General features: G+C 35.6%; 32 protein-coding genes, 1 non-coding gene and 1 pseudogene across 56 annotated transcripts in view; 16 read left to right on the forward strand and 18 right to left on the reverse strand.

Moving 5' to 3' along the window:
- Nucleotides 1-1521, reverse strand: part of LOC129877435 (30S ribosomal protein S10, chloroplastic) — a 3872-nt gene extending 2351 nt beyond the window's left edge. Inside the window, exons 1-2 of the mRNA XM_055952931.1 lie at nucleotides 1178-1521; nucleotides 909-956 (exon numbers count right to left, since the gene is read on the reverse strand). Of these exons, the coding sequence (XP_055808906.1) occupies nucleotides 909-956; nucleotides 1178-1384 (255 nt within the window). The 5' untranslated portion in view covers nucleotides 1385-1521. The remainder of the gene's footprint in view (nucleotides 1-908; nucleotides 957-1177) is intronic.
- A 1297-nt stretch (nucleotides 1522-2818) lies between these two features.
- Nucleotides 2819-10933, reverse strand: LOC129877169 (mitochondrial import inner membrane translocase subunit TIM50-like). The gene is made up of 10 exons (XM_055952657.1): nucleotides 10580-10933; nucleotides 9385-9473; nucleotides 8886-8922; nucleotides 8120-8181; nucleotides 7908-8021; nucleotides 7601-7705; nucleotides 7423-7521; nucleotides 4533-4689; nucleotides 4337-4439; nucleotides 2819-3163 (listed from the first exon to the last, which is right to left on the reverse strand). The coding sequence occupies exons 1-10, from the start codon at nucleotides 10848-10850 to the stop codon at nucleotides 3118-3120; spliced, it is 1083 nt and encodes a 360-aa protein (XP_055808632.1). The 5' UTR covers nucleotides 10851-10933; the 3' UTR covers nucleotides 2819-3117.
- A 2443-nt stretch (nucleotides 10934-13376) lies between these two features.
- Nucleotides 13377-17524, forward strand: LOC129877506 (two-pore potassium channel 1-like). The gene is made up of 3 exons (XM_055953018.1): nucleotides 13377-13520; nucleotides 15905-16833; nucleotides 16980-17524. The coding sequence occupies exons 2-3, from the start codon at nucleotides 15935-15937 to the stop codon at nucleotides 17128-17130; spliced, it is 1050 nt and encodes a 349-aa protein (XP_055808993.1). The 5' UTR covers nucleotides 13377-13520; nucleotides 15905-15934; the 3' UTR covers nucleotides 17131-17524.
- Nucleotides 17525-22620: 5096 nt separating this feature from the next.
- On the forward strand, nucleotides 22621-26058 carry LOC129875929 (two-pore potassium channel 1-like). Its single transcript, XM_055951177.1, has 3 exons — nucleotides 22621-22815; nucleotides 24437-25365; nucleotides 25512-26058. Exons 2-3 carry the CDS (start codon nucleotides 24467-24469, stop codon nucleotides 25660-25662), a joined length of 1050 nt encoding a protein of 349 aa, XP_055807152.1. The 5' UTR covers nucleotides 22621-22815; nucleotides 24437-24466; the 3' UTR covers nucleotides 25663-26058.
- A 1140-nt stretch (nucleotides 26059-27198) lies between these two features.
- LOC129875927 (DEK domain-containing chromatin-associated protein 4-like) lies at nucleotides 27199-33645 on the forward strand. Of its 8 annotated transcripts, none has more exons than XM_055951170.1 (13): nucleotides 27199-27330; nucleotides 27598-27667; nucleotides 27743-28393; nucleotides 28507-28540; nucleotides 29520-29599; nucleotides 30131-30190; nucleotides 30448-30558; nucleotides 30815-30895; nucleotides 30988-31068; nucleotides 31789-32218; nucleotides 32415-32527; nucleotides 32929-32959; nucleotides 33120-33645. In XM_055951170.1, the coding sequence occupies exons 3-13, from the start codon at nucleotides 27803-27805 to the stop codon at nucleotides 33278-33280; spliced, it is 1773 nt and encodes a 590-aa protein (XP_055807145.1). In that variant the 5' UTR covers nucleotides 27199-27330; nucleotides 27598-27667; nucleotides 27743-27802; the 3' UTR covers nucleotides 33281-33645. The 8 variants fall into 8 exon arrangements, with proteins under 8 accessions (XP_055807145.1, XP_055807148.1, XP_055807144.1 ...); XM_055951173.1 differs by having other exon boundaries at nucleotides 27788-28393; XM_055951169.1 differs by having other exon boundaries at nucleotides 27598-28393.
- Nucleotides 33646-34226: 581 nt separating this feature from the next.
- On the reverse strand, nucleotides 34227-36813 carry LOC129875865 (uncharacterized). The gene has a single exon (XM_055951085.1). The coding sequence runs from the start codon at nucleotides 36573-36575 to the stop codon at nucleotides 34476-34478; it is 2100 nt and encodes a 699-aa protein (XP_055807060.1). The 5' UTR covers nucleotides 36576-36813; the 3' UTR covers nucleotides 34227-34475.
- Nucleotides 36814-37841: 1028 nt separating this feature from the next.
- Nucleotides 37842-38867, forward strand: LOC129875866 (uncharacterized). Its single transcript, XM_055951086.1, has one exon. The coding sequence runs from the start codon at nucleotides 37842-37844 to the stop codon at nucleotides 38865-38867; it is 1026 nt and encodes a 341-aa protein (XP_055807061.1).
- A 4723-nt stretch (nucleotides 38868-43590) lies between these two features.
- Nucleotides 43591-45221, forward strand: LOC129877135 (fasciclin-like arabinogalactan protein 1). The gene has a single exon (XM_055952619.1). The coding sequence runs from the start codon at nucleotides 43740-43742 to the stop codon at nucleotides 44985-44987; it is 1248 nt and encodes a 415-aa protein (XP_055808594.1). The 5' UTR covers nucleotides 43591-43739; the 3' UTR covers nucleotides 44988-45221.
- A 1387-nt stretch (nucleotides 45222-46608) lies between these two features.
- Nucleotides 46609-53820, reverse strand: LOC129876431 (nudix hydrolase 2-like). 2 transcript variants are annotated; one of them, XM_055951883.1, is made up of 10 exons: nucleotides 53637-53820; nucleotides 51303-51516; nucleotides 50589-50654; nucleotides 50061-50198; nucleotides 49467-49544; nucleotides 49332-49382; nucleotides 49182-49216; nucleotides 48163-48271; nucleotides 47454-47687; nucleotides 46609-47053 (listed from the first exon to the last, which is right to left on the reverse strand). In XM_055951883.1, the coding sequence occupies exons 2-9, from the start codon at nucleotides 51459-51461 to the stop codon at nucleotides 47478-47480; spliced, it is 846 nt and encodes a 281-aa protein (XP_055807858.1). In that variant the 5' UTR covers nucleotides 51462-51516; nucleotides 53637-53820; the 3' UTR covers nucleotides 46609-47053; nucleotides 47454-47477. The 2 variants fall into 2 exon arrangements, with proteins under 2 accessions (XP_055807858.1, XP_055807857.1); XM_055951882.1 differs by having other exon boundaries at nucleotides 46609-47687.
- On the reverse strand, nucleotides 47871-47989 carry LOC129877924 (5S ribosomal RNA; annotated as a pseudogene).
- A 3648-nt stretch (nucleotides 53821-57468) lies between the features above and the next one.
- On the forward strand, nucleotides 57469-58334 carry LOC129876432 (early nodulin-like protein 3). Its single transcript, XM_055951885.1, has 2 exons — nucleotides 57469-57679; nucleotides 57937-58334. The coding sequence occupies exons 1-2, from the start codon at nucleotides 57469-57471 to the stop codon at nucleotides 58332-58334; spliced, it is 609 nt and encodes a 202-aa protein (XP_055807860.1).
- A 578-nt stretch (nucleotides 58335-58912) lies between these two features.
- Nucleotides 58913-69700, reverse strand: LOC129876430 (enhancer of mRNA-decapping protein 4-like). Its single transcript, XM_055951881.1, has 12 exons — nucleotides 68668-69700; nucleotides 67510-67559; nucleotides 67279-67435; nucleotides 66963-67181; nucleotides 66185-66313; nucleotides 64346-65971; nucleotides 63194-63553; nucleotides 63000-63119; nucleotides 62540-62710; nucleotides 60643-60801; nucleotides 60404-60529; nucleotides 58913-59514 (listed from the first exon to the last, which is right to left on the reverse strand). The coding sequence occupies exons 1-12, from the start codon at nucleotides 69511-69513 to the stop codon at nucleotides 59206-59208; spliced, it is 4272 nt and encodes a 1423-aa protein (XP_055807856.1). The 5' UTR covers nucleotides 69514-69700; the 3' UTR covers nucleotides 58913-59205.
- Nucleotides 69701-75796: 6096 nt separating this feature from the next.
- LOC129876781 (uncharacterized) lies at nucleotides 75797-79645 on the forward strand. 2 transcript variants are annotated; one of them, XM_055952275.1, is made up of 2 exons: nucleotides 75797-78639; nucleotides 79271-79645. In XM_055952275.1, the coding sequence occupies exon 1, from the start codon at nucleotides 75922-75924 to the stop codon at nucleotides 77722-77724; it is 1803 nt and encodes a 600-aa protein (XP_055808250.1). In that variant the 5' UTR covers nucleotides 75797-75921; the 3' UTR covers nucleotides 77725-78639; nucleotides 79271-79645. The 2 variants fall into 2 exon arrangements, with proteins under 2 accessions (XP_055808250.1, XP_055808251.1); XM_055952276.1 differs by having other exon boundaries at nucleotides 79433-79645.
- A 1661-nt stretch (nucleotides 79646-81306) lies between these two features.
- Nucleotides 81307-91328, reverse strand: LOC129876304 (general transcription and DNA repair factor IIH subunit TFB1-1-like). Its single transcript, XM_055951702.1, has 20 exons — nucleotides 90914-91328; nucleotides 89445-89523; nucleotides 89285-89346; nucleotides 89038-89101; nucleotides 87719-87842; nucleotides 87420-87495; nucleotides 87166-87258; nucleotides 86713-86757; nucleotides 84814-84870; nucleotides 84246-84401; nucleotides 84007-84072; nucleotides 83731-83854; nucleotides 83328-83384; nucleotides 83103-83230; nucleotides 82823-83014; nucleotides 82617-82730; nucleotides 82418-82495; nucleotides 82021-82068; nucleotides 81805-81873; nucleotides 81307-81607 (listed from the first exon to the last, which is right to left on the reverse strand). The coding sequence occupies exons 1-20, from the start codon at nucleotides 90992-90994 to the stop codon at nucleotides 81521-81523; spliced, it is 1800 nt and encodes a 599-aa protein (XP_055807677.1). The 5' UTR covers nucleotides 90995-91328; the 3' UTR covers nucleotides 81307-81520.
- Nucleotides 91329-98443: 7115 nt separating this feature from the next.
- LOC129876147 (protein DNA-DAMAGE INDUCIBLE 1) lies at nucleotides 98444-106433 on the forward strand. The gene is made up of 16 exons (XM_055951489.1): nucleotides 98444-98819; nucleotides 98967-98999; nucleotides 99882-100015; nucleotides 100157-100265; nucleotides 100873-100989; nucleotides 101565-101630; nucleotides 102528-102590; nucleotides 102676-102720; nucleotides 102811-102872; nucleotides 103753-103846; nucleotides 104664-104756; nucleotides 104852-104921; nucleotides 105004-105074; nucleotides 105633-105684; nucleotides 105942-105967; nucleotides 106054-106433. Exons 1-16 carry the CDS (start codon nucleotides 98754-98756, stop codon nucleotides 106180-106182), a joined length of 1230 nt encoding a protein of 409 aa, XP_055807464.1. The 5' UTR covers nucleotides 98444-98753; the 3' UTR covers nucleotides 106183-106433.
- Nucleotides 106434-107122: 689 nt separating this feature from the next.
- LOC129876146 (uridine kinase-like protein 4) lies at nucleotides 107123-116495 on the reverse strand. 5 transcript variants are annotated; one of them, XM_055951487.1, is made up of 15 exons: nucleotides 116326-116495; nucleotides 114143-114303; nucleotides 113299-113390; nucleotides 112333-112402; nucleotides 111687-111805; nucleotides 111265-111361; nucleotides 110418-110497; nucleotides 109858-110052; nucleotides 109615-109698; nucleotides 109460-109520; nucleotides 108726-108786; nucleotides 107972-108065; nucleotides 107793-107865; nucleotides 107568-107650; nucleotides 107123-107435 (listed from the first exon to the last, which is right to left on the reverse strand). In XM_055951487.1, the coding sequence occupies exons 2-15, from the start codon at nucleotides 114285-114287 to the stop codon at nucleotides 107286-107288; spliced, it is 1404 nt and encodes a 467-aa protein (XP_055807462.1). In that variant the 5' UTR covers nucleotides 114288-114303; nucleotides 116326-116495; the 3' UTR covers nucleotides 107123-107285. The 5 variants fall into 5 exon arrangements, with proteins under 5 accessions (XP_055807462.1, XP_055807463.1, XP_055807461.1 ...); XM_055951488.1 differs by having other exon boundaries at nucleotides 116303-116495; XM_055951486.1 differs by lacking the exon at nucleotides 116326-116495 and adding an exon at nucleotides 116160-116260.
- A 1000-nt stretch (nucleotides 116496-117495) lies between these two features.
- On the reverse strand, nucleotides 117496-124993 carry LOC129877023 (peptidyl-prolyl cis-trans isomerase FKBP16-1, chloroplastic). 5 transcript variants are annotated; one of them, XR_008763457.1, is made up of 10 exons: nucleotides 124831-124992; nucleotides 122821-123009; nucleotides 122655-122689; nucleotides 120536-120629; nucleotides 120231-120336; nucleotides 119478-119523; nucleotides 119325-119395; nucleotides 118693-118805; nucleotides 117899-118013; nucleotides 117498-117804 (listed from the first exon to the last, which is right to left on the reverse strand). XR_008763457.1 is itself a non-coding variant. In XM_055952497.1 (9 exons), the coding sequence occupies exons 1-8, from the start codon at nucleotides 124893-124895 to the stop codon at nucleotides 118728-118730; spliced, it is 684 nt and encodes a 227-aa protein (XP_055808472.1). In that variant the 5' UTR covers nucleotides 124896-124993; the 3' UTR covers nucleotides 117496-117804; nucleotides 118693-118727. The 5 variants fall into 5 exon arrangements, 4 of the variants coding, with proteins under 4 accessions (XP_055808472.1, XP_055808473.1, XP_055808474.1 ...); XM_055952497.1 differs by lacking the exon at nucleotides 117899-118013 and having other exon boundaries at nucleotides 117496-117804; nucleotides 124831-124993; XM_055952498.1 differs by lacking the exon at nucleotides 117498-117804 and having other exon boundaries at nucleotides 117811-118013; nucleotides 122821-122967; nucleotides 124831-124993.
- Nucleotides 124994-127440: 2447 nt separating this feature from the next.
- On the forward strand, nucleotides 127441-131473 carry LOC129876293 (heat shock cognate protein 80-like). Its single transcript, XM_055951682.1, has 3 exons — nucleotides 127441-127678; nucleotides 129272-129413; nucleotides 129499-131473. Exons 1-3 carry the CDS (start codon nucleotides 127556-127558, stop codon nucleotides 131328-131330), a joined length of 2097 nt encoding a protein of 698 aa, XP_055807657.1. The 5' UTR covers nucleotides 127441-127555; the 3' UTR covers nucleotides 131331-131473.
- An 827-nt stretch (nucleotides 131474-132300) lies between these two features.
- LOC129876294 (calcineurin B-like protein 3) lies at nucleotides 132301-137904 on the reverse strand. 2 transcript variants are annotated; one of them, XM_055951683.1, is made up of 10 exons: nucleotides 137761-137904; nucleotides 135992-136075; nucleotides 135727-135869; nucleotides 134855-134937; nucleotides 134625-134684; nucleotides 133973-134081; nucleotides 133839-133891; nucleotides 133545-133625; nucleotides 132809-132921; nucleotides 132301-132689 (listed from the first exon to the last, which is right to left on the reverse strand). In XM_055951683.1, exons 3-10 carry the CDS (start codon nucleotides 135836-135838, stop codon nucleotides 132632-132634), a joined length of 669 nt encoding a protein of 222 aa, XP_055807658.1. In that variant the 5' UTR covers nucleotides 135839-135869; nucleotides 135992-136075; nucleotides 137761-137904; the 3' UTR covers nucleotides 132301-132631. The 2 variants fall into 2 exon arrangements, with proteins under 2 accessions (XP_055807658.1, XP_055807659.1); XM_055951684.1 differs by lacking the exon at nucleotides 137761-137904 and adding an exon at nucleotides 136202-136585.
- A 1252-nt stretch (nucleotides 137905-139156) lies between these two features.
- Nucleotides 139157-147885, forward strand: LOC129876198 (uncharacterized). Of its 2 annotated transcripts, XM_055951554.1 has the most exons (11): nucleotides 139157-139321; nucleotides 141878-141970; nucleotides 142470-142594; nucleotides 143147-143937; nucleotides 144103-144384; nucleotides 144491-145404; nucleotides 145595-145671; nucleotides 145779-145871; nucleotides 145971-146044; nucleotides 146401-146521; nucleotides 147517-147885. In XM_055951554.1, the coding sequence occupies exons 1-11, from the start codon at nucleotides 139237-139239 to the stop codon at nucleotides 147598-147600; spliced, it is 2739 nt and encodes a 912-aa protein (XP_055807529.1). In that variant the 5' UTR covers nucleotides 139157-139236; the 3' UTR covers nucleotides 147601-147885. The 2 variants fall into 2 exon arrangements, with proteins under 2 accessions (XP_055807529.1, XP_055807531.1); XM_055951556.1 differs by lacking the exon at nucleotides 139157-139321 and having other exon boundaries at nucleotides 141878-142253.
- A 953-nt stretch (nucleotides 147886-148838) lies between these two features.
- On the reverse strand, nucleotides 148839-150639 carry LOC129876090 (uncharacterized). Its single transcript, XM_055951402.1, has 3 exons — nucleotides 150272-150639; nucleotides 149343-149585; nucleotides 148839-149189 (listed from the first exon to the last, which is right to left on the reverse strand). Exons 1-3 carry the CDS (start codon nucleotides 150551-150553, stop codon nucleotides 148959-148961), a joined length of 756 nt encoding a protein of 251 aa, XP_055807377.1. The 5' UTR covers nucleotides 150554-150639; the 3' UTR covers nucleotides 148839-148958.
- Nucleotides 150640-153177: 2538 nt separating this feature from the next.
- On the reverse strand, nucleotides 153178-159351 carry LOC129876089 (farnesyl pyrophosphate synthase-like). 3 transcript variants are annotated; one of them, XM_055951399.1, is made up of 12 exons: nucleotides 159037-159351; nucleotides 156884-156908; nucleotides 156664-156779; nucleotides 156465-156551; nucleotides 156272-156388; nucleotides 156083-156171; nucleotides 155944-155995; nucleotides 155390-155485; nucleotides 154324-154368; nucleotides 154127-154216; nucleotides 153857-153928; nucleotides 153178-153555 (listed from the first exon to the last, which is right to left on the reverse strand). In XM_055951399.1, exons 1-12 carry the CDS (start codon nucleotides 159328-159330, stop codon nucleotides 153427-153429), a joined length of 1212 nt encoding a protein of 403 aa, XP_055807374.1. In that variant the 5' UTR covers nucleotides 159331-159351; the 3' UTR covers nucleotides 153178-153426. The 3 variants fall into 3 exon arrangements, with proteins under 3 accessions (XP_055807374.1, XP_055807375.1, XP_055807376.1); XM_055951400.1 differs by lacking the exon at nucleotides 156884-156908 and having other exon boundaries at nucleotides 159037-159173; XM_055951401.1 differs by lacking the exon at nucleotides 159037-159351 and having other exon boundaries at nucleotides 156864-156894.
- Nucleotides 159352-160779: 1428 nt separating this feature from the next.
- LOC129877535 (uncharacterized) lies at nucleotides 160780-166091 on the forward strand. Its single transcript, XM_055953050.1, has 8 exons — nucleotides 160780-160921; nucleotides 162543-162697; nucleotides 164459-164562; nucleotides 164723-164764; nucleotides 164856-164943; nucleotides 165204-165303; nucleotides 165603-165706; nucleotides 165795-166091. Exons 2-8 carry the CDS (start codon nucleotides 162567-162569, stop codon nucleotides 165916-165918), a joined length of 693 nt encoding a protein of 230 aa, XP_055809025.1. The 5' UTR covers nucleotides 160780-160921; nucleotides 162543-162566; the 3' UTR covers nucleotides 165919-166091.
- A 370-nt stretch (nucleotides 166092-166461) lies between these two features.
- Nucleotides 166462-169902, reverse strand: LOC129877183 (uncharacterized). Its single transcript, XM_055952668.1, has 3 exons — nucleotides 169494-169902; nucleotides 167404-169059; nucleotides 166462-166908 (listed from the first exon to the last, which is right to left on the reverse strand). Exons 1-3 carry the CDS (start codon nucleotides 169686-169688, stop codon nucleotides 166819-166821), a joined length of 1941 nt encoding a protein of 646 aa, XP_055808643.1. The 5' UTR covers nucleotides 169689-169902; the 3' UTR covers nucleotides 166462-166818.
- A 10861-nt stretch (nucleotides 169903-180763) lies between these two features.
- On the forward strand, nucleotides 180764-184568 carry LOC129877376 (ER membrane protein complex subunit 8/9 homolog). Its single transcript, XM_055952872.1, has 5 exons — nucleotides 180764-181040; nucleotides 181651-181797; nucleotides 181908-181970; nucleotides 183914-184077; nucleotides 184175-184568. Exons 1-5 carry the CDS (start codon nucleotides 180834-180836, stop codon nucleotides 184203-184205), a joined length of 612 nt encoding a protein of 203 aa, XP_055808847.1. The 5' UTR covers nucleotides 180764-180833; the 3' UTR covers nucleotides 184206-184568.
- Nucleotides 184569-186892: 2324 nt separating this feature from the next.
- LOC129876384 (serine/threonine-protein kinase D6PK-like) lies at nucleotides 186893-190632 on the forward strand. Of its 2 annotated transcripts, none has more exons than XM_055951813.1 (3): nucleotides 186893-187068; nucleotides 187969-189012; nucleotides 189641-190632. In XM_055951813.1, the coding sequence occupies exons 2-3, from the start codon at nucleotides 188048-188050 to the stop codon at nucleotides 190515-190517; spliced, it is 1842 nt and encodes a 613-aa protein (XP_055807788.1). In that variant the 5' UTR covers nucleotides 186893-187068; nucleotides 187969-188047; the 3' UTR covers nucleotides 190518-190632. The 2 variants fall into 2 exon arrangements, with proteins under 2 accessions (XP_055807788.1, XP_055807789.1); XM_055951814.1 differs by lacking the exon at nucleotides 186893-187068 and adding an exon at nucleotides 187207-187417.
- A 72-nt stretch (nucleotides 190633-190704) lies between these two features.
- Nucleotides 190705-190777, reverse strand: TRNAF-GAA (transfer RNA phenylalanine (anticodon GAA)). The gene has a single exon. It is a non-coding gene; the product is annotated as a tRNA-Phe (tRNA).
- Nucleotides 190778-192568: 1791 nt separating this feature from the next.
- Nucleotides 192569-195129, forward strand: LOC129877109 (transcription factor MYB80). The gene is made up of 3 exons (XM_055952590.1): nucleotides 192569-192808; nucleotides 193375-193504; nucleotides 194111-195129. The coding sequence occupies exons 1-3, from the start codon at nucleotides 192676-192678 to the stop codon at nucleotides 194829-194831; spliced, it is 984 nt and encodes a 327-aa protein (XP_055808565.1). The 5' UTR covers nucleotides 192569-192675; the 3' UTR covers nucleotides 194832-195129.
- A 226-nt stretch (nucleotides 195130-195355) lies between these two features.
- On the reverse strand, nucleotides 195356-199091 carry LOC129877695 (probable calcium-binding protein CML21). Its single transcript, XM_055953222.1, has 5 exons — nucleotides 198924-199091; nucleotides 197438-197691; nucleotides 197061-197263; nucleotides 196462-196636; nucleotides 195356-195814 (listed from the first exon to the last, which is right to left on the reverse strand). Exons 2-5 carry the CDS (start codon nucleotides 197640-197642, stop codon nucleotides 195705-195707), a joined length of 693 nt encoding a protein of 230 aa, XP_055809197.1. The 5' UTR covers nucleotides 197643-197691; nucleotides 198924-199091; the 3' UTR covers nucleotides 195356-195704.
- A 4877-nt stretch (nucleotides 199092-203968) lies between these two features.
- On the forward strand, nucleotides 203969-211350 carry LOC129877388 (phosphatidylinositol/phosphatidylcholine transfer protein SFH13-like). Its single transcript, XM_055952886.1, has 15 exons — nucleotides 203969-204219; nucleotides 205683-205802; nucleotides 205914-206217; nucleotides 206500-206599; nucleotides 206704-206970; nucleotides 207436-207513; nucleotides 207605-207709; nucleotides 207798-207847; nucleotides 207929-208031; nucleotides 208140-208238; nucleotides 208320-208433; nucleotides 208718-208874; nucleotides 209952-210340; nucleotides 210417-210491; nucleotides 210983-211350. The coding sequence occupies exons 2-15, from the start codon at nucleotides 205796-205798 to the stop codon at nucleotides 211001-211003; spliced, it is 1869 nt and encodes a 622-aa protein (XP_055808861.1). The 5' UTR covers nucleotides 203969-204219; nucleotides 205683-205795; the 3' UTR covers nucleotides 211004-211350.
- A 2539-nt stretch (nucleotides 211351-213889) lies between these two features.
- Nucleotides 213890-219332, forward strand: LOC129876469 (uncharacterized WD repeat-containing protein C2A9.03). 2 transcript variants are annotated; one of them, XM_055951920.1, is made up of 10 exons: nucleotides 213890-214137; nucleotides 216316-216484; nucleotides 216608-216775; nucleotides 216876-216962; nucleotides 217250-217384; nucleotides 217468-217578; nucleotides 217752-217843; nucleotides 217926-218031; nucleotides 218351-218437; nucleotides 218530-219332. In XM_055951920.1, exons 2-10 carry the CDS (start codon nucleotides 216344-216346, stop codon nucleotides 218941-218943), a joined length of 1341 nt encoding a protein of 446 aa, XP_055807895.1. In that variant the 5' UTR covers nucleotides 213890-214137; nucleotides 216316-216343; the 3' UTR covers nucleotides 218944-219332. The 2 variants fall into 2 exon arrangements, with proteins under 2 accessions (XP_055807895.1, XP_055807894.1); XM_055951919.1 differs by having other exon boundaries at nucleotides 216323-216484.
- Nucleotides 219333-235952: 16620 nt separating this feature from the next.
- LOC129876196 (WPP domain-interacting protein 2-like) lies at nucleotides 235953-240424 on the reverse strand. Its single transcript, XM_055951552.1, has 3 exons — nucleotides 240222-240424; nucleotides 238552-239654; nucleotides 235953-236810 (listed from the first exon to the last, which is right to left on the reverse strand). Exons 2-3 carry the CDS (start codon nucleotides 239570-239572, stop codon nucleotides 236071-236073), a joined length of 1761 nt encoding a protein of 586 aa, XP_055807527.1. The 5' UTR covers nucleotides 239573-239654; nucleotides 240222-240424; the 3' UTR covers nucleotides 235953-236070.
- Nucleotides 240425-251808: 11384 nt separating this feature from the next.
- On the reverse strand, nucleotides 251809-255964 carry LOC129876076 (uncharacterized protein At4g26450). Its single transcript, XM_055951382.1, has 4 exons — nucleotides 253402-255964; nucleotides 252971-253160; nucleotides 252741-252795; nucleotides 251809-252315 (listed from the first exon to the last, which is right to left on the reverse strand). Exons 1-4 carry the CDS (start codon nucleotides 255258-255260, stop codon nucleotides 252263-252265), a joined length of 2157 nt encoding a protein of 718 aa, XP_055807357.1. The 5' UTR covers nucleotides 255261-255964; the 3' UTR covers nucleotides 251809-252262.
- An 8118-nt stretch (nucleotides 255965-264082) lies between these two features.
- Nucleotides 264083-267734, reverse strand: LOC129875868 (probable WRKY transcription factor 2). The gene is made up of 5 exons (XM_055951087.1): nucleotides 267261-267734; nucleotides 265864-266025; nucleotides 264983-265767; nucleotides 264724-264882; nucleotides 264083-264581 (listed from the first exon to the last, which is right to left on the reverse strand). The coding sequence occupies exons 1-5, from the start codon at nucleotides 267732-267734 to the stop codon at nucleotides 264083-264085; spliced, it is 2079 nt and encodes a 692-aa protein (XP_055807062.1).
- Nucleotides 267735-273963: the final 6229 nt, after the last annotated feature.

Here is a 273963-nt window from a genome sequence, read left to right on the forward strand (position 1 = left end):
TAGCCAAAAGTAGACAACAATCAACAAATATTCCATTAAGAATATGGACAAACATACAGCTCTATCCTATTTCATAACTGTTACCAACTAAAAGAAGTATCCATCTCAATGAAGGCTGCAGCAGAAAATTCAAAAAAAGAAAAGAATGTACAGTTATGGACTCAAACAAAAATAAGCTTGAGTGATCAGTTACGGACACCAATACTATACAAACTGTAAATGGTTGATTCCTAACACTTGTCTAGTCTATAAACTTCTACATGAGAGATAAACGGTCAGAATGGGAACTTTTTAGTCATGATACATTGGTAAAATCTTGATTACAGATAACATAAAACAGCAATGCAGAAAGCTCAGAATGAACCAAGAGTCATTGAGCATCACCCCCAAAGATACTCTGCCTATGTGAACTTCACAAAGCACAGCAGTGTCCCAAGCCGATAAACGTTACGGATTGAGATAGATTCACTAAAATAGTCTAACTACAATGAATCCTCTCAACACCACCTTAATAGTGGTGAATGTAAACACAGGATTCACATAGGCAAACTCAACTAACTTGGGATAGGCAAACACACTAGGCGATTCTTTCCATCTATCCAAGCCTTGGTAAACATAGGTGGATCCACAATTTAAACTCGATGGGTCCATCCTATAAGGGTTTTACCATCGAATCTCCAATATCTTAAAAGTTATGGATTCAGACCTACTACTTGTTGCAATCTAAGCGAATTTCTACACATAAATGTATACTCAACGTCAAAGTAGTGGGTTCTATAAGAATCCATTCGTCTCTATTGGTGGACAAAGTTACCCGATACATGTGCTTCCACGAGGTACCAGGTGAGAGCAAGTTAGTTCCGACACCACAGTTATAACAAAAAAGGACAGGAAGAGAAAAAGGTTACCTTATCAGAGTCACCTCCAACACTCAGCGTCGAAGCAGCTGGAATATCCTAGAAAGAAAGGAAAATTACGAACACCCAACATCAATTCAGTAAAATGACGAACACCCAACATCACTTCAGCAAAATGACGAACACCCAACATCAATTCAGCAAAATGATGAATACCCAACACCAATTCAGTAAAAATACGACTAACCCAACAACAATTCAGCAAAAAGAAAGCACTTTTTTACGTTAACACAGTATAATAACCCAAATAATTTACAAACCTCAACATCAGCATCAACATTCTGGGCATCCAATACTTCAGGAGAAGCAAAAACCTTTGTTGTTGACACTCTAGATTGGTTAAAAACCTGTAACTTAACAGAATTTAAAGGCAAAGAAAGAACAGAAAACTTGGGTTTTGCAGAAATGGAAGATGAATTACACATTGGAAAAAGAGCTGCTGACAGTGAAGACGATGAAATCGCCATTTGGGTATTCACTAAAATTCGATTTTGGTCTCAAATGGAGATTGGAGCTCTCCTGCTTAGGAAGCTTTTTGGAATTTTTCCCTCTTAAGGCTTATCCTAAGAAGAGAAATAACTGTAAGGCTTATCCTTTTTTTTCTCTTTATCTTCTTAGGCCCAAATTTATTTACTCAAGATTTGAATTGAATTTTTTAATTAGTATAGTACTTTATTTATTTTTTTACTCTCGCTACGTTGGGTAATTATCCAAGTTATCATTATGTTTGATAATTGACGTAATTCATAAATAGATATTTAAATTTAATCTCAACTGATAATTTAGACATATCAATTTTGAAAATGTACATCTAAACGTCTCAGTTGACAACGAAACACTACAATTCGTTCTCAGTCTGTTTGGTGGATATTCAATATTAATGTGACACATAAATTTTGAAGGTATTTAGATGATTATTTTGTAAGTTGGAGTGTTCAACTGTAACAATGGAGACGAGTTGAGATATCTATATTGTGCATATTCAAGATTAGAGCGTTCACAAGCCAGCTAAGGTCAAGTTTGAGTCTATTTATATATTATGTTTTTGACAACTCAGCCTCAAACTATTACTATTTGTTTTTTGTTTTTTTAACCAATCGTCTAAATGTGTAAATTGACCTTGTATTTGCGTGTTTTGAATCTATTTATATATTATGTCTTTGACAACTCAACCTCAAACTATCACTATTTCTGAAAATTTTCCTTGTTTTTTTTAACCAATGTAAATGTGTAAATTGACCTTGTATTTGCGTATTAGCCACAAGGATTGATACATATGCATCTTCCTAAACTCTTTGTTCGAGTATAATACACAATGCTATTGGGATTGCATCATTGCCAAGCAATAACCAAAGCTCGGAGTAAACTCAACTCAATTCTAAAATTCTTCGATTTTGAAGTTGAAATTTGTAATTTGAAAATTTAAGTTTTTAAGTTATGATTTATGAAATTTGAAGTTATATTTTGAACATGTATTTTACTTGAAAAATTTCAAAGTCCAGAAAATAAAAGTCCCAATAACTAGTCTGAACCAACTTTTAAGAACTTTGAAAATATTTGAAGATCATATTTCAAAATCTAACCAAAATTCATAATCAAATAAATATTTAAGATGAACCTTTAAATCTATAGATAAACACTAGCTAATCTTGTCTTTTGTTGAAAGAAACATAGTGTTTATGAGTAGGAGAAAGGACAACCTCATACTTCTAATGACGACAATTAAAAACTCGATCAATAATGAATTTGCCCCTCTACTCTTAACTCTTCTTCACTTAAATACCAATCTGCCCCTCTACTCTTAACTCTTCTTCACTTAAATACCAAACAGGCTTTTGTTCATAGTACCTTCAAACCTGTACGGCATGTAACTCACACACCAAGCGTTGCGATCTTACCACTAGAACAAAACTATAGTGGTCAATCTTCCATAGAATTCAATTGAATCATATGATGCTATCTTACTGTCCTAAAATTCAGAGAAAAATAGATACTGAATCAACCAGCTGCTCACAAAACGAGCCTTTTGCTGGAGGGAAAAAGAATACAGGCATGTTGTTAACTGGCATAAATATTTTTCTTAGCTTCACAAAAATGGATTGTAGTTTTTGTCTATCTATCAATTGTTCTAATCTTACAAAGGAATTCGTCTAAATTTTATTTGTTTTAATTTCTTCCTCTTAAAACTAAACTCACATCTCTAGCAGCGCCATAATCGGCCATGCTGCTTTTGCTCTTGCATACGCCTGCAACCACCAGATCGATCGTTAAGACCATCAAGCAAAACAGTGTATAAATAGGAAAGGCACGGATTGGAGAATATGAAAGAAATTTTACTACAGAAGAGTGAAAATGCAATAGTTTTTGCAGCTCGAAAAAAAGAGGTTTGCTGAGACAAATCTATGTTGTTCGGACTACTCAAAAATTGTGACGGATGCATGTCAGATTTTCTCCAAAAGTAGTGCATTTTTTAAGGATCCGACACGGTTGTTGCAATATTTTGGAGAGTTTGAGCAACATGGCCACCAACTATACTAAGGGGTGAAAAACAAAATAAAGTGCACAAATAGGAAAGGCACAACTTGAAGAATATGAAATAAAAGTTACTATAGTACGAGGCACATAGTTTGCAGCTCGAAAAGAAGACAGGTATGCTGAGACAACCCATCTATGACTGTGATTTATAGTAATTTAATATTGCAGAAGTTAAGTTAGGGAACGACAAATATCAAATACCCTCAATCAAACAAAAATACATTAAACAGAATTATCCACTGTAACTCTAATACACAACTTACCCAACAAACTAAATGAAGACATTTCCAGATAAAATTAGCCAGGAGCCTAGGAGATTCAAAGCTTTTTGAAGCTCATTCAATCCACTTACCATTTTTTTCAGTTAAGTTTCCCACTAGCACTCTTGTCATTCTCTGTCTTTTCTTTTTCAATTCTTTTTGTAGTGGGGGTGGGTTAAAACTACCACCTCTCCCGCAAATACTAGATGTGGAAAAATGCATCAACCCCTCACCCTTGAGGGGAAAGAGCAACTCCAAAGGATACTAAAAGGCGAGAGTATAGAAGTCACAGCTCAAATGGCTACAATTATCCGGGATTATGGGGAAAAACAAACATTTTATGTTTCCAATATACGAGGCAAAGTTAGATTACACCTGTAAACCCCCGTCCAGTCACTCCCCCCAATCCGATATACTAATAAAGAAGAAGACCTGTATTCCTAACATTTATTTGACTCAAGAGGGAAAAAGGAGAAAAGGCAAGGGGAGTATATGAAGAGGCAAACTTCACGAGTAAAATTCAAGACAAAAATCAGAAGCATCCTAAGACACAGGTGGTTGAGGAATTGTAATGCAATTGAATAGCAAGTAAACAACTGATAAATACAACATAGGAAACATGACCTTTGGTGCTCTTTGGATCGCTCAACGAACTCTTTAGGAATATCACGTCCTTGATATGAAGCTAATACGGTTCGGATATCAGCTGGCCTGTGTTTAGCAACATCTGCACTCAAATCAAGCAGTCATTAACAGGGACCTCCTAATACTCCCAAAAACGAAAACATGATTAGGCAACGTCACTCAAGAATCTGCTTACATTCAAGAAATGGAATAAGATCCAAAAGCACAGTATCGTCCGCCTCTCCTTTCCATGGTTTTATTTCTAAGCAATTTTCTGGCTGTAGGCTACATTCTAGTGCATGTCCACTCAAATATATTATCTTTGAGGGATCCCGATTCAGCTTGGAAAGATCCTGCCAAAAGAAGCATATGAGCCAAAATTGGATTCACAATCATTATTATTTGCAAGGAATTCAAAAGGGGAAAAAGATGTGTAAATGTATTTATTTATTTTTAAAAAGAGAGAAATCTTCTTATAGATTTTCACTTAGAAGCAAAAGCATATCTCGGAGAATGTACAGAAATTAAAGCAATCACATGATAAAACATTCACGTTACATGGATGACGGGCGATGAGATTCAATACTGGTCATACTCAGCCAAGCCTCTGACCAAGTTATTTTCTATTGAAATTGCCACATTAAAACAACATTGACAGTCAAGGATTAGCTATTAACTGAACAGAGTTTGGACAAGTTCTCCTACCTCTATTTTGCCTCCTAGATAGTATAATTTTCTAGTCTCCACATTCTAGTCAATCGAATAATCTAGAAATGAGTCTAGTGACCAAGGGGATGTTGGGATTGGCTTTTCCTAAGTAACTTATAATATAAAAGATAAAAGCCATAAGTTGGTCATACCCAACTTTTGGCTTTTAGCTTATTTTTGTACTTTTTGGCCTAAAAGTGCTTAAAAGCACTTTTTGTCTTTCTCAAACACCTCCAAAATAAAAATAGCTTAAAAGCCAAAAGCTACTTAGTATAAGCCAATCCAAACACCCTCTAAATGTGCTCACAATACAACAACATACTCGGTGTAATCCCACAAGTGGAGTGCCGAATGGTGGTGTGTACGCAGTCTTACCCCAACCTTGTGAAGGTAGAGAGGTCGTTTCCGATGGAAACTCGGCTCAAATAAAGCATATCAAAATCAGTAAAAGAAAAGAGTGCACCAGCCAGAAAACAAACTCTGGTCTGTACCATGGCAGTGTACTATTCTACTACAAGACCAATGGTGTTGTGCTCACAGTAATAATTATATTAGTAAACCTAACGCTCAAGTCTCAAAAGAAGTTCCGTTCACTAAATGATTAAGTAACGGGTCCTAGAATTATTCCCATATTTCCAGTCATAGAATAATAATCATAGTAATGAATCTATAGATTATGGGGTCGTTTGGGTCGCATACTAGTTATGCAGGATTACAACACAGGGATTATTTATGTGGTAATTAATAATATATAGATTGTTATGCAAGACGGATTACTTTGAGAAGGCATTTCTGTCTTTAAATAATTTTGTGTATGCATTACTAATACAAATTTTCTTATTCCACGTTCTATCTCGAACCAAATCATACACGGATTCCCGCAACAAATTAATGCAGGAATTAGTTAATACCGCTAACCAAACGTTGCATTAGTCATGCAGCGATTATATTTCTTATGCAGTCAACGGAACATTGTATTATCTTAGTGGGATTTATGTTGGGATTAACTATTTCAATATGATCAACCAAACAACCCCAAAGTGTCCTCACAGTAAATTAATTTCTATGCGCTATTTTGTTTGCTTGCATAGTCCATCAAATATAACAACTACTACAGCGTCTCAATTCCAAGCAAGTTAAGGTATGCTATAACAGAGCAAATGACTACAAATATTTCCCCTCCGAGTGAATAAAGTCCTTCCAACGTGCAGTGTCGACATGATTATTGCCAAGGACTTGCTGTTTTATCATGATATTTCTCTAATTTGTGAATTTTTAATAATGGTGGTGCTTAGGTCAGCTTGCACACATTTCAGCTAAACCTACTACCTTCCACAAGCACATTTACATGCTAACTCTGCTCCCTGAGACCTAGGCAGACGCGCAGAAAGCACCTCGTGTTCTTTTGTTTTTGCTAGGATTTGAAACCTAGTCTCCAAGGTCTTTCTCACTTCATTGAATAAGGTCATACCTTTGGGTGCCTAGTTTTGCGTACTCATTGTGAAGGGGAGCCTTGGAGTAATTGGTAAAGTTGCTGCCATGTGACTAGGAGGTCACGGGTTCAAGCCTTGAAAACAGCCTCTGGCAGAAATGCAAGGTAAGGCTGCGTACAATAGACCCTTGTGGTCGGACCCTTCCCCGGACCCTGCGCATAGCGGAAGCTTTAGTGCACCGGGCTGCCCTTTATTGTGTCAATTAGTTAAACTGGAAGTTTTTTGTTACGTTCAATTTCTATTGGACCAAGCAAATGCGTGCAAACCTTCTCCCCATCAACACATATTACTCTATTTGAACACACTGATGTTTGATCAGTCAATAACTTCAGAGAGCTGAAATGATTTCACTTTAGTCAATTAACTCAATTTTTACTGTATTGCCAGGTAAATTATTCTCTCACTTGCCACATTCCCAAGTATTAGTCTATGAATGGGGCTCCCCATCTCCATAGTAATGCCCATATAGGGACATACAAATCACATTTTTCATAACATGCAACTTGAAACAAGCTCTCAACTCTTAGGTGGGGGGCAAGGAGGCTGTGAACAGAAAGCGTAAGCTTTTCGCCGGAGGGAACCATTACAACTAAAAAAACCTAAAACCTTCTAGTAGCTAAATGTTTGGAGCTAAGACTTCCAAAGAGAAGTATATGAAAGTGGGTGAGCGAGAATTCTGGGCAATAAAAATTCCATTCCTACAATAATGACATAAAGCCCACGATGGCACTATTTCTTGGTTCAATAAAAATACAGTGGCAGAAAAATAACAAGAAAAAGAGATTTGGAATCACTAAGAACATTGAGCAGCTACAGGACAAATATAAATAATAAGAGCAGAATTTTCACTGGAGCATTTAAGAGGATGAGGCCAAAAAGACCTACTCTGAAATGCTTGCCATCAACATATCTAGTGTCACCTCTTGATAGCCTGTACCGGATGCAGTGCTTTGGATCCAATCTTTCGATAACAGGATCAACATACTGAAAAAACCATATGCACAAGTTTAAGCACATAACTGAAACAATATTTAGAAGACATTATGAGAGAAGTAAACGGTACCATGCTTAGTTGATCAGAGTATACAACGATCTCAAAGTATTGAGCCAAATGTTCCAAAAAAGCATCAACTCCAGGTCTTTTGAATGTTCTCCAGCCTCTGTCACGCTTATAAAGGGCTACAGAAGTCAGTAGTCATGCAGGAAATATTAAAAGATGGAAAGATCTGAATGCTTTGAGGACACAGAGCTATATCAGAAGGAAAACCCATAAGGAAACGTCAATGTATTGTACTAGAACTGATCCATAAAATAAATTAAAGCAAGTTCAGGCCACTAATTAACAATATGTTTATGACTTGGATTTCTACCTTCCAATCAGAGTATATCAATGTCTCACTAAGATCAAGAACAAGGGTAAAGACATGCTGCTCGAGTGGGTGCAAATCTGGCAGGAGCTTGTCTGATGTTGGTTCACTAAAACCCTAAAACATAGCAAAAAAGATCTAAGGTGAATTTCCTGAAGGATGAAGCATAAGAAGAAAGGGGTCAAAAACTAAAACTGCTTGTAAAAAAACTCAACTCGAACTTGATCTTCTGTCAACCGCCTTAGCTCAATGTAAAACTCAACTAACTTGGCAGGCACTGAAATATCAAAAGAAAAGAACAAATATCAGTTAAAAGGAGATTTTTGGGCTTAAAATTAACAATAAGTATGGAATGCATGTAAGATAACACTAAACACCAGCATTAAGAAAACGTATTATACCATGTGAATGTTCAACTAAGCCTAGCAGATTATTAAGCATACTAGCAGTGGAATGTGCGACATAAATAAACCCATGGACTACCTCAACAGCTGTGTCTTTAAATCATATGCCCCAATAAGTCGATGCATGGACAGACCCATAAATCACTCACACTCTACAAAGTGCAGGACAGACATCCCACTGCAGCCAAAACTTTCATGAGGCAAAAATGACACAGAGCATAATCTGAATCCATTACAGACTTTTGCATACCACAATGTACTGACCAGGTAACAGAAATGCCATGCAAAGTAAATAATAACAAACTAATGCTTGAATTGTATCATTAAACTAGAAAAGCATGGTTGAAAACAAGAGTATGTCTATAATGATAGTACATAATACACACGACAGAGACAATGGTTTTCTCCCTGAGAAACGGTAAGTGTTATACAACAGAGACAATGGTTGGTGACAGCATAGCTTATTGTTGACATGCATGTGGACAAGGAACCACTCAAATAAGAAAAATCAACCCCTTCTTGACTAAACTAAGAGATGTCATATATGTACGGAAGACAAGTATGAATCATCACCAACCTGTCATTGCCGAGGAGTATAGTAAAGCTTGAAATTTCTGCACAGAAAGGAAAACAATTAACCTCTCATTCTACTCACACTCTAATACAATTGCCAATTTCTTTTATAGTAAAAGATGAATCAATGCATATAAGATCAAGCCATATACTCTATAGGCTGTTTATTAGTGTAGTATGTGATTTGGGATCTAAATTCATTAACAAATCCTATCATTTAATTTAGATTCCGGTTCAAATTTTGAGAAATCCATGGTTAGCTATTTGTCGCAAAAATAGGCACAAATAGTAAACATGAATCAACTTGATCAGTTGAAGCTAAGTGCATTGCACTGAATTAGCATCAAGTAGATCCAACCTTCCCCCGCCACTGCATCAAGCAGAATATACATGTATGTATTGATGTGTGTGTGTCAAAATCTTAATTCCAAAAAAGCACAATTTCACCAAAAGCTCACAATAAGCAACATGTAATACTAAATATAGTGTAAGGCAAGACTCACATCCAAAACAGATGCATCATCTCCAACAGCATATTTCGCAGATTCACGCAAACTCTTGGTCTTATCCTCAATTTCATCCGTTGTGTATGCTGTAGATAAAGGATATATCAAAGATTGCGGAGTTATATGCACGAGAACAAATATACGTTTGATGAATAAACCAGACCAACTAGGCTTTTCCAAGAATCATCCCCTTACTTCTGTGTTTCCACAGAGACAATCTATATAAACATATAAGTCCATGTCAAACACTTGACCAAAATCTAAACTTGAGCAACATAAACTAACAATCAAGCATACTACAACTGATTTGATAAAAGAGCTCTGCTTGCCCCAGCAAACATGTTTACTAATAACAGATGGAAATTTAACTAGAAACTGTGCAGTAATAATTGCTTCATAGCTGGAACTTCGCATGAAGAGAACTAACTGGAGAGTTATCAAGGCATGATTAAATTGCTAAGCAAATAAAATCTGTAGGGAGATCGGAGAGGAGAACAAAATGGATAATACTGGAAACAATAAGTTCATTTTTCTGGAAGTTGGCAATTTTCACTGAATTTGCTCAGATTCAGATAACCAAAATTTAAGATGTAACACTTTAGCAAGTGCTACTGCTACAGCACTGCACAATGAATACTTCCAAATCCTCCCAAGAAGAGTCACAATCCACTCTTATGATATCAGACCAGAAAATTGAAAAATTCAGAGTTTGCATTAGAGTTCAATCCAACTCCCTATCACTCTAAAAGTGTTTTAATCCATATTTCACAATTTAGAAACTCGAAAAAAAACATGTGTGGTGTGCCTGAGAAGGTAATACATACAATTTGCAAGCTCTTGCAGAACTTTTTATGGAAATGCTTCACACATCACAGTATTCACATACAGTGCATATGAAGTAGTTCACTTAGCACCCATGGGTGTGGTCAATGAAGTGGGTTAAGAAACACGAGGTTGTAGCTATAAAGAAGGAAAAACACACATTTCAAAATCTAAAATTACAATCAATCAACCACGTAGAATCCAAAGTAGTCGAGGTCCAACATAAGAACCCTATGTATCCATTTTCAATTCATTTCAAAATCCAAATCATGCTAAAATGCAAATGCGAATTCAAATAGCAGAACACAAAGTCCAAAAACACTAATTCAACCAACGAACAGAGATAATAAACCAAGAAAAAAAAACGAACCGTAGGTAGCGTAACCAGCTGTGGCAACACCACCGGTGACAGCAGCAATAACACTATACTTGAGAAAACTCCATGATTTCTTCTCAGCTCCAGAAGATTCTGGAGGAGGAAGAGGAGGATTCTGAGATGGAGGAGGTTGATCTTTGAGCAGAGAAGACGATGAAATTATCGGTTCCTTCGGAGGTTCTGTAGTTACACTTGAAGAAAATCGCCGATTACTCCTTGAAATTATCGAGAAAATGCGTGATTTCGATCGAACTATAGCAGACATTGCTAGGGTTTAACCTGAAGAAGATGAAGATTTTACAGAGAAGAAAGAAGTAGGGTTTTTCGATTTGACTTTTTTATATTTGTACTTTTGTAGCTATGACATTGTCCTCAAAAAAAAATGTGAAAAAAATAATAGGGATATTTTGAAAAATAGAAAATTAAAAAACAAATCTCAAAATGTACATTTTTTGATTATTTTTTTTTACTATTGTGTAATTTTCATAAGAATTTCTAATAATATGCAAAATACATTCTAATTGTATATATAGTAGAGTATCAAATTGATTATAACAAGTTATTTATTTGTTAGGTGCGGATATGCGTTATTTAGTTAAAAATATTTAGTAAATGTATATAGAATTGCTATAAAGAAAGAAAGTCTTGGAGTAATTGATAAAGTTGCTCCTGCGCATAACGTAAGCTTTAAGTGCATCGGACTACCCCTTTTATATAGAATTGCTATAAAATTAAATTTTTAAAAGATAAATATAATTTACATGCTTATATTTTCAACTATGTAAAACTATGTGATTTATCGAGTTGATATTTTTTCTTCTTTTCATTTTTATTTTCTACCTTTGTAACAATTGACCCAACTTATACATTCCAATTTATTGAAGTATTTTTTTTCTCGAGTTATACGTATAATAGATGGAATTTGATAATCTCCCACCCCAAAAATTAAAACTATTACAACAAGATGGTGGTATATTGAAACATATAAGTGGCTATCTTTCTTGACAATACGAGCAACTTTTTATAAATTTATTTTTTTCAAAAAAAGCGTGTCTAAGACACATCATTTATCCGTGTAGCTAGTGTGAATTTCACAAATAAATTAGCATGTGAAGGGATGACATATGTGTATCTGTAATTATATTTTAACAATTCGTATAAAATAAAAATGATTTACTAGTCTAAACATTTTTATTTTCTTGTTTGTTTTATTTAATTTTTTGCTCTGGTTATTTTTCAATCTTCACTACCATCTCTCACCATTATTTAACTATATAGAACCTACAAATCACCATCAAAATACCATTCATTCAACCACCTCTCCACTATTGCTCAGTCGGTTATCTGGATCGTCTCGCCTAATATCAATTCATTATGTTTATTTATAAAATTTTCATCATAAACCTAAGATTTCAATTTTTCGATGAAGAGAAGGAAAAATAATGATGATACCAGCTAGGACGATAGAGACAAGAATTATTATAATAAGGCCGAATAATAATAGAGCGAAGCGGGGTGAGGTAGAGACAGGTTAAGTTTTCACATGATATATTTTTGTCTTGTCGTTCATTGTCCCCTTTAATCATTTGCCCCTGTTAAGATACAATTTCGGCCAGCTTCATTTAGCCATGTCTGTTTAGCTCTTATTTACATATTTTTATTCTCAAAATTTGATATTTCTGGCCTTCTTTAAATTTAGTCACTTAAACATCACCTTCAATTTTTATTTTTTATTTTAGTTATGATCACCCCTAAAATGGTTCGAAGTCCCTGACTGAGGTCGCCCCAGTCTTTCTTTGTCAAACCCCAACATTTTCTAATTTATTATTATTTGCTCATTATCTTGTAATAGTACTTTTTATAATGTAATTATTAAGATGGACAAACGAGTCATTGGACTTGTTTTACTACAATATTCAGGGATCAATAATAATATATTTAGTGAAATTTTATAAATAAAATTTAAAAAAGACAGCGTGTATGCATATCTTATCATTACCTCATAGAGATAAAAAGATTGTTTTTGGAAGATCATTGACTCAAGTACAATGAATCAAAGTAATCATAAAAAAAAAGTCCATGAAAAAATACAACAACTAATGTGAAAATAGTAATAACAGCAAAATAATGCAATAACTGAAATATCATAAAAAAAGAAATAGACAATGGTAGCAAAGCTGCATATTGATCAGTTCTGTTTGATTTTGAAGTTCATCGATTATTGATTTGTAGACATGCTAAACTGTTATAGAACTATTAAGATATTGATTTATTGGTTATTGATCATTATCGGTTTGGTTATCGATTAAATCGATAAGATTTGACACAAAAAAAATACTTGAAATCACTTAGAAACAAAGTAATAAACCAAATGAATCATGCACACATGAATTAACAAATTGCATCTTGCTCAAAAGCAAACAATGTCACATTGTAGAATAACCGAGAGATTGAAACAAACAAAAATAAAATTCTGAATCAAGGACTTTATATACTAAATGATATGAATATAATTATTTTTTTTATTATCGATTTATCATTTAACCCATTATGAAAAAAACTTCAAGTCGTTAAAAATCGAGAACCCTATAATAAAAACAATCAAAACCTTCGTCAAAACTGCTAAATCAATAATCCATTATCAATAAATCAATAATATTTTTTTTATTCGAGATCGATTTCGATTCAATTTTGACTCTTCGTACTTGAGGGACCACTTTTGTCATTTCTCTAAAGACCTCCAACTAAAACTGACCAAGCTTTTTTCAGATAAATTTGTTTATATTCAAAATGTTTACCTATGAATCTGTGATATTCTTAGTTCTTTTTGATGAAGAAATCGAACTTACAGTTTACTGTAAAGAAGATTCAAGTTTATTCTTTCAATATCCAAAAATAAGTTGAAGTTTCAGCAGAATTAGCAACTTTTTTTCCGGTAATTCGCACTAGTTATCCATTTTTTTCTTTGTAAAATCACTTTCTTTTTTGTTTAGCTCTATAGTATATGCTTTATTTTTGAGTGTTGGCTTTATATTAGTAAGTTTTTTTAGTGTGTGTGTGTGTGAAAATTTTTTGCTGAAATTCTGCAACAAGTTATAGCTGAGTAACTTGATTTTTGATTTGTGAAAGAGGGTGGATCTACATTATGAGAAGCAGTATTGTTTGAACCCTCAAAATATTGTATTATTTTTGGAGGATCCTACACGAGTAAGTGGTGGAGCCAGAATTTTTAGGAAGGGGATTCAAAATTTGAAATAGTAGATTAATGATCTAGATGAATGGTGTTTGACATATAATATATATACATAAAAAATGTTTTAACTATGTATAAATAGTATAATTTTTCACCGTAGGGGTTCGGATGAATCCCTGCCTCTAAGGTGGCTCCACCACTGCCTGCAATATTTTTGAAGAGTCCGAACAACATAAATGAGAAATGCTTTTGGATAAGCCATTTATAGAGTATTTGATTTCTTTCACTCATGGGATTATACTGGGTATGTTGTCGTCGTCGTTGTTATTTCTTCCAATCTGCCTAAGACTTGATGGGCGTAGTAAATTAGGGGAGGATGTAGGATAGAAATTAGCTTTGACCTTTGTATATGTGTTAAAACATTTATTATCAAATACAAATAATAGATTTTGAACTCAGTAAATCAAATGAGTTTTGGTAGAATTTTTAATCCGCCTATATTGCTTGGACACTAAAAAAATTGCATACTTTTTGGAAGATCCGACGCACCCCAACAATATTTTTAAAGAATCCGAGTAATATAAATGAGAAATGCTTTTGGATAAACCATCTATGTAGTATTTGATTTCTTCAAATCTGCCAAAGACTTGATGGGCAATGTAAATCAAGGGCGGATGTAGGATAGAAATTAGCTTTGGCCTTTGTATATGTGTTAAAACATTTATTATAAAATACAAATAATAGATTTTGAACCCAGTAAATCAAATGGGTTGTGGTAGAATTTCGAACTGGAACCCATAAAGTCCAGGTTCTTAATCCGCCTTTGTAGAGTTACTCGGTGTCAATGTTGGTGGGAGTTCGTGGGTATCCGGTGGTATAATTGAGATGTCATAAGCGGGCTTGGACACCACCGTTATAAAAAGAAAGGATATTTTGAATTTTTGTAAAGGTGTGTGTATAATGTATAATTCTACTCACTCTAAACCCATTTACTCTAGATTGTGAAATTGAAGGGTGTATGCCTTCTAGTCATTGAACTCCATGGTAGTTTGCTCAGTTGTTTGTGGATCCAATTTCCACTGAAGGGTGTCCATAAAGTAATGGTTGTTCTTTGATCCTAAATAGGGGGTAGTTTGGTTCTTAGTCCTTATTTTTTTCTATTTGAATTCACTTTAGGGGCTTACTTCTATCTTTATTTGCTTGTTTGTTTGTTTCCCTTTCCTGTTTTTTGTCTCCATTTAGTTTTCGCCTCATGAAACTCGGGGGTGGATGTTCCATTTATGGTATGGGTTCGGCAGAACCTACTAGCTTTGGCTCAATCCTGAAAATCCATTTAGTTTGCACAATTTATAAATTTAGAACCTAGTAATTTCGAAGGATTAGAATCCAGAACTTGTGAGCTTCAAATCCAGAATCCTCTTCTAATGGAAGTCTTACCTAGAACTAGCTACATGAGGAAAAACTGGAGTTCTTTGAGGATTAGTTTGACTTTATGATTAATATTGATATCGAGTTGAACTCCACCTCTATATCGTAGAATTAGTTGATGAGGATGTAATATGTAGGAAGATCCAACTGGTAAATTATGCCGGAAACTATTTGCTAGCTAGAGCATCAACGATGATCTCGTACTTAATGTTATCACAGGCTTCATGATGCCAACATAAGTTACATTATAATTGTTCGGTATCAAGTACTGGAAACCACAGCTTTTGCTGAAGTAGTATGCTGACAAGTTCATTACAGTTTTATGCATGTATGTGGATCCATCCAGTATTCTAGTTTCTTCACACATCAAAAACTCAATTTTCTTTAATTGGCGCAGTTTTTGTGTATGAAGAATGTGAGAAGATTATTATGTTACAATCTTGTTAGTGCTTTTCTTGAGCCAAGAGTCTATCAAAATCATCCTCTCTACCTTCATAATGTATGGGTAAGGTTGCGTATAAACCACTCTTCCCAGACCCCACTTGTGGGATTACCCCGGATATGTTGTTGTGTTGCTGTAATCTTGTTAGTTTTCTTGTGGCTTAAGTTTGAGCTTCTCTGACAAAAAAAAATCAATTCGTTGGGATTAATTAGTGAACTTAGAGGACTTCAACCTTCTTATTGTTAATTTCTCTCAGGCTCTCTAGAGGCAGTTGATTCTGCTTGGGATGGTGGGCAGCAACATAAAGCAGCCCTTATTAGACCAGCTGCATAAAACCCTTCAAAATGTTGATCCAAGGAGGAGAAGACTTCGCCGACATAAAAGTGCTCCTATGGCGGAATTTGTTCCTGGAGAAATGAATGACATAAAGGGCAACCAATCAGTCCCAAGTTACGAGTCAATATTGGATAAACTCCATCCAAGTTTTAGGAAAGTCATTCTTTACTTGGTTATATACTTGGCTATTGGTACCACATGCTTTTACTTTTTTCAGAACCAGATCCAGGGAAAGAAAGTAAATGGAGTACTTGATTCTGTTTACTTCTGTGTTGTAACAATGACCACTGTCGGATACGGGGACCTTGTGCCTAACAGCGCAGCTGCTAAACTGCTTGCTTCTTTCTTTGTTTTCTCCGGGATGGCACTTGTTGGGATGGTTCTAAGTAAAGAAGCAGACTACCTAGTGCAGAAACAGGAAACACTGTTAATCAAAGCATGGCATATGCGTGATAAAGTTGGCCCGAGTGATACTCTAGAGGAATTTGAAACCAACAAAATAAGGTACAAGTGCTTCGTCACAACGGCCACTCTCGTGGTGCTAATAGTTGTTGGAACGGTGTTCCTTGCCAAGGTAGAAAAGTTAAGTACCATTGATGCATTTTATTGTGTCTGTTGTACCATCACAACACTAGGATATGGAGACAAAAGCTTCTCAACTAAAGCGGGGCGTATTTTTGCTATATTCTGGATTTTGACCAGCACCCTTTGTTTGGCTCAGTTCTTCCTTTATGTGGCTGAGTTTAACACAGAAAGGAGACAGAAGGAGCTGGTGAAGTGGGTTCTTTCGAGAAGGATGACAAATGTGGACTTAGAAGAAGCTGATCTCGATAATGATGGGGTTGTAGGGTAAGTAATACTATAAAACTTCAACGCCTGCTACCAATAATTAACTCGTTGAATCTGCCAAACAATTACTTATTTCTCTTTTATTCTACTCCGTTGTATCTCTAGTTCAAGTTATTCTAATTCCTCTTCATTTTTCTTATGCAAAGGGCTGCTGAATTTGTGGTTTATAAACTTAAGGAGATGGGGAAGATCAACCAAGACGACGTGTCACTCTTGTTGGACAAGTTTGAATGTCTTGATGTCGATCGATCTGGAACTTTATCAACCACAAATTTGACACTTGCTCAATCATCTTGAATTGGAATTCAATTGCAGTACTACATAAAATTCCTTGTTCAGCTACCGTGTCATCCTGTGTTCCATGAGCTTCTGAGAGTTTTCATGGGACAAGTATATTCTTTACCACACTTGCAGAGTCGTATCTGAATCTTGAACGCTATTTCCTTGTGTCTCGAGTGCTTTTGTACATGTATTTTAGTCATTTCCGTCCTAATTTAGCACCCGAGTGATTTTCACACTATCCACTTCATAGAATGCGCCATGTACATGCAGTGTTAATTAAAGTATAAAGTACAGTTATTGAGGCTTTACTGTGGAGTGGTGGGCTCCTCAACTCAGAAACTGTACTCTGAATTGTGTTTCTCCAGAAAGTTTGTTTACAGAAACTGCGAAGCGCCTTTTTCTGGTGGAACTTGTAAGCCAACTGCGCCATTTGATGTTCAATATGCAAGTGATGTAGATTTACCAATTTAATATATGTTATAGCATTCCTTCGCTATGCGTTACTTGAGCTCAGAGTCTTTCGAGAAAATAACCTCTCTACCAACACAAGGCAGGGGTAAGGTTTGAGTATGTTGTTGTCATTGTAGTAGCATTCCTTCATCTGCACAGGATTCGAACCTATGGCCCTTTGTACCCAAAACAGATGCGCTAACCAGACTGCGGGTTGGGGTGGCTTGCTGGGTGAGACTGATAGAAAGAAAGGACGGGGGACAACCATGCATGGTACTTCTCGACCCTGTCTCCGAGGGACGTGATCGGGTCTTAGAATCCTCAAGAAAGTGTAAGCACCTGTATACAATTTCGATTTTTCTTTCTATATATAGATATGGCCCTTCTTGCTTTAGTGAAATAGAGGGCGCTAACACGACCTTCCTTCAGCTGGCTTCGCCCTATCTATTCATCTATTTTCTCAAATGGATATTTAGGAATCTCTCTTGTTCATAGTCCAATTGTTATTTTTCTTTCTTTTATAAAATTTTACTGAATATATTATTGTTGGTCATTGGAGTGAAACAAGTTACTCATTTGGCCATCTTAATGTTAACATTATGAAAGTACTGTTACAAAATAATCAGCAAATAATAAACTAAAAAATTACTAAAATAAAAAAATAAAAATTTAGATTATGTTATAAAGTGACTAAATTTTAAAAAAATATTAAACTCTACATAGCGCAAGGCTAAATAAAATCGGACAAAATTATTTTTAAACATGGCATATGATTAAAGGGGATAATGCAGGATAAGATAATATAGAATAAGTATAATGAAATTGAAAGATTTATAAGATAATATTAGACGAGAAGCTCTACAACTTATTGTGTACCGTCCGATTTGCAATTCCTACTACATTTGCCTTTACGATATTTACTATATTTCGTACGTTCAAGGGCATCTCTTCCAACATTTTCTTACTTCTATCCCTTTGAATAGCAAAGTTGCCCGTATCTCGTAAGGCCACCCCTAATTGGCGCTGAAGAGTCTCCATCTTGACATTCATCGCCACTCGAGACGATCAAATATAAGTGATAGAGCAACTGTGGAGGTATGGATGGTAATTTGATGGTGATTTGTGGGTTTTACATGACTAAATAGTGGTGAGAGATGGTAGCGAAAACTGAAAAAATAAAATAATACAAATAAAAAAATAAAATTGTTTTAGACCATTGGATCAATTTTATTAAATATGAACCGTTAAAATAAAAATATAAATATCCATATGTCATTTCTTTATACGCCAATTTATTTGTAAAATTCGCACTAGCCACATGGATAAAATGATGTGTCTTAGACACACTAAATTTGAAAAAGAATATGTAAAAAATTATTTGTATTCGATAAAAACATCAGAAGAATTTGAACTCAAAGTCGGTAGACTATATATTTTGTCAAAAAAGATCGCTACTTATACGTTTGAATATACTACCATCTTATTGTAATAATTTTGATTTTGGTGATGGGAGAGGAGGAAACAAAGTATTGTGAAATTCCATCTGTTATACATATGACTAGAGAAAAAATGCTATAATAAATTGAAATGTATAAGTTAGGTTAATCGTTTCAAAGGTAGAAATTAAAAAGTATAGAATAAAATAATAAAAAAAGTATCGACCTAATAAATCATCTAGTTTTATATAATTGAAAATATAAGCATGTCTATCTCTCATTTAAATTTTTTATTTTATACTTAATAAAATATTTAAAATCACATATGTATATCTCTCATTTTAGAACACAACCTTAAAAAATCTTTTGTTCATTCATAAGCTTTGTATCCGATCAAATAAAATAACAATAACTTTATTGATACAATCTTATCCTTGTTCCTAAAAAGTAGAGGTTATTTTTAATTAACCTTCAATAATCTCTTTTTTATCCATTCGAAATTGCAACCGACAATAAACGAGGTCATATAAACACAATTATAAGATAAAATATCATCATATGAATTCATATGGAGGAAATAGTTTTGGACACGTAACCTTTCGTGCTCATTCTAAGTATGTGTTGACAACGCCAGGACCTTCTTTTTTTAGTCTATTTCACAACAAAAACTATCATCTCTTTTATATTTAAACTAATGTAATTTAAAAATTATAATTTTATCACTAGTGACGTACTTTTAATGTAAGAGAAATACTATATTAGTTCCTTTTTCCTTGTATAATATATATATCTTCCAATCCTCTTAAATAATACTAATTTTGACTAATACATTTCTCTTTTGTAGAAAAATTACTAACCAATAGCCATTTAACCTTATTTCATCCCAATATATTTCATTCTTTTTTTTTTGTTTGAAGTATTTATCCTTGTGTCAATTACCAATACTAACTGTATTAGTTGTCCATCACTTTACACGGGACGTTTTAAGAGGTGGATCTAAATTTTAAACTCGATAAAAAGGAACTTATAAGTACAAAGTTTGATTGTTCATATATATACATATACATACATATATATATATACTCCGCATAGAAATAATGGATTTGGAGAAGAGATGCATCTGCCATTTATCACGTCGCACCAGTCATATCACAAAACTTCACATATATTTCAGAAATATAACCCAGAGTAGCTCATATGTATATTCCGTTCTAGTCAAGTCTTTGTTCTTTTATTCTGAAATATGGGTGAAAGGGGAAGAAAGGAAAGATTACTACCTGAGAAATAAGCTGACGGACTACGAGTCGTTAGGTGAAAAGAACCAAGCAGACTGACCTAGTGGATAAATTTGAAATACAGAAAGAAAAACAACAATTGGACTATGAACAAGAGAGATCCCTAAATATCCATTTAAGAAAATAGATGAATATATAGTCTACCGATTTTGAGTTCAAATTCTTCTGATGTTTTTGTCGAATACGAACAATTTTTTACATTTTTTTTTTCAAATTTAGTGTGTCTAAGACACATCATTTTATCCATGTGGCTAGTGCGAATTTTACAAATAAATTGGCGTGTAAAGAAATGACATATGAATATTTTTATTTTTATTTTAACGGTTCGTATTTAATAAAATTGATCCAATGGTCTAAAATAATTTTATTTTTTTATTTGTATTATTTTATTTTTTCAGTTTTCGCTACCATCTCTCACCACTATTTAGTCATGTAAAACCCACAAATCACCATCAAATTACCATCCATACCTCCACAGTTGCTCTATCACTTATATTTGATCGTCTCGAGTGGCGATGAATGTCAAGATGAAAACTCTTCAGAAATATGGTCTACCGATTTTGAGTTCAAATTCTTCTGATGTTTTTGTCGAATACGAACAATTTTTTACATTTTTTTTTCAAATTTAGTGTGTCTAAGACACATCATTTTATCCATGTGGCTAGTGCGAATTTTACAAATAAATTGGCGTGTAAAGAAATGACATATGAATATTTTTATTTTTATTTTAACGGTTCGTATTTAATAAAATTGATCCAATGGTCTAAAATAATTTTATTTTTTATTTGTATTATTTTATTTTTTTAGTTTTCGCTACCATCTCTCACCACTATTTAGTCATGTAAAACCCACAAATCACCATCAAATTACCATCCATACCTCCACAGTTGCTCTATCACTTATATTTGATCGTCTCGAGTGGCGATGAATGTCAAGATGAAAACTCTTCAGCGCCAATTAGGGGTGGCCTTACAAGATACGGGCAACTTTGCTATTCAAAGGGATAGAAGTAAGAAAATGTTGGAAGAGATGCCCTTGAACGTACGAAATATAATAAATATCGAGGCAAATGTAGTAGGGGTTGCAAACCGGATGGTACACAATAAGGGAAAGGATGATTCATTCGGATCGACATGAGAGTCCAACTACATTGCCAGAATCCATGTTGTATATTATCTTATAAATCTTTCAATTTCATTATACTTATTCTATATTATCTTATCCTGCATTATCCCCTTTAATCATATGCCATGTTTAAATACAATTTTGTCTGATTTTATTTAGCCTTGCGCTATGTAGAATTTAATATTTTTAAAAAATTTAGTCACTTTATAGCATAATCTAAATTTTTATTTTTTTATTTTAGTAATTTTTGAGTTTATTATTTGCTGATTATTTTGTAACAGTACTTTCATAATGTTAACATTAAGATGACCAAATTAGTAACTTGTTTCACTCCAATGACCAACAATAATATATTCAGTAAAATTTTATAAATAGAGTCTAAAGAAGATAGAGTATGTGCAAATCTTACACCTATCTTATGGAGGTGAATAAACTGTTTTTGACATATCTTAAGCTCAAGTACAATAAATCAAAGCAATTATTAAAAAAAATTATGTTAAAGAAAATATAACAACTAATACGAAAATAGTATTAACAACAAACTAATGCAATAATTGAAATATAATTTTTAAAAAATATCGATAGTAGGGCTGCACATCAGTCGGTTTGTTGGATTTTGAAGTTTATCGATTATCGATTTGTAGATATGCTAAACTATTATAGAATTATTAAGATATTGATTTATCGGTTCGGTTATAGATTTAAATGATAAGATTTGACACCCAAAAAAATAATTGAAAAGCACTTAGAAATCAAATAACCCATGCATATGTGTTGACAGATTGCATCTTGTTCAAACGCAAATACTGTCACATTATATAATAACCGAGAGTTTGAGACAGACAAAAATAAAAGTATGAAACTAAAAGCTAAGTCAAGAACTTTATATACCAAATGGTATGAATAAAATTATTTTATTTATTATTGCGTTATCGCTTAATCCGTTAAGAAAAAAGTTCAAACTGTTAAAATCCGATAACACGATAATAAAAATCTAAATCAAAATCTTCATTGAAACTGCAAAATTAATAATCCATTATAGATAAATTAATTACTTTTTTTTTTCAATTCGAATTATCAATTTGGTTTCGATTTTTAATGCCTAGTCGGTTTAAATCAAATACTTAAGGGACCACTCTTGTCATTTCTCAAAAGACTTCCAATTAAAACGTGGCCAAGCTGTAAATTTGTAATATATTACGGAATAATAATCGCCATTAAAATTGTCAATGAAGCTGAAAGCAACAGCAGATTACTCTATGAATCTGTGATGTTCTTAGTTCTTTTTGTCGAAGAAATCTAATGTACAGTTTACTGTAAAGAAGATTCAAGTTTATTCTTTCAATTTCCAAAAATAAGTTGAAGTTTCAGCAGAATTAGCAACTTTTTTTCCGGTAATTCGCACTAATTATCCAATTTTTCTTTGTAGAAACACCCTTTTTTGATTAGATCTATAGTAAATGTTGTAGTTTTGAGTGTTGACTTTACATTAGTAATTTTTATTTTTTGTGTGCGAAAATTTTGCTGAAATTCTGCATCAAGTTATAGCTGAATAACTTGATTTTTGATTTGTGAAAGAGGGTGGATCTACATTATGAGAAGCTTTATTTTTTGAACCCTCAAAATATTGCATAACTTTTGGAGGATCTGACACTGGCTGACAGTATTTTTTGAATAGTCCAAATAACATAGATGAGAAATGCTTTTGGATAAGCCATTTATATAGTATTTGATTTCTTTCACTTGTGGAATTATACTGGGTTTGTTGTTGTTATTGTTATTTCTTCCAATTTGCCTAAGACTTGATGGGGCGGAGTAACTTCGGGGCGGATGTAGGATAGAAATTAGCTTTGGCCTTTGTACATGTGTTAAAACATTTATTATAAAATACAAATAATAGATTTTGGAACTTAGTAAATCAAATGGGTTGTGGTAGAATTTCGAACTTGAACCCATAAAGTTCAGGTTTTTAATCCGCCTATGTTGCTTGGACACAAAAAATTGCATACTTTTTGGAGGATCCGACACACCCAACAATATTTTTAAAGAGTCCGAGCAATATAAATGAGAAATGCTTTTGGATAAACCATCTATGTAGTCCTGTACTGTTGTTGTCTCCATTTAGTTTTCGCCATCATGAAACTCGGGTGGTGGATGTTCCATTTATGGTATGGGTTCGGCAGAACCCACTAGCTTTGGCTCAATCCTGAAAATCCATTTAGTTTGCACAATTTATAAATTTAGAACCTAGAAACTTCAAAGGATTAGAATCCAGAACTTGTGAGCTTCAAATCTTGAATCCGCTTCTAATGGAAGTCTTACCTAGAACTAGCTAGATGAGGAAAAACTGGAGTTCTTTGAACATTAGTTAGACTTTATGATTAATATTGATATCGAGTTGACCAGACTCTGCCTCTATATGCTAGAATTAGTTGACGAGGATGTAATATGTAGGAAGATCCAACTGGTAAATTATGCCAGAAACTATTTGCTAGCCAGAGCATCAACGATGATCTCATACATAATGTTATCACAGGCTTCATGATGTCAACATAAGTTACATTATAATTGTGTGGTATCATGTACTGGAAACCGTAGCTTTTGCTGAAGTAGTATGGTGACAAGTTCATTACAGTTTTATGCATGTATGTCAGATCCATCCAGTAATCTAGTTTCTTCACACATCAAAAACTTAATTGTCTTTAATTGGCGCAGTTTTAGTGTATGAAGAATGTGAGAAGATTATTATGTTACAATCTTGTTATTGCTTTTCTTGATCCAAGAGTATCAAAATCAGCCTCTCTACCTTCATAAGGTAGGGGTAAGGTTGCGTATAAACCACTCTTCCCAGACTCCACTTGTGGGATTACCCCGGGTATGTTGTTGTGTTGCTGTAATCTTGTTAGTTTTCTTGTGGCTTAAGTTTGAGCTTCTCTGCCAAAAAAAAAATCAATTCGTTGGGATTAATTTGTGAACTTAGAGGACTTCAACATTCTTATTGTTAATTTCTCTCAGGCTCTCTAGAGGCAGTTGATTCTGCTTGGGATGGCAGGCAGCAACATAAAGCAGCCCTTATTACACCAGCTGCCTAAAACCCTTCAAAATGTTGATCCAAGGAGAAGAAGACTTCGCCGACATAAAAGTGCTCCTATGGCGGAATTTGTTCCTGGAGAAATGAATGACATAAAGGAGGACCAATCACTCCCACGTTACAAGTCAATATTGGATAAACTCCATCCGAGTTTTAGGAAAGTCATTCTTTACTTGGTTATATACTTGGCTATTGGTACCACATGCTTTTACTTTTTTCAGAACCAGATCCAGGGAAAGAAAGTAAATGGAGTACTCGATTCTGTTTACTTCTGTGTTGTAACAATGACCACTGTCGGATACGGGGACCTTGTGCCTAACAGCGCAGCTGCTAAACTGCTTGCTTCTTTCTTTGTTTTCTCCGGGATGGCACTTGTTGGGATGGTTCTAAGTAAAGGAGCAGACTACCTAGTGGAGAAACAGGAAACACTATTAATCAAAGCATTGCATATGCGTGATAAAGTTGGCCCGAGTGATATTCTAGAGGAATTTGAAACCAACAAAATAAGGTACAAGTGCTTTGTCATAACGGCCACTCTTGTGGTTCTACTAGTTGTTGGAATGGCGTTCCTTACCAAGGTAGAAAAGTTAAGTACCATTGATGCCTTTTATTGTGTCTGTTCTACCATCACAACACTAGGATATGGAGACAAAAGCTTCTCAACTAAAGCGGGGCGTATTTTTGCTATATTCTGGATTTTGACCAGCACCCTTTGTTTGGCTCAGTTCTTCCTTTATGTGGCTGAATTTAACACAGAAAGGAGACAGAAGGAACTGGTGAAGTGGGTTCTTTCGAGAAGGATGACAAATGTGGACTTGGAAGAAGCTGATCTTGATAATGATGGGGTTGTAGGGTAAGTAATACTATAAAACTTCAACGCCTGCTACCAATAATTAACTCGTTGAATCTGTCAAACAATTACTTATTTCTCTTTTATTCTACTCTGCTGTATCTCTAGTTCAAGTTATTCTAATTCCTCTTCACTTTTCATATGCAAAGGGCTGCTGAATTTGTGGTTTATAAACTTAAGGAGATGGGGAAGATCAACCAAGACGACGTGTCACTCTTGTTGGATGAGTTTGAATGTCTTGATGTCGATCAATCTGGAACTTTATCAACCACAGATTTGACACTTGCCCAATCATCTTGAATTGGAATGCAATTGCGGTGCTACGTAAAACTCCATCTTCAGCTACTGTGTCACCCTGTTTCCACGAGCTTCTGAAAGTTTTCCTGGGAAGAGTACATTCTTTTCCACACTTGCAGAGTCCTATCTGAATCTTGAACACTATGTCCTTGTGTCTTGAGTGCTTTTGTACATGTATTTTAGTCATTTCCGTCCTAATTTAGCACCCGAGTGATTTTCATTCTATCCACTTCATAGAATGCACCATGTACATGCAGTGTTAATTAAAGTATAAAGTACAGTTATTGAGGCTTTGCTGTGGAGTGGTGGGCTACTCAACTCAGAAATTGTACTCTGAATTGTGTTTCTCCAGAAAGTTTGTTTACAGAAACCACGAAGCGCATTTTTCTGGTGGAACAAGTAAGCCAACTGAGCCATTTGATGTTCAATATACAAGTGATGTAGATTTACCAGTTTGAGATATGTTATAGCATCCCTTCGCTATGCGTTACTTGAGCTAAGGGTCTTTCGGGAAAACAACCTCTCTGCCTTCACGAGGTAGGGGTAAGGTCTGAGCATGTTGTTGTTGTTGTTGTAGTAGCATTCCTTCATCTGCAAAAAGGAACATATATATGAACTAATCTGGATTATATTTCTGAAATATATGTGGAGTTTTGTGATATGACTGGTGCGACATGATAAATGGCAGATGCAGCTCTTCTCCGAACCCATTATTTTTATGTGGAGTGTGTATATGTGTGTGTGAAGATCAATCAAACTTTGTAGTTATAAGTTCTTCTTTATTGAGTTTAAATTTTGGATTCGCGTCTTAAAATGTCGCGTGCAATGTGATGGGCAACTGATACAGTTTGTATTGGTGATTGACACAAGGATAAATACTTCAAATAAAGCAAATTTGGAGTATGAAATATATTTGGATGAAAAAAGGTTAAATGGTTAGTAATTTTTCTATATTATCTTTGGATTAAGCAAAAGAGAAATGTATTAGTGAAAATTAGTATTATTTAAGAGGATTGGAAGATATATTTATTGGACAAGCAAAAAGGAAGTAATATAGTGTTTCTCTTACGTTAAAAAAGTATGTCACTAATGATAAACTTACAAGTTTTAAATTACATTATTTTTAATATAAAAAGATGATAATTTTCGTTGTGAAACAGACTAAAAGAGATAGTCCTGAAGTTGTCAATATACTTATAATGAGCATGGAAGGTTAGTGTCTGAAACTACTTCCTTCAGATGACAGTATTTTATTTGACAATTTCGTTAATATGAGCTCGTTTATATTGTCGGTTACAAGTTCAGATAAAAAGGGAGGATTACTGAAGGTCAGTTAAAAATAGCCTCTATACTTTTATAGGTATAAGGATACGATTGCATTAATAAAATTATTGTTATTTTATTTGATCGGACACAAAGATTACGAATAAACGAAAGGTTTTTCAGGTTGTGTTCTAAAATGAGAAATAGGGATTTTAAATATTTTATTAAGTATAAAATAAAAAAAAATTAAAGTGTAAAATTATTTTAACAACAAAGCCAAAAAATAAATAAAAATGCTACAAAAACATAAAATGGCAAATGCTGTGGCTGTTTGAGAGAAAACAAGAAAGAGTAGATTCACTTCATTTCAGTGTAAGAACGCAGAAAACTTACCTCTCAAAGTTCTCTGTAAGTACTTAATTTTTTATTAATTACATGCAAATTTTTAGCTTAAAACTTACATTCTTGATGTTGGGGTGTTTGATTATGGTAAAAAGATTGGATTTTTTTAATTTTATTGTTATTATTATTATTATTATTATTATTTGCAGTTTAGGGTTCTTTCTTGAAATTTAATTATGAATTTCATTTGTCAGCTGTTTTTTTTTTCTTGTTGGTTGGTTGGGTGGGTGGGGGGTGTAGTTGAAGGCCAATTTAACATGGTGAATAATGTAGAGAGGATTTTCTTGAAGCTCTGTAATGGTGAGGATTGTTTTTGGGGTTCATTTCATGCTGCAAGTTGGAGGTAATGGCAACATGTTCGGTGCACTATTTGCATGTTGGATTCTTCAAGCTCATAACTTGACATTGTTAAATGCAGTTTATCTTCTGCTGTGTGCTCAAGGGTTTTGTTTTGACCTGTTAGATTTAAACTTTATTTATGGGAGAAGAGGGGGATACAGTCACTGAATTGGCTGAGGTATCTGCCAACAGCAACGCGGCAGCGGCAGATACGAGTGAAGCCTTTACAGAGAAGAATGCTGAAAAGGATGAGATAAAGGAAGTAGAAGAAGAGAGCAAAGAGGCTGATGAAAAGGATATTGAGAACATGGATATAGACAAAGAAGAGGTGAAAGAAAGCAAGGCAGATGAAGAAGGGAAAGGTGACCAGGAAAGCAAAGGAGCAGAAGAGAAGCAAGAAACTAAGTTTGACGTAATGGAAAAAAAAACTGCAGAAATACCAGATAAAGACAAAGAGGAGGTCGAAGATGTAGCCAACGTACAGAAAGAGGAAAAAGAAAGCCGTGAAGAGCATGAAGTTGAGAAAGGATCAAAGGAGAGTGAGAAATCTGAGAGTGGTGCTCAGAAGAAAGACCGGAAGAGGAAAAGGAAAGTGGAGGACAAGAAGGAACTGGAGCCTAAAACACCTCTGGCTTCAACAATTGTACGCCCTGTACGCCAACGGAAATCTGTTGAAAGGCTGGTTGCATCTATTGAAGGAGAACTCACCAAGGAAATCTATATTGAAAAGGTCCATGATACCAGTGCAACTTTGTTCTCTTTATCCCCCTGTTATGATTTGGGTCCGGACTGCAAATTTATGATTGTTTATGAAATTGATTTTATGATTCATCTTGTTTGCAGGGTCGTGGAACTGCACTGAAAGATATTCCAAATGGTATATTACTTACTAGCCCACTGATTGTAACACGTGCTCTTTGAAATGCTCACATATCCCGCTGAATATAGATCTTGAGATAGATACCAGTTCTAGATGTTATTTCTGCTTTGCTTTTTCTTATGCATGCAGTACAATCTTACTTCCTAGTTGTTTGTTCTTGATTTAGCACATGAGTATTAACTTACCTGGGTTAACCAGCATGAACCAACCTGTCCACCAAGTTGATTGTTGGGACTGACAAATATGGTGGATTGTAGAGTACAGTAAGAAACTACAAGAAAACGAAAAACATATAACCCATATGAGCTGCTTCACCCAGTTTCTATTGTTTTATTGGATGAAGCTTCACTTGGATCATAAAAAACAATTTGTAGTGAATACCATTTATATTTGGTTCAAATTGATATGACTGTGATTATGACTAATTACAATTGGTATTGGAAGTATTTTACTCGCTCTATGTGTTGTAAGTGTGGCTCTGTGAGATGTTTTCTTTTGTTGGGGTAAAGCTCTCGTTTTCCATCAAATAGAGGAGGAAAAGAGGAAAATGAGTCAAATAGTAGGTCAATCTGTTAAACTGTGACAAAAGATAAACCACTACCTACATTGCTTTTATCTTGTTCTCGTCTAAGTTGTATGGAGGTTTATCTATATCCAACTAGCGGGCCGCTTAGATCTGCATGAATCTTGATCCAACTCATGACACTTATTAATATTACCTTCTTTTCTGCATGTGTACATTCTACAACTATAGGTATTTGATTTAATTTTCGCTTTGTTACCCATCTCACTCTATTATCTTTTCCTTTGAATCACAGTTTCATTTGATTTAATCTTGGCTTTGTTACCCATCTCCGAGACTTTGTTACCTAACTTCTTTGGTGTATCTAACATTGGTTTGCTAGCGAGTTTCTATTTTCTTGTGTGTTTCTATTGTTTTTCCTATGATGTGTTGATGCAAAATATTATGTATCAGTGGCATACAAATTATCCAAAAGGAAGACTGATGACACTCTCAAATTGCTACACACAATTCTCTTTGGACGGCGAGGAAAGGTGACGTTTTGATTTATAGCTTATTGCTTTATATTGGTTTCTTTTTTTTTTTGTATCATTTCCTGCTTACCCAGTGGTGTTCTGGTTGACATACTGAATTATATGCCTTACATTCTTAATTCCCACTTCCTGACAAAGGAAAGGTATCTTCGATGTTGCTATTGATTTCTCTTCTACAAGTACCCCAACAGGTATTTGAGAGAAGAAGGAATCTATGATCTTCCTGATGCATGTTTTGTGTCCATTTTAGGGTGTAATCCTGAGCTTTATTTCAGACAATCATGTTTCCAATTCACCAATTTTGGTTGGAATTAACTCTTATGGCTCGTTTGGTTTTGACATACAACTTTGGGTTACTAATGTAAAGTTTATTTTCAAATACATATTGGATCACTTCCTCCCCACGTCCCGACTCATGGAGTTAAGAAACATCTTCAAGAATGCTTAAAGACAATATGCTATTTGCTCTCTATTTCTTCTTCACTCTCTTTCTGTTGATACTTTTGTGTTTATAGTTCTTGTCTTTTGCAGGCAGCTCAATTCAAGAGTAATATTTCACAGTTCTCCGGATTTGTGTGGCATGAAAATGAGGTAATCAATGAGTCTCGTTTATAGGAAGTTATTCAGACAGAGAACTCTTCCTTCTATGGTTTATGCCAGGTGTGGGTATGGCGGGTTGGGATTGGGAGGATTTGAATATAAAATTTCTCATTGCTTGCTCATGTGAGGCTGTCTATATATCTTGTTCATTGTCTAATTTTGGGGATCTTAATCTGATGTGAGTAATTTTCGTTATAATGATCACAAATCTTGAGCTCAGAGCCTTAGACTACTGACTGTTTTTGCAGGAAAAACAAAAGATGAAAGTAAAAGAAAAGCTTGACAAGTGTGTAAAAGAAAAGCTGTTGGAATTATGTGATTTACTAGATATACCTGTTGGCAAGGCTACATCAAGAAAGGTGTGTTCATATATTACCACAGCATATTAAGCTTTATATGTCATAAGTTATTTCTTCTGTGTGTTCGTGACTTATCTTTTGAGGGTATTACCTGTGACAGGGTAAATATTTCTTCTTCTCAAAAATTTTGACACGCTGGTTCTAAAGTTGTCACTTCAGACCATATGAAGCAGCTCTTAACAGACAGACACTAGTTAAGCATTTGTCTGCAAACTTCCTTAAAAGATTCTCAACTAGTTCTGTTTTTACGTTTCAGGAAGACTTGGAATCACAGTTGATAGATTTTTTAGATGCTCCTCATCCTACGACATCTGAGTTGCTTGCTGAAAAGGACCAGGTTGGTTGCACAACCTTTTTGATTGCAATGAAGTATTTGTGACTTCTTCCTGTTGCATAGCATGCTTATTTCACCCCTGGTGAATTGAACAGTCAAGTAAAGGAAAGAAGCATGAAAGAGCGAGCAAAAAGAGTCCTTCGTCAACAATTGGCAGTTCGGAAGGTTCAACTAAGGTATCACTCTTTCTTAGTAGCTTTTGAGCTTGATTTAATTACAAGGGATCACCTACTGAATGATTGTAACCTATGACTAGCTTACTAAATTTGAGACACAATCTTTCTCTAGTCTCACCTGTTATCACCTTCCATTTAGTGCACTTAGTTTTACACCCTTGATATTTGAGACGTTAAATCACGTTATCCAGCTTACTGGTATTGAAGTTGTTAATTCTGCTGATCGAAGTGGCTTTCTCTCTGAACCTCTACTGAGTTCTGATTTGGGGACGAGAGTGCAAAAGCTTTTAGCTTCCCGGTAAGAGAAAAAAGGTCATCGAACAAAAGGCTACAGTTTATCATGCCAGGAACATGCTATACATGTCTGACATTATTCACTTTGTCTAGTATGGGAATTGTTTGGGTATTGGGATTTGTGAACCCTTAAATGTTGTATTTAGCTTTTTGCATTTGAGATTGTTTCATTTTTCAAATTGTAAACAGACAACAACAATATACCCATTATAGTTCCACAAGTGGGGTCTGGGGAGCGTGGAGTGTACGCAAGACCTTAGCCTACCTTGGCAGGTAGAGAGGTTGTTTCCAATAGACCTTCGGCTCAAGGAATCAAATTTTAAACAGAAACCAGATAAAATCTAGAAGAAAAAAGGAGACTCGCCAACTGGGAGTGTTTGTGGGGACTTCTCCTGTCATGATATCTGTGTCTGGTATGTTCTGCAGAAACACAAGAAGAAGAAGAATGTGCATGAACCAAAAGATGATCACAAGGAGAGACCGGAAGTGATGAAGGCTAATGATGTTCAGGAGAGATCAGATGCTGAGATGTCAAATCAAGCTAAAACTGAGGAGAAAGACGGTGGATCTGAAGAAGAATCCGAGAAGGACAAGAAGAAGAAGAAGAAGAAGCAAAGTTCAAGTAAATCATTGTCAAATGAGGAACCTGCCGGAGAAGTTAAAACCAAGAAAACTCCAGTCTCTAAAAGACCAAGCTTTCCAACCAAGAAAACTCCTTCAAATTCATCAAAAGGCTCAGAGAAAAATGATGACAATGATGCAAATCCAAAAGAGTATTCAAAGAAGAAAACTACTGAAGTGGTTAAGGGAAAAAAATCTACACCAAAGAAGCCTAGTTCAAAAGACAATACTACTGGTGAGAATCATTGTTTACTCCCATTTGTGTGTTCTCCCAAAAATTCTCGTCAAGATGATCAATAATTTGTATATGAGTATCTTCATAAATTTCTTTTTAATGTGTGTTGTGTATCCATCTGAAGTTGTTTTCTTTGTTTATGTATTTATTTTTTTTGGCTTAAATCCTTTCTTTATTAGTTTATCTGATTGTGCAGGGAAAAAAGTTCTGAATGGAAAGGGCCATAAGAAAGCAGATAAATTGAAGCCAAGTGATGATGAACTCAGAAGTGCAATTTGTGAAGTTCTAAAAGAAGTTGACTTTAACACGGTAAGGAATGAACTTTTATTAAGTTGTGGGGTCCATAAGTTCATCGCACTTCTGTTTCTCTCCTTATTAGTAGATCTCGGTTGTCAAATCTCCTATTTATATGTTCCATGCTAATTTAAAAAGGAGTTGTTTTTCCCATCTGCCTAAGCTTTGGTGGGTAGAGTTACTCGATATCAATGGTGGGAGGTAGTAGGTACCCGGTAGAATAGTCGAGCTGCGTGCGAGTTGGGGCCAGGACACCACCATTACCCGGAACGAAAGAAAAATAAATAGAGGACATGTTTGACCATTTCAAGATGGTGTTCGTCCTTAGCATTTTGGTGATCATAGTTCCCAGAATGGGAATTGATATTCCAAAGTTTATTTTCCTCTATGGCTGACATAATTTGCTTATGCTGCAGGCTACCTTTACCGACATTGTGAAGATACTTGGTAAGTGTCTTGTAAAAAGGTTTTTCTGTTCTTTGGTTATACAAAGTACGCGGTATTGACTAAGTTAAGATTTTGAAAAACTTGATATTACATTTGCTACGAGGCCATAGCAATACAATTCTGGAATCCAACTGATTAATATTGTCTTCTTTTTTTCCAGCCAAGCGGTATGATACAGATCTTACACCCAGAAAGACATCTGTGAAGAATATGATCCAGGATGAGCTCACTAGGTTAGTCGATGAAGCTGATGAAGGGGAAGAGGAAAAAAATGCTGAAAAGGATGAAAAACAGCCTTCTGTCGGAGGCGTAGAGGCTTGAAAGCATAGAATATACCAAGGAAAGGTAGCCTATGTCGTCTTATCTCAAGATCCGACCCTTTCTGCCTCGGTTGATTTCTGCATTGTGTTCCATAATGGGTTCGATTGGGCATAATTTATTGGTAATGTCCCACCTTGTGGTTCAACTCACTGACTACTAAGTCATAGAACGTCATAGAACTAGAAATGTCAGGATTTTAGTGCAGGATTGCAGCTCACTGTGTAAACAGCAGTTATAGTCTTTTTTCTTCTTGAAAGCACTGGTCTTTTTATGAACTATAGAGGGGTCGTTTGGCAGAAGGTATTATAGAAAAAATATATGTATTAGCTTTAGTATTATTTAATTCCTTGTTTGGTACTGTTTTCTACTTTGGGATAACTGAGAAATCCCCGATATTAAAGACGCACGGTACAAAATATGCTGGATAGTGGGTGCACTATTCTACCTTTCTCCACTTAAATACTTGAATTTTGGCATGCGTCTAATTCACACACACATCAGGTGTGTGCTCTTACCACTAGACCAAAGCTCTGGAGGCTAGACGTGGGATGTTTTACAATTAAACATTTAACTAAATGGACGTAAAGCTTGGAAGAAGTATTGATTTATGCTCAACTCATTAATAACCAGTATAAATGGACGTAAAGCTTGGAAGAAGTCCAACAGCTTGACTACCATGGGAAACTTTTGAATTTCACTTTATAAAACTGTATTGTGTAACTATCTACTAGAACTACATCAATGGGAACAACACTGGGTCACCATTATATCTTTTTATTGCTCAACCATCATCATTTTGGTAGAACAAATCGAAGCTCGCAGATATGGCATCTACGTAGCAGTAGAGACACCTAAAACTATTCAGAAAAGAGAACAAGATGGTAATGGTTCTAAGACAGGTTTTCTACACCAAAACAGATAGAACTACTCTACCAAAAGGCATTAATGAAGAGTGGAATCATGAACCTACATCATATTAGTGATTAGTGGAAATGCTCCTTTCAAAAGGAACACTGAAAGAAAAACAGCAATTATGTGACAAAATGTATCAGAGGAACTATTTGATGAAGGCAGCGTAGTCAAGAATGCTGCTTGGGAGAAAGCCTGAATGCACATGGCAATTCGTCAGTTGATTTAGCTTTCCTAATCTATGTATTTCTATATTATCCAAGAAAATATGCAATAGGTCGGCAGATTAATCAGTAGTCTCACGGCGCCTATTTTCAGAATCTGCATCCTTTGATCTTGACCGTGAGTAATCTTCATGCGATAACCGTGATTTGGCCTTTGTCCTTGTTGATCTTCCCCTGTTCCTATGACGATCAGCATATCTATTTCTATCATCCCTATGATGACCACGCTCCTCGCGTTCTACCTCTCGTCCAACATCTCTATCAACTTGGCGTCTCCTTTCTTGCCAATCATGATCACACCCTGTATTCTTATCTCTAGCAGTATCTCTGTCATAAGTAGGTTCTCTGTCATCTATATATCTTTTTTCTGAAGAACCAGACCTATCACATTCTGGTCCTCTATCACGGCTTTCTTCTCCATACTGATGATCAGATACAGGTTCTGCCGCATAATTTGACTCTCCTGCTCTGTAGCCATGCTCATCTCCAGCCCATCCGGCCATAGTAGGATCAGACCACATACCCATATTAGGTCCCTCCATACCAGCACTAGGCATCATTCCCATATTATTCATGGGCATTCCTCTCCCAAAATATGCAGGATTTACATAAGGAGTTGCACCAGGCAAACCAACTCCTCCAACTGGTGGAACTGAAGGCAACATGCCTGAAAAAGGTGGAGTTGGACCAACAGGAAATCCTCCATAACCACCCATTCTCCCCATAGGCCATCTAGAAGCAGGATTAAAGCCTTGACCCATGATTGTTTGAGGATGAATCAATGGAGATGCAGCACCTATAACTTGTCCGAATCCACCTCCAGCATTCCCCATAAACCCCCTTCCTACAACGCCACCAGATCTATAACTCATAGGACCAACTGGACCCTTATTCCGCATCCCCTGAGGACCTGCTCTGCCCCAATTTCCTCTCCCCAAACCCCTGTTATTATCTCCACCACCTTGAAAATTACCAACTGTAGCATTGTTGTTTTTACTATCGCCAGGCTCCCACCTTGCCTGTGCATTCACTGGAGTGGTCTGACTCTGAGCATTCTGCTGATGTCGCTTCACCTGTGCCTCACCCATTCTCCTCACCGTATTTGGTGAAGCTAAGGCGACCAGACAGGCCCTCCCATTGAAAACATGTCCATTCATCCCTTCCTTACATGCCGTGGCAGCTGCAGGTTCATAAAACTCAGCCTGGCAATATCCTTTCGACTTCCCATTAACCATTTCATCAAAAAATTTAACCTCCTTCACAGCTCCATACTTGCTTAACTCTATCTTCAGTTCAGCATCTGTTGTCCACCATTGCAGATCACCAACAAATAAAACTGTCCCTCCACCACCACCTCCTCCACTAGGACCTCCACCCAAGGCCCCGAAACTGCCAATACTACCCGTTGCATTCCCACTAACCATTCCTTGTCTAACCGTATTATCCTTCCCTGAATTCCCAACATTACCAGCATTTCCTAAAACACCAGCACTAGCAGCAGTAGGCCTTTGAATTATCTCTTGATTCACAACATTACTGCTAGCATTCTTCTTTAAATCAGCCATCTTACCCGACCGATCACTCAACACAATCTTTAGCTCAACAGCAGCAGAAGTCCCTAATCTAGCTGCCGGTATCAAACTAGCAGCAGTAGACCTTTGAATTATCTCTCGATTCACAACATTACTGCTAGCATTCTTCCTTAAATCAGCCATCTTACCTGCCTGATTACCTAACACAATCTTTAACCGACCAGCAGCAGAAGTCCTTAATCTAGTTGCCGGTACCAAATCTCTATCTCCCATTTCATTCCCCTTAAACCCATCAACTCCACTCGAACCCCTAGACATTACATTCTTCTCTTTCTCGACTTTCACCTCTCCAACTGCAGCTAGCACAGCAGCATTGCCACTCTCCAGACGCGGAGAAACAAGATCAACCACCTTCTCTTCCTCCTCATTCTTCCAAAATGACTGAAGAAAATTATCTCCAACATTAACATCGCTATAAAGATCCTCATAATCCTCATCTTTTTCATCTTCAACAAGAAACCCATCATCCGCAACAGCTGAAATAGCTTTATTCCTGTTGAACTGCTGCATCGGAGCCCCAACTCCATCCCCAAGCCCCTCACCACCTTCGGAAGCTTCATTTTCTTCCATGGCTTCTTCAAGAAAGAACTTGGGGTTACGTTCTTGGCTACTTCTTACAACCTCAGAAGCTTGATTTTGCAATTCAACACTTGATTTTCAAAGATAACAATACGAAGTGCTTAAAAAGAAAAGCACCAAAACAAAAGAAAACTTCAGAAACTGAGAGAACTAATTAATCTTCCATAGATTCTTGTGGAGAAGAAACGGTTTTGATCAACTGTATATATTACTCTTCAAATTCTGCATGAATTCTATTATACTTTTGGTTTTTGAATAATATTGTGACTAAATGGTAGTTAAATTTGTTGGGGATTTATGTCAGAGTAAATTTATTATGAGAGTAAAACTTTTTTTATCGAAATGTTTTTAGTTTTAGAATTATGTATCTACTTTTGTGTTGTAATAATATGACTATAAAATAGTAATTCTGGATAGTTTTAAATTTATTGATTCGACTATTTAGAATTATGTTGAGTAAATTTAATGAGTAAATAAAATTATTCGTGTAAGATCGCATATAAAATATTCTTTTTAAAAAATAAAAGATGTTTGGAGGTCGACATAATAGAACAAATTTTCAATTAAAACTCTTTATTATTGAACGTAATCCAATTAGATGTCAAAGAATTCATACTATTTGTAACTTTTAGATTTTCGTATAAGAGAACTTTTTTCTCAGTAGGAAAAAATGTCTCAAAATTGCATATTCTACTTTATCTATTATGACAAAATAAATATCCCCGGCTATCATAAATCCAAATTAATATTGAAAAAATTAAATTATTGTTTGGATTAAATATTTTCTAGTAAAATATTTTGTATTTCAAGTAAAAAATCTACTTAACAATAATAGGGGTAAGTAAAGGGAGTACCAGAATGAAGAATCGAACCTCTTGCTAACAAATTAAAAATTTGAATTATCAATCAATAGAACTACTAAAACTTTCGAGTTTTCTAAATGATATATTTTGCATTTGGGAAAAATTATTTTCACCCCAAATGCAGCTCTGAAACCGTTCTTTTTTGGGGTTGAAAATATATAATTTTATTTTTTTAAATTGCTTTTCTAAAACTAAACATTGCAACGTTTAGTATTTGATTTTTTTCCCTACAAAATTGCAACGTTTAGTTTTCACATGCTATATTAATCATCAGAAATCAAATTAACCATCATAATCAATTTTTTCCATTCTGTTTAATTTCCCGGTCACCGGAATATTCCCCGTGATAGCAATTGTCCCTTCTCTGTGATACCACTTTGTCAAAACTACAAAAATGTACAGAGTAGTTACCATTGCTTTACTGTTGCTTCATGTGATAAACTCCGATGGGTCAACACCACCGGCGAAATCCCATGCGCCTGTCTTTTCTCCGGTATTTGCTCCAGCGAGTCTTCACGCATCGCCTGACAAGTCTCCGGTCCCTCCGAAAACTTCTCCAGCAATTACAGCGTCTCCTAAAAGTAGTCCGTTGGTTTCGCCGGTTCAATCTCCAGCGAGAACTCCGCCGACGACTTCCCTTTCGCCGGCTAGGAATCCGTCGTTCAATGGCGGTGCTCCGGTACCATCTAAGAATACTCCTGAAACGCCGGTGAACATCCCTGCAATATCCCCTAAAGCATCATCAAAGGTGCCGGAGTCTACCCCTTTTGTCTCGCCGATAAATTCTCCTACGCCAACGCCGTCATCCAATGTGGCTGCTCCGATTCCATCGGCAATGATTCCTCAGCCAGGATTTGAAACTCCGGTGACCACTCCAGCAGTATCCCCTAAGGCATCGTCAAAGGTGCCGACGTCTACTCCGTTTGTCTCGCCGATAAATTCTCCTGCGACTACACCGTCATCCACTGTCGCTGCTCCGGTTCCATCTGCAGATACTCCTCGTCCAAAATTTAAAACTCCGGTGATCATTCCTGCAATATCACCAGTGCCGAAGTCTCCTAAAACGAGACCGTCCGCTTCTCCAGCGACCACCTCTTCACCGGCACTCACCCCATCATCCATTGTGGTTGAAAATCCAGTAAGTGCTCCTATATTCTCCCCTCCGGCAGCTTCACCAGAAGAAATTCCGGCAAGAGCCGTGACTCCATCAATATCCTCAAGTGTTCCTTCAACTTCAATAACCCCATCAGAGGCACCATATATGTTACCTTCAAGCAGTAGCTCTCCGATTCCAGCACCGGCCAATTTTCCGCCGGAGGGATCACGGAGCATTGTGACTGATACATCCGCGGGAACTTCAAAATTTGAGGCGCCAATTTATCTAAGTGGGCTTGCTATTTGGGCTGCTTTGTTAAATTGAATAATTCATTAAAGGCCCAATTTTTATGTATATGTAGAATTCTTTCCCTTTGTAATAATCTTTTCTTTATAATACTTCTTATTTTTGTTATATAAGTGAAAAATGTAGAAATCTCCCCCTTTTTTATATATGCGTGTAGCAAAGTTAGGAATTTCACGTAAGTAGATTCAAAAGATATTATAGTGTTACTATATTTTGATGTTGATGTTGAGACTAAATTTGGGCCTCAATACTCTTTTAGATTGTATAAAAAAGGGCATTTCGGTGTACTAAAGTTTCCGCTATGCGCGGGGTCCGGGAAAGGGTCTGACCACAAGGGTCTATTGTACGAAGCCTTACCTTGGACTCTTTTAGATTGTAACGCTACAAATTTTCATTTCACACAACATTTCCTACTGATTTGAAATTGACAAAAATATATTTAAAGGTGAAATCTTAAAATTAAATTTTAAATTAAAGTAAAAAAAGTATTCAAAAGTTAAAAGGTAAAATTGATAATCTGAAACTTCTTTAGACTTTGGTGTATTTATAAGTTGAACTCGCTCGTCAAAGCCACTAAAATTGTGGTGAGATGAATGATATTTCATCTTTAATCAGAGGTTTCAAGTAAAAAATCCTAGCTGAGAGTGTTTTATCCTTAAATTAGCCTTACATAATGCAAATCTGAATAAGTCATAACACCAATACAAATATCGAACATTGAATATAAAACAAAAAATAATGTATGTGAGAAAATTCCTTGTACGAACTCATAGTAATGAGTTAATTCAAATTTATATGTTGCACGACACAAATTCGGAGCTCCAATTCAAATATAAAATAAAAATAACAATAACAACCACAATTCTACAACAATAAATCCTACTTCTAACTCATAAAGATAGAAAAGTTATTTCCGAAAAACTTTAAATGATGATGGATACAGGTTTGAAATAGCTCATTACTATGAGTTGTACAAGGAATTCACTGTGACACATATCATTTGGTATATATTTCATAGTGTGACATTAAGCACACAACTAATTATGAGTTGTAATTCAATGGCAAATACATACTAAAAAGTCTTCAATCATAGTCGATTATTCTTGTAGTTAGGTTGTCATTTTATGTCATGACATAACACAAACAATTTCCAATTTGAAAAACTTCACATATTCTTTTTCTTCTAATAATTTTTTCGATTATATTGAAGAATCGAGAAAAGAAAAGAACATTCAATTACTTATGATATCTAAAACAATTTTTGTTTAGTCATACTCTTTTTTTTTTTTTTTTGGTAATAGGGATGATATTATAGATAACTAAGTAGTTTGGTTTGCAGGCATCCCTCCAAATACGATAAGAGTTTGTTTACTTATAGTTAAACTAGCAAAAAGTAATAAGAAAAGATGTACAAAGATGAAAGTGTGAGGGGATGGAAAGATAATATTTTGAAATAATTTTGATAATATTAATAATGAAATATTTAGATAATACACATATAGCCCATGAATTTTAAATTGCAAAGATATGAATAACAGAATAAAACTTTTAAAAAATTACGAGTAAATATATTTATTTTATACTACTAAGAAGAGAGATTGATTATGTTAAGCTAAGTGATAAGTTAATAAAAATCAATATTAGCAATATCATAATTTTAAATAGTGAAAAATCTAATAAAAAATAATATATAAAATTATTTAATAATTACCTGATTCGTTGTCTTTATTCAACTAGGAGTCCGTTTGGATGAGCTTAAAAAAGTAATTTTTATGTATGAAGTGCTTTTAGAACTTTTAAGTGCTGAAAGTTATTTTTATAAGTAAGCAGTTGAGTGTTTGGATAAAAGTGCTTATGTTGAAAATAAGTGTTTGAATTTTAGGGTTAAAAGAATAAAAAGGGTAGTTTAGGAATTCAGTTAAAATATAGGGGATATAAAAGTAATTTCCATGGTCAAACAAAATGGCTTTAAGCAATTAGGAAAAAAAAAGTTAGAAATCCTAACTTTTCATTTTTGACTGACTTTAAGAATTTTATGACTTAAAGTTAGCATTAGACAAATACGTTCAAAAGCTAAAAAGAGGCTTATAAGTTGGTTTGACCAATTTAAAATCCATCCAAACGGGTTCTAGGTTTGGTTATAGGGAATGTAAGTGTGGGGAGGGGGAAGGGAGGGGGCGGAGAGAGAGTATATTTCATTGAGGAATAATATAATAATTGATTTTTTAAAGATAATATGATTTAACATGCTTGAACAAGACATCATAATTTAAAATAATTAAAAAATATATTTTAATATTATTCGCGCATCGCCCGAATTAGTCATTCAGAATATGCTTTCAATTCACTAGATGAATTTAGCAAATGGCCCTTGTATTTTTATTATATTACAAACTCGCCCTACACCGACCCCTTTTTTCCCACCCTTAAAACCAGAAAGGTCCACTGGCATTTCTCTAAAGTACCATGTGCAATGCCGACATCTCCTAGTTGTTTATTTATTCGCTTTATATACTTTTATTATTAATTATACATGAATTCTTTGTTACTTATTTAAACGATACAAGTTTAGTACTTTGCATATACTTAATTTATATGTTAGAAGTAATCATTGGTGTAAATTTCGTATTGACTAATATATTTTTGTATATATAAGCTTTTTGAGAATAGAAAACTTTGAAAGGTTGTAGAAGTTTGAAAACGAGATAGACAAGAGCCCGTTTGGATGTGAATAAACTTAAAACTCTTTTTTAGCTTTTGGACGTGTTTGTCTAATGCTAATTTTAAGCCATAAAGTTCTTAAAGTTAGTCAAAAATGAAAAGTTAGGATTTCTAACTTTTTTTTATAAGTGTTTAAAGTCATTTTCTTTTACCATAAAAATTACTTTTATATCCCTTATATTTTAACGAAATTTCCAAACTACCCTTTTTATTCTTTTAACCCAAAATTCACATTATTTTCCTCATTTAAGCACTTTTATCCAAACACTCAACTGCTTATTTATAAAAATAACTTTCAGCACTTTAAAGTTCTAAAAGCACTTCATACATAAAAGTTATTTTTTTTTAAGCTCATCCAAATGGGCTCAAAGTCTTTTATTTATTCGCTTTCGAGAATAAAATAGAATAGAAAATATTTGCCTTCAAGGATATAGCCTATTTATTAAAAAGGCATGAAAAATAAAGTTAATAGATGCAGTACAACAATAGCATGCACAACCTGAATGTCCAATTGTGTTGGAAGGTAAAAAAATTATTTTCGATAGACTTTGGATTCAAGAAAAAATATATCAAAGCAAATATTAAGGAAATGATTACACAATATTTTGAAAAAATAAATAATAATTACAACAAAATAATGTGATGATTGAAATATAAAAATAGTATGTCAATAGTAATTTATTAAAATCGGAGGATAAGAAACTACAAAATAAATACCACAATTATATTAATAAGGAATAATAAGCAAGATAATACTCTAATACATACTAACTTTCTATCTTATTCTTGAACTGTAACTATATCATATTTTATCTAATCTTCTTGATTATTTGAAATGCTAGGAAGATTTTTATATATATATTATGGATTTTAATAGTTACTTTCGTGTTTACAACTAAGTAATATGGACAGAGATTCTAAAAACTACATTCAAAAATGAATTATGGCTTGTAATATTAATTTAGTAAACACCAAAAAAAAGAAGCACGAATTTCAGAAATGGACCAAAATAAAACTAGAACAGGAATCAAGAATCAGACAGCAATACCCCACCTTAACGGCCACACTGTAAATTAAAAACTCTTCATTGCTTTCATCGTTTTAAAATACTTTATCATAATTCATTTTTCCTATAATATATACTTTATCTTGTTTCATTTAATCATCGTCTAAGCTCAAACTTAATAGATCACATTTTATATTTGTTATCTTTTTAATGAGTATGAAATTGCTTACAAATTTAAAATGGGATGAAGAAACTAGGTTTATATTATATTTATATGAGTAGAATTTAATTTATAATAATTTTATTAGAATTTAAAACCTCTAAATATTTTCATCTATTACAAGTTAATTGATTATAAAAAAAAATGTGACAAATATTTTATAACAACAATAATATATTCAATGAAAATTTAACGATGAAATATGAAAAGAATAAAGTATATACAAATTTTATTTTTACCTTGTGTAAATAAAAATATTATTTTCAAAAAACACTCGATTCAAATACAATATATCAAAATATATGTGAAAAGGAAACACGATAATAAAAAAATATAACAACTAATAGAAAGACATCAACAACTAATAAAATAGTGCAATGAAAGCACCACAAACTACATATTAGTTCTACCGTTAGTTAAGAAATTCTACTTTTTTCTTTTAGTTTTCTGGCTTGTGATCGATGATATGGTTATTGAATTTCGAATAAACTTGAATTCATGTGTTTCATAATTTATTTTTATTTTTTTATAACAATGCGTTCGATATAATTTTTTTTATTTTTATTCGATATTTAATATTTATATTAGAATCCAATCAAATCTGAATTTATGTCAGGAAATCTCATATTGAAGATAAATTAAATTACTTTCCAATAACAGCGATTTCATACTCAATAAAATTCAAATTCTAAATCTTTAATTAAAAATAAAGAAATATTTACCGGCATTGTAATCTTCAATATTAACATAAACTTAAACTTGAGAGCTTAATTAAAAATGAAGGATATCGACAGTTCCATCCCGACCAGTAAATATTTTCTAACTTTGTACCCACTCCACAACACAGATCTACTTTATCCCCAAATCCCATCCTGCTTTATTATACAACACTGTCCACTCCTCTTCACACACACACAGTGTATTCTTTCTCTCTTTAACAAACATGCAGCTCCGGTCAGTGGCCGCCGTGGCCACGGTGGTCATTTCATTAGCTCATTTGCTTTTCCCCCATGCAACTTCAGCTCACAACATTACACATATTCTAGCAAAATACCCACAATTTTCCACCTTCAACCATTACTTAACAGAAACACATCTCGCTGCCGAGATTAATAGCAGGGAAACCATCACAGTCTGCGCCGTCGATAACGCCGGCATGGCTGAGCTTCTCTCTAAGCATCTCTCCATTCACACTATCAAAAACGTCATTTCTCTTCACATACTTTTAGATTACTTTGGTGCTAAGAAGCTTCACCAAATCACTAATGGAACTGCGTTAGCTGCAACTATGTTTCAAGCTACTGGTTCAGCTCCTGGTTCGACTGGGTTTGTTAATATTACAGATCTGAAAGGTGGGAAAGTTGGGTTTGGTCCGGCGGAGAATCACGGTACTCTTCCAGCTACGTTTGTTAAAGCTGTTGAAGAGATACCGTATAATATATCTGTTATTCAGATTAGTACGATGTTGCCGTCGGCTTCAGCTGAAGCTCCGACGCCGGAACCGAGTCAGATGAATCTTACTTCACTAATGTCGGCTCATGGGTGTAGGGTATTTGCTGAAACTTTGTTGAAATCTCCTGCTGAGAAGACTTTTGAGGATAATGCTGATGGTGGGTTAACTGTGTTTTGTCCCGGAGATGATGCGATGAAGAATTTTATGCCGAAGTTTAAGAATCTGACTGCCGACGGGAAGCAGTCGTTGCTTGAGTATCATGGGGTTCCGGTTTATCAATCTATGGCGAGCTTGAAATCGAACAATGGCGTGATGAACACTTTAGCTACTGATGGAGCTAAGAAGTACGACTTCGTTGTGCAAAACGAAGGCGATGTGGTGACTTTGAAGACCAAGATTGTGACGGCGAAGATCACCGGAACTCTTGTTGATGAACAGCCGGTGGCTATTTTCACGATTAATAAAGTTTTAATGCCTAAGGAGCTGTTCAAGGCTTCAGCTGCTCCGGCGCCGGCACCGGCACTGGCACCGGATGCCGATTCACCTGAACCATCTAAGAAGAAGAAGAAACACAAGGCGCCGGCGGCAGCTGATACTCCGGCGGATTCACCGGCGGATGGTCCAAGTGACGATTTTGCAGATTCGACGGCGGCCGATGATAACAGCGCGTTTAGTTATAGTGCTGGACCAGTGGTTGCCGGAGTTTTGAGTATGTGGTTTTTCTTTTTATTGCTTTGAGTTAATTTTTTTTTCCTTTTTTAAGATTAAAAGGGTTTTTATTGTGAAATAATTATTGTCTATTTATGTAGTATCAAATGGTAGTAATTTGTACTTTTGGGTATTAGAAAAGCTAGGAGTTTTGTGTGTGTTTTTCAATTATGTATTTATTTTTCAATTTATTTTTTCTTATTTTTTTCTTTGTTGTTTCTTTGTATTTGTTTATTAATTTATTATATGAGTGATATTTTTGGATATTGAGCTGTGAGTTGTGATTCATAAATCATGTCAGACTTGTTACATGTTTCAAACTTTTAATAGCCACCTACCCTGTCATCCATATCCTCTCCTTTTTTTACTTGATATAAATTTTTTGGGTCATCCAATTTGAATTTGCAAATTGCCAAAAGTTATGATGACGGATAAATATTCTTTTACTTTTAGTCGGAAGTCAAATTCGAGCTTAGGAATAACATCATTTTGGGTTAGGGAAGGAGTTCGTCGGGAACAGTTCTAGAGTGTTTTTTATATTTCAATCGCACTTGATGAAATTATTATGATTTATAGTTTAAAAATATTTTAGATCATAAATTATAATTATTTTTTTATGTCAATTAGAACAATATCACATGAATTAAGACTGGAATATTATTCCCTTACTATAAATCCAAAAAAAAAAGTTTAAAACTTTGTGTTCCATTCTTGGGTTTGTATTGGAGTGGTTAGTGGTAGGTGGCTTAAGCGCCGTTGCTTGTGAGTTCTTGACAGCTAACAATGTTTCAGTGGTCCTCAACATAGTTGTCTACCTCACTATTGATGATTGACTTATTCATTGTTCTAAAGACCTCGAAAAGAAGTTTTAGCACCCTATAGTGCTCTTTGCATTTCATTTTGTAGTTGCCCTATTTCGGTAGCAACCAGCAATTTGTTGACATTTTCTTTTGGAACCCATGAATATCTGCTGTCTCTATACTTTGATTATGTACAGGATAAACTTGTGTAATTTTACACAATATTATTGTGTAGTAATGGAGAGATTTAAGATGAATTTAATCATTTACATGTTTTTTCTTAAAATTGTTTAGCCCTATATGTATACTAACTAATGAATTGAAATTTAAGACAGTAGATGTAGTTCGTATTTATGATGCAGCAGAAAGACTGCTTGGCTTTATTAATTTTTGGCTACGTATTCATCAGCCTAACTTCCATAATTGTATAGGCTTAAACTAATCATTTGGTTCTCAATAAGTTGAATTTTAACCCCCAAAGGCCATAACAGCGGAAACATTGCATTGCATTGTCTTCACGTATTTATTAAATTTTGTGTCCACCATCACCTTGTATTGTATTGTTAGTTTAAATACGATGTTTGTTTTGATTGTTATTTAAATTTTATTGTATCGTATTGTTTAAATTCGTTGTTAGATAACGACGAAAAGTCTCATGTTATGTAACCACCGATTTGGTGTGATCGCGTCGTTACTTTAATAATTTCTTCTCATTTTATTTTTATTTATTATTAATAATCTTATTTTATCTTTTATCCTACCTTTTCATAATAGCACTACCTTATACCCTATTTTTCTCGTGAGTTTATCACTCAAATTCCTGATGTGTGATATTATGAAACAATGGAAAATTATACAATTTATTCAAACTGTTTATTCATTAAAACAATACAGTACGACACAACACAATACAATTCGATACATTATAAAATAATACTTAACAACCATCCAAACAGTGTGTAAAATTACATCACATACATTAAAACCTAAGAAATACTAAATTGTTTCATATTTCAGCCGTTGTGACAAGCAAACTAGTATTTAAATTGGGGAGGATAGAAAAGTGAACCTATCATTCCCGAGTTTTGAATGTTGTAGTTAACCCAAAGGATCATCTCCAAACGGATTTCTCAGTCATAAATAAGAAAGTTACTTTTGTTCATCTCATTCTTTGATTCTTTGTTCATCCCAAAACACGAGAACACTATTATTTGCCTTCGCAAATAGGCAAAGGATGTCACCAGCTTTTCCCTTCCATCAAGCTATGCCTTCTTCCATATCGTACAAGTTTCGAACCTAGTAGTGATTTTGTAGTGTGTAAGAATTCTTCTTTTTGTTTCAATGACGATGGTATCAGGGTCAACTTGCACATACTTCCACTATTCCACTCAATACCCTTACTATCTTCCACCAACATAAGTACGAGGTAATAACAACGGATGTAGCGTAATGCTATGGGTTCATCTTATACATGAAGTATAAAACTCACTAAAATCTCAATAAATATTATATCTGAACCCATAATTTTAATGGTTCAGTGACTTTAGTGTTAACCATCGTAAATTTTGAACCCATTAAGTTTAAATTTTGGATTAACCTCTACTAGAAAATTGAAAACACACATCATTTCATCATATAGGATTGAAACAATTACTATAGAAAATACTAACTTTGAATTTGATCCAGTTAGTCTTACAAGTTTCGATCTCCAAACCTTCCTTCAGAGATGAACTGCAGAGCTTTCCTGGTTCAAACCATCCTTGTTGAAGTACAGGAAACTCGTGCTAGCATCAAAAAATGATGTTATAGGCACAGGAGTAAACCCCGGGTAACTCCTTTCGGCCTTGACCAAACATAAATCTTTGATGTACTTGTAAAGCCCATGTTTCTGAACATAAGGTAGAGCTGCATACTCATCAATTGGCATCCACTGAAAGGAAGTAACACCATGTTAAGATTTGTTATGACTCGAGCAGTGGCGTAGCCAAGTGTATTGAAGGACAACAACAACATGCCAAGTGTAGTCCACACAGTGGGGTCTGGGGAGGATAGAGAGTACGAAGACCATACCTCTACCTTAGAGGTGAGATAGAGATGTTGTTTCTCAAAGGAGGGGATGCAACACGAGGACTTCCCACAGGGTCACCTATCCTAATACTACTTTCGCCCAAACACGCTTAAATTTGGAGTTTTTATGGAATCCAATGAGTTAGTGTTGGTATGATCGCATCTCAGCAAGTGTATTGAAGGAGTTTAATTGAATTCTTTCATCGGATAATTACACCATGCAAATGGGATAAAAGTAATATTTTTGCACTTTTTTCAATCCTCTTGTTAGAATTCTTAGCTTCGCCACTGGACTCGAGAATACCGTTACAAATCTATAGAATTGAACTACGACATACCTGGGCTGCTTCAATTTCTAAATCTTGCTTCTGAATGTCAAATGATAAAGGGCGCATCATGCAAATGAAGAATAAGTCTGACTTGCCAAACAATGCCTTGTGTGTTTGCCTGCAGGAAAGAGATGTCATTGCTGCAGAAATCCAGACAATGGGCAACATTTTACAGGTCTAGAATATCACAAGAAACTTTTACACTACAATCCTCTGGTCATTCAAAATGCTACTTCCTTTTTCAAATAACATTTCCTCTTCCATTGAATCAGCAAAAAATTTCCAAAAGGTATATCACTTGGAACTGATCTTTTCTCTAACATAGGCAGAATGTCTACTACATATTTCAGAATATACAAATGTATTCTCCAAACACACTCTAATCATCTTCTGATTTCGAATAAGTTAAGTTGAGCTCATTCACAGAAAATACTCAATTCGGAATAAAGGAAGTAAATCTTTTCAGATTTTTTTGCATATTTACCGGTTTTCCTTTTCTTTATCCATAATGTATCATAGTAATTAAAGCCACAACATGGTGGGGAAAATAGCCTATCTATTGTTGGGCATAGAGAAAGTGCACTCCTCATTTCGAACTAGAAACTTTCTTTTTGAAAGCTCTATCCATAGCCACTAGGCCAACTAGAGTATACTCGGCCACTTCCATAATCCACTTTCTGAAAACTAGAAGTAACGATTCACATAACCGACTCAAATCGTACCAAATAAAATAAAAATGAAAAATAAGTTTTATAGTAATACTAATGATAATAATAGAATTTCTCTAACAAGTATAACATTAACACCTATTCCCAACTAGTAGATATCACTTTTTTGAATCTTTTTCTTCCATTGTGTGGTTTACCTAAGTCTACATTGATTCCAACAAGAGAATGTAAGAGGCAAAAGGTGGCTACTGGATCACTATAAAGCAGAAGATACAAATTTCTCCAATCTAAAATCCTATGCGACTCGTAGCTTATTATATAATTATCCCTCATATAAACAGCATGGCAAGCGTTCCCCACCTGAATGCAAGTACTTCCAGAAATTCAGTATCAATCTGCAATAAATGGAACCCAGCAAATTTTAGAGAAGCAATAACAGTCGCATGTACAGCAGGAAAATAGCATATTTGGTATTTTGATTATGTAGCTTTCAGTATTTGATAAACTTACTCCTGTTTCTTCTTTTACTTCCCTTATTGCACCTTCAAATATATCCTCGCCCTGCAGAATGGGAGCTCAAAATACAGTTTAGAGGGCGTGTGACTAGTTTTTGCTGCTGACTTTAACTCCAACAAATGTGCATACCTCTTCAACAATACCAGTAGGGATCTTCCATACAGCAGTTCCCTTTAATCTGCCGCTACTTTCTTGGACAACAAGCAACTAAAAGCAAAAGATTTCTCAAACTTAGAATGGAAATTTGTGAATGTAAATAATCACCACCAAGATGCTCAAGCATAGTGGTCTGAGACATGAACTATTTCCAGTGATCAAAATATGCTTCCTCCATTACAAAATTAATGTGCGATCAAACAATTTAGACACAGAGATATCGGATAGGTCAGTTAATCTACCAGCACATACAAATGACAATCGACAAGTGAAACATAATCAGATTTGTGTAGAAGGATTTGATGTGTAAGAAAGCTTTTTTCATTGGCATGAAATGAAAATAAGCTTGGGCACTATCATCATAGACTGACAATAGTTGATTGGTTGAAATCAACATGTAATCATCTTGAAAAGTCATTTGACGAAATGAGCGCATGCTATATATACCACTTTAAAGTAAAGAAGTCTAACCATTCAATCAGGGAGTAAGATACTGAGTAAAACAGAACAATTACAGACGAACATATTATTATACCCTTTCATACAATGAAAGTAGCTCTGACTTACCTCTCTTTTGTCATTTAAGACAATAGCGCCAATACCCACTCGGTGTGAGGCATTTGCTGGGATGGTATTCTCAGTCTCAGGAATCCAATACACAAGCATCAGGTAATGAGGTTCTGCGTGGTGGTACCAAAACCCTTCCTGTAGTCAATGTCACACATTTGGGTCAATTTCATAGCAAAGCTATTGATATATTTTCCTCAACCTAAAGTATGATATAAGGCAATTAAGAACTTGAGTTCGTGAAAAGATGTTATGTAGTTTCTTAAAGTAGATTTCAAACACGTACATTATATTGAAGGGTGATATCAAATTTCGACTTCCAACATCTTAAACAACAGCATGATATATCGCAATGTCATCATTCAATGGTGTCTGACACAAATACTGCATTTGGTACAGATTTTAAGCCTCTAGTAAGAATAGCAAGTCTAGGACACATTTTAAGTGTACAAATGGAATCCCGTGAGCCTACTTATGTCAACATGAACACTATCATATTCAAGTTCGGAAAAAGTATAGTGAAATTACCTTAACTGCAGTTTCAACCAAATTTACGAGTTCAATTGGCAGTTTAATCCAGACACCCTTCTTCCCCTGCAAAATATATAATATCATAAACACTGTCCTAGACAGCTATTCTGGCCAGGCAACTCATTTTGATAGTAAGAGGTCACAACATCATGCAAATTGAAGACTGTCGAACAGCCATAAAAGAAACCAGGAACCTAGTTCTTATGAAAACTGCAAAAGTCTTGTCAGTCAACCCGGAAAACTGTTGAGTCAAATTACCAAATCTAATTAAGTTTTCACTGCCACTGCTGTCAATGGAAGCTTCTCATCTATACAACATCAACCACAAACACAATGGTAATATAACTTCCTGGTTTAAAGGAAGATTCACCTAATTATTCATACTGTGCTTTTCTTCCTGGTTTCAAAGAAGGGGAAACATATGGTGTAACACGTACACCCATAAATAATGGATAAGTACAATAACTACTCATTAGTTCCAAAGAAATTGGGGTCGGCTATATGAATCTGCAGTGCTTCATTTAAGCTCAACTCACTTCATCATCATACAATAACATAAATATAAATAAATTTTGGACGATTGTGGTATCTGGTGGTTCTACTTTTCAACCATAATTCAGTGGGAGGCTACAAATAGGTGGACAGTCAACATCAAGATAATGTTCCTCTTTACTCATTACTCATAAATAAGAAAAAAAAAAGGTAGCATACCTGCAACCTCCACTTGGATAATGAAGCTTTAAGCATGTTTTGAAAGACGTTGGGGTCCATATGCTCCTTCAATTCCACTATAACTCCACCATGATAATCATTTACTGCAGAAAGCAACTGATCCTTCTTGACACCATTTTGAAATATGAGTTTCTCCATATATAGGATCTCAACTTGGTCCAAATTTGTGCAGCAGACTTTTCTATTTGGACGCCTGAAAAACAAAATCGCTGGATTAATATACAGCAGAGGCAAAACCAGGATTTGGAGTTTATAGGTTCAGAACTTGCCAACGAACCCATAGCTCGTTTTACTCCTACTTAACACCAGATTTCTTGTCGTGTCCCAACCACACATACACCTCTAATTTAACAAAAAGGGCAATCATATCAACTATGTATCAACTCCAAATAAGTTCAGGATTAGCTAAAACTATGACTAAACACTAGAAGAACTTTGAGGGTATTATGATTCTCAAAGCAGAATAAAGAATTCAGAAAGCAGAAAAGCAGAATCTCATGGGAAGGACCTAACAGTTCATTAAAATTGTTCACCAAATCACTTATGCAGGAAAATGACTTCATCCATCACAGAAATACATCCGCAACAATCTAAATTAGTTTTCTGAGTTAAAAGTGAGAAAAACGAATTCCACTTATATGAAAAGCTTTTTCACAGTTAGTCCAAGTAAGAACAAGATAAACAAACCGTAATGAATAGAGTGAAGTGGATACATATGATTCATACAATTAAGAATTGAGACAATTCTCAAAGAAAAATTTCACCAAGGACCCAACTGTTCGATAAAAATTGCTCCAAATCACAGAAATTCATTTTCTCAATAAACTAAACTAGTTTTCTGAGGTAAAATCTAGAAGAACGAAAAAATGTATAAACAAATTATAATGAAAAGAGTTAATGGATACATAAGATTCATACGATTTCAAATTGAGATAATTCTCGAAGCAGAATTCCACGTGAAGGAATTCAATAAAAAATGCTCCAAATCGCAGAAATACATTTTCTGGACAAACTAAACTAGTTTTCTGAGGTAAAAGCTCGAAGAATGAAAAATATAAAAACAAATTATAGTAAACTGAGTAAAATGGATACATATGATTCATATGACGAAAAGAATTTCATGTGAAGGACCCAAACTGCTTGACAAAAATTGATCCATATCACCTATGCAGACAAACTGAACTCGAAATTTCGAGGTAAAATCTAGAAAAACGAAAAATGTACAAACAAATTATAATGAACAAGAGTAAAATAGATACATGTGATTCATACGATTATGAACCCGCACTGTTTGACAAAAATTGCACTCGATTTTTTGAGGTAAAATCTGGAAGTGTACAAACAAATTAAAATGAACAGTGTATAATGGATACATATGATTCATACAGTTACGAAAAGAAGAATTTCACGCGAAGGACCCGAACAGTTTGATAAAAATTGCTCCAAATCACTTATACAGACAAACTGAACTCGTTTTTTTCAAGGTAAAATCTAGAAAAACGAAAAATGTAAAAACAAATTATAATGAATAAGAGTAAAATGGATACATATAATTCATACGATCATGAAAAACAGAATCTCACGCGAATGATCGAAACTATTTGATAAAAATTGCTCCAAATCTCTATGCACACAAACTGAACTCGATTTTCTGAGGTAAAATCTAGAAGAACGAAAAATGTAAAAACAAATTATAATGAATAAGAGTAAAATGGATACATATAATTCATACGATCATGAAAAACAGAATTTCACGCGAATGATCGAAACTATTTGATAAAAATTGCTCCAAATCAGACAAACTGAACTAGTTTTCTGAGGTAAAATCTAGAAGAACGAAAAATGTAAAAACAAATTCATAGTGAACAGAGTAAAATTGATACATATGATTCATCCGATTACGAAAAGCAGAATTTCACGCGAAGGACCCAAACTGTTTGATAAAATTGCTCCAAATCAGACAAACTGAACTAGTTCTGAGGTAAAATCTAGAAGAACGAAAAATGTACAAATAAATTACTCTATAAAAACACCGTAAAATGGATACATATGATAAAACATAAGATTACGAAAAGCAGAATTTCACGCAAAGGACCCAAACTGCTTGACAAAAATTGCTCCAAATCACTTACGCAGACAAACTGAACTCGATTTTTCGAGATAAAATCTAGAAAAACGAAAAATGTAAAAACAAATTCATAGTTAACAGAGTAAAATGGATACATAAGAGAAAAAATGAACTCAAGATTTGTAAATTCAGTGCAATAATGTTTGTATTGGCTGATGAATAAGGTTGAGGAAGCTCAAAATTACCTTGAAAATAGAGTTTTCAGCTGAGAACGAACACTCTGCGAATGAAATTGATGCTGCTGCAAAGTGTGAATTGAATATAAATAGGCGGGCGTGGGGCGTACTGTACTAGTGAAGAGACTAGTGTGCGCCGTGTGCGTAATGAATGATGGGCATTCCACTAACACGTTCCCAGCGAATAGGCCAATTAATTCGTTCGTTTCATCATTTGGGTAACCATTCCATTACGAAAGCCGCCACGATGCATGAGTGTCTTGTGGTATTATTTAACTCGATATAAAATTTAATTGTATAAAATATCACTTAATTATTTTGTGGCTATAAATAAAATTGAATTTAAGATTTTTAATATTAGATGAATGTACAACTAAAAAATAATAATAATTAATCTAGCCTCAACGAGAAGAAAATGCGAGCATCCCTCTCGGCTTGGCAAAATCCTATTCTGGAAAGAGTAGCAAAATAAAGGATTTATATAAACTAGTGGTTTTTTAACCCACATTTGGAAAAGTTCTGTTAGGTTCCTTGAAACTGTTGAGCCACATGCTTTCTGTGGGAAACTCGAGACTCTTTAGAATTGTGAATTTCTAGTTATCACACGCACTTGGTGCGCTTGATTTTCTTCCAAATTCTTTTTTAACCAAACTGAACTAGTTGAAGCTAAGGTCCAAAATATGGAAGAAAGAAGTGTTTCCACGACTCAAATGAATTGAAAAAAAAAAGAAATGAAAGATCATATCGAAGAAGTCAGAAAGGGATGAATAATTTTGAAATTTGTGGGGTAAATCATTGTCAGAAAGGAATGAATAATTTTGAAATTTGTGGGGTAAAACATTACTTGACCATTTGGTAGCTATAAAAAAGACGAATCTAAAATTTTTAATATATGAATGCACCATGAAAAAAATAAGAGAAAAAGGTATTAAGTGAAAATTGATCTCTACACTATTTAACCTTCTTATAGTATAAGTGCCAGAGATTATATTATAATATTAATTTTAAAAAAATAAATACATCAAATATATAGTTATACAAAGAGGCCAAAGTTCAGGTTCCCCATACTTTAGCTATAAATTCACCTCTAACTATAAATCATATTAGCAAGGTTAAAAAAAAATTTAAAGTTAGTTTCCAATTAATTACATAAAGATGACCTTCTTTTCGGGATTGACTAGAAGGGGAAAAAAAAAGAAAAAAAAAAGTATGTTAGGTAAACTGAAAAATGAATGCAAAAATTTAATTGAATTGAATATTGTTTATATTAAATCATACTACTAATTTATTATTCAATAGTTTTTTTTTTTTCATTCGGTATTCGAGCTCGCATTGAAACTCGATTAAATTCGAATCGTGCACTGCAGGGTCACTTGGGAGTGACATTCCCAACAGAATTTTCTCCATATTCAAAGCTCGAACTCAAGACCTCTAATTAAGAATGACGCAATCTCATAACTGAACCATAACCCATGTTAATTATTTTTTATTCAATAGTTAAGTCGTCATCGTATATATAATGTGTATTAATTAATTGTGATTAGTGATTGTACCGAATGTAAAGGCATTGTATAATCTATTTCTTGAGTTAGTGCAAACACGCCGGTACTAGTAGTAAGTTTTTTTTTATTATATTACTTGGCTATAATAAGTTTCTTTTATTACCAAGGAATATATATATATATATATATATATATATATATATATATATATATATATATATATATATATATATATATATATAATTATACTAAGTTAATATAAATTGGTGTATATATCTACTGGAGATAATATATTTTTATCGCGATTTTTTAACTTTTGTTAAAATTTTTTGCCGAATTGTTTTGAAATGTTTTTCTTTAAATCGAAGACCTATAAAAAACAATCCTCTTACATCTTAAGATAGAAATAACGTTTATTTTCCACAAATCTCACTCATGCTATTATAGTGTTGCTAAATATTAAATCCACCCAAATGAATTGAAGCCATCACACATTGGCATTGACACCTTGGGACTAAGTGTGTATTAAAATCCAAGAAAGTCGCAAAGTTCACACTCAAATCATTCTCGTTTGTACGGAATTAATAAAGTGGACATTGGGAAAACTTTGGTTTTCTTGTTCAATTTTTTAATTAATAATCTATGTTTAAAATTTATTGACTTGATTAATATAAAAAACGTTTGGACATAGATTTGATTGAACATGCTTCTTAGGCTAGCTAACAACAATAATAATATATCTAGTGTAATTTCTTAAATGGTGTATGGAAAGAGTAGAATGTACATAAAATCTTATAATCTCTAGCTCGTGGAGGTAAAGTAACTATTTTTCAAATTAAAATAGTTATGAAAAAAAATACGGCAATAAAGCAAATATGTCAATTAATAGAAAAAGCAATACAAAAAATTCAAAAATAAAATAAAATAACAACATAATAATGCGATAATTGAGACAAAATGGACAACATACTGTAACAAATATCAAAAGCAAGACATTACATGTATACAACTAATACTATGACAGACACGGTGCTACTATACTCCCACCAAATCTAATCTTGTCGAGAAGCGAGACAAACCTTAATTATATTCTAACTTTCTATCTTAATCCACGACTGTCATATCCTCCTATCTAAATTCATATCATCGATAAGCTAAAATTACACCACGTTATATCTAATCTTGTTATAATAACTGAATTCATAAATTATGATCGAACATTTAAAATTTTAGCTACTTAAATCTTTGTCAGAGAGTCAAAATAAAGACGAAAGACAAAAGTCCTCAAAGTTAAAGTGAAAAAATGATAAAAGTTTAGGTATATATTTATATTAAATCAATAATAAATATATAATATGTGTTTGCACATATTAACACTTAATTTCCTAGTCAAAGCTGTAACATTACGTAAATTAATCTGTCAACGATATTGTTTGAATTCAAAGTCAAGCACATTGTTTGAATTCAATGTAACAGAAGATTCTGATAAGATATTTTTTTTAAAAAAAAAAAAAAACTAATTTTATTTTTCTTGGACACCCATTTTGAATTTAATTAATTTGAATTCATATAGAAATATTTTTTATTTCGAAGGTTGTCTTTTTTAATTATAACTTTATTTGAAGAGCTCGCACCCGAAACTTATAACTAGAAAGGATAAATACTTATCATTCGCCTCATGATCTTTACAACTTCAACCGTGGTTATATTTTATTAGGGGCGAATTCTGAATTTTAACTTAATAATTTTTGTATCTTTTAAATTCACAATTCACTCGATTATACATACTTAATGTGTTTTTCGCATGTGTATGTATATACTTGTTAGACCTTAGAAAGCCTTAGCTAGGGGCTCAAGGAGTTCACCGTGCACCCTTTGCTTCAAAATATTTCTTATTTATATTATAGTAGTAAATGTTAAATTTTTGTAGCTTCTTTATATGTTTACTTTTTTATTTTTTGAATTCGCTTCGTGAAAATAATGACTTTGTTGTATTCAATGATCTTTTCGACTTTACAGAGATTTTGCATGCAAAATAATTAAGTTATACACGAACTTGAGTATTTTCTCATTAATAATAATTTACAAGTAATGAAAATTAATTAATTATTCGATAAGTCACGTAATGTTAACCGTTAACCCTTTGAAAAAACTGACTAACCCACTAATTACCACTTCTACCATCCACTAATTAATTAACTGTCATTATCTAACTAATTAATTCCCACTATATATATTACACACACAAAATTAAACTCGATCAGAGACGCACTTAATTAAGTTTATCCTTAGCTTTTTAAATACTCAATTAAGCTCAAATTATTCTTCAATTCTTAGTTATGGCTATTAATTTTGAGGTTTCGCTCTATCGATTTAACGTGTTCATTCTCTCTCTTATTGTTACGTTCATGTTTATTGCAAACATCTTTGTGTCATCTTTTCAATTTCGAGTTGGTGGTGAAATGGGTTGGATTAAACCGATTGGTAACGAATCCGAGACGTATAACGAATGGGCCGCTCGAAATCGTTTTCATGTTGGAGATACCCTTTGTAAGTTCTTTTCAACTAATATTAAAAATTTCGTAGATATTTTACGTAACGTTCTTGTCAAAAATATCGTCGGATAAACCATTTTTCGATGAGCACATTATGTTGAAAATTACATATTTTTAAGGGGAAGTTACACATTTGCATGTTTAGCCAAGTTGCTTGTATATATATTATACATCTTTTGATTATTTTTTTGAATGCACGGCTATTTAAGTTTAACTTTATGTTATTTTTATTTTAATTTTATATATATACAGATTTCAAGTACAAAGGTGACTCAGTACTTGAAGTAACACCGGCTAATTATCTCAACTGCAACACAACAAGCCCAATTTCTAAATTTGAAAATGGAGAGACAGTTTACAAAATTAGCCATTCTGGCTTCTTCTATTTCATAAGTGGCCAGAAAAATAATTGCAAATTTGGCCAGAGAATCATTCTTCGTGTAATGCATCCGTCTGAAATTTCATCACCAGCGTCTGCACCGGATATTTCACCGGCGCCGGGTGTTGGTGGTGGTGACGATGGCGGAGATGGATGGGGTTCAGACTTTTTGGGCCCACAGGTGATTAATTCTACCACGGCACTGTCAGTTTTTTCGTATTTTGTTACTGTTCTTGGGGGTGTTATGGTCTTTCTTTATTTTCTCATGTAGGAATTTATATATTCTTCTTCGTGTTTTAAATATATTTGTATGTTTTTTTTTTAAAGTTCGATTTAGTTGTAATTTCTCTATTTGATTGAAATTTTATTGACATTGTAGTAAGTTTGAATTCGTTATATATTATGTTGTTACCTTAAATTATGTGCATATTTGGTATATAATTTTGTTTAACCATCAAATCTAGGTAAATTTAAGGAGTATAAGTTATACATAACATTAATGTAAAAAAAAATTGTATACAACTAGGTCGTCATCATGTGTTGAAACGTAAGTTGTTTTATTTTAAAGAGTTCAAATCATACATCTTACTAAATACTTGTACGTAAATATTACTTGAATGACTTGATAGTGCAAACAAAATATTTATATTAACCGGGTATTATATGTATTTAGCTATTTCTAATAAGAAATGTAATACTAATCTGTGTAAGAGTAAAAGGTGTGCTATAACTCGTAAATAGACAAATTTAAAACCACAAAATTTAATACCACAAAATTTAAAAGTCTTTCTTTATTTCTTAAATTTCATGCCTTGTTAAACTAAACGCCGGATAAACTAAAGCATGACATGGCCATGAGAAACCGTTCAACCTTCCACTTGAAATCGCAATAAAGATAACAATGTACAAAGTACAAAAATTTGTATACACAATACTTCCACCCCAAAGAAGACTAAATACTCAACAAACCCGAAAATCCGACCGACCCGACTACAGATTTTACCTCAGTAAAAAAAATAACAGTAGAAATCAACATAAAAAGGCAGGTGAAGGCTTCAACTCTATAGTACTTTTTGTCTATCCATGAATAATTTGTACAAACTTCAACATTCCACCAGGCGTAATCGTGTGTTCATGAAAAATCATTTACAAGTCATTAGCATGGAGTTGATAACATGTATTATCAGCCGGATGCTTGAAAGTTCTGCAGGGGTTGTGGTAGGGAGAGTCCGATGATGGTTTAGTATTTGATATACTTGCTCAAAGATAGGTCGCACGTGCACTACAATCACCGGGTCAGTTGGATTTATGGCTGATAGGACATCCCTCATCCAGGATAATTTTCGCGATGTCTCCTTGGTAATATCACAGGCCACCTGCTGAAGAAGTGAAAGAAGTACTCCTTGACTCAACGGGAGAGGATTCATCGATAAGATACCCGATAGATCAACCTGGTAGAAGGCACAGGGAAACCATTAAGATGGATAGATCAAGAATGCACCAAAAGGTGTGGCCTTGTTGCCAATGAAGCAAGAAAGGCCAAAGTTCAAATCCTGGCAGTGACAAAAGTTATGTTGCTCGGACTCTTTGAAAATGACGATAGGAACGTGTCGGATCCTCCAAAAGCAGTGCAATTTTTTTAGGATCCGACGGGGGTGATACAACATTTTTGGAGAATCTGAGCAACGTATGTAGGTTCACAAAACACAGTAGGTGATTTCTTCAAGGATGGCTTGGTAGCAGATACCAAAACTTGTATATAGCTAAGATGTCAAATGCAATAAACTAGGAAATCAAGACTCACCAAAATCTGAAATGACCCATTAGATATACAGACCTTTTAATTGAATAGTGACTCCGATTCAATTTGTTTGTCCTACTTTCCTTTTGTCTATTTCAAAAAGTTTGGCAACTCTTTAATTCTAACTTTCCACGTGGCATATTTAAGACCATATGTTTAAAGGGCATTTTGGTATATTCTACATCTCTTTAGTTTAAGACCACAAGATTCAAAAATCTTTTTTACTTTCTTAAATTCCGTCAAGTCAAAACCAAACAAGCACAAATTAAAATGGAGGAAGTAATGAGCAAGGAAATCAAGACACCAAAATTTGAAATGATCCATTCAGATACAAGAACTTTTTAATTGAATAAGGTTAGTTACTAGTCAATTTGCATTTTCCAACTTCATTATTTGGATGGTTTGGAGTCCATCCAAACCAGATCGAAGGATAAGAGGTGAAACATTTCCCTAGTACAAGCAATAGCATTCCATACAGCAGTCCTAAACTACACGATATTTTAACCCTATCAGCAAATGATAAAGAGCAAACAGTATACCTGCAAACATAACCACGATACAATAGACACATCACTTCTTTGCAAGGCTGTAGTGAATGCCTCCTCGTACTTGCGCTCCGCCAAATATCTAGATAACTCTTTGATTGGATCAACAGGAGCCTCAAGCTATTATAGAGGATAAAAGTTTGAAACAGAACAATAAGGACTTAAGTCTGAAAGCAGAATACAAGTAGCTAACAATTATTCTATCTAGTAAAAAGTAATTTAAGGGAATAAACCTTCTCATGCAGTAATGGTCCATTACTCATGTGGCTAACCAGTGGATTCGATGACTTGGAATTTGCTCCAGAAACTGCAAGCGTAAGCAACTTCTTTTGACCATCAGCTAGCTCTCCACTCAATGTTTGAGTCATCGATGATGCGGAATTAATGGCATCCTGAAAATTAACTCAAGTGAGTTTTTTTTCTAAAGATAAGAAAACTCAGATGCATATGCTATTCCAAAGAGAGTATAAACTCGGCCATTATCAATGATAACAAGTATACCCAAGAAAAGTTAACATTTGACACTCATTGCAACAATTTTTCAGACATACAATGGAAAGAGGGTAAGACATACACACCACCCTCCCCAAACCCCGCGTGTAGGATTACAATGGGTATTGATGTTGTACCACGAATTATCCATTCAATTATATCACCAGAGAAATGTTAAAGAGTTAAATTCACCCAGTGAAACCTTCATAAACATATACCAAAGGTAAAATCTCTATTTCTTTTTTTATTAGCGAAAAACAAATCAAGGTAGGGTAAGGTTGCGTACACATCACCCCACCCACCTCAGACCCCACGTGTGGGATTACACTGGGTATGTTGTTGTTGTTGTACAACGAATTATCCATTCAACTATATCACCAGAGAAATGTTGAGAGTTACATTCACCCAGTGAAACCTCCATAAACATATACCAAAGGTAAAATCTCTTTTTACGAGTAACTACAGCTTTCAAATCTAAAATGGAAGTAACAAGCAAAAGAAGAATACCACACACAATATCATGACATCTATCCTAAAAGAGTTTGTCACTCACTGTTCTTGGTGGCTGCAGTACCACTAAATCTCTAGACAAATGAGATCAACATGTATCACTCAGTAACCTTGAAAGCACTAACACAAATTCCGACCCAATACATGCCTAAGTCCCTCTAATATATAGTCAAGAGATTAGCCCCCACCCACAAACCCAAGTATCCCCTAGGAGAGTGGGGAATGTTCATTGTGATGCTAAGTTCATGTATTCAATAGAGCATATGCAAATCTGCTTCCAGACCCTTATATAGAGAATACAAATATTCACCTCTGCTCTCCAATTAAACATCTAATTACAAGAATAAAAGTTGATGTTTGCTCTCTATTTAAGTAGTGATGTGGAAGCATGAATATCAACTTTCTTATTGAAAAAAACATGAAACATCAACACACACATATATCTACCGTATCATTTTTCCTAGAGAAAATAGTTAACGTGAAGAACCAGGGTTTTGATAACATGCCCATAGAACACAGCATGAGTTAAACAGCTACTCAAGTGTACCCCAAGCTTCAGGTAGATTCCATTATTCCATTTTGACTTCTTTAATTAGTAAATTAATACTCCCTCTATTACACTTTGTTTGACTCGGCACAAAGTTTATTAAAGAATGAAAGATTTTAAAAACTTGTCTTAAACATGGCATAACATTTGTGTAGCTATAAGCCTATAACATTTTTGAAACTTGTGGTCTCAAACATGCCATGACATTTGTGTAGCTATAACTGTAAAAGTTTGTTAGTATTAATTAACGAATTGTAGAACTGTGTCATTCTTTTTGGAATGGAATAATAAGGAAAAAGTGCCAAACAAAATGGAACAGAGGGAGTAGAAAGGACGGTCTGATAGGAAGGAATAAGCAAGTAGCTAGGTTGATCGTGCAACAAAATAATTGATAATCAGCATAGAAAGAAAATCAACATAGGTCGTGGAAGGAGCATATCATTGGCCACCAATAACTCTCCATTCTAGAGTATAATATAATGTAAGTTAGATATATTAAAAAAGGAAAGGACTGTCCTACCCAAAATTTGAAAGAAAACAGAAGGGTAAATCATACTAAAACCACTGCTCAGAAGCCATACCCTTAAAGCATGTACTAACGGCGAATGCATGGACTCAAATTGCTGTAGAGCAGAAGCAGTGTGTTCAGAAAACCCCTTCTGAAACGTTAAATCTACTTGTTCAAACATTGCCTTGCATGACATCTCAAAGGCAGGGATCACCGAACCTTCCATTGTAGATTTCAAAGTTTCCTGCAGGACAGTTAGAATGTCATTGGGTACGCAGCATCCAACATTAATTTGAAAACCGGAGCATCCAAAAGAAGGAGCACTATGAAGACAGCAGAAAAGAAAAATAGCAGGTTGAGATGTTCAGGAAGTAAATTCAAGGAGCTACTATGCTTGTAAGAAGGAAATCTAGCAATCTAGCGTTGTGGGGGAGCCAAAAAATATAAGTCAATAGACAAGGTTGAAGAAATGTCTTTGAACCCAAATTGAGTGGCATTAACTAAATAAAGAATTGTCTGCTCATGCTCCTCACCTGAAGAGCTTGCTTGCCAGAGGTCTGGAATTGTGCTTGAATTTGCCTAGCAACGGAAGCTTCAAGTTTAGAGCTAACTGTTTTCTCCAGTTGGTTCACTGCCTTGTCGCTAACTCCTTTCTGCATCATACACATTCAGTCATTGACAAATAAATTCATTTTTGTAAAAAAAGCCAGATTTTCATTATATTAACCTGGAAGGCTTCTGAAATAGCAGTTGATACAGATTTCTCAATGGTAGGGGCAATAATGCGTGTGACGGCTTGTCCTACAGCTGCCAGTTCTTTCTTCATTATTTTTTCAATTAGCCCTGGCATGTCCTTGTTAAAGCAGTTAGATATCAAATTGGTTATTTGTTGAGTACGATCACGAAGTAATTTCTCTTGTTTTGCACTATCTTCTTGGAAACGGGCCCATAAAGCATCGGAATTGGCTTTGACAGCCTTCTCCATGGTCCGTCCCAAGGCAGCCTCAAGTCTTCTTCCTTCTTTTGTAACTGGAACAGCAACCATCATACCCATCTGCTTTTGCGTTTCTTTTTGCATATTAAGAACCTAAGGAGGCACAGAAAATGGAAACAAGTAAGAATAGCACGAAAGCAAAACAAAACGATAATGTAACTAAGATGATAAAACTGCAGGAAGAGCAATTCCAGCACGCTATAATGTTTCATCAACGCAAGAAAAAAAACGGTTGGACAAACAGTCCTCTCACATAATAAATATATGTATAAGAATCTGCTTCCATCACCTGAGAAGTTTGAATGTTCCAAGAAGAGAATTCTCTGAAAGTAGTATTACGAACAATTAGACGTGAAAGAGACCTAGATGACAGAACTTGACTGAAAATGGTGCACTAAATTTCAGGAGAGAAATCCCCAAGTGCCAATGGCGCATGGTTTGAAACTCAAGAGTACAATGGACCCCGCCCCTCTACCCTTCTCCACTAAAACTTCTCGTGACATATGCCTAACTGACACATCATGTGCTGCACTCTTATCACTAAACTAACAGCCCTGGAGAGGGGGAGGGGGGGATTCCAAGAGGGAAATTGATCAGGACAAGGACCAATTAACAAATAGAAAAATTCTCAATGGGTGAAGAAAAAAGCAGCCGCAAGCGGCATATCAAGGGAAAATGGATCACCATCTATAATAGAAAAGTAGTAGTGATACTTCAAAGTAAAGGCAACCATCTAAATATATGATTAAAATTGTAAACAAAATCTGTGATTTGAAATACTAACAACTGACGAAAAGCATCATAAATTAAAACAATAACACGAATATTAAGACCATTAAAGTTTAAAATATTTATGCACACAGTCCCTTGAGTCAAAGCAGACACCTGATTTAGCTTCTCATGCATGAACAAAATTTGTGAGACTGCAGCTTCCATAGAGGCATTACTTGAGCTGACACCGCCCTCGTTGGAATCAGATGACTTGGAAGAACCAGGTGAGGGTGAAGCTGATTCAAATCCTGGAGTGTTCTTTGCCTTTTGCTTTTTCCCTTTGGCACTAGGAGCTGGAGGTTGATGAGCAGAAACTTGCACATTTGAGTCTAAATTATTTCCAGAGATCTCCTTCGCAGAGTCACAATCTTCTTCAGGGGCAGTTGACGTTTGGATCAGCTGCTCAGTTCTAGAAGCCCCATCAAACTGCCTAGGTTCCTCGACAGTATAGGTTTCAGGCGACAAGGCACGACATTCTCGAGCCATTTCTATTCCAAGATCAGATGCCTGAGAGCAAAAGGGTTTCTCCTTGTTTTCTGACACAAAAGTATGAAGTTCTTCTTGAGAGCCAATATCAGATTTTTGACTGAATCTTGTTTCACCAACCTTAAACTCCACCTCCACATTGCGGGCTTCCTTGTTGATTACAACATCTTGGATACTCGATTGTCCCTCGCTTTTATGTTCATTAACACGGTTTACCTCAGAAGATGAGTTAGCCATCAATATCTCTGAAGGAGTCACCAGATGAGTAGGGTGCTTGAATTTAATTGTATTACTAATACCCGAAGAACCATCATCACGCGACACTTCATCTTCATTATTCACTGGGTCAGCATCCGACAAAGTAAGGCGAGTCAAGTTTGGATGAATGGCCTCCATTTGCCTGTCAACTGAATGTTCGACAGCTTTAGGATCCCCAAAATGGTCATTGACAGAGGAACCAGGCTCAGAGCTGTTTGATATGCTTCTGAAACCAGAAAGTTTTCTAGCCAACTCAGGACTCAAAGGAGGTGGTGATGTAAAGGGAGCAATATCAGTATCAGTAGTTATACTGGGTAAAGTAGATGATTTAGATTCCATGATGGAAGAAGCAAATTCCACAGAGGTGGCCAACACAGTGCGTGTATCAGTCGTAAGAGGTCTAGCTGTAGCTATAATCTCTGTGGCACTCTCATTCACTAAAGTTTTGGGTGCAGAACTAGTTAAAGGAAAATCCATTTGTTTACTACCATGAGGATCAACAGGAGCATATCCTTCAATACTAGCAGCATCACGTGAAACACTAGATTCCGTCCTTTCAAAGCCTACAGCATTCTCCATGGGAGGTGGCAAGCATTGGGATAAGTCCAAAGCATACTGCTGAATAGCCTGCGTCTGTACACAGTACACCTGAACAATCTGTTCATCATGAGGCAGTAAATCACTTGTTCCAGTGAAACTCAAAATTGGCATTGTAACTGTAAATTCAGCAATGTAATCCATATGGGTTGCCATTGGATTCAGGCCATACTCTAGATGAACAGCATATATGGCATTCTTTTTTGCATTCGCTAATAAGAGCAGACCTGCTTGAGACAAGGCTACAACTTGGTTAAAAAAAGTCTCTTTAGTACGAGCTTCAGCAGAACTCTTCAATTCCAATGTTTGTATACAGTGCCATGATTCAGCATCACTAGGAAGCAACCAGCCTTCTTCACTTGCTGATACCCATATCTTCATTTCCCGATTAAGTAAACCCTGTATACCTTTGACTGGTTACATGTGAAGAACTAAACGCTAGAAACAACCAAGACACAAACTTATAGAGAAAAAGAAAATCAAGATCAACTTCTGAATGTGTAGCAATTAGTCTCCTAAAGCATGATCCCTTTAGAAAAACACAGCTTATTCCTCAAAGCATACATCTGATTCTATCAAAAGATGCGTAGTACAAACTCTATTAGCACATACCCCAGTGATGAGTATGATGTGGTCAGGGCGGTCTGGAGCAGCCAGGAAGGTGGCTGAATGAACAGGATTACCATCATGAGGCCTGAGAATTGCAATTGGCTGAGGCTTCCGGTCTTCCCAAATCTTTATCTGTAAAACAAGATACAAACCACATGCACAAGTCATGAAGCAACCAACCTTAGTTATCAAAGCAGAAGATAAATCCATAGTTCATCATCAGATCACTTTTTTCCCTTTCACAGGACACAAACCACATCCTTTTCTCTTTTTATTTTGTTTTGACTTCAGAACTAAACACATTAACAAAATTCAAGGGTGAAGAATGCATAAACCTAAAACTGTGCAAGTATTAGAGAAGAAACCATCAGTTACAGTATGACATTGCTTACTTCCTCAGAACTAGCAAAGGACTGCACACATTCTGGGACATTTATTGCCGTCGGTGCAAGAAAACATTAAAATCTATAATATCTGGATATTATTTTTTTATAATAACATTTTTATTTCTAGCTCTATATTTTACATAATATTCTTACCAAATATCCCCATGTCAATTGTTAGTTGGTTATTCTAAAATGCATGGGGTGCCATCTCATGAAAAAGAAAACAATGCCTTGTAGCATGATAAATCAGTGGATAAAAAGTTCTGGTCGGACTTGTTGCTGAATCATCATTTTACAAATGAAATTGCATTGAAAGATATGGCTGCTATATAGAGCAAAGACACCAAATATAAATGCAAACAGTTTATCAGACAATAAGCAAAATTCTCACGAACCGTGCCATCCAGCGATGCAGATACCAATCGAGTGGTCATCCACTGGCACATTGACAAATCAGTCACTTCTCCATCATGAGTACCAACAAGTAGTACCCCATCAACCAACCTGTCAACAGGACACCTGAGAGGTTCATCAGCTGAAAAAACTTCAGCTTTTCCAAATTTTGTGGTATCAATTTTTAAAACATGTCTTCCAATCCCGACCACAAGAATTTCCTGTTGAAGAGGACATAATAATAGTTAAGAAGAAATCTAGTAGAATAATGCTAGAAAAGAGTTCCACAAAAAAAAAGGAGAGAAGGATTTATGGTACTTGTTTGTGACAATGCCAACAAACTCGAGGATGAAGAGATTCCCCTTCGCCAACAATTTGAAGAGCAGTGACAATCCTCCCTGTAATTTGGGGCTTATCTTCCACATCTGGTCCTTCAGTAATTTTCCATATATAAACCCGCCCATCAACACTTGCACTGAAACAACAGAAAAGTTAGATAGATAAAGCAATTACATAATACCTGATATGAATAAAAGAGAATGGCACTACCTAGCCAAAAGGTGAACATCCTCAGCAAAGAAAGCCATGTCTGTGACCCTCTGAAGAGAAAAATCATAACTTAGATGAATACAATAATGCTGTACTCCAAAAGAATAGTTAAAAAAATATAATAAACTTCCAATTACTATAGCTTTACCAAATAACAGATCTTCTTCTGCCTTACTAAACCAAACAAGACAATTTTACTGATCTTTATTTACAGAATAAGCCTAATCTGTAATGGTTCTATACATTACACAATCAGTAAAATTGTACTCGGTAGTTGGTTTAACAATCCAAAATAAGCACATGCCAAGAAGCCAAGGCCAAAGAGTAATAGCAGCAGCAGCTCTAAACATGAGGATATGGTCCCTTTTCTAAAAACAACAAGAGGAAGATGGCCTTTACTCAAAAGTACAACAACAACATACCCGGTATGAAGTTTATTTCAGAGCCATGTCTAGAGAACCAATCGTATGTGCATACTGCTGCATAATATGTGACAGCAAAGTATGACAACAAAGTGTGAAATCAAATCCCACACATTTTAAAAATAAGCTATATATTTCAATATCCCATGAAAAAATCATGCACAGTTCAATTTCACACACACCTAGGATATTAGTGGAATATCACGACTTCACTGAACAATACCAAAAATTAGAGATTCTCCATAAAATCCCTCTATTTTGGGAAACACCACAAAATTTGATAGAGTTTTCCATCCCCCAGCCCTATCCAAAAAATACTCAACTTGACAAGACAATTGTTACAAGCACGTCACAATTAAGAAAATACTTAGTGCATAAAATGTGTCTTTTGTACAAAACTTTTCACTTGAACAATTATCAATTAATGTGACTTAAATAGCAAAAAATAAGTTAACTAATATATAGTCTTACATCAATTAATGGCTTAATCATGGTAACATGGTTTGGTGCATGGCAAGTTATTTCCGAATAGGAGTAGTGCGATCTCTACAATTTTACCATCACTAGCATTTTATGCATACCAGCTAGCACAAGAATTTATAATGTACATAAACAGTTCACATAACAAAAGAGTATGACATTCACATATAATGTAGCTAGGTACATCAATGAAATAGATCCAATAGATTAACAGAACCATTACAACAAAAAATGCAAGCTTGCGGAATAGGCCAACCTGTGCAAGACCTTTAAGCAATGACCTCAAAGCGGTGTTAATGTTAAGTACACGAATAGCTCCTAATTTGAGTCCATAACATATATAGCTTTTGTTAACTGCAATTTGCCTGCCTAAAACAAGGCCCGGATCCGAACCATACTTGGTAATAGGAGTAACCTCCAGCTGAGGCTGCACTTCACCAGGCAACCTAGCATCTATATCATAAACAACATGATCCCCACTCAAATGCCTTCCTTTAGGTAACTTACAACTCGGCATTCGCAATGGGCTACTCCCTGAATGTGCAATACCAACATTTGGTGAAGCAGAAAAATCAGAAAGCTCAGACCCAGAAGTTGTAGGCTGTAAAGGAGGAATTTGCAAAGTAGGTTGCTGAAGAACTTCGAGAGTTGAAGGTGGTGCACTTAACAAAGCCATAAGCCGAGCCCCAGGGTTAGGATTCGGGTTATTTCCAGGATTCAATAACTGGTGCGGACTAGTAGGAGTGGGAGGTGGTTGAAGTGGTGGAGCAGGGAAAGACATGGATCTTTGTGGATGCATATGACCATCTTGTAGAGGTGGGTGGTTGTTATACTGTGGAGGGATATGGTGATTGAATTGAGGGATATGGTGAAAAGGGGTTGTCTGGTTTGGGTAGTAAAGTCCTCCGGCACCACCACCGGCGCCGCCGGCGGTGGGCGGTGGATAAGAAGCTGAAGGAAGCGGAAATGGGGAAGAAATCAAATTCGGATTAATGGGGTTCTGGGTATTCGAGATTGTTGAAACTGGAGTTGAAGGCTTGAAGAATGTATGCATATCAAACGGTGTTCCACCGGACTGGTTTGGATTTCCGGCGGAAGCCATTAAATACTTACAATAATACAAAAATACAATCCTTGTGAATCAATTGAAGGGAATATGAAGAGAGATTTGATGAAGAAGATGAATATGGAGGATTGAATGATGGATTTGGAGACAAGAGATCGGATTAAGTGCAAGATTGAGTAGTGTGACTGTGCTAAGAATGAGTGATGAATAGATTGGGACTTTTTGAGGGTAGTAATGATATTATGGAAAGAAGATGGATGAGAAATTATTATTTTATTAAATTGGGGATCTAATGGTATTTCATGTTTAGAATAATGCTACTTGACTCTCATGATGCTTCAACATTCATCTTCTTCGATCTTCCTTGGAATATCCATCATCTTGGTCTCGAAGGGGCGTTTAATAGCGGGTTAGAATTAAATTAGTTTATGAATAAATCTATATAGTATTTTATAACTGTATTAGTTATTTGTGTATTTTTTATTTTATCTTCTATTTTATGTTAAATAATATATAGATCCTCTCATAATTCATATATGTATTAGTTATTTAGTTTTTAAATTACTAATTAAATATTATCATATTAATTTTATACATAAATAACTTATCTTTTTACCACCTATCAAACATATTATTACTTACATAAAATTTAATATTTGCATAACTCTCTCACCTCCAAACAGCTACCAAATGACTGTTATTAGTATCAAATAAGTGAGTTGGGTTGAATTTAAAAGGGAGGGAGGTTATTTTACTAACGACCCCTAAGACCAATTTCTTTCTCGTTTTTACTCTTTTCTTAAAATAGGAAATTTCATGCAATACAGGATCTGAATATGAGATAATCAGTGAAGAAGTATAACTACCACCGTTAAATATCTATTAAAAAACTTTAATAAGGAAAAAATTACATTTAAATTTTGAGTGTCCGAGGATTAAAAAAAATGATGAAAAAAAGGAAAAAGATGATGAGGAACAACAAATAAAGAGAATAATTAGTGGTGTGTCGTAACGATCGTTGATGGTCTGGAAAGGAAATTGATTAAAAGAAAATGAGGTATTGTCATGCATCGAGTCTATATCATGGGCGAAACTAGCACCCGATGTCATTGTTGGCTCGCGTGTACCCACAACATGACAGGAAATATTGAGCATACATTTTGATGAGAGCCAAAAAAAAAATTAAGAGCAATTGAGGAAAATAAAATTTCGTAAAGAAATACTTTTTCATATTTCATGTCGCATTTTGTTAACAAAATCTCGATAAAAATATAATAATTTGTCATGGTTGATATGGTCCGCATCTCACGAGATACGGTCGCATGAGCCCATCGCAACTCTGAGATGGATCATTGTAAAAAACTCTAGCATGCGATGGAAGTATGTTGTCTGCATCACCTTTGATCCGATCGCATCTGCATAAACTTGTAACTAAAGGTCCGACAAAAATTATTGTTATGCGACACGAGATGCGACCACATCTCGTTGGCACGAGTCTTCCTCAAAGTTTAGGCAATGATGATTCTACCCATAGTCTGAAGGTACGAGGTGTTGTATGTGTGGATAGAAAAATGTTGAGAAGAGACCAAGAGACAATGAAAACTTGAGATTTTTTGGGTTCGATACTTTAATTACTTTTGATACAATTTTATCTTTAAATATAAATTGGACAAAAGAAGTTGAGTATCTTTTCACCGATCACTTAGTGTATTTATGTAACACCCCAAAAATTTTTTAAGAAAAAAAAATTAAAATGATTTTTTGTTTTGTTATGTTTTCGGGTGATCTGACTTCGGGAGGCCATAAACCTATCATAATTTAAATATTTGGGAAAACTCCTCAATTGAGAGTTGTAGATAATTGAAATACCTTTCCAACCATAGGTCATGGGCTTATATATGATAACGGAATAAAAAGTTATGCATATTATAAGGCAGAAGGGTCAAGATGGCAGAAAATTCAGCCCAACCCGATTCCAAGTCGGGTCAGACCCATATTTCTTACCATGTAAGGGATAATTTCAGCCTTATTTCTTTCATTTCATACCAGACACTTCCATAACATCATATATATATATATAGAGAGAGAGAGAGAACTTCTAGGCTAAGAAGCCATTTTTTACCCAAATTCGAGTTCTAAATTCCAAAGCTCGTGAATAGAAAGGTGTTGCACGTTGCGTTGTCTTCACTTTGAGCTCAAAATCAGCGAAGAAGGAGTGTATTGATGTGGTTGCTTTACACTTCAGGTAAGATTGAGGTTCCTTTTTCCTTATTAGCAAGCTTGTTTAGAGATTTAACGGATTAGAACGGAAGAAGTAGCGTTATAAACTTTTTTGTTGCTTTGTTGAAACTTATGGATTAGGGGCTGTTTTGGTTGGATTAAATGGGTGGAGTTCGTTACGTTATGATGTAGAATGATTGTTGATATTGTTGTTTGGTAAACCCGTTTTTGGTTGGGACTGCTGTTAGAAATTTTAGTATAACGCCTTGTGTAAAGCTTAGTTTAGAGTGATTCAAGATGTTATAGAAAGCTATTTCATATAGCTATAACTTTCATTTAGGCTTCAAAATTCAGTTTTGCTTTTATCGACTCGAAAAAGGGTGATGAAGTACATGGGAGGTGCTGCCTAGATTTTTGTTTTGAAAATCCTACATGGACTTCTATTTGTATTTTGAGCATATCGTTTTGTACATAATTTCTGTAGGGGTGATTCTAAATTGTATGAGACCCTAAGACATATATATATATAACTTTCATTGAGGCCACAAAGCCTATTTCTCCAATTTACCCCTTCGAAACTGAGCAATAATACAAGGCAGTAGTGCTGCCTAGAATTACCGTTTTGATAGTTTGGGCTGATTTTCATTGATTTCATGTTTAGTTTTGATATGTTGATACTTTTAAACTTAAGTAGATATTTGATTGTGTATTTATGGTGTATATGCTCTTATACAAGCTAAGAGGAACTGTTTGACGAAGTGGATTTTGATTGGTCTATGACGTAGAAGAATTGAACTCCTCGAGTGGTGGTAGAACTTGTTGTGTGCTAAAACGTCAAGGTTTGTGTATAAACTTGAACTTGAAATATTTTATTTTTCTGAAATTTGAAGTATATTGATGGGTTGTTTTCTTACACTTCGTCTTGTATCATGGTATGATTATTATCTCAAGTATTGCAAAAATTTTGCTAAATCGCCTACTTGTACGAATTGCTTGATCACTTTGCATTTTTGTTGGGACTTTGTCCTTCTTGTTACGGTGAATTTTCATCGATATTGGCATGCCTATCGATTCGGATCTTGCCCATCTTGACTTTGGGTTTACATTTCGTCTTGACGATGGATTTTCGTCCATTCTCGAGTACGAGTGGAAAACCACTTTCAACATGGTCTTTGATCCTCTTGATATTGGGTGACGACCCTTCTTGATATGGGCTTCGGTCCTTCTTGATTTCGGGGCTCCGGTCCGTCTTGATAATGATTGTGCTTAGTGTGATGACATAACATACATATTGGGCGAAATTGATTATTTGACAACTCTTTTGAATTGAATTATAAGCTTTCTTGATACTTGAGCCTTCGAATAGTAGTGTTGATTTTGAAACTATCCAAGGTTTGTATTCGATACTTTGTTATACTTGTTCACTTGGACTTACTGTTATCTTATTGAGCCACCTACGTCGAACAAGGGAATTGGCGAATTTAATTGCTCCAAGCCCAAAGTTTATACACCACTAAGCTTTATGCTTAGCGATAGCTGTTTTCTATCGTAGGTAATGCGCGAGTCGAGATTTGAAGATGGTCATTTGGAGTAGACTTTTTGGGAGCCCTGGTGAAGATCACATCTGCATATGCATCTAGTTTTTGTAAATATTTTGGGGACTTGTAAATGATACATGTGGCGCTTATGTATGAAATTTTGAAGGCTTGTGAAAACAAAACCATAGGCTTGTAACTTGAACTGGGTGACTAGTTTTGCTATTTTAAAGTGTGCTTTTAACTCAAGCCATGCCATGTACCGGGTTTATACTTTTATTTGTCATTATGCACAAAGGAAGATAATAGTTTTGTGATAATTACTAGTTTGAGTTTTGTGTATTTTATAGACCCGCAATGGTGTTGAATTGGAAATAAAATTTTAAAATAAAATTTTCTAAATGTGTCGACTATTTAAGAAGGGGGTTACCAATTTAAAATGAAACTCTGATCGTGTATTTCATCTAAGAAAATTTTGGAGAGCGCAAGGACAAAAAAGGCCGCACTTTCAATCTTTTATTCGCATGGGCCTTTTTCCACTATTAAATATGTTTGTGAATATCTTTTGGCATACGTTTCTTCTAAATAAAGTAAGTACAAAATTAGCTTTTGTTTCGTAAGTGGCATCCTCCTAAAGGGGATGCTACAATTTATCTTTTTTAATAGAGGATGTTGCATAAGCAACTATAGTTCAAAGTAGAGTTACTATTAGTAATTATAGTTTGTCTGATTACGATTCATAACTACTGTTTTTGAGTTATATATGTCCCTTCGAATTCACTATATTTATTCATTTAAATTCATTATATCTATTGGTTGGATACACAATATTTGTTTCACTCAATAAACTCTATGGGTTCAACATATAAGATTCGCTCAATAAACTTCATGGGTTCAATAAAATAAATTGAACTAAAATGAGCTAAATTAATAACCTGCCTAAATTTAAAATATTGAGCGGGTCATATAGACTAATTTTGCCAATTTCGATTAAAATAATTTACTAGGTCACAAACATATTCACGTCTCCATTTCCCGCTGCCTTTAAACTCTCTCGCCGTTCGCCACCATGCTAACTACCATGTAACACTACCATTGTTGTCGTCCCGATTCATCTTTAAGTCATTGCAGCTCCACCTTACTTCTCTACTTCTTCGATGAGGAGATCATGGTCCAGTTTTTCAAGCTGCTTCAGACGACGCGATAATGAAGTTCCATTGAGGCGCTTGACTCTCCGGTTCGTGGTCCTATTTTCGCAATCATGTCGTTGCTAAGAAATTTGAAGCCTCATCAGACAAAAAATTTGATATAGCTTCAGTAAACTCTCTAGAGCAACTATTGTACTGGACGGAATCACTTCAGAATTCCACAAAATCTGCTGTCGTTCAGAAAGGCGGCTCAATAGAATGAGTGGCCTAAAGCCAAAATTTAGAAACGTGAGTTACGCTTCTTTAATTTTTTTTAAATATATTTTATTCTCATAAATTCTAAAAAAATATTGTAATATATTATAATTTAATATTATTTTTTTAATTGACAATAAGACAAGAATAAATATATATAAATTATTATATGTTACATAACAACACAAATGTTTAAATCTCTCTTATTGATTATAGTTTTGAATTTTTTTTAATAGAATGAAATGTTACATGAATTATCAAAATTATTCTAAAAATGTTTTAAAATAAAATTAAGACTTCATTTCATTAAACATGCCAATTAGAATATCATTTTTTTCTTATATAATATTTCGTAATACTTTAAATTACAATAATCAATATTATAATGATTGTAGACATTTAAATTTAATTATTTGATAACCTAATTAGTTTGAGTTTGAAATGTTTAATGAAACATCTCAAAGAATTGAAAACAATTGTACAAAATCAATATTAAAACATGATTGATTTAAGTTAAAGTGGATTAGACAAATTAAGAAATAAAAAGTAAGTGTAAATTTAACTCTTTATGATTTTTATTATAATTATATCAATAAAAAAATCCAAAAACATGTACATAATAATTAGTAAGAGATTAGCAACAACCTATAACAATAAATACATAATATTTTTTATATTCCACTTACACTTTGTTTGAATGGTTGTTATGTATTATTTTATAATATATTGTATTGCATTATATTGTATTGTACAGTATTGTTTTAATGAATATAGTGTTTGGATATATTATATCGTTCTTCATCATTACACAATGTCAAACACTCATGATTCGAATGGTAAAATTTACAAGAAAAGTAGGGTACGGAATAGAGTTAGTATGAAAAGGTAAGATAAAAATATGAAATATAATTATTAAATAGTAAATAAAGATAAAATGAGAAGAAAAATATTAAGATAACGACGCGAACACACCAATTGATCAGTTACATAAAATGAGTGTTTTCGTCATTACATAACGATGAATTTAAACGATACGATACAATAAAATTTATGTAACAATCAAAATAAATATTGTATTTCAACTAATTAGTAAGAGATTAACAACAACCTATAACAATAAATACATAATTTTTTTATATTCTACTTAGGGTTTCTTCCAAGTGGGTGCTTCACAATTAATATTAACATTTTATGTATGCATCTCCTTCATCTTTTGTCTGCTCAGTGCTTTTGGTTGTTCGTTTAATCGCTGGAATTTCTTTCTTTTTTGTGCATCCATCTTCGCTATGTTTTCGTATTTTTTAGGGTTGAGCCGCCGTTGTAGGCGTAGAACTTTGTGGAGTTGTACTTCAAGCTGCAATGAGATGATTGGATTGTCATCTAGTAATTCTCCAAATCCTTATTTCTTTCATAATGTTGCCAAATTCTGCACTTTGATAGGTCAAGAGAAGGCAGATGAATTTTTAGATAATAGTAGTGATAGAGTACTGAAAGCTAAACAGCCTACTGGAGGGATGGTTGATTTTACACAGATTCATATTAACAAGCTGCCAAGAGTTTTAATCATGGGACGTCCTAATGTAGGGAAATCAGCATTGTTTAATCGTTTGATACGAAGGAGGGAAGCGCTTGTATACAACACTCCTACTGATCATGTTACTCGAGACATACGGGAAGGTGTTGCCAAATTGGGGAATTTGAGGTTTAAGGTGTTGGATTCTGCTGGTATAGAAGCAGAGGCTTCTTCTGGTTCTGTCCTTAGTAGGACTGCAGAAATGACTGGAAATGTGTTGTCGAAAACTCAACTTGCACTCTTGTTAGTTGATGCAAGAGATGGAGTGTTGCCTATGGATTTGGATGTTGGAAAGTGGTTGAGGAAGAATGCACCTGGAGTGAAGACCATTGTGGTGATGAATAAAGCTGAATCGCTCGATGATTGTGATGGTTCACTTGCATCTGCTGCTGGTGAGGCTTATAGATTAGGATTTGGCGATCCCATTGCTTTATCTGCTGAGACTGGGCTTGGAATGGCTCAACTTCATGAAACTCTTAGACCATTACTTGAAGAATATGTGCTCCAAAACAACATATGTGCTGATGAGGAGATCCAGGATAATGACGACTCCTCTGAGGATATAGAGTGTAAATTGCCATTGCAATTGGCAATTGTTGGGCGGCCCAATGTTGGAAAGTCAACCTTGTTAAACACAATCTTGCAAGAAGATCGCGTTTTAGTTGGCCCTGAGGCTGGTTTGACTAGAGATTCCATCCGCGCTGAATTTCAGTACGAAGGAAGAACAATTTATTTGGTTGACACAGCAGGCTGGTTGGAGAGGACAAAACAGCAGGAGAAGGGCCCTGCATCTTTAAGTATTATGCAATCAAGGAAACACCTTATGAGAGCACATGTAATTGTTTTGGTCCTCGATGCAGAAGAGATTGCAAACGCTAGGCGAAGCATGAAGCATGTTGAAGTAGTTATAGCAAGGCGAGCGGTAGAGGAAGGACGTGGTCTTGTTGTGATTGTAAATAAGATGGATCTTCTAAGAGGGAAAGAAAATTCCAAATCGTACAAGAGTGTAATTGAAGCTGTGCCTCAAGAAATTCAGACAGTTATTCCCCAGGTCACGGGGATACCTGTTGTATTTGTTTCAGCCCTAGAAGGAAAGAGTCAGATAGCAGTCATGAATCAGGTCCTTGAAACATATGAAAAGTGGTGTTTGAGATTGCCAACAGCTCGTCTTAACCGTTGGCTACGCAAGGTCATGAGCAGACATTCTTGGAAAGACCAGGCAGCTCAACCCAAGATCAAGTATTTCACTCAGGTGAAAGCTAGACCGCCAACTTTTATTGCATTTATGAGCGGAAAAACCCAGCTCTCGGATACAGATTTGAGGTTCCTAACTAGATCTTTAAAGGAAGACTTTGACTTAGGTGGAATACCAGTCCGGATATTGCAACGAACTGTTGAAGGAAATAGTAGAACTAATACCAGCAACAAGAACAAGCAATCAACAAATAGAATGATGGAAAGGGTTGTTTCTGACAAAAGAACAATCCTTGCTGTAGAAAACAGCAGCACCACTTGAATTATCCAAACTTTATTTTATCATACGTGCTCATAAGTTAATTCAGAAATAGATAGAAAGAGTATTTTTGATCTTGTATCCACTTTGGGTTGGGTGCCCGGCATAGGGATTTTGACTTACCTTTAAACTCCCTCCACCATTGTCTCACGTCTTTTCACCATTGTATCCTATCATAGACAATAACACTCTTATTTCATGCTTTATGTGAATATGTCAAGGAAGTTTTCTTTTTTATTTAGTTGATATAGGGTGAAAATCATTATAGTTCTCCTACATGACTGAGTCTTTCAATGCTTTTGTGGTAAAAGTTAGAGAGAAACAGTTCTAAATTATTGGAATGTATTAGAAGAAAAACTATGACTTGATTTAAACAGAGGTTAAAGCTTCTGCTTTGGACACTCTGATTCCACAAAAAGTGAGAGAAAGAGTTACTCAAAATCAGGAGGGACCAGAGCTGATTTGTTTCAGGGCCAATGAACACTTGTTTGAAGTGCAGAAACTTGAAAAATTATGTGGTGGATTTGAAGAAAATGTCATGTCAATGCAGAGAATGGTACATAAGTGGAGTGCCATGGCGACATGCTCTATTGCTGCATGACTCGTATTAGAGAGGATGCTACCAAATTCTTCATCCTTTACTCACTAAAGTATGCCATGTGAAGACTTATTCTAGAAAGATCATTCAGTACCGGCAGAGAGCAAACAGCCAGTTGTAGATCAACATGTTATGCACCCTAATGAGGAAATGGAGAAGAGGAGAAGTAGAAAACCAATCAAAAGGAGGAGAATTAGATGAACAACCAGCAAAAGAGAGATCAATTCATTGCACTTGCAATGTATGCCATTAAATTGGGCATAATTGTATAGATCGCGTGGAAAGAATACTTCAAGTACAAATGCTGGCAAACTTCAGTAGTAAGTTTATTGTTTTTTTTTTTAAAACATTGAGTTCTTGAAAATTGTATTTATTTATACTAGCTGAAGCTAAGAGTGCTCCATTATTCTGGTGCGATTCTGTGGAAGTTCTTTCTTTTTTTCCTAATGCTGGTTTTCTTAATCTGTCTGCTGGTGTGTTCCAGTTCATTCTGATGCGGTTCAGTCATTGTTGGTCCTTTTTGGTTTGTTTGTGCTGATGTTGGCGGTCTCACTGTTGCTAGTCTTCTTTTTGCTCTAGTATACTTTTAAAAAAAATGGTAAGGATTTTGCTGCTATTAAGCTGTTGTGAGCTCTGCTAGTGCATGAAGAGCTACTGGTCTTTTTCTACCTTTGCTAAATAAATGTTGACCTTCAGATACAAATTGCTTTATGGAGCAATATCAGTCCCTTTTTGTTTGCTTTATAGTCGAGGACTAGAGAGTCCCTTTTTTTCAATCTGAATTGTTTTTGCGCATTTACATGTAATTGTATCGTCAATGCATATAGTTTTCATATTACCCATTCCTTGCATTTCCTTATTATTTCCATCTAAATGGACACATGGGTCTAACTAATTTTCGCATAGGAGTGCTATATTCATTAGCCTGTGCTTCTCATTTCTTGTTACCAGTGATTTGCAAAAGCCGCAGTATCTCTACTTGCTAGAGTAGCCGCTTTGAGAGCCACAATATTCACAGTTGGAGTTCCAAAGGATGCATCTTCAAGTCCCAAAGTACTTCTGCTCATTGCGTACCTTGATCCACTTATGTACTGATAGCGTTTGCCCCTGCAGTTTGAGCTCAGCAGCAAACGGTGTTCCTCTTCTCGTACCTTTGAATCCAAAGTACCAGCGGATTTTAGTACTCCCTTACTATATATAAGCAATCAGTAATGAGATAGTACTGTGAGTTGCTGTCTCACTCTTTGGTTTTGTCTCGCATATCAACATTTTTCATGTTATGTTATATTATATGTTCTTATCTTGAGAAAGTTGAATTGGCATACAGATTTTTGATCTGTTCTTTTGTTGTCATCTGAAATATGATTTTCCAATTATCAGAATGCCTCATGTTTGGAGTCGTAAAATTGTGAACTGATTTTGTTTAGAAGAAACAGGGTCCAGATTCTTTTTTGTGCTACCGTCAAACCTCGTTTCTAAGAGGTGACCCGAATAAGTGTGTTCAATAATAATCATTCAATCGGCGATGTATGTCTGGATATTTTGTAGCTGCTATAGAAAAATGCTGATAACAGGCCTTTTGGCCATTGAAAAGGCAATACTTTTCACTCTTAAAGGAAATGTTAATTAAAACATTTGGGATTATTCATACGACTTATTATTATCCAATGACTTGTATTAATGAGCAAAACCGATACACATAATTTTAAAAAATATGATTTGATTGTGTTCTTTATAGTCTGAATAAATTAATAAGCTCTCTTATTTTTGAATTTGTTATATATACGAACATGATAAAATAATATGTTGGTGAATTTTAACATGTGATAATAGGTTTAATTGTCCATTAATGTTCATCGAGAAATTTACTTGTAATAATCTAATAAATAACATAAAATTTTAAATATTTTCTTACTCTATTTTATACACACAACTTAAACACGTTTTGTAACCAAAAAATATTTGAGAATCGCAACTCCATAAATAATAGATTCAACTCCCTCCTCTTTCAACTGTAGACTCTTTTTCTCCCTTCCATAGACTTGAAACTACTTTTCCCATTTCTCAACTATACATATTCCCACCTTCTTTCCACCATTCAAACTAATAACGCCTTTGGCATACTAGGCAGGCAACATATCTAGATCTATCGAATACACACACAAAAAAAAGAGAATTAAAAAAAAGGATCCAGATATGTCTAGTTTCCCCTGGTAAGGTTTGCATGTTATGCACATTAAAAAAAAGGATCCAGATGTGTCTAGTTTGCCCTGGTAAGGTTTGCATGTTATGCACATGCTTAATTCTATTGGTGGTTGCAATTGGTTTGTTGTTTGGATTTGGAGTTTATAAAGATGGATTTCACAAATTGAAACACACAGTTCATGTTGATGGAGGAGGAAGGCCCTTCATGGGTTACCATTCTATTCCACCATATTATTAGCAACATTTAATTCCTATTTCTTTATTTTTTTAAACAAAGATTAATTGACATACTATTGTTTTCTTCAATGTAAGAATTATGTTGTTAATTTGATAATGTAAGGTGTTATATACTTTTGGAAAGTTTTGTGATTTGCTAGGCAGAAAGCAGGTCAGGCAGGCGAGCCAACGAGCGTAGATGTGTAATAAGCATAGGAGGCATACTCGAAGGACAACAACAATGTGGTTCTAGATGTCGTTGCTAGATCTGCAGGGTAGCAGGTACCTCATATCAGGTGAAAAGAATGGGGTTTAGGCTTCTTAGTAGGGCTCAAACCTACAATATCACTGTTATGAGCAATACATTTCAACCAATTTAACTATAATCCCAATGGATCTCTCTATATAATATATAATTCGCTTCGCTCACTTCAAGAAGATCAGACGGAAAGAAAAAAGTCTTTTCTTCTATCTGCTTCTTCCTCTTCCCATGAATTTTAAAACTAGATGATTTTCTTTCTAATATCATTCTCAACAAAGTTTCAATAGATCAGCCAACAAAGATGAAGGGAGAAAAAGACATTTTTTTAGAATAACTCAACAAAGTTTCATTAGATGTACAATTTCCTCAGGCAGTCACACAATCGAAACTGTCGAGATATAAAATATGTTAAGAACACACTCAAAACAAAATTTTGTTAGATGTACATTTGTGTATATATGGTAACCCCCAGAAAAATAAAGGGCTTAAAAGATTGGGTGAGAAAGGAGGAAAATTGCCTAAACAAATCCATTTGGTCTCTCACCACTTTTCGCAGATCTCTTCTGTACATCTGCATCGTAATGGGCAAAGGCAGCATCTAAAGCCTGCGGAAAAACGTATGTTTCCATGAGATTAAACATAATAGAACTCCTCCACAGTAAGCACTTTAGGGAACATAAAATGTCCGTGTAACATGGTTTGAGAATTAAAATTACGCAGAGACTACAAATATTCATGCAATTTTTCTGCTGTGAGAGTATTCTCGAACTCTACTATTAGTGTCCTGAAGTCGGAAGTTAACCTGAAGCATTGGCTGTACAAGAAGGGAAACTTGATGTCTAACATCCGATTGCACAGATTCCTTGATCTCCTGGACGTCAACAGAAAATTTGAAAACTTAACATTACATAAGAATTAATTCACTCAAGTCTAATATGCCGAAAGATAAACTGCACGTATAGAGTGGCTGGGAAAAAGTCCACAAGTGCATATTTATCCATTTCCAAAAGATCATTACCTGCAACTTGGGATAAATCTGAGACATTGCATCCTTTAACCTAGTCACCTATCAAATAACGAGGATTAGAAAGACTTGGGGGATGGAACTCTTCATTGAAATTGATTGTCTTAAGAAGCAAAAAACAATGAAAATTTTTACAAAAATGTCATGTTATCATAAGATTTAAATTAAATTCAGATAGTATGAATCATTACACGACCATAATATAGTTAATACATAAGATGCACCCAAATTTTGGATATATCAGACAATAAGAATAAGAAAAAACTGCTTAAACACTAAGTCATCTATCGGACTATAACAACATAATTTTGCTGGTAAGAAAAGAGGTAGCCTAATACAATCTTCACCTTTTTTATAAGGGCTAATAAAATATTGATATTCAAAATATTACCTTGGCATAGAAGTATTTTGTCGTTATTGGGTAAGATGACCAGAAGTGCTTCAATAATTCCTGAATTGATGTCCAATGCTAGAAGTAAAATGAAAAATACCATTCGTCATGGTTAACAGAATTTAAGAGCTGTAATAATGTCTGGACAAAGATTTTAGATTCAGAATAAATTAAGTCACCCTGTAAAACAACTACTTACAAGTAATAGCTCATTTTTAGTTGCACTAGGCAACTGATCTAAAACACTCTCATGGGGATTCTTTCCGAGATGATACTTTGAACTTGAGATATTCTGACTAAGCCCGTTGAGAACCTGTAAACAATGATTTATAGTTCAAATTCTCCATTACAATATGATATAATTGGATGGCAATTTCCTAACTTCAAAAAAAAAAGTAAAAATACCTTGAGAGCTACATCTGGACTAATTATTGGTTCGATCAATCCTTGAGAATTTATCTCAGAGATGGAGTCCTTCAAGGAGCAAAAGGCTTCTTCTTTGCTCACACTAAATTTCAGCTGTCTTATCCCTGTTTCAGCATCTCCCAAAGCCTTTATTGCATTTACTTGCTGAGAATCAAAGTAGTCTCGAGGATCCTGATTTAGGAAACAATCATATATCAGATAATCTAATGATATCATGGTTGATGTGAGCAGAACAAAACCAGAACTGATGAACGCACACCTTGATACTTAGCAATGCAACTGGTGGGTCTCGAGGTCCCTGAAGATCCTCAATCTCAGCTACTCGAGAAACTTTGTTTAAGCGTTCTCTATATGCATTCTCATCAGACACTTCAGTAGCTAGTTCAGCTGTTCCACCAAATGAAATGACTTGTATAAACCTTTTTCAGCCTTGCAACTACAATGAGATAGATGGACAACTGTATGAGTAGTAAATGCATTTTACCCTGATTTGTCCTGGTGAATGCTTCAGCAACAGATCTTGTGTCACCCAGCTCAACATCTTCCCAGATGGATGAGACAATAATAAGGAGAAATATCAAGTCAAATATGAAATAATACCAACTTAAAAACCACTAATACATCACGTAAGGTTCTCCTAACCCGTCTTCCTCTCCCAACCCTAAGCAGCAGATATCAAGCACATCCACATGGACGACACATTAATGATCCATAACAAAGAATCAGTAGTGTAAATATAAAATCATTATCATTTTGCACACAGGTGCCATCATAGAGACAACTTCAGTCTGCTTCACAATTTGTCTCGGACTAGAAAGAAATTTAAAGGAACTTACTCAGTTACAGTGGACTGGTGTTATTGATAGAGCTTGTTAAAAGAAGCTTACCTATAACTCTTCCTCGAAGAACCACTGCTGCATGCTGATTGAGGTATTGCGAGAACGACCTTTTGAATGGTTCATACTGTGGTTCTAGAATCTCCTTAGTTTCACCATGAGGTAGCCCATGATCCTATTTTTACCATGCCATATGAAAAATAGGTTAGTTCCAATTCTCTTTTAGGGGTTAAATTGCATATGAAAAATAGGTTAATTCCAAGACAGCAGGTCGTATCGAACATAGATGATTAAATTGCATTGCAGAATAAAGTTTCACTGATGTACCGGGAGATGCATATAATCATCACCTTCATCTGCTTCCATGTCCAGAGTTGGATCCACTCTTCTGATCTGAAAAGAACATAAAATGTAAAGACTTCTGGAAGTTCTTCTCCATCCATCCCCTCTCAAGGAAAGACAGAGAGAGAGAGAGAGAGAAGACGGAAACAAGAATACTCAGTGGAAGTTCTTTTAGGATGGATGTTGTTAGAAAACAATGAAAACAGTAATTATCTGGTGAACACCTTCTTCCGAGCTTCAGATGCTAACATATCATCTTGCTTCAAGAAAACTGCAAGCTCCTCATCTTCAGCAGCCTCCGCAGCAGCTGCAACAATGTTTTTTGTACTGTGGAGGTATTCAGCTCTTGAATATTTAGTCCAGAATTCTTTTTCTGACATCTGAGATAGAGAGTAGAAGCAAGAGATGTAACATGCAACAAACAAGATTCATAATTCAAAAGTTTGTTTTGAAGATAAAACTGCAGCATGATTAATTCTCACATAACATCATTGCCGTAATAGGTGGCTTTGGGAGTTTGTTACCACTTCGTAAAGCAATTAAGAAGGAAACCTGAAGATGAATTACACTAAGGAAGCAAAGGCCTGTCCCACTCCTATATTCAATTGTAACTGAAAGGGTTCTCCTACAGCTTAATGAAAGATGCTTCAATAATCTTAAATTAGTCCCATTTTTTGTGACAAGCTAAGCATGCATATCTATCTCACCATCATTTTGTGCATGAAAAGCTCACAAGATAAACGGATTGAAATCCAAAGAATTGTCTATACTGCTTGTTGACTATACTTTTACCTTGCCAGGAACAAACTTTATATATGCTTGGCGGACAGCTGGTTTCTCCGCAAAAATCTGAAACAGAATTTACCATATTAGATGAGATTTACAAATAAAGCAATGCTACATATCCAGCTACCAATACTTCTTCATTATAATATACAGAACCTTAAAAGCTCAGTTGTCAGCTTTTATCATTTAATTTCATACACTAGCCTAGAATTATACTTAAAAGAACTGAGGGAAGAACATCAGAACTAGAAGAATTAGAAATCCTACAGCTTACAGACGAGAATGAGGCATAAAGAGACCCAAATATGAAGTTCTTTTTTTTCATCCAACTTTTCTGTGTGTTAAATTTTGATTACTGAACAAAGAGTCCGACTATTAAAAAACAAACAAGGAGTCCAACTACATCCTAGAGCCAACAAGTCATGGGGGTAGAACAGAAAGATCTGCAAAGACCGTATTAGCGGTTAAAATGATTCAAATAATTTTAGCGCTAAGAAAAAGAAGATTATTAATTAAGTTTGTAGGTAAAAGCATAGACCACTTCTGATGTAAATTTCAGAAAATATTTTCTTGATAACTGAGAAATCTACAAGGACCAGTAGCACGGTTCAAACTCATGGCGTGTACCTCGCGATAAACACATCATGTGTGTCATCTTACCACTAGACCAAACGCCAAATTTCAAAAGACAAATCTTTTGAGCCAGATCAAATTCTTGGAACTTGTTCAACTTCGACGTGCAAACCCTGGAAACTGACTTAGTGTATTATTTAAGTTTCTTTCTCTAATTTCCTGGGTCAAAGTATGTACCCAAAGTTTTAATTGATGTGCTGTCTTCACAGTTTTCCAGATTTCTGTGCTTGAAATAAATTTTGGAACCTCAGATTCTTTCCCTTTTTCTTGTGGTCAAGGTATGGCTTTCAATAATTAGAGTCAAGGAACAGCCTAGAAAGCTAGCTCCTCAGTGATTTTGCAATCCTGTTTGGATTGCAAAGCAAGGTGGAGAAACTCTAACTACAGTAATGTTTTGAAAATCCCATCAGTAGACAAATTTGAGCAATTGTGATTACGCCTGAATCGTCCAATGCAATTCTAACCCCAACAGGTGATGCCCAGAAGTTCTTCTTTTTACCTCTTCATTTTTATTCTATGCACCTTTACCTCTTCAAACCCACAATTCAACTGCATCTGAAATGGTACTTGGTACCAAAATGTTTTTGGCATTTACAAATGCAGACACCAAACTTAGTTGGTTAAAAAACTATACCAGTTTTCTTGTGAAACATTTATTTTGGTCCAAGAACAGAAAAGCAACTCAGCATCAGTGGCATTTGGAGTTGGCTTTGGTTTAGTTTTTGAAGGATTGGTTTCGGAAATGAGCTGGAAGCATTTCTTGATATTTTCTGAAGCTAAATTATTTTTGTTTCCAGAAAGTGTGAGATGATATAATATTGTTTCTTAATCAAATTTAGCCATTAGTGTTTCAAAACAACATAATCCAAGGAAATCCTACCACACAATTATTGCCTGCCTTGCCCAAAGACATTTCTAGAATCATTTCTTCAAAAATTAAACCAAATCCCACTTTCCATAATCCCATTCCTACCTCCAGTCTCAGTAGTTATGTAGAGTTTGCAGCACCCACCCAGCTCAGTTTACAACAATTTTTTTCTTGCTTTATTGATGCTCCTAACTAAGTCTTCTAGCTCTAGAGTTCCCTTATTGTTCACTATTAGATCTCCTCCTACTAATCAGACCTTATAATGATTAAAAAGAGGTAGCATCCCATCCTTGACCTACACCATCTAACAAGAACAACATACAGTGACTTGTTTGAGCTAAATTTATGCTTAATGCTGTTTCATAAGACTCAATTTAACCACTTCATAAAACAAAAAGTATTACCTGATGAATAACCTCTGGAGTCAAGTTAAATGTAACTCGGTTCGTCTGAAACAACCAAAACAACAGATTGTCAAGCTCAGGTCAGCAATTGGAAGGGGAGAGGGAGAGACGAGACTGCAGACCACATTTTTGCCAATTCAAGGTTTAAAGCCAAAAATATTTGCATTTTCATCTGCTTCTAGTAATTTATTTGTAAAAGGAGCCACAAGTTTATCTGTACATCGAAAGAGGTAATTCCATTACTCAATACAAAAAGGAGACAGAAGTTTATCACAATACTAAGCACCTTCAAAATTTAAGAGAAATAGGATCTGATTAGAATTCAAGAAAATCAGAATTGCTTAGACATATCTTGGAAAAGTAAACACAGCACCGCTATCAGAAAAAGTGTAAGCCATACATACACGCAAGTATGGTGACAAATAGACCACAGAGAGAAGATTTCCCTCTTACCTGGCCATCAGATAATGGTTTTACACTCCACATGTCATTTTTTAAAGCCACCCGCTGTTTTGGCTTCTTGTGTTCGTTCTGTTCCAGCAGCTTCTGTAATCCATTGACAAGGTAAAATACTGTTATGTCTACTGAAAGCAGCCACCAGCTGCTTAGGAAGGATTCCAGGGATAGCTCAAAACTTTTAGTGAACACAGTGATTTACTATGTTTATGAAAAATAATCTATTTAACAAGGTTTTTCTACCTACTAACCTTCCTAGCAGCCCAAAATTCAGCCTCTGATAAAATACCTCCAATGACCAATTGCCTGTGGAGTTTCTGCAACTCACTGCAACCAGTTACACTTTTTAATGATATCAACAAGGCGAGAAATAAAAAGGAGAGGATGAAATGCCAATTTGGAAAGAAAATTAGCAACAATAACTACAGATTTCAAGTAAAATCGTAACAGTTACCAAGACACATTTACGAAATTAGCTAGCATAACAAAAAGAGGTTTAGAAAAGGCCCCTGCCTACTGCAAAATTGAACCAGAAAAAAAATCCATTCACCTGTTCTCCTGCAATAACTTAATCCGACGCCCCATTTCTGTTGCACTGAGTTGCTCATCATGCGGAACAGCAGGTTTTTCGGAAGTACCTTTCCCTATTTCCCCAAAAGCCGCAATTGCTGAGGCTGTTCAAGGGAAAACAGATTTGTAAGTACGAAACCCAAAATGTTAAAATATCAACTTGGAATGTCCAGTGCAGGGTAATCATATAGTAATTGCATACCCTTTAACGAGCTAGCTGGTGTTGAGCTAGTAATATAAAACAGTGAAGAAAATCTTTAAACCTTTTAAGAGGCTATTCTCTGATTTTGCTATCTTAACCTATAGACAGCAATGCCAGTTGGGCAACAAAGAATCACTAGACAGAAATCAAGGCTTGATTCATAAAATTTCTGAAAAATCCAACTATATTTGAAATAATTAATGTCAATTATATACACGTGGACTGCATACAAGGGTGTGGGCTAGTGGACAATGAAGTGTTTGACAGCCTTGAGGTTTGAGGTTCAAATCCCAGCAGAAATGAAAAATGCTAGGTGATTCTTCCCATCTGTTCTAGTCTTGGTGGATGGAGCTATCTGGTACCTGTTGCTGGTGGGAGGTGACAAGGATCCCGTGGAATTAGTCGAGGTGCGTGAAAGCTAGCCCGGACACCACGGTTATCAACAACAACAACAACAACAACATACCCAGTGGAATCCCACTAAGTGGGGTCTAGGGAGGGTAGAGTGTATGCAAACCTTACCACTACCTCAAGGAGGTAGAGAGGCTGTTCGAACACCACGGTCATCAAAAAGAAAAATTATATGCACGTAGAATGGAGCATTTAGGAAGCAATTTCTTATATTCTGCCCTGCTCAAAAGGCTCAAGTTCAGCACCAAGCCAATTCCGCACTTGCATGAAGGAGCAGCCCTTCCCTCATATATTGTCTTGCCTCCTCCTTTAAACCAAATCTATTAAACGACCAATGACTTCATTGAACTCCAATTCAATGTTTTTGGGCCCAAAAGCAAAGCTCATTGGTAAAAATAGGTAAACAAGCAAACTCAAAACTTACTTACACGAATGTCAACATGTTTGATTGTTTGTATTACTGACTGACTATTTAGAATATTCAAGTACAACCCCATACAGCTATTACATGAAAACAAAGGGCAAACGGATTTGATCACACACCACAAGAAGGAATCAACAACGAGACACGTAAATGTAATGAAGTCCAGTATATTTCAAGTTTTCACATATTTGAAGTAGAATGGTCCACTTGTAGCTGGGTGATGAAACTGATGGATGAGTCAATGAATGTCATAAAGACTAACCAACAAAGTCCCGACACTGGTCACGGTCAGGGAAGCTATCAAATTCAAAAAGATAATTTCCACCCTGAAAATAGTAGAAAATGGAACACATTTAGTTGCAGTATTCAGATAAGTTAGCAGCTTGTAGACTTCACTAGTACTGGGATCAGTATGCTGTTTCTAGACTTGACCAGACACAGAAAGAAAACAGTCACTCTCATAATAAAGGGCTCACAAGTAGAATGCTTTGGCAATCATAAATCCAAACCTGAGCTTGTGTAAGATTAAGTAGAGCCTGCTTACTTGAACACTCCTTGGAAGACTTGTGGCCTGAAGAGAAAGAGGGGAGAGAGAGAGAGAGAGTCAGAGAGAGAAATGCGGGAGAGAGAAGTCAAGTGTAGTGAGGGAAAAAGGACAGGCAAAAGCACCTTTAATCAACTTGAACTCCACATTAAGCTTTGTCGTTAATGTTGGGTCATTCGGCATAAAATAAAACCGTTCCTTGGTCTACAAACAATTAAAAAGACAAACTAGAAAATCAACAGTTGGTTGCATAACAACTGTAGTAGAATCTACCATACAGATCACATAGAATCTGAAATTCATAGTTCATACCATCTTATAGAGGAATCTTTATTGTCGAATCCATAACCCCATCAGAAATTGTGCATTTTTTATTGTTACAAAGTGTGTTGCTTCATTTTTGGGATTAAAACCCCACCCCCACCCCCCAAAAAAAAAATAACCAGAAGCCCAACAGTTCCCTTTCACACTTTTGATCCATTGGTGATGAATACCCCCACCCTTGTTATTGGGAGTGGAGGGTCGTTGTCAAAATTGCATTTCATTAATGCAAACACAAATAACAATAATGCCTCAGTGCACACTGGTAGTGGTCGGGGTTGATTATATGAATGTTTAATATCCATTCTGATCCATTTGTGAACCAGTAAAGGAGATTATGTTAATACATAGAATGAGAGACAAATCTGTTTAAAGCAGTAGTTTGCTGCTAGGTAGAATAAATAGATACGCTTTTGCAAAAGACTCTCACATATATCCTACAAACGTGCTCACCAGTTAATTAATAGACCATTTGATGTTCTCTCTATTTCCACCTCTTCCTACAAGCTCAGCATATCAGTTGCAACACTATTACTGTTATTTCTTCAGTCATTCAACTGTGTCTCAAGCCCAAACCAGTTGATGTCAGTCATATGAATCCTCTATATCAATTTGGCTCTATTTTTCTTTTATAATTATTGTATCTGGCCCATTTCGTGCTCACCTCAGCTAATTACATGGGTACCTGCTACCTCCCACCAGCACTAGGTACCTGTTACCTATGAGCTTGTTTACAGTCATTTAACAGATCAGTTGATGTTCTCTCTTTTCCACCTCTTCCAGCCAGCTCAGTATATCAGTCGCATCAACATTTTATTATTTGTTCATTAATCAACTATTTCTCAATCCTAGAACAGTTGATGTCAGTCATATGAATCCTCTATATCAATTCGGCTCTACTTTTTTTCTTTCTAGATGTGATGTCTGGGTCAGATTGTGCTCGCCTAGACTAATTAGTCCACAAGGTACCACTTGCTACCTCCCAACAATGAAATACCACGTAACTCTATCCACCAAGGCCTGGAAAGATGGGAAGCCTTGGTATCTATTCGGCTCTATTTGGAATTAATGTCATTGTTGTTTTCCTCAAACAGCCTCCCTACATACTCGAGGTAGGGATACTATCTGCAGACACTCTACACTCTCCCTGACAACACTGGGTTTGCTGTAGTTTACATTGTTATTGCTGGTCTTTTTTTTCAAATTTGAGCATAGGAAACAATCATACATCTCAATCATAATACTCAAAGCAGATTGGGAAGTAAAATAGTACCAATTTCAAAACGCCAGGGACGCCAGGAACCTTGAGTGAAGTTTTGTACTTAGCACGCTTAACCACCTTGCCATCGGCCATAGTAGGTGTTTCAAAAAATCAAAAATATTTTTCACTAATACATCAAAAAATAATACAAATTTGGGTATTACGGATTCTTCTATTGAGGATCTATCTAATACTATACCATTTTCTCAAAGCTAGGGCAAGTATGAACTCGGAAAATGATAGAGAGATACAGTAATTTATGGACGGGAAAGATCTAGGGTTCCGATGGATGGGGTTTAGAAGAGAAGGCGCCAACTGTAGAGAATATAGATCAATCAGCATCTGTGAATCCATTTTGCTCGTCTATATAGTGGTTTTTCAATAATATTGCTCAAAAGTTAAATTTAATTTATATATAAAATGAAAAAATAATAATAAGATAACGAGATGATTATACCAAATCGTGATTAGATAAACTTTTGATTACATCCTTTAATCACAAAATGATCGTCTTAAGGTGATGCTTTTGTTGACATTCCAACAGAGACGAAAATAAGTTGAGGTGTCACATGAACAAAGTTATTTAGTACTTAGTACCGGTGGCAAGCGTTAAATATTCCGTGAAATTAGTTGAGATGTGCATAAGTTGGTCCGGACACATAGTGTTACTAAAAAGATTATGATTTGTAAATTGCGTTGATAAATATAGTATTGATTGATGAAACACATGATATAATTAACGATATGCTGAGAGTTTTGAGAGAGGTCCTAAAATTCAAAGTTACAAGATTAAAATATAATATCTAAGTGTACATTTAGTGAAGTAACATATGACGAGGTGTAAGTGAAAATAGAGGCAATAGTAATACCAAGAGATGAAACCACAAGTCGTCCATACTCTAACAATATGAGGAGATTGTCGTGGATGTTGCACATCTTATTAAAGCGCGAGTGTGGGGAGAGTGAGACGGGGAATTGAGGCTCGTGTCCATAGTACTATGCTATAAAAACGTGTTGTTGAGACTTAAAGGTAAATTTTATAGAGTGATATGTCACGGACTTAGACTTCACACTAAGACTTCCGTGCGGCACTTGACAACTTACTCACGAATCTTTCACGATCTTATAAGCTCAAGTAAGCCTTTAAGACTAGATCACTAAGGGAACGCTAGATTGTAAGAAAGACAAGAGAGCTTTTATGAAGAAGGCTTTTGTATTGCTTGGAAGAATACTTGATTGCTTGATGGTTTGCTACAAATGAATGCCCCCTCTATTTATACTACTCCTAAGGGGCCCAAGTGTAAATAAAAATTGCTATACAAGTCCCTCCATATTTACAAAGAAGTCCCTCTCTAGAATTCTCTACACACTCTAGAGAATTTTAAGTCTTTCAAGACTTCTCTACAAGTTTCTATAAGGATCTAGAGTCTTCCGCTAACCTCTCCAAGACTCTAGATTCTTCTACCTTCTTCAAGATCAAGTGGCGGGTCATAACACTCTCCCCCACCTGATGTGGCGACGACCGCGGCGCACTGCTGCTGCAAGAATTCCCGGATCTTGTCTTTGAACTGCCACAGGTCTTCATATCTCTCCCAGGTGGCCTCCTCCGGAGATTGTCCCTTCCAATGGACTAAGAACATAGCAGTGGCCTGTTGTCCCTGTTTTCGCTTGGCTTGGTAGTCCACAATGGCCTCGATGTCTCGATCATGGGAGGCGGTGATTGTGAGTGGCGCCCGACTTGATTCTCCTCGTCTAGGATCATCCTTGTCCTCATGGTACGGCTTGAGGACGCTGGCATGGAAGACTGGATGAACCTTAATATGCGGTGGTAGCTCCAACCTATAAGAGATCTTGCCAACCTTGGCAACGATCCTGAACGGGCCCTCATACTTTCGCACCAAGTTTTGATGCATGCCTCGCAGAAGGTAATGGGTTACTCCTACAGCACGTCCTTGTATAATGCTCAAGGCTCTCGGCTGAGTAGCAGGAGCAACTTTAATGCCTTGAATTGCCTGGGGTTGAACTTGACCAAGACCATGTCTCCAACTTGGTAATCCGTGGGACGACGCTTGCGGTCGGCAAACTTCTTCATCTTCTTCGCTGCCTTGTCCAAATAAGACTTGGCAGTGTCGAGCTGCTCCTCAAAGCCCTTGGCCATGTGATAGGCCCCCAAACTCTTGCCCTCGAACGCGGCCGGTAGTGAATGTGGAGTTTGTGGTTGTTGGCCTGTGGCTAACTCGAATGGTGTTCGCCCTGTGGCCTCACTCCGCTGTAGGTTGTAAGAGAATTGGGCTACATCCAGTAGTCTCGCCCAATCTTTCTGATGGGAGCTCACAAAGTGCCTCAAGTAGCACTCCAGTAAGGCATTGACTCGCTCCGTCTGGCCGTCTGTCTGCGGGTGGAAACTAGTGGAGAAATGTAATTTTGTGCCAAGAATTTCGAACAATTCTCTCCAAAAGTTCCCGTTGAAGCGTGGGTCTCTGTCGCTAATGATATGTTTTGGCAATCCCCAATACTTCACCACATTCTTGAAAAATAGTCTGGCAGCCTCTTTAGCAGTGCAACCTGCTGTGGCGGGCATGAAGCTGGTATACTTGGAGAACCTGTCCACCACGACCATAATCGTCCCGTACCCGTCGGACTTCGGTAAACATGTGATGAAGTCCATGGTCACGCTCTCCCATGGACGCTCCGCTATGGGCAGGGGCTCCAAGAGTCCTCCTGGTTGGCGCTGCTCTACTTTGTCTTGCTGGCACACAAGACAAGTCTGCACATAGCATTCAATATCGTCCCGCATACGTGGCCAGTAGTAAATCGCCTCAATCAATGCCCTCGTGCGACGCTGCCCTGGATGTCCAGCCCATAATGTGTCGTGACTTTCCTTCATGATTCGTCGCCTGATAGTCCCGAATTTCGGCACATAAATCCTTCGCCCGGCGGTAAGCAAGAGTCCATCTTCTACCCAGAAGAGCCTTGTCTTGCCCTGAACGGCTAACTCCATAAGCTTCTTCGCCTCTGGGTCATGCTGTAGACCATCCTTGATTGTATCTTGGATGTCGCAATGTGCTGTGGTGATGGCCGCCAGCTCGAACTTCCTGCTAAGGGCATCGGCCACAACATTGCCTTTGCCCGGCTTGTACTCCAGTTCATAGTCAAACTCGGCCAAGAAGTCTTGCCACCTAGCTTGCTTCGGGGTGAGTTTCTTCTGTGACTGGAAGTAGCTAGTGGCCACGTTGTCGGTCTTGACTAAGAACTTGGAGCCAAGTAAGTAGTGTCTCCACGTGCGTAGGCAATGGACGATGGCTGTCATCTCCTTCTCCTGCACGGTGTACCGCCGTTCTGTCTCGTTCAGCTTGCGGCTCTCGAAGGCGATAGGGTGCCTCTCTTGCATCAATACTCCTCCAATGGCATAGTCAGAGGCGTCCGTATGCACTTCAAATGTCTTGGAGAAGTCAGGCAACGCTAGGACCGGCTCCTCTGTCACGGCAGCCTTGAGGTCTTCAAAGGCCTCCTTGCACTCCTCGCTCCAAACCCACGGCTTATTCTTCTTCAATAGCTCAGTAAGTGGAGTGGCTTTAGCGGAGTAGGCGCTTATGAACCTGCGGTAATAGTTAGCAAGTCCAAGAAAAGATCTAAGTTCGGTTACCTTTGTGGGCGCCTCCCACTCTTTGATGGCCCGAACTTTTGCTTCGTCCATCCGTAGCTCTCCCTGGCTGATAACATGTCCCAAGAAGTGCACCTCATGTTGGGCGAACTCGCACTTCTCCCGCTTGATGAAAAGTTCATTCTCGCGCAAGACTTGGAATACTTTCTTTAGATGCTCCACGTGCTCCTCCAAGGTGTTGCTATAGATGACTATGTCATCCAAGTAGACTACTACAAACTGATCTAGGTAGGGGTGGAAGATCTTGTTCATTAGTGTGCAAAAAGTGGCGGGTGCGTTGGTTAGGCCGAAGGGCATCACCAACCACTCGTATGCTCCATACCTCGTTACACATGTGGTCTTCGGTTCATCTCCTTCTGCTATGCGTACCTGGTAGTAGCCCTTCCTTAAATCCACCTTGGTGAAGTACTTGGCCTGTCCAAGTCTATCAAACAAGTCGGCAATGAGCGGGATGGGATACTTGTTCTTCACGGTCACCTTATTGAGCGCCCGATAGTCTATGCATAGGCGCAACGAGCCATCCTTCTTCTTTTGAAATAACACCGGCGCGCCATAAGGTGCCTTAGATGGACGGATATGACCGGCCTCGAGGAGCTCCTTCAACTGCTTCCTCAGCTCCTCTAACTCGGGTGGAGCCATGCGGTATGCTGGGTATGCGGGCGGCCTCGCTCCTGGCTCCAACTCGATCCTGTGGTCTACCTCGCGCCTTGGAGGTAGGTGTTTTGGCAACTCTTCGGGCATCACGTCTTTGTTTTCTTCAAGCACCTTCTCTATGCAAGGTGGCAATGTCTCCTTAGCACCATTGCCTTCATCCAAGCTCGCAATGGTGGCTACGAACGTCGGCTCCCCCTTCTTTAGGCCCTTCACAAGCTGCATGGCCGACAGGTGGGTTTGTCCTTCCTTCTTTGGCATCTTGACTAGAGGTACTATGCAGGGTCCCTCTCGCTCCATCACCAAGAGTTGTTGGAGGTAGGGATCGATCATCGTGTGGTACCGTTGGAAGAACTCCTGTCCAAGGATGATATCAAAGATATCTAAGGGGGCGACAGTGAAGTTTGTCTTACCTTGCCATTTGCCCAACGTGATGTCCACTCCATGAGCGACTCCGCACACGGGAGTCAATGGTGCATTGACCGTCTTCAGGCGGGTGTTGCTTGGCCCGTAACTTAGCCCCAACCTTGCTGCCGCCGTCTTGGTCATGATGTTGGCTTCTGCTCCAGAATCCACCATGGCACGAGCTGGTCGTCCGTTGATGGATATGTCAACATATTGGGCAGAATAGTCTCCTGCCTTCTCCGCTTGCTTCGCGATGGCTCCACATAGCCCGATCATGCCTAGCTGAGTCGTGTCCGAGCCCTGCCCTTGGTCTACTTCCTTATCCTTTCGCTCCCGCAGTATGGCACCAAGGTTCTTCATCTCCGGACACCTGGCATAGCCGTGAGGACCTCCGCATATGTAGCAGCCGCTGCCCTTCGAGGTTTGCTCCTTTCTCTCGGCGTAGCCCTGTCGCCCGAACCTTCTACCGTCGGACTTGTTGAAATCATGGCTCTTGGGTGGAGGATGTTGCTCTTTGCCTTTGCCACGATCTCCCCCACCTTTGGCATGACTACTCCTAATTTCTTTGCCCTTGCCTTTGTCATGCCTGTCATGCTTAAAGTCCGTCAAGGCTTCGGCTTGGGTGATGGCCTCATCGATGGTGCTGACTTGACGGCGCTCCAACTCCGTCTTGGCCCAACTCTGCAGCCCATCCATGAAGTGGAAGAGCATATCTTCATCTGTAAGGTTGGGGATTTGAAGCGTAAGGGTAGTGAACTCCTTCACATAGGCACGTATGCTACCCGTATGCTTCAGCTCCCGAAACTTGCGTTTGGCCTCATAGATGACATTGTTGGGGAAGAAGGCCTTCTTGAACTCATCCCGAAACTGCTCCCAGGTGTTGATGGTGCATAGACCCTTCCCGATCTCGGACTCTTGCGCTTCCACCATAACATGGCCATCTCCGAGAGGTATAGCACGGCCGTGTTGATCCTCATCTCGTCGCTCTTCACTTTGTTACACTTGAAGTAATTCTCCAAGTGCCAAAGGAAGTTCTCCACCTCTTGTGCATCACGGGCACCTTTGAACATTGGTGGCTTGGGAGCCTCAATCTTAGCCTCCCGGTCCGCACTGGACGTCATGCATCTCCCGGCATCTATGTCTCCTTTGAGTGCTGCTATCTCGGCCTTCATGGTCTCCATCGTGCTTAGCGCGTCCATGAGCCGACACTCTAAGGAAGTGATCACCTCCTTCACCTCGTACTCGGCAGCCTTGCGCACCTCCAACTCCTTCCGGATGTTGTCGTTCTCCTCAAGGGTGAACTCCTCTAGAGACTTGAACTTGCCGTCGACCTTGTTCAAGCGCTTGCCTAATATCTCCACTGCTTGCCGGGCAGCATCCACCCTTGCAATCCACTCCATGCCGGGTGTGACGTCCACGGGCTCCTCGCCTCGCTCATCGTCACTCACCTCAGTGGCCGAGGGTGAGTAGGATGTTAGGGCCTCGCTTGGTGTAGGCTCAGGCGGCACCTCCTCATTTCTCTTAGAGTTTTTCTTTCCCTTACGGTGCTTCCTTCCAACATCTTGCTTGACGTTGGTGGCGGTAGTGGCGTTGATGTCTCCCTCACTTGCCATATCCCTTAGTAGAACCTCGCTCTGATACCACGTTGTCACAGACTTAGACTTCACACTAAGACTTCCGTGCGGCACTTGACAACTTACTCACGAATCTTTCACGATCTTGTAAGCTCAAGTAAGCCTTTAAGACTAGATCACTAAGGGAACGCTAGATTGTAAGAAAGACAAGAGAGCTTTTATGAAGAAGGCTTTTGTATTGCTTGGAAGAATACTTGATTGCTTGATGGTTTGCTACAAATGAATGCCCCCTCTATTTATACTACTCCTAAGGGGCCCAAGTGTAAATAAAAATTGCTATACAAGTCCCTCCATATTTACAAAGAAGTCCCTCTCTAGAATTCTCTACACACTCTAGAGAATTTTAAGTCTTTCAAGACTTCTCTACAAGTTTCTATAAGGATCTAGAGTCTTCCGCTAACCTCTCCAAGACTCTAGATTCTTCTACCTTCTTCAAGATCAAGTGGCGGGTCATAACAGATAACTAAATAAACTTTATTAAACATTATTATATGAGACAGGGTGATGCTAGGTTGAGAACACGCACTTTCATAAGACAAAAATAACAAAGATGCAAATGCTTAAATGGATGTGTGAACATCTCACAATCATCGTCTTCAACGACAATGTCACGATTGTCAATTATTGCAATCAATCATCATCACAACCGACTATCACCTGTTACAACGAATAATTAGTATCATAAATCATATATCGTCAATTACCATCATTATCCACTACAATAAGTAATTATCCGTATCATCCAGCACAATTATCAATTATCATCACCAATTACCACCGTCAATCACTACTGAATACCGACAATTATGACCATTGCTAACTAGTGGCGGAGTCGGAGTATTCATTAAGGGGTTCAAAATCTGAAGAGTAGACACATAAATTAATTGAATAGAGTTCGACATTTAATATATTCATAAAATAATATTTTAATTATATATAGATAACATAATTTTCGGCCAAATGGGATTCAAATAAACCCCTAAACTCAAGGTGACTCCATCCCCGTTGCTTACTACTCACAGTATCATCATTAACCAATATCATGGTACATATTTAAAAAAAATATTTTATTAATTTACATAAAATGGTAATTTTTTTAAAAATATATTTATATATTATTAAAAATTAAACATCTTAATTATTTATTATTCAAATATTAATATTGAGATTTATACATAGAATTAACACATGACCTCGCATTTAGCTCAGTACATATCTTGGTAAAGGAGTCCAAAAGTTAGCCGGATAATATTACCATCCAAATTCAAACACTTCTCACGCGGTCTCTCGTCGCCGTCGGTTAATCAAAGTCGTCGGAAATCAGAAGATTCAGAGGTCATTCGTCCGGTGACTTCATCGGAGTCAGCAATTTATTCGTCAATAAGAAACGAAACCGGCGGGGAAGAATTTCGCCGGAGAATTTCACATCGAAGTCCGTTCAAGTAGCTGTTCATTAGCATCGCTATAAACGAATCAGGTTTAGTTGGAATTGCGGAAGATGAAGATCACTGTAATGACGACTGACGAACAAATCGTCACTCTCGATGTGGATCGTGACGAATCTGTAATTCACTCATTATTCTCCTATTATTTTTATTCGTTTTAACTATTTGTTTAAGGAGAACTTGAAATCCTTTATATATTTGTTGATGATACTTTTGGATCTTAAATTTTGCTTTGCTGAGGATGTTTATCACAACGTGCACGACAGGTGGAGAACCTGAAAGCTCTGCTGGAAGTTGAGGTCAGTTGGAATTCTTCCTTGTCCCATTTCACATTAGATGACGATTATGGTTGTGCTTGAAAGTTTAAAATTTGATTGAACAATTGAAAGTTAGTTGAACATTATGTCAAAGTTCAAAATATTAGTATAATATGAACTTGAACTCTCCAAACTTGTGAAAGTTGTATAGTATAATGTAGCTAATGGAATGGTGTCAAACTATTTGGAATATTGGATTATATAAAGTGTAAACTTTATAGAAAATCAACTCCAAACCAATCTCTTAAAAGCTAGAGTTCAGTTGGGTTAATTTATCCCTGTATTTAGCACTGAACAATTTCTTGACTTTGTTAGCTCTCTAGTACTAGTTTGAAGATTGTAATGGAGCTAACAACTATTTGCTTATGCTCTTTGTGAGCCCTTTTGTCTATTTTGTAATTCTGCATCTGTTTGATGCTTTTTAATGAAATACCTTACAACAACAACAACAACCCAGTGAAATTCCACAACGTGGGGTCTGGAGAGGGTAAAGTGTACGCAGACCTTACTCCTACCAAGGTAGGACTTTTAATGAAATACCTTACTTCATCAAAGAAGAAAAAAAAACAAAAACAACTTTATAGAAAAGGACAGCTCGGTGCACTAAGCGCTTGCTATGTGTAGGGTCCGGAGAAGGGCCGGACCATATTGGGTCTTAGGTATGCAGCCTTTACCTTGCATTTTTGCACATGATTGTTTCCACTGTCCGAGACTGTGACCTTGGTGACATAGTCTGCAACTTCTAGTGCTGCACCAAGGATCCTCTTCAAATATATGAAGTTTTAGTTGTGATATCAATTGTGATGGAGACACAGTCAACACTTGTTTTTATAATGGGTTTGTGCTTATGTGTTGGATGAACAGACACAAGTGCCTCTGCAGCAACAGCAGCTTCTGTACAATGGGAGGGAAATGAGAAATTCTGATAAACTGAGCGCTTTAGGTGTTGGTGATGGAGATTTGGTGATGATGGTGTCTAGTGCAGCATCCCTGTCTAGGTGCGTCAATTAAGTTATGTTTCGTTATTCTATTGGCTATTTATTGTCCCATGTTGTTCCTCTTTCCCCTTTGCTCCGTATCATCCCGCAAATACATCTTCTCCTTGTTCTTCTGCTAACAATTAAATAAATCCATTTCAGTGCACCTGCAAATGACTTGAGCTTCAAACAAGATGGATCTGCAGTAAATCCTTCAGCTTTCCAACAACACTTACGAAATGATTCAAATTTGATGGCCCAACTTTTTCAGGTGGAGCAAGTTCACCATTTCCTTTCTTTTTGCTTTTGCTAAAACAGTTTAAGAAAGATTTGAAGTTCCAAAGCATATTAGATTTGTTGAAGATTGCTATTTTCAACACATGCACCTGCTCAGAGTCTTTGAACTAGTTCACATCCGTACATTTCCAATCTGGTGCAGTGCTGCATTATTAAAAGAAAAACTACCCTTACATAGTTACATATGAATTTATCCCGATCTTATAGGTACAATGAAGGATTAGTTTTACTTTGAAAGGAAGTTTCATATTTATTTGGTAGATTTCTATCATACTTTGTAATTTTGTTAGATCAGCCTGATTTTAAAATGACTGCTAATTATTTATTTTACCTTTTCTGGAAAAAATGATTGCTAATTATGACTTCATTGTGATCTTACATGGAAAGTGAAGGATTAGTTAGATTCTGGGAGGGATCATATGCTTTCTGATGGATTCCTCTTATACTGTGTTACTTTTTTAGATCAATCTGGTGTGAACATGAATGCTATCAATTTTGTTCTTCTCCGCTCCACCTTGTGATTGGTTTGCTATCAATTCATAATACAGAGGTCCATGAGCTTGTGATGTTTGAATTTGCAGAATGATCCTGAGTTGGCACAAGCTGTCCTGGGGAATGACCTAAATAGGCTGCAAGAGCTTCTACGTTTGCGTCATCAGCATAAATCAGAGCTACGGCGTCGTCAAGAAGAGGAGATGGTCAGGAGCTTCTATTGCTAATTTTGCCATCTTTTCTTCTGTGTACTTTAATGTACTTGTCATCCACAATTTTGGAAGTCCCATTATTGATTGGTTTATAACTTCTTGCTAAAAGATGCCTTGGAACTAAATGCTAGTGATTGGTTGTAAAGAAGAGTAGAATTTTGAAATTCCCTTATGTCGCAATTTGGAAGCATTTATTCTGTTCATGGTTATTATGCAAATTTTACTAAGAATGTGACATTAGGGATTACCGAGTCTTTGAAGGTGTTATCCAAAGCTATATGGTCAGCTTTTACTATGTTTTTGCCATCTGAAGCTTTGCTCCTGGCTTATATTAAATAGGCAGGGTTGCTCAATATTTATCAACCATTTGATCTAATTATTCTAACTTTAACTTTCTATCCATATTTGATTGGTTAAATTTCTGTTTCCTTGGGTGGGTCATGCCCACCTAGGTACGCATTAAGCTGGTTAGATAAAGAAGACTCGTATAGCCGACCCAACTAATTTAGGAATGAGGCATATTATTGATTAATATTCATTGATTAACTATATGCTATGTTGAATCATAGGCACTGCTGTATGCTGATCCATTCGATGTCGATGCACAAAGGAAAATTGAAGAGCAAATTCGCCAGGTTAGTTGACACATCAATCTTATGTCGTCCTTGTTTTTACAATGTTTTTGAAACTGAAGTGTACTGGTCAGTGTTTCAAGCTATTAGCATTCATAGTTCCTTTGTTTACATTGTTAAATGTTAGTATGGTTATTTTTGCTTGAATGGACCATAAACAACCGTACTTTTTCTCTTGCCCTGTACTTTTCTGGGGAAACAATCAGTTCCTATTTAAGCATGATTTATCACTGTAATAGATAAATGTAAAGGCTAATATCTGAAAGCGGTTTACTTCTTCATTGGGACATTTATTATTTGATCAAATATTGATTTGATTACATTAAGTAGCTTTATACTGAGTCACTCTAATTATGAACTAATGCCGTTAAATAAGTACTGGATCCTTTCTTACGAGCTTCTCTTCCATACAGCTCTGGTATGCTGAATATTGATATTGTTTGGATCATCATTCGACCAACGTATAAATCATCGGTAGCCTTTCTCTTTGATTTTTGACAGTCTCTGGGACTTCGTCTTGATGTCTGCGGAACTTGTAGTTGATTTGATTGATTAATATATATATAAAAAAGAAACATATGTAGAAGATGCATATAGTCAAGATTTACGTAGCCGATCACTCGATCCCAACTAATTTGGGATCGGACCTAGTTGGTTGATTGATTGATTGATTGCTAGAGTCTGTGGAGCTTGTCCTGGATCATCATTACTCTCTGCGCATATTCTATTGCAGTAAAATGGCATAATCATGAAGTCTTGCCAAATTTTTTTCCGTCTACTTTATAGTAGTTTTCTCTTTTATTCCGTGAGGTCTTTACAATAAGTGCAAAACTTTCCAGTATGCAATGGAAGTTGGGTCTATTTGTCATAGAGCTGTTCCATGTTTTGCTTGTTTTCCAGAAAGGAATTGAAGAAAACTGGGCAGCTGCATTGGAATACAATCCTGAAGCTTTTGGAACTGTGGTATGGAAAACCACCTTATGCCTTTCACAGATTGATTCTCTCTGTAGTTTTAATGAAAGTTGTGTTAACTTTTTGTCTTATTCAGGTTATGTTATATGTTGACATGGAGGTAAATGGTCATGCTCTAAAGGTAGGGATTTTGATTTGAATGTGTTCCATCTTCTTGATACATCTTGTTACGTTTGGTTCAGTGGGATATTTTTGTTTCTCTTTGGTTTAGGCTTTCGTGGATAGTGGAGCTCAGTCAACAATTATATCTAAAAGCTGTGCAGAACGTTGTGGGTATGACTTGTGAGGCTGTGTTGTGTTGTTGATAGTAACTTGTTTGATCCTTGTAATATTTTATTAGCCCAAATGATTATTATATAACAAGCATAATACCTACCTTTATAAAAAATGAAAATAAATTGCAAGCACATAAATTGATGAGTAGTGTTAGTCAGAGATATCAAAAGAAAAAGTCAGGGAGACGAGAAGAGTTCCTCTCGTTTTTTTAATTGAATTTTTAATTGAGGTATGCTGTTCAAAAATTCATATTCTAGAATGTCAGAAGAATAACAATAGACAAATTAAAAAATTCAACATGCATTATAGAAGCACAGCATGCAAAATCTTTAACTCCTGCTGTAGACTGTCTGGCACTAAGACTGCATGCTTTTCATCGACATGGTATGGCGACTCAAGGCTATTCTGGAAATATATTTCGTTCTGAAAATCATATTTGCTCTCTTCTAGTATGGAACACATCAACACACTACTCACCTGTATTATAGTGTTACTTTTTCATATCCGTTTTCTAATTTATAAGATTTCAGAACTATCTTGAAAATTTCTAAATAAGTCAGGAGGTATTCATTAGCTTGATGACGGAGTTGAGTGAATAACTAATAAATAAAAGTCTAGTGTAGATGGGTGGGCCCATCATCCACTGAGTTTTAAACCGTATGCCACTTATCCCTTGGGGATTTCTTGGTTATCAAACAGTAGAAGTTTATAGGGCAATACATTAGTCACTTTGACATTGAGGGTTTTGGTTTTTTTTACTGCAGAATAATGTAGCAATAAATGTAACAGGTGTTTGTTGCTGCTTATTCTTTTCCAAATTCCAGGGATAAGATAGCCCTGGTTAGTGAACTATCACTGCTGACCCCTTCCCTTGCAGATTGTTAAGGTTATTAGATACACGCTACAAAGGCATTGCTCGTGGAGTTGGTCAAACAGAGATACTAGGTCGTATTCATGTTGCTCCAATCAAGGTTTGTTACGTCCTTGGAGCTCATGGGCTACTTCAGTCTTGTGTCTGTACTTCAAGTGCATTGACAGTATACAACAGATGCAGTTGTTCCTAACCATAAATAGTTGGTGTAGCTGGTCTACCGATGAGTCCTTTCTATTTTCTCTTGCACTGACTAGAAATTAAATAGATTGCTGGGTGACTAAATTCTGCTGCTGTCAAGTGCTTTCCATATTCTGTTCTTCCAGTTTCTCTATTTCTGTACTGTCTTAGTAGTGTTCAATTTTATGATCTGGATTCCTGATGCTAACTGTCCTTTCTATGGCTAGCAGTCTAAATCTTAAATAAGCTACACACTAACCTTTATGCATAACATATAGCTATACATAATAGTCAAATAATTAATAATCTGACAGTTGCAACTTGTAAGTAGTTTTAGCTTATTGGCTATTTGCTTTAAATCAATTTTTCTGAAGACTTGTCCCAGTAATCAGCCGGTGATAGTTAGTTGTTCTACTTATAATACATAAGGATTATTTTGTTCAACCAGACACATATGGCATTTGTTTTAGTGAATGAAAGATTTCAAATTAATGAGAAGCTGTGTGGATATGCTGCCTTCAAATTAATGATAAGTTCCTAGGAGATGCCCTGTTAATACGGGCAGAAACTAAACTATAGAGCAGGTCTTGCGACACAGTTGGCTTCTTTATAAATAATCTTTCTGTTACTTTAACCCTGGTTACATATCTTTTATTAAAGATGATTCAGTTTCAAAAGAAAAAGAAGATCCCCTTTTAACATGTTTCACTTCAATTTGCTACTGTTAACTATGGCAGATTGGGAAAATATTCTACCCTTGTTCTTTTGTGGTGCTGGATTCTCCCAATATGGAATTTCTCTTTGGACTTGATATGCTTCGCAAGCACCAGGTTTACTTTCTTGCCCTGCTTGTAACATCTCTCTCTTTTCCTTTTTTTATTCTTTTCAATACATCTTATAATCTAATGGTAATGAGCTTTTGCAGTGCATGATTGATCTGAAGGACAATGTCTTGAGAGTTGGCGGAGGGGAGGTTGCTGTACCGTTTCTACATGGTTGGTGATGCTCCTGGTTACTTTGGTACTGGATACTACTACGTTTGAGCTCTTACTAAGTTTTGTGTACTTCGAATTTCAGAGAAGGATATTCCCGGTCGTTTTCTTGATGAGGAAAGGCACGACAAGGAGGCTTCGAGCTCAGGAGCCCAGGTAAAGGCATTTTTTGTTTTTTGTTTTTAATACGTATTTTTTTCCGGGACTCAACATTAGTGTCTTCCCTTTTCCATTCTCTGGAAGTAGGTACTGGGGATGAGAGTAAGGCTCTACTTTATGCTGCATGTAGTTTAATGTGAACTATAAATGATAAAAAAATTTAACCTATTTCAAGAGCTATTGTTGTACAAATTGAGTGCAGTTGTGGTGATATGCACTCTATGCCATAAAAGATAAAGTTGATTATGAAATTAATGGAATCGTTGATAAAATGATTGGGGTGGCCTCTTTCCTTCTACAATTATGACATTCTTGATGAATTGTTTTTTCCTTGGGGTTGTTTGAGCCAGTTTGCTCTAAAGATGGTGCAACATGTTATCCTGCACTTTCTAAATCTTTAAGGTTGTGCAGCCCTATCATATTCTTCCGTTATAGCATTGTTTTCCTCTAAATATTTAAATCAGAAATTTTGACGTTCTATGAGCAGTGCTGTTCCTGGAATTTTTTTTCTTTTAACAAGGCAGCAGCGCTAAACTTGGTTCTTTGCGGTATCAGGCAACATCTGGAGCAACGGAGAAGACTGATCCTACAAAAGGAAGTCCTTCTGGTTAGCTTCAATATCCAAATATATTTGTGATATTCCACCTAGATCATTTCAACTTTTTGTCTGTGATATGAACTGTTTCTCCTCACCCAAAGATTCAAGATTCTGTAAGATAATTTACTTCATATGATCTAGGAAGAGTCATGTTAACATCACATTCAGTTCTCTTTCTTCTTACTTTTCGTTGTTTCTACAGCTATCTTTATTTTCCCTCTTCTGAATTGCATTTACTTATAGTTCAACCTTGTCTTGACCCACAGGAAGTGCCGGTGGGAACTCAACACAGGTAAAATTATAGATTAATTTGTTCCTTGACAACCTTCATAAATTTTCTGTGCTATTTCAAATCTGGAGTCGATATTTTATCTACAGGGACCTGAATTTGAAGCCAAAGTTGCAAAGCTTGTTGAGTTGGGCTTTGGAAGGGAGGCAGTAATACAAGCTCTAAAGTTTTTTGATGGTAACGAAGAACAAGCAGCCGGATATCTATTTGGGGGTTGATTATCATTATTATTATTATCCTTTCTGTCATAGAATTAAGATCTGTGGCGTAATTTGTATACTCAAAAACATTTTTTGTGCATTCAAATTTGTCTTTGAAATTATATTGTTGGACACAAAATTAACCTTGCTTTCCTGCTGATGGATTTGGCAGGGAGTGGTATTCAAGGTGAATTATTTGGTTCCGTGGTTGGTTGGATGTTAATTTAAACATTATGCATGAAAGGAAATTTGCTTTATTTTCAAGTTTACCTGCAATTCAGTCATTTACACTTCAATTTTTCATTTTCTTTTACTTCCTAGTATGTAATTTTCCCCCTCACATATTGCTCACATCTTTCTATTAGATCCACTTTTTTTTTCCAATTATTTTCATGGTTTCTCCTTTTCAATTCTGGTGAATCTATAGTTGGCCAGTTCTCAACTCATGTATTTGAATTATCAAGAACTGTGGAAGTAGTAATCTAAACCAATTAGTTCCTAAGATCCGCTACTATTTTGATTTTATTTTTCTTTTTATCCTGGTTTGATTATGCTTCGTTATGATCTATTGAAAACATCTACTGAAATCATCTATGATCTATTGAAAACATCTACCCTGCAAAGGTAGGGGTAAGTTTGCATATATCTAGATTTTTCTAGACCTTGTGGAATTATACTGAGTATGTTGTATCGTGTCCTCGATACATTGCATTCTACTATCCATAAGTAAAAACTAGCTGTAACTATATCCTTGCTATAATACTTACTCTTCTGCTTATCAACTCTCTTAGTTGTGCCACCAAGAGGGGGAAGGAGTCTGTTTGATTCCTAATCATTGTGAGGACGTCTAGTAGTCTCTAACTTGGTTTTCAAATCACAAGTCTTAGTCCGTTCTCGGATAATGGAACTAATTTGATTGTGCCATCCTTGTTCTTGTGACTGGAAAGAAAAACGAGTGTGACTCAAATGTACGAGATGTTTGAATACTGCATTTCCAGGGCAACTGTAGTCGAATACAAGTTCAAAATGTACAAAGCTTGAACACATCATGCTCAAACTGACTCCCTTCTCTCCTGTGATTGAGAGATGTGTTGAGATGGAACACGACCACCAATCAATGTTCAGTCATCGTCTGTTCCGAAATATCTGTCACCAAACTCCCCCATTCCAGGAATAACACGAAATTCTTCGTTCAAACCATTTTCTATCTCAGATGTCACAATCTTTATTCTTGGAAAATGTTTACAGACCACATGAACTCCTTGTGGTGCCTGGTTTAAGAACAACACACAAGTTATGGTTCCAGAATAATGTTGCATTAGAAGCTCTACTTGTTTACGCGCTATGATAATCAATATTTGTAGAAAGGAAACCCAAAAGATTGGATGAACCAGTAAACTTACAGAGATAAGATTAAGGAATAAAATGTTGGACTCTGGGACTCCCTTTTTAAGCAGTAAAGAGATAGCTTGAACTGCTGAATTTCCTGCAGACAGTTACATAATAGGTTTGGTTATGCAACTACTTGGTCAAGAAAAAATTGACAATTCTCGATGATATACTGCATCTAGATTTTTTGTGCAAGAAAGTTATGGTGATGTCGAGGGTGTTGTTGAAAATAGACCAACCTGTGCCAAGGATAGGATCCAACAAAAGGACATGCCTTTGTGCGATGTCTTCGGGTAGTTTTTCATAGATCAGCTACGCCATTATTCATGCCATTAATAGGAAAATGCATTAGAAATTTAAAAATGAAAGAAAGCAAATGACAATGTAATGATTCGGAAGGACAAAGCAGATCGCTAACCTGCTGACCATTGTCGCCCTCTCTGTGGATAAGAATCTTGCCTATCTTGATACCTTTACAACATGCACGCAAGGCATTCTCCATGCTCTCTCCACTGCACAAAATTTGAAATTCTTATGGCTAGTAAAGAGAACGTAGCAATCACGAAATCTACTTTCAAAGGCAGAAAAGAAGCAAACATGGTCACTTCTAAGGTATCAAAATAAAAGGCTTCAAACACATGAAAGGAAGATGATTAGTTAAACAACGCATACATTCAACAACATTAAACCAGCTGATTCGGAATGAATTACAACTGTCATCAATTACTTGAAATTATAATTCGACTGACCTAACAATACATATTTTTCTTTTATTTTTCAAGATTAACATGTCAAATTTAATATTGACTAGAATTGCAGTACATGTATATATTTTGCATATCGATTTCCCACACTAGAAGAAAGGAACCCCTACTGATATAAACCTTTTTAGCTGACATTTACTCTAAGCATTAAATCTTAATCTTCTCAGTAGCATGTATTCATGTTGAGAATTCGAGAATGCAACTTTGCCATGATCAAATGACAAACCATCAAGTTTCTCAGAAGATAAAGAGTCTCATTTCCTATCCTTAATTATTTTCAGTAATGCATCTAAATATAGCGCACAAACATAAGGATATGTAGACACAAGAACAGAAATTCCATCCCATGCCCACAGCCCTCACGTATTCATATATGAAGAAATATGAAGGGAGACAAACAATAATTACCTTCTAATTACAGAGACACCACATAGCCTCTTGCAGAAATCTACACCACTGTATACAGATCCTGCAGTCAACAGAGGCAGGTTTATTTAAGCATATTTTTCATGCTAGAAAAGGGCTAACTTGGGATATGACGAAAAACACGAATAAAAAAATCTGAAACAAATGACGACATTGGCTATAGTCCATGAGGGTCTTGTCCCACGTCAGTCATGCCATATCAGTATTGAAATAAATGATAGCACAACATACTATATGAAGAGTTGGCAAAAAATTCCAGGTGTAAATGTATTGAGACAACAATAGCATTTAGCTTGGTCCATACACCAAATATAGGCACACCTTATTGTAAGGATATGACTCAACCCCAAAAGCTAGCTCATGAAGTAAGGATTGCCCAGTCCATATATGCAAACCACCAATCCATTCCCAACCAATGTGGGCACATTCTAACACTCCGTCACGCCTAGGCCCAACTGGAGCGTTGACAAAGAGTCCAAACGGGGATGGACCTGGCTCTAATAATATGGCACCTTGGCGTAACTCAACCACAAAAGCTAGCTTGTGATGGGAGGATTGCCCAAGTCCATATAAGCAAACCACCCATCCATTTCCCAACCAATGTGAGACTCTAACCTACTCTAACTAACACTTACCAAATAGGCTACAACAATAGAAGAAATCAAAATATTTCTGAGTACAAGGCATGAGTATTGCATCACAAGGATAGCGCTTACCAGTTGGAGTGATCACCTGTTTTTCTCCAAATGGTAGATGTCCTAGTCCATGTTCAACAACCTGGTACAGTGAGGCTTAGATAAGGGAAAAGAAAGACTTGGCTTTCTCGTGTCAAAAACTTAATTTGATTACCGTGTCAGAAAGAAAAACTTACCAAACGAATCAATCTATCAGCATAAAACACAAAATCATGCTTTGTCGTCTGCGCATCACGGATAAGTGTATGCATGCCACGTATCTAAACGAAACAAATAACAACCTTTAGAAGAAAGTAAAAGCTTGATCTTGAAGAACAGAAAAAATGACTTCAAGATGAAGAGGAACAGATAATTGGCAAGATGAAGCTGAAACAGATGGGAACTAGAACATATCTAGAGCAACAAGATGGAAATAGCACCTGGAAAGTAGACTGAATAGCATATAAGTTAGGGTATATTTTACAAAGATCATGTTGACCAAGTTTCGTCCGAATATGTTGCACAATCAAATCGATTGCAACATGGTTGTCTCCACCGCGGGGAATGATAATGTCAGCATACTTCTTTGTTGGAAGAATGAAGTCATCAAAAGCCGGTTTGACAAACTTGGAATACTGCACGAATATTACATTACATTATTGGGAAAAAAAACAAATTACAAAAAGAATTATGCTGAATTTTGGGCAATTGGTCAGTTTTGAAAAGGTCATGTTAGAACCTTACGTCGAGAACAGCATCAAGGTGCATGCACAGACATGAAGCGAGAAAAGAAGCAGGACAAAGAAAATTATTCATCCATCTGTTGATCTTTCTAATAACAATTGGCAGTTTGTTGGAAGTTGGGAATACAAAAAATAAATAAATTAATACCTCGACAAAAATCTGACAATAACAGCAAAAAGTAAAAAAGAGGAGGAACATATGAAACAGCAAAGTTAACTCGCAAATTATTTCAAAAAACAAATAAAGCTCAACTAACCTGGTCTAGTACTGTAGCAATATCTCTATTATTTTCAACAGTGTCTCGTCTTATTCTCCTTGCAAGGCGTACATCAGCATCTGCACTGAAAATTTTAAATTATGAAGCCACAAAAGTAGAAGATTCACCATAGATGTCCGTAGACATGCAACAGAACAACAATCGGAAGCTATATCCTCGTGATTAATCGGCAAATCGAACAATAGGAAGAGCTGACAACAATTGTAAAAAGAAACGCTGTGAAAAAATAAGAAAAATAACTCCAATAATCCGCATCAATATAGACTTGGTGCTTCTACCCATACATCCATGTAACATAGTAGTATTCCTATTACTAAATTATTTTTTTCTTCTCGAGAAATATAATGTGGTCTAGACAAATAAAGGACTGGAACAAAAATTTTAATTAGTGTTGGCATAATACATAAATATGCCCTTTAACTTGGCCTCATTTCACATTTATGCCCTCCAATATTGGGTGTGCACAAGTAGGCACTTAAATTTGTATAAAATTGAACAAGTAGACACACATTTCCTACGTGGCACAATACACGTAGGACACAAAATTGTCATGTAGGACGAATGTATCTGTTTGTTCAAGTTTTGGATAGTTAAAGTGCTTACTTGTGCACTCGTAAAGTCAGAGGTCAGAGTTGCCAGCTGAAGCCAAGTTAAGGGTCATAGTTATGTATTATGCCATTAGAGCTTGAAGTTTGGGTTTATCATTTTTAGGTGAAACAATTGAAAAGAAAAGATGCATGTAAGAAAAAAATCCAGATGAGATAACAACAAGCAGTATCTAATACAAGAAACATAAAGATATATCAAGGAAAGGTGAGGAAAGAACCTATATCTACAAATATCTTCATATTCATTAGATCTCGGACACGAGGATCATGAAAAATGAGTATGCCTTCCAAAATTATAACATCCGAAGGATTGACCTACCAAGTATTTTAAGTCAAATTGGTTAGTGACACATTAGATGATTCAGTATCCAAAAAAATAAAATTAGCCACAGGCAGTAGCTTTCCACACGTCTATCAGGAAGAGTATCTATATTCCAAATCATTGGAATGTTATCTTTCTCCTTTTCTTCCTTGTTTTCCCTTTGAGGCAGGTTAGGATTACAGATAAAAGAATGTTCAAACAGATGGATGATGTAAATTGACACACTCTTAAAAGAAATTAGATTGATGTCCATGTAACAGTACAAGCTGAATGAAAATTATAAAAATAAGAGGAAAACGCCATGCTATAAGGCATTACCCTTCGAAGAGGGAATACATCATTTTTGTAACTCTTAGAATCATACTTGGGAATATCTACAGCTTGCCCATGCTTCAATTTCTCCATCACACACAGCAAATGATCGGTGTCAAATGCATCTGAATAGAACACACAATAATAGAAAGAAGAATAAAACTTAGCCCAGATATTATTCTAGAACATAAAGTGACTTTTAATATTTATGAAACTAAGTACATATCTCTTTATTAAGTGATTCCACGAAGTTAACACTTCTGTGAAATCAAGTATTTATTGTTCAAATCCTTAACTCCATGGAGTTGACAGTTCTGTGAAATCAAGTAATTATTGTTCAAATCCTTACTAACTCATTTCACGGGATTGACTTTGAGAAGCTACTACTAATTGTTTTAAGGGACCTCTGATAAGATTAAGGACTTTAATTGGCCTAAATAGCTGAACCACAGTAGCACACATGTTCCAAGTCACAAATCTTCCCAGTTCATGGCAACCTATTACTAATGGTCTACAGGCAACTGTGAGAATGATAAAATGGATAATTGCCAAAACTTCAACATAGAAAATGATTTCTTTGTTTCTCTAAGGAATGAAGAAATAAATTTTTTTACCTTTGTATTCAACTCAGAGTATAAAGAACTAGACTAACCAGGATGGTCAAAGTTATACTCGTGAACTTTTGTGAGTTCTTCTGGAGTCAAATTGTGATAAAAGGAATCCTGCCAATTGAAACAAAAGTCAAATAAATCAGTGTTTGAGTCTTGGTAGGCTATAAACCATCCCCCCCCCCCCCGGCCCCCCCAAGCTTAAGATAAATATAAAGCAAGAGGACACTGAAAATAGTGCAAGACAGACAAATATCTAAATCCTATGGTTTTCCTGAACACAACTTCAGCAATGAAGCCGTGCCCCAAAAAGAACTCATTTTATTGAACTTCACACGTAAGAGCTGAGATCCACGAGTCAATATCTTGACATTCGTTTTGCCGCAAAACTTAGAAGACAACTAGGAAATTTCAGATTGAATGTATTAAAATGCAAGTTAAGTTCCCCTCAAAATGTACTTTATTGACATTAAAGACGGGGGGTGATAGAACTAACACACGGGATAGCCATAAAACACCAAATTCTTAGCAAAAAGAATTGGATAGTGTGCTTATGAATAATTAGATTATATAATAATAGCTTAATTAATTTACAATTTTTATAAAACTAGAAAGTTGGAGACAACCCCCCACCCCACCTCCACCACAGAAAATATTGAATAGGACCTAGCTAGCCTATACGTCATCAAGAAGTAAGGTGAAGTGACTGTAATAAGCAAAGAGTGAATGTTTATCAATTATGTCTGCCCCCAGAGCTTAGCTCACTTGGCAAAGGTTGAGGGACTTTGTGGCTAGGTTACGGGATCGAGCCCTACGCCAAGCGAACCAAATCTAGTATTTAAGTGGAGAAGGGTAGAGGGTTGGGTCCATGATCCCCGAGTTTCAAAGGTTAAGGTTGGTCCTAAGGGTATAAAAAATTTTAAAAAAAAAAGCATAGGAAAAGATCATTCTGTCAGTCAAACTGAGAGTGATGAAAGGAGTTTTTTTTCTTCACTCTGAAGAAAACCCACCTGGTTAACTAGGACAACACGCTGATCATGAAGCTGATCAATAATCAAATCACAAACTGTAGTCTTGCCTGACGCAGCACCTCCAGCAACTCCTGCAGGGTAAAAAGTTTATATGAGCATGGATTAGTTGAACACTAAGAGAGCTGGAATGATTCAAACAGATAACAATCATGATGATGCAGACACAATTGGCACTTATAGCCTTAAAGAGAATGAAAATTCAATCAGTTCAAAGATTAAGTTTCAGAACTGTGGCCAAGTTACATGTACCATTCCCATCTTTGACCATAATCCCAAGAGATCTCCTCATACCAATGTGGCAAACTACTATTTTGACCAAACATCAGACAACAAATTCAGAGAAGCAAATTCATTGTAGCAGGCAAGAGAAGGATCAAGCACAAAAATGAATCCAGGCCATAGTCATATAAAACTTGGTCTGGACTTCTAAGTCAAACTACTAATTGAATAATATTTATGCAAGCACAAGGATTTCCTATCCATCTGAAAATCAACATCATAATTTTCTCATCCACTGTGATCAAGCATATGCATGTATAGCTTCACTAAGTTTTAAAGATGCAACAGCCATTAGCATCCATCCAAAATAATTGGAATGATGACTGAAATCAATTGTTCTGCATATATTTGTGATAAAAACTAAAATGGCTGAGTAGTTGTCCTTAGTTTCAGAAGCTAAAAGAATTGTGTACGCTGAAATTCATCAAATATAAGAGCGTGAGGAACAATTAGGTGATTAAGCTTAGCATGATAGCCTCGAAGGTACAGTTAGTTAATAAAAGGCTCAAGCAACAGCAAGATATATAATACTGCCTCGACATACCTATGACAAAGGGTTGCTTAACACTTCCATCTATAAAGGTTGTTGGTTGCTCAATCTCTGAAGTATGTGGCTCTTCTAAATGGAATCCAGAATAATGTACTCCTGATGACGCCTGTATCAAATCTTCAACTGCTTTGGAACCCATTTATTAATTGTAGGCTCTGCATTTACGTAACAATCAGCTCATGGAATAAAAGTGTACAGAACATTGTACCAACAACACAAAATAGTCATCCAGATGGTAACTGACAAAACTCTAAAAAAAATTAAGTTCTCCTTTCAAGTGAGATCTTGTCCAACATAACTCCTTTTTTCTTTTAGAAAGGCCAAAACAGTATAATAACATACCCAGTAAATCCCACAAGTAAGGTCCATAATTCATTATTCCTTGACTTTGAGACAGATGTTTATACTTTTTGGCACTTTTGCTTGTACATATTCATGCACTTTGGATGAATAAAGTACATAGTTACTGGTCTTAAAATCAAGTTCATTATTAGATAATGAGCATGACAAGCATTAATGTTCACAGAGATCCAAGAACATTTGGTTTATGAAAATTGACCAAATTTAGTAGTCAACCACAGGAGACAAGTCAAAAGTAGGAAGAAGCGGGAAGGAAAGGTTGGTTGCACGTTTTCTGGGAGTAATGCCTCCTTTCTCTCTCCCCCAAGGACTCAGTCTCTCGGGTATCTATCAACATATAGAGATCTTGCCTTTGTCGCTGCATGCCCAGATAAAGCAAAACACAATCTAGCCATAGCCAAAAGCAATTTAGCTCATCTGTTAACATCAACTTGAACATGCCAACTATATTCAGAAAACTGTCACCTTTGCACCCACCTTTTTTCTATTTATTAGTTTTTGCCTAAAAGACTTGCTTCAATATTTACTCCAGGCAATGTCAAGTATATGTATAAAACTACGTTGGAATTTCCTGAAGTATTAACTTAGAGTTGGGTCTAAATCAACTCAAAACAGACCCATGGCAAGCAATTTTGTAATTGATGCTTCATGACTCTAGTTTGGTTGTTAAAGTCCCAATGAAGTATCAACTAATAAAGGAGGCACCGCTCCCTTTTCTTTTTTCACAAATTTCCCAAATACAAAGTTTCGATTTCTTAGAATGCTAATCATCACGTTTGATTATTTAATTCGTTAATCACAACACAATCTGATCCAAACAGGATTGCAACTCAAAGACGAAACTTCCAGTATACTGACATGTAACCAGTCTGAATCTTGAAAGCAATAGCTTCAGGTTTCAACAGCCTCCCAATGTGCCGTATACATTACAGAAATATCCCATTTAAGTAATCAGAATCATCACCTTAGAGTTTCAATTTCCAATAAAACAATTAAGCAGCATCTTAATTCCTATATCTCTTGGTAAATTGAATAATGAATCTATCTAAATCCTAAGTTCCTAAATACTGTATATTCATGACTCCACTGTATCCCAGCTCAAACATCCTCAAATTGAGTACAAATGATCATCCACAATGCTGAAAATTTAATTCAGTTCATCTCAGCAGCTAAAAAGTACGAGAAAGATGGCTCCTTTTCTACAACCAAATTAACCCCTTATGAGGACCCTCAGGGTAGGAGAGGAAAGGGACCAGAAAAATTAATAAATAGCAATAAAGATTCTACCTGCTTAACTACTACAACACTTAATACAAAAACAATGTAATCACACAAGTAGGGTCTGAAGAGGCTAGGATAAAGATATTGTTTTCAATATACCTCGGCTCAAAAGAAAATGTAACCAAGGCAGGGCTACTACAACACTTAACATAACAAAAAAACATTTAATTTATCACAATAAAAGAACTAATTCCCAAACTCAAATCTTTAACATAAAGTCCAACAGATAAAAGATATTAGCTTTATAACTAAAAGGGGATCCATATCTGCAACAAGAAATCAGACAAAAATTGAAGAGCATAAATAAACCAACCTGCTAATGTGAACGCAAAGTTTTTTATATATATAAAAATCAGATTCTTGAATATACCATTTATGGCTGGATTCAAGTAGATTGAGCTAAAAAAAAAAGATCTTTTCACTGGAAAAAGAAAAGAAAATCAAGAAAACAGTAATCTTTATGCAGTATTTATCAATATATATATATATATATATATATATACACACATGAACCTTTAAACAATTTTGGTGCTGACCCAAGTGAATTTATAGGGGGGAAAGTTCAGAGAAGGAGCGTTTTTTGATGTATTATTGTGTTGATATTTTTGTTGAAATTACAGTGATGGCCGCGGTATACATGACTTGTGTGGGAGGGGCTATTAGAATGTTTCTAAGATATCTACTAAAAAGTTTCGAGTAAAAATGAATTGGAGCCCCGGCACCTAGACACCAGACAAGGTTAAAAAAAGAAACTAATATTTATCAATTTTTTTCAAAAAAGTTGAAGTTATAATTAGATTGACAAGATTGTGTTATTATGATTATTAGAATTAAACATTTCTTTCTTTGATTATATTTGTCAACATATTTTAATTATAAGATTTTAGAATTTACACTTATGCTATTTTATAGTTTATATAATATAAATTAATAGAAAATTGTTGTACGGAAACGAAATGATGATAAGAGGTGAACCGTTACAATTTACACGCATATGTGGGGTCCACTGTCTTATTGATGTGGACTTTGGGCCATTGAAGTTTGGTGAATCTACTAGTCTACCCCATTTCTTTCCCTATATTTAACGGAAAAGGTCCTCTTGTATTATGCCAAATTGAATAAATTCACCCTTCGTCAATATTTAACTTATTACGCTCTTAGCGTTAAATACCTGGTTCAAATATGCCCGTACTTTAAATGATTTCATCACTTAACTAATTACGAAATTAATAAATCAATTAGTATCAAATCTTAATATGTGTCATCATTTTAAGAGATTGGCCCTCTTTGAAGGGCATAAATAGTCCCACTTGCACACTTTTGAGGGCAAATTAACCGCATATTACGAGGACAAATTTGTTCAATTTTGCATAAAATTAGGAGAAGTCTTCTTTATTTCTTCTACCTTTATGTTTTTTAATCCATCAGATATTATATTTCATTAGTCAAATTAACTTAAATTTGTATCTCTTATAGATTCACTGATAGAGTAAAGACATTACATTCAAGAAGTTTTTCATTTTTAAATCTCAAACATGAAATCTTTCATCAACTATCGAATATTTATATCCCATTAATTTGATTAATCTGTATTTGCATCACTAAAAGAGTAACAACGTTTTTTCAAAAAGTTTTTTTCCTTCATTTTTTTAGACTGGAATTCAAAATCTTTGATCAACAACCATCAAAAATATTTGTACTTCACTAATCAGATTAGTTAGAAATGGTTCAAAATCCAACACATTTTTAGTTAGAATACAAGTGGGGTCGACTTACTATTTTTGTGAAGTATAGATAAGTATGTAGATAGCCGATAGGGACTTGCTAATTTAGGGAGATGCTTACAGACTTGAGTCATGTGATATATTATAGTGTTTCTAATGTAACCAAAAAAAAAATATGGAGGCTTGTACTCAACGGTTGAAATTCTTCAACCTTTAATAAAAATCTCAGGTTTAAGTCTCTGAAAATGATTTTGATAAAACCATATTGGGAATCGTCCTCAGAAATGAATCCTACAATGCACAAATCCAAATTTAATCAAACTTCAATAAAGATACCTAACGCCATATGGAAAAAGAAAAAAAAAGCACAATTGCCAAGTTCTACACTTTCTTGGTAGGGAAAATGTCAAATTTGTAATGGAGCGTGGTGACCATCTTCTTTTTCTTGGATGGGTGATATTGTGATCAGTTTGCACACTATCAATAACTCGGTGGACGACCTACGATAGAAATACAAGTACCAAGTAAATATGTTCACGAGGAAATGGACTTACATGCTTGAATGTTATCGTTGAATTTGAACCTGAGATCTCTAGATTGTTACATTCCATCGACTGAACCATTCTTGAAGCTAAATCCTCACATTCTAATGAATAATTAGCATAATGCCTCAATCACAATAAAGTTGGATCATAGGGAGCCTCATTGTCACTGACAGTATCACTCCATATAAGCTCATCTCAGCTAAATATTAGTACATGGAAAAAGGGCACTAGAAGATACATGAATCTCTTATCAGACTAAAAGACTCTAAAACGTAGGACCTTAAGTAAACATGCTAACATGATTAGAACATTTTCTCAATATCGCCTACATAGATCTTTTTCTTATGTTGTATCCAATTTTACTAGGTCTGCATGGATTCCAAGAGATTGTAAGCCTTTCACGACTATCACTATCTTTTAGCAATTACATTGTCGATGTAGAACTTCCTCTAAAAATGGAAAATAACCCAGGATAACCAGTTTTAGAACAACCCCGTGTGGCATATCTTGGCAAAAATTCTCGAAGCTAAATTCTCAAACACATGCATGAAGGAAAATTTTTAAAATTTTTTGGAACTCAATACATTTTTCAAGAGATCATAGTAATGGAAGTTAATTGGTTAAAAATACTTACATAGGATGGTTAATCACTAAACATTCATATGGTACTCATAGAACTTTCAACAGCTGCACTTCAAAAATTAGAGGCTCCTTCATGTGAGACATAAGGCTACGCCTTGGTCCAAACTGCAAGAAAACAATATCTGCTGATGAACCAATAACATCGACTATAAAAACATGAGAGGAACATGAATTCCTTGCAAATTCGACTTTACAATTAACCAGACAAAAATATATCCAAAGAATTACTCATAGAATCAGTTAGTTGGGAGACGAGCGTAGGATACCAGCTACCAAAAGTAGCAACAACAACATACCCAATGTAATCCCACAAGTGAGGTTTGGAGAGGGTAGTGTGTATGCAAACTTTACCCTACCTTGAGAGGTAGAGAGGTTGTTTCTAATAGAGCCTCAGCTCAAGGAACGGCATAACAAAGCAGTTCAGAAAAGAAATAACGAAAGTGAAGAAGTCATGACAAAATACTAAAGATAGCATGACAAAGTATTCTGGAAAAAAAGAAGGTATCTATAACACAAGAATACTATAATCGAAGAATAAGAAAAAAAAAATAGTAACAGAAATTGAAGAACAAGAAACTAAAAGATTAATACTACGACTACTAATAATATCCGCGGAACACATACCTCTTCAGGTACTGGCTGTAAGTTTTCATTGATGTATCCAACGGAAGGCGGTATCAGTGCTCTTCTTTTTCCTGCAGTACAGGCCTTACAGTCAAATACCTAGAACTGTATAATTTGAAAAACGGGAATTTTTTTTAAGGGAGTAGGAAGAACCTCCGGGCTTCATTCCAATAAGGACTTCTTTCAGACCTTTTATTATCTGCTGAGATTCATGGAGACTTGTAAGACGAATAAAAATCAGTTCATTATCAACTATGCACCCCACCCCCACCCCCTTCTTCTTCAACATAGACATATGGAATGAAGAGGGACCAATGCAGCTATAGGAGGTGGCTTACTATAGTGAGAAGGCATAGACAACCCAGACATCCTTAACCTCGCCCATCTTGATGGAATGGGAAGAGAAGGAGAAAAAAGGGTAATGCAGCTACTATAGGAGGTGATCTATACTAATGGAAAGACATAATGTTAGAATCAGTGAGCACAATACATATTTAATCTCACCAGTTGATGGTAGGGTAAATTTTGCATCTGAAACAGTACACGTTGCTCAGCAAGACAACAGCTTCTGCTGGCGGTTATTCTTCTTATTACTAATTTAGCTTATTACTAAGTTTCTCTTCTTCATTTTTTTTGTGTGTGGGACCAAGTATGTACCAAGACTTCTCCAGTATGTTGCTTCTTGAGAGAGAAAATGCAAGAAGGTAGGTAGAAACAACAATACATTTATTCTCACATTGACAACACTTGTCTAGAATCTACCTATTAACCTTGTTTGATGAACTACATGGCACGATTGGACCACAAGCGCTATATATCTCCCATTTTAAAGGCACAAATGGCGTCAATATGCAATGGACCTTCCAGTCATGCCACTTAATGGAAGTCGGAAGGTTGCTGTCTGACCTTTAGAATTTCTATTTTAAGCCCAAAGCTAGCAAATACCATGACCTGTTTATCATCCAGAGGAAGTATGACGGGGGCACTCTCTCCACTGAATTGGTCCACCGTACTACATTGAAGCAAAATGAAAAAGTTCAATGTATATTCCACAGAATAGAAGAAAGTATGACATAGATTTACTGATGAACAAGTATCTGGAGGAGCAAAACATAACCTGACGCTCTTTCCTTTTTCTATATAATATATTTTCAACAAGCACCCAGATAATTTTCTTACTTTCTTAAGTTGATCTTTATTTAAAACAGTACCTGTGGACAAAATATCCATTTGATCGTCGGCAAACATAATTAATTTCAACGATATCCCCTTCGCGAGCCTCTGGTCCTTCCCCTTCAACAATATCTTCAGAAGACCCAACAAACCATTAATACTCAGAATTGAAACAAGAATGACATGTCGGGCTTGATGTGCCCCCTTCCAAGCATAATGTTATTATGCTTTTATGACATCAATGATGAAATGGAACATTAAACTGTAAGGAAGAAGATGATTAAACAGTTATTTTAAGCTGCTTTTCCTCTTTAATTTTTTCGTTGGGTCAAAATTTACAATTTCATATCCTAAATGTTGTATGCATGCACCAAATATTGAACACACGAAACTGCTGCCTGCCAAACATGGAAGAAAGTGATCACACTCCATTCAATTATAACAACTTGAGCTCGAGCTATAGAATATTCGAAAGAGTCGTGAAGAAAGCTCAATTGGACTCATGTAAAATGAACCTTGACTTGTTTTTTCAATATACAAACACACAGCAGACTATTTACTTTGATTGTTAACCAAATCAAGCTCGTGCAAACTCTTCATGACTCATATAATCTTCAAGAATATCTTGAACATATATGTAATCCTTTATGTATATTTATTCAACAAACATAAGCCTATTAATATATCTCAAAATTGTTGAGATTGAGTCCAACTGGTTAGATATTTTGTGTGGGGGGGCATGTCTTTGCCTAACTCTGTCTATCTATGTGAAGTCATTTTTCTTAGAATCAGCTTGGAACTGTGAAAGACTTGGTTTTACTTGTAGAATTTAGTTTGAGTGTTCCCTCCAAATTAAGATTTCAGGAATTGATGATGTTGTCTCAAACAAGCCAAGCTAAGTTGGAGGTTGAGCTATACTGTCCATTAATTAGTCAAATACTCCCTCTATTTCAATTTGTTTGTCTTACTTTCATTTTAAGTTGGGAAAAGGCTCAAATATACCATCAAACTTTGATAGAAGGCTCAATTATGTCATCCGTTAAAAGTTTGGCTCACTTATGCTTTTGCCGTTTGAGAAAAGGAACATCCATGCCATTATTTTTTAACTCCGATTTTGCAAAACCATTTTTTACACGTGGTCAATTATAATTCAGACACATCATTAATTATTTTTTTAAAAATCCAAAATTCTAAAATCATTTGTGGAATTGAAAAAACCACCCGTATTAAAAAATATTCCAAAAAAAATGAAAATCAGTCATCAAAATTTCGAAAATCTGCTTTGATTTGTGTTTTTGTTGTTGTTTTTGAAACTAGATTTTTGTTCCCTAGTGTTTTATGTTCAAAATTTCAAGTGATTTGGAGTTGTGGAGAAAATGAAGTTGAAGTTTCGAAACTTTGAAGAAATTTCAAGTGGGTCTTGTTGAGTTAGGTTAAATTCGAGTTTAAAAGACATTGAGTTTTGGTATCTAGTTCGGAGGAACGCTACTCTTGAAATTTGAGGTGATTTCGTGAAGAATTGAAAATGTTGTAAATTTGGGAGTTTTTGGTGTTCTTGTATTCTTGAGGAAGAAGGAGCAAAAAGAGTATATTTGATTCAAAACTCCAATTGAAAAAGTGTTAAAAGTTGTTCAGGGTCTTGTTGAGTTAGGTTGGCTTTTTTAAAAAAAAAAATAATAATGATGTGGCCGAATTAATTGGCCACGTGTAAAAATGATTTTACAAAATCAGAGTTAAAAAATAATGGCATAGATGGGCCTTTTCTCAAATGGCAATGGCATAAATAAGCCAAACTTTTAACAGATGGCATAAATGAGCCTTTTTCCAAAGTTCGATAATATATTTGAGCTTTTTCCCTTTTTAGTTCTTCCAAAAATAATGTAAATATCTCACATAGCATATTCAAGACCACAAGATTAAAGGACAATTTGGTACATTATACATATCTTTAGTTTAAAACCACAATATTCAAAAGTCTTCTTTACTTTCTTAAATTCAATGCACAGTCAAACTAAGACAAACAAATTGAAACGGAGGGAGTAGCAATGGGCACGGCTATGGCGAGGGTTGATCTAGCTCTAAGTATAGCTAATTAAAAAACTGGATTAGGAGAACAAGTTGAATATATTTTTTGTATAACCATAAAAAGGGTTATACCTTGTAGCCTCACTCCACTATCAAGCTTTAGGGTCCTGAATACTTCAAATCCAAATTAACAACAGCATTAAAATAATGACAGCGTTTATCTAGGCCAGATAAACAATTAAATTGTGGAGGTAAGCAACCAAATGAAAAGCAGAAAAGAAATGGAAACAACATTTACCGGATAACATCAGATTCTCTCATCTCTTGCATTGGTGCAGATAAGCCAGAACGAAGACTTGTGAAGATGGGACTCAATCCAACAAGTTGCAGAACTGACCTTCTCAGCAACTTCTTGATATTTAGGGATAGTATCCTTTCATCTGAGCTTTTAGGCACATCAATCTTACATTGTTCAGTGTCTTTAAAGCTGTTTGCATAAACAAGTTACAAGTAGGATTAAGCAGATGACACTTCTAATCTTCTTCTTCTTTCTTTGTCATCTTCTGTTTTTTCTCTCTAACATCAAAAATTCCATTCATCCATAAACTGGACAATCTTGCATCAAGTTTATAAAATCAAGGCTCTAACCATTGATAAAAACATAAAACATAAATTTGTCTATTCAAATCATTCCATCAGAAAAAACGAATCATAATGACACCGAGCTTAACGTAACTAACAACATGTTCAAGCAATAACTAAAACAACAGCCTTTATGAACATAGGACCGCCACAAAAAACAGAGGCGGAATACATAGTATCTGTGCACATAGTATCTTTAACCACTCCTCCTTACCGATAGTAGATGCATTTTTGATTTCTTACATTGCTCAGTGTTTCCAAAACTGTTTGCATAAACAAGTTACAAAATTACAAGTATGATGAAGCAGAAGACCTCTAATCTTCTTCTTTCTTTGTCATATTCTGCATTTTCTCTCAAACATCAAAATTTTCTTTCATCCATAAACCAGACCATATTTTTTTTTTTGATGGTAATAGGCAGTATGAAGTGGCAATACAAAAGTGTGTAAACTATAAAACGAGACAAAGTAGGTTGTCTCACACTATCACACTCGATTTCGTTGGCACCATGCAATTGAACCAATTCAACTATTTGCTTATTCAATGAGACTGAGTGAATTTGCTAGTCGGGGATAACACTTCTGGGGAAAAAAACAACATAGGAACAAGGCTAGATATTATTAGAAGCAGATCTCTACTAGCTAAGCTATATCCTGCGAGCCAAATGGAGCCTGCATAAAATAGTCAAATGCTTCTTTTGTTTGAGGAAGAAGCAGTGAATGACCTATCTTTATCGAAAGACATCTATGTGATCTAGATGACCGTGGAATGTTTTATTGATGTTAAGAAAACCAGTACTAAGAAGTGTTGCGGTTACATCTCATAAACCGGACCATTTTGCATCAAGTTTATAAAATCTAGGCTCTAACCATTGATAAATAACATGAATTTGTCTACGCAAATAATTCCATCAGAGAAAATTCATTATGACACAGAGCATTATTAACAAGATGTTCAATCTCAATAAGCAACACCTTATTATGAACATAGGACTACCACAAACCAGGATTTAGGATATTAAAAGGACCCGTTTGGCCATATTCACTTTTTTACGGAATAATTTTTCACTTTGTTTGTAAATTGATGTTTGGCCATGTTAAATCCAAATCCAACTTGAAGCTGCATTTCAAATTTAGAAAACACCTTATAACCTGTTTGCCAACTCACTTTTCAATTTTGAAGTTGTATTTAAGTATATTCAAACATGAACATTATTTCAAATATTCTCTGCAAAAAAATATAAGCAAACACAACTACAACTCCCAACTCCATAAATTCCTAATAATGTGAAAAATATTTGGAATCTATGATCAAACACCTACTACGTCCGAGCATGTAGTCCTTTTAACTAGGGGCGGAACTACAATGTTTGGTATGGTTTCAAACTACCCAATAGTTTTTGCTTAGATACTGTATATGTATTGAGAAATTCATTAAATATGCTTAAGTGGCAAATTCAGAACTCATAAACTTAAAATCCTGGCTTATCTCTACTTTTAACTACTACTCCTTTATGATGATAAATACAATTTTGACATAAACATAAATCTAACACTTGAAACTAACGATTTCTGGATATAAGCAACTAGATCAACAAAAAAATTCTGAAAAAAAAATATATTTATTAAGGCAATCGAAATCAGATAGAAATGAGAATGCTTATTACCATGGGCGTTGGGAAGCGAAGAAACATCGGAATCGGAAATTGGCCTGAAGTTGAGGAGCTGCCATCGTCGCCGATGAAGGTTACCAATTGAACAGCTAAAAGTTGTAAGGAATTTTTTGCTAAAAAAATAAGAGGGAAATAGAAAGAAAAGGTGGGAAATGCATGAGGAATAAGAGATAATGGCAAAAATGGTAACTTATGTTTGGATATGTTCAAAATAGTCCCTAAATATACTTTTGAGAGTAGTTTTGGTTCCTAAAATTTGTTAACATGTGTATTTTTGGTCATTAAACAAATTTTCTATTTCTTAACTTTAAGAAAAATAGTGCTAAGACAGAATATTTTGCCAGAAATAACTGGTAAGTCTCAACAAATTTTAGAATATACAATATCAAAAATGGCAACACACATTAAAATAGATAAAAAAAAATTAACAGAAACTGCATCTCATAAGTTATAGCAAATACCATAAATATGTATTAACAATAACAAATATATATATATGTATGTATGTATAAGTATTGCATCTTCAAATGCGAATTCCCATTAAATCTTTTTTTTCTCAATTATAGTAAATCAAACCACCATAGTTTATTTAATATTCGATGAAGATAAAAAAAAAACTTTTGATAAATTCAAATTAAGGATGTGTGGAATGACCAATAAAGATTATGGTGAAGTGCTAAATATCTATGTATCTCTAATCATATGTCTCGATTTCAAGCCCTTTTGGGTAGAAATTCGCCTTTATTAAAAATCGTTTCACCATTAATATGAAACTTTTCGGTAAACGTTTTTTTTTAAAACAAACTAAATAAAAGTAAGACAAACGAATGGAAACATAAAGAATTCTTTATTTTTTAAGATCCTTTTTTTCAATTAAATAAACAACAATATACTTAGTGATCTATGTAGTGTGATTATTCACCATATCAGCATGCCATTTAGGTGTCGCTGAGCACAAATTGCCCATTCAGGGGCTTACATATAAACAAGATTAACTCTTAGTGGAATATTTATTATAGAGAAATATGGAAATTTTCATGGTAGATTCTAAAATTCTATAAATTTGCATGAAATGTTCTTGTAACTTTCTAGTATCACAGAAAATTCTAGAGAACAAACTTCCTTATTAAAAAGAGGGACTTGTATAGTTATTATCATTTGCATATTAATCCCTAAGTAGAGGGACAATATTTTTATAAAATGAAGACCATTTGAGTTCTCTCTGATATAAAAAATTGTCTTTAAGAAACCCATGCAACGATAGGAAATTCTTTTTTTAGAGAGCCAATGCCTTAAGACAGATCCTAATAGCAGTTGTCGCTCCGCTCGGTTCACTGGGCTGTTGGCTCAAGCACTTGCCCGATGCTTCTGCCGTCCGCTTGGCGGACGGCTCACGCTCAAAACTCCTCCAACACGAGTCCTAGTTGTTGCGCTGTGGTCTGTTTCCCGACTTCGCTCGACCTCATTGGCATCGGAAGATTCATTCGAGATGTAGGTGATTTTTCTTGCCTTGATTATTTATTATTTTATTTGCGATCTTGAGTACGGTAATTTAGGTTGACTTGATATAGTAAAATTAAGAGCAAATTATTAAATATTGTATGTGCATTGAGTTGAAGATTAAGGACATGACAACATAGTCCACGAAGTGAGGTATAAAGGATAGAGTGAGTACAAATTTTATCTCAATCTTAGAGGTAAAAATATCGTTTATCATAGACCTCAACTCAAGAAAAAACAATCCATAAAAAAACTAATGAAAGTATAAAAAATAGAAAATAATGACAAAAATAACAAGTAGTAACAAAACAATAACTACAACGAAATATATGATAATTGAACTACAAAAAATAACATATAGCAACAAAAATGAAAGAACAAAAAATTACATGAGCGAAACTATGAGTACTGGTATAAATGGATAGCAAGATATCACAACGCTATCTACCAACCTTTTATTCTAACTCATGTCCTTCTCAATCTCATATCTAAGGTCATGGCATGTCTTATTTAATCATCCCTCTTTAATACTTTTTCGATTTACCTTTATTTTTTTTTTGAAACCAATTTATATTCAACCTCTCACGTTTTTCCACTAAGTCATTCCCACATTTCTTCTTCATGTGCCCTAAACCACATTTTTATAAATTTGATACTTCCTCCGTTTACTTTTATTTGTCACCTTTTATTTATCGAAAATTAAACTATAGAAACTATGATAAATATTTTTAAGATGTATTTTTTCATCGAATAAAAAAAATTATTGCAATTTATAATATTTTTTATATAATTTTAAAAAATATAAATTTAAAATATTAAATTTAATTTAATTCAATTTAATTTTGAAAATTATAAAATTGAATATTATAAAAATGAAATATGATAAGTAAAAAAAAATCATAATTTGAATTGCACCCTCCAAAACCACAAATAGAACGAAAGAGCAGCATCAGCCACCTCATCACCAATCCTTCAATGGGGACGCAAACACCGCCCGCCCACTTAATTTTTTAATTTTAAACTCCTAAAAAATTTGAACTAATCAAAATAAGAACATTCTAGAAATCCCAAACAAAACCCAATATAAATACCCTCAACTCCTTCACCAAGCAATTCATATTCTTCATTTTTGCTCTCTCACTCTTCCTGACCCTAATATTTTCTCTGCTCGATTTCTTCTATCGTCGTTGAAGTTAAGCAGCAGCGTCGTAGATCTGTAATGGCGGACACGGAGACATTTGCTTTTCAGGCTGAGATTAACCAGCTTTTGAGTCTAATTATTAACACATTCTACAGTAACAAGGAGATCTTTCTTAGGGAGCTCATTAGCAATTCTTCTGATGTGAGTCGATTTCTGTATCTCTATTTTTTATTTGATAATCTGCATTTGTAGTTGCGATGTTTTTTAATTACATTAAGAATCGCGTGAGAAATCTGTGGAGTGTTGATTCTTCTCATAGGTTAGATGTGTGGTTGTTTTTGATTTGATGCTTTAGTTGGTAGATTGCGGGTTCTATCTAGTTGATTCTCTGCTCATATGTTAGAAGCATGATTATTTGTGATTTTGTGCTATAATTGATTATATTCATGATTCTATGCTCATATGTGGGAAGCATGATTATTTGTGGTTTATAGCGGACGCTCTTTATAGTTGACTTGACTTGTAGATAAGATGCTACAATTGATTATATTCATGATTCTATGCTCATATGTGGGAAGCATGATTATTTGTGATTTAATGGCAGTTGTTATATAGCAGATGCTCTCTATAGTTGATTCTGTTCACTGGTTAGATGCGTGATTGTGTGTTATTTGATGTTATTTGTTTGATTGCGGAAGCTCCTCTGTAGTTGATTCTGCTTATATAATAGATGTGTGATAGTTTGTGAATTAATGTTAGTAGTTTGATCGGAATGCTGTCTATAGTTGATTCTGCTCATATGTTGGAAGCATGATTATATGTGATATGATGATGTTTGATCGCGGAAGCTTTATATGGTTTATTCTATTCATACATTAGATGCATGATTGGTTGTGGTTTTAATGTTGTTTGATCGAGGATAACTGTTAGTTGTTTGAAGAAGCAATAGCATCGGGCTCAAATTCAATTGATGCTAATTAGGTGCTATTAGTTATTACTTGGGTCGTTCAGTCATTGTTCTTCTTTGAAAACTAGATTGTCTGTCAGTTTAGGCTGTTTCTGATGAATTAAGTTATTTTTGTTTTATTTTGAGATAATATCACAAAACCAGCCTCTTTCATAGCATGAATTTGTTGCAAATCCATACAATTGCGTGTTATGTTATTTATGAAGTTATTTTCATGTCCCTAAGTTTGTAGGAGAGATATTATCATGGTGTTCCTCTTTGTTTATAATCGTTCTTGACCCGTTTGTCCATGTAATTTTTCAAGAAAATTTAAAAAATACTTCAATGCTATTTCAATATTATTTCGAAAAAGCTTTTTTTTTTTTCCAATTGGCCCATTATTTCAACTCTTTTCAAGTTTTACTCAAAAATTCCAACTGTGTTTTCATGTCCCAACACAACTTAACTTCCAAATATCCCTTTTTAATATGACTTCAAATACTTATTTTTTAAATCTAGTATCAGCCAATTCACGTCAAAATGCGCCTACTAGATGTTCGTGTTTCCATGGAAATTTTTGGATTCCTTGTTGCTGTCATTTGCTTGTACCTGATTGACTTAACTGAAGAGGATTTTTTTTATTGATATGCATTAGTAGAACTCTCTCTCTGTGTATTCACTATGTGGACCAATATTGTGGGTGTGTTGGAATGTCTGACAAATCAGTATTATGTTTGTTGAAGACATTTGTTGTCTGTAATATGTTATTGTATAATATGAGCTAATCATTCACGTATAGCGTTTCAAGTATGTGAGATGTCTGATTCTGTTTTGGCTACATATTGAAGGCTTTGGACAAGATTCGCTTTGAGAGCTTGACAGACAAGAGCAAGCTAGATGCTCAACCCGAACTTTTTATCCACATTATTCCTGACAAGACCAACAATACCTTGACCATCATTGACAGTGGTATTGGGATGACAAAGGCTGGTAAGTTGGATCATATGTAGAATTATTTGGTTCTGAAGTATTGCATTGCATTGCAATAATACTTATCTCATTTGTATTATTGCAGATCTTGTGAACAACCTTGGTACAATTGCAAGGTCAGGGACCAAGGAATTTATGGAAGCTATATCAGCTGGTGCAGATGTTAGCATGATCGGGCAATTTGGTGTTGGTTTCTATTCTGCTTACTTGGTGGCTGAGAAGGTTATTGTGACTACAAAACACAATGACGATGAACAGTATGTGTGGGAGTCTCAAGCTGGTGGTTCATTCACTGTCACCAGGGACACTTCTGGTGAGAACCTTGGTAGGGGTACAAAAATGACCCTGTATCTCAAGGAGGATCAACTTGAATATCTAGAAGAGCGCAGGCTCAAGGACCTTATTAAGAAGCACTCAGAGTTCATCAGCTACCCAATCTCTCTTTGGGTTGAGAAGACCATTGAAAAGGAGATCTCTGATGACGAGGACGAAGAGGAGAAGAAAGACGAGGAAGGGAAAGTAGAGGACGTTGATGAGGAAAAAGAGAAGGATGAGAAGAAAAAGAAGAAAATTAAGGAGGTAACTAATGAGTGGTCGTTGGTGAACAAGCAGAAGCCTATTTGGATGAGGAAGCCGGAGGAGATCACAAAGGAAGAATATGCTGCATTCTACAAGAGTCTGACCAATGACTGGGAGGAACATTTGGCTGTGAAGCACTTCTCTGTTGAGGGCCAGTTGGAGTTTAAAGCTGTTCTTTTTGTTCCAAAAAGGGCTCCTTTTGACCTTTTTGACACAAAAAAGAAACCCAACAACATCAAGTTGTATGTTCGTCGTGTGTTCATCATGGATAACTGTGAAGAGTTAATTCCTGAATTTCTGAGTTTTGTGAAGGGTATTGTAGATTCTGAGGACCTTCCTCTTAACATCTCTAGAGAGATGTTGCAGCAGAACAAGATCTTGAAGGTTATTCGCAAGAACTTGGTCAAGAAGTGCATTGAGCTATTCTTTGAAATTGCTGAGAACAAGGAAGACTATGACAAGTTTTATGAGGCCTTCTCAAAGAATCTCAAGCTTGGTATCCACGAAGATTCACAGAACAGAACTAAGCTTGCTGAGTTGCTGAGGTACCATTCCACGAAGAGTGGTGATGAAATGACCAGCTTGAAGGACTATGTGACCAGGATGAAGGAAGGCCAGAATGATATTTTCTACATTACTGGTGAAAGCAAGAAGGCTGTTGAGAACTCACCCTTCCTTGAGAAGCTGAAGAAGAAAGGCTATGAGGTTCTTTACATGGTTGATGCTATTGATGAGTACTGTATTGGTCAGCTGAAGGAATTTGAGGGTAAGAAGCTTGTTTCTGCTACCAAGGAAGGTCTCAAACTCGACGAAAGTGAGGATGACAAGAAAAAGAAGGAAGAATTGAAGGAGAAGTTTGAGGGCCTCTGCAAGGTGATTAAGGATGTGCTTGGTGACAAGGTTGAAAAGGTCGTCGTTTCAGACCGTGTTGTGGACTCTCCCTGCTGTTTGGTTACTGGTGAGTATGGCTGGACTGCCAACATGGAGAGAATCATGAAGGCGCAAGCACTCAGGGATTCTAGCATGGCTGGATACATGTCTAGCAAGAAGACCATGGAGATAAACCCAGAGAATGCCATCATGGATGAGCTGAGGAAGAGGGCTGATGTTGACAAGAATGACAAGTCCGTCAAGGATTTAGTTATGTTGCTGTTTGAGACTGCTCTTCTCACATCAGGTTTCAGCCTCGATGATCCCAACACCTTTGGCAATAGAATTCACAGAATGCTGAAACTTGGGCTGAGCATTGACGAGGATGCTGGCGATGATGTCGACATGCCAGCTCTGGAGGATCCCGAAGCTGATGCTGAAGGCAGCAAGATGGAAGAAGTCGATTAAGTTTATAGTCTGTAGCAGTCCGTTTAATATTCTGTCTCTATAGAAGTTCCATTTTCTTTTACCATGCCAAGAAAATATGATTACCTATGTGCCGTTTTTGACAGTAGTCCCAATTCAATAGATTATCTTGGTCTGGTTGGCTATTGAAATTCTTCTTTCCTCTGCGTTTGTTTGTTTTTATGAGAATGAACTTCGTTTGCCTATGTCATCAGTATGAGACAGTTTGCTTATAAGCTTTTAAGTAAGTCAGTACTTAGTGTTGCTTTTAATACTCATATTTTCATCTTCGCTGCTTGTTTTTTGGACTGTGAGAAGTCTCGATCAGTACAACTACAATTAGATTCGGTCATTTTTTCCTAAAAGAGAAGTGGGAACAAATACTATAAAATCAAAGGCAAAAGAAAAAGCAGTGTTCCAAGAGACAGGAGTACTCCATTGAAACTAATGTATTTGATTAGAAGTGCAAAACTGTTTCTATTGTGTTCTTGGTATATCATTCAGGAATCTGATTCTTGATTCGACAAAGGTTTGTTCTGGATAGGTGCATTTCAAATTTCATGCATTTGTGGAACTTCTCCGTTGAACCAGCTATTTGTTCTGTCTCTCAGATCTTAGATTAGAAACGTATCCCATATCTTTCTCATGCTAGACAGCAACTCTACCCATCAAAGTTAAGGTAGATAGGAAGAAATCACAGTGTTTCTTATGTTGTACTCTTTATGAGTTGCTGAAAACCTATTGAAATACTCCCAAAGTGCAAGGCTTTATGGTAGAAGAGAATAGCCACAAGATTTCCCTACATGCTATCTATCACCAAGGTTTATAAACAAAAATATTGGATGTTTGTCTACCTGAGCTTAACTGGAAACTGTTCAAGTGATGCACGCGAAGACTTACAATCAAGCAAATCAATAATGTGCAATGGTACAACAACTAAACGTCGGTCCCAAATAAGTTGGGATCAGCTATATCCTGATTAATGATAGTTCTCCCTCCATTTAAACTCATCTCAGGCCAAAAGACGCCAAATAATGAGCAACAACGAGCAAATTAAATTACAATGATGCACAACATCAACAAGGGAACTCAACATTTGTTCAGCAGTAACAAGAATACACAACCACACTGCTCTCAGAAAGAATAACAAATTATGAAACCATCGAACATAAAATAGATGAGCAAAAAATACTACTACTACTACTACTACGGTTTCATCGTTGAACTGCAACTCTCATATCAGGTATCCGGTACTCTTGAGAGAAAGACTACGTCTATGGGAAATTCTGCTTACCAATTCCATATCAGGTATCCGGTACTCTTGAGTGAAAGACAAAACTTGGGAATGTAGTTGTAATGTCCCTGTTTAAGTGAAGGCAACATTTCGGTCAATCTATGCCATGAACATCTTATCAACATAATCACAATCTACATAACGTGATCTTAAACGAAGTGATGTCATTATACAACGTGGCACTTACTTGAGATACTGAAGGGTCATATTCTTCAGAAGTGAAGGATGTCGCAGGACCAAATTTCTCCACTCTTCCTTATCAATCTTTCCGTCATGTTTGGTATCAGCTTCTTCAAAAGTCTGCCCGAAAAAACAGATATTGGTTAAGCAGTAGAAAGCTAAATCCAGCAATGCTACCATCCAGCCCCTCTAGGAGAAAGAACGGATTTTGAATTATCAAAAACAGACTCAACAGTGACCAATAAATTAGCAAATTCCCAATATAGATAATCCGTTAGATATTACACCATTTTGGGGCACAATGAAGGGGAGACTTGAAAGAAGAGAATCCAAACTCAGATGTTGAATGGATTCTCAACTGCTTTCTTACAGACACTATCAAACACAGATCGTTCCATCCTTAATTCCCGGAATTATTCACACTTTAAATCACTAAATTGTGTCTGAGAATATGTTGTGGTTCTAAGAGCGACAAAATCATCACCACCTAATCAATATGATATGTTGCAGTGACCACTGGGGATTGAAGTTGTCACTTTTCCCTATAGTTCAAAGCAACTGAGACGCCAGCCTTGAGGAAGATAGAACCTGGAAGGGCCTAAACTTCAATGGGATGGACATCAAGCTAAATAATCGAGGGTAAGTTGTTGTGCAAATGTCACTTGTTAAGTAGACATGAATAACCACTCCTTCAAATGAAAAATAAAGCAAGAATAGTATTTAGTTGTAGGTTGGTCAAATACCTTGTCGATTATACTCTCAATAATTTCATCTGAAAGGTTCATACCAGTCTCGGCCAGGGTAGCAACCACCATTTGCTTCACCTGTATTACAGATGCCATATCTTTTTATGCCACACACACCAGGAAAAGCATACAGTGGGTAACAGAAATTGCAAAGAAATGTAAACATTCCCCACAAAAGAGAGAAACTGAAACTGTGGCATCTAAAAATAGAACGTAGGAGTAAGTCAAATACATTGAAATAGACTTGCGTTTCCATGTATAATTAACCACTTTATTTTATGAATGGTTTACCTCTTGCCTCTCGATGAAGCCTTGCTGCTTGAGATCATATAGCTGAAAAGAAACTACAATAGGAATAAATCATTAGAAGCTGATGTACACAAATTGAAGGTAATCATCATTATTCATGTAAACAAGTAACATACACTCAATCTTATCATCGATAGGGGCATTTGGATGGAAAACAGAGAGTGCACGGGCAAACTCTTCAAATCCCAAGAGTCCATTGTGCTTTGTGTCAAACAAGTCAAAGACCTGCAATAAAATGTGTCAGAGTAGAAAGAAACCAACACAATAAAAACTTGTTATATCATGTGGTCAACCCTATAAACTAACTGCGGCTTCAACTGTGTAGCAATAACAACAATACAACAACTGATTTCATTTATAGGAAACATCATATTTACTGCATCCAATCCTACTGACAACAAAATACCCATTGTAGTCCCACGAGTAGGGTTTGGGGAGGGTAGATGAACGCAAACCTTACCCCTACCTTTGTAGGGTAGAGAGGTTTCCGGTAGACCCTCGTCACAACGACGCATTACCAAAGCAAAATAATGGCAGGAAAGTGGCAAGATAAACACAGCCAATGAAGCATCATGTAACAATAGAAAACAAAGTAAAGGATACTACACAAGTACTAAATAGTAATATAATACTACTTAAAAGGAGAAAAATGAAAATAGGAGACTAGCCCCCTGAGTCCCTCATATAAAGGTGCTACTCCTAGTATTGCATCCAATTATACGAAACCTAGATAATATGAAAAGGCTAATGTATGTACAGAGAACTCACCCTGTCAGCAAACAAGCTCTCTTTTTTGCTTGTCTTGAATAGTGCCAATTGAAACTCTTCCTGCAACATAGTCAAAAGCTCAAATTCAAAAGCAACGCTGAGTACAAGACATATTAAAAAATCTATGCTAGAAAAATAACTAAAAGACTTCTACTATAAACACCCGGTATTCCAAACATAGCTACGTCAGCTTCCAAAAGTTGTAATCTCAGAAAAATGTGTGACCAAACCTTGTTGATCAGGCCATCATCAATCACTGCGCTGCTAATCTTCTCAAAAAGCTCATAAAGAGCTTCGATCTCACTGACGCTAACTGCAACAAGAAGAAAGATTATACAGGTCCAATTACAACATTTATGCAAGCAAGAAGTCATAAAACTCAAAAACATACGATTAGAATGCATATTTGAAAGAATCTATGTTCCAAATCTTTAGTGTATTGACTAATGATCAGTGTCATTGCAGGCCTATTGTGGTGCACTTAAACATTGAAGCTAGGTTCAGTGTAAGTGGATCGCTTCCCTTGCTAAGGAGGCAATTTAATGCAAGCACCGAAGCGCTATGGGGCATGCTTCAACACCTACAGACATTTTTGAAGGCAGGACCAAACAAGAAATATATTTGGTAAAGTGATAATACAAATTATTAAGGGAATTATGGATGAGTATGACCAAGTATATGAGTTTAGAACTATAAAACGACTCATCGGAATTCCAAACTGAAAACTATAACTTTTCAAATATTTGATTCATATGGTTTTATATATTTCATTTACTTGCCATTCTTTCAATCCTTTCTCGATTGAAGCACACACTTTAATTACAATTTGCACTCGCTGCTTTTCTGTGCTTCTTTTTTTGCCTTTGACAACATTGGCATTGCGAAGCATTGAAAGAGAACAAAACATAACAAATTGTGAAAATAGAAAAAGTTCCAATTGTAATGATCTTCAAAATGAAAATTATAGTTTCCCGATGAGGCAATCTTTGAATAAGACAAACCCAGAAGCAGATAAAATAGCTTTTGCTTCATCCTCCATGATTTCATCAATGTTCTACAAATAGTGGATAAATATATAGAGAGATGTGGACAGATAGCATACAAACAGTTTCTCGTGCAAGAATCTCAGGATCTTCAAGGCCCGTTGATTGCCTTTCACAACACTTCGACAGGGAAGCACCTAACAGCTTAATCCCCTCAAAGCAATACGACATGGTATCTCCCCTACTTCAAAGCTCTCCATAGCTGTTCAACCAAAAAAGCAGGTTCGTATGAGGGGGTGAAAAGGCCAATTTACTTGGTCTTTTATGCAGAAGGAAGAAAAAAGAAGTTATCGAAAGAAGCCAAAACATAAAGATTGAACAAACCTTGCAACCATTCTTTGCTAGTTTGCCTATGTGAATGCAAAACGCCAATGTTTTTTAATAGTTATCAACCTTGGAGCTATACACCTAACAAGGAGGAACCCATGTCAATACACTTATAAATCATCCGTGCCCTCGATAATAAACAAATCAAGAGAAAAGACCCTCTAATTCTGTCAGCCAATGCAAAACATATCAAGAGAGTTATATTACATATCTCTATGACTCTATCCTCTTCTTGTGCAATTTAAAATTCTGCTACATTATCACAAGCAGCTGGAGATTCATTTGCAATAGACATCTTTACTCTTGTAGCATCAGCCTAAAAAATAGCACAAAGATTGTACTTCTAGATATGAGTAACAGCAGAAAACGACAATGGTTCGCTTTTCTTCGAAGTCCTCAAAATGATAACTAAAAAGATGTTAAAAGGGTGTATTTTTCCTTCTTTAAGTATCTATTGCTTATTGAAAGCTAACACCTCCAAGTAAATACCCAGCCCCAAATAGTAGGAATATAAAATGATTCAAGTACTCTATAGCTTATGACTACTTGTTGATTAATTGCAAAATAAAGAAGGGAAGAACATATTATATCTTAGACATTCATCATTAGATAGTTGTTGGTAATAAACAAAATTAAACTTGATTAGTATGATTCCAAAATTTCTTTTCACTCACTGCAATCAACAGAAAAGACTTACTAGAAAACCAATATTGGTAGAATTAATATACAACAAAATTGTCAAAAAGGTAACAAGCAAATCTAAGCAATAAAGTAATCAGGTAAGTATGCTTCATTCCCAAATTATTTGGAATCAGCTATGTGAATCATCTGTATACATTCCATTACATTCAGGTCAATTTGGTTCCAAGTAAACTGATACTGGAGAATATCTTGCATAACTCAGCTAAATGGTGAAAATCAGGAAAAAAGGCATATTTAAAAACACAATCTTTATTCTCTTATTCTATAAGACATACTTGTATTTCAGGTCGATTTGATTCAGAGTAAACCGATACTGGAAAAAATCTTGGATAGTAGCTAAACAGGAAAAAACAGAAAAGGGCGCATTTAAAGACACTATCTTTATACTTGTATTTCAGGTCAATTTGGTTCTGAGTAAACTGATTCTGGATAATATCTTGGAGAGCTTAGCTAAACGGATTAAAATCAGAAAAGGGGAACATTTAAAGACACAATCTTTATACTTGTATTTCAGATCAATTTGGTTCCAAGTAAACTGATACTGGATAATATATTGGAGAGCTTAGCTAAGCAGTGAAAAATCAGAAAAGGGGCACATTAAGACACAATTCCCCATCTTTTATACTTGTATTTCAGGTCAATTTAATTCTGAATAAACTGATTCTGGATAATATCTTGGAGAGCTTAGCTTAACTAGAAAAATCAGAAAAAAGGGCACATATAAAGACACAATCTTTATACTTATATTTCAGGTCAATTTGGTTCCCAGTAAACTGATACATCAATATATCTTGGAGAGCTTAGCTAAACTAGAAAAATCAGAAACAGGGCACATTCAAAAACACAATCTTTATACTTGTATTTGATTAGATAGATTAAATCAAGAATTCAATAGATGATCAAAACCACTGATTCAACATAAATGGTTATTGCAAATGGATCTGTTAATTGCAAAGAACAAAAAGAATCAAAATATAAACATGGAATTTGCTGACATGTAAAGTAAAAGAAGAAGAAGAAGAAGAAGAAGAAGAAGAAGAAGAAGAAGAAGAAGAAGTAGTTACCCTCTTGAATTTAGATAGAAAAAATTGATGAAATTGAGATGAAAGGCATCACCAACAGATAGAAAGAAAGTAAAGGGGGCTTCTTTATCTTTCTGTAAAATTTCTGGCTGTTCTGTGATTTTTTGTCATTTTCAGGGAGAAGTAATAATTAATGTAAATGAATTTTTTTGGTAGCCAAAGATGATAAAGACTCATGTTTGCCAGTTGTCCAAGTAGTATTGACATATTCTAATTTTTTTTTTTTGGAATGACATCGGAATGTTGTCGGTTGAACCCTTCTGTTTGTTAATTTGCCAACTGAACTCTTAAATATATTAGAATATAATATTTTAAATTTTTTTCTTATTTGATTATTGTGTGTGTAATACATTCGATTGTACGTGGTATTTCACATTTTTTTTAGTAATACATCAAAAATTATATTTTAAAAAAATCAAACAAGCCATTTTTGCAATTTCTGAAAAATTTCAAACAACCATATTCTTTATATTACTCACAAATTGAACACCAAATTTATGCCAAATAGGTGAAATTTTTTTCATTTGACTTGAAAATTCAACTACAAGTTCACCAACACAAACCCAACGAGTATCAATCACATTTTTAAATTAATTTCACAACTTTACAAGACCTATTTATTGTTCTCAAAGCTTTCTCAAATTCATCCATGGAGTTTTAAATTTTTTAATACCCATCATCACCCTTCATGTTAATTCATACACACACCTCTTCTTTGAAACTAACACAAACAATGTTATCAATATTTTAAAAATCTAAAAAACTAAAAAATAGAGAGGTAAGGGTGTGGGGCTAGGGATGGGATGTTGATTTGTAGCAAAATAGTGGAGGAAGAAAGAAGAGGAGGAGGCGAATGGATGTGATGGGTAAATTCGAAGAAGAGAAGGGCTGGAGGAGAAGAATTTTGGGGATTGGGGTGCCGAGGAAGCTGGGTTGGAGAAGAAGAAAGTTGGGTGTGAGGTGGTTGAAGAAGATAGTTTTTTTTTTAATTTAAAATTAATTATTATTTTTAAAAATATTTTTAATGTAAAATTATTTATGTACTCTCTTTTAAATGCGTGTTTTCGTGGGTTTATCCAACTCAGTACCACGTAAGTCGGTCAATGATCAAAGGGGTTCAAAATATTGTTTACTAATAAGTTTAAGAATTGGCAAACTGGTAAGTAAGATTCAACTGACACAATCCAGCCCAAGAGGAATATTTGGGCTTTTGGCCCATAACTATATGGGCCTGTTCAACTTTCTGTATTCTCAGATCCAGTTAAAATTATCCATTTACATTATCTTCTTCACCTGATGAGAATATATATTATATATATATATATATATATATATATATATATATATATATTATATATATATATTGAGCGCCATAGGGTTTATAATTATTATCAATTTTCATCTTCAAAATCGTTCGAATTCTGAATTATCGAATCTCAAATCTGTGAATATCAATCAATGGGAAGGAGAAAAGAGCGTAAACTTGCAGCTAAAAGTGCCGCGGGTCGGAGAGTTAAACTCGATCTCTTCGCGGAACCCTCTGGTAATTCACTTTTCTCTTTCTCTCACTTTTCATGTACATATTGTTCGTTTTAGATGCAAATTACTGAATATTTGTTATGAATTTGTTAATTTTTGGCTAATAAACTTTGTGAGCTATGCGAAGTATAGTAGGTTTCGAATCGGAATGAAGAATATTATCTAAATTGTTAGCTAGAGAAAAATAAGAGTGATTTTGATAGATGTATAATAGAGAAGTTTTGTGTAGTTCATACAGTTGAGCTCATCTGTTTAGATTGATGCGTTATTGATGCAGCGGTGAGCTATGCGAAGTATAGGAAGTTTCGAATCTAAATGAGGAATATTATGTAGATTGTCATCCAGAGAAAAATAAGACTGATTTTGATGGATGTGTAATAGAGAAGTTTTGTATAGTTCATACAGTTGAGCTCATCCAGTTAGGTTGATGCGAAGTTGATACAGGGGCGGCTCACTAAGTTTTTTTGGGGGGCTAATAAACGTGGTGAACTATGCAAAATGTAGTAGGTTTCGAATCTGAATGAAGAATATTATGTAGATTGATAGCTAGAGAAAAATATGAGTGATTTTGATGGATCTATAATAGAGAAAATGAGAAATTTTGTATAGTTCATACAGTTGAGCTCATCCGTTTAGATTGATGCATAGTTGATGCAGGGCAGCTCACCAAGTTTCTTTTGGTGATAAACTTGGAGAGCTATGCGAAGTATAGGAGGTTTCGAATCTAAATGAGCAATATTATGTAGATTGCTAGCTAGAAAAAAATAAGAGTGATTTTGATAGATGTATAATCGAGAAGTTTTGTATAGTTCATACAGTTGAGCTCATCCATTTAGGTTGATGCGTAGTTGATGCAGGAGCGGCTCACCAAGTTTCTTTTGGCTGATAAACTTGGTGAGCTATGCGGAGTTAGGAGGTTTCGAATCTATATGAAGAATATTATGTAGATTGATAGCTAGAGAAAAATAGGAATGATTTTGATGGATGTATAATAGACAAGTTTTGTATAGTTCATACAGTTGAGCTCATCCGTTTAGATTGATGTGTAGTTGATGCAGGGGCGGCTCACCAAGTATAGGAGGTTTCTAATCTAAATGAAGAATATTATGTAGATTGATAGCTAGAGAAAAATAGGAGTGATTTTGATGGATGTATAATAGAGAAGTTTTGTGTAGTTCGTACAGTTGAGATTGATGCGTAGTTGATGCAGGGGTGGCTCACCAAGCTTTGTTTGGCTAATAAATTTGGTGAGCTATGCAAAGTATAGGAGGTTTTGAATCTAAATGAAGAATATTATGTAGATTAATAGCTAGAGAAAAATAGGAGTGATTTTGATGGATGTCTAATAGAGAAGTTTTGTATAGTTCATACAATTGAGCTCATCCATTTAGGTTGATGCATAGTTGATGTAGGGGCGGTTCAACAAGTTTCTTTTGGCTGATAAACTTGGTGAGCTATGCAAAGTGTAGTAGGTTTCAAATCTAAATGAAGAATATTATGTAGATTTATAGCTAGAGTAAAATAAGAGTGATTTTGATGGATGCATAATAGATAAGTTTTGTGTAGTTGAGCTTATCCATTTAGATTGATGTAGTTGATGCAACAGATTTTTTTTTGGCTAATTAACTTTGTGAGCTATACACTTACCAAAAAACTAGTCTCGGGTAACTTTTCTGTACGTTTGCCCCGTATCATTGTTATATCTAGGATTATTAACTAATAAGGATTGTGATGGGTACATAAGTTTTGTATAGTTCATACAATTGAAGTCAGTCATTTAGATCGATGCTTAGTTGATTGATTTTATTTTGGCTAATAAAGGGAACAGCGTTAACTAATGAGTTTAAGTTTTTAGCTTTTTCTGATTGTACTGCTGATTTTGTTTTCCTGATATGACAAAACCTTTTTGTGTCATTTTACCTTTCCAGATATATTGGTGGACGAATTTGTGAATGTTGAATAAACTACAATCACGAAATCTTTTTTCTCCCTTATTTTCACTTTCTGAGCCTTTTTTAAAAACTGGTATAAGTTTCTCATTGACGTCGGCATCACATGAGCTTGAGCAGCAACTTTTTAAGCCTTCTTTGTGTGATTGAGAGTCCGTGCCTTTTCTATTCGCTATTGCAGTTGTTTCTCTGTTAGTTACTTGTATTTGAACTTAGTCTAGACTTGATTACTTGTCGAAGGTCATTATGGGGATTTTTTTTTAAAATGGTAAGCTATTCGATATTTAATAAAACCAACACTACGAGAGTGCTGAGGTTACATCCATAAATTCACAAAATAAAATAAAAAAGGAAAAGAAACCCTGTGTGTATTCTTGTATCCACTTATGCTTATCCCATATGATAATTGTCTCACGTGTCACGTTGAATGTCTGTAGGGTTTTGAGGATATACCTTTTTTTTGTACTTTCTGCTGCTTACATGATATGTATAACCTTTTGAAGGAAAATTATGTCCATCTACTGTACTACTGAATGATCACTTTGTGCTTCTTTAAAAAACCTTTTTCTATCTATGGTTTTGACATTCAAGCAATTTTGTATACTTTGTAGGAGATTTAGGTGGCTCCTCTGTCCAAGATGAAGTTGGAGGGGAAGAAGACTCCAAGATTCATGCCGAGTTACCTAATTCACCATCGTCTTCAGGTGGGTTCTGTCAGTTTTCTTCCAAAGGCCTTGTAGAGAAGACATGATGTGACCGATAATGTTGGTGGAAATTATTGATTTACTTTGTACAAGACATCTTGTTTGTACCACAAAAGTTTATGTTTTCAGACTGTAGCCTGCTGTGGTATTGGGAACTTTCAATTGGTCATCAGTTACCGTCAGCCCCTGCCACAGTCAATTATTGAATTACGTCTTACCTATCATGCCTTTTTTGGCGGCATCAAAGGCGTTCCAATTTCAAGAAGAGTATTTCCTCTCCTCGGTTCGTATGTTTCTGTCTTATTTGCTTTATGACTTTCTGACGGTTGATGTTATGCTACAGGTGGCCGTGAACTACAAATATCCTAAATTCTCCAGTCTTCTTTCTAATGTTGTTATATTTGTCTCCCTGAATTGTATACTGGCTTTGTTATAATATATATTGGGCGTTCCTATCACTTGGCTTGAACTTCTCTGACATTTTCTCTTTGGCCATCAGGTCAAGAACCGGAGAATCCTCTTATGCTGCTTGGGCAATATAGTGACGATGAAGTGGATGAGGAATCGGTTGAAGGACTTAAGCGTGCTGCTTCAGAGGATTCTTCTCTTGATCATGAAGACAAGGTGAGCTGTTGGTAGTTTATTCACTTGCTGTCGGCCACATAATTTGTAGGTTGATGAGCCAATTGTTTTGGCAAAGTGGATTCTTTTGCTTGCCTTCTGATTCGACAGTGATATGAAGGTGAATTATAACCTTAAATTAGAAGAAATGTTCTCTGTTTGTGTATTTGATTACGAACTTTCTCAGTTTGACTCCCACTTATTTACGCTATGCTTCAACTGGTTATTTTTCAATCCAGGTCTTGGCTGCTTTTACTACTCTGCAAATACCGCTTTTAATACATTTGTGATTCCCTTCCCTTCCAAAGTTCCAATTACTGATACTATTGGAACGTAAATAATGCTGTTCTTTGAGATGCTTTCTTTGAAAGTTTGTTGTTTTGTCATGCTAATGATTATATTCTTTTGTATTATGGACTAGGTTACTATTCTTTGTTAGCCTGACATTGCCTTCACACGTACATTTTCTATTCAGCTTCTCCATCCTAGATGGATGGAGAAGTACTTTCATGCAATTAATCTAATAATTTTGTTTTTTGTGTCACTTTTTCTTAGGGAAAGCAAGCTGTCGACGAGGAAAATATTGTGAATGGGGAAATTGGTTCTACTGTTATGGAAGTTGAAGAGAAAGCTATTGACAATCGCTCTGATCTACCAAGTCCGGCAGATAGACCTGCAGAAGATAGTTCTAAAGAAAACAATGCTTCTGTCTCAGTTGATTTACATGAACAGTTGAGTGTGTTGGATCAGACTACTGCTCCTGCAACTTCGGATGCACAGGCTCTAGGGGATGCAAGTGCAGGGTGGAAGATGGTGTTGCACGAAGAGAGTAATCAGTACTATTATTGGAACACAGTAACAGGAGAGACTTCATGGGAAGTGCCTCAGATATTGGGTCATGCAGCTGAACAGATGTTAGAAGAGAAAGTTACTGCTGAAACTGAATGCATGGGCAGCGCCACCTCGGAGAACTTAGAATCCTCTGCAAAAATGGATATGGACACTAGACAGACTGGCGTCAGCTATAGTGACATCAATGAGTACAGGAATCCAATAGATGACAATTTACATGATACAAAAGGAGACAATGATGAGGACCAGAGTGACACAATTAATGGCTCTGAACAAATTGATTCACAGCGCAATGAAATATCTTCTCCTGATGGATCTCTTTCTTCAGGGCAATCAGATCATGTTCCTACAGGTCATTTGAACGGTTCAGGTGAAGATTTTACAAAATGTAGGGATGCAGATTATGTTCCAGAAGATGAAACTGAGGCAGACTTTTCCTCCGACCTGGTAAAACATTGTGAACGTTTGCTAGAGCAATTGGAGACCATAAAAGGGTATGCCACTGACGTTTTTTTGTACTTCTCCATGGATCTTTATTCCTAACTCTCTTTGTTTTTCTTGTTACACGTCTGAAAAGTTTCCAGGAGGATCTTTCCACCTCTCCCCTTCTTCTTTTCCTTCCCTTGTTTGTTTTTACTGATTTATTTCCTGTTCAACAGGTCTGAATTTTACGTACAGCATGATCGAATTTCAAAATATGCATTGGAACTTGAGATAAGGCTAGCTGATATAAGGTCCTTAGCCTGTAATGGGCTTTCATTACTTCCCTTCTGGGTGCACTCCGAGAGGAAGCTAAAACTGCTAGATTCAGAAATAAATCAACTTTGTGGGCTATTCTTATCTGGACAACTAGATGATGTTGAGGCTGGTCAGGAGTCCCACAGAGGCATTGATCATCTACACGATACAAATGGAGAGAGGCCAAGTTATCCTGCCACTGGGTATGCTAGATTTAGCTTGGTTATATTAACAGTAAAGAACATGGTAAGTTTTCTCTTTCTTATAATGATGCTGCTTCTTGTCTGACCTACTCAAATATTCTTTCAGTGATGCAAGTGAGGAAGGTGGAGCCACTGGGGTCACCGTACATGAAGACTTAACACCTCAAACAGTGCTTCATCCGGCTGAAGAAGTAGACATGGATGTGGATATGGAAGTTGAAGATACAGAACCTTCAGGCAGCTTAATTGTGTGCGATGCATTGCATGCCCTCAATCATGCCCCACTGGACGGACCAAGTATGTCAGGGCAACAGTCAAAATTGGGGTCCTCAATCCTGGAACAAACACCTAGGGTTCCTCCTCCACCCGATGAAGACTGGATTCCTCCACCACCTCCTGATAATGAACCCTTCCCGCCACCACCACCTGATGAACCTCTAGATCACACACATGCTCTTCCTTCAGATACGGAATCAGTTCAACCTTTTCCTTACAACTTAGCTTACCCAGGTTCAACATTTGATTACTATGGGCAAACTAATTCTGAAGTTGCTAGTAGCTTATATGCAACTTCTGACGGGCAGATAGCTGTTACTCATCACCCTTTATATTATCAAATCCCAACTACATTTAGTGTGGCTCCTGTGGCGACCAACCATGTCGACCCCAGTGCATACTATGGTCATCAGAATGGAGCACTGCAGCCTGTCTCTGTTGTCGGTGGTACAGAGTCTTCCGGCCTTTCAGCTGTACCAGTTCCTGAAAATGTTGCTCCTGATGCAATTTCATCCTTAGATGTCAACAAGGGGTCACAATCTGATTTATCAGCAAAATCTGAGGCCGATGTACCTGTTAATTTGGAGAATGAAAAGACATCTTCTGATATTCCTGCCGCACAATCGTCTTTGCTAGCTACAGGAACCGTATCAGCAATGGAGTGTGTTGGAGTGTCTTCAACATCTGTTTCCACTGGCGCTGTTGCTACTGCTTCAACTGTTCCCTCAAAAGTTCAAACAAAAGGTAAGTTGGGCAATCTAAATTTTCTTGGACTTGGTTGTAAGTTGCAATTCTTGCATTTTTAGTATGTCATTAATATCGAGAGGCATTTTCTGCTGCATTAACATGTGAAATGCTTCTCATGCTTACTAAAGGAACTTTTCCAATGGATTTGAAGCTGTCCATTCTGATTTTGCGTTCTTTTTCTCTTCAGTTTTGCGTAAAAAGCGGACTGTGGGTGTGGTGTCTACATTAAGGTCTAATAAGAAAGTCTCTAGCTTGGTTGACAAGGTAACTGCCTTCACTTGGTGCTTCCTTCCCAGGTCCTTGAAGATTGTTTGAACATTTGGCCATAGTTTCTTTTAAATGATCCTCATAATGCTTATTCATTTCATTAGTGGAAAGCTGCCAAAGAGGAGCTGCATGCAGAGGAGGAAGAACGTGAAAGTGCTCTTGAGAAGTTGGAGAAGAAACGACAACGAGAAATAGAGGTCTGCTAATGCTATATGCAGTTGATTAGGCACATAGCCTCTGGTATATCTCACCTTTTTTTAAAAAAAAATTATATGTTGAACTTTGTTTTTTTGTAGGAATGGCGTGCTCAGCAAATTGCAAGTGGGGAGGCCAAAGATAATGCTAATTTTCAGCCACTTGGCGGCGATTGGTATCATTTCTGATCATTTTGTTTTCACTGCATTATATCTGTATGTTATATGTTTTCTTGATAAAATTTCTATATGTTATATCTATTAGGAAATGTCTGTCTTAGATCCTCCCTCCTCTCCCTAGCCGTACTGATGTTAGGGGAGTTGGGGTATTCTTTTTTTTTTCTTCAATAAAATAAAAAACTCTTACCCTTGCTATGTGCATTATTTCAGCATGTATATATTGCTTTTCATATGGATGCACGCTTAAAGAACTGAGGCTAACTCATGCAATTGTGCAAGCAGTGTCGTATTGATTGAACATGGTAAATTATAGTTCCTCTACTTTTGTCTTGACTGTATAGATGATATGCAGGCGAGAGCGTGTGAAACGAAAAAGAGCAGAAAAGGTGAGAGAGGCTGAAAAGCAACTATCTGAAGAAAATGAACAGCCTGATCTAGATGTTATTTCAAGAGGTCTTCCATCTGGATGGCAGGTATCCTTCTGGCTCAGGTGTTTTCTCTTCCTTGCATGGAAGATGAAATTTTATTTTAGTGTATGATACACGATCCAAAAGGCAAATTCTCTTGCTCTCCTGAGAAGGTGAGACTAATTGTGAGCTATTAAAATGAATATCATCCTAATTTCAGATTTTGAGCATGTCAGAAAGGAAAACGTCAGTGGACTTTGTTGAGGATTTTAACTCATGAATCACCTCCTTATGATATCAAAAACAACCTTTTAAGTTGGGAACTCAAAATTAATAGAAAAGTTAACTTGTGCTTGCAGCTTAAATTTGTTTGTCTGTCTGTCAATCAATCTTCCTTATATGACTGTTTGTTGGAATTAGCCATCAGCTTGGTAAGTACAGAAATCACGGTAGATTGCCGAATCATTTAATAATGATCCATTCCTTTGATACGTCACAGTTTGGTGGAACACTAAAGTTTTTCCCTTCACGTAACATTTTTTATTTTGCTTGTTATGAGAATCGATCATCATTTCTGTTGAGCATCCACCACTTGTACAGTAGCCCCATGGTGAAAAACTGGCATGCTAGCAGAAGAGAATACATATAGTCCTTTAAGGACAAACAGCTATTAGTGTTGAAAAGTGAGGTCATTCAGAAGGTTGCAGAAACCTGCCATAGAGGCAGTAAAGGGTTGATATTTGTTCCTGTATTTATTAGATAAAAGACATATATTATAGAGTAGATCAATTTAATATCTTAGTTACGCCACTTGAATACAATCCACAAATTAGAGGTTAATGGTCTCGTTGTCATCCTACTTATGCTTACTAGTCTGTCAATTAAGCTTTGTATGCTGATGATTGTGTGCCCCTGTGACTTCCACTCTCCTTTTAGTATCCTGTCCTACAGGCTTAACCTAACAAATATCGGTTGACAAGGACCACGAGTTATTGTAATTTGGATGATGCTGCATCTCAAAGACTTAGTACTGTGTTACTTAATGGTGCTCTTTTTTCCAGGCTTATTGGGATGACTCCATGAAGCAGGTCTATTATGGAAATGCTGCAACATCAGAGACATCCTGGAATAGACCGACTAACTGACTGAGATCAATAGGAATTCCTACTTTACATTTTTATTGTGACACTAGTAGGACCAATATTATTAGCAGTTACTATCTTGTATATATGTAGGGGTATAGCGATGTGATGCAGTGATAGCTGTTTTTGAACTCGATTTTATTAGCAGTTACGCCCACAATTGCTTTTAGAATAAGTTTTTTTTATTAGGTTAATACCTTCGCCAAGACAATTGTGGGCGTTTTAAAGTTAATTACACTAATTAGCAACTATATATTTTTGAAACTTGTGGTCGATATAAATTATAAATATCTTTGTGACTATAAATTATCTCACTACAACAACAAACTTAGTATAGTCCCACCATGTGGAGTCTGGGGAGGGTAGAGTGTACGCAGACTAAACCCCTATTTTGAAAGGTAGGGCGATTGTTTTCGAAAGACCCTCGGCACAAGAGAGAAAAACAATATAAAAGGTTAGATAGGGACTCCAGAAAGAAAGAGGCATTTATTACTATAAATAAATAATATAATCAAAGTACAATGGCCCCGTATCTATAAACAACAATACAATGCAGAAATCAAATGACAATAAACATTGAGCACTATAAATTATCTCACTAAGAGTAATTAACTAGAAAGTTTAATGTTAAATCTTTACCGCCTAAAAAAGTATAATTCTTTTTGAAATTGATTATAAAGTAAAAAGTGTCACGCGAATTGGAGTAGAGGGAGCAGTAAGTAACAAGACACTATGTAGCTTCCAAGTTCGAAAAATAAACTCATGTGAAATAAGCCAATAGAACAAAGTAGAAAATACATGAAATTACATGCATGTTTTATTCATTGGAAGAAGCACAAATAATTATCTCCAGAGTTGTGCGACTATGGCAGGAGCGGTTTACCATCAAAGTGAAATTTTTTGGTGCAAATTCAAATAATCGGGCTCCAAGCAGGTACCCAACACCCCGTGAATTCTAAACATTAAATATAGAAATTCAATAATTCTCTCTTAATTCTGCCTCTTATAAATCTTTGCGAAGAATGACTTTAGAACTGCTTGCAATGCTCTGCTTGGTAGAGCTTCAATAGAGTTGATCAGCTTTTCATATGTTTTCTTCTAATATTCCAGGTACACATCCTGCATATTCCCAAAAAGAACAGGCCAAAAGCAGCGGAGTATCTAGCTTATTAGGTCCGAGTTCAACTGAACATATTATTTTCAACACGGAACATGGATAATATATATGTGTGACAAGACCCTAACTTCGAACAAATACAGAGTAATAACCATATCAAAAGCATGATTTCTGTATAAAGAAACCACATCAAAATGCACTTAAACAGCTCACAATCAATCAAGGTTTTGGGTATGATTTTTTCCTAATCATCCAGTACGAAAACCACACCATTCTTCTTGATGAAGTCATGTGTTGTGCGATCAACCACATTAGTATTATGCAGCTCCAGATTGTAGAAATCCATCTTATCATCTGTAAATAATGGTCCAGCATGCCATGTACCATGATTCAGTTTTATAAACTTTGGACCTGAAATTCTGAAAGCCTGCACTTCATCAACAGCAGGTGGCACATAAAAATGCCCACAATTTGACTGCACAACAATATCAACACCCTTGATATCAGATGGACAGTAACGGAACTTGAAACCTAAAGGTGAATTTTGAATCCCTAAACCACCGAGGCAACCTCTAATCTTGTGTTCAAGAGGTTCAAAATCAATATATATACATAAAGAAAACATTACCTTGACGAAGGTGTCCGCCCCTGCTGATGGATCCACAGTAGATGGTTTAGCAACTCCAAGATACCAAACATTGCCTCCAATAGATCCAAGACATTGGGTTACATTGGCATGATGTGTTATTATAGAAAATCTGAGGGATCGATCTTTAAGATGCATAATGTAAAACCTAGGAATTCCATTGCTCAAATCAAGCTGAGCATCACGAGGACCAAATTCTTCCCCATCTGAAGACGACTCAATTACCTAACAAACAACAACATACTCGGTGAAATCTCACAAGTGGGATCTGAAGAGTATAAAGTGTATGCAGACCACGAGGTAGAGAGGTTGTTTTCGGAGTACCTATGCTCGAGTACAACAAATCAAATTAGATATGAAAAGGAAAAGGACAATGAAGAAACCATAGCAAGTAATGAGGAAAAGACAGTAACAATAAGATAGTGCAATAATTGAAACACAATAAACAACAGATAATGATAGAATCTCGTGGAGGCAGAGAGGTCATTTCTAGAGGATCCTTCAGCTCGAGTACAGACATTAACAACAAAATAGTGCAATAACTCAAACACAAGAAACAACACATGATGATACAATCTTGTGAAGATAGAAAGGTTATTTCTGGAGGATCCTTCAGCTCCAGTACAGCTAATTAAAGTAAGTATGAAAAGAAAAAATGATGAAGAAGAAAATATAACAAGTAATAAGGAAATAGTAACAACAAAGTAGTGCAACAACCGAAACAAAATAAACAACATGATAGAATCTCGTGGAACTAGACAGACTATTTCTCGAGTGCCTTTAACTTGAGTACAGCAAAGTAAGTATGAAAAGGAAAAACGATAGTGATGAAAATAAAGCAAGTAATAAGGAAACATAACAACAAAATAGTGCAATAATACAAACACAATATAGAAATCAAAAGCAATTACCTGACCAAACTCTTTAAAAGTTTCTGGAGTTGCTTCTATGGGCTTCAGTTTCACGACTGACGGCGACGGCGACGTCTTGTTAACGCCGGAAGATTCCATTGATACAGAAAAGGAACGGTGGATTAAGCGACGGCGAGTAGGTACTATGGGAAGTGATTGATGAGGAGATTGTTTGCGTGAATTCACTGGAACGGAGCCGAAACTTTTAACGGCGACCGGAGATCCGGCAAGTCGGAGAGGAACAGATTGGGAAAAAATGAATAGCTTCAATTTTAGCATCATTGAGCATCACTCCTCCACCGAAACATTAGGGAATCGTTTGGTAAGATGCTTACAAATGATGCTAAATTTAGTAATACTGATATTAGTTATGTTTGTGATGTGTTTAGTTTGGTTTATAAAAAATAATATGTATTAATCTCCGCAAATTTGATGGAAATGTTGTGGAAAAAGTTGAGGGGTAATTATATTTTTAATCATGCTAATACACGTATTAATACTCCTTGCTTTGCTAATATCAAAATAGATAATGAATATTACAACAACCCAGTGAAATTCCACAATGTAGGATCTGGGGAGAGTAAAGTGTACGCAGACCTTACTCCTACCAAGGTAGGACGGTTGTTTTCGAGAGACCCTCGGCTCAATAGAAGCATAAAAAGAGGTCAGATAAGGTTAAGAAGTTCAAAGCGATATGAGAAAGCAAATAGCGAAAGCGACATAGATAAAATAAAATAATCAAAATATAGAAAGTAATAGATAATAATAGAAATCAGAGCACAAGAAATTCTAGTGCGCTAATGCACCTACTAATATGGAAGAATAACGAGATTATGTACTAGCCTTCTACCCTAATATGGGTCATTCACACCCTCCTATCTAAGGTCATGTCCTCGGTAAGCTGTAACTGCGCCATGTCCTGTCTAATCACCTCTCCCCAATAGTTCTTCAGCCTACCCCTACCTCTTCTGAAATCATCCGTGGCCAACCTTTCACACCTCCGCACTGGGACATCTGTGTCTCTCCTCTTCACATGCCCAAACTATCTCAGTCGCATTTTCCGTATTTTGTCCTCCACCGAGGGCACTCTTACCTTGTCCCGAATAGCCTCATTTCTAATTCTGTCGCTCCTGGTATGCCCACACATCCATATAACTGGTCTAACCACCACTTTGTAGAACTTGCCATTAAGTTGTGGCGGCACCTTCTTGTCACATAGCACACCGGAAGCGAGCCTCCATTTCATCCACCCTGCCCCAATACGATGTGTCACATCATCGTCAATCTCCCCGTTGCCTTGCATGATAGACCCAAGGTACTTGAAACTGCTTTTCTTTTGGATGGCCTGGTCACCAAGCCTAACTTCCGCACCAACCTCGTGAGGTGTCTCACTGAACTTGCACTCTAAGTACTTTGTTTTGGTCCTACTCAGCTTAAACCCTTTAGACTCCAAGGTATGTCTCCAATCCTCCAGCTTAGCGTTAACTCCGCTATGAGTCTCATTGATCAAGACTATGTCGTCCGCGAAAAGCATACACCATGGCACCTTACCTTAAATTTGTCGCGTCAATCCATCCATAACCAAGGTAAATAAAAACGGACTAAGGGTTGATCCTTGATGCAACCCCATCACAACTGGGAAGTGCTCTGAGTCCCCTCCTACTGTCCTTACCCTGGTTTTGGCACCCTCATACATGTCCTTAATCACCATAATCTACGCCACAGGTACACCTTTAGCCTCCAAACATCTCCATAGTATCTCTCGTAGAACTTTATCGTAAGCCTTTTCTAGGTCGATGAATACCATATACAAGTCCCTCTTCCTCTCCCTATACTACTCCACCAGTCTCCTCATAAGATGGATGGCTTCTGTAGCTGAGCGTCCCGACATAAATCCGAACTGGTTCTCTGAAATAGACACGCCTCTCCTTACCCTTATCTCCACCACTCTTTCCCACACTTTCATAGTATGGCTTAGAAGCTTGATACCTCTATAGTTGTTGCAGCTCTAGATATTCCCTTGTTTTTGTATAGAGGGGTCATTATGTTCGACCTCCATTCTTCGGGCATCGTTGTCGTCTTAAAGATGACATTAAATAACCTAGTCAGCCACTCCAAACCTACCGAGCTCGCGCTCTTCCAAAATACCCCAAGAATCTCATCAGGTCCGGTCGCTCTTCCTCAGCGCATCCTACGCAGAACACGCTTAACCTCTTCGACCATAATACTCCTGCAACACCTAAAATCTTGACTCCTCTCTGTATGTTCCATATCTTCCAACACAATCTCTCTGTCCCCTTCTTCATTCAAGAGTTTATGGAAGTATGACTGTCATCTCTGTTTAATGAGGGTCTCCTCTACCAATACTTTTTCATGCTCATCCTTAATGCACTTCACTTGATCCACATCTTGTGTCCTTCTCTCCCGCGCCCTGGCTAGCCTGAACAATTTTCTATCCCCGCCATTCTCTTCTAGTTCAACATTAGTTATACATAAATTAAAAACATTATATCACACAAAGTATTATGTAAAAAACTAATACATGCATTATTTTTTTAATATATTCTACCAAACGATCCCTAAGTGAGTTTGTCTTTCTGTACTGTGACGTATAGTTCAATATTCGTCTATTCAAATATTCAGTTGGTATGCAATTATCTTTGTTAGAGAGCGTTTTACCTTTAAAGTAATGAGAGAATTCCTAACCCAACTGTAGTATGCAATTATCTTTGGTAGGGAGTGTTTTACACTCAAAGTGGCGAGAGACTTCCTAGCGCAGATAGAGGTAAAAATACCCTTAGAATAGATGGGTCAAGGGCAACAGTTAACCTTGAAAATAATGTAGGTATATATGTGTATAAATCTTAAATAATGTACTCCTTTGATTGAGCACGAAACTTTAAAAATATGGGGAATTGAAATGTCTTTTTTATATATTTGAAGAAACAAAGTAAACATATCTATATTAAAAAAAGTGGTGCCCCCGAAACTTTCAATTCATGAGTCCGCCTCTCAGCATAGATTTTGATTAGGCGCCCCAAGCATGGAGTTGGATTAGGCGGACCCCAAGCAGGTACCGAACACCCGATGAAAAAAAAAACAGAAAGACATATAATTCTAAAACATTAAATATTGAAATTCAATAATTCTATCTTCTACTTCTGCCTCTTATATATCTTTGACAAGAATGACTTGAGAACTGCTTGCACTGCTTTGCTTGGTTGATCTTCAATTAAGTTGATCAGCTCTTTATATTTATTCTTCTCATATTCCAGGTACACATCCTACAAAATTCCCAAAAGGAATAGGCCAAAGTCAGTGGTGTATCTAGCTTATTAGGTACAGGTTCAACCGAACGCAGTATTTTTCAACACGGAACATGGATATATGATCTGAACCCATAATTTGAGAAGTACGATAAGGTCACTTTAGAGGTTGACTCTATCAAGTTTAAATCTTGAATCCACCTCTTGTCAAATACCATATTTGAGATGACTTTGTGCTTAGAAAAGATGCAACTTCATGACTATTTATCACAGAGAATGATAGAAAGCAACAATAGTAAAGAAAGGAAGAACAGATCACCTCAAGTTTGAGATCATTGTAAAGCGCCTTAACATTAGCAACACAAGCAAGGTCATCTTTTCCATAGTTCTCCTGCAAATAAAGTTCTTACATTTAGCATTTTGCTCATGCTAGTTGTTTGCAGAGCTATATTGCTCGGACCCTCCAAAAATATTGTCGCACTCATACCTTTTGGAGGATTCAACAGACACCCGGCAATACTTTTGAAGAGTTTGAGCTTACATAGTTGCAGAGAATGTAACCAAGGGATGACAAGTTTTTTAGGCTTACATGTAATAACTTCTTTTGCTCCTCGTTGCAGTGTTCTAGGGCTTTCACTACCAACCAAGAGCACTTGAAATCTTGAATATCCGTGCCATTCTAATAGTAAGACAGATCGCTATAAGATCTCTAAGTTTTCAAGTTAAAAGTGCTATGTGATTAATCTTCAGGATTTTGTTTAGTGGTAGCTTTCTTATAGAACCTACCTTACCCAACACCTCTGGATCAGCAAAGCAGTCCAGGTAATCATCCTACAAAGTACCGAAAGTTTTCAGTCAGAATTTGTAACATGAAGGCATATCTGCAGTCCTCAGATAGGATCTTAGGTATTTCCAGCAACGAAGTAAATTAGATGGACATTTCAGATAGGCTAACATAACTCATAAGACACATGGTTGTTGGCCACGAACATAAAAAATACTTTTTCATTGTTTGACCATATGACGCACGAGTCTTTAGCGTGTCAACAAGGTGTCTAAGAACATTCAGACTTGCATTCGAGAGTGAAGTTCAAACCTCTGGTTAGGGGGTGATATGCAGCTCTTTTACAAGTACAGGAAGGTTCTTAGCATATTGTACAAGTACAAGAAATGTCATGTGCAACACTTGAATAAAACAACTTTTAACTATAAAAAACAAATGTAACAATAAGAATGACTATATTTCTTTTGATAAGTTTATGAGTTGTCATGTACAACTGATCTCCAAATGTTTTGTATTTCTAAAACATAAACCAACTTTTTTTCTTTTCAGAATACTAAACTAGGTGTCCCAAAACAAAATTTTCTAGATTTTCAATAACAGAACTAAAGTCAGACCCGGTTTTCCAAACCAGTTACTTGGTTCACAAAAGAAGCAAATGCTTCAATCAATATATGTTTTAGTACTTCATTTATTTTTTTAATAACTCGTGCATTTTCAACTATTACTATATGCCGGTGTTTATATTTTGGCAACCCATTCTAAAGCAGATTACAGAGACATGGCAGCTGATCTCCATTCCAATGTTAAGAAGCATGATACCAAGCACTCATTCAGATCTAATCTAACATCCAAAACCTAATCCAAACAAGCAAGTGTTTTTCAAAAATGTATGCCAACCTTATTTATGAAACTAATACATCAAATAACTACATCAAAACCAAAACCAAACCCCTCTTAAAAGATTATATGTTATGCAGAGAATCGGTTTGTGAGATGTGGAAATGTCGTCACATCAAATTCATGGTATAGAAGATAGAAGATGAATGGATGCATCAGGGTTAATCTTACCTGAACTTGGAAATATATTCCCATTTTGATGAGTATGTCCTTGATATTAACATGATCGTCAAGATTCTCTCCTGCCACAAGAAGTGCACATGCCACCTGAAAATATTGATTAAGTAATTTCTATATACCTTAGATCAAATGCACATCAATTTTGAGGTAATTCCTATTAATATGGACAGGAAGTTCATTAAGAGGAACAAGAAGATCAACTACTAACAGAGCATGCACAGAACTTTTGAAGCCGTGGTTATAATTCAGAATCTAGAGAAATAACACAATAATAACAATAAAAATAAATAAAAGGGAAAAGGGCATGGTAAGCTCAGATGGAAATCCAAAATAAAAAAAATCTTGTATTCTGAAAGTTGCAAATGGCTATGTTACTTCAAGATGATTCAGAAATTTGGAATGTTTTAAAATATCAGCCTAGAGTTAAAAAAGGGGATCTCTTCCACACAAAGCAAATTTCAGTAAAAGAAATAGTTGTGAAGACATTCTCGTAATAGAATAGCGACTAACAAGCTGTTAATACAATCGGAAAGGACATCACTCACTGGGAGATAAAATGAATAATAAGCAGTTTTAAACTGGACAATCCGTCGATGACTGCATGAAATCACATCATTAGTTAAATAATTCAAGTAAAACTAAAAGCTGAAATTTTTTACAAGACTCTCGATGAAGTGTCCTTACAGAGACAATGAGTATTTTGATAAATCTTTCTCTCCAGCATGTGTGGTAATCAAATCAATCATTTGTCCAGAGGCAGTCTGGAATTCCACCTGTAAAAACATGGTGGCCAAGAAAAAGAGAAAAAAGGAAATATGTTCAGCATAATAAAAAGTTCAATTCAGATGCCTCCTTACTCGTAAAAGATCTCACCTCATTAAACAATTCAAGAAGATCAACATAATAAGGCTTTCCTTTAAAGTGGTTCTTCAGTATTCTTGGGATGTGGTTGCGAAGAAGTAGGCCATCATTAACAGCAATCATGCCAACCTGCAAGAAATAATAAAACTAATAGTCCCCCCGAACAGTTAAAAGAGAACAGTAGTCTCTTAGCACGCATACACACCTTGGGTTTTCTGAACCAGCATGGTTGGCCTCGGCGTGTTTGGGAGCCATCCATTATATCATCAAGAACAAGGAAATATGCTTGAAGCTGCAGCATACATTCCCACAAATCATACACTCAGAAGCATTTAAAAAATAACAATGCTTCTTGGGGATTAGAAAAAGGCTCAGGTGTAACTTGAAGAGTGCATGTTGCATACCCATTCAATGCACCAGCCAAGGAAAGATGTTTGAGAGATCTCCTCACTGGTTAGTTCTTTCCCCTCTTTCAACAAACTGTAGCTATCAATAACAGAGAGCCCGCGGTTCAGCTTTCCTGTACAGAGAATGTAAAAGTACTTGAAATAAAACCGCCTAGCTAAAAAATTATGAAAGCAGTAGAAACTTTTAGAGTAGGTACAACTAGAACTTCATTCCAACCTCCAAGTACATTGTAGTCTAACATCTGAAAAAATCACGGGAAAAATATATTAGATGCATAAGACGAGGACAAAGTGAGGCACTAGCTGTCAGGAAAATTCAATAACTCGGGAAACAGTAAAAATGAACAGAAGCTGGCTAAGGCTGTAATGAAGTTAGAAACTTGTCATATCAAAATTACTCGAAACATAATGACGTTAGAAATTTGTCATATCAAAAGTAATGAACTGACATTCAAAAAAGCAGCTAGCTTATGTTGCATGAATTATCAGGAAATAACCCGAATAGACCATTTTGACATTTTCAACTATAACTTTTAGTCAAGTGGCAATAGGTCTCCCACCCCTCTTTCTAGTGTAATCACAAAGCATTGGAGGAACCAGAAGGTTAGGAGCGGGTGCAATAACTGTCACACCACTCCTAACTCACTTTACTAATTCACTTACTCCAAGTTAATTCTTAGATCCCCAGTAACAAAGACATTAACTAATTCTCTATTTATCTCGTTGTAAAAATGAAGAACAAATCTGCAAGCATTCTCCACTTCCACCCTTGGAAAAACATAAACATCCAGCAAAACTGCATACAGTCTCAATTAATGAGATGGTGGATTCCAATTGGTGTATTTGAAATAAATTAGATATCCTTTAATAACATCAAAATTTCTACTTAACAAGCATCTTCTTCAGTACAAGCTAGAGGGGAAACCAATTCCTTTTTAATTTATACAATGTTGACTGTGTTTCATCAAGATAGTTGAGAATACTTTCCTTCCGATGCTATGGAGGCATCCTTATGTACTCATTTTCTTGTGCAGTTAATCACAAATAAGGTTTTTTTTTTGCACCCCCAAGCTAGCATAGAAAGGCCAATTCTTTTTAGTGGAAAATATGAGTTCAAGCATTATCAAATAATGAAAGGTCCAATTATCTACTATACACCATATTAGAAACAAAAGAATGCGCTCTTATTTTACTTCATGTTAGTCAGTTCAATCACAAACAAAGTATCCCTTTCTATATGAGACAAACACATCACTCATGATATGATTATATTTTGGATCCAGCATCACACCAAAAGCCTTTTGGGATGACAAGACTGGGAACATATGATAAGAAAATGAACCTTGAGCCTAATTCAAACCCAAAAGCATACTCACTCATAAGTTGAGAATAACCCAAGACCACATAAGGAGACCAAGTCCCTCCCCACGCCCTGGAGCATGAACAATATAATACGGTGGCTCAACAGGATAAATAAAGAATTTGATGTACTATGATAATAAAATGACATCAGAGCCCCATCCAAGGGTCTATTTCAGAAACAACCTCTTTACCTGTACAAGGTAGGGGTAAGGTCTGCGAACGCACCACCCTACCCAGATCACACTAGGTATGTTATTGTTGTTGTTATGGTAATAAAATGAACCGTGAGCCTAACTAATCCTGAAAAACTAGGTCATATGGTGAGGAACTGAGGATTACCCAGGACCAGAGACCAAGTCATCATTCCACCACACATATGGGACTCAACAACATGAATTAAATGGTAAAAATCAAAACTTTATGTTAAACAAAGAAATTCTTACAAAAATGAAAAAGAAAAAAATTCCCATAAGAATGAAGGATTAAAAAAACAGCTAGCACAAAGAAACAGGGTAATAACCATATCAAAAACATGATTTCAGTATAAAGAAACCACATCAAAATGCACTTAAACAGCTCAATCAATCAAGCTTTGAATCCCAAAAATATATGAATCTTTTATATCAATTTCTAATCCACTATATGAATCTTTCATGACCCATTTTAAAAACTAAGGCCCCGTTTGTACATGATTTGAAATCAAATTCATTTGAGGTTGAAGTTGTGAAAACTATAAAATAAAATAAAATCTTCTACAAACTATTACCAAATGAGCAAAACACAGCTCATATACAACATATCAGAATATTCTAACACGTCGCATTGATAAATTGCATATCTTCAAACACATAACAATTATTTAACACAATCTTTTCACGTGGCACGAACAATCTTTTCACAGCGAGCATCAGTCAAAATTATGGGTGTTGAAATCATGATTTCAAATCGCACATGCAAACGCCTACTAAATAATCAAAATGGGGAAAAGAAAAAGAAATTAAAAATTACCTGTTCGACCCATTGACGACTATCATCAGTAAACTCGAAATCTGAATCTTTAAGAAGCTCAGATTTCAGTTCTTTGTAAACCCCCAAGAACTTGGATTTCAAATCGCTCATGTTTCCACTGAAAGAATGGTTGTGTTCGTTAATTTCAGAGAAAGAAGAGAACTTTTGGGTATTTGTGATACAGTGTTCTTCTTTTGAATTTATAGGAAACAAATAGCTATGTATTTGGTTGAAAAAGGGCAAAGAGCACTTGCAATTTATGAGGAGCAATCTCCCTTTTTGTTGCAAGTACATAATATTGGTATTGTTGTTTGAATCAAATCAAATCAAATAAGTCAAGTATATATGTATCACTTGCATAATATTTTAAAGTTATCCATAAATCCACTAAACGTGGAAATATAATAAAATGAATTCTAAGGCTTACCCCTTTTTTTCATTTTTTTTTTAAAGTGGGTGGTATTCAGATCAGATTATGTGCATTTTGACTATTTTATTAGATACATGTCATGTTCCATTTAGTATTACACGTCGTGTTCTGTCAGCATTACACGTCATGTTCCGTCAGCATTACACGCCGTGTTCCGTCAGCATAAGTAGTAAGTAGTGTTACTAATTCGATTAGGATGAGGTTGCACCAGAGATTAACTCTTAGACCGTTTTTATTTGCATTAGTGATTGATGTATTGACGTGTTATATTCAAGGGAAAATGTCATGGTGTATGCTATTCGTGGATGAATGATTCTAATTGACGAGACTCGCGTCAAAGTTTACGTCATGTTTTAACACGTTGGAGGTCTAGAGACAAACTTTGGAGTCTAAAGAGTTTAGATTTAACATGACCAAGATTGAATACTTGGAGTGCAAGTTTAGTGATGTTAAGCATAATGCTGATGTGATAGTGAGACTTGATATGCACGTCATCTCCAAGAAAATAAATTTCAAGTATCTTGGATCTTTAATCGAATGAAATAACGAGATTAAAGATGATGTCAACACCATAATGGTGCCATATGGAAAACATAGAGGCTTGTCTTTGGTGTCTTGTGTGATAAAAAGGTGCCAACAATATTTAATAGCAAGTTCTACATAATGGTGGTTAGACCAACTATGTTGTACGGGTGAAGTGTTGGCCAGTTGAGAACTCTCATGTTCAGACAACGAGAATTGTGGAAATGAGGATGTTGATGTGGATATGTGGGCATTTTAGGAAAAATAAGATTAAAAATGAAGACACTCAGAATAAGACCAGAGTGACCTTTGTGGGGGATAAGATGAGAAAAGCGAGTTTGCAGATGGTTCGATCATGAGAAAATGAAATGTAATAATGACCTAGGAAAGAGGTGTGAGAAGTTGTTAGTGGCAGGGTTAGTAGGAGGCAAAATCTATTGAAAAAGCTTGGGGTATGATGATTAGACATGGCATGGTGAACCTTTAGCTTATCAAAGACATGACCTTATAATATATTTGGGAGGTCGAGGATTAGGTTCATGTATTACAATAGCATTATCATTAATCTAGTAGTTTCTTTCCCTTCGATTTCTATTGATATCTATTGTCTTTTATTTTGGAGTGTTTTTATAAATATTTTTTTCGTATTAATTTTGAAATTGTAGCTAATTTTTCAATATTAGTAGGATGTAAATGATGACTATTTGTGCTTTCCCTTAAGTAGAGACTACACTATTTGGTCCATGAAAACTCACTCTAAATATTGGACTTGCAAGCAGCCCAACCCGAATTCACAGCCCAATAAGACAATGGCAAATATGTAAATTAAAGATCACGGACTCCATAGATTCTTCTCTCTCAGTTTTTTCGGGTCGAAGTTCCAAAATTCTCCGATCTTCTCTGATTCTGCCATCGCTCCTCGTCTGACGTTAGGTAATTTTCTTGTATGTTTACTTAAATTTCTCTTTTTTGAAGTATTATAGGGTTCATCAGTGTTTTCAATTGCTGTAAGGATGTTTTTTTTCTAGGGTTTCAGTTCATGTTTTGTGTTGTTTCTCGTATTGTTTATTAGCTTAATTTTATGGTGGATTCTTTCGTTTTATGTTTATTTTCGCTTTTACCATCGATTTTGAGCTGCCTGCACTTAGGAGAGAGGATTTCGATTCAGATTTCCGAGTTTATTAGTATCGTTATTATTTTTATATCGGGGTATCTGAGCCAGCTTGCACGCATGCATCTTGACTAATTTCAATTGATACCTGGAACTTCCCACCAACAACAGAGTACCATGGGCTAGAACAAAGGGGAAGAAATCACCCAGACCTCAGGATGCTAAATCCTCTTCATTAAGTATGGTTATTATTGTAATGATGATCATCTATTCTACCTCAATCGAGAACTGTTTAGGATCAATGATGCAAATCCTACTGCTTTACTTGTACCTATTGTCATTCCAGTGGCTTTTGAGTTTCTTCTGCATCATCATCTTCATCACTTCTATCCTAAACTAGTTGGGTTTTTTATATTGAATACTTTCAGTACATGTTTGTGTTTCTCTATGGAACTTTTCTTCTTCTTTTACCTTAGCTTAATATATAGATTCCTAAGGTGGTTTCCTTTGTTTCATGTTTATTTTCGCTCTACCACCGATATTGAGCTGCCTGCACTAAAGAAGGAAGATTTTAAGAGGTTTCTGAGTTTATTAGTATTCTTGTTGTTTTTGTTATTGTTGTGATGATGATCATCAACTCTACCTCGATCCCAATCTGTTTAGGCTCAACGATACGGATCCTACTGTTTTACTTGTACCGATTTTCATTCCCATTTGGGTTTGAGTTTCTTCTTCTTCATCACTTCAATCTTGAATTAGTTGGGGTTGTCTATATGAATACTCTGTAACAAATCAGGGCTATTCGACCCCATTTAGTTCCTATTCCACTACATGTTTGTGCATTTATATGGTCCTTTTTTTCCTTCTTTTACCCTAGGTTAATCTATAGATTCCTTTGGTGGTATCCTTTGTTTCATGTTTATTTTTGCTCTACCATCGATATTGAGCTGCCTGCACTTAAGAAAGAAGATTTTGATTCAGGTTTCTGAGTTTATTAGTGTTCTTGTTGTCTTTGTTATTATTGTGATTATTATTATTAATTCTACCTCAATCAAAAACTGTTAGGATCAACTATGAGAAAGAAATCTACATTTCCACTTTTACCCTTTTTGATTCCAGCTTGGGTTTTGAGTTTCATCATCATCAGCTTCATCACTTCAATCCTAGATTAGTTGGGGTTATCTATATGAATACCCTACAACAAATCCGTGCTATTCGACCCCATTTGGTTCCTATTTCAGTTGATGAGTATTTTGTTTTAATTACTATTGTTGTTCATAGAAATGATATTTATTACTATGGTTTAGTAATAAACAATGGTTTAGTCCCACACTAGTTGGATCAACACTTTGATTTATGAATCGTCCCTATCCATTTGGCAGTATTTGGGCCCATTTCATTCCTCTTTCGGTTTCTGAGTAAAACTTACATTTTTTTGGATAGATTTTGTCCTGAGAGCTATAAGATATGACGACAGCAGCTAGACCTACGTGGGCACCTGCTAAAGGTGGAAACGAACAAGGAGGAACTCGGATATTTGGTCCATCTCAAAAGTACTCTTCAAGAGACATTGCAGCTCACACAACGTTAAAGCCCAGGTTAGTAATCCTGTCTTGTCCTGCCCTTTCATTTTCCTATGGACGATAGAACAATAGAATGTGATAATAAATTTGTTAAAATCCTGATAAAAATAAATTTGTTAAAATCATGTTGTTCCTGTGGTGTTGTTTCTGTAACTGAGATACAGGGATAACTCTATGATTTTATTTTAATCGAGTTATTTATCAAGCTCCAGACCCCACTTAGTGGGATTTCATTGGGTATGTTGTAGAGTTATCTATCAAGCTGGTATTGTTTAACATGTTCCATAGCCTGCGGGATTCTAAAATTATTAGCAATAAATATAATATTTGGGAACTTTTGCCAGAAATTCGGGGCTAAGACATAACTTTGTCAGTGGTTACTGAGAGGCAAAGGGATATATAATTTGATCTCTAATTCTGTGTTACATATATTTTATCCAAGACCTACTAACAAGATAAATTAGTTATGACCACTTGACTGAAATGGGTTGGAGTCTTTTCTCCCTTGCCAGTCATGGATGTATGCATAATTCAAGTGTAGTCTATGGATTTTCATGGCTCGGAAAACCTATTTTAGTATAGATATCTAAGTTGCATTGCTGAGCTATAAAAAGTGTGTGTGTGTGTGTCTGTGCCTCTGTGCTCACACATGAATTGCATTCTATGTTCTGAAATTGTTAAAGTAAAATTCGCCTATCGCTAAAGGAATTTTGTCGTTGAGTCAAATAATATAGCTGTCAACATTGATCTGTGTGTTTTTTCGAAGTAGAATTTCCTTTAGTTGGCACTTGAGCAGTTGAGCTGGATATTTTCTACTGACTCCTCTTTTTATTCTAGTAGTCAAAAGCAAAAAGCGCCAAGTTTGTTGGAGATTTAAGGCCAAAGCTCAATTAAAGTGTCACTTTAGTGAAGAAAAGCGCCAATGAAGAAATAGAAATGTAATGCAAGAACATGTAACCATAAGCACAAACAATTAGTAAGGTGCACATCCTTTAGAACCTTGACGCCTACACTAAAACGCCACTTAATGGAGTTGAAGTCCATTACATGGGCTTCAACGAGCTTCAAGGCTTAAGCACGTTTTTAACAACACTGGTCACTTTGAAGTTGAGGTAGTTACCTCTTTGGAGGCTGGTAAGATTGCTCGGCCAACTTTGCCCTAAGGGCTTAGTTCACATGGCAAAGGTTGAGCCCTGCATCATGTGAACTGAGCCCAGTACTAAGTAGAGGGGCAGGCCCATTATCTCCGAGTTTCAAAGGTTGCGGTTTGTCCTACCGATTTCTCGGTCATAAGAAAAGAATTGCTCAACCAACTCTGAGAGTAAGAAAGACTGTATACATGTTAAAACTACAGCAAACGTTCTTAAATGTGGTTCCTGTTCAGAAAAATTGTAAGACTAGTCTACATTTGAGCCTGTTGAAACATCATGAGTCAAAAGTATGATAAGGACCCATGTGCATCATTACTTTTCCAAAGAAAAGCATCAGCAATTTGAAATATTTCTAATTTCATATAAAAGCTAAAAAAATTGTTTGATAAAGATTCAAAAGCTAAAAGATAACATGATGTGTCTGTGAGAACCAGGTTGAATGGCCAATACTCATATTACTTCGACATCGATTGATGCATTTCCTGGAATGTGAAACTGAAATGTTTATTTATAAGTTCCAAGGCTTTCTCTCATTATTACCTGAACAACTTTTAATTTGTTGTTTCTAATATATAACCTGATCCCAAATTGTTTATCTCTTTTCCTGTTGTCATGTATGGTACAGAAAGGAAGGACAAGACACCCAGGATGAGTTGCAGAAGAGGAATCTCCGGGATGAGTTGGAAGACCGTGAACGGAGGCATTTCTCTAAAGATAAGGGTTATAATGGTAATTGAAGTCTGGACATCCCCCCCCCCCCCCAAAAAAAAAAAAAAAGAAAAGAGAGAGAGAGAGAGAGAGAGAGAGAGATAACACACGTGCCCGCAGACTTGTTATTTGTAGGTTGACTTTGCTCAATGCCTGACTTTGTATTGTTATTTGATTGTAGATGACAGAGATCGTAGGAAAGGTGGTCAACTCTTTTTGGAAGGTGAGTGGCTGTTTATTTGTTGGATTAGCCTTGGATTCCTGACAAGTTACTCATGAACTTTCTTCATTAATTGACAACATTGATGTTGCAGGGTCTAAACGAGAGATTGAAGATCGTATTGTTCCACGGAGTGCTGATGCTGATGATGCTGATGTGGATGTTAAGAGTGGTGATGAGAGGTTTGTAACTTCTCATGTACTTCTACAGATAGATTCCATTTATAACTTATTGATTAATGTTCTCACAGAAGGCACATCATTTGAATAAACTTCTTCCTCAAACTATAACTGAACTGTTAGAAAACTTCATGTACTAAATAGATATTACTATTTTTTTTTTTTGATGTGGCTTCTCTTGTTTTCTGGAATATGCTGTTAAACTTTAATAGTAATTGTGAGTTCAGGAACTTATAAGTTGTTTCTATTTTCTCTGAGATCAGTGATGACGATGATGACGACGACGATGAAGATGATACAGAAGCTCTTTTGGCAGAACTTGAACAGATAAAGAAAGAAAAAGCAGAGGAGAAACTTCGGAAAGTAAGTATAACTAGATGCTGATAGTTTATTTACTTGTAATTTTTGCTATTAATTTCGTCGTTCTATAGACCACATTTATTGAGGTTAATATCATATCTATAAAGAGTTCTCTCTCTTGGAAGAGTCTTCACCTGAAATTTCTGTAATTCTGCCTGCTGCCATCCAAATATGACGTTATGTGATAGGATTTTATCTGATGATCTAAAAGAGGAAATACCTATTTCACATTCATATAAAAAGCTAACCACATGTAATGTAGTTTAACTTGTTATCCCCTCGTAATTGTGTGATTTTGTCAGGAAAGGCAAGAGCAAGAAGAAGAGCTTAAAGCAAAGGAGGCTGAATTATTGAGAGGAAACCCTCTGTTAAACAGCCAGCCAACAACTTTCAGCGTGAAGCGAAGGTTTATCATCTTTAAAATCTAGCTTTCGTAAGATTCCATAGCTATGATTTTTTTTGCGTCTTATCACATATATGTTCTCTGTCCTCAGGTGGGATGATGATGTGGTTTTCAAGAACCAAGCTCGCGGTGAAATGAAGGCAGCTAAGCGCTTCATCAATGACACTATCCGGAATGACTTTCACAGGAAATTTCTTCATAAATACATGAAGTGAAACATGAGTTGGCAAATATTGTGCCCCCAGTTATGCTTAGCATGCAATGTACCTTCATCTTAATCGAAGCGAATTGAACTGTTTTGTTTTGCTTATTGTAGTGTGCATGTAAACAAACACTAAATCATTCTCAAGTTTTATGTTACAATACGTATTGTAATGTTGGATATGCATTTGCTGTGACTAAACCAAATGACTCCTTTTCATTCTTTCTATTAGGGACCAAAAGTCCTGAATTTGCTTTTGCAATAATGTATCAGGATTTCTTTTTCAGCGAGAACCAGGAAGATGAGTACATGCATTTCATATTCAGGGCGGATTTACACCACAAGTTAATGGGTTCGGTAGAACTCAATAGCTTCAGCCTAAACTTTATATTTTTGTTTAAATGATCCACTTAATAAGCATTAATAATCTAAATCGAAATTAGAATCTATAAACTTAAAATCATAGATCTTTCACGGGTCATATCAAGAAGCTAGATGATATCTAGCACATATTTGGAAGTGTCCTAACATCTTAAGACATTCAAAGTGATAGTAATGGTGGTAAATAACTCACTCTTCATACAATCAAACAAATATTCAGAAAAATGATACTACACATTAATGTACAGTAGCCAAAGAGCTTGCAAATTACATACACATCGACAGATTTTGTGGACATATATAAGAACTCAAGAAATATCACAGAGGAAGACGAATTGACAGATTGTGGAAACATACATACACGTCGAGCCAATTTGCAGAGATCACAGACAGTCCATTACAGGGAGAACCAAATGCAACCATTGGTCCGCGAAAAAGATTCAGTGTTCTATTGCAACACTTCACAAATCAAGCTAAGTTGCAGCATTTCATCCCCCATGGCTACGAGAGTTGAACCGCGAGCTTGTTCTATTTATTCCTTCTGTGCTTCCAGTACAAACTCAACATACAAATCTTTGATTCCAATCACAACAGTAGTTATTAGCGGCCCCATTATCGCTCCCTGCATAACATATTCACGAACGACTAAAATCAAGCAACGCCACCTTTAAAACCAAAAAAAGTACTCATTCTCTTTCTAATGCTTTTAGGAAAGTCACATGCATTTCTTCAGCTTACTGATCATGCACTCATCTTTTCTTGCTTGGCAAAATAACAGAGGTGTGAACCTGAAGTGCCACTACACAAAGATTGCTTTTTGGATAATGGTAGTACCAGGCCAACTTACGCACACCTTGACAATTCATCAGCACAAGTGTGAGGTATCACCTAACTCTCTCAGATGGGAGGAAATTATTCACCTAGCGTTTTTTCCTCTACTAGGATTTGAACACTGGCCTCCAAGGTTTTCACCTATTTTATTGACCACTAGACTGCACCCTTGTAAGCTGGCACTTCATAGTGTCCCATAATTTGGAAAACACTTCCAAAATATACTAACAAAGAGATGCAAAAAAAAATATGAGAAATTCAAGAAATAAAGATGCTTGTTATTTACCTCAATTGCTGAAGAAAACAATGTCATTCCGCCGATGATGCTGAGACCAGTGAGATATGCACTATATCCAGGGATATCATCTTGAATTTCAGAAGTACCATAATCCATAAGCACAAGATGAAGAACAGATAGGCTGATCGCCAATACATATCGACCTTCAAATACCAACTGTAATGCTGTTGGGATAGTTGAAAACCACGTAGGGAAAATCGGAAACAAAGGACTTATAAATGCAAGGACAGTCGACATGTACAAAAAATGTATTGAGTATAATCTAAACAAGAGCCAAGTCAGGCATCCCTGAAAGAAAGCAATCTCAGCAGTTGCTAAAATGACACCAGAAATTGCTTTATCAAGAACTTCAACACATCGAGTCCTTGCAGAATGCGATATTGGAAGCATACATATTACTTGTTCCGTTGCTCCTCCAGACTCCGATGTGATAAGATAATAAAGTACCCAAAAGAACACCATCGACTGAGACACAAAATTGAAAAGACCTGCAGCTCCTGAAAGTATAGAATTCCCAATCGAAAACATGACCTGCACACTACTACCTAAAAGAGATGTGCTAGTAATAATTACTCCTTGCATTACATTTGCTCCTTGAAGGGCAAATCCTTTTGCCTTTTCAACCAAGTCCTTTCTAGTGATCAATAATTCCCTGAAAATTGCGTCCATTTCTGTGTACATTTGTCTCCATTCTCGATTCTTAATCCTTCTTTTTATGCTCATGATTTTCTGAGTGTATTTAGAGCGGGAAGACAAAGCTGTAGAACGCTCAAAAGAGATATTCACCGGGGTTGTGATAAAATGTTTGATCCCAGAAACAAACTCAGTCATATTATACTGCTTAGCATAGCTATCTAGCTGGTAGAAAACAGTCTCATACAATTGACTACTATACTTATCGACCATCGCGGGGACATCATTTTCATCCATCCATTGTTTGACACCAATTTTCTCAGCATAATTACTCTCCTCTACGCGGGATTTCAACGCAATAACAGCATCTTTTCCTTCAACTCCAATCTCATATGAGAAGAAAATTGTACCTGCCAAAGAACCTGCACTCAGCCCAATAATAAGTCCTACTGCCACAATAGTTTTCAATCTTTTCAATATCCCTCTAGTGAAGAAAGCAGATATCGACAGTCTACGAAAGCTATGACTTCGGAAAGACGTTACTGCATCCATTGTAGACTCCAAACTGTTAGCAGGAAACATAAATCCCAATGCAAGAAGAGCAGCTGATCCAAAGAGACCAATTTGCTCATATGCCATCACAAACACCCAAAATGAAACTAGCCACCTCAGCAACATAAAAAAGCCACTTCGATTACGCTTCAAAACACTACCTTTCTGTCTCCTAAGAACAACACTGAAAATCATTTCCCTAATATCAACAAGGGTTCCAACAAAAATCCTGAATATAGCAACGGGAATCGCCAAAATGGTCTCTGTAAGGCCTAGCTTTAAAGGTTCAGACCAGAATGCAACAAGGGCTTGCTGAATTCCTCTTAAAGGTATAGAACAAAGCACAGCCCACAAAATAGGCCTTAAATATTCTTCAAGCAATTTGCCAATAGCATAAAGAATGAAAATTGTGAAAGCAAGACCAGCATGAGCCATCGCTATATAGAGGGCCAAGCGTACCTGTTGAAACACAATATAATTAAGTTATTAAAAATTCACTTAGCCTCTTCGTGTATTTACTTCTCTATATTTTAAATTCCTTTGGTAAAAATCTTGACTCTTCCTCTCAGCCATTTCAACATTCATGAAAAAATGAACCTCGAACCTAACTCTACTCCAAAAGCTAGTCATGAGGTGATTATCCAAGCTCCCATGCATAGCTGACATGAGAAACTCAACAAAAATTATATTAAGGAAGGTAGAGGTCCTAGATTCAAGTCTAACTACAACCAATTACAAAGAAAAAGAAAGAATTTACACGTATGTAATTAACATACTTTCAATTTTTTCGATGAAGGGTTGTTCATCTGACCACTCTTCAGTCTATATAGCTACGTTATTGTAATTAACTAAAACTTTTTAGATAACATGATCACACACTTCATAATATATACCTGAGATTCATCTGATAAAAAGTTGTGATCTTGGTGCTCTTTGGTTTCTGGGGTTTTGGGAAGAGTTTGTGGGGAGCCATGGTTTATGGATTGTTGATCAGTTTTCTTGATTGAAGCAGATCGAAACATTTCTTGCCATGGTGGGCTAGAGCTACTTGATTCAGTCATGGTGTCAGAGTAAGCTACCAGCTCCATTAACAAGATACAATCTTTCTCTCTTTATACTGAAAGTGGTCAAAGAAAAATCAAAGCTTTTACACTTTTCTTGATGAATTCCAATAAAATTTGGGAATCTGACAAAGAAAGAATGTTTGGATTTTTTCAGGAGAATCATTAATATGCTGACAACACAAGTTGCAGAGTAAATGAATGAACAGGAATTGTGATTCCAAGAATGGGAATCACTTGCCACAAATGATTGTCCTTGTCCCTCTCTTTTTTTAATTTTATCTCTTCGATATTTGTATTGGAGGTCAACTAATTTAAATTCGTTCAAAAAAGATACCTTAATATTTTTTTTGATCTCCACTGAATTTTAAATCTGAAATCTCAGAATTCTCAAATACTTTATTGATTACTAGAGTACACGATGCAGCTACATCACATCCTTGTCTGGTCTTATTTTGTCTATTTGAAAGTAATTGAAGTATAATTTTTTTGATTTATTTTCAATGATATGATTGGATTTCTTGAAACTTTTTGGAATCAAATATCTCACATATAAATTAAGATGAAGCAAAGTAATGCTTAATTGGCTCTAGTGATGGGGCCTGCCTGCCTTACTTTTGCTCTCCCTTGTGGCCTTGTCTCCCTCTTCATAATTTTCTTATATTAGCACACGTTTTCTTCTTTATTTTATTTGGTATTTGGTGTTGTGGGGTAAGCTATGCTTATAATGGGTTGAAGCCAGCTTTAGTTCTTTATGCAAAGGGGGATATTCTAAAAAATTAGAAATACAAATATGAAATTAGGAGTTGGGACAATCAAGCCTTAGTTGGGGGCTGTTCGCCTTTTGAATCAAACAAAGTAAGTAGTAGAGGCGTTAACTTTAAGATTTAAATATCTAAAGTTCGAGTTGCATATGCAATATGTTAATTTCATATTTTTGAGTTGGAAGTTAAGTTTGATAACCGTAGTATTTAGATATGTATGTATAAAGTACTCGATTCTCTAGAATTATGATAATGAGCAATTTTTGTGTGTTAATGCATGTTTATTTTTTTGAATTTGGTTGATGAAATTTATTGACACGACTAAATTAGGTTGATCCATCGAAAACAATCTGATGATCAATACTCATCATGAAAAACATTATTTTTTGATGTGTCGAAGTCATAAAATATCAATTCATGATTATGAGTGTCTTTTATGTGTATTAGTACATATTGATTTTTCTGAATTAAGTTGACGAATGCCAATTAACCTGAAATTTGATCAGTCCATTGGAAATGATCTTCTTCTAACCAATAATAAACATGACCAACATAGTTTTGTAGCATTTCAAAGTTATGAAACACGAACTAACCATGGGATATTTTTTGTGTGTATTAGTATATGTCGATTTTTCTTAATTTGGTTAACGAACTTTGATAGGCTTGAAATTTGATTGGTCTATCAAAAATGCATGGTGACATATAATCGCCATGACAAATGTCATTTTTTAGCATTTTGGAGTTATGAAACACAGATTCATGATTATGAATATATTTTGTGTGTATTAATACATGCTAATTTTTCGAGTACGATTGACAGAATTTGATTGACCTTAAATTTGGTCGGTCCATCAGAAACGATCCTATGACCAATACTCACCATGACAAACCTCATTTTTTTGATGTTTCGAATCATGAAACACGAATTCATGAGTATGAAGGTTTTTTTGTGTGTGTTAGTACATATTGATTTATTAGAGCAATTAACTTTAAAATATTTTATAAATTGCTATTATATTCTTTTAAATGATATTGTGCACTTATTAGTCCCAAAAACAATTCAATAGGAGAGTTATAAGAGCCTCTTTGGATAAGCTTTTTTAAAGTTGTTTATAAGCTGAAAACTGCTTATTATAAGTTTAAAAAAAGAGAAAATTACACCTAATAGACCAATTGTGAAATTATTTACCCAAATTGGATCCAACCCAAACTATTTACCCTTAATAGACTCACGACCTAAACTATTTACCCTCTTACCCACTTTTATCCTTTTAATTTCGCGCATGACATCATGCTGACGTCATCATCACTCTTCTTTGATACCATCAGAGTATAATATACTCTGATGGTATCAAACAGTTTCTTTCTGATACCATGAGAGTATAATACACTCTGATGGTATTAAACAGTTTCGCTGAAGCACTGATTCTTCCTTCTTGATACCATTAGAGTATATATATACTCTCATGGTATCAAACGTGTATTTATGTCAGTGCCTCTTCCTTTGTTCCTCTTTGATACCATCAGAGTATATTATACTCTCATGGTATCAAACAATTTATCAAGCAGTTTCATTTTGATATAATCAGAATATAATATATTCTGATGGTATCAAGAAGGAAGAGACAGTATTTCAGCGAAACTGTTTGATACCATCAGAGTATATTATATACTCTCATGATATCAAATGTGCAAAATAATTAAAAATAAGGGGTATGAAAGTAATGGGGTATCCAATGGAAAATAGTTTTATTTTTTGGAATATAATAATAAGGCGGAACCCATCAGAGGCCCCTTAAAGTTGGCACTAACTTTCACTGAGACACCTAAGCCATGAGATGTTCATTTAGACACCTAAGCCATGAGATGTTCATTTAGACACCTAATGTAGGGGTCTTCTGTGTCATGTTGACACTTTTTAAATAATCTGTTATTGGATTCAAGCGCGTGTATTATAATTTCGTCCACATGGATTAGTTGGTCAATTATATCAAGCCAACTCATTATTCTTTCCACGTCATAGTGGCTTCAAATTTAAAGGGTAAAAAGTTGATCTTTCAACTCCATTTTCTCTTCTTCAGTTCAAAAACTCATTTTCTCTTCTTCAGTTCTTTGATCAAAATCCTAGATAAAAATATGAAGGTTCACTATTTCTTGATTTTCATTCAATTCCTAGTTAGTACTAACTATTATGTTAGTTTATGTTGCCAATTTCCAGATTTAAAAGTTGAAATCAAGTGTTGGAGATTGTTATTTTGTTGGGCTTTTTGACATTGGAGAAGTCGAAGGTATAATCAACTACTTCTTGTATTTGTATGTTTTATTCTTCAAGAAGGTGTATGTTCTGGTTGTTTCCACTCTCTTTATTAGCATTCTGTAATTAGGATTTTTTTTTTAAATGGACTGATAAAATAAGGGGCTTTGGGGTATTTTCTTGGGCGTGTTGGGGGTCTTCTTTTTGAGATATGGACGACTATATATTGATATGTTTTCATCATGGGGGTCATGTTATCGTAGACCCTAACCCTACTTATAGAGGAGAAATAGATGTATTTGTCGTTGCCATTAATAAAGATCATTTTAGCCTTGTCGGGTTTCTTTCATACACTAAAGACCTTGGGTACACAAATGTAAAGGATTTTTACTGTCAAAATGAAATTAACAATGAATTTTTCCAAGTTACTTTTGATATTCAATTGTTAGACTATATGAAAGACTTAATAGATGGTGATGACCTTCATGTCTATGTGGTTCATGAAATTGATGAGTTAGAGCAATTGCCAACTCCAACTGGTCTTTTAGCATGGTCAGACTCTGTTGATGAATATGTGGATGCAAATACTGATGGAAATGTGGAGAATGAGGTTGTTTCAAATGTGAATGAAACAGAGGTTGTTTCGGATGTAAATAAGGCTCAAGCTGAGTCAGATCTGCCTAGTAGTGACTCAGATATAAATTCATTGCTGATGAAGATGGTTCAGATGCTGATGAAGAATTGAGATCCTTTAGATCTGAAAGGAGGAACAAAAGAAATCTTAATCCTACGAGAAAAAAGAAAGTACCTGAAGAAATACCAATAGGTGAAGCTGGTATTGATAAAGGCTTTGAAGATATTGGAGAAATAAGAAGGATAGATATGTTGGCAGATTAGGAGGAGATGAAGAGTATATTGATAGCCCAGACTGTGATAGTGATAATAGCACAGATGTGGTAGATGTAAAAGCTGTTAGGGGTGTTGATCAACCAGGAAAAAGGAAGAGTAAAAATATCAGGTATGATGCTGAATGTGAAGTTGCTATTTTTGAACTTGGAATGATTTTTGAAAATGCTAAACAATTTAGAAAGGCTTTGAAAAATTATGCAGTAGAAAATAATTATCAGATTAAGTTAAGGCCTAATGAAATTCATAGAGTGAGGGCTAAATATAAATTCAAAGAAAAATGTAAATGGTTGTGTTATGGTGCAATTGATAGAGATTCTGATAACTTTTTAAAAAAGAACTACCATCCTATACATAAGTGTTCTCCATCAAATAAGAACAAAATGTGTACAAGTAAATTTCTAGCAAACAAATTCAGGGATGAAATAACTAAACAATCATCCATAAAGATTTGGGAAATACAAGAATTGTGTAGGGAGAAGTTAGGATTGTATGTGGGTAGAACCATCTATTATAAGGCAAAGCTAATGATTCTTAGAGAATCCATGGGTGACTGGAATATGGAATTTGCAAGATTATGTGATTATGCTGAGGTTATAAAACATATCAATCCTAGTAGTTCTGTTTTTTTAAGAATGGATAGAGAAACTGCACCAGGAAAGAACTTGTTTGTATACTTCTATGTGTGCTTGGATGCATTGAAAGGGGGGTGGAAGGAAGGATGTATAAGAATAATAGGATTTGATGGATGTTTTTTAAAGGGTGCTTGCAAGAGTGAACTTCTAGTAGTAGTTGGCAAGAATGGAAACAATCACATGTTTCCTATAGCCTGGGCAGTTGTAGATAAGAAAACTAAGCATAGTTGGAGTTTCTTTATCAATTACTTGAAAGAGGACTTGAAGTTGGGTACTAGACAGAGTCTTACTGTGATGGCAGATATGCAAAAGGTAATTACCTATTATATTTGCTAAAGCTATTAGATTATCTATTAAGTATTGAATTGCATTTTGTTTTCTTTGCAGAATTTTCATGCAGTTGTTGATGAACTGCTACCAAATGCTGAAGTTAGAAGGTGTGCTAGACATATTTGGTCTAATTAGAATCAAACCTGGAAGGGAGAGGAAAGGAGAAAATAATTCTGGAGATGTTGAAAGGCAAGTTTTGAAGTGAAGTTCAAGGATATTTGTGCTGACTTATTGCATTATCCAAAAGTTTCATGGGTTAGGGCATTATTTCAAGAGCATTCCAAATATGATGTAGTTGAAAATAACATGTGTGAGACCTTTAACTCATGGATCATATCATGTAGACACAAATCTATAATAACTATGTTGGAGGAAATTAGGAAAAAGATAATGACAAAAACTGGGGACATGATTAAGTTTGCCAACACCTGGATATTTGATATTGCACCTATGGATAGACTTATCTTAGAGGAGAATAAGGACAAGTCTACGACATGCAAGGTACTTTGGAATGCTGATGTTGGGTTTGAGATTGGAGAAGGGGAGTACATGCATACAGTTAACTTGGCTGATGGAGTTTGTAGTTGTAGAACTTGACAACTGAGAGGCATTCCATGCCAACATGCTATTGTTGCTTTGTGCCACATAGAACAGGATCCTGAACCTCTTGTGGAGCATTGGTATAAGAAGGATACCTTCTTAAAGGCTTATAGTCATTTTATCCAACCAATTTCAAATATGAAGATGTGGCCTGAAACTAACAATCCAAGGATTGAACCTCCTGAACCTAAACCAATGCCTGGCAGACCTGCAGGAAATAGAAGAATGGGAAAAGATGAACCAAGAAAGAAGTATGGAAAAATGTCCAAACAAGGGGTGAAACAGACTTGTTCCATGTGTAAACAACAAGGTCATAACAAGATGTCACGACCCAACCCCGTGGGCCGTGATGGGTGCCTGAGCTGGACACTCGCTTATACCTTTGCTTACTATAAGTAAACCTGCCTCTTATTCGAGTGATAACATATCGACAGATAATATAACATATAAACCGATGAGGCCATCATAACATGTAGGGTCGTTCCATAATAAACACATGCGTGAGCCGACAAGGCTGCCACGATAAAGGGAACGACCCAAAACATAAGTCATATAAGCACAACTGTACACACGTACATATACAACCCACATACATGTCCACAAATCTCTAAGAGAAAAAACCTTAACATAAGGTGGGACAGGGCCGCCGCCGTATCCGTGAACAAGAAAACATATACATCAAGGTTTAGTACCCAAAATCTAGGCTCCAGCACAATGGAGCGCTTCGGAACTGCTGAATGGGAATCCTACATTGGCGGATCCTCAAAGTGTGTCTCGGTACCTGCGGGCATGAAACGCAACCCTCCAAAAAAAAGGATCAGTACGACATATGTACTGAGTATATAGAGTATAACATAGCATAACTAAAAGCATATCAAAAATAGAGAATCAGGAGATATCTGTGTTACTTTAAGTAACCACTGTACCTGTACTTTGTGAATCATAAAGACATGCATGCTCATATCATACAATATAGCTGGACCTTTTAGGGACTCGGTGAATCATATCTCTGTAGGACCATCATAAGGCCCGGTGCCATCACCACTTTATCACACCACATCATTATATATATATATATACGTACCCGGCCCTCTAGTGAAGGACTCGGTGAGTCAATGCAGTGAACTATGCACGATTACATACCCGGCCTGGGACTCAGTGAAAGAAGTGTTACAGTATACACGAATAGAGTAGTGAGTAACCATATGCAATTTAAATCATTATCAGAGACTCGAAAGTATAAGAAGATTAAGCTATCGTCTGAGGACCAGAGTAGTAATGAAGTCATCTCAAGTGCCCTCTAAATGCCATTAGGGGATATATCAATTAGAATCTCGGGGACCCTAGACATGTACTAAAGTAATGTTAACCGCTTAAGGACTCAGGAGAACTTATTTTCATATAGTCCATACAACTAGGAGCCCGCATATTCATTAATTCCATAGCATATAGAAGGTTCAAGGAGAGTAGTTCAACTATTATAAATGTTCGATATCCAGAAGTGAATAAGAGACACTTAGAAATGGAATCACCTCAGCAATTGTAGTATCTTTTACTTATATCTAGGACATGCCAAAGAAGAGAAATGATAGGCTTTACATACTTTACTTTTCGTCATGTAGAAGACTTACAAGGCAATAACTCAACTATTGTAGGAGTTCTAACATCACGAAGTGAATAAGATTTATGAATCATACTCGGGGTTCTATGAATGAAATTATCCCCACATTTCATATACAAACCACTTAAGACTAAGACATGCCAAAAGTAAAGAAAGATAGCTTTACATACCTCTTATCGATTGCTTTTAACCCAGCTTGTCTCGTCGTCCTCTAAACCTATTTAACACGAAGGTAATACTAATATTAATAACCTTTAACTTTCCAGCTTGTAAATCCACAACCAAGCACCCATAGAAATCAATTCCTTATTCGTTTTTCTCGACTAGTCTATAAGTTAGTTAAGAAGTTAACGGAATTCGGGCAGCATCTCCTCTATAACTTGCCCTATCCGAACTTTCAATTAAACTCCAAACCTTAGCATACATATTTAACCACAACAACCAGCAGCCAATACACAATTACACCACTTCAACATTACACAAAACAAGTCCCAAACAGCCCGCTCAAACTACGACTCCAAAATACGATTTTCAATCTTTATTTTATAAAATCTCAACCACACGAAACGGGACATGATGTGTATGCAACCAGAAGAACTTATACCTATATTTAGACATGTTTCCAGCCCTTCAACACTACAAAACAACTCCCAATACAATACCATAATAACAATGACACTAGCCAAACTTTAACCCGTTAGAATATCGTCAAAACAGCTCCTATACGGCCTGCAACATCCTTCAGCCGTAACGTACATATTTTCACATCTCCAACTGATATTTACACATCCATAATATGCTTAAACATTTACCAAAATATGGGAGAAGAGAATCAAGACATACCTTGCCAAAAATTAACTTCGGAAGCTCCTTAACATGCTGAAAGTTTGTGGGCTGTTCGCGTCACTTCTTTGCTGTCCCAAATAGTTATTTTACATTGTTAAACACTGTTATTTAACCGTAGGATACCTTAAATAATTAATTCACGGATCAAAAGTCGAGACTTACCTTAAACTTGGCCAAAGTTATAGCTAGTTTTTCTCTAGCTTTAACGTTTCCTCTCAACTCTCTCATATTTTTCTATAAGTTGCTAGGCTGGTTATGAATAATCAAACATTAAGACACATGTATATACATATCTTTAGGAGGTGACACGTGTACAACCCTTATTAGGCCAACACAATCATGCAATCAATCCAAGGCTGCCACGTGGCAAGTGGAGGTCCACCCCAAGCAGGTGGGTCACCTACTTGACCCCAAACAGATGCATCACCTGCTGCCACGTGTCATCTTCCCTTTCTGCCATATGTCGCCTTCTCTTGCTGCCAAGTGTCGCCCTCTCTTGCTGCCATATGTCACTCTCATGTGCTGCCATGTGTACCTCTTATGTGATGCCATGTGTCAAGTAGGTGCATCACCTACTTAGTCTAAGTAAGTGTATCACTTGCTTACTTCTTCTTCGTGGGTTCGTAATCTCGTCTTACTTTAAGAACCTATGTAATCCTTGCTACATAAGCTTGGCGTGTACTCAAGTAGCTTAAGTATATAAGACATCCAAGTTGGTAGCTTACGCGAGTAAGTCGAGTCCTACAACTTGTTATTTGGCCTCCAACTCCTTTCAAATCCTTATAACTCTATTTCCAACCTTTCCTATTATGGGGCATCACATCCTCCTTTCCTTAGAGTTATTTGATAATGTTATAGATAATATGGATCACGTGACAACTTTTAAAAAGCTTAAGGAAATGTTCCGAAGTACAAAAGTACGGGGTATAACACAAGAGATATTGCAAGATAACATAATTTATACTTGCTTGTGTTTTTTTTAATCACTTATTGAATTTTTAATGAACATATATTTTGTGCTTAAATATTCACATTGCTGGTCAAAGTTCAGAAGCAGCTACCCCTAATTCACAATTTACTGGTCAAAGTTCACAAAGAAGTAGCCAACCTGAACCAAAAAACTTCAGCCAACCTGAACCAACAACATTCAACCAACCTGCATCAACAACATCAAGCAAACATGCTTCTTCAACAACAGTTTGTGTTGATACAAGTAGAGTTAAGAGGGTGAATGATACAAGCTCAAGCCAACCACCATCATATGTGGATACAAGTATTCCTTTTACAAGAGGAATAACAAGTCAACTACCTCGGAGGAGAAAAGAGACTATTGAACAAAAGAGAGGAGTTGCAGCAACTGGAAAAGACTCTGCAAGAGGTGGGACAAAGAAGCCATCATATGGTGGATCAAGTAATGTTGAATTTGGCATATTCAGAAATGCAAATGGAACCCAAATACTCAATGTATGTTGTTTTCTCCTTTGGTTACGTACTAATCTTCACAAGTGCAGCTTACTTACTAATTTTGATTTCTCTTTTTCTATAAAAACAGCCAGGGATTTCAAGTCAAAGAATTCTACCAACAAGTTCAATTTTAAGGATGCAAGTCCAACATGCATAGACCTTGGTTTTAAGCTTAGAGGCTTGAGATGGAAAAATAGAGATGTTGTCACTACCTCCCAGTTGCAGCAAATGGCAAACAAAAAGAAGAAGTCACAACATCACCAGCTTTGAATACTTTTTGCTATGTAACGTAATAAACACTTTTGAGGATTGTAACCTTGTTAAACCAATCCACTGATAGTGGTATTTAGCATAGTGCTAACTTTGAGTTCATTGTGGATTATGTTTTTGAGTTACATTGTGATATTGTTAAATATTTTTGATATTAAATTGTCATGTCACATAATGCAATTATCGCGTCGTTTCTCAAATAGAGATGTTGTAGAATACCATTGATGAAGGCAATAAAAAGCTACCACAATATCCAACAATTTGTAGAATTTTGAACTTTTAATAAGTGAAATATGTATTCACTTCAACAAGATGTGAATTGTGAATTGTATACAAAAATAACATCAAAATACATACAAATGTGGTCTAGCTAGAAATTTACAGCAACAACAACAACATGAAGATTCATTTCATCCAAAACATAGACAACTTTACAGCAACAACAACATCAAAATAATACACCACCACCACCTATACCTAATGATAGACCACCACCTATACTTGAACAACACAACACATTTTAACAATTACGCTTCAATCTTCATATTTCAAACATTACCAACCCAGTAGCAATCACACTAACAATAAATATATTTCTTGCTCGATTTATTTTTTTCATCAAAAGCTTTGACTTTCTTAAATAAACTCCAAATCACCTTATTTGCTTGAGGAGGGTGTCGATCTTCATACCAATAAAAAAAATCATAGCCACCCATTTTCTACAAAATCAATCAGAAAAAAATAATTAGAAGCCCACAATTAACAGAAAATACTTATTCTTCTTTTGTTGTACTTACCGAAAATAAATGGAGCTTTAAGATTCACATTGAATAAAAGTTGCAATATATGAGTAAAAATATTAACATAAATAATTACTTTACCTTTGAAAGTTTACAAGTAAAAAATCTACGACCTGGATTTAGTTGAATCCAAGAAGTCTTTAATAGTGTCATTACCACATTTACAATATCGACATTCATCCAAAGAGGTCATGGAAGAGTTGGAGAAGTTCGACATGAAAGTGTAGGAGAAGAGTGACATGAAAGAGAGAAAACAAAGAAGAAGAGAGAAAATTGATTTTTGCCTTTTTCTTTTTCCAAATCAGAGAAACAAGCTAAGAAATTAGGGCAAAATTGAAGAAGAAAGGGCATAAATATATAGATAAGAGAGATATGACCGTTATAGGCCTTGTTTGATGGCACATTAGATGAAAAAATAGTTTCTACGTGCCTCAGGTAGGTAGAAAATAAGCGAGGTGCCAGCTGTTTAAAAAGTGTTAACATGACACATCAGACCCTTACATTAGGTGTCTAAAATAAACATCTTCTGATTTAGTGTCTAAATAAAAATTGGTGTCAATTGATGGATTTCGCCTTATTTTTTGGGCTTATAAAAAAATAACTTTCCCTTGACCGGCCTAAACGGGCTCTAAAAACACGTTGTGACGATTTACACATTCTTTCCCTCTGCTTCTTCGCTGTAATGGGGATCAAAGCAACGTACGAGATTCACCAAAACGCTTACATCAAGCTCATCCTCCATGCATCAAAGCACAAAAATTCCGCCGTCAACGGCATCCTCGTCGGCCGTGTCTCCGGCGATGCCGCCGTCGTCGAAATTGTGGAGTCCGTTCCATTATTCCACTCTCAAATTGGCGTCCTTCCTCCCCTCGAAATTGCCCTAATTATGGTCCGTCACTGAACTTCATATTGCATATTCACTGCGCTGAACTGAAATTTTATACAATCTTTGTATTATACTCCTTTGAGAATGTGTGTGTTTATGTTTAAATTTAAATTTTGCGTAAATATACTCTATAAGTGAAACTCGAACCGATTGTGGTGTATATGGTGAAACTTCACACTTGCTAACTGAAAATTGTTTATGTTTAAATTTAAATTTTGCGTAAATATACTCTATAAGTGAAACTCGAACCGATTGTGGTGTATATGGTGAAACTTCACACTTGCTAACTGAAAATTGTTTATCTGCATCCAAGTTATGCGTTTAATTTAGGGTTCTGATCCTGTTTTGTAAAAAGATTTTAAGTATTGTTGGTTAATTTCATGCTAATGAGAGATTTGATGATTCCGTACTATGAAATTTTGCCAAGAATATTTTACATTCATTATGTTTATTTTTATTTGAAAATATCATGTGTGTATAAGTGAAACTCGAACTAATTGTCACAAAGGAGTGGTGGATATGGTGATACGTCAAATTTGCTTACTGAAAATCATTGATCTGCTTCTAAGTTCTGAGATTAATTTAGGATTCTGATCCTGTTTTATTTGGACAGATAGAAGAGTATTATTGTGATAAGGGTTTAAGCATTGTTGGTTACTTTCATGCCAATGAGAGATTTGATGATTCCGAACTAGGAAATGGTGCTAAGAATATTGCAGATCACATCTCCGGATATTTCCCTCAAGCTGCTGTGCTCCTGGTACCTTTTTGTTGACTGAACATTGTTTATATGTTGTATGTTTATTGAAAAGTTTGGATCTTTGAGTTGTTGTTAGCAAAATGCTTAAGCTGAGAATTTTACCGTTTCAGTTGGATAACAAGAAGTTTGAAACTTTATCAAAAGAGGGGAAAGACAGGAGTCCTGTAATGCAGGTCAGTACATAATTATTTTTAGCATTTTCCCTTGTTCATCTGATAATTGATGACGAAGTTCAGAGTCCTCAACCAATCTTTGGTGACTTGAACTCCCAATCTCTTGGATGGAAGTGGAAGGTTCTTGCTATGGAGTTACCTCACTTGTCAGAATAGTGACGAAATGCATGCAATTCAAACTGGGATTTTTATGGGATTGACTACAGGAATATCATAGCCAGTCTTCTGTTTATATAGATAGATCTAGCTGTTTTTTTTTCATGTATATTTAACAACTCAGACTAATATGTAGCCTCATGATAGAATTGTAGCAGCAGCTCTGTAGTAGGCGTAGCCTCATTGACGTATGCTTGTTTGTTACTAGTTGATTGCAGATGGTAATTACTCATTTCCTTGTGCTAGTATTTCTTTTGATCATTTCGTAATCATTCCCTTTAAATTGCTTTTATGGATGGTGGACAAGTAACCATTCTTCCAACTATCATGTGGTTTCTGGTGAAGAGTTCCAGTTTGCATCAAGGTTCATTATCAAAAAAGTTCTAATTGTATTGAAGTGTCAAGGTTTCCCTAGAATGTATATCTTGGTTTATTCTACCTTCTTGCACATAAGGTGTACCCTTTATTTGAGCATTCAGGAATCCGTATTTTGGTTTCAATACATTGGTTCTTGGAACATTGATATGTTACTGATTATCTCCTTCAAAGCTGAAAATGTTAATCTTCTTCTTAACTTAGTTTTAAGTAGAAATGAAAACCAGAGATGGTGCTCTGTCCCATACTTGGCATGTATAACGGAAGTGAAGTATCCCATTCAACGTTGTAGTTGTGACTAACAATAGTTAGTGATTTAGCGAACATCTTGCCAGAGTTGCCTGAGCTTAAGTACCATGAAAGCTGCATTTATCTGTATTCTTCTACGGATGGTGGTGCATCTATTTCAGTTTTACTTCAGTTCGACTTGCATGACCTTCAGTGACGGCTAGTGTTTTGTTATGGAAGTAACTGAATAAATAGCAACATGCTGGATTTTGAGATTTGCTGGTTTCTAGATTCTCTGAAGTAGAACCATGGTTTCCTCGGGATCTCTTGAGTTGCTTGCCCTGATTTGACCATTCATGCACTTTGTTCTGGCCTTTCAGAATACTCAGTGTGCTCTAGTAGGCCTTTTATTACATGACCTATTTCTTTGTGGTTTTTGCTTTGCAGTTTGCATAGGTAAGAGTTAGATTGAGAAAATTTGTGGATCTATGTCAACTTCAATTGAAAACTAAAGCCTGCTCTATGTCTAGTTGATAGTTTGTAAAAGATATTACCATTCAGATATTTGTTGTCACCTAGTTGAATTTGACAATATTAAACAGTGAGCTGTCCATACGTAATCTGAAGGGTCATTTAACTGTGCCTGGCTCATTTGTATGAATGGGACAGGAACTGTTCGACATCTTTCAGGGAAGGGTCTTAACATGCTTAACAATAATTGGATGTTAACCCAATTGTTTTTGAACAGCTTGTCAATTGTCTGCTTTATTTGATACACCAATCGAATGCAACCATTCTAGTTCTAGCTCTAGTTCAAGTAAGCATTGCATTATTCGACATCTTTCAGGAAGACACAATATAACATGTTCTCCAACTTATTGATATTGCTCTGTGCCTAGGCCATCTCAATATTATCTGTTTTTCCCACTTCTCCAATTTTACCTGAAATACAAGCAAGCAGAGTGGTCTCAGATTTTTCTCCACGTTTATTTTGGTCCCCCTTATATGTTGGTAAAAAAGTCTGATTGTTCATAACTTTCACGTTGTTTTGGTAATTCTTTGTGTCCTGATCGTTTACTTGTCTACCTAGTATACTATGATTCCCGTCACTAATGTTGTACTTATGTCCCTTGTCCGTGCCTCTAAAGCAGTTCCATTAATGTAGCCTTTTGCTTTGTATTCAGCTTTTCACCAAGGATGCATCTGGGAGCTGGAAACTAGTGGGATCAGATGCAAGCCGTTTGAAAATTAAACAGCCATCAGCAAATGTCATCCTTCTAGATTACATTTCATCGGGGAAATGGAAGGATATTATAGATTTCGATGACCACCTTAATGACATTAGCAAGTAAAAGCTCACCACTGTAGATTGATTAAACTCGCCAATATCTGCATTCATTCTAATAATCCCATATGTTTTCTGCTTTTGCTCATCAAATTGGCAGGGACTGGGTGAACACAGAGCTCTTCAATTGATGTTTATATGCAGAAACGGGCAATAGAAGGTAGCCTGGGGGTGCACACAATAGTACCTGTGCATGAAACTACATATTATTTGACCTCGGCGATGACTGATTGATGATGAGGTTTTTGAACTCTGCATTCTGTCATATGATGAAGTGATTTCAATTTTGATTTGTCGTTTTACTTTCCGACCCCAACTTGTTGGAACTGAGGCGTCATCGTTTTACTATATTAGTGTAATGACCTAGTGGAAAAAGAGAGATGCTTCAAATTTACTCTTAGCGTGATTTTGGAGCTAATGAAAACTTGGATCTATTTGAAAACATGATTATGGGACGAAGTTCACGTTCTAACACTGAATAATGTTTGTGTTTCTCTTATTCCATTTAGTTGCCCACAACCCTCAAGATAATCAATGATTTGTTGCTTGGACTCGTCAAAATTGTTGCAAACACTCATGCTAGAATCTCCAAAATGCACTACTTCTGAAATATTTGACACACACCCTTCGATATTTTTGAAGAGTCCGAGTAACATAGGATAAAAATGCTTATTTTTAAAGTTTGAATTCAAGACTTCTCACTAAGGAGCGAAAAATGCTCTACCTTTGTCATATGCAATTGAATATAACCCGAATTAAGTATTCTTCATTTATAAAAATTGGAAAAGTGTTGAAAAGAAAAACTAATGCAAGTAAAAGGACTTTTAGGTGCCTATGACAACAATAAAGAACTTTTTTGTTACGTATTATTTTAAAACCTTATGGATGGGGTGGGGTGGGGGTTGGATAAAAGAAGAGGGAAAAGAAAAGAATTACGTCTGTACAACTATAATTATTGTTATTATTACCTTCATCATAATTCATAGTTATGATTCAATTATTCTTATCAGTGATCATAGTAATACATTAATTAATTTGGATAGGCAAGAGGTCAAATGATATCATGGTTTATTTCATTTTTTTATTTTTTCGCGTTTCAAATATGAATGAGTACAAGCTTTATTGGTCGATCAGAATTGACACAAACCACTCTACATGCTACCATGGTAGTAGAAGAGGTTAGATATTGACAATTGAGAAGTTATCACTGAACATTCTATATCATCAGAAGAAAAGATGTTAAATGGCAAAAGGAAGACCTTACTATCATTTGGCTCCTTGTGAAGTATGGTTCATATCCAAACATACTACTAGAAAATAGGACAATGCCCATGAAATTTCAACAAAAAAAAAAGAAGAAAAAGTGGGGATAAGCTCTAAGCTCGCGTCGTCAATTTCTGTTATTTGATATTTTAAAAATTATTGATTCAATTAATTTAAATTTGTGTCGAATAAAATCCTGCTCGTGAAATCTAGACACATAGATAGTCTTCTCTATTTCTCTTTTTATTTTGACTATTCATATTCATATGAATGAAAGAAAAATATTTTACTCTTTCTATTTGCATAAATTCTTGCTAGTAAATAAACCTTTAGGTTTAACTTAAACCTTCCACACTACCAATCAATTATTATCATAACAAAATAGACATCCAACTTAAAAAAATATTGCACCTAACTTGGACCACAGTCATTAATTTAGTTTTTATTTTATTTTATTTTATTTTATATCTCACTATAATATTTTATCAAAATCTATCTCCTCGTTTTTTTGGAGAAAAAAATTCAACTATCCTCAAGATTATTCCAAAAAATTCAATTTTGCCCTTAATTACATTTTTAGTCTGTTCTTACTTATGTCATTAATAAATCATTATATCCAAATTCCTCATAAAGAAAAGGTTAAACTTTACTTCTTAATTGTTGAGTATGATTTGAAATTAACCTTAAAATTCAAATTCCCTTGCATATGAAAATAAGACTTTTTTCTAATGATGAATGGACAATGTTAGTCAAAGTTTAACACAAAAAAATAAATAGTAGTCAAAGTTACTAAATTTCTTTTGACTCTTTTTTACTTCCCTTTAATCCAACAGTCAACAGGTTTTCTTATTTATGCATTTAATTAATTTAATATAATATACTCTAAAACTGAAAGCATGAGAGACAGGTTGGAGACTGTGCTGGCCCATATGTTGATTCAGACTCTTTTGTTTGGGACAAAATACATTGAAAATAATTGAACATGAAAAGCTTTGACACACCAACAAAAATTGCGATAAAGTGATAAATATTTTTTTAATTATTACTTAAACGTATCGAGTTTATCTTCTTTATATAAAATATTTTTTGTTAGAAAATATTTTATATGAATTTTTTGTTTGAACAATTAAAAATACACATAAAATATCATATTTTTGTGAGTTTTTCATTCGAACAGTGATGTGTTTACTTTTTTAAACTAAATTATGGCTAATTATTTATCACAACATACCTCGATTATCTGTTGTCCCACTTTCCTAATTAAAGTTTCACCAATTCGGATAGAAAAATAGAATAACTGATAGATGATGTATTTTGTGATAAATTATTGGTGATAGTTTAGTAGTAAAAGTAAACACTTGCTAATTTAAATAGAAAATGTGTAAAAACATGACATTTCAAATATGTTTTTGATATTATTTTAAAATTTATTTCTTCTTAACACAAATTTAAATTTAATCGAATTCGAATAAAGATAAAAAAAAAAAAAAAGTTCAAACCCCACCCTACTCTCTTCCCCATACAATTGCTAAAGTGTATTTTGTTTGGTAAGTCCCCAAAGCTTCTTTCTACACTTTCAAAAAAGCACTTCTTTTCTTTCTTCTCTCTCTCTCCACACAGTTTTCTTTGGAGGTCCCCTCTCTTTATCTCTGTCAACAGTAGTGCTGCTAATTCCCCATTGCTATAGGGGAGAGAGACCATCAAAAGCTTTTGATCTTTGTGACACTTCAGGTACTATTCTTTAGGCTTCTTTTTTTGTTGTTGTTGATGGAAATGGTCCCTGTGTCTTTCTGGATGGGTTTCTTTCACTACTTTGTTTTTTAGCATTTGGGTCTTTCTGGGGAAATTATTTGATCCTTTTGGTAGGGTTTTCTTGAAAAAAGTTTATGTCTTGGCACAAGATCTGTGTACTTTTTCATTGACCCTTCTGTATTGCTTTTGCTTGTTTATCTCTGTGGGGTTATTCTTGTATTATGCTATGTTATGCTTAATAGCTTTTGGGTGCTGTTGAATGTATGCATTTTTTGATTTGGTGTACTGTTTCACTTCATGGTTCTAAGAAAAGATTTGAGGCTTTGAGGTAAATCACTGAAATTTTAGCTCTTGGACATTTGTTTGCACTACTTGTGATTTGGGTCTGTGTAATAAATTGCTTATTGATTGTGGATTTTGAAGTCATCATAGATATCTTAGTGTGCTTGTCCTGTTGCCTAAAGATCTATTTTTTTGGCTCAGAAATGTCTTTGTTGTTTATTGCTGTAGTTTTTTTTGATAACCGGGGGTGTTTGGGCTAGCTTACGTGCAGACTAATGCCATGGTATACTTGTCACCTCCCACCAGTGACACTATGTAACTCTGTCACCAAGGTTAGGACATTAGGAAAGAAATCTCCTAGTGTTTTGGTCTCTGTTGGTATTTGAACCTGAGACCTCATGGTCCCCAAATCACCTAGTTGTTTCTTTTATCTGTTTTTCACTGTATAACAACTTTGAAGTTATCTTGATTTATTGTCATTTGATCCTATCGATAACCTGGCCTCGAAGTTCTCTCTATGTCTCTTGATTGTGTTTGATACAGTTTATGATGAATTTTTATCCTATTGATAACCTGATCTCTCTTGCTGATGACTAGGGTGTTCATGAAGTGAACTTGGACGCTGAGTAATGGGTTTGGTCTACCAGATTGCATTGAGGATTCGTTGTTCATTTTAATGGCTTCAACACCTTCTGTTAAGAGCTCACTGAAAAAGCTGAATAAGTCAGCTGGAATCCAAGCAGTAGAACGTAATTCTCGGAGATCAGCACCTTCCCAAGTTTCAAAGAGTAGCAATTCTGGGAGCACGACTTCCAAGGAGCTACCATACAATGATGGAGAACCTCCATCTAAGCAGCTTATTGCAGAAGCAACTACCAAAAAGAAGTCAAATAGCTATCAGCAAGTAGGATCTGCCGACTTTTTGATTGATAAGTTTGATTCGAGCTTATATTTGGGAAATCTGAAGCATGCTCCAAGTGGTGCAGCTTCCATGCCCTGTGAAGCAAAGGGCTTGCAATGTGCTGTTGATCAGGAAAAGAAGGCATCAGAAAATGGAACCATCAAGGATAACTCAGCCTCAGCCAAAGTCAGTGATGGAGCCGGTAGCCTTGCAAAAACAAGTGGAAGTGCCAAAGTTAGCGATCGAACTGATTTTGTTGAGAGCGGAAAGAGCAGCATCTGCAGGGGAAGTACAAGCACCGATGTAAGTGATGAAAGTACTTGCAGCAGCTTTAGCACCAGTATTAATAAACCTCACAAAGCTAATGACTCAAGATGGGAAGCCATTCAAGCTATTCGAGCTAAAGATGGGACATTAGATTTGAGACATTTCCGGTTGCTAAAGAAGTTGGGAAGTGGTGATATTGGAAGCGTCTATCTATCAGAGTTGTGTGGAACAAAGTGTTATTTTGCAATGAAAGTTATGGATAAAGCATCATTAGCTGGCCGTAAGAAATTGCTACGTGCTCAAACGGAGAGAGAAATATTGCAGTCCTTGGACCATCCATTTCTGCCAACTTTGTATACCCATTTTGAGACGGAAAAATTTTCATGTCTAGTAATGGAGTTTTGCCCAGGAGGTGACTTACACACACTTCGTCAGAGGCAACCAGGGAAGCATTTTTCTGAACAAGCTGTGAAGTACGATTACTTGATCCGAAACCTCTTTGTTGATTAATTTATTTTTTTGATAAGTTGTTGATATCAAACCTCATAGGCTTAACATGGTATGCTCTCTTTTCTGGAAGTATTTTTGCCTGGTTTTGGTGTTTCATTGTTTGTACTGTTAATTGCTTTAGTGCTTATAACGATTCGCCACGTGTGTAAGTTTTATGGGTAACTTTTTCTCGTTTCAATTATTGTAGTGTTAATTTGTACAAACTTGAAATAAATAGCTATCTCTGCAGTATATAGCTATTATAGGATGTAAAATCTTTAATTCGGTAGACTGACTTTGTTATTTCTGTACTCCGTTGCTCAAGGAATTGATAGAAAATGGACTTTGTCCATATACCACAAGGTCCTAAATACTTTTGGATTATGTTTTTTCTTATAAAGTAAGAAGTAAAAATCCTTTGATTTGGTATCAAGTTCCTCCTTATCTTTGCAAGATCAAGAATTTCTCCTTATCTTAATTATGGATGCAGCTGTTTTAGTTAGAGTCGTTTTTTTGTTGTTTCTTTTCTTCCATCCAATGAATTTCGTCTTTTCAGCACCCTTGATGCCAATGTTGGTGCTACAGTATGTTAATTTTATCTCAAAATTTCAGGTTCTATGTAGCAGAGATCCTCCTTGCTATGGAGTACCTCCACATGCTTGGCATTGTCTACCGCGACCTCAAGCCAGAAAATGTGCTTGTTAGAGAAGATGGACACATAATGCTATCTGACTTTGATCTCTCCCTTCGCTGTACTGTGAGTCCAACACTTGTCAAGTTGTCTTCTCTTGATGTGGAGCCACTCCGGAAGAATTCCGGTTCTTGTGTGCAGCCAGCATGTATTGAGCCCTCCTGTATCCAGCCATCATGTGCTGTTCCTACATGTTTTGGGCCTCGCTTCTTTTCTAGTAAGTCAAAGAAAGAAAGGAAATCTAAAAATGATACAGGGAACCAAGTTAGCCCATTACCAGAACTTATGGCTGAGCCTACTGGAGCACGTTCGATGTCTTTCGTTGGGACACACGAGTATTTAGCACCTGAAATAATCAAAGGTGAAGGGCATGGGAGTGCAGTGGACTGGTGGACCTTTGGTATCTTTCTTTATGAGTTATTGTTTGGTAAGACACCCTTCAAAGGATTAGGAAATCGAGCTACACTTTTCAATGTTGTAGGTCAGCCCCTCCGGTTTCCAGAATCTCCGGTGGTAAGTTTTTCAGCTAGAGATCTTATACGAGGCTTGCTCGTGAAAGAGCCACAAAATCGATTGGCATACAAAAGAGGAGCTACAGAAATTAAGCAGCATCCCTTTTTCGAAGGTGTAAACTGGGCTTTGATTCGTTGTGCAAGCCCTCCTGAGATCCCAAGGCCTGTTGAATTCGAGAGAATCTCAGCACAACAGCAGCCATCATCGACTAGTGAGAAACCGGTGGCTGTAACTGCCCGGTACCAGCAAAAGTCTGATAACTATCTCGAATTTGATTTCTTTTAATCTTTCTTGTAAAAGTTGATTATCTTATTTTCGTTATTCAAACATACCAAGATGTACAACATTTTGAAGATGTGAAATCAAGATGATCATATATTGTTTGTTGTAAGTTATTAAACAGTTTGCAAAGTTTGTGTATGGCAAATGTTGTTAAAGTGTTGATGCTATGAATTTACCAGTAAAAAACTGATGCGGTGAACGTGGATCGAACACGTGACCTTCAGATCTTCAGTCTGACGCTCTCCCAACTGAGCTATCCCCGCTTTGTTTTTCCTTACAATATAATTAAATAAAGTTTATTTAGTATTGTAAGAGTTTATGTATGTTAATATTATACTTGATTGAATTTTGAGTAAGATACGGATTTTCTGTATATTTGGAATATATATATTTTTTGATTTGCTCATTTTAGTAAATCAAGATATTAAGTATTACTCATTTTTTTTTATTTGCCTATTTTAGTAAATCTAACACAATAAGACGTCATACCAAACACACCCGCAAGGAAAACAAGAAATGTTTTGTTTTTGTCATTCAATGTTTTGGTCATCAAACTAAAAATGAGATATATCAAATATATATATATAGTATAAAATGAGAATCGAAGTCAAGTTATTTTGAGTTAATAGGTTCTAAACTAATTAAATAGATACTTGTTCAAAAAATAACAGACAAACGATGTATGATTAACTAATAGTGGTAATAAATATTTTTAGCCGAGCAGATAAATGTATAACTTTTGCGGATAAAAGTATAACTTTCTTTAGAAATGTAAAATTACAAATGAAATTTTACTATAATTTGACATCATTTGAAACGTTATGTATTCCATTGCGTCAATAAAATTTTAATTTGTACAATAACCTTATAATATTTTGTACATTCATCCAACACATTAATTATGTTGGAGTAAAATAATTGGATCTCAGAAAAACAAATATTGTTATATTATTTTTTATATTAAGATAATAATAAGTCTATAATTCCTGTAAAAGATAGTGTCCTTTATGACAAAGAAAAAATCAACCAGACAATCTTGAAAAAAATATATATTCTAATGCAAATGAAAAATGCACCTTTTAGTAAAGAATTAATTATGCATGTAATATATCATGAAACAGGAACAATATGGCACCCACTCGTGCAAAAAACTTATAAATTACGAAATAGTACACCCAAAACTTTAATAAACCTAAATTATTATGACATAAACTACTAATTTGTATAAGGGGATTCAAAAATAAAAACTAAAATATATTACGTTTGGTATTTAAACCCATGATTCAAATATTTTTTAATCACATTTATACAATACAAGAATATTCTTCATTTTAATTATGTCTAGTGGATTCAACATTTTATATACAATTTTAAAAAAACTTCATTTTACAGTGTATATATATAATTTTCTGTGAAAGTTTCAGCATGTTGAAATAAACTTATTGAGGTTAGCCGCGAAAGAAAGAACTCGATATTCATTTCTTCGTGAATATTTATGGTTCAGTCTATTAAAAAAATAAACAAAAAAGATTCAATTGAACCCTTCCCTCCGTCTAACTCCTCCCCCCCCCCCCCCTCCCCCCAATTAAGTACTATAGTGACAAAATTGCTCCAAAAATTACTTTTAGGTCACGTATTTGATTCTCACACCTGATATTTTTGGCTTTTTAAAAAAAAATGTTTATTAATTAGAATTTCTAATTTTTTCGTTGATCAAGTGTGGATGCACGATTGAGGGTACAGATTCAGTCAAACCCAACAACTTTTATTTAAATTATTAATTTAAAACTCAATAACTATAAAAAGTTAAAATCTCAATCTGCAAATTTCAAATTCTAAATATGTCTCTCGTTATTACGAGTAGTCAACCCCATGCATGTGCACACATACACATAGTAAGAAAGAGAGTTGACCAAGCATCTTGTGGGTGAGCTACCTGCCAATGTCTCACACGCTCAACATAGTTGAATTCTTTAATAATGTCATGCACCTTTGATGCTTTATTTCATACCCCCTTCACATAACATTAACACACTATATATACATTTCTTCTATTTTTATTTAAAAATAAACATTAAGTTAAAAAAATACAAAGAAAGTTCAAACTATTCATCTTTTCTTGAAATTTTTTTACTTGCAAATTTTACAATTTTTTTGAGACATGGGAAGAATTCCATGTTGTGAAAAGGATAATGTCAAGAGAGGGCAATGGACTCCTGAGGAAGATCACAAGTTATCATCTTACATTGCTCAACATGGAACTCGTAATTGGCGTCTCATTCCTAAGCATGCTGGTTTGTCTCATTAATTTTTATTTTTAATTTAAATTCGGTGTTCGGTATCTATTTTATTGTTATGCTAATAAGGTTTCACATTGAAAAGTTAGGGTAAAATACTATTTATCAAAAGGTGATTTTATTCTGAGGTGAGACCTTTAGTTAAGGAGGGAGGGAGTACTTACAAGCTCCACACTCATCGGAACCTTAAGTGGTCTCTCATTAATCTTTTTTTGCACTCGGTGACTGATATCTGATCTGATTTAAACTTGCGTCGAAAAGATCCAATTTGATGAGTAAAACGCTTCCTACCATAGTCAATCGACTTCATTCACATGGCTCGTACCAGTGGGAAATTAGGAATTTCGCTAGGGGATTTAAGATTTAATATATACATACAAAAAAAATATTTTTTGATTTGTACGCATAGAACAATTTTTCTACGAAGAGTATTCAAGTGACCACCCTTCATTCTGTTTTACGATCCATCATGTTCTCTTTTAATTAATCCTTACAAGAATATGTATAGTGAAATTCACACATAGATATGTTGATTAAAATTTTGTATCTCTTATTATATACAGGTTTACAGAGATGTGGAAAAAGTTGTAGATTGAGATGGACAAATTACCTTAGGCCTGATCTCAAACATGGCCAATTTTCAGAGGCAGAAGAACAGACCATTGTCACACTTCACTCTGTTCTTGGCAATAGGTAAAATTTTACCTTTGCTTCTAGGGAATTCCTCTAATTGTTTTTGCCTCATGTTAGAAAGCAAGGTCTTTCGACAACTCATTATATTAAGCTCTCTCTATGCATGGTGTTCCAGAAAGGATTGAGACAACATTAGGTCTATTTTGTATGGCTTTACCTTGCATATTAGCAAGAGGTTGTTTCTTTTTACACCCTTAATCGTGGAATAGAGTAAAGATATTTTTTTTCCGTATGCATATGAAATTTTGAGTCCCCTCAACATAATGCTTTAGATCACATGTTCAAATCCTAGTTATGATATTATTTCATTATTTTGTTTAAAAATTATATATCTCCACTAATAATCGTAATTGATTGATTAGATGAACTTTCCAATTAACCAAAATTTCTTGTCATTTAGTTTGGTGTCTTCCAACAATAATAGCATAACTATGTTGCTTAGACTCTCAAAATATGTTACCGTGTTCATGTCGGATTCTTCAAAATATGTACTATTTTTTAAGGATCTGACACGCGCCAAACAACATAAAACATAATAGAACTCTACATACTTATGGAAACTTATATTAATTGATCACTCAGTATGATTTGTGTGTAATTCAACAGATGGTCTGTGATTGCTGCTCAACTGCCTGGCAGAACAGACAATGATGTCAAGAATCATTGGAACACAAAGCTCAAAAAGAAACTATCTGGTATGGGAATTGATCCACTAACACACAAGCCATTTTCTCACTTAATAAGTGAAATTGCCACAACATTATCACCACCACAAGTCCCTCATTTAGCTGAAGCAGCACTTGGTTGTTTCAAAGATGAAATGCTTCATCTTTTGACTAAAAAAAGAATTGGTTTTCAGTTTCATCAACAATTTGTAAATATGACAAGTACTCCTAATAATGCACCAAGTACAAGTCATGTCAAGCATGAGGAGAATAACAATTACAAAGATAACACAATTGAGAAAATTAAGTATGGCATATCAAGAGCTATTAAGGAAAGTGACAAGAATTGGGAGACAAATGGAGGAGGAGCAACATCTAGTAATTTTCATGATAATGGAGGATTTAGTAACTATAATTTTGCTAATTTGCTTAATGATGAAGAGGATTCACCATGGAACCAAAGTTTGTGTAGTGGAAGTACATGCACCGCAGGAGGAGGAGGAGGAGAATTACAACAACAAAACAAGAAAATTAGCAATGAGAATTGTGAAGATAGTGGAAAAGAAATAGTAGTAACAACAAGAAATGGATCAAATATGTTCAATTCTGACTGTGTTCTATGGGACATATCATCTGATGATCTGATGAATCCAATGGTTTGAAGAGATTGTTGTAACATGATGGACAAAGTTGCTCGGTACCTGTGCTAGGGGAGGTAGCGAGCAGTAGGTGCTCCGTGGAATTAGTCGAGGTACGCGCAAGCTGACCAGGACACACGGTTATTAAAAAAATTTATTGTAATAGTGTACTTGAAATAGTAGGGTAGCTAAAAAGGCAAAGACGTTATAAATTATCAAATGAAGAAAAGAAATGGAAGTAATAAAGAGAGAATCAAAATGAATCTCATTCTTGAATGGTCGTATCTGTTTCATTTTATATGACATTCTTTCCTTTTGAATATGTTCATGGAAACTCTTTTAACTTCACATCTCATTTTGCCAGTAATATACAAAATGGATGAAACATGAACGTCAAGATCCTACGACTAAATATTTAACACTTTAATTCACATAAATGTGCATCTTTGGTCTCTCTATAAACAAATTATGTCAAAACTTGTTAATTGGAGAAACCAAAGCATACAATATTTCATTGATTGAAAGTTAGATGCACTCTATCAGATATATAGACATCATAATTGAAATGTTGATTACAAAAAATTTCCTCAAACGAGGCGTGAGGAATACACAAATTCATGAAATCACAAACTCAAAATCCATAAACTTATAACTTTAATGGTACAAAATGGTTAAATGGAAGTTAATGTTGCTTCACTGCAACACATATCTAGCACTATTCTCATACTAGAACTAGGAACTAGAGAGACTTCATTTACACGAGTGATCATCATAACAAGTATCAACACACCCCGGTTCTACAACTCATTTATTACGGAAGACAAGGGAACTTGGATTTGTGGTCATTGTAAAGATTTCGTTCTTCTCTTCCTATACATAAAAGTTATGTGAGAAATCTTACTCTTCTCCCTCTTCATCCTCGTTATCCTCGATTCCCACCCAATGAGTAAAGGCAAAAAGAAACTCTTTGAAGTTCACCATTCCATTTTTGTCCCAGTCCATTTCTTCTGCAAAACAGAAAGATGGGGGCTTTAGACTGCATATGAGTGAGTAAATGCATAGAGTATTACCTAAACTCTTCCGACTGAATATGATAAAGCCTGTAAAACATAGAACTACTATTATTTCTTCATTATAAATTGAGATCTTCTTTGAACTCGATGCACAAATAGATAAAATAGTAGCCAAAACAAATAAGTTATTAAGTCAATAGACTATAGATTGATAGTGTCTTGATCATGTCCTTCAACCACAAATATCGACCAAATCAGACTGCGAGCAAGGCACAAGAACAGATGGGATTGGTTCTGCATTTCGAGCATCTCAATGTGACAAAGACTAGTGTTGAACAAGTTCTCTTTGATTACAAGCTTAGTAATTGGTCCACTGAAAAAAACTATGTGAATCGGATCATACTTGTATTTCTACCATAAAGATTGCTTCACTTATAATTCCTAAGCACTCAGTACATCTTCCTAAATTATGACATAATGTACATAAGATAAAGCAGATTCTGCATTTTCTAGTATGAAATTAAACAAGCAGTGCATAGCGGCTAGAACTCTTTGAAGACCTAGTCTCCAGCAGAAAAAGAGATATTTTTCTCATTGCCATTCGACACACAGAGAGAGAGAGAGAGACAGAGAGAACTTACCAAATCTTCTCATTGCTATTCGACCAGAAGACCTTTCTCCAGATGTAGTTTCATTAATTGCTTGAACCATCTCATTCCTGCTTACATAGCCATCCTTGTTCTTGTCCAAAAACACAAAAGCATCAACAAGTGTTTCAAATGTTACCTCCAGATTTGGTAGTCCCATCCGCGATTTCTGTATCTGGTCAAGGAATAAACAACTTTGCTCGTGCAGAGCTGGGGGTGGGGGTCTGACCGATACATTAATGTAGTTCCTCATGAAGAGCTAAAGAATGCTAAGAAGATGGAATGCATCGCCAGGAGAACAAGTAAGCAGATAATCTGTTGCACGTACTCTCCAAAACTGTTTTCGTATTGAGGTCGGATGCTTCAAAAATGCACTACTTTTGGAGAATTTGACACATAACAACATTTTTGGAGTGTCCAAGCAACATAGCAAAGAAATAGGCTTTGAAAAGCACAATGTCACTTGAAAGTAATAAGCTAACGTCGCACATTCTTAAAAGACCCATTTGGAAAAGAAAAAGGAAAAGAAATCCACCCTACCAAGTATCACGTAAAAAAGCATTAATTAAACAGAAAAACTGTGAGCTGGATACAGCATGCAGAGCAGAAGGATCATCCTTCAGAAGATAGACAAGACAAAGAAGAACGATGAATTCACTGAACTCTATTCCCATATCTTCGTTAATATCACACGCTTCAAATAGATCGCTGATTTCTTCATCAGTAAAATTAATCTCCAGCTTATTGAAAGCGTGTTTCAACTCCTGTGGGTCTATTGCTCCATTACTGTCTTCATCTACAAACAAAACAGAATTCTTCTCATTCTTTTTCCTTTAGACAAGAAAGGGAATTGTAAATATAAAGAACGCTTTGTGAAGAAATCAGAGTTAAGCCTAGAATGTTCTAATGCAGTAAATGTTGCCAAAATGATATGAATAAAAATTGGACAAAGGACGTGCGGCCAACCTACCGAATTCCTGGAATATAACTTTGCATTTTCGCAGGTTCTCATCAATTTTGGGAAATTTTAGGACTAAGCTATCAAATGATTTTATGGAACTTCCTTCAGTTTCTCTCCGCAGCATCGCTTCAGTTATTTTGGCTTCGAGCTTAGTCTCTGGGACAGAAGCCTTGGGACTGGAGGGAGATGCATTCTTACCTAAAACACCTCCCATTATAAGTCGAAAGTGGGAGAGCTGAACTTCTGCTCCAATTTGCTCCAATCTGTAAAATAAGGTTATTTGAGGCCTTATAGTTGTTAGAATCAAACAAATACGGCAGACAGATTTAAGTAGCATTACGCCTACTAGCATAAACATGTAAAGAATTTATTCATATAGTTGATCCAAACTACTTTGGGTTGAGATACAAATGATTGATTAATTGATATATACATTTCAGCAAACATTAGGTATGCCAACTATAACTGTGAGCTATCGACACAAAAACCGAAAACAATTTATGCAGAAATCTTGATAAGTTAAACTAGGGGACTGTATATAACTTTCAATTCATACAAAAGACAATACATCAAATACCCACAAGAACTTTCAATAAGGGTGTTCAAGATTTAATATTAAAATGGAAGCCCGGTGCACTAATCTCCCGCTATGCACAGGGTTCGGGGAAGGACTGGGCAACAAGGGTGTATTGTACGCAACCTTACCCAGCATTTCTACAAGAAGTTGTTTCCACGGTTCGAACCTGTGACCTTCAGGTCACGTGACATCAACTTTACCCGCTAAGGAAGGTTCCACTTCAGATTCAATACTATATATAAGAAGAAATTGACCTACATATACATAATACACAGTATAGTTTTCGACCAAGCGTGTTGAACTGACCACCCCTCACTGTAGGTAAACTTAGTGTAACCGAGCTCTGAGACCACATCTTTGGAATATTAAAATCTAGTTTTAAGAAATCCAATTAGAGATAAGTTGTCCATGAGCATCATGGCATATGCAAAAGGGAAAGTATTGATGGTTAATGACAGGAAAAATTAGCAAACCTATGTTTGAAAATATAAGTTCCAAGGATCAGTTCATATGAGGTTGAATAAAATTTGAATCTTGAAATACCCTATATCATGATATGAGAAAATCCTCAAAACAAAGTGCAAAAGATTGCTCTTTTATTAGTTAATCATTGATTAGGAATTAAAATTGGAGACTCAAAAGGAAGAAAAAAAAAAGACAATTTTATTCTTTTTGTTTTCTTTATCTATTTCTTTGGGGGAAAAAGTTGACAGATTCCAAATTCTCTCATTTTCTTTTCCTATGTTCCTTCAACAATCACAATAAGAAAAAACTAAAAATGAACATCAACTCAAGAAAAAGTGAAGGCAACATAAAAACAAAAAATATTCAAAATCTTCAAAGATTCAATCTTTACAAATAATATATATATATATATATATACCAAGAAAACCGAAAGAAAACAAAAAATAACACTACCTTAGATTCTGCTAATCAAAAAGACAAAAACTCCTGTCTTCTTCTAAGCTGAAACAAGGCAACAAAATCAAAAGTAACAAAGCACAAAATATTGTGCTGATTATAATACAAAGATGGAGCCTTTTTGAACCTATATGACCAAAAAAACTAACCTTTGATGAAAAATATGAAAATTAATGGAAATGGAGGGACAGAAAGGAACTTATTTTGGCGTAGGTGGGTTGGGGTGGGTGGGGGTGGGGTAACATGGGGCACAGCTAGAATTTTTTCAGCTGTTTTTTTTTTAAAGTAGAAATTTATAGGTGTTGTGTGGGTGGGGTTTGAGTGGAAGATCATATTTCCAATATTTGCGCATCATCGACCCTTTTTGCTTCATCGAAATATAAATTAATCGAGTCACTAAATTTTAATTATTGTGTAGTATTATACATTTTTTGTTTATTATATTTTTGATGTTGGCAAATGTTTGGTGTGTACAATGAAATAACCACATGTGTAAGAATTATTCAGTTGAATTTTTTGATTAAAAATCAAAATTATCTTTTGTCCATAAAAATAATATTAGATTAAAAGTTTTAAGTAAAAATAAAATTTCTCAATTTCAAAATAGTGTTAGAAAATACCCCATCATTTTCTTATATGATCTTGACACTTCGACTTTACCACCATTATTATTCATGATTGTTCAATGTTGAATTTTATTGTTCTAGAATTTAGATATTGTCGTAAAATTATTAAAAAAGAAGTGGACGTCACTTTCAAGATGTTCCTTTTCATCTTTTACTTTTGAAATTTTTTGGTTCTTGTAACGTTTTCTTTTTTTCTTTCTCCCTTCACGCGCTGTCTCTTCCCCAATCATTACCTTCTGCCTATAAATTAGGCAACTCAAAATGAAAAGAAACATATGGAAAAAAATTCTAAATTCTCTGAATTCTCTCTTTCTCTTATTATCTCTTTTTTTTGTTAATTTGTTAAGTTCAGTTTATTTTATAAAAGCTATTAAAATGTTTCATATTGAGCTAATATTCATATTCCTATCAATTTTGTCAACCCCTCCACTTTGTTGTTATGATTAAAGTGCATTCATTGAAGATAAAAAGCAAAATACTCTAATTATGTTTCATATTTTTATATGCAAAACAATAATTCTAGTAGTAATTAAACTATCATGTTTTTAATTCAAAGCTAGATATACCTATTTTTGCTTTCACTAAATTATAGTGCTAATTAAAGTGGCTCCTCCTAATTTATCATAAGTACTAATAAATCATGATTGTTTTATAATTGTGGTATTCTAGCCGATTTATGCATATTTTAACTAATTTTACTGAATATATGTTATCTCTTATCAACACAAATACTAGATAAATATGTTCACCAAAAATTAGACAAATATAAAAAAAAAAAATTATACTTCCTTAAATTTGAACCTCTGACCTCATAATTCTATAATGACAAATCATTGTTTCTTTGTTAAATTTAAATTTTATTGCTCCTATCAAAAATAATAAGTCAATGATCATGGAGAGCAAAAAAAAAAAAACACTTAAAAGGATCTTGAGTAGAGTATCATTCTATGGTCATATTCTTTGTCCTTGTTATGGACTTCCGCTAACATAGTTAGGTGGACAACTTTTGTGAATATACACATTTTTTATGCATGGATTTTGATATTTTTTCATTTCATATGTAAATTTCTAATATGGATTTTGTTATTGTTATAAATTCTCAAAGTTTACAAATAGGACTCAATGAATGTTATTATCGGATACATTTATGAAATTTAAAACTTTATAATAATAATAATAATTAAAAAATTCAAAAATATAGTCGATCAAAAGTGATTAATGAGCGTTATTTTACATTTAAGAGAGCCTCAAATCACACCCATTTGAGTCATGTGGCCCAATAGAAGGTATGGGCCATTGCTTCTAAAGTATCATATGTTATAGAATTGTGGCCCAATAGAAGGTATGGGCCATTTTGCTTCTAAAGTGGGATGGGCCGAATAATGCTGATTTCAACTTTCATGATCATATGTTATAGAATTGAGCCCATTTGATAGCCCGAACTAATCTATATCCGTACGGCATGTTTGATGTTGTTTCAAAGTAGGTAAATATGCAAAAAAATAAAATAAGTATAAGTTAAATAATAGTATCCATAAATAAGGTACCTCATAAAACTTTTATTTGTTTATAAGTATTTGTCCATTATTAGTCCTGATAAGTGTTAAGGAAAATAAACAGGAAATTACACTCAATTAACTTTAAATTTTTGCCATCTGCTTTCTCGATAGGTACATTTTCAAGATTAAAAAAACATAAAAACATATTAAATTTGAAGTCTTTTGGCAAACGAGATCAAAAGTGCAGCATCAACCAACAAGCACTTTTAAGGTCATTCTAGTAAATCACCAAAAATCAGTCAAGCAAGAAAAGACAATATTAAGGACACAATTTAGGTGCATTAAATTATGGAAATGGAGTGGGGGGGGGGGGGGGCTCCTATATCTTTGCAATGCCAAGTCTTTTTTCAAGAAATGGGACACCATTCTCTTCATAATAGGGTGAGGAGGACAGAAAGAACTTGTTGAAATGTCACTATTACAAGCAAAATGTTGCTATAATAGTGTGGGGTGAATCCAAAATTTAAGGCTCACCATATTCATTTGGTTCTTTCAATTGTCTCTATCATTCCCGTCCTACCTTTTGATAACTCATTTTCGTGTGTAACATTGGTTGTAGTACAGAGACTTCTTCACCCTTAATTACAGGTTTCGAATTCGAACTTTCGACAAGAATTTTTTTTTGTTGGGAGCGTCATCCATTCGGACCCTGTAGTACGCAATTCAAATTTAGTTAGAGCTCCAGGGGCTCTAGACACCGGGTAGAAAATAATAAAAAAAAAACTCTTTTTCCTTTGTAACTAAGTTGAAATCTTAGTTCATAGGGATCCAAAGTAGGAACAAATTAAATGTGAATTTCAAGATTTGAAATTTATAATTCTTTATGGCAATTTTAATGAATATATAATAATTGGGTTCATAACAAATAGGTATAGGTACTCTTTGTGAATTTTCACTTGATTCATCCTTTATAGATTTATATGGAGATTAATTATGTGTCACCACATCAATCAAGTATTTATAACCATCAAAGTTGAATGGCTTCTAATGTTTGTGTATGTGTTTTCAAAAATACGAGTTAAGATAGCAAACTAACCCATATACGAGCAAAGACATTAACCAAACTTCACATTATAACAATATTATTTTCATACTCATCTTATTAAACTATTAAGTCTAGATACTCATTGTTGAGTTAAACCAACTCAAAAATACTTTTAACCTAATATAACTATAAAATATTTTTATACCAAAAATTAGATACATGTAAAAGTTACATAACTTATGTAAACCCAAGCATTGAAATCTCGTGATTATCACCCTCACATGACGACACTCTTGATTATGATATCCTCCTAGTCAAATACATAAAAATATATATTCTACTCACATTTAAATAATTCAATGAACTATATTGTTATCTAAATTTTTTTTATATGTTTCTAAGTAAGGGCACGCCTTACTGGGGGGGGGGGGGGGCAACAGAATAAATGTATAACGACAATATTAATTTGGGCTCTTTACTGCAATTGTCAGAAGAGAAAAGTAATTATAAAATAATTCAATTTATTATTTTATGAAGAAAAAAAAGGACTCTCTATTTGGGTACCTGTAAAATTAATTGATGCTGCCAAATATCTGTAACTCGACACGTACTATTACCTAACACTATGTTTGGTTGTTGTTATTGTTTCATAATGTAATTTATAAAATACTGTATTTGATAAATTCTTGACTTAAAAGATATGATATTTAAAGCAGAATTGTAAGAAAATTATGATAAAAAATATTAAGATACAAAACAAATGAAGTAACACATATTAGATCATTTATATGACACATATGAGACTATAAATCCGCCCCTCACATTTAAAGGGTTACAAAACTCGATATCTACTAATCTTCTATTCTAATATTCAATCTTCACAATTTTTTTTAATCTAAGTTGAAGCTATACCATATTTTATCTAAGCAGCTCCCTTAATTCTTTTTCCGCCTACATTTATCTCTCCCAATTTTAACTACAATCAACTTATTAAATTTTCTTATTAATATATTTGTGTATCTCCTCTTCACGTGGCCAAATCATTTACACTTTGCCTTCGTCATGTTATCACAATGGAGGTCATTCCCTCATTTTCCATTATCAATGTCTTACCAACTAAATTACTTAAATGATTTTTGTGAAATTTATTTCTTGGTTCTGTTAGAAAAGTTGGTATTTTTATTTTCAGAATATTTCGATCAATCAAACATAAAAAAAAAATTAATATTTTTTACTCTGTAACAAACACATCCTAAGGGATCGAGATTAATTATTTCGGAGTTAGTTATTACAAAATTATTATCCACATCTTCTACGTGGAATAAAAATAATATTACAATCCTAAAATGACTAATTCCAAAATAAATTAATCCACAATTTCATCCCAATCAAATTTAAAAATAGAGAATATACAAATTTCATGGTGTTAAAAGCTAATTATATCATATCCCTACTCTTTTTCAAATAACAAAAATCTCTTAAATTTGGTGGAATTCGGATACATCATGATCGTCCTCATACATCACGGAAAGTGATGTATCAGTCCGATACATCGCATAAAGTGATGTATCAGTCCGATACATCGCATAAAATGATGTATGATGTATCAGATCAATACATCGCATAAAGTGATATATCTGATGTCCAGATATATCAAGTAAGTGATGTATCCAATCGATACATCGCATATAGTGATATATCAGAGAAAAGAGAGTAAGTTTTTTTTTTTTGTAATTTTTTCAAATGATAGAAAATATGTTAAAATAACTTAGCGTATTTATGTAATTTTTCCTAAATTGTAAACTTATCTAAAATTAATCCCGAAAGTAATTATATCTTTATCAAACAAGCCCTTGAGTACGTAAATTTTATCATATCAGAAATCATGTGAAAAAGGTTAGATACGTTCTTTTTCAGGTCTGGCGATGGAGTAAAAAAACAGCAGACAAACACAAGCAAAACGCAGAAAATTCTGTTGAAAGAGAGAGAGAAAGCTTGTATACACTCATAAATGGATACGATGATATGAGAATTTTTCTCGAAATTGATTATTAAAATCAGAAGTTTAAAGGAATTGTAGCTTATAGCTCTGTCAATTGCCCATTTTGTTTGCGGTGTGGTAGGTGAGATTCCGTTAGCCTTTTCATTCTGCTGAATGCGCTTTTGTTTTCATTTGTTATTTGCTGTAATGTGAGATCTGAGTTTCAATTTACGGACAATTGAAATTGAATAATTTATGTGTGAATCAAGTTAGTGGATTTTTATAAATTCATTAGTATTTTTTTGAAAATTGATAATATTATGTTGATAATGTAGCTGACTTAGCAATGTGAATACTGTTGATCCAAACTAGTTCAGGATTGCGGCTGAGTTGCTGTTGTTTTGAGTATGTATGTTGAGTTCTGCCCGTCTGTCCGGCTAATTTCTCTAGCATTTTACCTCTTTTTATCGTCCTTTGAGCTGAGTGTTTATTGGAAACAACCTCTCTACCCACTTAAGGTAGGGGTAAGATCCACGTACACTCTACCTTCCTTAGATTTCACCTGTGGGATTGTACTGGGTGTTTTGTTGTTATTGCTAGTGGCAAAGTCAGGATTTTCACTAAGGTGTTTCGAAATATGAAGAAGTAAACACGTGAAGATGCTGAGGAGATTCAATTATTTATATATAAAACAATTTAATTTTATATATACAATGTAATTTTTTGCAGAAGCGGTTTCGGATGACTCCCCTTGCCCTTACCTAGCTGCACCTCTTGTTGCTAGTTGGTGTAATGTGAGATCTGAGTTTTAGTTCACGGGTAATTGAATACTTGGTTGGTTTTTGGGTGTGATCAAGTTAGAGGATTCTCAAAATTCCATATATATATATATTCTTTTATCTCTACTTTTTAAAATATAATAAGATGATGTTGAGATTTAATTTTTATAGCTATCTTGAATTGGAACCAAGTGGATATAGTTGATCCAAACTATTTCAGGATTATGGCTTAGTAGTTGTTGTTTAAGTATACATGTCGAGCTCTGCCTGTATGTGCTGCTATTTCCTTAGCATTTTACTGGAACTATTTATCAGTTTGAGGAATGTTGGTGGAATTCAATACAATAATTAGAGTATGGGATTTATTCTTTTTTGTGTTCATCCCCTTCTTTTTTTTTTCGATTTGGTTGTGAGTCCCCCTATATTTTGGATCTCCAGACTATAAAATTGAAAAATAAAAGGAAAAATCTTACAGAGAGAAGTTGGTCTGACATAATATATTCAATCTTCTTCATTTTCTTTCTAATGTGATCGTAATAGCAGTCAGCCTGTTGTAGTTTCTGTGGTAGTTGTTTTATGGTTGCAAACTGCGAGCAGTCCTCTCCTTTTCGACTGGACTGCACAAATTAATAGTATTACTGGAGTTCTATATTTTTTTTTTTGGATGAGGTTGATTACTCTTTGCAGAGTAAAAATATTTTTCGCATTCATCTGTATCATTGCAACATTCATGAATAAATGTTAGTCTTTTCTTTCACACAAAGGTTATTTATCATCTTTTTATAGTAAAGATTGGGATTCTGGTGGCTAACTCATCTTCTTTTAGTTATGTAAGTGCAACCTGAGGTTGGATGTTTTTTGAGACGGAAAAACCATAATTGCATTGAACTCTAGAGGCACAACTTCTTTCCTCATTCTTTCCTCCTCCTTGTCACATAGATGTCAGGTTTGTTACCTCATTTGATCGTTGAACTGAAGATTTTGTCAGGACAATTTAATTAGTGCTTGTTCTATGATGCTTAAGTATGAATGCTCTGAATAGTACCTTGTGTTCTAGAAGGGGGATCAGATGCTTATTATGATGACCGTAGAGAAAGAAAATCAGACTTTGAGAATTCAGAGGATGAAACACGGAGATTCAGGATTGGTGCTTTCAGGAAAAAGGCAATCAATGCTTCCAACAAGTTCACGCGCTCCCTCAGAAAAAGAGGAAAAAGGAAAGTTGATTACAGGTTTCCTTCAGTTTTGATAGAGGATGTCCATGATGCAAAGGAAGAGAATGTTGTCTATAAATTGCATCAACAACTTCTTGACAGGAATTTGTTGCCACCCATACATGATGACTATCATACCTTGTTGAGGTGAGTTGCCGTTTGAGTTGTATAATTCTTTGGTTGACAGTATGCTCAGTTGCGCGAGTATTGGAAATTTTCAGTGATAACTTACACTAAAAGCAGTAGATTTTGACCAAGATGTCTCTTCAACTCCTCCATTTTTCATGGCTATTTTGTTTTGAACTTTTATCCACAGTCCTGTGAGCTGTTGGTTTTTGCACCTTGCAAGTTGTGTAATGTTGGATTTAGTGGTTCTTCTGTCCCAACAGCAAGTGCTTCAATCTTATGTTAGTATTCTATTATTTATAGATTCTTAAAGGCAAGAGATTTCAACATTGAGAAAACTATTCAGATGTGGGAAGAAATGCTTAACTGGAGGAAAGAGTATGGAGCAGACACAATATTGGAGGTAGTTGCATACTACAGGCATAAATTTGTCTTGTGATCAGAGTAACTCTGATTTTAGCATTTTGCTCAAACTTTATTTGCTTACTGGACCTTGTTACTGCTCAGGATTTTCACTTTGAAGAGTTGGAAGAAGTCCTGCAATTTTACCCCCAAGGATATCATGGAGTTGACAGGGACGGAAGGCCTGTGTATATTGAAAACCTTGGACAAGCTCATCCGAACAAACTAATGCGAATAACCACAATTGATCGCTACATGAAATATCATGTCCAAGAGTTTGAAAGGGCCCTACATGAGAAATTCCCTGCATGTTCTATTGAAGCAAAGAAGAGGATCTGCTCAACAACTACAATTTTGGATGTGCATGGCCTTGTATGTTGCTTTACCTGATGGATAGTTTACCAAAATTAATGATTGTCTTCAAATCTCTGTTGCATTTTTTTACACAATCTAAAACTTTATGAAGCTATATAGCTTTTATTGTGACAATTACGTACTTTTGCGTTAATGTCATATCTACATGCATTAAAAAATTAAGTGGGACTGCAAATATCTTAGCATGCCCACGGTATTTCTAAGAATTAGGTGGAGCTGTTGGGTCCTTCAATTTCTGTCTTCACATAGTTTGGATTTACCTTTACCAAAGTGATTTATGGATTTTGATATGCAGATAACATGTGTATGCCCATTTAACTTTGCCAGACAGTATATTTACCCCTCTATAAGGTCTTTTAATAGTGTTACTCCTTATTTTAAAAAAGTCTTATAGAAGTGTTGCTGTCAGCTTATTGATTATTGTTCAATTTCACCTACTAAGAAAAATGCCATTGATTGCAGGGAGTTAAAGACTTCACCAGGGCAGCTGCTACTCTTTTGGCAGCCATGGCAAAAGTTGATAACAACTATTATCCTGAGGTATTAGCTGTCATCATGCATGAATAGTTAAGTTAGATTTCAAGTAGTTATTCAGACTCTGTTGTTCATAATTTCTGACATCTCTATATAGACATTACAACGGATGTTCATTGTCAATGCTGGCCCTGGCTTCCAAAAGATACTTTGGCCTGCTGCACAGAAATTTCTGGATGCAAAGATTATTGGCAAAATACAGGTGGAGGAAAGTAGGGGCTTCTTTTCTTCATCTCATTTGGTCCAACTTCAATTGACTGAATATCTGCATTCTCATCTGCACTTTGCAGGTTCTGGAACCTAAATCTTTGGGTAAACTGCTTGAAGCAATTGAACCTAGGTTTTTCTCTCTCTATTGTTTATATAAACATACCTGTTTGAAGGAAAACGTTAATTTCTGTATCTGATATTTTCTGTCCAGTCAGTTACCTGACTTTCTGGGTGGCTCTTGTACCTGTTCTGTTGATGGTCGCTGCCTCAGGTCTAACAAGGGTCCATGGAGTGATCCTGAAATAATGAAGATGGTTTGTTGGTGTTTTCACTATTTTCTTCCTTTCATGGCTATTCTCGTTAAAGTTTAAGGAATTATTTCTTGATGTGAGGTGACCAATAGTTTTCTGCTCCACTTTTAGCTTGTACATAACTTAGAGGCAAAAACTGTGAAGCAAGTCTCTGGAATATGCAGAGATCAAAGGAGAACTGATTCATATAAACAGATACGCCCGCTAAAGGTGAATTTGTACTTTGACATTCTTAGTGTTGTTTCCTTGTGTTTATTATACTTCCCGCTATATGACAAATTTTGCGTTCAGGGAAAAATTGATGAGACATCAACAGCTGAATCAGTATCTGATGTTTATGACCCATGTTCTCCAATTAGACGAAGTAGCAGTTCAATTCCACAGCTGTCCCCACTTGACAAAGAAGTGAGTATTACTGTATTACACAACCATAGTTTAGTTTACTATGTTATTTCTTATTAAATATATCAGGTGTTTGTAAGGTGCAATAATCACCATGATGTGTATACCTTCAAATGTAATCATCAGATTAGTGATTTATCCATTGCTCCAAAACCAAATGGAGAGGGAGAAAAAGAAGGGCCACAATAACGGAAGGGAAAATAGTTATCATGTATTTATAGTGTGTGCAAATGAGTTCCTTTTAGATATGCGATACAATTATTTTACCTTAAATCTTGCTCGTGCAGGCAAGGGAATCGAATTCTACTCCCTACTGTAGTTGTGATGAGCAATTCAGCCCCGGTGAACTAGTTGATGTTAATGAGCATGTCTCCCTATGTTGCCCAGAGCCTCCAGAATGCAATCTGACAAATTTGTCCACTAATGCACGACCAACTTCTGAAGGTATTTGTCTTCATTTTTTATCTATACTACCAGTAGAATGTATTTCTGATATGGTTGCCAGCTGGACCTGTTTCTAATGATGTGATATTATTTATGATGAAGACTTACTTAACTGTAACTTTAATTATAATTTGAGCTCCATTTGGATTGTCCGAAATTTCTCGTGTATTTGAAACTCGTAACTTGACAATTCTATTATATCTAATGTAAACTTGATCGTGGAAAGAGATCTCAAAATCACTTATTTTTAGCCATACAATTATGACTAATAGAATTTGAAATGACTTCAAAATTAAGAGAGTTGAATTCATTGAAAATAGTAATAAAATCCTTTGATGTTAATAATGACGGTTACATTAGTACTAATTTTATGCTTGCGAATTAAATGTGCAAATTTATTGATTTCAAATGGAGCCTTAATAAAATCATATCCAAAATAAGTATGTTGCATGATTCCCTTCTATGTTACTGTGTTAACTAGGGGTAGAAATTAAAAAGTCGCAATTTCATCTCTTTTTCTTCCTTTTTTGTGTCATACTAATGATTGCCATACTAATTTTCTGTTTATACCCTACTTTTCTTTAGATGATATCTCCTCATCATGAGAAATTCATCTTACTTACTTTTCTTTTTCTCCATTGAAGGGTACAGCTTTTAAAAGTTTCGGAGTTAAAACACTAGAGGACCTTAAATTTCATTAAATTTATCACCTAACATTTTTGAACTGTATATATTTGAAACTTTATTGGATCTGTCACCTAACAAGTAGAAATTATATTGACTAAATTTGTTATCAAAAATAATATTTTGACTAAATAGTAAATACTGATTTTAGCCAGATTTCCATGAAAAGTTGCTAAAATATTCATATTCATTCATAAGCCAATTCTCTATCCATCTCTTTCTTCTATTCATTCATTTCTGTGTGTCCACTAGACTGATGTGCATCGCCAAATCTGTAGACATTCAAGCAAGTAAATCAGTTGATTTATGAGGTTATTAACTTCCAATTAAAAGATTGTGCTACTGGAACATCAGCCTGATGGGATTCATGTCCCATTTTTATGTGCTCTTTAGGTACATTGGTGATTCATTGGTTTGAGACGATCCAGAAAAAGGTTCTGAGCAGATGTATGCAGTGCTTGGAAAGGAAACTGGTTCCTTTCATACTCAAACTCTCTGGTCTAATTCGTGGTGTTTTCTTTGAGTATTGGAGGAAACAGGCAAATGCTTCCCGCACTAGTGCATTAGAAGAAAGACAAGAAGGCAGTTTTTCTAGTTACCGTGAAGTTGTTCATAAAGCAGATGAGGCCCTCTCGTGCATGGAGCGTCTTCATAGACTGGAAATGTTGTTTGAAGAAATAAGGAGAAAACCTACTGAGATCCCAGCAGAGAAGGACCAAATGATCCAGCAATCAATGGAAAGGATCAAATCAGTGGAGGTGGACCTCGACAAGACAAAAAGGGTATGTCTTATTATTGACAGTTATATAACTTTGAACTTGGATTATTCAACTGTCATGTTATTATATTTTTCAACAGGTGTTGCATACTGCAGTGGTGAAACAATTCGAAATTGCAGAATTGTTGAAGAACCTAAAACAATCAAGTAATCATGTAAGATTTTACATTACAATATGAACTCTGTTGCTCATCATTTGTCAGATAGCCTATCAACTACCAGATATTTTCATTTTCATGTTTACGGGAGAGGGTACGTGGTAGGGTTGAGTATTGTTGAAGGTGAAATCAGGAAAATCAATTGTCAAGGCATCTTTTCCGTTGGCTTTCTTGCTTTAGCTTTTCTTATAGCCTACTATCATGCTTCAATAGCCTGCCTTTGAAAACGCAGTAAGTAAATGGGCAAATAGTACCTGAATGTCAGCTGGGAACCCATTACTTTCGACGTGGCATAAATTTCTGGATCACCTCTGTTGTTGTTGTTGTTGTTGTTGGGGGGGGGGGGTGTTCTTAAATTGAGTGTTGAGGCACCATGACAAATATAAACATTCACTTTCTTTCGACTATCAAGTGTTTATTGAAAATTAATAGGTTAATGCCTTCTCTGTTTCTCTGTTTCTGAAATTCAGAAGATCTTTTTGTTGCAGCGGCGGCGGTTATTATGTTGACTATGAGAGGGTTGAGATCCCTAATCAAATAAATACAACGTGAGTTTTGACTGGTAACCATTCTGCAAGAGCAGTAGATGTCGTAGCTTCTGCACTTTTGAGTACTCTTAATCCTTTTACTCCGAACTCGCAGAAATGTTTCTTTCAAGATGTTCATTATACTAATAATGTGTCAAAAAGGAAAAGTTTAAAGGAAACTTTACAGTTTCAATTTTTATGTAGTAAACGTGCCTTTACAAATTGACAGTGTGAAGAATTGGCTACGTGCTGATGTTTTCCAGGAGAACGTCTTGGCATGTGTTGTTTGAGTAATTCTTTGCGTTAATGGCCAAAACACATTTGAACTATCCTTTTTCGCGAGTTTCATACTTCAACTATCAGTTGTTCCTTTTTCATACATGAATTATCACTGTCTATGTATTAAAACACCTCAAAGCTCAAATATCATTAGGCCAACTATTAGTTGTTCCCTTTTCTTACTTGAGCTATCAGAAGGGTAGATGACGATAGTTCAGGAAACAAAAGGGAACAAATAATAGTTGAGGCGTGAAACTCACGAAAAAATAATAATTCAGATGCGTATTTGACCATTTGTCTCTAGTTCTTTTAAAAAAAAACTGAGTTTAATCCTTTTTTGACACTCTACTCTTTGCTAGTCTTAAAACAAATAAGTTGATTCATTTATTTCGTCTTAGTTATAATCTTCAAGAGGACAATTAAGGGGCTTGATACACTAAGCATCTTGTATTCATGTAGGGTCTAGGAAAGGATCACACTTTAAATGTGATCTAGACAACTTATTCTAATACAAGTATGAGTAATTGCTTTTATGGTTCAAATATATAAATCACACGGAGACTTTACAGTTGCTTGATGACTTCGTGTACAATTATATCAATTAATTGCAACTTGCATGGAATGCCACCGACATTACATTTAATGACTCAATGTGGATTCAAGAGATGGAATAACAACTATCGAAACAAAGAGGGCAGGGGCTTTTACGTTTTCTTTTTGTATTTTTCGTTCGCCTCACTTGTAGCATTACATTATATATATGTTGTTATATGTTGGGTCAATTAATTTGAAATTACATCGAAGAATTTTTACTTTTTTTTCCGCGGGTAAAAATTCATTCGCACTTAATATTTATATCAAATCAATAAATACATGATATATATTTACACATAAATATCGATTAGTTAATCATGGTTAGTTGTTATAAATTATAACATTATTTAATCACTTAACTATGATAAGTAATATAGTTTAAGGTATTTACCCAATATTGCAATTAAAATGGATTTTATAGGAAATATTAAAAGGGGTAGTATAATTTGGTATTTGGAAGGAACAGCTTGACATTGAATTGGTCACAATTATTTGTATAATAACTATGTATACATAGCTGTCTTGATTGATATAGTAAAATCTTAAGTCATGTTCAAGTTTGATCACAAAATTTTCAGACCAAACACTTGTTGCTAAATAGAAATGTCTCTATCAAATTGAAGTTAACACCTTTTTTAATCTAATTTTTCGAATTTTTGAAATATTTCATTACTTCAAAACTAGTTCTGAACGTCATGTAACATCATCTTCATTAACAACAATTCAATAATAAACAGAGGATTAATTCATTGAAAAAAATAATTTAATTTAACAAGTTTTATATGACAAAAACTCTATAATTATTTTTTTGGGGATCAATGTGGTTATAGGTGATTTATCAATGTTGTGGAATGTAAAAATATATCGACAGGGGAGTGCTCTGCTATAGAGGAAAGCCACAAATTAATAATCCGTTAGATGAGTTAATCGTATGGAATGTCTGTAATTGCTTATCAGTTATGCTTAGTGCTAGATTTTTGTTGAATTAGATTTTTTGGAAAGCTTTCAGATGTATAAATTACTTTTTAAGTAGGCTAGCTACTTCTAGCTTCTATACTGGCCCGCTTTTGCTTCTTCCTTTCCTTCTGCTGGCAAGTAGCTCTCCTTTTTATAGCGTTGCGTCTGCATCGTATGACTTTTTCTTTTTAGTACAAGTCTGACTTAAAAATACAGTTATTGAGCTTCCCCTGCCTCCTTCTTTTTCGATAATGTAAACAAAAAAGTCTATGTCAGTAAAATACTACGAAATTGCCGATCAATAATCACCCAAATGGCGTCATGTTGCCTCGCAGTCTTCGGCAATCCAGAGACAAAGTCCATGGCTATCTCGTCCCACTTCCACTGTGGTATCTGAACTGGCTGTAAGGGTCCTGCTGGTCTAGTGGTTTTTATATGGCACAAGTAGGCGAATTTTTCCCATTGAGGCCGAACCTAAACCTGTGCTCGAGAGATAGCTGTCTGTAAGCAACAAATTGAATTAGATAAAAGGTTCATCTTTCACCTACTCTCTCCCATTTAAAAAATAACGGATAAAATCATGATAGACAGGATCGCTCTTGTTGCTATAGTTGATTAGTATTCTTCGAGTACTGCCTTCATTACATGATCGCAAGAATGTAGATCCTTGATGGAGAAGAAGCAAACAAGAGTGCGCTCGCTTGTTGTACAGGAATCACTCGCCAACTAGGTCTCATGTGTTCGTATCCAAAATAAATTCCAGTGTCAGAATAGATTGAGTCACTGATTTTACGTCCTGAATGAACTGTTTTAGTTAAATTACTCGAGGTGTAGTCCTCGCCGTGACATCACCTGAAAGCGAAATGTTTCATGAATCGGATTGTTTTTAAATTAATTATTACTTATTATAAAATTTTGAATCCTTAAAATCAAATTGAAAATGATTACATCAATTTGTCATTTTCAGTTCCATGTAATATTTTTCATTTTATTTTATTTTTTCCATAAAAATATACCCGTAAAGCCAAAGGTTATCTTTTTCATTCCCCATTTGGAGTAGAAAAATGTCCTTTGCATAAGAACCGAGTGGATAAACATAGAAATTATTAACCCTTTTTCCCCTTTATCTCTTCGACCCAAATTCCGATCTACAATCAGTTTTTCTGTTTTTTTCATATTTAATCAATCGAATAAAATTCTCGATGTATTAACTAATCTCTGATTATCAAATTTGTGGATCGAGATCGAACGAAGCTTGATCAATCTATTCCCTTTTTACGTTCAAGGTTAGAATTTTTAAAAAATTAATCTCCGATTATCAATATTTTTCTTGTTGTTTGTGTTTATGCGCATAATTTTTTTTAATAAATGCTAAATTTGTGGAAATTAGGGTTTTTTTTCTTCTTATCGGAAACGTATTTTGATGGGTTGATTATGGATGATTAATGTTTTCGGTATCGTGTTCGCTGTGTTGGAGTTTGATATTTTTTAACGCTTTGCTGTCAATTTGTAGAATTTGTGAAGTTTTGATATGTCGGCAGATTGAATCTTAATTTTCTTCTACTTTAGGCAGCATTAAATTTTTAAGTTAGAAATAGTTCCTTGCTTTGGTTGTATATCCTAGATTGAATTTTGTGTTTATTAATTGTGGAATTTATGGTGTTATGGTTATTATGACATGATCTTTGATGTGGGATTTTGCTACTTTATTGTTGAGTTTCTTTGCTGTCAATTTGTAGAATTTGTGATGTTTTGATATGTAGGAACTAGGAAGGTTGAACCTTAATTTTCTTCTACCTTGGGAAGCATTAAATTTTTAAGTTAAGAAAAATTCCTCACTTTGGGTGTATATCCTAGATTGAATTTTGTGTTTATTAAATATGTAATCGAATAGCTAAGGGTGGATGCAGAGCATAAGCACTAGGTTCATCCGAACCCTTGCTATCAGGGGCGAATTTATAGGTAAAATATGGGGCACGTGAACCTGTGGTCTCTTCATAAAATTAGGTATTATGTATATATTTTTTAATAGTGGTATCATATTATCTGTTGGCATCCATGCTACAAGAAGGCTACATGGTGCATTTGGTTGAATGTTGATTTATTTACCTAGAGGACTGGTGACCAATTCTCACTTAAATACATTTTTCCTTCTTTCTTAGTGGTGCATTCATGTTCCAGAAATTCTAGATTCGCCTGTGAAGGCTATTATGTTCCATGTTTTAGAGTTTGACTTTTGTGCTTATCAATTGTGGAAATTATGATGTTATGGTTATTGTGACACGATCTTTGATGCTAGACTTTGCTAGTTCTTTGTAAGGTTCTGTTAAGCAGATTCAACCTATATTTATGTTTATTTTGGCTAGCATTATTTGTTAAGTAAGATGATGATATAAAATGAGCTTAAATGAAGAAGTGAGATTCATATAGTGGACCCCAACTTGTTTGGCACTGATGCATAGTTATTGTCCAGCATTCAATTTTTAAGTTAGAAAAGTTTCTCCTTTGGTCGTTTATGGAAAAAGTTTTTTTTAAAAAAATAAATAGAAAAGTTCCTCCCTTTGGTCGTTATAGAAAAAGGTGTTTTTTAAAACCTTTTTTATTGCATATGTATATTGTATATGGTGTCTTATTCGCCATAATGTTTTCATGTTTCGGTCTTTTGTGGTTGTTAAATATGTAATTGGAATAGCTAGGGGCAGATGCATAGCATAAACACCATGTTCATCTGAATCCAGTATTTTCAAATGTTGGATTTGAATCCATAATTTTAGAAGTACAACGAGTTACATGCTATGAACCTTAAAGGTCAAACCCATCTAGATTAAGTCCTGGATCCGTCTGTGGGAATAGATTTTCCTAAAGTCACGTCATAGGCTTATTACGTGCTTGTTATATTGTGATCCATAACTATTGTTAATTGAGGAGGTTGAAATCATGAGTTTCTCCGTGTGTTGTAATTAAGTTACTGACTGTGGATATAGGAACTGACAATTCTTCTCTTCTTTGGCCAGCATTAAAAATGAAGTTGTAAATTCTACTTCAGGGATTATTAGTGTGCTCATTTGGCATGATATCTATGCATATCCATGCAAGTATTCGTGTTTCCAATGTTTGCTTCTTTTGCAATCCATCCCTATCCAATGGAATCTTTGATTTAATAACAAGATGGTCTCTGCAGAGGCCTGGATAAAGAACAAGATGTATGATGCATGTTTATGTGCGTGGCTTCTTAAATAAAATTATATCTTATCCTTCTGATTTTTTTTATGTGAATGCATTTGTGGATTGACATAGCGTTCAAGGAACAGTGTTAACTTAGTCTTTCTCTATGTGGATGCTTTGACGCTCTAGTACTGAGGTGCTGTATGAGTATCTTGTCCTATAGTTGACTTGGAAGTTTGTATTAATATACATTTTCTCAATTCTTGAATGTAGTTTACTTTTGTGGTTAACTATTGTAGTTTGTAGGTCATTTGGTTGGGGTAAAACATGTCTCATCAACAAGAGGATGATGCTGATTACATGGCAAATGAGTATGACATGGAAGCTATAGATGATGATATGGATGACGAGTTCCATGGCCGAGATATTGGTGGCTCGGATTCAGATGCAGATGAGTATGACTACACGGTTTGTGAATCCATCCATAAAAGCTTAATACGGCATTTACTGGGGCATGTTAGATGTATTCGTTTTGTTTTAATGATTATGCTTTCCGTATCTCATTCTATTGAATTGTTTCTTCTTGAGTAGAATAATAAAATGCAAGATACCTCTGCTGCTGAGGCAAGGAGAGGTAGAGACATTCAAGGGATTCCCTGGGAAAGACTTAGCATAACCAGGGAGAAATACAGACAAACGAGATTAGAGCAGTATAAAAACTATGAAAATATTCCGCAATCTGGGGAAGCGTCAGAGAAGGTAAATTAGATGTGTATTTTCTTATTTTCTAATTGGTCTGAGTGAAGACCTTTGTGTCTAATGGGAACATGGGTGGCTCTATCCATTTGCTATTTAACAGGACTGCAAAGCCACAAAGAAAGAGGCTTCATACTATGACTTCAGACGTAATTCAAGATCTGTTAAATCCACAATTTTACACTTCCAGGTAATTCTATTAGCCTTCTGTAATTTTTACTTTACTATTTGGTTACTTACATTGTATGGAAGACACTAGGCTGAGAATATGTTTGAGGCTTATTTAAAGCTGACATTATTATGGAGTGAATGTATTAGGCTGAATATCAAACCAGGTTTACTTGGATAAACCATATGATCTGTTATTTGCTGATAGAATCGTGCATATTAGTTTAATTTTCTCTAGTTCTTTTAGGCAAGTTAACTTATGATTTTGTCACAATAATCCCAAAGCTTTTTTTCTGTTTCATGGTATAGCTGAGGAATTTGGTTTGGGCAACCTCCAAGCATGACGTGTACCTTATGTCACATTTTTCCGTCATCCATTGGTCATCCTTGACCTGCAGCAAAAATGAAGTTCTGAATGTATCTGGACATGTAGCACCATGTGAGGTAGGTGTTGTGAACATGGAATCCACCGGTTGTTTTAAAGCATATTTGGTTATGACCTTTTTCTTTTTAATTTGCCATTGTAGAAGCATCCTGGGAGCCTTTTGGAAGGATTTACGCAGACTCAAGTCAGCACTCTTACAGTGAAAGACAAGTTGCTGGTTGCTGGGGGATTTCAAGGAGAACTAATTTGCAAGGTATGTGAAATTCCCAATGATTGGTTAGGAATTCTCTATTTTATTTGTTTTTTTGTTTGTATCCTCAAATGGAGGGTTGTGTTTGGATGATGGTGCTGAGTTTGCAGTTTTCTCTTCATCTTTAGGAAGTTTAATTAATTCCTGAGTCTAATCATTCTTGAAACTATATGCAGTATTTAGACAGGCCTGGAGTTTGCTTCTGTTCCAGGACAACATACGACGACAATGCTATTACTAATGCTGTTGAGATTTATAACACCGCAAGGTACTATGTATATCTGCATACTCCAGAGACATGCTATTTCTTAGTGAGAATGAAGCTAACTGACTAATCTTTTGCTCCTCAGTGGTGCTCTTCATTTCATAGCTTCGAATAATGATTCTGGAGTCAGAGATTTTGATATGGAGAAATTTCAACTGTCCAAGCATTTCCGTTTTCCATGGCCTGTGAATGTAAGTCTGTGCGCCCTCCTGCATGTGTTTATGGGTGCACACCTACCCCAAAATGTGTAGGTGTAGGTGTATACCAAGAAGGTTTTTCTAATTATGGTGCTACTAGTGCATGCCATTAGTGATGCAGCACCAGTACTGATAAATTTGCTAGGTTTTACTGATTTTTTAGGTTGAAAAAAAGAATACCTTTCTCCTTCTCATACTTGAATAATTCAATTTAGGGGCTTTCTATATAGATATTACATCTGTTGGTGGTAGTAAGTACTTCTGTTGCATAATAAGGTATTACTTACCTTGTTTTCCCATTTTATTCATGCAGCATGCATCACTGAGCCCTGATGGTAAGCTTATTGCAATAGTTGGGGACAATCCTGAAGGGTTATTGGTCGATTCCAGGAATGCAAAGGTACTTGTGCATTTATCTCCTCCTTTGATTCAAATCAACAGAACCGGTCAATGTTTGATGCACCATAAACTAACTAAATCTAATGCTTACAGGTTGTTTCACCTTTGAGCGGGCATATTGACTACTCATTTGCATCAGCATGGCATCCTGATGGCCTAACTTTTGCAACTGGCAACCAGGATAAAACCTGCAGAGTATGGGATATACGGAACCTGTCCAAATCAGTTGTTGCTCTGAAGGGTAACCTTGGAGCTATTCGGTCAATCCGCTACACCTCTGATGGAAGATTCATGGCCATGGCAGAACCTGCAGATTTCGTTCACGTTTTTGATGTAAAAAGTGGGTACGAGCAGGAGCAAGAAATTGATTTCTTTGGTGAGATATCAGGTCTTTCTTTTAGTCCTGATACAGAGTCCCTTTTCGTTGGAGTCTGGGATCGCACATATGGTAGCCTTCTTGAGTTTGGACGGCGGCACAACTACTCATACCTTGATACAATTATCTGAGCGCTTCTGCATGCTGCTTTGGGTATGTTTACTTGGCTTGAAGTGGCACTGGCTTAACTTTGTAAACCAGTAGCATAGTCAGGAGTTAGTAGTGGACTTGGCTGTAAATTTGTTATGTTGTGCAATTTACGTTTGTCACATAAATTGTTGTGCACCAAGTATCAGAAGATGTAGAATGGAGGAATGTATAAAAGAGGAGAGACTTCAGTGATGTGAACAAGAAAAAAGAGTGTTGTTTCCATAAGGCATGAGCCAGAAACTTGATCTTGTTTTGTGGGTGGGGGTGGGGAGGGGGAGGGGGAGGTGCTGTTCATCATGTATTGGGACTTTAAATTCAATACTGAAGGTTGACTCAATGATTTGCATTTGTCGACAAATCAATTGATTTATATTCTCCTTGTTAAGTTTGTGCGCAACTTGTTTGGGATTGGGACAAGCGTACTTGTCGTAAGTTTGTGTGCTTACTACTTTGAGGTAATCAACACAGAAGTTGATGTATCGGGTAGTTTGCATTATTATGTATGAGTTGTATTATCTTGTGAAATTTGTTTAGTCTGGTCCTTGAGATAAAACCCAAAAGTGGATCAGACCCATCCAGTTAAGACCGACGAACAGAGAAATGGACGGGTGGAGAGAAACCGAAGCTACATCTTCTGGAAACTTCATAGACTTCAGTGACCTTGAAGAGATCACGATTGCTGAAAGCAACATCTCCTGCACTAGATCAACCACAGACTCAGAACTAGGTATGCTTTATTAGCCTATGAATATATTGTCCTAAATTTTTTGACTCCTAATTTTGAAGGATCATCACTAATTACCTAACGAACGATTCAAGCTCCTTACAAAAGGCAGTTCAGCTAGTTCAGCTTGATAACTCGATAAGCTGTACGACAGTGAATGTTATTCATAGCTTTTATAGGATCAACAAAACTTGTTTTTTTAGTATTTAGGGATTCCAAAACAAGAATTTGGGTTAACCTATGAATATTTTGAATATGTAGTTACCTATTGAATGTTATTCATAACTTCTATAGGATTTTCACCACTTTTTTTTTAGCTTTAGGGGTCACGAAACAAAAAATCAATGTATGAATTTTTTGTAAATATAATCTTCCGTTATTACTTAGTGAATTATATTCGTAGATTTTATAGGATCCACACCACTTTTTTAGCATTTATGGGTCACCAAATAGGAATTCAAGATTTTTCTCAATTTTTCGTATATATTAGCTTACAAATATTTTATAAAAATGACAATCAATAATTACTCAGTCGATGATATTTATAGCTTTTATGAGATTCACGCTGTTTTTTATAGCATTTTAGGGGTCACAATATATGAATTTAGGTTTTTCTTGTTTTTCGTGTATATTCTCCATGAATATTTTATAAATATGAATGTTCAGTTTGACTCCTAATTTTATAGGTTCATCCTTAATTATCTAGTTAATGATATTTATATCTTCAACATAATCCTCACCACTTTTTTTTGCGTTAGAGGTCACGAAACGGGAAAATAATATTAGTTCTTTCAATTTTTTATGAATTAATTAGCCTATGAATATTTTGTAAATATAAATGTTCGAATATTTTTGATTTCAAATTTTATAGTATCATCCGTAATTATTTATTGAATGATATTCATAGCTTATATAAGATTTACGCTATTTTTTTAGTGTTTACGAGTCATGAAATAGAAATTCATCAATTTTTATTGGATCCTCTGTAAGTATTCAGGGAATCAGTATGTGTAGCCTCTGCACGATCCATGGTGCATTCATAACATTAGGGTTTTTTCTGAAACCTTTATGGGGACCCTCCGTAAGTACTCGGTGGATCAGTATGTGTAGCATCGCATGATCCATGGCGTATTCATAGTATTTAGGGGCCGTAGAAATGAAATTAAGCTATTTTTCATTTTTCATATGTGTATTAGCTCATTAATATTTTGGTAAATTGGCTTTCAATTAATTTTTTTCGAAACCTTTATGAGACTCTCTGTAAGTACCCAAGGGATCAGTACGTGTAAGCTGAGCACGATTCACTGTGCATTCATAACATTTAGGGGCCGCACAAGTAAAACTAGGCGATTTTTTTATTTTTCATGTGTGTTAGCCCATGAATATTTTGGTGAACTAGCTTTAAGTCATTTTTTTTGAAATCATTATGGGACCCTCCTTAGGTATCTGAAGGAACAGTATGTGTAGCCTCAGCATGATCCATGACACATTCATAGCATTGGGCAGCACAAATAGAATTAGGCGGTTTTTTCATTTTTTCGTGTGTTAGCCTATGAATAGGTAGCCGAAGGATCAATACGTGTAGCTTCGACACGATCCACGATGCATTCATAACATTTAGGGGTCGCATAAGTGGCATTAAGCGATTTTCTCATTTTTCGTATGTGTAGCCCATTAATATTTTGTTGAACAGACTTTCGTCATTTTTTTCCTGAAATTATTATGGGACCCTTCGTAGGTATCGAAAAGATCAGTACGTGTAGCCTCGACATGATCCACAGCGCATTCATAACATTTAGGGACCGCACAAGTAGAATTAGTTGATTTTCTTAATTTTCGTGTGTGTTAGCCCATTAATATTTTGGTAAATTGACTTTTGATCAATTTTTTTTGAAACAATGATGAGACCCCTTGTAGGTACTGGGGGGATCAGTACGTGTAGAATCGGTACGATCCATAACACATTCAAAACTTTAAGGGCCCGTACAAAAAAAAATAGGCTATTTTCTAACTTTACGTGTGTTTTAGCCCATGAATATTTTGGTGAACTAACTTTCAATTAATTATTTTTGGAATTTTTATGGGACCCTCTTAAGTACCCGAGGGATCAGTACGTGTAGCCTCAGCACGATCCACGTCGAATTCATAGCATTTAAGTGTCGCACAAGTAGAATTAGGCATTTTTTTATTTTTCGTGTGTGTTATTCTATGAATATTTTGGTGAACTGCTTTTCGATTAATTTTTTTCGAAATCATTATGGGAACCTCCGTAGGTACCCGAGGGATCAAAACGTGCAGCATCGACATGATCCATAATGCATTCATAGTATTTAGAGATCGCACAAGTAGAATTAAGTGATTTTCTCATTTTTCGTGTGTGCTAGCTCGTGAATATTTTGTTAAACTGACTTTCAGTCAATTTATTTTTGAAACCACTATGGGACCCTCTATAGGTATCCGGGGGATTGGTACGTGTAGTCTCAGCACGATCCACAACACATTTATAGCATTTAGGGCCAACATAAGGGAAATTAGGCAATTTTCTATATTTTCGTGTGTTAGCCCATTAATATTTTGATGAACTAGATTTCAGTCAAATTTTTTTCAAAACAATTATGGGACCCCGTGTAGGTATTCGGGGATCAGTATGTGTAGCCTCGACATGATCTTCGGCGCATTCATTTCATTTAAGAGCCGCACAAGTAAAATTAGGCGATTTTCTTATTTTTCGTGTGTGTTAGCTCATGAATATTTTGGTGAACTGACTTTCGGTCAATTTTTTTTGAAATGTTTATGGGACCCTTTGTAAGTTATCAATGGATTAGTACGTGTATCCTCGACACGATCCAAGATGCATTTATTGCACTTATTATCCGCACAAGCAAAATTAGATGGTTTTTATTTTGTGTGTGTTAGCCTATTAATATTTTAGTGCACTGACTTTTGATTAATTATATTTCGAAACCCGTATGGGACCCTCCAAATGAACTCGCGGGATCATTACGTGTAACCTCTACACGATCCACGGCGCATTCATAGCATTTAAGGGCCGCACAAGCAGAATTACATAAGTTATTTTTATTTTTCGTGTGTGTTAGCTCATGATTATTTTAGTGAATTAACTTTCGATTAATTCTTTCTTGAAATTTTTATGAGACCCTATGTAAGTATCAGGGGGATCAGTACGTGTAGCATCGACACGATTCACGACGCATTTATAGAATTTAGGGGTCGCACAAGTGGAATTAGACGATTCTCATTTTTCGTTTGTGTTAGTAAATGAATATTTTGGTGAACTGAATTTCGGTCAATTTTTTTCGAAACCTTTATGGGAACCTCCCTAAGTAATCGAGTGATCAATACGTGTAGTCTCGACACTGTTCATGGTGCATTCATAGCATTTAGGGATCATACAAGCGGAATTAGATAATTTTATTATTTTTCGTGTGTGTTAGCACATGAAGATTTTGTTGAGCTGACTTTTGATAAAAAAAAATTGAAACCTGTATGAAACCCTCTGTAAGTACCCATTAAATCAGTACATGTAGCCTCAATACGATTCATAGTGCATTCATAGCATTAAGGGGTAGAACAAGTGGAATTAAGTAATTTTCTCTTTTTTCTTGTGTTTTAGCCCATAAATATTTTGTTGAATTGGATTTCAGTTAATTTTTTTCTAAAACAATTATGGGACCCCCTGTAGGTACTCAGGGGATCAATACGTGTAGCATTGACATGATCTACGATATATTAATAACATTTAGGGGCCGTACAAGGTGAATTGAGCAATTTTCTCATTTTTCGTGTGTGTTAGCAAATGAATATTTTTATAAATTGGTTTTTGATCAGTGTTTTTTAAAAATCTTTATTGGGACCCTTCGTAAGTAACCGAGAGATCAGTACGTGTAGTCTCAACACAATTCATGGTGCATTCATAGCATTTAGGGGCCGCATAAACGAAATTAAGCTATTGTTTCATTTTTCGTGTGTGTTAGCTAATGAATATTTTGGTGAACTAGCTTTCGATCTATTTTTTTTGAAACCTTTATAGAACCCTCTGTAAGTATTTGGGGGATCAATATGTGTAGCCTCAGCACAATCCATGGTGTATTCATTGCATTTAGGGGCCACAGAAGTGGAATTAGGCAAAAAATTTTAAAAAACCATTTGGGGACCCTTCATATATATCGAGTAGATCTGTACGTTTAGCCTCGGCACGATTGACGCCACATTCATAGGTTTTAGAGGTTGCACAAGTGAAATTAGGCGATTTTATCTTTTTTTAATGTGTGTTACCCAATTAATATTTTATTGAATTGAATTTTGTTTAATATTTTTTTCCAAAATCATTATGGGACCTTTTATAGGTATCCGTGGAATCAGTACGTATAGCCTCGACACCCTTCATGGTGATTCATATCAGTCAGGGGCCGCACAAGTGAAATTAAATGATTTTCTCATGTTTTGTTTGTGTTGGCAAATGAATATTTTGGTGAACTGTCTTTCGGTCAATATTTTTCTGAAATCATTATGGATCCTCCGTAGGTACTAGAGGGATCTATATGTCTAGTCTCAGCACAATTCATAGCGCTTTCATAACATTTAGGGGCCGCATAAGCGAAATTAGATGATTTTCTCATTTTTCGTGTACAACCCATGAATAATATGGTGAATTGCCTGTTGCTTAATTTTTTAAAAAAACTTTTATGGATTCCTCTTTAAGTACCCTGTGGATCAATACGTGTAACTTCTACAAGATTCACGGCGCATTCATAGCATTTAGAGGCTCCACAAGTAGAATTATATTATTTTCTCATTTTTCGAGTGTGTTAGCCCATGAATGTTATAAACGCGCAGTGGATCGTGCAGAAGCAGTACGTACTAATCCTCATGGTACCTACGGAAGGTCTCATTATGGTTTTGAGAAAAATCCACCAGAAGCTAGGTCAGCAAAAATATTCATAGGCTAACACTCACGAAAAAATGGCAAAATCGTCTAATTTTGTATGTGTAGCTCCCAAATGCTATGAACGTGCCGTAGATAGTGCTGAGCCACATATACTGATCCCCCGGGTACCTACAGGGTGTCCCACAATGGTTTCTGAGAAAAATCCACTGAAAGCAAGTTCACCAAAAATAGCAATGGGTTAACACACACGAAAAATGCCAAAATCACTTAATTCTGCTTGAGCGACATCTAAATGCTAAAAACGTATCTTCGATCGTGCCGAATCCACATATGCTGATCCCTCAGGTTTCTACGGAGGGTACCATAACGGTTTCCGCAAAAAATCCACTAGAAGTCAATTTACCAAAAATATTCATGGGCTAAAATACATAAAAAATAGAAAAATTGCCTAATTTCGCTTTTGGTGCACCTAAATGCTATTAACGCGCCATGGATCATGTTGAGGCGACGTATTGATCCTCCGAGTACCTACATAGAGTACCGTAATGGTTTTCGATAAAAATCTACTAGAAGCCAGTTCACCAAGAATACCCATTTGTTAACACTCACGAAAAAATTGCAAAATCGCCTAATTCAGCTTGTCGGGCCCTAAATGCTATAATGCGTCGTGGATTATGCCGAGATTGCACGCACTGATCCCCCGGGTATCTACAGAGGGTTCCAAAATAGTTTCCAAAAAAATCCACCGAAAGCTAGTTCACAAAAAATATCAATGGGATAAAACACATGAAAAAATAACAAAATTGCATAATTCCGCTTGTGCGGCCCGTAAATGCTTTGAATGCACCGTGGATCATGCCTAGGTAGCACTTACTAATCCCCAAGTACCTACGGAGGGTCCTATAATGGTTTCTCAGAAAAATCCATCGTAAGCCATTTCACCAAAAACATCAATGGGCTAACACACACGAATAAATGACAAAATAGCCTAATTGCACTAGTGCGGCCTTAAATGGTTTTCGATAAAAATCCACTACCAAAAATATCCACTGGCTAACACACAAGAAAAAAAAGCAAAATGGCCTAATTCCAATTGTGCGACCCCCTACATTCTATGAACGCGCCATAGATTGTGCTGAGGCCACACTTACTAATCCCCTAGGTACCTACAGAGGGTCCCCTAACAGTTTTCGATAAAAATCCATCGGAATCCAGTTCACTTAGAATATAAATGGGCGAACATACATGAAAAATGACAAAATCGCTTCATTCCGCTTGTACGGCCCCTAAATGCTATGAACGCGTCGTAAATCATGCTAACGCCGCACATATTAATCCCCGGGTACCTACTGAGGGTTCCATAATAGTTTTTGAGAAAAATCCACCTGAAAACTGTTAATCAAAAATATCCTCACGAAAAAATCAAAAAATCCCCTAATTCCGCTTGTACGACTCTAAATGCTATTAACAAAGAGTGGATCGTGTTGCGATTGCATGTACTGATCTGTTAGATACCTATAGAGGGTCCCATAACAGTTTTTGAGAAAAATCCTCCAGTTTTCAGTTCACCAAAAATATCAATGCCTAACACACGAAAAAATAGCAAAATCGTCTAATTCCTCTTCCATGGACCCTAAATGTTATGAATACATCGTGGATCATGCAAAAGCCGCAATTAATGATACCACAGAAACCTATGAAGGGTCCATAATAGTTTCTGAGAAAAATTTACCGAAAGCCAGTTCACCAAAAATATCATTAGACTAACACATACGAAAAAAAATGATAAAATCACCTAATTTTGCTTGTGCGACCCTTAAAAGTCTTAAAAGGGTCGTGGATCTTGTCGAGGCCATAAGTACTGATTCTTCTAGTATCTACAGAGGGCCCCATAATAGTTTTCGAAAAAAATTCATCGAAAGCCAGTTCATCAAAAATATACATGGGCTAACACACACAAAAAATGACAAAATTGCCTAATTCCGTTTGTACGGCTCCTAAATGCTATGAACGAGTCGTGAATAATTCTGACGTCGCACATGTTGATCCCCCGCTTGCCTACGGAGGTTCCCATAACAATTTTCAAGAAAAATGAATCGGAAGCCAGTTCACCAAATATATTCATGGGTCAACACACATGAAGAAAATCACCTAATTCTGTTTGTGTAACCCCTAAATGCTATGATCATGGCGTGAATCGTGTCCAGACTGAACGTACTAATTCCCCGGATACCTATGGAGGGTCTCATAATAGTTTTCAAGAAAATTCCATCAGAAGTCAGTTCACCACAAATATTAATCCGCCAACACATAAGAAAAAAAATAGCAAAATCACCTAATTCCGCTTTTACGGCCCTAAATGCTATGAACATGCGATGGATCATGCCAAGGCGCATGTACTGATTCCTTTGGTACCTATTGAGGGTTCTATAAAGATTTCCAAGATAAATCCACCGAAAGCTAGTTCACCAAAAATATCAATGGCCTAGCACATACGAAAAAATGGTACAAATGCCAAATTCTGCTTGTGCGACTCCTAAATGCTATAAACGCACCGTGGATCATGCTATAGTCGCACGTATTGATCTCTGAGTATCTTTGGAAGTTCCCAGAACAATTTTCGAGAAAAGTCCATCCGTAGCCATTTCACCAAAATCGCCTAATTTCGCTTGTGCGGCTCCTAGATGCTATAAATGTGTCATGGATCATGCCGAGGCTGCACGTACTTATCTCCTGCGTACCTACAGAGGGTCCCATAATAGTTTCTAAGAAAAAATCAATCGGAAGCCAACTCACCAAAAATATCTATTGGCTAATACACACAAAAAATGACAAAATCGCTTAATTCTGCTAGGCCCCTAAATGCTATGAATGCACCGTCGATCATATCGAGTACTCACGCATTGATCCCCCAAGTACCTATGGAAGGTCCTACAATGGTTTAGAAGAAACATTCACCGAAAGCCAGTTCACAAAAATATTTATTGGCTAACATACATTAAAAATGGCAAAATCGTCAAACTCAGCTTGTGTGGCCCCTAAATGCTATTAACGCATCTTGGATCGTGATGAGGAAGCTCGTACTGATCCCCGAGTACTTACGGAAGGTCCCATAATGATTTTCCAGAAAAATCCACTAGAAGCTAGTTCACCAAAAAATGTCCATGACTAACACACGCGAAAAATATCATCTGAGGGTCCTATGACGGTGTCTGAGAAAAACTCTACAGGAAGACAATTCTCCAAAAATATCAATGGATTAGCACATAAAAAAATGAATTTATTTCCTAATTCTGCATGTGCGGACCCTACGTAGGGTCCCATAATAGTTTTCAATAAAAATCCTTTTGGATATAGTTCACCAAGAACATCCAGGGGCTAACACACACTAAAAAATTATAAAATCGCCAAATTCTACTTGTGTGGCCCCTAAATACTATCAACGCGCCATAGATCAAGATGAGGCCGTACGTACTGATCTTTTAGATACCTAGGAAGGGTCCATAATGGTTTACAATAAAAATCCACTAGAAGCCAGTTCACCAAAAATATCGTTGGGCTAAAGCACACGAAAAAATAGCAAAATCGCCTAATTTTGCTTCTGCGACTCCTAAATAATATCGATGCATCGTGTATCGTGATAAGGTCGCATGTACTAATCCCCCACGTACCTACAAAGGGTTCCATAATAGTTTTCAAGAAATATCCACCGAAAACCATTTTGACCAAAAATATACATAGGCTAACAAACAAAAAAATAACAAAATTGATATTTTAGTAGTGCAGACTCTAAATGCTATGAATGCGTCGTTGATCATACCGAGGCCGCACATACTAATTCCCTGAGTACCTACGGTGGTTCTCATAATGATTTCTGAGAAAAATCCACTAGAAGACAGTTCACCAAATATATTCTTAGACTAAGACACCAAAAATGACAAAATCATTTAATTCCGCTTGTGCGGTCCCTAAATGCTATAAACACACAGTGGAACATGATGAAGCCGCACGTACTGATCCCCGAGTAGCTACGGAGGGTCCAATAATAGTTTCGGAGAAAAATCTATCAGAAGTCAGTTCGAAAAAAGTATTCATGGCTAACACACGAAAAAATGACAAAATCGCCTAATTTCGCTTGTGCGACCCCTAAATTCTATTAACGTGCCATGGATTATGCCGAGACACATGTAATGATCCCCAGGTACCTACTGAGGGTCCCATAATGGTTTCCAAGAAAAATCCGTCAGAAGCCAGTTCACAAAAAATATTCATGGGCTAGCACACATGAAAAAAATAGCAAAATCGCTTAATTCCACTTGTGCATCCCCAAAATTCTAAGAACGCATCGTGGATCATATTGCAGCTGCACATACTGAACCCTCAGGAACCTATGGAGGGTCCCAAAATGGTTGCTGAGAAAAATCTACTGGAAATCAGTTCACCAAAAATATCTATTGGATAACACACATGAAAAAATGGTAAAATCGCCTAATTTCGCTTGTGCGGATCCTAAATGCTATAAATGTGTTGTGGATCATGTCGAGGACGCATTTACTTATCCCCCGGATACCTACGGAGGGTCCAATAATGGTTTTCGAGATGATCCACGACGCATTTATAGCATTTAGGAATCGTACAAGCGAAATTAGGCGACTTTCACATTTTTCATGTGTGTTAGCATATGAATATTTTGGTGAACTTTCTTTCGATTAAATTTTTTTAAAAACTTTTATGGGACCCTTCTTAAGTATCTAGGGGATCATTACGTCTAGCCTCGGCACGATCAACGGCATATTTATAACATTTAGGGGTGCACAAGCGGAATTGAGTAATTTTCTTATTTTTCTTGTTATTAGCCCATGAATATTTTGGTGAACTGATTTTGGTCAAATTTGTTTTGGAACCTTTATGGGACCCTTCGTAAGTACTTGAAGGATCAATACGTGTAGCCTCAACACAATCCATAGTGCATTCATAGCATTTAGGGTCTGCACAAGCGAAATTAGGCGATTTTCTCATTTTTCGTATATGTTAGCCCATGAATATTTTGGTAAACTGCCTTTCTGTCAATTTTTTTCAAACCTTTATAGGATCCTCTGTAAGTACCAAGGGATCTTTACGTGTAGCTTTGGCACGATCCATGGCACATTCATAGCATTTAGGGGTACACAAGCGAAATTAGATGATTTTTTCATTTTTTGTGTGTGTTAGCCAAGAATATTTTGGTGAACTGAATTTTAATCAATTTTTTTCTGATACCTATATATGACCCTATATAAGTACTCATTGGATCAGTACATGTAGCCTCTATACGATCAATGGAGCTTTCATCACATTTAGGGGTCGCACAAGCGTAATTAAGTGATTTTCTCATTTTTCGTATGTGTTAGCCCATTAATATTTTAGAGAACTAGATTTCAGTTAAATAAAAATTCAAACCTTTTTGGGACCCTTCGTAAGTACCCAGGGATCAGTACTTGTATCCACAACACATTCATATTATTTGGAGGTTGCACAAGTGGAATTAAGCGATTTTTTTCATTTTTCGTATGTGTTAGCCTATTAATAGTTTGGTGAACTAGATTTTGATCAATTATATTTCGAAACCTATATGGGACCCTCCGTATGTAGCCAAGTATCAGTACGTGTAACCTAGGTACAATTTATGATGCATTCATAGCATTTAGGATCCGCATAAATGGCATTAGGCGATTTTCTTATTTTTCGTGTGTTAGCCCATTAATATTTTGGTAAATTGATTTTCAGTCAATTTTTTTTCAAACCCATTATAAGACCCTCCGTAAGTACTAGGGGGACAAATACGTATATCATTGACACGATCTACAATGTATTTATAACATTTAGAGGCCGCACAAGCGGAATTAGACGATTTTCTCATTTTCATTGTGTTAGCCCACGAATATTTTGGTGAACTGGATTTCGATCAATTCTTTTCTGAAACATTTATATGACACTCTGTAAATACTCAGAGGATCAGTGTGTGTATCCTCATCATGATCCAGGGTGCATTCATATTAGCCTCATTACGATCCACAGTGCATTCATAGTATTTAGAGGCCGCACAAGCGAAATTAAGTGATTTTCTCATTTATCATTTGTATTAGCCCATGAATATTTTGATAAACTGGCTTTCGGTCAAACAAATTTCAAAACATTTATGGGACCCCCCGTAAGTACCTAGGAAATTAGTACGTATAGCCTCATCACGATCCACAGAGTTTTAATAGCATTTGGAGGTCGCACAAGCTAAATTAAGTGATTTTCTCATTTTTTGTGTGTTAGCCCATTAATATTTAAGTGAACTAGCTTTGGATAAAAAAATTCCTAAAACCTTAATAAAACCCTTCGTAATTACTCGGGTGATATGTATGTATAGACTTATCATGACACACGACACATTCATAGCATTTAGAGATCGAACAAGCAGAATTAGACAATTTTCACATTTTTCGTTTGTGTTAGCCTATGAATATTTTGGTGAACTGGTTTTCGATTAATTTTTTTCCGAAACTATTATTGGGACCTTTTTAAGTACCAAGGGGAGCAGTACGTGTTGCTTCGGCATGATCAACGATGCATTCATAACATTTAGAAGCCGCACTAGCGGAAGTAGGCGATTTGATCATTTTTCGTGTATGTTAGTCAATGAATATTTTGGTTAACTAGCTTTCGGTCAATTTTATTTCAAGAATCTTTATGGGACCCTCCTTAAGTACCCAACGGATTAATACGTGTAGCCTCAACACAATTCAAGAACTATTCATAGCATTTAGGGGGTCGCACAAGAGGAATCGTGCGATTTTCTTATTTTTCGTGTATGTTAGCCATGAAATTTTTTGTGAACTGGCATTAGATCAATTTTTTCGTAACCTTTATAAGACCCTCCATAAGTACCCCGAGAATCAGTACGTGTAGTCTCAGTACGATCTACGATGTACTCATAGCATTTAGGGGGCTGCACAAGTAAAATTTGGCGATTTTTTTATTTTTCGTGTGTGTTAGCCCAAAAATATTTTGGTGAACTAACTTTTGGTTAAAATAATTTGAAACATTTATAAGACCCTTCGTAAGTACTCGAGGGATCAGTATGTGTAGTCTCAGCACGATCACATAATTACTGAGAGTTCTATAAAGGTTTTGGCAGAAAAATTACCAAAAGTCATATCACCAAAAACTTCATGGGTTAACACACGAAAAAGTGAGAAAATCACCTATTTTTTGTTAAATGACCTTTAAATGCTAAGAAAATGGTGTAGATTATGCCGAGATTACATGTATTGTTCTCCTAGTTAGTTAAAATGGTCCTATAAAAAATTTAAAAAAAAATTGACCGAAAGTCATAACATAAAAAACATAATGGGCCAACACACATGAAAAAATAAAAAATCATCTAATTCCTATTGTTGACCCTTAAATGCTATGAAAATGATGTGGATTATGTCGAGGCTTCGTGTGTTTTTCCTCAAGGTCGTTACGGAGGGTGTTGTAAATGTTCTGGAAAAAAATTGATTAAAAGTCATATCACCAAAATATTCATGGCTAACACACACGAAAAACTGAGAAAATCGTCTAATTCTTATTAAGTGGCCCTAAATGCTAAGAAAATGGCATAGATCAAGTCAATGCTACATGTACTGTTCACCTAAGTCGTTACAAAGGATCTGGTAAAGGTATTGTAAAAAAATTAACCAAAGTCATATCATCAAACAATTTATGGGCTAACACACAAACAATTGTGAAAATCACCTAATTTTTGTTGAATGGCCCTAATGATAAAAAAAATTGGTGTGGATCATGTCGAATCTACACATATTGTTCCCCCAGATTATTACGGGGGGTCTTGTAATGATTTTGCATAAAAATTGATCGAAAGTCATATCACTAAAAAATTTCATGGGCTAACACACATAAAAATCTGAGAAAATCGCCTAATTTTTGTTGTATACCTCATAAATGCTAAGAAAATGGTGTGGATCATATCAAGACTACACATGTTGTTTCCCCAAGTCATTACCATTTGCATAAAAATTGATCGAAAGTCATATCACTAAAAAAAATCATGGGCTAACACACACGAAAAATCTGAAAAAATCGCCTAATTTCTGTTGTATACCTCATAAATGCTAAGAAAATAGTTTGGATCATATCAAGCCTACACATGTTGTTTCCCCAAGTCATTACATATGGTATTGTAAAAGTTTTGCAAAAACATTGACAGAAATCCATATTACCAAAAAACTTATAGATTAACACGCAAAAAATTGAGAAAAAATCATCTAATTTCTGTTGAGTGACCCCTAAATGCTATGAAAATTGCGTGAATTATGTTGAGGCTACACAAACTATTCCGTAAAGTCATTACGGATCTGTAAAGGTTTTGCAAAAAAAAGTAGACTGAAAGTTATATTACCAATAAAAACATAGGCTAACACACAAAAAAAACTGAAAAAATCGTCTAATTTATGTTGAGTGACCCCTAAATGCAAAGAAAATAGAGTGTATCATATTGAGGCTACACATTCCCACGAGTTGTTATGGAGGATCCTGTAAAGATTTTGCAAAAATTGACCGAAAGTCGTTACCGAAAAATCATGGGCTAATACACATGGAAAACTGGAAAAAAATCGTTTAATTTCTATTGAGTAACCCCTAAATGCTAAGAAAATGGTGTGCATCATTCGGAGGGTACATGTACTATTCTCCTAGGTCATTAGGGGGATATTGTAAAGGTTTTATAAAAAATTGACCAAAAGTCATATCTTCAAAAAAATTATGGGTTAACACACACAAGAACATTCATTTTGAATGAACCCACAAAATTTAGGGCATACGGAGTCGGAAAGATATATTTGTTTAATGGATTAATACACACAAAAAACTTATATAATCTTAAACTTATTTTCGTGACTTGGAAACTCCAAAAAAAGTGACGTCGATCCTTGAGAAAGAATGTGTATTGTCCACTAGATTGTTTTGAAAGGACCGACGAAATTTGAGGTCAAATAGAGTAGGATAGTCATTCCGAAAAAAATTACGGATTAATGCACACAAAATTGAGATAATCCTATTTTTTTGTTTTGTGACTCGAAAACTCCCCACCCCCAAATAAATGCGGCAGTGGTTATTGAGAAACAATGAATATTATTCAATAGGTCGTCATGAATGGACCTACAAAATCTGGAGTCAAATGGAGTTGGTCAGTCATATTCTAAAAAATTCATGAACTAATACATACAAAAAGCTGAGATAATCTTAAAATCATGTTTCATGACCCAACAAAGCCAATAACAAAGCATCGGTCCTTGAGAAACAATGAGTATCATTCATTGGATCCTTTCGAATGAACTCGCAAAATTTAGAGTTAAACGAAGTCAGTCAATCATATTTCAAAAAATTCAAGGGGTGATACACACAAAAGGTGTAGATAATCTTGAATTCTTGTTTCGTGACCTCAAAACTCCAAAACGAGTGATATCAATCTAGCAGAGACAATAAGCATCGTTCACTATGTCATTACGTATGAACCCTCTCATCATAAATATAACAAAGCCCCATGACTCTCTTGTCACTTAAATCTGCAGGTGTTAGCCTCCTCCTCCTAGGCTTGTCCGCTGCAACAGTTCGAGCAGATTTGGATAAGTGTAAATTGGGTGTAGTTTGCGGTTCAGCATAGGAGTATGGCCGGCCAGTGGGAATTTTCATGGCTGCCTTCCACTGTTTCAAGAAGATGGGACTCCTGAAAACGAGCTAAGTGGTATGCATGAGGCAAGGAATAAGGCCTATGAATTCGTACAACATCCCCTAATTCAGGTTTCAGTGCATTCAAAAATACACTAATGGCATGATTGGGATCCAATGTTAACCTAGTCATGGCTTTATCAAACGCCTTATGACACCCAATAACACCGTCAGTTTGCCTTAAACGCACCAACTCACTCATGGGGTCATCAAATTCAGTATCAAGTTTGTCAGACATGGCATAGATGTACTCCTCCCAGGTAGGAGTGGACAGATGACTTCGACTCCGCAAGTAAGCTCGATGTCATTGCAGTGCAAGGTCATCGAAATGCAGAGTTGCAATGGTCACCTTTTGCTGAGACTGAACCTCATCGAAGGAGAAGAATTGCTCCACCCCGCTGATATCAGTCCTGAACCCCTTCCATTTAATCGTGGGAACTCACCCTGGATAGACGTCAGAGTGATGGGATATGCTGGTTAAGGAATATTGGGGATGTGGGGTGAAAGTTTTTTAGTACTGGGGTTGTTGGAAGTGTTTCACATTAGATGGGGTATTGGGTCATTTGTGGAAGGTTTGTGACACAATTGGGATTGAAGGGAGTCGGTAATTGGGAATTTGATGAGGAAGAGATATCGTAGTGAACTGTGCTTGCATGGCTGAGCCGCTGAGGCGAGGCTAAATTGAGTTGGATTTGCCGAAATTGGGGAGGAACTGGATGGGTTCAGCTGATGAGATGGACCTCCTGACGTCGGAATATTCACCGGGGTCTGTTAAATAGTGGAGGTGGATACGAAGGTGGAGGAGGAATTGAGTTCATAATACCTGGTATAGCTAGTGGTCCTACGGTGGGTGAAAAGATTTCTTCTGAAAATCTCGGGTGCTACTGGTCTCTTCCCTTGATCGGGATCCTTGCTATTCTCAATCGCCCTCTTCAGCTCTGAAAAGAACTTCTCATTCACAGACTCCATCTGATGTTGTCGAGCAGCAATATTAGCCATGTCAATGGCCATTTGATTCATTCGTATAAGAACTCCCCTAATTTCAGTTGTCATAGCTGAATTCCCACAGAGAGGGAAGTGCTTTGATACCACTGATACAAATTGAGCTAATACTGATCGAAATTAGGGAAAAACAGTTAAAGAAGATAAGAGTATTAAGAAGCAGCAAAAACAGAATTCTTATTACATGCCTTCCTCTTCACTGCTTTTGTTTACTATAACAGACAAAGGGACTAATCGTGAAAGATAACTAATATAGGAACTATTATGTGAAGACAATAAAATAAGATCGAAGGCCTAATAGTAATCTGGGAACTTGTTAACTATCATACCACCTGATGACCACCATACCGCCCATATCATATCAGACGGTGATCGCATCTTGCACGTTGAAGCTAATGATTCTTAAAGCTTAAAGCTGTCTCTATTCTTTAGCTCGAAAGAAAATTATTGTGTAGCTAACAGAAGCTAATAAAAAATTGCAAATCTGGTATTGCAAGCTGGGTAGCCCTACAACTATTTGATGGTCAATATCTGCAAATCTCAAAACTTATGAGCCACCAAATCATTTTTTATACTTATCATTGAATTCAATAGACTTGACAAAAAACAAAGTAGGTGTTCCATCTATGAATATATAAAACGACCTAATAAACATTGGTCGTTGCTCTATGTTGAAAATACAAGAGAAAGGGGAAAAAGGCTCACATCTCAAAATTATGTCGGTACAACTTCAACAGCATCAAATGACATCTGCAACATATACAGTCCAAAGACGATAACCAGCAATACCAATTGCATAAAAAAATAGAAACTATACTTGCACACTCCCTTCTGCAGCTCCAGTGTTTTATTAGTGCTGGCCCCATCATCACAGTAATTGTCCAAGTTTTCAGCCTGAGACTTGTGCATTGCAGCCTTTGTTTCTGAATCTCTGAGCTTCTTTACCATCTGTGCTTGTTCGGTAGCTAATATTTTTTGTTCTTCCATGAGGGTAACTTGATCGACTGCTGCAGCTCTCCACTTTTGGATGGTTCTCGATATTACTAAATACTCAAGTTCAGCTTCAATTTTCTGCCTAAATAGGCCCTCAAGCTCTCTTTCAATGTCCCCATTAATCTGGTGCAAATCATTTCCTGTTTTCTTTTTTTCCTTCTTTGCATTACTACTTAAGATGGCTTCCAGTTCAACAACTCTGGCTTCCTTTAACTTAATCAAGTCTGCTTCATCATTAAGCTTGTTTTGCAATAGTATAACATTCTGCTTTAAGCCAACCACTTCAAACTCCAACGAGTTAAATGAATGTTGCACACCATTCCTGGATTGTGACTGTTCAGATGTGTTTGGTCCAGGAAAATCTGTGTCACCTGAACTGAAATCTGAAGGTATACCAACATCCTGAAGAGAATGGTCAATGACATCATCTTCTATTCTAATTTCTTTCCATTTCTGAATTTCTGCAGAGAAAAGCACGTAAACTAATTAATATCAGATTACAGGTAATAAAGGGAGTAACGTATTTCTTCCTTATATGAGGAGTTCAAGGGTAGATATATATTGATAAAGTAAAAGGGACGAAGAAGGTCCAGAAGATACATGTAAACGAAGTGACTAAAGAGCTAATGAAACAAAAACTAAAAGAGGTCTAAAGAGCTCAAGAATGGTACGAGATAATCATCCCAATCTTCATGCCTTCCTTGCACCAAAGGCAGGGAAACTGAAGGACCTATTGGACAAACAAAAGCAAGACATTGGTCCTATCGCTTTACACTGCAGCCATTCATAGAAAAAGAGGCCAATAAGTCTTTCATCAATATAAAAGCCCTTTGGGTTCATTAGAAAGTCAGTACAGTATTTACTAGAATCATCTTACCATTTGCTATATCAAGAGCTTTAGGTCGGACTTAAGTTTAATCTGTTTGCTTCAAGAAGCATAGGATACTCTTATCATATTGCAGAACGAGATCAGGTGTAGGCGTTCGTTCAATTTCTTTAACTTTCCTCGTTATAGTATTTGCTAGTATTATGAGACTTATGAGACAATTTTTTCATTTTCCCTCTTGATTTTATTTCTCCATCTTCGAGACCATTCTGCCGCTTTGCTATTGATACAAACCCAAAACAGCCTAACCCTCCAGATATTCTTCCTATTCTGGAGTTCCTACTTACCAATCACCACAGTAATATTTGTAGAAACAGAAAACTGTAACAGGAGAATATTCCGAAGCATTTAAAACCCCTTGTATTATCGGTCAGGACCTTTTCTTACCAAAATCACTCCTCAACTTTGGCTGAATAAAACCTGTAGTTTTAAGTCCTAGGTCAACCACTACACCTTCTAACTTCCGATATTCCAAAGCAACTTTGTAGGCTATTCACTCCTTTAATTGTCCCAGAATCATCTTTCATCCACAACCTTTTTTATGGTCAAAAGAAGAACAAAACATGTTAACTACTGCCAGTGCAAATGCACATCCTGGTGCTAAAACTACATTTTTTGAACAAGCCAACAATAGTCAAATAAAAAATAGTAACACATTTATCCACCTTCAATGTTACAATATCAAAATTTACCATAACAAACAGATATCAACTTTTCAAAGAGTATAACCAACATTTCATCATAAATAAAATAAAAAAGCATAACCAACACTTGTTGTACTAGCTACAAACAAAGTTGAAGGATTATTTTAGGTACAATGAAAAACTTAATGGCATATAAAAATGGTTTCAATAACCTTTTTTCTCTTTTGACATGATCTTGATTCTTGAAACAATAAATGCATCATAGCGGATACCAAATACAGAACACACTCAAATCCTTCTACTATATACATAGCCATTAAGATTACCAATACTACATCAGACCGGATTTCATGACCTGTTGTCACCTCTTCCTGCAGCAATGCCAGTCCTAAATTCTTGGACAATGACAACAAAATGAAGTTCAAATTTTGGGGGAAGGAGGGACGCGTCTGGGTCGGGAGGGTGGGGGCGTCACACATAACTATGCAATGACTGTCACCTTTCTTATCCTTTTCTGAATTTGGAATAAACTTCAAACCAAAAAAGTAGTCTGGCTCATACAATATGCTGAAGTCGCAAAGCAGAAAATAGGAAGCATAATTAAAACCAAAAAAAGAACATACTATAGAATAGGTACAAAATCGTAGTATTCAATGAAAACTGAAGATCTACCTCTTTCAAGATTTTCCTGAGCAGCTTGAAGGGTGGAGATAGACTCCAGCAGAGGATCGTGATCCGTGGACAACCCCTGATACTCACTCCTCTCTTCTTTAACCTCCCAGGTGGATTCAGCACCTAGATCGTCTTGAGTTTCACATTCCTTACCATTTCTTCTATCTAGAGCAGTCTGAAGTTCCTCACTGAATGGTCTTTCTCTGGTGAGAGCTTCATCACTGAATTGTTCATCATTATTCACTGAGCTTCCACCTTTCGTACCATTACTTGTTGCATGATTATTACTCTGCATAGGGAGGGAATTGGAGCTTTGTGAGTCAGATTCCATGCTTGAATGAGAGCTTTCCTTCTCGATTTTGACCCTTTCTCCTCTAGGCTTTTTACTAGTTTCAGCCTGACTCTTTCCCCGATGAGATTGCTGAGCTGAAGTACCTATCTTTCCACTCAGAGTCCTCTGCCCATTCTTAATAGGCACATAGCCATGGAAGACAGGTGCTTCGTAGCTTGACTTTGGAGCACTGGCTGCAGTCGAAGACCTACTACTCCAATCCTCATTATTCTCTGAGTCCGTTCCACCAAAAAATATAGGCTGAATCGCCAATCCAAAATCACGAATTACACCTAAGCCATCAACATGAACACCAGGGCTCCTCAATAGTGCATTTGCTGAAGAAACAGATCCATCACTATTTTGGATTGTTCCAGCGGACAAATGTACAGGTTTTGCTGAATTTGCAGCGGAGCTTGACAAACCACGCTTCAACAACTTAGCACTGTCTGTGTTACTATCCCCATCATTGTGTGCTTCCCGCCTGATCCTTCTCCATTTCTTCAAGCCAAATCCTTTAGCTGTTACTGAGGATTTCACTGAGGGAGGTGAACCCACTGGGTCCGCAGTATCAATTCCCATACCTGTAGATTCATCTAAAATAGGGATATTGTGATTAATAACACTAGACCCATTGTTTTCAACCTTGTTCCGATCAGGATCATCCAAATCTTGAAGTGTGGTGGTCATTGCTTCATCGTCTTCCACAAACTAAAGCTCTGAACTTTTGACCTCCCAAGTCCCATTACAGAAACAATTCCTGGGCTTTAGCCTTTTAGACAACATGAAGAAGAAGAATAAGTCAGATCAAGATCGAGAACAAACAACCATCATTCCAGCTCGTGGCAACTGAATCCATCAAATTTCACTATAAATTAAATTACACCGCTTGGTAAATTCCAGTTAAAAATCAACATATTACCCTAACTTAAATTTGTTACACTAACAGCAGCAACAAATCAGTTGGGTTTAGCTAAATGAATCATCAATATCAATTATGCTCAATTTGGAACCAAAAATGAATCCACTATATTGATGATGATGAACTGAAGAAGACAACATAAACGAAAAGACCAACAGAAGTAGATTTAACTCTGCACTCATTATTAAATGAAAAAAAAAAAGAGAAGTAAAGAAGAAATCAGATCAAGATCAAGAACAAACAACCATTATTCCAGTTCATGGAAACTGAAAATCTATTAACATTCACTATAAATTGAATTACACAGCTTGGAAATTACCCAAAATTAAATTCGTTACACAAACAGCAACAAACTAATTGGATTATGGTCAATTTGAAACCAAATATGAATTTCTTATTGTGTGAAGTTTGTCGTACCTTTTCATCCATGATCGATAGATTTGCAGAGAAATGAGAAGGAATTGAAGAATATGGAAACCCTTGATTTGGTGTGGATTTAGAAATTTATAGCCACAAAATACTACAACTGATAATTTGGGGGAAGACGACTTGAGGAGTAATCGGGTCGGGTCGGGAGTTGCTAATACGTAATTCTTTCATTTTCAATGATTTAATTATTATATGAACTATACTATTGACATAAGACATAACGTTAAGAGTTGCGATTCTGAGAAATTTCCGAGGGTCAATGACACCAGATTAAAATTTTGGTGGATAGTAAACTCATCCCTACTCAAATTTTATGTTTGTAATGAAATTTGATAATTTATAATGTCACACATCATAAACTACGTTTTTATCACTCGGCGAAAGCTCAATATAATGACACACGATTTGAAATCTCGATAGATGATAAACTTGCTCGTCTACTCTTTTTCACTTAAATACCAAATTTTTTTTGTTTGTTATAGTATTCGGAAATTCGTAGTGTACGTAACTCGCACATCACAATATATGCTCTTAATACTAAACCAAAGTGCAACATCACAAGTTACACTTTTTATCATTAAACAAAAGCTCGAGATTAATGGCACACAATTTGAAATCTCTAACCTTTTTCATTTAAATATCAATTTTTTTATTTATTGAAATGCTTGACAATTCGTAATGTACGTCAGATCCACACATCATAAATTACGCTTGTACCGCTAAACCAAAGGGCAAAGCACTAGAGTTGGTGATATCATTATTTGTACTACTTTGTTATTTTAACATTAGCAATACCATTTCAATCAATAACATAACGGTAACCAAATTTAAAACGTTAGTTTAACTTGCTATATCAATCAATTATACAAAAAAGAAGATATAAAAATTAAAATAAAAAGACATCACATCAAAGTTCAAAATTTGAATTCCTAAAAGTCTTATTAGTTGTATAAAAATTTAACAAAACCAGTTTGATTTAATGGGTTAAAAAATTATTATTTGTACTTATTTAATAAATTCTTAAACACAAATACAAAGATCGAGCTTAAGTTATTGGTCCACATGAACTATTTCTTGTACACTGCATCTGCCCCCATATTTGAGACAAATAAGTGGGTGAATAGATTGTAGCCTAATGTTTGATAATGTGAATTGATAATCATCAAATTTCAAATTTAAATGCAGGTAACCTATTAAATTAAACGAGATACGTATAAGCTAACACATATATCATGATTATATTAAAAGAATTTGGCTAGAACGTGAGAGAGCCAGAACTTTAATAAAAAGATAAGAGACCAAAGTGGGGCATAGTAGTGTGATGATGATGTGGAAACCCACATGACGCAGTGCTTTGAGGGAGGGGGAATGGAAAATGACAGCGCAGAAATAACTATGTGGGGGGTCAAATATCAGTGTTCAATTATTGATGGAATCTTCTTATGTGAGCAAATAATTAGGCAATGTGCCAAAGTAGTAGTTGACAGAAAATAAATGGGTTAGACCCCACATATGAAATTATACCGAACATATTGTAAATATTACCAGCATCTGACGTTCCATTACCGGCAAGAAAGTCCTTAAGGATGAGAAAAATGACAAAGGCTATTCCATAACCGATTATTGTTGTCAAGTCAAGAAAGCTTGGCTGGTATCAGACTCTAAAAGAGTTCTCTTCGAACAAATGGTTTGTTCTATCTTTTTTGTGGCCTTTAATAAGGAACACTTACCTCATAGTATTTTCCGAGGTGAATCCAAATTAATAGATTCTAAAGCGAATACCGAACCTCGAGTGACAACAAAAAAGATGGGAAAAGCTCATGGAAGGACAATACAGGAACCGACAGCATCACCCATGTTTGAATTGTTAGAATAGAAATATATGGATTTCGATGGATTTTGCACAATTTAAAGGCTAAGTTTAGCCCACTGAGCTAACGGAGGAAGAATTTAAAGAGCGTACTCGAACAGGGCGATATCGTGCACAGAATCTCGACTTTTGCTTCCATGAGTTAGTGAGTCCGAGCATCATCAAAAGACCAAACCATCCAATGTGAAAACGGATTCAGCACTGGTTTTCAGTTTCCCTTGCTTTAGAGACTTATTTACATGCAGTAAGGCATAGCAGCTATGAAACTCTCTAGTATCATCAGCATTTCACTACAACAGGACCATAGTTGCCCTGAAAAGAAAGCATTTCACCAGGGGACAAATGTAAGCGTGTAACTTGTGGGTTCATCAGAACCAAGTAACTATGACTCGGACCTTGAATATGTGTTAAAAAATTAATAAATAAGTACAATTAATAGATTTCGAACCCAGAAAATCAAATGGGTTGGGTTAGAATCCCCAAGTCGACTAATAACTCATGATACCTTTAACAAATTAACCAAGTGATATTCACCTTGAGACACACTGTCAACAGTCATCTAACCAAAGGTTTAGGTAAGACTTTAGGAAAAGCAGAAGCTGATAACTACTAAAAGATATTACTGAAACTTGAGGGATGACGGCAAAACATTCCAATAATTGGACACCTTATTTACTGAACTGGACTCCTACTCTTTCTCATATTTTATCTATATCTCATGCTAGAAATCCATAAACCAAGTCGTGGCATTGCCTATAGAGCAAGCCATGAGAGTTTACATGCATGGAAATGCTGGGCTAGTGTGTGGGAATGGTAATGGCTTCCAAAATTCTCTTTAGCTCTAACAAGGCAGGATCCAAGCGGTAGAGATGTCCCATGACGTCAACTCAAGGAGGATTCAAGGAGTGGAAAGCCACTTGACTCTAAGGAGAGGGGGCCTTCCGCTGCACCATAACAGTAACTTGACTTTCTATATATTTTAGCTACTAGCAGTTGGTGAAAAAGTGTGGATTATGTTTCACCAAATGCGCTTCTAAACCTCTAAATGGGGCTATAAATCAGAGACTCAAATTGCCCTTCTTCCCAAAATGCATAACACTATTCATATGTGATACTTTCAACAATACCCCTTCACCCTCCATGAACTCCAAATCACGAACCTTCCGGTATGCACAACTCTTTGCTTACTTAGAGTTGTGAGAAGTCTCTCGTGAATCGACTTGACAAGGCCTGTTTCACCAAATTCGTATCCTATGGTGGGTTACATTGAAGGAAAGAAATGCTAGAGATTTAGAAAACAAGAAGGATAATATAATTAATCTTAAACACCAAGTGTACATTTTAGCTAGTTTTTGGTGCAACTTGGCCTCGGCAAATATATTAGACATGGAGGCCATAGTTGACTTCTATACAACATACCAGTGTAGTTCCGCATGTGGGGTCTGGGGAGGATAGGACATACGCAGCCTTACTCCTACCTTTGTGGGATAGGAAGGTTGTTTCCGATAGACCCTCGAATGGTGGCTTTCTATACACACTATAAAGTAATCTTTAATAGTACACTGGGTATGTTGTTGTCGTACATTTCCTATCAAAAAAAGTTCATGAAACAAATTTACTATTGCTTGGAGTAAGTGTTGCAATTACCACATTTTCATTTCATACAAAAGAACGATCATTTCTTCATGTCCATATACCACATCTTCCTTGATGCTCCACTTCCGTTGAAAATCCACCTCCACCTCCACCCCCACCCCCAAACCACTAAGATTGTCATCTTAGCTTTCATCCTTTCTGACCAAGGACCCAAAGGAATAATCACAAGGCAAAATGTAACCCTGCAAAAAAGGCACCATTGTGCTTGTGAATCCTCTAATTTGTCTCAACCATTATTAACGAAACTTACACACAACTGATTTGATTCATCCAACACTGTTTTTCATGTCTCAGACTTTCGGCCCATTTCTAGATAGGATTTTGAAAATTTTACAATTGGCTTCACAATGGAACTGGCATTCTGAGTTCCATGAACGGAACCTGTTAGCAGTCAACTTTGCCTCCATGGCTCCTAATACTCTACTAATTCTTCCCATAACATAGAAAACCTCCTCATCAAAAATAGAAAATAGAAAACCAACAATCTATTCTTGAAGCCATCTCTGCATGATTTCACACCTACAATGGAAGAACTCTGCCTGACTAGAAAAGATGTTAATATGACCAGCTTCAAACTCACCCAATCTTATGCTCTAGGATTTAGATTAACTCACCATTAGGGCCCCCAATCATAAAAATCTAATAATTATAATTATCATATATTGGGTGATTGTATGAGCTACTTATCATGAAATCATTACAAGCTTAACTTATCATTAACAAAAGAAGGAACCCAATCATATAATTCTATGAAATAACAAGGTGCAAGAGATGAGCTGTTTTAAAAGACAAATACACATCATTATTCTTCAAAAGATTGTATGAACTACTTGCGGAAGACACACACAATCAAAGAGAAGTTCAACTTCATAGGAAGGTATCCAATAAGAGGCTGCAACAGCAAAAAAGAAAAGAAACAAAAAAGAAGAGGGGGGTTCAAAGATCTATGTGATTCAATGACCAATCAAATCCCAAAGATTTGTTCATCCAAATTTGACTCAACAAACAAGCAAGCTAGCATAATCAACATGATAAAATGCTTTGAAAAAGAGAGAATACATAATTACCCCCTTCAGCTATGACACTATTTTTAAAGAGACACTTAAACTTTGTGGGAGTCCTAATACCTCCTTGAACAATTTCAAAATGATATAAATACAACCTTTTCCGTTCAACCTCAGTTATAAGTAAGAAGGGGTAAATCACGCACCAATTACTATTTGTCATGTGTCAAATTCATTAATTTTCTATTTTTATTATGTTTTTCTTACTTTATTTCTATTCCTTTTCTTTTTTTCTTTTTTCTCTCTCCCCTCAATCATTCTTCAGCACTTAAACCCCTATACCCTCTGCTCCTCGCCATTGACCCATCCCTTCAGCTCCGGACAACCTTCGACATAGCCATTACAATTCATTTTGTTTCATCTTTGCTAAATAGCTCTAACCCTCTATTATTAATTATTTTTTTTTGTTTAGATAGGAGGATAAAGTGGGTTGAGAGATATGATTGAGGCTGCAAATTTTTTCATGTATCGCCGCTGCTATAGTCACCCCACCAACATTAGTCACTGCCAAATCACCATTAGATTGCCATCAAATTAACATTTTGAAAATCAAAATCATTACAGCTATGATGAATTGGAACTCTATTAAATTAAAATTAAAAAAAAATGATGGATAATAACTTCATAACAAAAATCAAAGAAAAAGCAGAAGACAGAGAACAATGATTTGTCGAGTTATAGGCTCAAGGAGAAAGAGCTTGAATAAACGAGGAGAGAAGATAAAGGGGGGGGGGGGGGGCAGGGAAGCAAGATGATGTGTACCAACAATTTGAGAAAGAAATTGAGCTAAGCCTAAAGAACAAGTTAGCTGAATTGTTCTTGAACAGGTGTGCCCTAGAGAGAAACTAAGAAAGCGAAGAGAGAAGCTTTACTGATTCCTTCTAATTCAATGCCTTTACAAAGGGAGTTAATCTCCTATTTATAGAACTGTAAAACAAAATCAGAATCTCATAGTTAGTTATAACTAACTGGGCTACAGTGATATAACAACCTAACAAACTATCACATGTCACTCACCTACCAATTAACTAAACTAACTAACTGTTATATTCCAACTGAATTTTGGAATTATTAATTGGCGCATATCAATACTTCCCCCTTGAGACCATCCTTGTCCTCAAGGATGAAAAGAAGGAAATTGTTGAATGAATGGTTGGTAATCCTCCCATGTACTGTCTTCTTCAGCAGTGTTAAACCATTTGATCAACAATTGAGTGAGTGGTTTGCCATGTCACTTGATTAATCGCCTGTCAAGAATAGCCTCTGGAGCCAGCAACACATGCCCATCATCTGAATGAACCAAGGGCAGAACAGCAGAAGCAGTGTGGGATCCCAACTTTCTCTTGAGCTGAGAGATGTGGAAAGTAGGATGGATCTTAGCATTGGGAGGCAAGGCTAAGGTGTAAGCAACAGGGCCCACCCTTGCTACGACTTGAAAAGGTCCAAAGAACTTTGCTGCCAATTTTTGGAAGTTATGAGCCTTCAAGGACACTTGTCTATAGGGCTGCAACTTCACATACACCCCATCACCCACTGCATACAGCCTTTCAATCCTTTTTTTATCAGCTTGTGTTTTCATCCTATTCTGAGCTCTTGCTAGGTGAGACTTGAGACTCCTTAGTGTAGCCTCCCTGGCTTGCAGACTTCTATCTACTAAGTCCAGTTGAGAGTCAAACGCCATGTAAGGGAGAAGAGGAGATGGTTTCTGTCCACACACCACTTCATAGGGGGTTAGGTTGATAGAGGTGTGGAAAGTGGTGTTGTACCACCATTCAACCAGTGAAAGTCATTGTGGCCACTCCTTAGGTTTATCAAAAGTCATACACCTCAAATAACCTTCCAAACACCTGTTGACTACCTCAGTTTGCCCATCAGTTTGTGGATGGTAAGCAGTTGAAGTTAGGAGAGACACCTTCTACAACTTAAACAACTCCTTCCAAAATCTGCTAGTAAACACAGCATCTCTGTCCGACACAATTGTCTTAGGCATGACATGGAGTTTGAACACTCCATCCATAAACAACTGAGCCACCTCCAAAGTTGTTTAGGGGTGCTTTAGTGCCATGAAATGAGCAGCTTTACTTAGTCTATCTACCACCACAAAAATAGCTTCCTTGCCTACAGCCTTAGGAAGACCCTCAATGAAGTCCATGGAAATATCTTGCCACACCTTATCAGGAATAGGCAAAGGCTGTAATAGGCCAGGGTATGCAACATTCTCACCCTTGCATTGTTGACACACCTCACAATGTCTAACAAATGAATAAACATCAGGTTTTATTCCTTTCCAGTAGAAGTCTTGTTTTAATCTTTGTACAGTTGCCCTCATGCCTAAATGACCCACCCCTAGAGCTGGTGTGATAGAAATCCATCAAATCTTTCTTCAGAGCAGGGACAGAGCCTACCATTATCTTTCCCTTCCTACTTAATATCCCAGCATGATACCTAAAATAGGGCTTGTGATCTCCTGCCTCCTGAATCTGCTGGATCAACTTCTGTAAGGAGGGATCCTGTGACCAAGAGGCCTTGACTGCCTCTAATAGTTGAGATTGTACCCCAGAGATACTGTTAAGCTGAACCATATCATCCTTCCTTGAAAGTGCATCAGCCATCACATTATCCTTGCCCTTTTTATAGTCAATAGAATAGTCATAACCAAGTAGCTTAATCAACCATTTCTGCTGACTTGGTGTAGTGATTCTTTGCTCCAACAGGTACTTTAGGCTATGGTGATCAGTTTTAATCACAAATGGTCTTCCTACTAATTATGGTCTCCATTTCTGTACTGCAGAGACCAGTGCAAGTAGCTCCCTTTCATATACTGATAAGGCTTGGTTCTTTGCACACAGACCTTGGCTAAAAAAAAGCAATTGGTCTGTTGTCTTGAAGCAACACAGCTCCAATCCCTCCTCCTGAGGCATCAGTTTCCACCACAAAGCTTTTGGAGAAGTCTGGAAGGGCCAGCACAGGTGTTGAGGTGATGGCAACTTTGATCATAAAGAGGTCTAGCAATGATTCCAAAACCCTGTATGAATCTTCGGTAGTAACCAGCTAAGCCAAGGAATCCCCTCAAACCTTTGAAGCCAGTTGGTTGAGGCCAGCCCAACACTGACTGTACTTTCTGAGTATCCATAGCTACTCCTGTTTCAGAAATAATGTGACCTAGGTAGTCAATCTGCTGAGTTCCAAAGTCACATTTACTTTTCTTCACAAACAACACATGGGATCTAAGTATCTTGAAAGTTTCCCCCAAATGAGACATGTGAGCAGTCCAGCTTTGGCTGTAAACTAGGATATCATCAAAGAACACAAGTATGAATTTTCTAAGATGTGGCTGAAAAATCTGATTCATCAGACTCTGAAATGTGGAAAGGGCATTGGTCAAGCCAAAAGGCATGACCATGAACTCATAATGGCCATGATGTGTTCTAAATGCAGTTTTTGGGATGTCAGATTCAAACATTCTGATCTGATGATAGCCAGATCTTAAGTCCAACTTAGAAAAATACTTGGCACCATGAAGTTCATCCAGTAGTTCTTCAATCATAGGGATGGAAAATTTATCCTTCACAGTGTGACTATTCAACTCCCTATAATCCACACACATCCTCCAAGTACCATCTTTTTTTTCACCATGACAATAGGTGAGCAATAAGGGCCGATACTGTGTCTTATCACACCAGATTGTAGTATGTCCTCCACCATCTTCTCAATCTCATCCTTTTGTACTGTGGGATATCTATATGGCCTAATGTTTATAAAAGATGTCCCCTCCTGTAAAATGATCTTGTGATCATGAAGCCTAGAAGGTGGTAACCCTTTGGGAACCTCAAACAGATCACCATATTCTTATAAGATGCACTCCAGATCCTTAGCCCCCTCTGCATCATTGTTTGGAATTGCTTCTATTGATAGTAGACTGCCAGTTTCCTCAAGTTGTTCCTCTTTATAAACCCCAACTGAAATCATGCAAAGCTCTGCTGGCTTTGCTAGCAATTTCTCCATGTTGTCCTGGTGTATCATCTTTACTGAAGCAGGTTGTATTCCTCTCAAGGAAATTTTGTGCCCCATAATAGTGAACTCCATTTTAAGTCTCCTGAAATTCCACATAATATCCCCCAATGTTATTAGCCACTGAATTCCCAAAACCATGTTGCATCCTCCAATAGGTAATACTAACATGTCAGAGTCAAATGAGACTCCTTGCATTTTCCAAACTAGTTTCTTGCACACAAAGTGACTCTAAATTTTCTTACCATCAGCAACAGATACAGCAAAAGGTGAAATAGCTATCATCACACAGCCTAGCTTCTTTGTTGTATTCAAGTCAAAGAAGTTGTGTGTGCTGCCAGTGTCAATCAATACATGGACTGCCTTACCCTTCACAGACACAGTGACTCATGGTTCTAAAATCACGTGATCCATTCATAACATGTACAGATACATGAGGCCGAATAGCCCCTTCATTATCAGTATCTAGGTCCGGACCAATCATGGCTAAAAATTCAGCAGGGTCTACCATCATATCTTCTTCTACTTCTATGGTTTCACCTTCCCCTTCCTCTACTTCCACGTAGAATAATTGTCTTTTCTTCTTGCAAACATGACCATAACTACATTTTTCATCACAGTTAAAACATAGACCTTTACTCCTTCTATCCTCCATTTCAACTGGTGATAACAACTTGGCATGTTTAAATGGAGTTTTTGGATTGCTGGGCAAGGTGGGGTTTTGAAATTTGGAAGTGGTTGAGGTAGGCTTATTTGGTTGGTTGACTCCATGGGAAAAAGAAGGATTTGTAGAGGTGAATATAGGCATATTTCTGGGTGTGGGAAGTATAGATGTTCCGGAAAACACTTGCTTCTGGACAGCTAATGTTTACTCCTGAATTCTGGCCAAGTTAACTACCTTAGCTAGTGTCCTTGGTGCAAGCATTTTAACAGGTAAGCCAATTTCTGGTTTCAACCCTCTAACAAAGCAACTCACAACATAATCACACCATAATCCTCTGATAGTTCAACTCTAGTTAGCAATTCATCAAAAAGATCGACATAGTCTTGAACAGAGTTTACCTGCCTCAAAAGTCTTTAAAGTCGCCCATTGGATCATCAAATAGTTTAGCCCCAAACCTGGCATAGAGGCTTCCTACGTACTCAGTCCATCGTGGCCAATCTCTTGAAATCCTGTGCTTCATGTAAGATTGGTGCCATTGGAGTGCCTTGCCCTCCAAGTTGCAAGATGCCAGCTTAACCTTTGAATCCTCCGGAGTTTCGTCTACATCGAAAAATTGTTCGCAACTGTAAAGCCATTCCTTCAGTCCTTGGCCATCAAACTTAGGAAAATCCATCTGGTAATTACGAGTTGGCAACTGATAATTTCCAGGTTTGTTTTCCCCCATGAATTCCCTCAGGTACCTCGTTTCCCCGCACATCTGGTCTGACACCATTGGTGTTCATAGACGTTGATAACAACCTTCGAAATTCTTCCATGGCCTGAGCCACACTAGCATTCACAGACTGTCGAATCTCAGTGACAGAGGTGGTTACTCCTTCCATGGAGTTTTTGAGATTGTCGACCTCCTTGCGCAGCTCCTGCATTCTTGTGTTGTGATCCCCCATTGCCACAGATCAGAGAACCTCTTGCTCTGATACCAATGATGTGTACCAACAATTTGAGAAAGAAATTGAGCTAAGCCTAAAGAACAAGTTAGCTGAATTGTTCTTGAACAGTTGTGCCCTAGAGAGAAACTGAGAAAGAGAAGAGAGAAGCTTTATTGATTCCTTTACAGATTCCTTCTAATTCAATGTCTTTACAAAGGGAGTTAATCTCCTATTTATAGAACTGTAAAACAGAATCAGAATCCCATAGTTAGTTATAACTAACTGGGCTACAGTGATATAACAACCTAACAAACTATCACGTACCACTCACCTACCAATTAACTAAACTAACTAACTGCTATATTCCAACTGAATTTTGGAATTATTAATTGGCACATATCACAAGAAGATACTGGAAAAATGAACATAAGCAAAGAGTTCGATGAAGAAGATAAGAGGAAAAAAGAATTGAAAAATAAATCGAACTAAATAAAGTATTAAAAAAAATTCACAATGTAACAGATGCTCAAAAAAAATTAAAAATATTAACTTTTGCTTATCTCATGTTCTATTGATGAGTGAAGTATTCTCCATGTCATGTGGGGGCATAAAAGGGTAATTCAACTTGAACAAGAATAAGGGGGTATTAGGACCCCCGCAATGTTAAACTGTCTGTTTGAAAATAGTGTCATAGTTGGAGGGGGTAATTATGTATTCTCGCTTTTGAAAAACATGTGATGATGTTTGCAGGTACATACACGAGTACATGACTTACCGATTCTAGCTTAACCAAATTTCAATGAGTGGAGGTTTTATTTGTCAAGAAGCATAAAGGACATAAGAGGTCAAAAAGAATAAAAGAAAGGTGTGGCACAGCCACAGGTTACAATACAATGTACAGAGTACAGACTCTTTTTGTTAACTCTATTTATACTTAACAGCCAACAGGTTTCAAGGAGCAGAATAATTGTTGTAGTTTTGGTTAAAATTAAAAACAACTAAACCACACAGTTGTTACATGGTTACAATTTTGTCTGAGGCTTCAATTTGGTTTCTAACACAGCCACAGGTTACAATACAATGTACAGAGTACAGACTCTTTTTGTTAACTACTTAACTCTATTTATACTTCAACAGCCAACAGGTTTCAAGGAGCAGACTAATTGTTGTAGTTTTGGTTAAAATTAAAAAAAAATAATTTTGCCTGACAGAGACAGGCTTCAATTTGGTTTCTTAAAAGTTTTCATCAACTGAACCAAGTTAATTGTATGCCAAAACACTGCTATAGATCTTCCAGTATAGCTTTTCAATCCAGCTGATGAAATCTTGCTTTAGCAAGCATATATGTAGACAGCAGCGCAATAAAGGAGGTAGTTGACCACTAAAATTTCAACGTAGTAGTAACTTTTTCCAATTCAAACAAGAGGTTAATCAGAAATGAGTTACAAAAAACCACACTGCTGCCTAACTTCATACAAGAGGGAGAGGGAGGGGGGAGGAATACTTCATGTGCTAGAAACAAACAAGATTTTGCGTAAGGCATACAATGTTACAAAGTTGCACTACTAAAGAGCTAGTTTTGACAACTGGCATTAGGCATAAAGAAAACATTGTGATAATACACCAGCCCCAGGGCTTTTATCTAGTGGTAAGAGCGCAGCGCGCGATGTGAGGATTAGGCACACATCACAGGTTCGAAACTTGCCACAGAATTTAAGTGGAGAAGGGTAGAGAGCAAGCCCATTATCCACCTGAGTTTTGAACCATGCGCCACTGACCCTTGGGATTTCTTGGTTATCAAAATAAATACATCTCAAGAAAACCTGGATAGTAGCACCTCAAAATGGCTTTCCAAATTCTTGTGTCGGCTGCTCCCAAGGCGTCAGAAAGCCTACAGAAAATACATTCAGCATGCTTAGATAAGAAAATAGACCTCAGACACCTAGTATATTAATTCTTATCCATCAAAAGAGATGAGCAGAAAAGTGCGGACATTTTTGTACATGCTTATAGCCAATAAGCAGAACATTAATCTGCTGGTAAGAAAAAGAACAATAGTTTCTCAAAGAATGAAGCACTGAAAAGTACTGCAAGCCACTTCATCAACAAATGAAATTAGGTAATGGGCTATCTTTATCAAAGGAACATGGTTTCATAATATGCATAATCAGAATCAGATGAATGCTGATAACATCAATGACTGCATTAACGCATGGACAGGTACGCGCACGCGCGCACATACACGGGGCATTGCATCCAGAGACAACTCAATAACTAAGTTCAGATCAAAAAGTTTTGCTAAGATCTTTGGCATACTTATCGGAATTTCTCCCAAGGACATATATATTGAATCATCATCACCAAGCATGCCCTGAAGAAAAAAGAAAAATGATTAAGAAAAAATAGATAGGTGTTTTCAAAAGCATTCAACAGGAGGTTTGCATATTAATGAAAGTGAAACAAAGAAGACTAACAGTAAAATGGCCATATTTAATGCATTACAATATCACTGCAAAAATTCCCGATGAGAACTGTGACGCTAGTACCTCTTCATTATGGAGGCCCATATCATTGTGCAAAGAATTTATATCTTCTGGTAGAGGAGAACAGTTTGCTATATCATTCCCAAGTAATTCTGAAATCATAAGTCCATAACCATCCTGAGAGTGGGGTATATTGTTGGTACTATGTGCATTATCAGAAAAGCCATCTGTTCCAGTGAATACAACTTCAGACCTGTGTAGGACATTCACAATTAGAAAAGAACCTATTGCAAGCAAAGTAGATCAGGTACAACCATCTTATGGAAACCATTTTTTTAAGGAAAAAAAAAGTTAATAGTAATCATAATAATACAAACTCTATAAATCAGTTAAATCAACAAGAAAATGAAATCAGTAATCAATTCAACAAAATGAAACTTACACAAAAGAAAAAGTGATGTAAAAGGACAAGTAAATTAGAGGTGTAGACTTACCTTCTCTCAGGGTTATTGAAAGCCTTCTCTTCTTGTTCAGAATCATTTTCCAAATCAATCACCTCAACATCTCTCCCATCAAAGCTTGATTCAGCATAGTTACTTGTTATATTAGAGTTGCTACTCATAGTCAGATGAATATCAACTGGCACTTCTTGTTTTACACCTTCAGTAATCACCGGGAAGATATGAACAGGATCAGCATCATGATTCTCATTCACATCAGAAGTTTCCATAAGATTGAGATCAAAAGCCTTAAAGGAACTGGGCAGAACTTGCTTCTCCGTGAAGTCACTGCCCAGCCTCGCATCACCCTCGGGTATCATAGAAATGTCTACCAATCTCTTCTCCTCAGATGGAAATATTAATGGCTCACTATGTGATCTCCTTGGTTCCTGTGAAGTCTGCTGCTTTTCCATTGAATTAGAATGGAACAGAAAGACATCTGAGAAAGTACTTGTTAATGAAGCCAATTCTCTAGGTCTCTTAGTTCCTCCCTTACATTCATCATTTTCATCCAATTCTCGTTTCTCACCTCTTCCCATGGCGATAGAACTGCAAGTTTCAATTTCAGTTAGTCCCTCTATTTTCTCTTCCTCCCTCATTAACGTACTTTTAGGAAAGGATGAAGAACTTGTCTCATTTAACTGCTTAATGGCATAAGTTAGACATGTTTCTTCCTCCATGGACTGTGGTTTCAATTTGTCAGAATCAAGGCTTTTCCCATGATGGCTTTGATCTGATAAAATGACACCAGGGGAAGCATCCACAGGGATGTCTTGGGAATGCACTTCAATTTCTTTAGGAAGCTCACTCGCATGAGCATCCTCATCTTCAGAATCATGACAGACTTTCAAACCTCTGTTTGCCAATGAAGAACGTGTTCTCGTGGGAACCTTAGCAAACCTGCATAAGCTAAGTAAATCATTATCAGTCATGCAGGTCTGGTTATGTTCTTTGCTGAGCAACTTGACTTCTATATCATCGTTTACAGCTATTTTCTCCAACCCATCACTACTGTTGGCAAGATTAACAGGATCAGCTTCTTTTTCCGACATTCCAATGTCTTCAGACTTCTTTGGTTCAGGTTCACCATCTGATGGGAGATCACTTCCAGTGTTGATGGGACCTGTCTCTTTACCAGAATCTCCCGGGGAAGGTTTTGGATCACTGCCCATTGACTCCCCAGCACTCTCTATATCTGGATTTTGTTTACCAGGAACTGAACTTGGTACCATCCCATTATCTTTAGCCACTTGCTGTTCATCTCTATCACGTGGGACAGCGTCATCTTGATCATTCACATTGGGGTACGCCCTGGCTCTATCTGATGACCCAGTCCTTTGCAATTCTCGATTGAACTCAGAGCTTCGAAAGGACTCATTTCTTCTCCTTCCTCTCATATAATTTCTTGAGCCCACTGGGTCATATTCATCAGGAAACCTTCTCCTACCAGGACCCACATCACTCTCCAAATGCGAAAGAGTTGATGACTGGCCTTCATCAATATCCTGTTGCTTAAATCCCTGAAAATTCCCAACTGGGTTCTTTAAGCTACCATTTGGCAATTTCCCTGAAAGAGCATTCGGTGGCAGCAGCCCCTTGGAAACAAGGTACTCAGCTGCTAACCGTCCAGCTTCCATGAACATGTCGTTTCCCTGCGAAGGTTGCTGAAATCCAAACTGCTTCGACTGTCCACGCCCAAATCCACCTCGGTTATAGTTTCTGTACTCTGAGTTGTGCAATCCACGACCTCTCCCTGATCCATCGGGTGAAACCCGAGAAGCAGTAGCCACACCACCCATCCCCATTGAACTAGACTTATACCCACCTACCGGACTTCGAAGCCTGGCGTGCATTTTAAAAGGAATAGACACTCTAACTTCACCAGCAAGAGGTTTCTAACTTTCCCAAATCCAGAAAAAAGTTCTCAATGATTCAATTTTTCATCAATACAAACAATACTTAACACAGTTTGGTTCCTGAAATACTGATTTCTCCCAAAAAAATCACCTCCTCAAATGAAAAACAATAACTATAATCCAAATAATTGGCAAATGATTTTCAAGCTAAACACCAGCAGTATCTATAAACCCTTTTTCACAAAGCTAATCATTCTTCCAAAATCAAACCCTAATACCAAACACTCAGTAATCTAAAATTCATTTCATCCCAACAGATCTGGTAAACCGAAGAAATCAAAAATTCAGCATAATTTATTTATTTTTTACCTTTTTTTAGAGAACGAAGCAGCTGATAATTCTCGAGCTTTAGGGTTTCAGATCCATTTCAAATCATCATCAATCGTACCCCTCCTCCTCCTCCTTCACATTTCCATCAATGAAGCTACTGTACACATAAATTTGCATAGAAATCGATCAAATTTAACACAGTTTATGCTTTTTCAAGTTTGAAAAAATCTGATCTGCTCAATGAAATTCAAACTTTACTGGGATTTTAGTCCTTCAATAGTCTTATAGATTGGACTAATATGGAAAGCAATAGAAGAGAAAATGGAGCTAAAGAAGTCCAATTTATGCATTTGTGCAGATTTTTTTACGAGAGAAATGTGATGGTTGATATTGTTATAGTGTTAAAAATACGGGACCACAAGAGATATTGTTAATTTGTTATGGACTTATAGTGTCAAAAATATAGACCATAAGATTTTAAAAACAAAAAAAAACAAAGAAGAAATTAATGGATTTCTTTTTATCTTCATTTAAGCTAAATTTGGTGTGTAATTATTAGAATAGTAATTATGTTGTTTACCTCCCTCTGTTTCTTTTTAGTTGTCATATTGTACTTTTTGAGAGTTAATTTGACTAATTTTTAAAGTTAAATTAAATTATATTAATAATTAAAATTATATATTTAAAAAGTATACGAAAAATACTATAAATTGTAATTTTTTTAATATCAATATAATAAAAAAAAATATTTTAAAATATTGGTCAAAATTCATATCGTTGACTCTCAAAAAAAAAATTATGACAACTAAAAAAGAACGGATGGAGTAGTAATTACACAGCATGGTAATTATAAATATTTATTTGTTTGTCCTAATATAATTACAATGTAATTTTCATAATCATGTTTGATTGTGTTGGTATAAGTACATAGTTAAATTATTTTTAATAACAACATAGAGTGTAGCGTCATATAATGGGGTATGAGGAGGGTACAATGTACGGGGATCTTGCCACTACTTTAAAGATATGTTTTTAATAGACACTCTACTCCATCCTCTGTTAATAGACAGTATGCAATATTGCCCTTCATAGAATAATCTGAGTACCAAGCTGGTTATCTTTTCTCCCTAGTTAACCGTCGAACTTGTGGAGTTTTGATCTCAGTTTGTTCTTGTTCTTGTTTTTTGTGCTCTGGTGCTGCCTTAGAAGAAACTGGAGCTTCTTCTATTTCTTCAACTTCAACTATAGTAGTCTCTGATTTTTCTTTCGAAGTGCTATCTTTTTTTGCTTGTATCTTATTTTCAACAAACACAACATCCCTATTAATTACCACCTTGCGGGCAGTGGAATCCCACAAGCGATACCCTTTGACTCAATCAGCATACCCTAAGAAAATGCATTTTCTAGATTTCGAATCTAATTTCAATTTTTCTTGGGTGTTGTACATAACATAAGTAGGACTTCCGAATATATGTAAGCGAGAATAATCAGTTGGTTTTCCTGTCCACATCTCCATTGGCGTTTTCAGATCAATTGCGGTTGATGGTGACCGATTGATCACATAACAGGCGGTTTTGACTGCTTCTGCCCAGAATGTTTTTTCCAACCCTGCAGTTGCCAACATAGCTCTTGTTCATTCCAACAAGGTTCTTTTCATCCGCTCTGCTACTTCATTTTGTTGTGGAGTATATGCCACTGTAAACTGCCTTTTAATATTTTCTTGTTTACAGAAGTTATTAAATTCATCACTAGTGTATTCTCCTCCATTATTTGTCCTCAAACACTTGATCTTTTTCTCAAATTCAAGTTCCACCCGCCCTTTGAACTCTTTGAAAACCAAAAACACATCTGCCTTTCTTTTGATTGGATACACCCAACTTCTCCTGGAGTAATTATCGATAAATGACATAAAATATTTTGCTCCTCCTAGGGACTCCACTGGTGCTTGCCAGACATCAGAGTGGACCAGATCTAATATTTCCTTGCTTTTAACAGAAGAACTGTTAAACTTCAGTCTATATTGCTTACTGGTAACACAATGCTTAGAAAATGGTAGTGAAACCTTTTTGAGCCCTCGAAGAAGCTTTTGCTCAGTAAGATTCTTCAAACCCCATTTCGATATATGGCCAAGTTTATAATGCCATATCATCGTTGATTCTTCAAATGAACTTGCTGACACGATTGATGTTTTTACTTCTTGTTGTGTTTCACCTTTAAGCACATATAGATTTGCAGCAAGTTTTTCTGCTTTTATCACTATAAGCGCTCCTTTTGATATTTTTATGACTCCACCATGAGTCTTATATGAACATCCATTATCATTTAATTGTCCTAAAGATAATAGATTCTTCCTCAAGTCTTTTACATGTCGTACCTCTTGGATTATGCGTACCGTGCCATCATACATCTTTATTTTGATGGACCCAATACCAATAACATCTAAAGCATGATCGTCTCCCATGAACACAAATCCTCTTGAGATGGGATTATTTTGATGGAACCATTCTCTCCGGAAAGTCATGTGTCATGTTGCTCCTGTGTCCATGATCCAGACATCAGTGAAACATTTTCTGCGTTCATTATTTGATATTGCTTTACTACATAAAATATCGACATCATTCGAGGTACTTGCAACATTCCCTTGAGTATCTGATGACTCAGGGTGTTCAATATTCTTCTTGAACCGACAATCTTTCTTGAAGTGCCCTTTCTTCCCATAGTTGTAACACTTGATATTCTGCTTACTTCTTGATTGAGATCTACCATGATTGTGACTCCCACTGGGGCCATGTTCCGTTGGTCTTCCTCTCACCATCATCAAAGCTTCAGCTTGCTGCGAACTTACTTGTCTGTCTTTCATATTTTTGTATCGATTTTCTTCTTCTATGACAACAGCTGTAATTTCATCAAAAACTAGACTATTCGTATTGTTTGTCAGGTTGATGATGAGTTGATCATACGAGTCAGGCAGACTTTGAAGTAGAAGCTCCGCACATTCAGTCCTCTCTATTTTGCAATCCATTATTATAAGTTGCGAAAACAGAATATTCAAAGTATTGATGTGTTCAGTAACCGACATGGACTCTGCCATTCAAAGAATATACAATCTTCTTTTTAAGAAGATTTTATTATGCAAAGACTTGGTTTCATACAATCCCGTAAGAGTATCTCATATTTTTTTCACCGTCCATTTTTTAGCCATACTAGACAACACTTAATCAGCTAGTGCCAAGTGTAGATCAGCAACTGTGTTGCTGTCTATGTCGTTCCACTTGGTGTCATCAGTAAAGTATGTGGGCCTGCCTTCAATTGCAGCTAAGCAATTGTCTTTTCTCAATATCGCTCTTATTTTCATTTTTCACAATGAAAAATTAGTCCCATTAAAATTTTTCAACGTCAAACTTTATTGTACTCGACATTGTTATTTGTTTCACTCTTCTAGATTGTTTTTGAATATTCTTGCGAACAATCATGATAAATTGTACTGTCACTGAATTTTACTATTTACAAAAATTTACTATTCCCAGATAGTACATTCGCATAAAACAGACAGAATAACCGAGGGCTATGATACCACTGTTGGGGGAGAAAGCAATACAACTAAAGTTTGATATGATAATAAATAATAAAAATAAATTGGACATGAGAATTTTATGTGAAAACCCCTCAAACAGATAGAGGGGAAAAACCACGGGGTAGAAGGATCTTACTATGATAATATGGGAATACACTGCTCTCAAATACAAGGAGAAAACAATAATTAACACTTCTCTCTTGTAAAAGGAACAACTCACTAAAGAGGACACTCAAGATTACAATATTTATCTTGGTGTATAACTCTTTTTGTGTTATTACTCTTTTGGATTGTATTTTGTGGAATGATCTAAATGAGGGCAAGAGACCCTTTATTTATAGGAAACTAGAAACGTGTAAAATCCACGTATTGCACCTCCCTTTTTGACAACGTGTTCAAAACGCGTTTTGTTCCCTTTTTGAATACGCGTTCAAAATGCATTTTATAGTATTCAACTATCTTGCAGGGACCGAGTATGAAAAGTAAGCTTCAATAATTGATTCCTGTTTGTTGATGAGTTGAACACAAGTTGGTTATGCAATTTGACTGTACAGTTGTTTCTGCTCATAATTTTGATTGCATGCTGAAGTTTGAGTTTCCTTCAAAACTTTATGGACTCCATAGCATAACCTATTTAAATCTTAATATTATATTTTTTGAGTTTGATTTGTGTTGGATAGTTGTCAATAAGTATACCTGTGTAGTTCGATATCTCGTATTTGTGTACATGAAATTTACTCTATATAGTTTTAGATGTCAATCTAAGGCGAACAATAGTTTATATAGACATATTTGAAGGCATAATTTATTTGAATTAAAGTGCATTTGTGTTTTTGAAACAATCTAATTGCTAGAGTTCACAATTTGAAATATAATTTCGACAAGAGTTGTATTGTAGAGCTATATTTTCCATTTCTCATTGACTATGCCATTATGTTCACCATTTATCATCCTCATCTCAGGACACCTTTATCATGATGATACGATTTTATTAGACTACATGTAAGTCAAAAGCAAAAGAGAGAAAGATAACAACAATAACATACCTAGTGTAATTCCTTAAATGCAGTTTGGAGAGGGTAGAGTGTATACAAACCGTATTCTTATCTTATGAAAGTAGAGGGGTTGTTCTCAAAAAATTGTTCGCTCAAGTGCAGCAAATCAAAGTATTCACGAAAAAAGAAATTTACAGTAAATTTACAATGAAGAAAACATGTCAATTAATAGGGAAAACAATATAGTGTATTTAAAGAAAAGATAGTAATAACAACGAAATAATGTGATAACTGGAAAAAAAATGTGTATAAGACTAATACTACAACAGATACAGTGCCAACCCATCATGACCATCATCAAAAATTGAGAAGAAAAATCCTTGAATGGCATGAGCATAAGTGCTTCTCATTTCAGCTTAGCTTTTTGTGTCTTCATGTCTATTTAATACTCTTTTCATTTTAATTTATTTGTATTAATTATTACTTATTTGAACAGTCAAAGAATATATTATTTTGTTTATAATAATTTTTTCAAGTATGTTTTTACATATTTTGAGTTATTAACTATTGCGACTTATACAGATGTAGTTTCTAAATATATAAGTTTTATTTCAAAATTTTTGAAGATTTTATGTCTGAATTCACACCAAATATTACTTAGTTTGATTTTCTTATTCCGAATCAAGCCAAAAAAATTGAAAATCCATGATGTGTAACAATTTAACTTTGCCAATCATATTGTAAACAATAAATTTTTGAGACGAGAAAAATAAATAATCAGGACTGAAAAATTGAAGTAACAAAGTGTAATATTTGATTTCAAAATGTAGTGCGTGTTACAATCTCTATGATAATCCTCTGATTCTTCAAATAATATGAAACATGTTGAACTTGAATTTGATTTAGAGTCAAGGGCTTGAATAGCTTGATCTTGAATCTTCTCTTCAAATTTAGATTTGAATAATTTGTCACGAACACTTGTATGGTTATGACGAATAGTAAATATGAACAAGTAACTTGATCTTGATCTTCTTGATATTTTTCTTCGTTCTTGAACTTGAATTTGATTACTTGAACTTTGTAACTTTGTAGAGAATTTGCGGTCTTTGATCCACAAGCTCTCTTCTTGCTTCTTGTTCTTGAAAACTCTCTTCTCTCATAATAATGAGGACCCCTATTTATAGTTGTAGGGAGTGGTATAGGGGTGTGATTTGATTGGTTGGTTTGAACTGAACAATCAAATTTCTTTGGTGAAGAGTTTTAATTTGATTGGTCAGAACATGTCACATATACATGTGCCATTATTCTAGTGGCTCATTTAATTTGACTTAGATTGCCAAATAACTTCAACACGTGGCATGATTTTAGTGGCTTATTTAATTTGATTTGGATTACTACATAATTTTGGCACATGACATGATTCTAATGACTCATTTAATTTGACTTGAATTGCCAAATAAATTTGACACGTGGTGTGATTTTAGTGGCTTATTTAATTTGACTTAGATTGCCACATAACTTTGACACATGGTGTGCTTTTAGTGGATCATTTATTTGACTTGAATTGCCTCATCATTTGGACTATTTTCTTGAATTTAAGATAGTCCAAATTAATTTACAGATTTAAATCTAATATAATTTTAATGTTTACACATATTATACTAATACTAAAAGTGGGAAGAATGTTAGACAAAAGTTAGATTACAATTTTACCCCTACATTAAATTTAAATGTTATAAACTATTTAATAAATTAACTATTAAATAGCAAATCATCATATTAATATATGAATCAACCACCATAAACTCTCTTAAATATGAATTTTTTGTATTAATTTCATGCTACAGTAAATTCATGAATTTTTTATTTTGTTCATCTTCCAATTGGAAATATGAATGGTTATATTTGTCCTTCACCAAAAAAAAACATACAGATAAATACTCAATCATTTATAACTAACACAATTTAGTCAATGTAGTCTATTTTTTCATATCATTTGTTGAGTTTACATTTATGTTCCATACATTAATGATAATGTGGTAATTTGGAAGGGATGTTCGTTGTATTGTGGTTTAAAATATTATTAGTAGTATTGTTTAAATAGATATATATCATGAATATATTATTGTACTATTTATCATTTAATTAGATGTTTAATTATATTTAGATTTACTGTTTGTATTAATGTGAAGTAAATTACATAAATTTTATTTTCACTAACTCTCCATTATGTAAATATATGTAACTCCCACTAATTATACTCATTATGATCTTTACTACCACCTCTCATCCATGATCTCAAATAGATTAATATCATATTCATGACAACTCTTTGTGTTCTTCAATTCTATCCTATAAATAGTGACATTTGACACAATATTATACACACTTCAAAAAGTTAAAAAAAATATGTGAGAGAATCTCTATGCTCTCTTCTCTTATCTCTTTTATTTTGTTTTGTTTAATCTTTGTGTTTCTTGTTTGTTGTTATTGTACAACTTTCTATTGTTTTGTTATTTTTATTAAGAATTTACAGTGGTTTATTCCTCTGTATACATTAGTCTAGCATGTAATATTTTAGTAACCTTATTTGAATATTGTATTTGCACAATAATTAGTTATTTTTACTTAATGCACTTTTAGTGAAGTTTATAATTAAGATTGTATTCTTTTTATTAGAAACATATATGTACTTTCTACCATAAAAATAATTGATTTTTTTAAGTAAATACCAATAGATATGAAGGGGATAAAATCTGAAATTTACAATACAAAATTTACATGAAATATTTTGGGATAACTAAAAATTTAAATAATTTGATAGAAGACATCTGCAAAAACCAATACATCAATAGACAATAATGTAAAAGTCAATGACCATCTCTGAGTAATGCCAAAAAACACAAAAGAAAAATGAATTTACCAATGCCTAACTTGAAATCGCATAAAGCACATTGGATGAATGCGATTACAAGCAAACTTGAAGTCACATTCGATTTATAAAATGCACAGGCAAAATAGTATTTGTAAACAATTTAGAAAAATCCCATAGACAAAACATGCATATTGAATGTGATTTCAAGTCTGTTTATGAACACGATTTATGGTTGCTAATCGAGATGGTCATTAATTAGTAATATGATGTAGTTACATAAGGAAGAGAGCTACGGATTTGAGCCAATGAGGTCTATCTAATGCATGTTAAGGTTCATAATAGATCAATATGAACATTATGCAGAGCTGACCCATAATAAAATTAGTTGTTGTTGAACATTTTTTCGATTCCTTCTTTTATAACTAGAGCTCAAATAAGGAAGAGATAAGTGGAGCCTATGGTAGAATATACCAAGAAATCCATAGTAGAGTCCGACCACAAAATTTTCTGTACCCAAAAACTTTCAAAAAGAATTTCCTTTGAAGTCTTAATTATAAGGAGATATCACATTAGTATATCAATGCAAGCATTTCTAGAGCCTTTTGGGCAATCATTTCCAATTATACAACAAGAAACTGAAGCAAAAACTTCCAAAAAAAATGATGTTGATATAGTATTTTTTGGAAACATGGTCTTGTAGGATACTATAAGGGGGAAATGCCCATAAAACTAGAGAATAAACCAAGTTTAGGAACTAGTTGATCTTTCGAAACTCGAAAGAATACAAAACTATTAGAACCAAATAAGTTCTCAAAGTCAAGCACAAGGCTTGTGACACAATTAAGCGATATAAGTCTTGACTACGACGAGAATTTCTTACCTGTTGTATACTCTATCTGTCTAACTAATTCTGTCAGTTGTTGCTAGTTTGTATTTAAATTTGATACCAAATAGATGTAAGGCCAACATTTTCTTTGTTTCCTAGAACAAGACAAATGTTGGAGAACTTTTACATCTAAGGTCCAGGAGGCAATCCATTCACAACTTACTGATAAGTTGATGAGGCATTGGAGTAGTTCAAACTAGGATCTGGCATTGGTTCTCCTTCTGAAAGCACGAAATCAACATCGTTCACAGGTTGTGGCCATCCTGTATGTGGATTAACAGGAACTGAAAACTGGTGCTGATCAGAGTTGAATTCGGTCATAGCAAGACCGGTTAGACCTTGCTGCTGGTTAGTTTCGGAACTGTTAAATCCTGAAGTAGGGCCAAATGAGCCAAGTGGGGGAGCCCTTCCATAGCGCTTACTGGTGTTCTTAGTTTGTGTAGGTTCAGGCCTACCTACATGGCCTTTAGCATTAGTAGTTTTCGGGTGGGAACGAGACTTTGAAACACCTGAGTTAGCTTGGCTACTTTTGCGTTCTACAGGAACGTCATGGTTGTGCTTCCCATCATAACTGGTGATAACGGACTTCAGATCAAATGGGGCCCTCTCGACGTGTTTCCTGATATTGCAGCCAGGGTTTGTGCACTTGTAGTAACTCCTGGTAAAGGGAAGTAATCTATCAGTTCAAGCAAATAATTTAGTGTGTGATGTGTGAGTTAGGCGTAGGCCACAGATTCAAAATTACAATATTCCAAATTAGGAACTTTTAAGGATGAAATATGTAAATGAACATGACAAACCTAGGATATGGATTGCCTTTAACCATCTTTTGCCCGTACTTGCGCCAGCGATATCCATCATCAAGGATGTCTATCTCACTGATAGTTTGCACCACAATTCTTGGCTCCCTGGTTGGTCTACTGGCGCCACTTGTATCTGTTTCATCTAGCTCAATCTTCCTAGATTATCAAAGATCAAAGAGAGAAGAAAAATGGAAATCAGGTCCATATGATGTAAGCTATGGGATATCCTACGTATTAGTGCAGAAGATGTAAAAACCTTATTTTAGACTCAGACTCATCTCCTCCACCATCACAACCTAGAGATGCACCGCCACGAGTACCACGATCATCTTCATCGTTAGAAAAAGTAGATGATATGTCAACAGCATCCGCTGATCCCAGCAGATTTGAATGTAAAGTGGCCGATCCCCTGCAGTATTCAGTGTGCAAATCTGCTAATGATGTTTCATTAAGATTGTCGTTCTTCCCCTCGAGGTCTCCAACAATAGGTCCCTGTTGGATGGTTTCCAAAGCCATCTCACCATTAACATCTGTTCCAGTTGGATCCACATTGCCTAGTTGCATGTCACTAAATGAATTTGAAGATCCGAGGGCTGATATCCGGTTTGGCAGTGGTTTTGGGTGATTGTGAGCCCCATTGTATATAATTTCCATGACATGACCGTTATGATATCGCCCTATTTCCTTCTTGACAAGACAATTTGGATGAGTGCACTTGTAATAACTCCGAGGATACTCACTTCCTTTAACTTGGTTTTGCCCATATTTTCTCCAATTATAACCATCTTCAACTGAAGCATCACCATCAGTGTCCTCATCTTGCTTCTCATCAAGAGACAGAGAATGCTCCGTACTACCACCAATTACATTAATGGTCCTTACCTCTGGCATGATATCACTACCCCCGACATCCTCTTTAGTAGACAGCATAGGCAAATCAGTTGTTTCATTCCGTATCCGTTCATTTTCAGTTGCTTCCATATGAGTCTGAAGAGAGTTATTTGGATGAACTGAAACCTCTATTTGACAAGACGGATTAATCTGCAATGGAGAGTAACAACACATTCAGAGACTGGATATAGGCACAAAACTATGCAATATGCGTGTACGTGCGTGTGTGTGAAAGAGAGTGGTTACTCTGCCAGTCTCTATAATTGGATTGAAAGATAAAGAGGATGAATTATTGCTCCCAAAAGCAATCTCTTTCCTCTTATCTGCAGCTCCAGTCGTCAACATAAGGCTATTACTCTCGTTGCCTGTGGCACATGGTAATAGTCCAGTTGTAGGAGATGGATAAACCTGCAGTGGATTAAGTGAAGCTTTGACACAGGAAAAACTTATAAGAAAAATATTTTCAATTTAAGAACGGGGCAAGGTTTGTGTTCACTCCACCCTCCCTAGACCCTAGACCCCACTTAAGAGGAATGGGGTTAATGAAGATGTAGAAGCATGCAAGAAGAAGTAACACTCGGTTAAGCCCAAATGAAAAAAATATACATTCTAGTAAAAATGTGTATTTGAATCATATCTACACAAAAGCAATAATTTTGGTGGCTGATAGCTAGTTGGCAGCGAGTTTCCGGACACATCACACTTCTGCTAGGGTTGAGAGTACTTAGGAAAGAACCTTTGGAACATCAACAGCATACTATATTTAGTTCGGGAATCACAGGCTGCTGATTCACATTAACTATGCAGCTTCAACACACTTTCGAAAACTTCAACAAGAAAATACAGTTTACCACACATAAATCCACAAATATGGTCCACTAAATGAACCAGGGATCACTAGTGTGCTATATCCCTACCATTTGGTGTTACCAAACCTCTTTAACAGTTAGACAAATTCCAGTTTTCACAACATAATTCAGAGACTAACCTATAAAAAGCAAGACAAATCCCACCACATCATCTATGTGCTGCTTGCACAATACAAGACACTCAATCTAAACGGTCCCTAGGGCTTTGTTCTAGTGGTAAGAGTGCAACACGTGATGTGTGGATTAGGCGCATGTCATGAGTTCAAATCGTGTTGCAGACAAAAAGGCGGATACTTAAGTGGAGAATAATAGAGGGGCGAGTCCATTATTCACCAAGTTCGGGACCGTGCACCATTTGACTTCTGAGATTAATTTCTCAGTTATTAACAACAACAACAACAAAACAACAACAACAGCATATTCAGTGTCCACAAGTGGTGTTTTGGGAGGGTAGAGTGTATGCAAACCTTACCCTAACTCATAAAGATAGAGAGACTGTTTCTGATCGAACCTCAACTTAAAATAAAGCATTTCCAAGCAGTTTGAAAAAGAGAATATAGAAATAAGAGCAGTAACAACAACTAAGTAATGTGAAATGTGAGCAGCACACAACATACAGAGGAAAGAACAGTAAAGCCAACAAAATAATGGAATAACCGAAACACAAAAAAAACACAGGTGAATAGAAGAACAAAAACATTATTGAGATTTCTTTGTTATTAACAATAAAAGAGAGAGACATTCAATGTTAAACAGGAAGTGTGAGGTACATACCAGTGGATTATAGAGTAAAACAGGTGAATATAAGAGGATTGATGGACTGAGACCAGCAGCAATACTCAAATAAGGAGACTTAACTTCTTGATTCTGTGACATAGCAGGAGGTCCAAGTCCATCTGTATTCAGCCTCGGGACGTTAAATCCAGCTCTAGCTACCATTCTTTCCATGAGCCCTCCACGAGAACTCGTTTCCTGCTCTGATGGTGCACTCGACTTGACTGTTTGATCAGTCGTTGCACCAGTTCCAGCCCCATCCTTTCCATCAGAGAAAGAGTTGCACCAGGTGACATGCTCTTGAGACTCGACAACGAAGTTTCTGCATATACTTTCATTAGTTTCCTCCATATGAGGTGACCATCCTCCAAAATCATCAGCTAGTAGTGAAGATAAAAATGCTTTAGAGCTCGGGCTCGGGCTAGGTGGTATCCAATCTCCAATGTTAGAACCATGATCATCGAACCCCGCCATTAATCGTCAACACTTTAGTGCAAGCAACACAGAGGAGATTTAAACTGCAATATCAGGGAACCATATAAATGAACTTAATCCTCTAAGACTTAAATAACACAACCATTTCCTTAGTACTTCTAAACAATAGTAAGGAAATTACACAGTATAGTAATTACGACTACTTGTTCGTTTGTCATAACGTAAAAAGAATATGATATTCTAGGCCTAAGAGCTAATTCCACAATTTTCACAAAAAAGATTCAAAATAGAAAGAAGTAAATGCACGCAGAAGTCAAGGTGATTCAACATTTACTATATATACATATAAATTAGTTTTATATATAGTATAATTTTTTGGCAAAACACATATGAGTAGCATTTATAAGACATCCTTTTATCTTATAATTTTGTTTCAAAAGCATCTAGAAAAAGGGCAAACAAGATGAGCCAATAATAATCTAATGCATATTTGAGATTTTATCTAAGGCAATTGAAATGAACATGCACTTCCAGGCAAAGGCGGAGTTAGGGGGCACAAGGAGTTTATCTGAATTCCCTTTGCTGAAAAAATATATTGTATACTTATATATTAAGGAACTTGAAATCGCATAAAACGCATTCGATGAATGAACTTAATCCTCAAGGACTTAAATAACACACAAATATTTCCTTAGTACTTCGAAACAATAGTAAGGAAATTACATAGTATAGTAATTACGACGACCTGTTTGTTTGTCATAACGTAATTACAGTATCTATTTGGAAAAGAAGAGATTGAACATGATATTCTAGGCCTAAGAGCTAGTTCCACAATTTTCACAAAAAAAATTCAAAATAAAAAGAAGTAAATGCACATAGAAGTCAAGGTGATTCAACATTTACTATATATACATATAAAATAAGTTTGAATATATACATATATATAATGTAATTTTTCGACAAGGAAACAAATAGGAGTAGCATTTATAAGACGTCCTTTCATCTTATAATTTTGTTTCAAAAGCATCCAGAAAAAAGGATTATTGACGTGTGCGACCATCTCATTTAAAAATTTAAGTAGAACTTCTTTTTGATATTGATGGTGGCGAGATTCGATCTCAGGACCTTTGCTTGCTCTGATACTATATTGAAGTGTGTGACTATCTCATCTAATAGCTTAAGCTGTTGGACAGAGCAGGGGCAGAGCCACCTAATGTCAGGGGATTCATCTGAACCCTCTTCAACGAACAATTATACTATTTATACATAGTGAAAATAAATTTTTATATAGAGAAAGTAGATGTCGAACCCTCTTCGGCAAGTTCATGTATCTGTTCTTCGAATTTTAAATTCCCTTAGTCAAAATTTTGGCTCTGCCACTGAGGCAGAGCATACTTTATTGTTTAATTATATTCTCAACAAGGTCAAACAAGATGAGCCAATAATAATCTAATGCATATTTGAGATTTTGATTTAAGCCAATTGAAATGAACGTGCACTTCCAACCAAGGGTGGAGTTAGGGGGCACAAGGAGTTCATCTCAATCCCTTTCGCTGAAAATTATACTGTATACGATAAAGATTATTACTACTTTATATATATATATACCTTTCGCTGAAAATTATACTGTATACGATAAAGATTATTACTACTTTATATATATATATATATATATATATTAGATGTCGACTTAATCATCTTCGCTTCTTATGTTTCCTTCGCTATATTTGAATATTCTTAGTAAAAGTATTGACTTCGCCACTACTTCTCCTCTTAATAAGTACCAAACTCACAGCCAAGATATCCATAACTGATTATAGTAAGTAAATGATGACTAAAACATTAACAAAGATTCAGTAAAAGAAATTCAGAAAGGCAAATTGGTATTGAAGCACAAGAGGATCAAGATTATGAAAAGACTAAAAAGGTAAAAAAAAAAAGAAAAGAAAAAAAAGAGGAATTAGAAAAAAATCTTTTTCTTTGACCATCTCAAATTAGTTTATGCTTAATGGATTTTCTCTTTTCATTTCATAAAAATATTTCTTACAAGAAAAATATAGCCAAAAAGGAAAAAGGGAAGATAAAAGCACCCCACCTTAACACTTGTTGTCAATTTTCTCCCAACACACAAAAGAAAAAACTAATGTTTCTCTTAATCTTGAAATAACTTAGCACAAGTAAAAAAATAACAACATATCTAGTGTAATTCTATAAAGTAAAACGTGTTTAATCCTATAAAGTAAAACGTGGAGAGACGAAAGTGCTTAGCACAAGGAAAAATAAATAATAACATACCTAGCATAATTCAATAAAGTAGAGTGTGGAGAGAGAAGAACACTTAGCACAAGTGAAAATAAACAATAGCATACCAATAATCCAATAAAGTAGCGTATGGAGAAAATAAAGCGTAAAGCGTAAAGCGTACGCAGACTTTATTTTTGATGTTACTTTAGTTTAGCACAAGTAAAAACATATATAAAATTTGGCTCCTTTTTTTGGTAATATTCATAATGATGAACAATTTTAGAAATATTATAATGACTGAAGAAAAAATCTAGGAGACTTCATATACTCACAATTATGAATGGTGATTATTCTCTTTACTACTACTCTCTACTATCATTGGTTAATTATTATTTGTGTTAATAATAACAATTGTGGTCCTTTAGTTATTAATAAATTGTGATTCTAATTATTTGTATATCTTAACTAAATATATTGACTTTCAATTAATTAGAACGTGCACTTTTGATCCATTCATTTGTGAATATTCACAAATGTACTCTGGCTATCAATTGTTCATTGCTAAATAACTCATATTTCATACCTAAAGGTATTCAAAACACACATTTCAATTGAAAAAGAATTAAATTTGCTTTATCAAATGTTATAAGAATAAAAATAAAAATTATTAATAATTGAAGGACCAAAGTGCTATTATTCCTTGTTGCTTTTTTCTTTTTTCCATTTTAAGGATTTCAAGTGGCCTAGCCTGGGTTGGGCTTGCTTAGGTGATAAAGCCCAATTCTCAAATTATGAGAATTTCCCAAGTTTGACCAGCCAATGAGAGACATCCATGTGGAAATGAAGAGTTTGACTGGCAGTCAACTATTTTGTTAATTTCAATTATTTCAATTCCAAAAATAACAATTTTATAGATTACAAGAATTAATAATAACATACCATGTAAATATTCACAAGCCAATTATATTAAAAATGCATGTTTTCAATTAATTAAAAGTCAAATATATACTGTATGTTTAATTAGATATCACAAGTATACTAAAATCACAATTTATTAATAATTGTAGGACCACAAATGTTATTCACTCAAATAATAATTAGTCAACTATAGAAGAGAGTAGAAGTGAAGAGAGTTAGCATCATTCATAATTGTGTGTTTTGGGAGAAATTAAAATTCATAGCAAGTGTAAGGAGAAAGCTTATGTGGAGGAAGGATACCAAATCAAATATACGAAAAATTTAAAATATCAAGACGCTTAGTAATTGGTACACACACTCATATTAGATTACATGAATGAAATTATCACAACACAAAGCGAGAATTTCACTTGATATATTGATTTGATCATAACTGCATGATTTTTTAAATTAGACGGATAATTCAATTTTTGATACGAGAATGTCATCACTATCTGCATATAACCACTCCCCTTCGCATATCAACGTTCCTCCAATGTAAATAGGAGCACGTTTATCGCCATAGCCTTTCTTATTAGATTACATGAATGAAACCATCACAACACAAAGCAACAATTTCTCTTGACATGTGACTTTTAACCATAAGTGCATTATCCTCTCAATTAGACAGATTATTCAGTTTTTGATACGAGAATACCATCACTATCTGCATATAACCACTCTCCTTCGCATATCAACATTCCTCCAATGCCAATGAACGAATCCCAATGTCACAACCATTAATATCGTCTAATGCAACCATTAACTACAACACCTACACAACCCATTTTATGAGCTAATATTGCTAAGGGTGGTAGCGGATCCAGAGAAAGCTTGGCGTTGACCATATATCGTAGATCGCCATTGGAAAGAAGTCCTGCATTCACAGCACACACTTCTGTTGTCGCCAAGGACGCCATGTATGTATGTATTCTCCTGAAAGAACATGAATATCGAGTATATATAATTTAATTAAACTATAAATGTCAAAAATTGAACGTGAAGATTCATATAGTCGACTTCAAACTTGTTTGGATTATATTGTTATTGTTATCAAATGACACATTAAGGGTGGAGCTACCTATGTATATATAGTCTACCCGATAATTTTAGTCCATACCTCACTGACACGTATTTGTGTTAAAAAGATCACTAATTAATCCGTAAAGCATAAACTCAAAAATTTAACTCTACTTCTGTTATTTTTATTTTATTTCTATTTGCCTTTTATTTTAAAGAAAGAAATAATAAAAGAACCGCACCAATTATTTGGTAGTTGGAACTAATTGAATTATTTTTGCTCCATGCAATACGTACTTTTAAAGCTTAAATAATTTATTTGGAAGTTGGAACTAATTGAATTATTTATTAATGTACAATAGACAAACTATATGCAACAAGCTATTAGCCATGTGAATTGAAATGACTTTGTATAAATGTTCCCATTATTATTTTATTGTCAAAGAGATCGAGATCATTATTTAAAGAAAGTATCTTCAATATTGAACACAGATGCTTGTTATTATAGTGAACCATATATTTGACTATTCGATTTATCAATTACATTACAAGAATCCCATCCTATATTATTTTCATCATTTTTTTACGATAACAATAACATATTTAACGTAATTTACAAGTGTGGTCTGGAGAGATTAGAATATACACAAATCATGCCTCAAGAACGGCTTCGCTCCATTATTATTTTCTCTACTAAGTGTCAATACACCCTTAGATGAATGACACGTATACCCCTTTAAATTCAAATGGATATCAGACCTAACTCAACCTCAAAAACTAGATTAAAAGAGGAGAATTGTCTTTTTCACCGCATTACATTAATTTCGCTCCACATAATTTGTTAAGTACGTATAAAGATGAAAACAAATAATTAATTAGATCTTGATTTTTTAAAATAATTATTATTTTGAATATGCTAGTTTTAGTAAACACAACAATGAGAGAGTAGCACTCTGTTTAGATGGTTGTTACATATTAAATATCAGACTTTTTTTAAAATATCAAAAATGAAACAACACATTAGGAAACTTCAACACAACTACTATATTATTCCTTCTCAAAAATGTCTTAGTTTCCTTCTCTCTTTCTTTTTTTTTTAAATCGAATTTTTGCCCATTTTGTTGATATCCAAATTAAGAGACAAAACAAAGAAGCCTACAAAGCTCAAAATGAAAACAAGAAACATCAGAAATAATGAAACAACACATTAGGAAACTTCAACATAATTGCCTGAGCTTCCATCCAAATTATGCGGGGGCATGCAGGTTTATGCGGAGCGGGGCGAGGTGGATTAAAAACACAATTTTTTGTTAGACGAAGTAGGTTGAATTTTTTGTGATTTTACGTAGGTTTGTTTTATAATTATTCTGGTCCGCCTATTTGTCTGTTGGATATATTTGATTTTGTTTCATACCTATCCTGATCCGCCTGTTTGCCTGTTGGATATACTTTAATCATATGGTTAAGTTATATTATTATATTTTAGTCTCTTGTAAAAACTATTTATTTTATTTTACTTAATTTAATAAAGTCTTTATTTAAATAGATCATTGTGTTAATATGTGTAACGATTTGTGTATGGAGTTAGTTAACTCATGTACGAAAAATTAAAATTACCGATTCTTATAAGTGATACGTAATTAATATTCACAATCAGAGATAAAGTAGGACATTAAATATCTTGATCATTGTAGCACAAGATTAAATATAATTTGATCTTAATTATGGAAGTGATAATATTCCGATTTTTTGTGCTAATACATTTTGTATGTATTGAACGGACCAATTACATATGCTTGTTTAGTATTTGTCTTTCTGAATATTAATGAAAGAACTTCTCTAGACCATTGCATATACTTATACCTTAATTTTGATATAATTGTTATGATCTTTTAATTCGTTATTTTAATTCATCAAAAGGTGAACCCTATAAAGGGTCAACATATTCCTGATATGTTGAATAGTAACAAACCGAAAGAATATTAGTTGATAGAATCATATTTTGGACTCTAGATAGATAACACTCTTTTATAGTTGCTTGTAAGTT

This window comes from Solanum dulcamara, chromosome 12 (assembly GCF_947179165.1).
Source record: "Solanum dulcamara chromosome 12, daSolDulc1.2, whole genome shotgun sequence".
Taxonomy (NCBI): Eukaryota; Viridiplantae; Streptophyta; class Magnoliopsida; order Solanales; family Solanaceae; genus Solanum; species Solanum dulcamara.

Bases quoted from the DNA above. Each gene is read 5' to 3' on its own strand.
- LOC129877388 (XM_055952886.1), top strand. The intron at 206,600-206,703 runs GTAGTTGCATAC...GTTACTGCTCAG, and splicing joins GAGCAGACACAATATTGGAG to GATTTTCACTTTGAAGAGTT. The intron at 208,875-209,951 runs GTATTTGTCTTC...TGTGCTCTTTAG, and splicing joins TGCACGACCAACTTCTGAAG to GTACATTGGTGATTCATTGG.
- LOC129875868 (XM_055951087.1), bottom strand. From the start codon at position 267,734: ATGGCGGGGTTCGATGATCATGGTTCTAACATTGGAGATTGGATACCA. The intron at 266,026-267,260 runs GTATGTACCTCA...AATCCACTGCAG, and splicing joins TTTTACTCTATAATCCACTG to GTTTATCCATCTCCTACAAC. The intron at 264,883-264,982 runs GTTTTTACATCT...TTGATAATCTAG, and splicing joins GAGTCTGAGTCTAAAATAAG to GAAGATTGAGCTAGATGAAA.
- LOC129876090 (XM_055951402.1), bottom strand. From the start codon at position 150,553: ATGATGCTAAAATTGAAGCTATTCATTTTTTCCCAATCTGTTCCTCTC. The intron at 149,586-150,271 runs GTAATTGCTTTT...GTTGTTTGTTAG, and splicing joins CTTTTAAAGAGTTTGGTCAG to GTAATTGAGTCGTCTTCAGA. The intron at 149,190-149,342 runs GTAATGTTTTCT...ATTGTTGTGCAG, and splicing joins GGGCGGACACCTTCGTCAAG to TCAAATTGTGGGCATTTTTA.
- LOC129876147 (XM_055951489.1), top strand. From the start codon at position 98,754: ATGAAGATCACTGTAATGACGACTGACGAACAAATCGTCACTCTCGAT. The intron at 100,990-101,564 runs GTCAGGAGCTTC...GTTGAATCATAG, and splicing joins GTCGTCAAGAAGAGGAGATG to GCACTGCTGTATGCTGATCC. The intron at 102,721-102,810 runs GTAGGGATTTTG...TCTTTGGTTTAG, and splicing joins TAAATGGTCATGCTCTAAAG to GCTTTCGTGGATAGTGGAGC.
- LOC129877695 (XM_055953222.1), bottom strand. From the start codon at position 197,642: ATGGGAGGTGTTTTAGGTAAGAATGCATCTCCCTCCAGTCCCAAGGCT. The intron at 197,264-197,437 runs GTAGGTTGGCCG...TTTTGTTTGTAG, and splicing joins AGTTATATTCCAGGAATTCG to ATGAAGACAGTAATGGAGCA. The intron at 196,637-197,060 runs GTATCCAGCTCA...GACCAGATACAG, and splicing joins ATCCTTCTGCTCTGCATGCT to AAATCGCGGATGGGACTACC.
- LOC129876198 (XM_055951554.1), top strand. From the start codon at position 139,237: ATGGGAAGGAGAAAAGAGCGTAAACTTGCAGCTAAAAGTGCCGCGGGT. The intron at 142,595-143,146 runs GTGAGCTGTTGG...ACTTTTTCTTAG, and splicing joins CTCTTGATCATGAAGACAAG to GGAAAGCAAGCTGTCGACGA. The intron at 145,405-145,594 runs GTAAGTTGGGCA...TTTTCTCTTCAG, and splicing joins CTCAAAAGTTCAAACAAAAG to TTTTGCGTAAAAAGCGGACT.
- LOC129876076 (XM_055951382.1), bottom strand. From the start codon at position 255,260: ATGCACGCCAGGCTTCGAAGTCCGGTAGGTGGGTATAAGTCTAGTTCA. The intron at 253,161-253,401 runs GTAAGTCTACAC...TGTCCTACACAG, and splicing joins TTCAATAACCCTGAGAGAAG to GTCTGAAGTTGTATTCACTG. The intron at 252,796-252,970 runs GTACTAGCGTCA...TTTTTTCTTCAG, and splicing joins TGGGCCTCCATAATGAAGAG to GGCATGCTTGGTGATGATGA.
- LOC129876432 (XM_055951885.1), top strand. From the start codon at position 57,469: ATGGCTATTAATTTTGAGGTTTCGCTCTATCGATTTAACGTGTTCATT. The intron at 57,680-57,936 runs GTAAGTTCTTTT...ATATATATACAG, and splicing joins TCATGTTGGAGATACCCTTT to ATTTCAAGTACAAAGGTGAC.
- LOC129877109 (XM_055952590.1), top strand. From the start codon at position 192,676: ATGGGAAGAATTCCATGTTGTGAAAAGGATAATGTCAAGAGAGGGCAA. The intron at 192,809-193,374 runs GTTTGTCTCATT...TATTATATACAG, and splicing joins TCTCATTCCTAAGCATGCTG to GTTTACAGAGATGTGGAAAA. The intron at 193,505-194,110 runs GTAAAATTTTAC...GTAATTCAACAG, and splicing joins CACTCTGTTCTTGGCAATAG to ATGGTCTGTGATTGCTGCTC.
- LOC129877535 (XM_055953050.1), top strand. From the start codon at position 162,567: ATGACGACAGCAGCTAGACCTACGTGGGCACCTGCTAAAGGTGGAAAC. The intron at 164,944-165,203 runs GTTTGTAACTTC...CTCTGAGATCAG, and splicing joins GTTAAGAGTGGTGATGAGAG to TGATGACGATGATGACGACG. The intron at 165,304-165,602 runs GTAAGTATAACT...TGATTTTGTCAG, and splicing joins CAGAGGAGAAACTTCGGAAA to GAAAGGCAAGAGCAAGAAGA.
- LOC129875865 (XM_055951085.1), bottom strand. From the start codon at position 36,575: ATGGAAGAAAATGAAGCTTCCGAAGGTGGTGAGGGGCTTGGGGATGGA.
- LOC129877506 (XM_055953018.1), top strand. From the start codon at position 15,935: ATGGTGGGCAGCAACATAAAGCAGCCCTTATTAGACCAGCTGCATAAA. The intron at 16,834-16,979 runs GTAAGTAATACT...TCTTATGCAAAG, and splicing joins GATAATGATGGGGTTGTAGG to GGCTGCTGAATTTGTGGTTT.
- LOC129875927 (XM_055951169.1), top strand. From the start codon at position 27,803: ATGGGAGAAGAGGGGGATACAGTCACTGAATTGGCTGAGGTATCTGCC. The intron at 28,394-28,506 runs GTCCATGATACC...TCTTGTTTGCAG, and splicing joins AGGAAATCTATATTGAAAAG to GGTCGTGGAACTGCACTGAA. The intron at 32,219-32,414 runs GTGAGAATCATT...CTGATTGTGCAG, and splicing joins TTCAAAAGACAATACTACTG to GGAAAAAAGTTCTGAATGGA.
- LOC129876384 (XM_055951813.1), top strand. From the start codon at position 188,048: ATGGCTTCAACACCTTCTGTTAAGAGCTCACTGAAAAAGCTGAATAAG. The intron at 189,013-189,640 runs GTACGATTACTT...TCAAAATTTCAG, and splicing joins TTTTCTGAACAAGCTGTGAA to GTTCTATGTAGCAGAGATCC.
- LOC129876146 (XM_055951487.1), bottom strand. From the start codon at position 114,287: ATGGGTTCCAAAGCAGTTGAAGATTTGATACAGGCGTCATCAGGAGTA. The intron at 111,806-112,332 runs GTTAGTCTAGTT...TGTTCTATTCAG, and splicing joins GTATAACTTTGACCATCCTG to ATGCATTTGACACCGATCAT. The intron at 108,066-108,725 runs GTAATTATTGTT...AATTTTGTGCAG, and splicing joins GGTGTCTCTGTAATTAGAAG to TGGAGAGAGCATGGAGAATG.
- LOC129875866 (XM_055951086.1), top strand. From the start codon at position 37,842: ATGTACAGAGTAGTTACCATTGCTTTACTGTTGCTTCATGTGATAAAC.
- LOC129876089 (XM_055951399.1), bottom strand. From the start codon at position 159,330: ATGTACTTGCAACAAAAAGGGAGATTGCTCCTCATAAATTGCAAGTGC. The intron at 156,552-156,663 runs GTATGCAACATG...TGTATGCTGCAG, and splicing joins TTGGCTGGTGCATTGAATGG to CTTCAAGCATATTTCCTTGT. The intron at 153,556-153,856 runs GTGATCTGTTCT...GGAATTTTGTAG, and splicing joins ACAATGATCTCAAACTTGAG to GATGTGTACCTGGAATATGA.
- LOC129876304 (XM_055951702.1), bottom strand. From the start codon at position 90,994: ATGGCCGATGGCAAGGTGGTTAAGCGTGCTAAGTACAAAACTTCACTC. The intron at 83,385-83,730 runs GTAAGCTTCTTT...CCATCTGGGAAG, and splicing joins TCTTCGAGGAAGAGTTATAG to ATGTTGAGCTGGGTGACACA. The intron at 81,608-81,804 runs GTTAACTTCCGA...GTTTTTCCGCAG, and splicing joins TTGTACAGCCAATGCTTCAG to GCTTTAGATGCTGCCTTTGC.
- LOC129876469 (XM_055951920.1), top strand. From the start codon at position 216,344: ATGTCTCATCAACAAGAGGATGATGCTGATTACATGGCAAATGAGTAT. The intron at 217,579-217,751 runs GTATGTGAAATT...AACTATATGCAG, and splicing joins AAGGAGAACTAATTTGCAAG to TATTTAGACAGGCCTGGAGT. The intron at 218,438-218,529 runs GTACTTGTGCAT...TAATGCTTACAG, and splicing joins TCGATTCCAGGAATGCAAAG to GTTGTTTCACCTTTGAGCGG.
- LOC129876431 (XM_055951883.1), bottom strand. From the start codon at position 51,461: ATGGAGAAACTCATATTTCAAAATGGTGTCAAGAAGGATCAGTTGCTT. The intron at 48,272-49,181 runs GTGGGGAACGCT...TCTTTCCTGCAG, and splicing joins CTGGAAGTACTTGCATTCAG to GCAAACACACAAGGCATTGT. The intron at 47,688-48,162 runs GTATGTCGTAGT...ACTTCCTTTCAG, and splicing joins TAGAAATTGAAGCAGCCCAG to TGGATGCCAATTGATGAGTA.
- LOC129877376 (XM_055952872.1), top strand. From the start codon at position 180,834: ATGGGGATCAAAGCAACGTACGAGATTCACCAAAACGCTTACATCAAG. The intron at 181,041-181,650 runs GTCCGTCACTGA...TTATTTGGACAG, and splicing joins TCGAAATTGCCCTAATTATG to ATAGAAGAGTATTATTGTGA. The intron at 184,078-184,174 runs GTAAAAGCTCAC...TCAAATTGGCAG, and splicing joins CACCTTAATGACATTAGCAA to GGACTGGGTGAACACAGAGC.
- LOC129877169 (XM_055952657.1), bottom strand. From the start codon at position 10,850: ATGTCTGCTATAGTTCGATCGAAATCACGCATTTTCTCGATAATTTCA. The intron at 9,474-10,579 runs GTTCGTTTTTTT...CTTTATCTACAG, and splicing joins AGCTGGTTACGCTACCTACG to CATACACAACGGATGAAATT. The intron at 3,164-4,336 runs GTCATGTTTCCT...TGGTGGTTGCAG, and splicing joins CGATCCAAAGAGCACCAAAG to GCGTATGCAAGAGCAAAAGC.
- LOC129876781 (XM_055952275.1), top strand. From the start codon at position 75,922: ATGTTTTCGTATTTTTTAGGGTTGAGCCGCCGTTGTAGGCGTAGAACT.
- LOC129877023 (XM_055952497.1), bottom strand. From the start codon at position 124,895: ATGGCAGCTCCTCAACTTCAGGCCAATTTCCGATTCCGATGTTTCTTC. The intron at 120,630-122,654 runs GTATAACCCTTT...GGTCTTCTGAAG, and splicing joins TAGTGGAGTGAGGCTACAAG to ATATTGTTGAAGGGGAAGGA. The intron at 120,337-120,535 runs GTACTGTTTTAA...GCTTCAATGTAG, and splicing joins AATGGATATTTTGTCCACAG to TACGGTGGACCAATTCAGTG.
- LOC129875929 (XM_055951177.1), top strand. From the start codon at position 24,467: ATGGCAGGCAGCAACATAAAGCAGCCCTTATTACACCAGCTGCCTAAA. The intron at 25,366-25,511 runs GTAAGTAATACT...TCATATGCAAAG, and splicing joins GATAATGATGGGGTTGTAGG to GGCTGCTGAATTTGTGGTTT.
- LOC129876294 (XM_055951683.1), bottom strand. From the start codon at position 135,838: ATGTCGTATTGCTTTGAGGGGATTAAGCTGTTAGGTGCTTCCCTGTCG. The intron at 133,892-133,972 runs GTATGTTACTTG...TTCCTATTGTAG, and splicing joins TATCGATGATAAGATTGAGT to TTTCTTTTCAGCTATATGAT. The intron at 132,690-132,808 runs GTAAGTGCCACG...TCACTTAAACAG, and splicing joins ATGACCCTTCAGTATCTCAA to GGACATTACAACTACATTCC.
- LOC129877135 (XM_055952619.1), top strand. From the start codon at position 43,740: ATGCAGCTCCGGTCAGTGGCCGCCGTGGCCACGGTGGTCATTTCATTA.
- LOC129876293 (XM_055951682.1), top strand. From the start codon at position 127,556: ATGGCGGACACGGAGACATTTGCTTTTCAGGCTGAGATTAACCAGCTT. The intron at 127,679-129,271 runs GTGAGTCGATTT...TACATATTGAAG, and splicing joins TCATTAGCAATTCTTCTGAT to GCTTTGGACAAGATTCGCTT. The intron at 129,414-129,498 runs GTAAGTTGGATC...GTATTATTGCAG, and splicing joins TATTGGGATGACAAAGGCTG to ATCTTGTGAACAACCTTGGT.
- LOC129876430 (XM_055951881.1), bottom strand. From the start codon at position 69,513: ATGGCTTCCGCCGGAAATCCAAACCAGTCCGGTGGAACACCGTTTGAT. The intron at 62,711-62,999 runs GTGAGGAGCATG...ACTGTCCTGCAG, and splicing joins CTGGCAAGCAAGCTCTTCAG to GAAACTTTGAAATCTACAAT. The intron at 59,515-60,403 runs GTATACTGTTTG...GCCTTCTACCAG, and splicing joins TATCGTGGTTATGTTTGCAG to GTTGATCTATCGGGTATCTT.
- LOC129876196 (XM_055951552.1), bottom strand. From the start codon at position 239,572: ATGACCACCACACTTCAAGATTTGGATGATCCTGATCGGAACAAGGTT. The intron at 236,811-238,551 runs GTAGATCTTCAG...TTTTCTCTGCAG, and splicing joins TCAGGAAAATCTTGAAAGAG to AAATTCAGAAATGGAAAGAA.
- LOC129877183 (XM_055952668.1), bottom strand. From the start codon at position 169,688: ATGGAGCTGGTAGCTTACTCTGACACCATGACTGAATCAAGTAGCTCT. The intron at 169,060-169,493 runs GTATATATTATG...GTGTTTCAACAG, and splicing joins TTTTATCAGATGAATCTCAG to GTACGCTTGGCCCTCTATAT. The intron at 166,909-167,403 runs GTAAATAACAAG...TATGTTATGCAG, and splicing joins TGTTTTCTTCAGCAATTGAG to GGAGCGATAATGGGGCCGCT.